Here is a 241,974-nt window from a genome sequence, read left to right on the forward strand (position 1 = left end):
TTCTGACAGTTCGGTTTAAAGGAAAAATCAAACTAACGAAACGTACACGGACCGTTGTGGTTTCTTTCTTGTGACAAATGTACTTATTGTAAGTCGCTCTGGACTAGGGCTGGGTATTGTTAAGAATCTCACATTTCGATTTGATTTCGATTCGTTAGGTCACGATTCGATTCGATTTCGATTCGATATTGATTGAAATGCTTCGATATCGATTCAGTATCAAGTAGAAATACACAAGTAAGAGTACCAGAAATTTTTTTAAAATAATTATTTATTTAGTTTCATGCCTTATGAACAGCCATTAAATCTAAATGTTAAATGTTAAATCTAAATCTAAATGTTAAATCTAAATATAAATGTTAAATATAAATCTAAATCTAAATGTTAAATATAAATCAAAATCTAAAAGTTAAATCTAAATGTTAAATCTAAATCTAAATGTTAAATCTAAATCTAAATCTAAATGTTAAATCTAAATCTAAATCTAAATGTTAAATCTAAATGCTAAATGTTAAACCTAAATGTCATGGTAAAACTAAATATTTGGCTAATATGCAAATTCACACTGCCTGTCACCGGAAGTACCAAAATAAAAGCTCATTGTCGCGAACAAGCGCTATCCGCGGTCTCCTCGGGTAGTCAGGCGAGTGATTGCGCAGCAGTTAGTCACGTCTCCTCACCGTGCTCTCATGTTGCCTGCCACCATGTCCAGCGACTTAGCTGTAAACATTGGTGGGGCCGTTTTGGCAACAATACAGAGGTTCAGCAATGCGCCCGCAATGACAGCGACATTAGCCCTTTTCACAGAGTCGCCGCATTATCGCCGCAGCGGCGGTTCGCCAATTCTCCGTCGTTGTTTGTTCACACAGAGCCAAGCAGCTTGATGTTTGGTGGGTCAGGATCTCAATCCCAACACATTATAACAGCATGTTTAGATTGACAGGACTCCTGTCAATGGAGGACACCTGGGGAAACGCCTTGAAAAAACACACAGACGTCCTCAACATGACGTGAACCTCTTTCGGAGCCGCAGCGCCGGCTTTCTGTGTGAATTACACAGCGGTTCGTCTTTATGCCAGCGCTGCTTGGCTCTGTGTGAACAACCAACAGCGGAGAATTAGCGAACCGGCGCGCCGGCGATAATGCGGCTTCTCTGTTTGAAAAGGGCTAGCGCAGCTACAGCATACACCACAGTAGAGCCACCACAGCACTCGGTAGCTTTTATTTTGGTACTTCCGGTGACAGGCAGTGTGAATTTGCATATTAGCTAAATATTTAGTTTCACCTGTGACATTTAGATTTAACATTTAGTATTTAGATTTAACATTTAGATTTAGATTTAGATTTAGATTTAACATTTAGATTTAGATTTAGATTTAACATCTATATTTAACATTTATATTTATATTTATATTTAACATTTAGATTTATATTTAACATTTAACATTTAGATTTAAATTTAACATTTATATTTATATTTAACATTTAGATTAAACATTTAGATTTAGATTTAACATTTAACATTCAGATTTAATATTTAACATTTAGATTTAGATTTAACATTTAGATTTAACATTGACATTATATTTTTACAAGAGAACTAAATATCAAAAAGTTCACAAATATTGCTGTAAATCTGGGCAAAAGCAATATAAAAAAATTCACATACGTTTTTTTAATGGGGTTTGATGCTAAATGTGTGGAAAAGTTGCTGTTTATTTTAGCATGCGCAACTTTACAATCGGCGCCCCATATGCGGAAACCCCCACGTTGCCTGCCGTCTCTTGAGTAACCGGAGCTACCTGCACTAAAGTGGACCATCACCTTCCCCTTCACCAGCCCACGTTACAGTGGGCTGTTATAACTGACGTTCTCGACTAAAACTCCCAGGTGTTTGAACTACAGAAGTCTGTTTACAATTATCTTAATGAATAATGCAACAAGGACGAAGCATGTACACTGCGTTGTTTGTTTATTCAGAACGGAATGGATCGCAAATGAAAAAAGTAATGATTAAAAAAAAACAAATTCAGAAGATTGCTGAATCGATATTGAATTGCAGGGAAAAGAATCGCAATGCATTGCCGAATCGATATTTTTACCCACCCCTACTTTGGACTAAAGTGTCTGCTAAATGCTCTAAATGTAAATGTCTCTATTTTATTTCTTCAAACATATTAAAAAGTGGAAAACAAGTATGTGATACTTTGTTACGTAGACTATATTATAACCGTTGACTGTGATAATTTAATTTAATGAATGTGATCGTCTTGCAATGTTGCACGGAATGTGTGCTGGCTGGCTAATGTTCTGAGTGAGATTGTTAGCCAGCAAGCTAGTACACATGTAATATGAGCAAACGCCTCTCCTGCGTGCGTGCGTGCGTGCGTGCATGTGTGACGTTAAATCGATGTCAAAACAACCAGAGAGACACGCAGCAACGTGTGTGTGCATGCATGATTACTTTGTTATGCATGCATGCGTGCGTGCGTTGTCACGTGCAGATTGTATTTCACGCATAACAAGAAGCTGCGTACGTATGAAGCAGCGTGTGCACGTCTGTCTGTCAATGTTTGACAAATGATGTTATGCGTTCACACACATGTGCAGTCGCAGTTTCTGATGCTACGCAACTGGAAGTTGATCTGCATCGTGCACACCAGTCCGCGCACATGAACGCCTCACGTAGTTGGCCTTTTCAGTTTATTGAATTGTAGTCAACCAGGGAAGGCAGCAGTGAGCCATACATTGCCTGCCAGAATTTCAAAAGAAGAAGGAGAAGGAGGAGGAGAAGAAGAAAGGTGACTGGGAAAGATGGTTAATACATAGGTCATTTGTGTTGTGTAAGTTTAAAAGTAGAGTCTGGAGTATTGCTTGTTGCAGTTTGTAAACAAAACATTCAATCTGGGCCCCTCCTCTCGGGCTCAACTGCGTAACGTTAGCCTCCTGCCCCTGACAGCAGCAGTTGTCAGGACCGTAAAGGAAAGGAAATACAGTCCGAGTGAAGCGCTGGAGCTGTAGGCCGATAGCCGACCATCACCAACAACGGGAGCCTCCGTGTGATGTTAAGCTTCCTTAAATCAGGGATGAAGACTTTTCTGTTTGCTGCTGCCTTTGATTAAATCAAATCTGAGCCTTCTTCTCACTGTAACTTTTATTCTGTTTTATCTGCCTTGTTTAGTTTTTATATCTGTCTCCTATCCTACTTAATTGTAGTTACATTAATGTGATTGTCTTTTTTATGATGCCTATTGCTTTTACTTGCTGTATATTTCATGTAATGCACTTTGAATTGTCTTGTTGTTGAAATGTACTATACAAATAAACTTGTCTTGCCTAGTGAGCTTTACCATAATTTATTCAGTCAAATATTTTCTTTAAAAATGGCTGATATTGAAGTAAATACAAAATGAGGCTTCAGACTTGTTATGCTGAGAATTGCCTGCCTGCTAAGAACTGCATGCCCGTCACGGGAACGTGCACAACTAACAAAAAAGAAAAGAAAAGAAAAACAGTATCAAGGTTACTAAGTTTCTGCCCGTGTTTTCCCAATTAGGCTACATCTAATAATATATATACAATTAGACTCTCATCGGCCGGGAGTGTGTTGCAGCTATTCAGGTGCACAAACCTAACGCACCTCTCCAGCGGTCCCAGGAGTTCTCAATGAACTGATTACCTGCGGGGGGCGTGATTAACTTACAAATGTTTGTCATTGATTTTGTGTCTTATGTGAGAAAGCAAAGTAAAAGAAACAGCAACAGAACTCTTTCTCTGTCTTCATTGAACACATGAATCATGTCATGCAAAAGCCTGTATGTCTGTGTATTGTATTGGATCGATTGCACCATCTACTGGATGAAAGTGGAACACAGAACAACTACGCGAGGCGTTCATGTCATGGATGTATTATGGTTCATGTACGCGAAGTGGTGCGCACAGTGCAGATCAACTTCCGGTCGCGCATCAGAATCTGCGACCGCACGTGTGTGTGAACGCGTAACAACATTTGTCAAACAATAGGCTCGTTCGAGATGAATACATCCATGGATGAACTGCGCCTCGCCTGGAAGGTTGACGAGACCAGGCGGCAGCAGCAGGGGGCAGTGGCAAAAAGCTGCAGTCAAGTCGGACAGTTTCCAGCCGCCGTCAAAGACTATACAGGAAGTCACAGAAATATTTACATCCTGTCAGATCCATCTGTAGGCTATCTGTAGTTTGCACAACACGTTCGGACAGCTATGGCTGAAGAAACTGCGCATGCGTTCTTGATCGCTGATGAAATTGGAGCAGAAGAGATCCCCCTACTTTTCCACTTTGCACATAAATTCCCCTGTGTTAATCCTCTTAATGGGCAGATGGGATGTGGTGTGATTTTTAATATTTAATCTCACAAATGTAACAAATAGAAATACAAACTTTGAGGTCATACAAAGTGGATTTTTCTAAAATGATAACTACTTTTCACTGTGGTCTAAATTTGTCAATCATAACTTTTTATTTGTTTAACGATGCCACTGTTATGACTGAGGTGAGAGTCAGAACGACTGGGCAGATTTCAGCCCTTGGAAGTCATTTATTGAACAAGAATTGCCTACAAAGTAGATTTATATAAAGACACTGTCATTTATAAATCATACAATCCCTAAATTTAAGAAATTGAACTACTGAATTAACAGTCCAAACGTTCTCACAGCTACTGTACATATATAGGTTACACATGGGGAGGACAAGCAGCAAAGGTTTCTTATAATCTTTATTCATTGATGTATTTATATTTGTAATTATATACAGTATATCAACCACACAAAATATGTTTGTTAACAGATTAAACCTTCATTGCACATGAGATTCATATAATCTAACATTAAATATAACCAATACACAGAAAATAAGAATTGTCGACTGAACGTAGTCCTAACTAAGAGCCAATGAGCTCTTTGATCAGGCGACAGCCAGGCGTTTCCCATCATGCCCTGAGGTCTTGCAGTCGGTGGAGAGCAACTGCGGCGCCTGGCTCTAAAGACTGCGGCCGCCTTGATCTCGCGAGGTTATCGTTGCAGGCGCGTCAATGACGTCAGAGCAAGTCGGGATCAAGTCGGACACAAATCTAACCGGCATGCATTAGGCTCGTTCGAGATGAGCCAGGCCTGCGCAGAATCGATCACCGACGACCACCGTACAATGCATGCCGGTTAGGCCGCAGTCTTTAGAGCCAGGCGCCGCAGTTGCTCTCCACCGACTGCAAGACCTCAGGGCATGATGGGAAACGCCTGGCTGTCGCCTGATCAAAGAGCTGATTGGCTCTTAGTTAGGACTACGTTCAGTCGACAATTCTTATTTTCTGTGTATTGGTTATATTTAATGTTAGATTATATGAATCTCATGTGCAATGAAGGTTTAATCTGTTAACAGACATATTTTTTGTGTGGTTGATATACTGTATATAATTACAAATATAAATACATCAATGAATAAAGATTATAAGAAACCTTTGCTGCTTGTCCTCCCCATGTGTAGCCTATATATGTACAGTAGCTGTGAGAACGTTTGGACTGTTAATTCAGTAGTTCAATTTCTTAAATTTAGGGATTGTATGATTTATAAATGACAGTGTCTTTATATAAATCTACTTTGTAGGCAATTCTTGTTCAATAAATGACTTCCAAGGGCTGAAATCTGCCCAGTCGTTCTGACTCTCACCTCAGTCATAACAGTGGCATTGTTAAACAAATAAAAAGTTATGATTGACAAATTTAGACCACAGTGAAAAGTAGTTATCATTTTAGAAAAATCCACGTTGTATGACCTCAAAGTTTGTATTTCTATTTGTTACATTTGTGAGATTAAATATTAAAAATCACACCACATCCCATCTGCCCATTAAGAGGATTAACACAGTGTAATTTATGTGCAAAGTGGAAAAGTAGGGGGATCTCTTCTGCTTCAGTTTCATCAGCGATCAAGAACGCATGCGCAGTTTCTTCAGCCATAGCTATCCGAACGTGTTGTGCAAACTACAGGTAGCCTACAGATGGATCTGACAGGATGTAAATATTTCTGTGACTTCCTGTATATTCTTTGACGGCGGCTGGAAACTGTCCGACTTGACTGCAGCTTTTTGCCACTGCCCCCTGCTGCTGCCGCCTGGTCTCGTCCACCTTCCAGGCGAGGCGCAGTTCATCTCGAACGAGCCTATTGTACGGTGGTCGTCGGTGATCGATTCTGCGCAGGCCTGGCTCATCTCGAACGGGCCTAGTGCATGGATCTATAATATAACCATCCATGGCCTAGTGACAGACAGACGTGCACACGCTGCTTCATATGCACGCAGCTTCTTGTTACGCGTGACATAGTTTGCATACGTCATTTCCGCCTACGTGTGAGCGCGTGACAAAAATGTTCAACTATCTTCATGCGAGCGTTAATGCGTGCGTTCGCAAAAAAACACATGAATGTTACGCGTAGTCACTACGCATCGTGTGATTACTGGCGTGCAGCAGTCATCACGCGTGAACGTGGGACCATTATAAGTCAATGGGGAAACTACATTACACGTCAGGCGCTGCTTGCTGCACAGGCGTCAAAGCACGCGCGTGTGACACGTTCAGTTGATACGTGCGCACGCAATATGACACGATTCTAACGCCATAGTGTGTGTTTGTGTGTGTGTGAGAGATGTGATGCCAGGTTAAAGAAGATGGTTAGCTGCGTGCAGACCATGTGCAAGAATTAATTTAGATCTTGCTGGTAGGTGTAAAGTTTAGAAAACTGTATTTGTTATTTAACCTGATCAACGCTTCATTGTAGAGATCTGCTCTGATAGGCCAGTTTGAACTGGAAAGGCGGACTCACCTGCTATATATGTGAGTGAACGGGGAGAGAGCAGGTTGTTTTTTTGTTTTTTTCCCTGTAAGAGTAGCACCAGAGCAGTGCGAAGGAGATTTTCTTTGTAATATGTTTGTTTGAGACTATGAATAAAAGTCTGACTATTTTTTCCTTCAAAACTCCCTGCCTGCTTGATGTTTAACTTTCACCTGGCTATCCTGCACCTCACCTTACAACAATGTTCAAGGATATTTAACAAATTATGACTCAAACAATGGATGAACAAAAAAAAATGCTCTATAAAAGTAATAATTGCTAATAATAATACTAAACAAAAACAAAAACAGCAACAATAGTTGTAGTTACAAAGTTCAGAGAGAGGCGAACATGAAGGATCAGGCATCCTTTCTCCAGCAGGTGCCGGCCTCTGCAAATATTGCCTGAGTGCATCTGGCCAATAAAAAAAAAACACATATATATTAGTATATTCCTGGAGGGGAACTTTACAGAAGTGTGAACAAACACCACTATCACCAAAATGGTTACACTGTGTATGCAGTTGTGAACTCACTACACAGAGCTTATGCCTTTTAGCTATAATGAATGTAGAGAGCAACTGTACTTTTCACAGGCTGGGCAAATGCAAAATGAAGAAAGGGGTCGAAAGAGTATTTAAAACGGTTTAATTTGCATTTTGGGATTCTGTACCTTCTGTCAGAAGGCAAAAGCTCGTATTCCGTTTGAAGGTTGTGGGACGGGTCCGACAATACCCTCCGAGCCTGCCTGAGTACAGACTGCTCATACATGGACTGAAGGGGGAGCTTTTCAGTCCTCCCCATCACCTTCATAGCAGCCTGTACCAGGCGCTGCAGCTTAGATTTGGACTGTGTGGAGAGATTGCCGAACCACACCGTCATCCCACACCTGATGATACTCTCCATTACTGCCTGATAAAATAAAAACATGATGTTCTGGCTGACACCAAACACCGTCAGTCTGAGTAAAAAATACAGCCTTTGCTGTAAACAGGAACATACATAATCTACATGATCACTCCAGCTGAAGAGGTTATCCAGGTGGATACCCAGGTATCTGTAAGATGTGACCTGTTTGATCTCCTCCCTGTGTATGGACAGTGGAGTATGATCCCCCACCGACCGAGGGTCAAACACCATCTCCTCAGTTTTTTTAGTGTTAATGATGAGATAGTTGTCGTCACACCACTGAACAAATTTATTAACCTCCATGAAGTAAAATGATGGGTCTGAGTTCTGGTGAAGTAGGCTGAGAATGGCAGTATCGTCAGAAAATTTAAAAAACAGGTTTCCCGGGAGACTATTGGTGCAGTCGTTTGTGTAAAGGGTGAAGAGGACCGGTGAGCTTACACAGCCCTGAGGTGCACCTGTACTGATGCATTTGGATTCGGAGAGTGAGTCGTTAATCCTGACATTTTGGGTTCTATCTGTTAAAAAAGAATAAAACCACTTAATAATAAAAGGATTAACATTCATCTGGGTCATTTTCTGTAAGAGCAGATGAGGCTGTAATGTATTAAAAGCAGAACTAAAATCAATGAACAAAAGGTGTGCATAGGCCTTGGGATCCTCCAGATGCTTAAGAGTCAGGTGGGTGATGCTATTAATTGCATCGTCTGTGCTTCTCCCCTGCCTGTAAGCAAACCTGCAGACCTCTGAAACACAGGGCACCACGCTGGGGTTAGCTCTGCTGCAAAGGTCTTTAGGAGAAAAGCAGAGATGCTATCAGGGCCTGCAGATTCCTTTTTGCATACATGGCTGAAAAGTGACTGGATGTTGAGGGGATCAACTGCTACCCTTGAACAGGGGTCAGCAGTTGTAATCGACTGTAGTACATTATTGCATTCCAAAGAGAAGTCCTGTGTATCAAACCTGAGAAAGAAATCATTAAGTTCATTTGCTTTACTCAGCTCATCACGTTATGAGGGACTTTCTATGTGTTGTCATGTCGGTTTTTTTAGTCCATAGAAGCAAAATTCTGTTGTATGACATCCCTGTGTTTCCTTCTTGCCTCCCTTCACGACTGATTAAGCTCCCTTTGCACCGATTTTAACCCCATCCTGTCATGATTCCTAAAAGCCAGTTTTTTCCAGTTAATACGGTCCTTTAGCTCTCCGGTGATGTATGGCTTCTTGTTAGGATAGATTGTAATAACCTTCTTGGTAGCCACACAATCCACACAGAATTTAATGTACTCTGTAATAGTGTCAGTGGCTTCATCGATACCCAAACCATGAAAAATGTCCCAGTCTGTACAGAGAAACAAGCCCTTCAGTGTCTCTATACTGTCTTTAGACCATACAGTCACTGTCTTGGTTAATGGTTTACTACTCTTTAAAACAGTCTTATAGGTGGGTATCAGATGGACTGTATTATGGTCTGAGTTTCTTCTTTTTTGGGCGTGCAAAGGATCTTGGGATATGGGAGGCCGTGAAGGATAGTAGCGGTGCGTCCTCCAAAAAGAGGGAAAAGAAGGCTGCATTTGTGGAGCCTTCAAATTGGGACAGCCTTGCGCGGCGTTGTGACGTTCAAATGCGCCCTTCGAAGGCTGCAGACCCTGAATTGGGACACAGCGCAGCAGTGAAGTTAATGGCAGTGGAAGGCTATATAAGGCAGCCAGTTTCCAGCAAGCACTGCCACTGCCAGGACTCCATGCAACTTGTCATAATGTAGTTCTGATATATGTTAAATGTTGGTGAAATTAAACACCCGGTTTTGGTCTGCACCAAACCTCTGCCTCAGACTCCTGCTTCAAATATCCAGCCGCCACACGGCCATCACAACACTCTTTGAACGTGATGAACTTTACACTGGGTTAAGAAGCAACATTTAAAACAGAAGTATTAGTTTAATCACGCTTTTGCTGAGAAAAATATTGCATATCAAAATCTCAGAAATCATTCAAATACAGCTTTAGAAAAACACAACCTGTTTTTATTAATTTATTTTGGAGTTCAACTGGCTCTAAACTTCAAATTCAGTTCATTACACACACAATTACAAAAGTACAAAAACCTGTTACAGTAGTAACTGCCATTGTAATTGTAATGCAAGTTGTCACATGAACCCATTTGCAAATGTGAAGGAATTATAGGCAGCTGGTGAAGCTCAGGCTGTAGATGAGAACAGAAAGCTGTTCTGTACATGCTCATGGTTTGTAACCACACTAAAGCTGTTCATGTTACTTTTGCTGTTCTTCTACTTCCTGACTCAAAGATCTTTTAATCATGCTGCTTGTTTGATGAAATTGCAATCATGTTCCTGGGTCACTGTACTTTGTTAACTTTCACCCCCAATATGGGTTATTAAGCTATTCAGAGATCCTTTGCCCACTAAACCCTTTGACTTCTATCCCCACCCCTCCCCCAGCTGTGCCTTCTCAGTTCTTCTTGGCCTTTGGCGAGTCGTACTTCCTTTTGCTTGAGTACCAGAGGAGCAGAGGGATGCCGATGGAGGGCAGAGTCATAACGCCAAATGCAGCCCAGTCCAGCTAGAAAAGGAAGACATGGAGAAGTGAGTAATGGGTCAATGGATAGTCCAAAAATGTAAAGAAATGTGTTTCCTTGTCATTTTCATGTGCGATGTGTTAATTCAATGATTTATTTGCATGCAAGCAACGTTGCTCTGATGTCACCAGAAGTAGCAGCAAACATCCTATTTGTAATGGACGGAGCTTCTGATTGAGGTTAGTAACAGACTGAAGTTAGTAAGTCAGATAAACTGATACAACTAAACTAACTCTGGGCCCATTAGCCAAGTAATGTACTTTTTTTTTTTTAATATGGTGAGCAGGTGTTCGGTATTAGCAACATGCTGATTTGATCATGGCAGATTGCATACTTCATAATTACAATGCATTACTTTCAGATGATCAGTTTTCTCATAGCTATAATGTATACCTCTGCCGTTTTAATGCAAGTGTTTGAAGCACAATTATAATCAGAGGTTTGTAAATGTTTCATTTGAAAATGTTATTTCCCATAACATGAGCCATTATTAGCCCTGTCAGTAAAAGCAGCCTACAGGTTCCTTGATCATTCTTGAAAGTCAGAAAAAAAAAATAAAAAAATATATATATATATATATATATATATATATATATATATATATATATATATATATATATATATATATATAGAGAGAGAGAGAGAGAGAGAGAGAGAGAGAGAGAGAGAGATCATCAGGTACAGCTAGCTAAAACTAATAAATACAAAGTCCTGCAAGTCCTTTAAGTTCAGTATCTTGTCTGACCCAAGTTCAAGGACTGAACCCATTTTTTAATTATAAAAAGCACGTTTATTGCATTTATGTATATAATCAAGCAAGTGTTATTCCTTTGTCATCGTTTTAAGCTAGTAGTGTTAACAGAAACGTTTTTATGCAAGCCATCGCCATCTGCTCATATGGGAGAAGTTTGACTTCAGGGCTTCAAAGATTTACTGACCAAAGGGTAACACTGCAGTAAATGGAATATATTACAGGATTTTCTTAAACCCAACCCTTGTTTTTAGGATGTATGAAGCTACTGAAGGCATGCTGCATACAAAAACTTTAGCAGAATAGCTGAATGAGCCTGTTTGGGGTAATGGCGTATTTCAACATTGCTAGGATATTCAGCTGACAAGCTGGTTACATTTGGACGTCAGCACAACTTCCAGTTGGGAACTATTTTTGAATGGGACGTCTTGATCAAACATGCAAAAGTGATTGCTGGGCACCCACCCATACACTATTGCAAACCAAGAACACCTCATGTCTATGGCACTCCCTGCAGGTCAGTCCACTCAGTGCAAGCCTGAGTGAGCAAGTGACATTTTGAATTGAATACTACTCACATAGTGTGGGGAGAAACGCCGGTCGAACTCCCTCTGAGCCAGGATGCCTCCCTGGCCAGGGGCACTGGTGTAGCCAACCTGCAGGAAGAACGGCCATCAGCTTCCTTCACTTCACTAAACACTTTAACTGCTTTGATTCATCAAGATAATCAACTGGTTTTACCACGACTTGTCCTCCTTCCTGGGCCAGGTAGCTGACAGAGGCAGAGGTAAAGTTGAAATATCCAGCTTTCAGGGGGCGCAGCACCACTGTGTGAGAGACATTGCTGGCTCTGAATGTTCCAGGGTTAAAGCTGACAACTTTGAAAAAGGATGAAGAGTCCATTGATGCATGTTTGAAAGCAATTCAAAATTATCCTTCTACAGTCTGACCTGCTCCTTAGTTTTTAAGTTGTCAGAGAAATATGTTAGAAACTTTAGGGCCCAACATACACTTGAAAGTGTTCTTTGTGACAATGTGCTGCCTTGCTTTGCCGAGTTAATATTCCAGTGCTGGCGGGCAACTTCTCCCTGATCTCTGCCTCATAAACAATAAATCTCACAGCGTTTTCCTGTCCACATCTCTCTCATGGTACTTCATCCGACAATCAAGCTTTGACTTCTATAATTTCTTAAACTGTCTCAATATCTGTTCCATTGTTTTGTAGTTCTGTCTGTGATGTGTGTGAAGTGGCTGCAAACAGAGGCACCCAGAGGGGATACAGTGAACAGTGAACAAAATCAGTGTCAGTGAGCCCTGAGTAACCCAAAATACAGAGATGCATTTGATGAACTGTCTGGGAATTTAAGGTTTATCTCCAATTTAACTACAATTACCAAATTCAGCCTAATGCACCAACAACTGCAAGATGAGAGGAGCAATAGGACATTTGTGTTCAAGGATACGGTGCAATCCTGTCCCATTTGACATTCAACATTCCTGAAACTATTCCAAAGTCTTCAGGAGGGAAAGAATCATCCGACAGCTCCACCTCCAGAGCAGCGCTGTAAAGACAGAAAGGACAAGAACACAGTAAGAACTGTATGTGTACTGGGACAGTGCCTGATTAGCTCTTAGTACATGACAATGTCTCCAGAATACAAGGCTTTGTCGGATTTTTTTTAATCAGAGTTTCCAGTACAGTGTTTTAATTGACACATTGCTAAAATTCAAAATGTTTGCCTGCTCCTAAGGGAGTATATGCGTGTTCTTCAATGTGGGAAACCCACCAGAAACAGTCGACTGACTCATGTCACATTGCTAGGAGACAAATTTGCCTCTTTTACATCATTATAAAACACACCAGAAAAACAGGGAATAGTATAAAGCAGCAGATCATATACCACATTAAGAAGACTTTAAATGCATTTCAAGGTTCAAGGTTCAAGGTTCTTTTATTCGTGTCCCCGTAGGGCAATTATTGTTGCGGCAAGTAGAAAACAACACAGATACAAGACACACAATTAAAAAGTCTGGGGGAGGGGGGGTAAAATACAGTGTGCTTGAAACAACAGTGGCACGACTAAAAAAAGAGCCCATAAAGGGAAAGTGCAATCAGTGCGTTTCCTCCGTCTCTGCCATCATCATCACATCGGAACAAGAAACAAGAACAAAGAACAGAACCACAGAATGTCAATCGATCAATGAATCAATCAGGTACGACTCCTACCCTGTTCAGAATTCAAGAGGGAAATGGCTGTAGGGATAAAGGAGTGCTTGTACCTGTTACTTTTTATACGAGGAAGTCTGATTCGGGAGCCAGAAGGCAAAAGCTGGAACTCAGAGTGTAAGGGATGGGAGCTATTGGAAAGAATGGCATTAGCCTTCCTAATTATCTGCCTATTGAACAGATCTGTAAGTGTGTACTGTTGGACTCCCAAAATCTTACTGCTTGTTTTTATCACTCCGCTAAGTGCATTTTTTGACTTGATGTTAAGGTTGCCGAACCAGCAGAGGAGAGAAAAGGTCAGCACAGATTCCACATATGATTTGTAAAATAAAATCATCAGGGACTTATCAATCTGAAACTTGGAAAGTTAAGATGTGAGGCTGAATTGTGTTAAAAGCAGACGAGAAATCTGCAAATAGCAGCTTGACATGGTTTTTGTTACCTTCAAGGTGTTTAAAAACCCAATTTAATAAGGTGGCGGTGGCGTCCTCAACACCGCGACCGGCCCTGTAGGCAAACTGTAGGGGGTCGAGTAGGTGTTCAGTCTTATTAAGGAGGTCTCTCTTTACCAATTTTTCAAGGGACTTCATAACAAGGGAAGTCAGTGCCACAGGTCTAAAATCATTAAAAACTTTGGGGTGGTTGGTTTTAGCCACAGGTATCACCGTGGACTGCTTCCAGCACCTTGGCACTTTCTTATTAAGTCCTAAACAATAACATTCTGAATTACACGTCTTTTTTTCTGGCGCCGAGGGTGGAAGTTGCCATCAACTGAGATGTCCTTAATTTCAAGACCCGTCATATCAATGTGCCTGACAGGTGTGAAAATCATTGTGTCCACCTGGGTGTAGTGTATCGATCACAGCCAGTAGGTGGTGAGCAGAAAAGCACCTGTGACTAATGCAGAGTCATTTGACCAGATGTAAGTGGGTGTTTTGGGGTTTTTTGTCCAGTGTGAAAGGGGTATTTGTGTCCCAATGTTAATTTTTTTCAGTAAGTACAATGAACATCCCTACAAGCATTAAACAATGCAACTTTGCACAGCTGCTCTTTATGCCCAGCCACTAGAAGTGATGTTTCTAAACTTTTGTTTTCCACTGTGGTATAATTTGGGGTCTGTACAACAGAATGAAAAATAACCACGTTGGTGGCCAATCCAGTGTTTCCTTCACATTAATTTATTTGTGGCAGTCGGCCACAATAGCAACATTGGCTGCCACATATTGATTTTCTTTTTTTAGAGCCACGCATCCCGTTCTCACTCATGACAGCGCACCCGTCAGTGAATGGTGATGTTATATACTCCAGACAGTGGATGGCGGTGTGGTTTGTAGTCCGCCAGTAAAACCAATGAAGCAGAGGAAGAGGAATATGCAACGCAGTTGGCTTGACCGTAGCTTCCTCTGCAAAGAAGACGGCTTGCCTCATCGTCGAGATCAAGCCTCCATAAAGAGCCCCAGGCCTTGAATCCAGTTTTTGTCATGGCCAAGCCATGAATTACATCGTCATGTTAATGCACTGGGGACTTTTTCCCATAAGCTAACATTGTGAAAGACGCATCTGTAAAACGGTAATAAAAGCCTCACCACCCCTGCAAAATGACTCGTTTTACTGTCAAAATTTGGGCTCTTCTGGAGAGTCTAGAAGAGCCGCCCGATTACATTTTATCCCCATCCAAGTTAGCTTGGCGCCAAAAAAACGGAAGTTGGCCGACTCAGTCGGCAGAAGTCTCGAGTGCGCATGCTCTATGGCACCCCAGCTGGACAGCCACCGCCACAATTTAAGTCTGAAACTGTGGGAAACACTGCAATCACATAAGCTGCTAATCAGACTAGCTGGTTAGCAGTAATGCTGTTAAAGGCTACATTCAGACCAAATCAGGTGGTGCGGCGAAATGCTGCAGGCTTGTGCGGTGGTGTGGAAGTGTCACTCTGTTGTCCGTGTGTGTGTGTAACATGTTGGGAACCCCCACTGATCAGTTCGCTAAAAGGAGAATCTGCCATGTTGTTATGTTACTAGCATGCTGGTCCTACCTGTAATCTTTTAAAAATAACAGTTAACAGCCAAGATGTGAGGCAGAGCATTACTGTGTGTTTTAAACTGGGGCACAAGACCAAACTGAGTGATCACAAGTGAACCATCATGTTCCACAGAGAAATTTCTGTTGTGTTCTCTCTGTAGCATTTAACCATGCTAAATAACATGACCTGCTACTGAGCCGTTCTGCTCTGCCTCTGATCTGCTCTCATGTCTCTGCCACAGTATGCCAAGCATACTGGTCCTACAGTATCCAGGGGTCGACAATAGGGCTGCCACAAATTGCCACAGATTATTTTGATAGTCGACTAATCACCGACTATTTTTTCGATTAGTCGACTAATCGGATCATACGTAAATTGAATGTATAACATACAGTTTATCGCACCAGCATGCAGCTGCTCTTATATAACAATCATTAACTTTCAGCTTGAAGTGTTTAAGGTATATGCTAACTACTAGTGACATAGGCCTTAATAAACTCTCCCATGACATTCTAATGCACCTGTACATCAGAAACAATAGGAGTGATAGGTACAGTAGGATATGCAATAATTAACTACTGCATACATCTTGACAGCTCCACTTTACACTGTTGATTTGTATAATCCCAACAGACATGTCCAGTGATTTTCAGCTCTCTGTTTACATGTGTCTGTTTTGATGATACAAGTCAGCTCCTGAAATGTGTGTTTCTCTTCTATAAAACACATTCTACATCGCGGAGGCAACGTCTCTCCACTTAGGGCTTCCTTCACCTTTGAAACGGGGCAGAGCTCCGTGGGAAACACCTGCCTGACACAGCAACGTAGGGAACCGTGCACGTCCATGGCGCACAGCTCCACGGACATGCACGGGGGGGAAAAACGGCGCCGCTTTGGGTTGTGAGCGCGCATGTTGCGCGTCTACATTGGAAGCTAATAGGTAGGCTATTATCAGTATAATCAGAGGCAACCATGAATGAGTTCGCCTCAGTTTCACGTGATTGTCACTGTCAGCCTGTTAATTTTACTGACCCGAGCTGAGACGCACCCCCCAAACAAAAACTCTTCGGATCTGAACGATTCACACAAGTCTCCTAATTGGCCACGAAAAAAGCGAGTTGCGCTTTTCGGCGCGCTGTTTGCATCCCTGAATATAACAACAGTGCATTTTGTGCTCAGTGCTCACAACTGTATTCAACTTTACAACACTCTGACTCTATATAATCCCAAACTGCACAAGGCTCTTGTTCCTAAGGCTAATGAATCAAATAGCATCGCTAATGTTAACGTTTACAGCTATCAATATGAGTAAGTAGTAAGTTAGCTCTCTGTTTACGCTAATGTTAGCAGCTAACTAGCCAGTTAGCTTAACGAGAGGACGGACCCTCTTCATCGTCGTTGTCAGCCACAACGTGCTTCCTTTTCAGGAGCTCGTGCATCACACTTGTGCTGCCTTGAAAGGCAAGTTCTGTCTTGCAGATATTGCATCGCACACTTTTTTCTTTTGTTTTCTTAAAATGCTCCCACACTTTTGAGCTCCGTTGCCGCCGGGTAGCCCTGATACCAGAGAGCCCGTTTGGTATAACTTCAGGTGACACCACGGCTCACCCAGATTACCACTACTGCGCATGTGTGTCAAGGACAGAAAGGCAGACGCGGCAGTGGAAGGTGCCGCAGCAGAGAGAGAAAACAAAGTTTAAAAAAAAAAAAAAAAACGACGCGTCGACTATTAAATTAGTTGTCGACGATTTTAATAGTCGACGTAATCGTGACTAGTCGACTAATCGTGGCAGCCCTAGTCGACAATATAAATGGCCCGGTGGCCCGGACACACTTTTAAAACCGTCAGGGCCACCAGAACGCTCCAAGCACTGGCCCTGTGGGGCCAGCATGGATTAAAGTTCTCCGTCGCTACGACAGATTTCCGTCATTCAAACTTAACAGAGGCGACTTGTGAGATCAATGTAGATCGGAGGAGAACTGTTGGCTGATGTTTATTGACAGATTGTCAGACTCTACAGCCAATGGTATCGTTAACAGCGTGTGCGCGCCTGACCAATGACAGTGCAGTGACCCACACAGGGCGGGATCTCAACACGGAGCGGCGCTAAAGTTTAGCTGCTTAGCTAGCAAGGACTCGTCGCGCTGCTACGTTATCAATTGAGTTTAGTCAGCATGTGAGAACTCGTCTGACACGGAGAGTCTCCTGTTGTGTGCTACATGTGTGAAATAACAACTATAGTCTGGACTTTGTCTGCAGTGTATCTGTGTAAACGGCTTCATTCAGCGTCCCTCCCTCCCCTCTGGCACCGTGAGTTACCATGGTTACAGGACCGCCCTGAACCTTTATAATGATGATCTATAAGAAGTTTTTGGTTAGTTTGACTGTACAGAGTCATGACTGTAGCCTGGTTGTAGCTCAATGCTGAAATCTTGTATTATAACATAGAACAAAGCCTCAGAGCTTTTTTGATTATCAACAGTATGTTAGTGATGACAGAAAGTGATAACTCGCCATCAGACTGACAACGCTGCAAAGTTGCTGTTTGTATGATGTATTTTTCTGTTAAACGATAAGAGGCTCACTTTAAACAATATTATTAATAATAATTAATGATAATGAGAAGAAGAAGTAGAAAAATAGCGTACTGAAAAGTTCTGTAGATGGTTGATTATTTGAAAGAGTAAAACTTAAGAGAAGCTTGGCAAAACAAAAGGCACAGATTGATTTCATGGATTGAAAATTACATTGAAAAGACAAAAAACATTTTAAGTGTGAATAAAACAGCTGTTCAGATCATCCTCCTGTAAAACACTGTTGGTCAAATATTTAAACTTGATGTCTGCATTAGAGAACATGGTGTGGGGTGAGGCTGTAAATCTTATTTTTTTTAGCATGTGTCAAGTAAAATGCCCTGTAACATGGAGGGGGGCGCAAAAATCAACCAACTGAGGAGGAGACTGAGGAAGAACCGATTGTGCTTGAGTAATGCATCACTGTTTGCACTTTTGATTTATGTATTTGCACTTTTTGACCTCAGTACTGCAGTATTAAAATAAATGTTATTAAATCAAATTGTTCTTTTTCGTTATTATGGGGATCGATTCCTGGGCCAGTGGTTACAATGGTGGGACCAGTGATCTTCAAATTTTCCCTTATTGTCTGCCCCTGGTATCCATCGGCATCCACCGATTAAAACCAATGTTTTAATCAATGTACAATGCCAAAGTGAGTGAAGACACATAACACATTACGTTACACTCCACTGTGGTTTCAGTAATTCATGCTGCCAGTCTGATCACCAGCTTATGTGATTGGCCACCTCAACATGACTTTTATGGAAGAATTATCCTATCTTTATTCAAGAGAGTAGATTTTCAGTTTGAGGGCATAATTTCATTCTTTTTCAGTGACACAGCTCCTTCTCGTGCTCAGATTTATTCTCCTCATGCTCACATTTTGTGCTCGCACTGAGATGTCTGCTGCTTTCTTTCAAAATGTGTGCATGAACTCAAAAATCACATGCTTGTGCTCACATTTCTTCTTGCACACAAAAAATACAGTCACATTCAAATATGTCCTGTGCTAGCTCAGATCTAAAGTCTGCGCGCTCAAATCTAATGTGCACGCAGAAAGAACAAGCACCTCCTCTCAGGTTGAGGTATCTGCTCAGACTCAAGTCTGTCCCTCCCTACGCTTAAAATATTGTGTTTCACCAGCCAATAGGGAGACAGCTAGAGTGTGGACCAATCAAATGACAGATGCCACCTTGGGTGCGTTCCTTCGTCCTTTTTTTGAGCGCTCCGTAGAGGCGGGTATATGGTCTGTTTGTAAAACTGCTTCTCTCAAAATACACCAGTTTACCATATTAGCCAGCCATTTGAATCGTCACCTATTTAAGACGCCAGCATATTTATGTATAATTAATCTTAAGTAATCCTAAAAATAGTTACCGTAGTTTAGATATTTTTTTATTTAATATTAGCGGATATATTTTATATAGTATAAATACTCACAGCAGCATAGGAATGTTACAATAGTTGAATGGTTAAGTACGCTGCCAGCTGTTGCATTTTAAACCATGGGACGCCAGTTAGGGTCAAAGGGTTAATCAAAATCAGAAATTCCATTATTATTTTAATGTCATTCAGGCCAAGAAAGAAACAAGCACAAACATTCAGGAGGTCTGCTGCTCATAGCTACATAACTAGAAAACTTTGCTAATATGCTGCCAATATAGTATGTCAGTGTGTGTGTGTGTGTGTGTGTGTGTGTGTGTGTGTGTGTGTGTGTGTATTATGTGTGTAAGCACATGTCTGTGTTGTGGTGGGGCTGGGGGAGGCTGCCTCTGCAGGAGGCAGCACTAAGGAGTGAATGGGCATGTTTTAGCACCCCTCCCAGCCCTGTTGATTACCTTTTTATCTACATTCTAGAGGCATTTTTTAAAATTTCCCACAAGAGCTTATTCACAGCTCACAAGCAAGTGGACTTTAACATTTCAAGCATTTGTGTCACACACAGTCAAACAACAACTTTTTAGTGGCTATGTGAGAGTACTCTATTGCACTTAGTAAAGTCCTCCTGACCTGGAGCCCACATTGTAGATGTTGTACTGCAGGGTGAGGTCTCGGCCCTCCACAGCATAGCGGTTCAGCAGGGATTTAGAGGCCAGTAAACGGGCTCCCTCTTCTCCTGAGCCCAGACCGAGCAGAGCCAGGACCAGAAACACATGCAGCATCTTCGTCATCTGGAAGAAAAACAGGCCACAATGATCCAAATAAAAATCTGACTAACTACTGGAGAAATGAACTACGAAGACACATTCTCTGTAAGGATGTGGATGCCCATGGATTAAGAATGACGTGTTCATATGGCTAATGTTCAAGTGTCCACATACATTTGGGTATGTAACGTTAGTATTAAGTTTATTGTCCTGCCGAAACAGGAAAATGGTTTAACGTTAGAAGGCTCAGTCCGGACTTTAAGCAAGCGAACCAATCATGAAACAGCCTACATTAAATAAACCCAATCTGTAGGGAAATGTCTGAGGAAAATCACTTCAACATATCAAAGCGTCGTATTCTTTGCAGAGAAAGGACAGATTAGATGAACCCGACGATGATTTAACCAAAATATGTTCATGGCTAACAGTTTGCTACGATGGGAGCTAATGTTATAGCCATTTCACCTGAGCTTTATCGACAAAAACGACAGCAACATTTCTGCTCAAACAGTTGAGAGCATTAGTGAATAAATGAAGTAAAAGGTGTTGTATTTTAGCTGGGCTCAGTCAAAGAGCTGAACACTGACTGTGCGACAGACGCTTACGTGGACCAAACGAGACAGAAAACGTTAAAGCTCTTAGTGAGACTAAAGACCAGCGCTCACTATCGACATTTATATTACAGAAATGGACCCATGGTGATATATCTAATTCTTAAATATCAAATTAGCAGAACATTGAGGTTTACACAGTTAAAGGAAGGATATACAAGTACATACCGTTGCTGTTCAGTGGTGCTCTTCGAACAGCAGATATTGAAGGAGGTGGAACGGCGCATGCTCACAACTTTAAAGCTGCTGTATGCATGACGTGTACCGAGGGGGACTGAAGGAAGTGTCCGAGCAGCGCAGCGCCCCTGGTGTTTGGGGGCGGTGTTGTTTCCTCGAATTGTAAGGGGCGATCATTTGAATGTAAAACTTTATTGTGATGTAGTTTACCTTGTTGTTTAGCTACTTTCAGCTTAGCAAACAATCTGAATACTTCTTCCACCACTGCATAACTCTGTGTCCAGCCGCTGCAAAATGTGATGTGTCAACAGGGCCGGATTAATGCATAGATTACACCAGGCATTTTTCGTGGGGGCCCCTACAAGCACATTTTGATATTTAGTGAACAAACAAGATGACTCAGCTGCCACATGTATATCACAATCTACATTTATTTAGTTAGATATATATTTTAGCTTATTCATTTATATTTCGTTATTCATATGCAATTCATTTTAGAGTAAAAGTATATCCCCATAATATGCGTTTGATTTAGAGTCTAAATCAATGTCATCATCTACATTTTAGATGATGACATTGCATATTTAATCTAATTATGTGTCTTTTCTTATTCAGATTTAAATATTCAAATGGTAAATTTAGGATTACAGATGCAATCTCCTGACTACCAATGAGGGGAAACCACTAAAACACTTTCCCCCCATATTGATGCCAACGTTGTGTATGTTGTTTTTTTAAAATAAATTAATAGCTACATTAATATTGAAATAAATAAAACTTTATTTCAATATATTTACAATATATATTAATTAATTTAGATATAGATAGATATAAACAGAAAATAGAAAGCAATTTTCTATATTCTAAAATATCTTTTATTATATTTAACATGTGCAGTTTGCAGTTGATGTTCTTTTCCCTTCTGACTGGGCATCTTGTTGAGGGCCCTCGACATGTGTCTACTCCAGCCCAGTGTGTCAGTATCAACTGGACAAAACTGTTTGTTAGTCCCACGGCAAGAATTCGATGTTGGGCCTTTCTTGACCACCCAAACCCCCCTCGCTACTTTGTACCATCTATGTTTGGAATATATACCCTGATAATTCTACATTCCTCTTAAATGCAATAGGGTTATTGATAACAGATTCATATTTGCCCACACATCCAGAAACCCACCAGTCCTCATGTAGAACATGCCCACCGAGTTGAAGTTAGTTTTAGGTTGGATATTGGACAGACATTCACTCCGGAGACACCCAGCGGTGTCTCTTCCTCAGTGTCACCCAGTGATGGCAGCAGGAGGACAGTTAGCAGACTTTATAAAACTATTTTGCAAAATAAATACATAACACAAGTGTGCTACATAAAATCAGTTTAATCAGTGTAATTTTTTTTATCATAATTTGGAGATCCACATCCTTACAGAGAACGATTTGATTCAAATCAGCTCCCTCACACTATTGAATACACCTGTCAGCATACAGCTGTACAAACATCCCTTTACATACAGTATGAGCCCGTGGGCCAGGACAGTTAGGCTGTCGCCACTACAAGTGTGTCTGTATGGAATCATTTGGTTAGTTTGCTTTGTTACTTTTATCACCCTGTGAATTTGCCCACAAACCACAAAAGTTGGACTTCTAATGCTGCCGCAAATAATCATTTAGGCAAGATTTAACAACCTTTATTGATGCATAGGTGTTTTTAAGTACTCCACAACCTTCTCAGTCTTTTGTTTCCTCCGTCCCAACTTCTTTGAAATATGTTGCTAGTATTAAATTAATTCTGTATTCAGCCTTGTTGTCCTTGTTTTTAACTGTTATGTAGCTGTATTCCATTGTGGATATATTATAAGCAATGGAAATTTCTCATAAGTGGTGTTTCCATGTAGAGCCTATCCAGAAGTTTTAATATCTGTGAGCTATTGCCTACTTTCTTACTGGAAACATATTCAGCCACCAGGTGGAGACAAAGAAATTGCTTTGCATCCTGTTTAAACCTGTCACACAAATGTACCAGCTACCAATGCAGCCAACAGAGTCAGTCAGACAGAGAGACATATGGTTTATTCCCAGTAGGTCACACAGACCCAGTTTCAAAGTGTATGTAACCTGCTGGAAATGTGGGGAAGACAGGGATGCTAGGAGGCTTCATGTACTGTGGACATTCCAACAATTGTGAATGAAAAGGGTATGCAATTTGCATGTGTCCAAAACATTTTATTGTGAGAGACTGTATAGTATTATCATTGAAGGACTGAGCACAGACAGCAACAATGAATGAACAGCATGTTACTGTCAGGAACCCCCCTGAGGATCCCCCTTTTCACGCCAGAGTGACAAAGTAAATGTTGCATATGAAACATGTCACATAGGATGTGTAACAAGATAGAACAAATATTCCCTTCATTTGCATAACTCTTAATTACCTCTATCTCTGTCTGTTTGTATGGTTGGGTGGTTTGTCAGCACGATTACACGGAAACTACTGAACAGGTTTCCATGAAACATGGATAGAGGATGGGGCTCAGAACAGACCCCATAAACTTGTGGTGTGGATCCTGATAAAGGGACGGGTGCAGGAAATTTTCTCTCACTTTCATTAACATTGTGATCAAAAAAAAAATCTGGTATATTTAGGTGGCTGGTATCTATGAGTCAGTACAATGTGATGTGGATCCTAGAACTGATGAACTTTAATTATGGTTAAGCAGTTATGGATGGTTTGAAATGTAGACTAACAGGACTATTGAGTTTGATATTGGATTAGGCTTTATTGAATTAAAGAGGACTGTTGGGCCTTAGCGGAGGTACAGTCACGGTCAATAGTTTCCATCCACCTGTAACGAACATGTATATCATGTCAGTCTTTCTTTGTAGCATGGCCTCTTAACTTCTTCTGAGTGATTCTGATTGATAACAGCTGGTGACCTTCCTGGGCCCATTTTAATAGGGCTTGTTTGATACAGCCATTAGACTCAGCCACAAACACTACAATTGGAAAGTCTAAGGGGCTCAGCATTGATCTGAAAGAGTGCATTATTGATTTGAACAAGTCAGGAAAGTCACTTGGAGCCATTTCAAAGAAGTTACAGGTTCCAGGACCAACTATTCAAACAACTGTTTGTAAGTATAAAGTGCATGGCACAGTTGTGTCACTGACACGATCAGGAAGAAAACACAGACTATCACCTGCTGCTGAGAGAAAACTGGTCAGGATGGTCAAGAGTCAACCAAAAACCGCCAAAAAGCAAGTCTGCAATGAATTAGAAGCTGCTGGAAGACAGGTGTCAGTGTCCACAGTCAGGTGTGTTTTACATCAACCTGAGCTGAGAGGCTGCTGTGTTAGAAAGAAGCCCTTGATTCAGACGAGGCACCTTAAAGCTCGACTGAAGTTTGCTGCTGATCACATGGACAAAGAAAAAAACGTCTGGAGGGAAACTCTGTGGTCACATGAAACAAAAACTCAGTTATTTGGCCACAATGAGCAGCAATATGTTTGGAAGAGAGAAGGTGAGGCCTTTAACCCCAAGAACACCATACCTACTGTCAAGCATGGTGCTGGTTGTATTATTCTGTGGGGCTGTTTTGTTGCCAGTGGATCTGCTGCTCTAGAGAAAGTAAATGGAATAATGAAGAAGGGGTATTATCTCCAAATTCTTCAGGAAAACCTAAAATCATCAGCAGAAGATTGGCTCTTGGGTGCAGTTGGATGTTCCAACAGGACAATGATCCCAAACACACATCAGAAGTGGTAAAGGAATGGATCAATCAGGGTAGAATTGAGGTTTTGGAATGTTCTGACTTGAACCCCATCAAAAACATGTGGACTGTCACGATCTCATTCTGGGGTGGAATTGTTTGTGTTTTGGTGCTTGGTTATGCTTGCAGAGGTGCACTGTGAGGCTGGGCGGAGTTTGCTGTCTCTGGAGTGCTTACGCACACGTACTTGCAGCAGGTTGGCAATCAGCGTCTGCTGATAAGCCCTGATCTCCACGCTACCTGCTGCCAGATGATTTCGGCAACCAGACGTGGTATATGGCTCAGTCGATATTGACTCTTCTATTTTCATGTTTTCTGATTCAAGATCTAACTTCGCTTTGCTTTGCCTCCAGTGATCAGCTGTGCGCTCATCCGCCAGTTACTCCGCTTCAGCGAACCGACTCTCTTCACCTCTGCAGCACACAGCCTGCCCTGCGCTCACCTGAGCGTCTACGGGCCACGCAGAACACCAGTGTCACTGTGAGCTACCTCTCCTCCTCCCTCCACCACTCAGACCTAGACTCAAGCCTGAACAGCTTCTACCTTCACTTGCTGAAACCTTGTTTAAATCCAATAAATTGCCTTGCACTCCTTATCCAGCCTTGTGTCCGCTTTTGGGTTCTACAAGCTTCCACTCAGTGTAACATGAACTTTACCGATTGTGTCAAGAGGAGTGGTTAAAAATTCAACCAGAGAACGACCTGCAGCTAACTGACGTGAAAATGGCCAAGAAACATTTAACCAAATATTAGAATTACTGTATGTATATTTTTGATCCAGCAGATTTGGTCACATTAAGACCTATAGTAAATTCATTACTGAACCAAACTTCATGAATGTTTTTCTGACAAAGTAGTTTGTGTTCCACTCACTCATCACAGAAACATGAGAGCTGTTGAAATCATTTGGACTGAAGATGCCATGATATACATGTTCTTTATGAGTGGGTGGAAGATTTTTCGCCACCTAACATGGGAAAATTTGAGCGAAAAATATATATATATTTTTTTTATTATTATTATTTTTTTTAATATACACACATATATACATTTATGCATGTACACGTACACATACATACACACATATGCTGACATAAACATATACATAACAAAGTAAGATAAATTACAACTAAGGGAGACAAATATACTAAATAAATATACAAACCAACACACATAGAAGGCAAAAACACTACATGTCGGGGGTGATCGGAAACATCAGGGGAAAAAAAGCAAAAACTAAAATAAACATATCGGTAAATAAACAAAACACAGTAGTGGTGGTCAACTAACTATTGCTTTGCTCATCTACATCGGGCCACGCTAAACCAAATAAGCCTCTCTGGAGAGCCTGAGCCCTGTCCTCTCCAATATAATGCAAAAAAGGGTTCCAAATGTTAAAAAAAAGAAATGGTTTGTCCTTCTGCCACAAGCTGATAGCTTCAAGGGGGATAAAGTCCATCACACTCCTCCTCCAGTCTACAATGGTAGGTGTGGTGTCCAGTATCCAATGAAAGAGGATGCATCTTCTATCGCTAAAAAGCAGGGCCTGGAGCAGCCTCAGTGAGGAGGGTGTGAGGTTAAGTTCTGTAGATTGTACACCAAGAATGCAGAAAATTGGGTCTAGGGAGAGTTTTTTCTTCAAAATATCATAGATTTCCCTGCACATGTTGTACCAAAAATCAGCAACAAAAGGACATTCAAAAATACAATGAAAATAGGTACCTTCAGCAGTTTTACATTTGTAACAGAGTTTTGAAAGCAAAGGATTAAATTTATGACGTTTTACAGGGGTAATTTGAAGTCGGTGTGTAATCTTAAATTGTAATTCCCTAGCCTTGTTGGTAGATAAACAACCTGTGGGGCTCCTCCAGACTCTATCCCACTCATCATCTGATATGGAGGCCCCAAAATCAGTTCCCCAAAGGGACCTTATCCGAGCAGTGTAGTCCCTATTTGGAGTTAACAGAGCCCCATAGAACCTGCTGATAAGTTTCTTTGTGTCAGAGTTCTGCAATATCTTCTCAATAGGTGAGAGAGTGAACCCGTTAGGGTGTAATTTGGAAACCGACATAATGAAGCTACGTGCCTGCAAATATCTAAAAAAAATGATTTTGGGTAAGACTATATTTCGCTCTGACTTGGTCGAAGGACATAACAGTACCATTTAAGATCAAATCACCTACAGTTTTAATGCCTCTAGTGGCCCAGACAGAGAAGGCCTGATCCTGTAATCCAGGGGGGAAATCAGGATTTAAATAAACAGGGGTGAGAAGAGAGAGAAAACCCTCCTTGGTTTTGAGATTTTCTTATAAGTTTTCAAACTTTTGGGGAGGTCTGGAGTAGGGGTGTGCAGAGCAGCCGATATTTGTATCTGTATTTGTATTTGTTGAGGGGGAAAAAGTATTTGTATTTGTATTCGAGTAAAATTCAAAATAGGCGTAAAAATATATTTTTTTTTGAGTTACACTTCTAATTTTCGTTATAGTGTAAGTATTCTTTAATTATCCATTATAATAATTATAGATATGCAGTATTGATTGATGTTTTTCCATAAATCCAGCAATGAACATGTAACAAGGAATGTCATTGAAAAGAAAATAACATAACAGCCATTACCTCATCCATGGTGTTATGGCTACTCTTGCATTCAAAAAAGGTCAAAAAACTTCAGAGTAGTTTCTGAGGAGGAGGTCTACGACTCACTAAATAATAAGCACTCGCGGAGATGTTTCCAGTTTCAACAAAAAGTTTTGAATATATTTACATAAACAGAAATATTCTCCGGGTTGACTTCAAACAATGAAAAAATAAAAAACGTAATTTAGTGGTTGATAAACTGTTTCACTCCTCACTCCTTCAACACAGAAAGCAGACAAAAGCACAAACCAGCTGTCCTCTCTCCCTAATCACAGGAGGAGGATGGCCTGACTAGGAGGAGGGACCTGAGCAGCAAAACGATCATAATAAATAATAGTTCATATATATATATACATTCTGAATAGTCAACCTTATCATTAGCATTATTTTATGCCATTACCATATACCATTTCCAGATAATTAATACAAAGAATCAATAGGCTCCAACAACTAATAAAATATCATTGTGACATTATGAACCCCACCACCACCCGTCCTTGTTGGAGGACGTTGAACAGACAGAATGAAAACAAATAATACTTAAAAGAACCGTTCTTTCTAATGCACAGAGCTCCAAGAACTAAACTTGATCTGTAAATAATATGACATAGTAGCCTATAGCTAACGGTCACTATGCTTCTGGCCTCCACCTGGTCTTTTTACTAAACTTAACCAACTCCTTTCTTCATTGCCTAAAACCCAACCAAAGCACCGAGCAAAGAATTTTTTTTCTCCCCCAGTCTGCTGTCAGCAGGGTCGGCGGCTGCAGCAGCCTCAAGCCTGTGAAGTGGGCTAAAGCCGCGTTCAGCCGCGCTCGAGCGGAGCGGGGGAGAGAAACAATGTGTATTTCTTTTACTCTGTGGAAGATCTCCCAACGGAGTGAGGGACAAAGCAAGTGGGACAGATCTGCCCAGTCCCTGAGCAGCGCGCGTTTCACAGACAAGCCACAACGCAGAGAGTAAACAACGTCACCTGGTTCAGCAGCACCATGGACAGCTGCGGGGGCGGGGGGGTCAGAACAGCGGTGTTTTGACCCCCCCACCCCCGACTCCTGAAAGTCACTCACTCACTCATCCGGGCATGTACTGCGGTCTCATGAGGAAACGTAGCTTTTTGATATGAGGTTTTTCTTGTTCCCGAATACAAATATTTTTTAAAGTATTTGTTCGAAATAAGTATTCGTAAAAAACACGTTATTTGTGCCTTTCCGAATACCGTATTCGGGTTCGGCTCCACCCCTAGTCTGGAGTATAACATTCTTCTTAGTATTGAGATTAACCCATTTCTTGGAAACATATAAGATGTTGCTGAGAGGAATAGGAGTCACTTGGGCCCCCTCAAGAGTAAGCCAGGTAGATTTGGGGTCATTATTAAACCAGTGACAAAAATAACAACACAGACATGCGATTTGATAACATTTGATATCTGGTACTCCCAGACCCCCATTTTCAGAGGGCTGTTGTAAACACTTTAAGTTTTAGCCTGGCCCGCTTGTTTTTCCAAAGAAAAGAGGACAGAGAGCTATTAAGAGCAGAAATTGATTTGCGGGTTAAAAGAATTGGAATCATTTGAAATGGGTACAGTAAGTGAGGATGTATATTCATCTTGAAGAGATTGACTCTTCCTAAAAGAGATAGAGGCAGGGCTGTCCATCGCGCTAAATCTTCCTTAATCCTACGAATCAAAGGTACAAACTTTGCTCCATACAGACCAGCAATTGTTGGTGTGATGTGTATTCCTAAATAAACAAATCCAGATGGAGACCAACGAAAAGGAGCAGAGCAAGAGGGGGACCAGGACAGATGAGGAGTCAAGGGCATTGCCTCGGATTTAGAAAAGTTAATTTTATAGCCTGAGAATTGACTAAAGGAGTTAATTATCTCTACTGCCCTGGGCACAGAAATCGCAGGTTTACTAAGATACAGAAGAATATCATCACAGTACAAAGAAATTTTATGATGTAGAGGGCCGATCTCTATACCTGACACTAGCGAGTCACTTCTTATAGACTCTGCCAAAGGCTCAATTACAAGAGCGAACAGCAGAGGTGAGGCAGGACAGCCCTGTCTACAACCACGTCTCACTGTAAAAGCAGGGGACTTCAGACCATTTGTAATGACTGATGCTTGTGGGGCAGCATAAAGAAGAGATATCCATTTAATAAAATTGTCACCTAGATCGAATTTCTTAAGGACCCCCTGTATTTATGACCACTCGATTCGATCAAAGGCCTTCTCTGCGTCGAGGGAAATGACAAGAGATTTGACCTTGGATTCTGAGCTAAGCTGTATAAGATTGAGCAGTCTTGTTACATTATTGCTAGAATTGCGTCCCAATATAAAGCCAGTCTGATCCACTGAAATAATATCAGGGAGAATGCCTTCAAGTCTCCTGGCTAATATTTTGGCAAGTAATTTCCGATCTATATCCAGTAAGGCTATGGGTCTATAAGAGGCAGTCATCAGCTGGTTTGCCTTTCTTAAGAATTAAGGAGATATTTGCATCCATCATAGTATTTGGGAGAGACCCAGATTCAAAGGAATATGATAGCATATTAAGCAAAGGGCTGATTAACAAGTCAACAAATGTTTCATAAAATTCTGAGGTTAGACCATCAGGTCCAGGGGCTGAGCGAAAAACATTTTTGATCGTCATTAAATTCACAGGACTCATAGGTCTCTCGATTTAGCCAGGAATTTGTTTTGTTGGAATTTTTGCTGCAACAGGAAGTTGGCCATCTTGAATGGTGTGCGGCGATTTTCATTTTTCTGACACTATTTACAGTACTTTAGCATGTTCGCAGACTCACCAAATTTGGCACGTAGGTTCAAACTCATGAGTACGTTAACTCAATACCACAACTGCGCTCAGGTGCGGCACAACAGCTCAGTAGCGCCCCCTAATGGCTTTTCCCATTTGGTAAGTACAGACAAACTCCTACAAACACCAAATTTTGCACATGCATTACCAGTCACGAACATTGATATCTGATATGGGTCTGGGCCTTTTAAGTGAACATATGGCTCCACAGCGCCCCCTGGAATGTTTCAAACTTAAAGCCCTGCCTCCTACATGCACATACATGAATCAAATTCGGTATGCATATGTATCATCACCAGATGCACCAAACAAGAATCAACACCCATACTCTCAGACCAACAGGAAGTCGGCCATTTTGATTGGAAGTTCAGATTTCGCCGCCGTCTTCACACTTTTGCTGCCTCGTACTTTAACGAACTCATCCTACAGATTTAACACCACAGACTTAACATTCACTCAGGATCATGCTCAGACCTTGAACATGAAAAGTTATCAAAAGCTTTCACCTCCGTTACACTTGATCTCCGATGTGGTCAATTTTGATCCCTCGTCATAAGCAGGAAGTCCTTATAACTTCAACATACAATTTCCCATCGGCCACGGCCGACGTATGTGGGTCGAGGGCTCGTTCATCACTGTTTGCAGTTTTAATTATTATTATTATTGGAGAATAAAAGGGGGCTGAGTGCCCACACTGATGAAGCTGTAGCTTAAAGAAGGAGCATCCTAAAGAGTGATTCAACCGATGTAGGCTCAAATATTCTTCAGAAGTCTCATAAGTAATGTGAGACTGACTGACAGCAGGCAGACTGATAGCTGTTCTATGATTTCATTGGGAATATTGGTTAATCCATCATGATTTACTTGGAATGCATCACAATGCTTGTGTGGCACCTAACATTAAGCAAGTGTTGCACCATGTAGTTTTGTAGAAGAAATTCAAACTCAGAATTGTAATATGTACAATATTAATGAGGTAACAATACAAACCTTTTCCATAAGTGAATAAACAAGCTGTTCTCAGAGGAAAATAAGGTTCCAGAACACTGATTGAAGGTAGAAAGGTGGCAGGGTCCGCCACATATAAAAAAAGTAAAACAGTATAAATTGTGTTGTCCTTTAAGGTCAGTTTGTTTATTCAGTTTATTCAGTCATGAAAACACAGTTTGTTCATTTAGTTTGTTTAGGCAGAAGAAAATCAGCCAATGGAAATCTTTCTCTGCTCATTAGCATTTCTTCAATAAAACTACAGAGTGCTCCACTGAAGTCCAGTGTCTGGAAGCACACCCACCTGACCAGGCTGCTGGTCAGGTGGGTGTGCATTCACGGGGCGTCACAGTGAAGGATATATAAACCACAGCTGCAACAACTTCGTCATTCATCAGGTGTGTACCTGCCAGCAGCACCTCAGTCAGGTGCAGTCATGCTCCGTCCTGCCCGTGGAATCCAACTGCTCGCGCTCCTGCTGTTGCTGAGCAGGAGCACCTCAGCTGTTCACAACGACGCCACAGAGTCCGGTCATACTCAGCTGGTCCCCGACACTCAGGAAGAACCGGCCGATGAAGACACGAACCAGGCGAACAACGGCGGGAGACGGCAGACCAGCGCTGTGCGTAATGGTGAGTCCAAACGGTCGCGCATGATGCAGATACTGTACAGTTACATCGTTTTTAACCAGGCTACTTTTTTGTCTTACAAAAGTTGCCGTTTCAAATTGATGTCTGGGTGATGCTGACCACTGTCCACAGATGACAGTGTGACGACACTCTGTGATGTCTGCGGCCTGTGTAGCAGCTGCGTTCACAGCATTAAACCATGACATGTGATGTCGTTGTTTTGAGAAACAAACTTTTCAAACAAAGAGGAAATTGTATTTATATAATTTTTTCTACACAGGAGCAATTCAAGGTACTTTACAAGTTGCACTGAAGAATCAGAACAGAATAAGATATTTTTATCGAAAGTATCAATGTTTATATGTGGTGAACAGTAAAACTCAAAGTGGAAACAAAATCCAATGACAGGCTACAAGCCCAAGATCATCTGGGAGCTAATGGAACGGGATCAGTATATGATTAGGTCTCAGACCTCAGTAGGTCTCAGACCTAATTATATAGGTCTGTAAAAATGCAGAGACTTGAGAATGGCTGTTACATGTTCATATTGTTCTGTTTCTGTTTTGGCAGCTGCTTTCTGAATTACAGTAGTTTTAGTTGCCAGAGATTAGGACGGCCTGCTCCAGATGAATGCATGGGGCTGCTTTTCCAGATCCTGCTGAGATCCTCTTACTTAAACTGTATTTTTTAGGTGATTGTAGAAAGACACTTAATTGATGTAAAGAATGGTCCCTATAGTGATTTACTATTGCCCTCCCGGAGAGATGGCGGCTTGTGAGAGATAAAAAATAAAAACCTTCAGAACTGATGCTGCAGAGGCTGAGATATATTGACTTTCAGTGCCTGGTATGATTGACTGCTAATCAATGCTGGATCCTACACTTGCCATGATGTAGCTTGATAACATATATCATAATCGTCGTAATATTAATAAAGAATATACTTCGGTGAAGGAAGAGCTACATGTACACCAGAGTTACAGCAGTCAGGGCAGATGGTGGGCATACACAGCACAGGACTTAAGTTTATCAATGCTATAGTCACTACAAGTCTATATTTTGGCAGTAATACGTTTTTTATTGAACATTTCACTGATAAGTTCATTATCAATAGTTTTGTGACCTACAAGCTAATTAAGAAAGGGGTAAACTTTACCTCTGCTACATTTTCTCAGATGTAGATCTAAACAGTAGCAGTATGAACAGATTGTGCCACATCAGAATGAACTGGAGCATACATATATATAATTCATTTTCCATGTCTCAGGTCCAGACCAGAGCCAGGTGGGCTGCAGGGAGCTGAGGTCCACAAAGTACATCTCTGATGGCCAGTGTACCAGCATCAACCCTATTAAGGAGCTGGTGTGTGCTGGGGGGTGTCTGCCTGCCCACCTGCTGCCCAACTGGATCGGGGGTGGGAGTTACACTGGTAGGTACTGGAGCCGCCGCGACGCCCAGGAGTGGCGCTGTGTCATTGACAGGACCAGGACCCAGCGGATCAGACTGCAGTGCCATGATGGCAGCTCCAGGACCTACAAGATAACTGTGGTGACCTCCTGTAAATGCAAGCGCTACACCAGAGAGCAGAATGACTCAGAACGCAAGGACACATCTGTCCACAGTGGTAAACAGAGGAAAAATCAGAAGGGTGGACTCCCTGAGGAGAGAGCCGGGAGGCAGTCTGACAACTAAAACCCCTGTAATCCTGCAGTTACAGAGGCAACGCCTGCCTTCATCATGAAATTCATGGATGATAGAAATGTGCAGATATAATCCAAATATTCAAGATGCAGGCCAAATAGAAGTAAAAGTGAGTTGTGTAGATTTGTCTCCAGATTGTGAAACAGTTTTAAGATTAGTCTCTTGACCAAAGCACAGCTTAGTTAGTGGAAGAGTTCAGTGTTTTGGGAAATATACTTATTTGCCTTCTTTCATAGAGTTAGCTATTTAAATGGATATCAGTCCTATTTTTAGGACAGTTAGCCTAGCTTAGCATAAAGACTGGAAGCAGGGGGAAACAGCTAGCCTAGTTCTGGCTAAAGTTAAACATAGACCTTCCAACACCTCTAAAGCTCTCTGATCAACATGTTCTGTCCTGCTTGATAACCGCGCACCAACAGAAATGAACAGAAAAACAAAAATTTGGTTTTAGGGGGAGTGACGTGCTGGTACTATTTCTTGGTAAACACATGTTTTCTATCCATCCATAACTTTTGAGGCATCTCACTTGTGACAGTGCAGGTTGCCAGAACTGATTAGTGATGACAGGTTTTGTTTCTGATTCTGTACAGGCACGATGACACCAAACCAGGCAACTTTACTGTGATAACGAGACAGTACACAGTCACTATACCTGGCTGCTGTTGTCAAGAGATTGTTTCAGCAACTCCCACACAATGTCATTTTTGTTTGTGTACAGATTAAACAAACAACATACATGTTTCTTCAGTGAGTTCTAAAACTGTTCCCACTTTGTACTGAGCCAGGCTAATTCCTTATGCATAGCTAGGTTAACCACATACTGACTTAAAATGTTGAACTATTCCTTTGACATGAACCAGCTGTTAACTAGCCAGCACAGCCCATTGATAAAGCAAGGCATGTTTATTTTAAAGGAACGTTTTATATTATGGGCCAGAGTCAGAGAAGACAGAGAAGTCTTTCAGTAAAGATGAAGGACCTGGATGTGTTAATCTGATATCCATGTACTGTACAAGGTCTGTTCTTGTTGCATGCAATTAGTGTCCAATTTGAACAATAGCATCTATTAGCTGTCAGTTAACTTGCATGTTTACAAATCTGACAGTGGTGGACACTTGACAACATGTTGTAGCTACAAAACAATCCTGACAATACAGTATCGGAACACAAAATGGTCAGATGAGTTATGGCGCTTTATACCAACAGTGCAAGCCTGACTTTCTTTAGAGCGAGGCTGTTATTTCTAGGGATGCATGATATATATCTGATAAATTATCAGCCCAATAATAGAAAATGTGCGTTATCGGTAATCAGCAGATAATGAAATTAAAGTTGATAAATAGAGCCGATAATACAAATTGCTTTTGTTCACTTAACAAGTGCAGCATCTACACGCAGTAGGTGCGGTATGCACCTTTAAAGTTGTTTTGTGTGCAGCCAGTAAACGCAGAGAAGAACAACAACAAGAACTCTGTTGTCATGCTCATGACTTCGAACTGCTGCTCCTGTGTAGAGCCACGCTTTGTAGACGAGACACACATGTCGTTGCTGGTGTGGACGTTTTTTACATTTTTTTTTACAGGAAGGAGACATCACTGTAAGCTTTTAGAGGGGAGGGAAAAGTCTTCAAGTTAATACAACAAATCTTATCACAGCTGTGGAATATTAAATCTACCATCTTTGCTCACTACGTCTGAGCCTTTACACACAGGTGTGCATGAACTACAGCTTAGAAATGTATTTTTTAAATATAAACATGTGTAATTATTGTTATTTTATCGGTATTGGCCATGAGAGGCAGGTAATTATTGGTATCGGCAAAAAAAAATCCGTATCATGCATCCCTAGTAATTTTCAAAAAAAGAAATCTCCTTGGCAGCTTTACAATCCAAAGCAGCACAACTTTCAAAATTTTGACCAGGTTTTGCTATAAAAGTAAAAAAAACTTAACCCACCTTCAAAATACTCTAACTTCCTCAAAGTGCATCCAATGGGATTCTGGCATTGGCAGAATGTATGATTATAATTTTACTGTAGACAAGAATGGAGGAGGATTGTGTGCCTATCTGAACTTCCAGAGTCATGTGACTCTACTTTCTCATTCCACCAGGACTTTTATTGATATTGAGATTAGCACTGTCACCTAGAAATTAAATTTACAGCATATTACTAAATTATTTTTTCGAGTACGTTTTGGTAGCAAAACAAACCAAATCTGTGGCTGGATTATATTTACACCCAACATATTTATGTACCACAGCAGGGTTGCAGGGAGGTGGTTGGGGCAGGTGGTGGGCATACAAAGCATGGGACTTTAATAATTCTGTAGTCACAACGAACAGATGTTTTAAGGCAGAAACAAAATTAAATGCATTGTCAATTAATATGATCCGTATTTTTGCTTCCGTTAATTAACAACATTTCCTCACAGTCTGTTCCCCCTGCTGACGTCCAGCAAAATATTCAGTAGTATCCACAGTTGTGCCAGCAGACGACGAGCAGCTTCTTTCCTCAGGTTGTGAGACTCCTGAACTCATCCTCAACACTTCACCATGAAACAGTGCTTTTTTTCTTGTGTAGCATAAAGGGATTGCAATTTACATTCCATTTTACAACCCTGCATTGTAGAATGGCATATGTTAATAGAAGACCTAATTGTTTCTATTACAACATAGTTATATATTAACATGATTTCTAGGAGACAGGGCTGGATTATTTGTAATAGGAAAGAAATGCTAGGTCAGAGCTTGTTTTATTGTCTCCCAGGTGATGCGTCTTCATGTAAAAATAATGGAATAATCCATTACATAATTCACAGCCTCAACAGACTTTGGATATTAAACATGTAAAAACAATGTTACCATGATTCATAAAGTTTCAAATGTGAAATTAGATTTATATAATCGAGTGATGCTTAGATAGCCTACAGTATGAAAGTAATGTACAATATGTGGGGAAAGTTTTATGGGGATGTTTCAGAGTGAATACTATGTAATTTATTTTTGTACCACAACAGTTGATATTCTTTTTTGTACTGTTTTGTCACTGTTTGAAATAAATAATTGAAAGAAGATTGTTTACAAGTCTGTGTCTCTGACATAATGGTGCAGGATTGCCAGACAGGCTCACTGCAAACAGGAACTTCCTAACAACAGAGGCATTAGTCAGTGATGGAACTCCCATTTCAACAGACGGCATACTTTGTTTTATTGTGAAGGGGATACCTTCCCCTTCAGGCTAGTGGGGCTTGTTCCAGGTGCGGCAGCATGTTAAGACACTTTATTGTCTCATGTATCCGTTGACTTTTTCACTCTGAAAGCTGTGGGCTGAGGTAAGCAGTGAATAGAATCACCTGCATTGGTGACAACAGGATGTTTAACTTGTGTTACATGCAGAGGAAAAATAATTGATTTCCCCTTATCATTAATTTCCTGTTGGTACAGTGAGAGGCATCAGAAAAGTCAAGTCTGGGAATGTTGATTGGCAGATGAGGTAAAAACACATACAACCTTTTTTGAGGCCATCTTTGAACAGGATTTAAATGGTTGGTAGTAGAAACCAAGTGCTAAAGATTGCAAAAATACATTAACCCAAACACTCTGGACCTTAGAAATACAGCTTATAGGCTAAACTGAAGAAGCTGCAACTACAACATTAACAACAACAAAGCTGTTATGGCTACATAACAGCATTTACCTATTTACGCATCCACATTCATTTGAAGTCATGTTTGGGTCCACCTGGTGATTGTTCACTGTAAGCTGCGATTTTGTCTCCACTAACTAACTAGCTCTGTGCAGATGTCTCACTTCACTGATGTCACAGATGCTCTGTAGATGGTACCAGTGATGTTCTGGTGGTTTTAATCACCCGCTGTAGAGCCTTCCTGTCCTGGGCCGTGATTAATTGTGTCAGTTTGTGATGTTTCCAGTCAGGATGCTTTCTATTGCTCCTCTGTTAAAGTTGATGAGAATGTGGCTCCAGAATTTAGCCTTCCTATGGTTTAGCCTATTCTGTGCTTTTTTCTTTCTCCTTTTTAACCACCTCCACTGATGTAGATAGAGGTGTGTGTCTTTGCCTCCTTCTAAAATCAACAATCAGCTCCTATGTTTTGCTGACATTGAGCAGTAGATTGTTCTCTGTGCACCACTCTGTAAGATTGTTGATTTCCTCCTGATATGAACTCTCATCGCTGTTTATAATACGACTGATGATGGTGGTGTCGTCAGCATACTACACAATAGAGTTCTCCTGATGTCTGGGAGTGCAGTCATGGGTGTACAGTGTGAACAGGAGGGGGCTGAGCACAAAGCCCTGGGGGGCTCCTCACTAATGTAGAGGAGGTGTGACTGCCAATCAGAACTCTCTGGGGTCTGTTCGTGAGTGTTTATTTTTCCAATCAGCTTCATGGGTGAGATTGTGTTGAATGCTGTGCTGAGGTCAACAAACAGCATCCCGATGTTGCTGTTCTAGCTCTCCAGGTGTGTGAAGACTGAGTGGAGGACAGTAGATATGGCATCCTCTGTGGATATGTTAGTTCTCAAAACATACTGGTAATGTTCCTGGCTGGCAGGGACAATGATGGCTATCTTGGGGCAGGAGGGAACAGTCTCCTCTGAGAGTGAGATGTTAAAATGTCAGTAATAACATCAGCTAGTTGATCGGCACCTGTTTCTAGTACATGACTCGGTATATTATCTGGACCAACAGCCTCATTTGTAATCACTCTCAGCAGGATTTTTCTCACATCCACTGTGGTCAGCTCATCCGGCAGTGTGGTCTCACACATGATGGGGGTGCTCCTGCTTTTGTAGCCAGTGACATTTTGAATCCCTGCCACATATCTTTAATGCTGTTGGTGTAGAGGTATATCTGATGTCTCCTCTTTGCCTCCTTGATACCATTTTACATTTTAGCAGATGCTTTTGTCCAAAGCAACTTACAGCAAGTCATCCATACATTCATACACTGATTGCGGTGGCTGCCATGCAAGTGCCGACCAGCACATCAGGAGCAGTTTTGGGGTTCAGTATCTTGCCCAAGGACATTTCGACATGCAGACCAGGGCAATCGAACCAGCGACCTTCCGAGAACAAATTACTGGCTCTACCCCTTGCTCTGGTGGTGAGCCCTCACCTCTACAATCATCCAGGCCTTCTGGTTGGGAATGATTTTACTGTCTGTGATCACCACATAATCACACAACACATTTGCTGACATATGATGTCATGGAATATGTATATTACAAAAGATTGATGTTGTTATCCTGAGTGGCAGCATCTCTGAACGTGTCCCAGTCTGTGCACTCAAAGCAGTCCTGTAGGGCTGCTGTAGCCTCATCTTGTCCATGCTACAACAGTCTACTTTGTCACAAAAACTTCCATGGAGTTTGGTTCTACAATTAATTTATTATAGGTCTTCTGAAAATGTGACCAAATCTGCTGGATCAAAAATATACATACAGTAATTCTAATATTTCGTGAAATGTCTCTCGGACATTTTCGCCTCAGTTAGCTGCCTTTGATAGCCATCCTCAAGCTTCTCGTCGTCCACTGGCTGAATTTTTAACCTCTCCTCTTGACATAATCGGTGAAGTTCTGCACAGTCCACATGTTCTGATGAGGTTCAAGTCAGGACTTTGGGAAGGCCATTTCAAAACCTCAATTCTAACCTAATTGACCCATTCCTTTACCACCTCTGATGTGTGTTTGGGATCATTGTCCTGCTGGAACATCCAACTGCACCCAAGAGCCAATCTTCTGCTGATGATTTTAGGTTTTCCTGAAGAATTTGGAGATAATACCCCTTCTTCATTATTCCATTTACTTTCTCTAGAGCAGCAGATCCACTGGCAACAAAACAGCCCCACAGAATAATACAACCAGCACCATGCTTGACAGTAGGTATGGTGTTCATGGGGTTAAAGGCCTCACCTTCTCTCTTCCAAACATATTGCTGCTCATTGTGGCCAAATAACTGAGTTTTTGTTTCATGTGACCACAGAGTTTCCCTCCAGACGTTTTTTTCTTTGTCCATGTGATCAGCAGCAAACTTCAGTTGAGCTTTAAGGTGCCTCGTCTGAATCAAGGGCTTCTTTCTAACACAGCAGCCTCTCAGCTCAGGTTGATGTAAAACACACCTGACTGTGGACACTGACACCTGTCTTCCAGCAGCTTCTAATTCATTGCAGACTTGCTTTTTGGTGGTTTTTGGTTGACTCTTGACCATCCTGACCAGTTTTCTCTCAGCAGCAGGTGATAGTCTGTGTTTTCTTCCTGATCGTGTCAGTGACACAACTGTGCCATGCACTTTATACTTACAAACAGTTGTTTGAACAGTTGGTCCTGGAACCTGTAACTTCTTTGAAATGGCTCCAAGTGACTTTCCTGACTTGTTCAAATCAATAATGCACTCTTTCAGATCAATGCTGAGCTCCTTAGACTTTCCAATTGTAGTGTTTGTGGCTGAGTCTAATGGCTGTATCAAACAAGCCCTATTAAAATGGGCCCAGAATGCCCCTACCAAACTCTGCCTTCAAGCAAATTCTTTCCTCAGCGACACTCCTGAAGTCATCCTCAACATTCCATCATTGTGTAGCATTGTAGCTCTGAATTTTGATCTCAACTACACAGCTGTGTTTCCTGACATATCTTACACGGTTGTGAGGTGATTGCAGTGTTAAAGCGCATAATGTGCAGTTCAGTCAGAACTGCTCAAAACCGTTTCCATGTTAGTTTCTGCGACAAAAGGTGTCACCAGGAACACATTTTGCCATGATACCATACCCAAAGCTACGCCTGTGGCTCATATAGACCCATGACAGGGCCAATGAATGAGTGGTGTGGTGTGGTGTGGTGTGGTGTTTTGTTCTGTCAGGTAATGGGACAATGGATGGATGAGTGGGTTACACCCCGCCTTTCCGAAACCCCGCTGTTCCGAAAATAGACTTCCATTCATCGTAATGGCGTGGTTTCTCATTTTTTCTAAAGACCCGCTATTCCGAAAAGGCTATTGTGGTACCCCTGACCCTAACCCCTAACCCTAACCATATTGGGAAGTAATTGGAAGTTGAAAGTCGGATTCGGAACAGCGGTGTGTCGGAGTGGGGTGTGTCGGGATGGAGGGGTTTTGGAATGGAGGTGTTTCGGAATGTCAGGCTGTTCCTGGATGAGTGACACTGCATATTTCAAAAGGCCCTGAACTATGTGACTCTGGTTCCTCCAGCAGCTACAAGTCATTACCTATTCCATCAACATGACAGTCACTGTCACTTTGCAGCCCTTTCAGCTATTCGCCTGTTTCAGGGCCATAAAACCTTTGCTACACGCTATGACTACATGTCTATTGATGTACATCTTAAGCATAGGCTTACAACCCTTTTCTTGAACATACTCCACATCCTGCCAAACACCGGTGTCTTGCACTGTCTTCTTTTTTCAATACAACAAACACACATTTCTACCTGCAGAGCTCACACGTAACGGAACATGAGGATTACAGCACAGTCAGTGTTACTCCTGGTCTCTTAAAAGCCATGCATGTAACATCACAAGTGAGTGTCAGGAAGCCATGTGGTAACGATCCAGACAAGAACAAGCAGCAATTAATAATGAGAAAATATCTTCCCCTCTCCTATATTATGAGTCATACGACGAGGCAATTGTTTGAATTGTATACATCAAAGAGAGGGTGGAAGCCACATCAAAATCACAGAAATTCATCTTCTTCAAACATGCTAAGTAAAAAGACCAAAATAGAATCATACAAAGGTCCATTTTGTTGAGTGTCCCGAGGCCTGAAGCTGTGAAAGGTGCCTGCTGCTGGATGTCTGTCTACATGTGTGTTCTGCAGTCAATAGCCTCAAACAGTCAAAGAGAGTTTAATCTCTCTGCTGCAGACACACCTGTTTCTCATTCAGGCAGGATGTTAGTGAAGGATGCCTTCATAGCCACAACGCTCACAACACCGTTGCCAGACAAAGACGCTCAGGGATCACATGCCTTCACTCTCTACTAGATTCAACTATAATGCTCTTATAGATGTTCAAGCAGCTCAGAGAACAAATAGAGAGGACAAAAGAGAAGGAAAGTAGAAAAAATTGCATAATTTCAAGCAGTTTTGGGTTGACTGTTTTTTACTTTTCACTAAAAGGGAAAAGGGACGGAGGTATTGAAGTGTATCAGAAGTGTTTCTTCTGGTGGGATCCAAACCAGACACAGTGGTGACTCGAGAGATCTTTGAATTGATGTCACTGACAATGTCTGACAGTGTGACATTCATAATCAGTGTTTATTCATTAATTATTCCTAACAGAATTTACCAAGAACATGTGTTTGTCCATTCCTGTCACTTCCATGTTCTCCCGATTCTTTTGTTCTTTCGTGTATGCTTTTAAATTAAGTTGTGTGTGTGTGTGTGTGTGTGAGGCCACATTGCTAACCGTCTTCCCTCCTTGGTGTATTAAAGTCTGTGTTTTTCCCTCACCCTTTGTCAGATCCTCTTTTTTAGTCCTTGTGCCACTTCTGCATTTACAGGTCTGTTCCCCAGTTCTGTTGTGATTCTTGAGTCTTTCTGCATTTGCATCATGTGTATTCAGTGTTCATGGTTCTGCTCCCTATGCCTTTCACTTTGTTCTGAGTTTAGTTTTGTACCTCTCTCAGCCTGCTTTGTCTTGTTCTGCTGTTTTGTATTTTATTTTATATTTTTGGAATTCAGTTTTAGGGATCATATTAAAGAGTGGCACTGCCAGCCAATCACTGTGTCTGGTTACTAGAAATACCCCCAAACCAGCTAAACAAACTATTGTACACTTTGATTCCCTTACTATCAGCATCTGTGACAAATAATGCACTTATGTAGACTATATATACCTTAATAAAGCCTTAGGTGACAACATATACAGTTTTTTAAAGATGAGATTTTCTGACATTATATGGATCTTAGAATTTTCTAAGGGCACTAACTTTGTGCTCACCGCATGAAGAGAAGATTTGCAGTATAACTCACCTTTATATTGACCATCGCATCACTAATCATTACAATGAAGTTCAGCAGCAATAACTGACAATGTTTCTATTTTCTTTTATTACAAGCCAAACGACCAAAGATACAAGACAAAAAAACGAACACATCACAGGTGATGATAACCCTGATGTCCATTACAGTACACATTAAGGATACAGGGTTTCTTATCCACAAGGCTGTCTTATTGTAACACACACAGCCCCTGCAGACAGGAGAACATTGAAGCTATGCTGTTTGTTCCTCCTCTGGTATTAGGTGACAACACAGAATTCTGGAGGAGCATTTGATAGCCTTGTTGCTTTCTTGATGATCTCATCCTTCTGGAAACCTGCATTAGCACCAACATGCTCTTAAATTACAGTTCAAAGCACTTATAATGAACACAGGTCTTTTTAAAGATTTGTATTTGTAAAATGTTCTATTTCATGACAAGGAAGCCTGAAGAATCTCGTAAGTCTCACTATTTATAATCACTTATAGGTAGGTAAGGTGATTCTGGAGAGAGATAGATGATTGTTGTGTCTCATTCCCATGTCATCTAATACCGACGCTCTGGGTGAACATTTTGGGCTACGTTCTTCCAATATAAGTTTCAAACTGCTTTGCTTTAGTGATTCAGAACAATTTAACATTGTGAGCTGCTTTTACAAAGACAGAATTTATATCCTATTTTTGTCCCCTTCACTTTTGTTGCTTCAGGTTCAGAACATCGTCCACCTATTGTTCAGCCACCACAGTCCTGATAAAAACAAGGAAAAAAAATGTTGACACGCTTTTCTTTAGTTAATTTTGTGCATTCAAAGCAATTAGTTTACTGCAGAGCAGCAAATGGTGCATTTAGTGCTTTATGGGCTTTTTTCACCCTAGGTTTCTCAGGCCGAATCCTAATGTCACCAACTAATAGTCTTTGAAGCGTGTCCCTGGTAAGTCTGTGAGGGCTTTGGGCTGTCCCACTGTCAAATCTAAGATCTGCCATTTTCTCAAGAGCACTCTCCATTTTGTCCGGAAACTGATTCTCTATTTTGACTGAGTTTATCAACAACAAAAAACAAAAAAAAAGAAATCAAATGTAAAATATGTAACTTCTGCCACCAGGGAGCTCTCCATAAAAAAAATAAAGATATTTGCCGAGTTTTGTTTTGGGAGGGCCGGGTAGAGCGGGGAGGCACAGCCACTGCAGCCACTCAGAGCTGGCTAAAGAGTCAGTGCAGAGCCTGACTTTCGGGAGGAATAAACACCTGGAGTCACATCAGATTCTGCTCTGATCCAGAGCTGTTTACCGACAGGAAAAGAGCTCAGAGATTACCTTTTAACTTTTGGGATTGAAAAGTGTATTCATGGATCTGAGCTGAGGCTTACAAGTGGGGAGGTGGGTCACTGTGGGGTGAGAGGGATCCTAGGGAAGCATCACCCAAATGTGTACTTGCCAGGTGGACTTGCTTGACAACACACATGCAGTGGTGAAGAATCAAGACCAGGGATGCACAGCACGGAGCATAGAGAGGAGATACCACCAGCCCCACCACCTTAAGCTGTCAGCTTCTGAAAAGGACAGGAAAGAAACACATTTAATCTAGACATGTTGCAATTTAAGCAAGATAAACACAAAACGATATGAGCTGCTAAAAATATAAAAGCTAGCTGCAATTTAACAAAAGAACCAAAGCAAATAAGCAAACAATAAATAAATTCACAGAAATAGAAAACTGCCTACTTACAACTTGATCAAAATAACCAGGTTAAATAAACAAAAGTATGTTCGTTGCAGAAACAAATAACTATAATAAGTATAATAATATGCATTGACCTGCACCAAGAAAATAACATCCAACTCAGTGACAGAAATAAACAACCACATCATGGCGTGACTGGCAGCAAATCAGGAGCAAAATGAATTAAATTGACGTGTTGTGTGTTGTGTTGTTGAGTGAAGCGATAAGAGGATATCAGGATGGAGGGATGAGTTTAAATACCCTTTCACGCTCTGGATTAAGGTTTTGTGTTGAAAATGTTCCTCAGTTAGCCCCATCCAGCCAAGGCAGTGTGGATGAGCTCACCTTCATGATGTATGTGTGTGTCCATTATCCAAATCATGCAGTAGCCAGACAAAGCCTCCGCTCCACCTTCATCCTGCCGAATCTCAAGGTGTCCTCTTACAAGCCTTTCCCAGGGCTCTCTGACAATTACTTTACTCCAATTCTCCTTGTCTTCGCTTGATACCACTGAAAATAAATCCACTCCAAAACTCATGCCATTATACACAGTTTTTTTTCCTTTTGCACTCAAAATGATCTCCAATTACCCCAAAAAGCTTTGTTTTTCACATCACATCATCAAGAGGTATGGATGAGGGGAGGCTGAGAGAAAAAGAACCTGGGGGTCTTGAAAGAAGTTACTTGATCCGACAGAGCATTTGCTAATTTTTACATCTCACAAACTGGAAATTTGAGATCGAGCTTTTATGCTTCACTGTAGTCAAGATAGAGTGTGACACGCAGATGAGGGGAGAGGAGATAATAGGATGGAAACAGGAGGATGGGACTTGAGTTGTGATTCTATTGACAATCAGCGTGACAGTAGCCATGCTTGCTGCTTGTGCCTATGAACACAGTGGCAGAGATCACCATGCTACTATAGGAGCAGAGCTGTGGAAAACGGAGAACAATGCAGTCAGGAAGACGGAACTCTATAGAAATCTAATGCATTGTCGAAGGATGTTCATCATGTGTGAAGAAGTGAGGCTTTTTTATCCTGGTACCCTTTTATCGTCACTTTGAAGATCTGTCTTCAAGCTGTCAGACAGTTAATAGATTGTCAGGTAAGTATAGTCAAGGAAAGTTGAGTGGACCCTCTTGAATAAATGCTTAAAAGTAATCTCTAACCAGGGCCATTACCTTCAAATCCCAGCAAACAATTTGAGAAAAAATACATAAATAAGAATGAATTAAATTGAATATAAAATAGTCTTTTGTTTGCTATGGAAAGGACAACTCCCTAATCTTTCTGCTGTTCAGGTTCAGTCAACCTCAAACTATAAGTCAGTCTAAACAGAAGAGAAGGAAAAAGCTGCCATCTAGTGTTGTAACTGGTGTAATATTGGTGACTGATGACACATTTTTGAACTAGTGATAACGAATTGATATCACGATGAAACAAGCCCTGTTGATTACTTACATTAGGATAATTATTTTTTGTATAACAGTCTTTCTGAGTCTTTATATTTTAATGTATAAATGATATATTATCTAATCAAAATGCACTAATTTGCATACATTTCCAGAACAGAAATTGGAACATTGAATAAAGCTTCAGTTTCCATTGTGTAGCGGGCTGTCGCTACTCCTCCCGGCTCCCGTTCTCACTGACATTTAACAATGTCTTTTGGTCTGATTATACAGATCAGTGGTGCTGAAATTTGCGTTTCTCTTCTATAGCCTACTTCTATAGCCCTCAAAAGCATCATTCAGTGTCATTTAAGTCGGACCGTCGGACGCAGCTGCTCCTGTATAGACCAGTAATGCTGGCTGGTTAGAAATATGTGCATGAATTTGTTAAATTATTCGCCACTTGTGTTTGTTGACATTAGAACAGCTGTAGTGAGAACGGAGCTGGGAGGAGTAGCAGCAGTCTGCTACACAGTGGAAACTGGCACCGCGTTCAGCAGTAGTTTAGTAATCCACGGTAGTACTGTTGTGTAGGAACCGTGACGTTTTGGCACTGCGAGTACCATGCAACACTAAATGTTTAAATCACAGCCCTACGTTGTATACGCCTCCCTGTATTTCACTCACTCATTAGGCTACTCTGCTCAGGCCATGACTAGCAGACACAACCATGATGCTGCTAATCAGTGTGCTTGCAGCAGCAGGGCATTATAATTCATTACTTGTTGTTGTTGTTGTTCTTGTGAATGTACGGCAGGCTGTAGCCAACGATATATAGCGCAATTCATTACTTATGGGAAACGTTTCAAGAGCAACAGACTATCAACTTACCTCCAAGCAGCACAGCACAAGGGGGAAGTGGGTGTAATGCGGAAGGCGTAGCTGGCGCTGGAGCCAGTTCAAACCAGCCAATAGAAACTCTTCTCTCATCAACCAGCGTAGGCCCCGCCCATCAAGTGCAGTTGAATTCTCAAGCAAAACTTTAGAACTTGCAACCAAAGAGGACTGATTTGCTAGCAAAGGTTTTTAACTTGAAAGCAAAGAGGACTGATTTATAAGCAAAATGGTCGTATGTTTTTCCTTACAAACATTAGTTTTGATTGAAGTTGAAGAAATATGCTCTCTCATATTTTTGCAACCTGTTCTTTTTCGATCTAAAAAAAAAATGTTTTGATTGCCACTTACTCTCTTTTGCTCTCAAATCTCTTTTTTGGTTTCAAATCTATTCTATTTGATTGAATAATAAAGGAACAAAATTCTCTCCATAGCCATGTTCTATAAATCAGGCTCTGAGCAATAAATGAACAACGCCCTCTGTAAAAACCTTTAGAATATACATAAGAATAAAATTAGAAAGTGTGGGGTATATAAGTGCTGCTGAAGCAGAGATTTCTGTCTCAGATTCTGAGATAAAAAACTCATTTTGAAAAAACTGCTTTTAAAGATATGTATTTTGAAGTTCCATACATTTTTTGACAAAAATTGTTAGGTAAAAATGTAAATTAACAAATATTACCATGAAACATCTCCAGTTGATAACTTACACTTACATTACTTACTTACAATTATTTATCTTTTACAAGTTTTCTGATATTTTATGTGTAAAAATGCAAATGAGGCCCTCTAATTAAATATGCATGACTTTGCATACATGTTCAAAACAGAAACGCTTAAATGTGTATATTGGACATTTTCTTTCCACTACTGTTAAACAAAACATGCCATGGAAGCAAAAAAGCCCAAATTCTCAGAATTGATCAGTTTTTAAACATGTCATGCTTCAAGATTTAATGGTCTTTGCAGTGATCACTGCATGACAGTGTGAATGCAAGAAATTGAAAAGATTGACCATAAAACATATATACCCAACCACTCAAAAGTAACTCCCTGATGTTTAGCAAGTATATTTGAAAATTCTGTGATTGATATCTTTGTAGAATTAGTATTAAATACACAGACATCTTATTTCAGACTATAAAGCTTCATTAAGTCTTTGTAGAATTAGTATTAAATACACAGACATCTTATTTCAGACTATAAAGCTTCATTAAAGAGGCTTCATTAAAGATATTGTCATAATTTTAGTTTAAAAAATGTAAAAATGAACTCAGTTTTGACATTATGTCAAAGACATCTGTAGGAGCTAAGCCAACGCTTCAAGCTACTGAGGTGTGTCCGTTCAGACGACTTAATTGATGCGCTGATTACTTCTTACTTCTGACTGATTGATCCTTCGACACAAAAACTACACATGACTACAAAATATTTCTTCTTTGCAAAAACACAACGATAATAACTTAAATGCAGCAACAAGCTGCCTCAGCCTCAGCCTCAGCCTCAGCGACCAAAAATTATTTATCTTCTGGGCGGAAACACCTGCCTGCACAAAGGTGGGTTCCTGCTTATAATGTTTGGTGCTAATTACAATAGCGACACCCAATTACATAATTCACATTATAGCAACAATATTATGGCTCCAACACACCGGCCCCTAATTGTATGGCATACAAACAATTCAAACATGTTGCTTTTGGTTTGCAGCTTGACTGAACGTACCAAGCCCCTTTTGTCAGGAAAAATCTCTAATACTTTGGCGAGAGGCCAGGAACCATGTGGTGCTGAAGAGTCCATGGTGACAACCACATCTCCAGCCATTAAACTCCTTTTCCTTTGATTCCTCTGTTTGCTTAGAGGCATCAGCTGATCCTGCAGATAGCAAATCTTCTGCTTCAGCTCAGTGGTCTCAGAGTTGAGACACTCCTTCTGCCCCTGTACATTTTCAATCTTGGACTTGGCCAGCAGCAGCTTCTTGTCGTAGTCGCGCTGCCTCTGCTCTCGCTCTGCCTCTAGCTCAAGCACAGTTTCCTGGGACTCAGCCAGCCATTGTCTGAGGTCTGTGATCTTCTGTTCAAACTGTGACTTCATGGAGTTCCACTGAATGTCCCACTGCTTGTTCACCTCTAGTACATCCTTTCTCTTGTAAGGGAAATTCTCCTTGTTGAAGTAGAGAGTTGCTAATTCTCTGAAGAACTTCAGAATCAGTATCATGAATCAGATCTCTTTAATACATGCTGCATGGAGAGAAGACCCAAAGTCTTCTCTCCAGTCTTCCAAATGTTTCTGCCTTAAATACAGTGGTTGCATACTTTACGACAGTCATGAATTACTTCTTCCCAAAACAATGACCCCCTGGTGTTTGTTTGTATCATGTCTTTCCCAGGGCAGTGACCATTTGCTGTTTTATTGAAATGTAAATGTCATCTTATCATCCTTCCTGTAAACACCTCAGGCAGAGAGAATTGCCCTTCACGTGACTTTATGACCCTTACACCTAAGGAGGATTATCCCCTCCTCCTCTCACATCCTGATATGGTCTTTACAGTACATTGATTACTGAATGGAAAACTATTTAATTTCTCACACTCTGCTCCTCCAAAAGCTTGATCTTCTTTTCATAAACCTCAACATCACAAGGTTTGGTCGGGGTTTTCTCTGCAGCTTTTCCACTCTTCTGTGGTGTGGTGGCCTCCATCTTCGACCTGACAGTGGCCGATTCCTCCTTCACAGGCTCCTCTTTGGCCTCTGTTGCTTCGGTGTCAGATGGCGCTGCAGACGATCCTGCTGCTGTCACTTCTCCTGTGACCAACTCACAGGAGAACTCAAGTTTCTGATTCTCCTGTCTCAGCTGTTCCAAGTCAATTCCTGATATGATGGTCCACTTCCATTTTTATTCTAAGATCATTGTTCTCCTGTATGAGCTGCTCACAGAGAGTCTGTAGGAGGGAGTTCCTCTGCTCGTTCATTTGGACCTTGGAGGAAAGATGGTGAAACTCCACAGCCATCCGACCGAGGTGAGCTAACAGCTGGTTTGGGTTGGACTCTCCAGCCTCTTCAGCTGGCTTGCTAACTCGATGTTGTCCTGAGGCAGGAGAGGGATTTCTCCCGACGCTAATCTGGCAATCAAGGCCTCTGTTGTCTTCCCATCCATATTCACCACAACAGACGGAAGCTCCAAATCAAAACTGCTGCTATTTCCAGTTAAAGGACCATTGATGACCCTATCCCTTCCCAAGGTTTCAATATTTTGGGAGCATTGCTTCCTATCAACAAGTCAACGTTGGCACTTATGTTGGGAATATGAATCTTTGACAAATAAGGCCACCTTTCCACATCTGTAGAGGTAACAATGTCATCTGTAGAGACTGGCATTTGCTTCTGTGTGAAGACTTCTGGCAAAGGATAAAAGTCATTTCTCTCAAGACCAGATCATCTCCAACCCCAATAAGGAGTATGCTGGGACGACACTTTCATGTCCCATAGTCTTCAAGAGAAAATGAGCTCTTCTTCCTTCAACTTTCAACTTGTGCATGAGATGTTCTGAACAGAATTTAGCTGTACTACCAGGATCTAGAAATTCATACGTCTGTATGATGTCACTTCCTTTAGTGGCCTTGACCTGCACTGGCACAATGGAAAGAAAGCAGCGATCTTTCCTGGCCCCTGTACGTCCACATGTCTGATGGAGAGTTGATGGTTTAACTTCTGGTGGTTTGTTGGTGTGGTGTGACTCCATCTTTGCCTTCTTGATGTGAAGAGACCATTGTGTCTCAACGGGACCGACCTGGTTAAATAAAGGCAAAATAAAAAATTTAAAAAAGCACAGTGGGATGTTGTTGATCACAGACCTCACAGATCAAGCACTTGTTACAGTCACAGCTTATGTGTCCAGTACGTAGGCATCCCAAACAGATTCCTTTCTCCTTTAAAAAGTGAATCTTATCTCTGTGCTTCTTCCCTTTAAACTGTTGGCATTTCTCCAAAAGGTGAGCATGTGAACAGGAATGACACTGCAAGCTCTCCCGTTTTTCTTGAGCTATTTGTCACAGTGTTTGCCTCATCTGAATCCACTGATGTCACTGTGGTAGCAAAACTATTTCCTTTTGCTCTGGTCTTTGCCTGTAGTTTAAACTTGTTGGAAGGTCTTAAGCCAAGTGTATTTTGTGATACATCAGCAATATCTCCAAAGATCGGGTCAGACAGGATGCTCACATGTTTCTCCAGAAACACAACAACATTAATGAAGCGAGTCCTTTGATTGGATCTTTCCATGATGTCAATGAGCTATAGCTCGCCATCGTTCTCTGAGCTTATATGGCAATTTAGAAACCATCAGTCTCATGTTTGTTGGCATCTCCAACTCCTGCATGTACCGAAGCTCTTCCATCGCATTACAACATCCACGCAAAAATAAAGCATAGGCTTTTAGAGCTTTAACATCCTCAGCTTTTATTGTTGGCCAAGCTAAAGCCTTTTCCATATATGCAGCAGCAATCTTGTACTCATTTCCGAAATGTTTTTGTAGAAGACCCTTTGCCACATCGTACCCACATGCCGGATCCATGTGCTTGCAGCTACAAACCAATTCCTTTGGCTGTCCTCTTGTAAACTGTTCCAAGTAGTACAAGCAGTCAGCTCTGCTAGCTTTGTCTTCCACTCCTATCACTGTTCTTGTTCAACAGTGATAAGATTGCAGTGTCGTCTGAGAACTTGATAATGTGATTGTTTGTGAAAAAACTTCTACACGCATCTGTGTACAGAGTGAACAGAACCGGTGAACTCACGCAGCCCTGTGGTGCACCTCTGCTCAGGGTTTTAATGTCAGATAAAGTTCCATTCACACTGACCCGCTGTCTGCGATTACTTAAAAATGAAAAATACCATTTAATAATAGAAGGGTGAACATTAAAATCATTTAATCTCCTAATTAAAATATGTGGCTGCAACATTAAAAGCTGAACTAAAATCAACCAATAAGAGACGTGCAAATGAGCCAGAGTCCTCTAAATGCTTTATAATTAGATGGGTCACAACTAACTTACAGCTTGCTTTTTTAGGCACAGGAATGATAATAGAACTTTTCCAAATAGAGGGAACAGAATGTGTGTCTAGTGATTTCTGGAAGATGGGACACCAGGCTTCTGCCAGTTCTTTGCTACAGGACTTCAGTAGGCGCCCAGAGATGCCATCTGGGCCAGAGGCCTTCCTGGGGCAGATGTGTGAAAAGAGTCTCTGCACAACATACTGGTCAATGGTAATTACTCCAGGGCCTGATTCAGGTACATCATCCATAGCTGTTTTCTTTTCATATGAGAAGTCTCTTGAGTCAAATCAGCAAAATAAGTTATTCAGCTCATTTGCCTTTCTCCCCTCATTTAACACATTTATACACCTCTTGGCTGGGGTCATGTTTGTCATGGTTTTCATAGAGTCCCATAGTTTTTTAGTGTTCATACCTGAGCAGTGAGATTCAAATTTCTCCCTCTCCTTCCTCCTTGCAGTTCTCAATTTGTGATTAAGTTCTTTCTGCATATTTTTCATGCTTAGTAGGTCTCCACTCTTAAATGCAAATTTTCTCTGTACTATGCACTCTTTAATTTCCTCGGAGATATAAGATTTATTATTTGGGTACATGGTGATGGATTTTTGAGTTAAAACATTATCTTTACAGAACTTAATATAATCGCTGATGGTATCTGTGGCCTCCTCAAGATCCAGGCTATGAAAGAGTTAGTGCAAGAGAAGCAGCTTTTTAGAGTTTCTACGCCATCATTGTTCCATATAGAGACAGTATAGAGACAGTAGGTAACATATTGACTGAACCCAGGTAGAGTAGCCTCAAGTTTACAGTGGTTAAAATCCGCTAAGATACAACACGGTGCTTCAGGAGTGCGTTTCAGTTGTCTGTGAACACAGTCAGCTATAATATTAGCTGCCTTAAACAGTGCATGATAAAATATTCCCAAATTCACGTGGCAGGTAGAAAGGTCTCAGGCTTAAGCATACCAGCTCAATGTCGGGGTTGCAGACCGACTCTCTCACGGTCAACTGCGAGCACCACAGGTTGTTGATGTAGACACGTGCCGCCACCTTTACTCTTGCCGGAGTTGTCGTTCCTGTCAGCGTGCACCAGTGAGAAGCCATCCAGGGAAACCAGTTAGTCGGTCACGTCCTCCTGCAGCCACGTCTCCGTTGCCACGAGCAGGCATGATTCCCGGTACTCGTGGAGGAACCTGGTGTTGGCTCTGAGCTCCTCAACCTTGTTCCTCAGGGAGCAGGCGTTGCAGAGAAGCATGGAGGGCAGTGGAGGTCTGTTAGCTCTTCTCCGTAGTCTCTATCGTACTCCGCCGCGCTTTCCCCTCTTCCGCATCCGTCTCCTGCAGCCTCCCTCCGGGCGTCGAACCAGCAGTTCACCCGGTAGCTGGGGGGCCGGTATGTAACTGGTATGGAGAAGCAGGAGCTGGTCTCGGGTGTAACTCAGTAGCGCCGTCGGCATAGCGCCGGCTCCATCTGGCAAGGGGCGGCATGATACAAGCCGTACAAAATAAAAGCCACAAGCAGTCCTCTTAACAAAAAAAGCAGCATTGCTTTGCACAATCAGGCACCGTGTTAGATAGAGAAAAATGATTAAAAAGTGCCCACAAATAACGACAGAAACACTTAAAACGCTAAGGCAGCAGCATGAGGTGGCCCGGGTCGCAGCAGAGCAGCGCCACCGGATTTGTGCAGAAGAAGTGGTACTTGATTTATTGCTGGTAATGCTTTTGTTTGAATATATACCAACATAAGAGACACTGTCATTTGGATTTATATCATCATTGTCATATTTTAGATCACCAGCACCTGCATTTTCAGACACACGATTTTCATTGCTTGACACCCACTCTTTTGTCTCAGCAATAAATTCATCATTGAACATCATTTTTGCTTTAAACCATGTTTCATGTCTTTCTTGTTCCTCATATGGCAACAAAGTCATTATAGAATCATGCATACACCTTATGTCATCACACAATTCAACGAACCCATCAAGAGCTTTTTGTACCTCAGACTTTTTACCATTTTGCATTAAACCTTGTATCATTTTATTAAATTGCTAGCTTTATTTAGCTTAGCTTTTCTGACATTTTGCAGTCTGTCAAGCCTTTCAGCAAGTGCTTTAACAGACAGTTTAACCACCCGCTTGCCCATCATTTGTGTTTCAGTAGAGCTGGCCACATTGTCCGGTTTGCCAGCAGTAGACCCATTCGCAGCTGACGTAATGTCCACATCCGCAACACACTCTTCCAGCATAATAGTCCAACAGTCAACAGGTTGCAACAACTAAATCAATACAAAGTTTATTGATCATCCACTTCGCAACCAATGCATGGGATTACGCAATTATGTGTGCACACAAACTTTGATGGCCATCAAATGGTGGTAGCGCTACACATACCTCCTTAAGATGAACGTTGTTCACTAATTCATGCAGCGAGAAGCTCTACAGCGTTGCTTCTCTCTGGTGTCCTGCAGCAGCTGATGAACAGATGAGATGCAGCTGCCTCCAATCAGCTGCTCCGCGTTGGCTCCTTCATCGTCCCCGTTACCGCAATCCCCAAACGAAAAGACAAGTTCACTACTTAGTCTAATAAATAAACAAAATAAACTCACAAAATGTGAAGAAAAAAAATATTTCTACACCTATTAAATAAAAATACATAAAATACAACTGTACACCATCTGAATTCAAGTGTCCCTCTTTTACTGAACTTCTCAGCAAACCGGTTTTGGTTTGTCTTTCCACCAAAAGAAACCTCTTAGTTCACAGAGTAAGAATGTTTTCACCCTCTGCTTAAATCCACACGTCGCCTCTCTGCCGCTTCATGCCTGTCCTGTCCCGACCTGTCATGTTTTCTTATCACCAGACTCATAGTCCTGGTCCTGGTCTGTAAATCACATCCGTACTGTATCCCCTGTCTTCAGACTGGTGTCTGTCGGTCTCAGAGGCTGTGTTCAGGTGTTCAGTCCCCGCCTGGTGTCCAGCCGTGTTCACTGAAGCTGCTGAGCCCAGTTGAGCTGGTCTGTCATCATCTGTGTGTCCAACAAGACATCTGAACTAGCTGTCTTAGGTATTTTCAGTGATCACTGTCTTGTGAAGGCTGCTTCCTGTATCTGCTTGGATGCAGACGCTTTTCTGCTTGCTCTCACTTCTGCTTGCATTTTTTCCACTGTTATTCTTTTTCTTCACTGAGAGATTACAAGCGACTCCTGCATATTTAGAAACCACTGGCACTATAATGAATTGAAGATAAAGTAGGCTGCTGCCTTATTTCAAATTTTTTTCTGAACGTGGCCTACGAATTAGCACAAGCCTGTTAGCTGCTAAAGCTAACTAGCATCAAAATGCGTCCCTTTACTGTGGACGATTTTCAGAAGATCATTCAAAAAAATTGCTGTACTGGAAAACAAGGTTCACCAGATAGAAGTAAATGTGGAAGTGAATGGACTACGTGGAATTGACACCACTTTTCCATGGAGTCAGAACAGCAGACAAGAGCCTGCTAACACACAGGTAATTAGCCCCAACAATGATACGACGAAACAGGAGGACTGTGCACCAGGTAATAAATCCAGGAATATTATTCCTTGCTGGAACACACAACATAAATCATTTCCCTTGGATATGGCAGAACGAGTAACAAGCAAAGCCCAGCGCCCTGAGATTTGTGATACGACTTGGTTGGTCTGCACTGTCATCTGAAAGGAGTGCATCCTCAACCTACTTACCAAGGAGGAAACAGCCATGGACAGCAGCGAAAACAAAAAGTAAGAGCAAACCTACCCAAGTAATAAAGATACATCTGGAGAACAGATTTGCTCCACTTTCACAAGACCTCGCAAGCTCTCCATCCCACAATCTGAAAAACACCATATCCTCAATGAACTAGGAATGGTATGAGACCAAATCTAAAGGTAAAGGGCTACAGAGAGAACTAATGACTGGGCCTTAAACACTCATGGTGTCTGATGGTGCTATGAAGGAGGTAAAAAGCTTTTGCAGCAAGAACACCAAAGTTCTCTCTTTTACCAACGATTGGTCTCTGAAATCTCAGAAAGAATGCTGGACGTCACTGCTGAACATCCAATGGTGAAATCTCTCATTTAACACACAGGGGCTTGTGATGTTGTGAAGCAACAATCTGAGGTATTGAAACAAGACTTTATTGATCTGTTGAGCAAAGTCAGATCTCTCGATACTGTAGTGTTTGTCAGAGGCCCTGTACCGACTGTCCGAAGAGGTGATGAGAGATTCAGAAGGTTGTTGATGTTGAACAGATGGCTCAAAGCTACATGTGTCGCTCAATCAGTGAACTTTATTGACAATTTTGACATTTTCTGGGAACGCAGACACCTCTTTAAGGCAGATGGATTTTGCCTTAACAAGTCAGGAGTAAGGTTGTTAACCTCCAACATATTTTACTCTGTGCATCACACATCACTGCAAGAGATGATACAAACCAGAACGACCGATAAGACAGCACTAGGGAGGAAAACTAGTACTGCCTGACATAAGCTCTGAACATAGAAGTCCGCTGAGCCAGGAGGAGGAGTCTTCACCGCCGCCATCTTCACCCGCCAAAGAGGAGTGTCCTCCAGTCAAAACAGGAGGGACTTCCACTCTTCACCACCCTGAACGCCACCCAACTCTCTGCCCTCTCCAGTGAGCTGGCCCTCCTAACCAGTTTGTTCAGTCTCTTCCTGTCTCTGTCCGTGCTGCTACCTCCCCAGCAGACCACTGCATAAAGGAGCACTGATGCCACCACAGCGTCATAAAATGTTTGGAGTAATGTCCTCTGTACCCCAAAGACCTCAGTCTTAGCAGATAGAGGCAACTTTGACCCTTCTTGTACAGGGCATCCGTGTTATCAGTCCAGTCCAGTTTATTGTTTAGGTGAACACCCAGGTATTTGTATTTTGCCACCATCTCTATGTCCAAACCCTGGATGTTCACTGGTGTGATATGTGGTGTCTTCCTCTGGAAGTTGATCACCATCTCCTTTGTTTTATTGGTGTTAATATGCAGGTGGTTGCATTCACACCAGTTAACAAAGTCATTGATGACCCCCCTATATTCCTGTTCGTTCCCCTCAGACACATGTCCAACAATGGCTGTCTCATCAGAGAACTTTTGGAGGTGACAGTTTGCGGTGTTGTGTGTGATGTTCGATGTGTAGAGGGTGAAGAGGAAGGGAGAGAGCACCATACCCTGAGGGGCCCCCGTACTACATAATACCACATCTGAGACACAGTCCTTTAGTCTCACATACTATGGTCTGTTGGTGAGAAAGTCTGTAGTCAATGCAGCCAGATGTTGGTCAACTCCCGTCCCTTCCAGTTTCTCCCTCAGACTGTATTGTATTGAAAGCACTGGAGAAGTCAAAAAACATGACCGTCACAGTGTGTCCAGTATTCTCCAGGTTTGTTACTGTCCTGTGCAGTAGGTAGATGACTGTGTCATCCACCCCAATTCCAGGACGGTAAGCGAACTGAAGGGAGTCCAGCATCGTGCTCACCCGGGGGGACGGATGTGCCTGAGAATAATCCTCTCCATGGTCTTCATCAGGTGAGAAGTAAAGGCGACAGGTCGGGAGTGGCTGGGCTCCTTGGGGTCCACAGACTTTGGAACTGGGACCACACAGTAGACAGCAGGGCAGACGGGTACACTGTCTGTGCGAGGAGAAGTTCAGATTCGCCTCATCACGCTCGTTGTGACCGATTGTTATCACACAGCTAACCCTGCCACTGTGAGATTGCTGGAGGTTGCTAATGATGCCACGTAAAGGCAGACAAAGAAAGGTGTTGGACATGGGGAAAGAAAGTGGCAATGAGCATGAAAACGGTGTGTCACTGGTAACTGAGGGAGATGTGTCAGTGTTTCTTGACATGGATGCAGTCACAAAGCTGGTTACACAGTTGTTGGACCAGCAGAAATCACATTACACAGAATTATTGAAGAAAATGACTGACCACAGTAACAGCTTTATGCAAATGATGATGAAAGTCACTAATGAGCGCCTAGACACCATGACAAGGAATATCCAGGAATTAAAGGACAGTATCCAGTTCACACAAAAAGAAATAGATGACATCAAAACCAAGGTCAACAAAAACACCAATTACTACTTTGATCTGGAGAAAAACCTCAAGGTGGTTTGTGATGGACTAGTCTGTCTTGAAAAGAAAACTGACTACATTGAAAACCAATCTAGGCGAAATAACCTTGTTTTCGAAGGGATCGAGGAGGCAGCTGATGAGACCTGGACTGTCTCAGAGGCAAAAGTCCATGAGGTGCTCACCAAGGTGCTCAAGTTAAATCCTGAACACGCAAATTCCATCGCCATCGAGAGAGCCCATCGGACAGGAAGGAAGGACGACAGGAAGGGGAGGAGTCGACCAGTTGTGGTAAAATTCAGGGATTTCAGAGACAGAGAGGGGATCCTCGCGACAGCAAGAGAGAAAAGGAGTATGAAGATGAGGGGCACAGGTATTTATATCAATGAGGACTTCTCAGACTTGGTGAGACAGAGGAGGAGGGAGCAACTCCCCCAGTTGAAGGAGGAAAGGCAAAAAGGAAACATTGCCTATTTTAGGTATGATAAACTGATTGTTCATCCTCCAAGGGAACGACGTGAGAGAGTCGACCACAACCTCACAGGTAATAACATCAGCCTTCCACTCAGCCATCAACCTACTGTCTCTACCTCAACTCCAAAATCGGTGACTGGGAAAAATGAAAGTAAATGTGCTGAGTGAATGACTCCGTTCTCTCAGGTATGAGAACTATCTTTTTATGATTTTATTTTCAAATCAAATCAAATCAAATTTTATTTGTATAGCCCAAATTCACAAATCACAGTTTGCCTCAGAGGGCTTTACAATCTGTACAGAGATGACACCCTCTGTCCTTCGACCCTCGATTCGAGTGAGGAAAAACTTGCCCCAAAAAAAAGCCCTTTTAACAGGGAAAAAAAATGCGGAAGAAACCTCAGGGAGAGCCACAGAGGAGGGATCCCTCTCCCAGGACGGACAGACGTGCAATAGATGTCGCATGTACAGAGCAGATCAACGAGATCACAATGTATTCAATTATAAGCGATGGTTGACAGGAGTGAAAGTACATAAAGATGTATTACAGCAATAATAATGAAATGCACATGGAAATGTGACTACTAGTGATAACAGTAGTAGTGATTAATGGTAAGGATGGTATGTAGTAATGCATTACAATAATAGTAGTGAAACGTATGTAACAGAGATGTGACTAATATTAGCGACAGGCAGGGTCATGGCAGTAGGCGCATCCACGATCCGGCAGGGCCATAGCAGTAGGCGCATCCACGATCAGGCAGGGCCATAGCAGTGGGCGCATCCACGATCAGGCAGGGCCATAGCAGTGGGCGCATCCACGATCAGGCAGGGCCATAGCAGTGGGCGCATCCACGATCCACGACCCGGGCGCGGCCAGGATCCATGGGAGCCTGTAGGACTAGAAAGCACAAGGACTCCGGGGAAGAAGTAAGTCAGTGACATGCAGAGATGGGGCATGTATACAGGCATAATGTATACAGATGGAGAAGAGAGGAGAGGGGAGGAGAGAGAAGCTCAGTGTGTCATTGTCCCCCGGACTAGGCCTATAGCAGCATAACTAAGAGCTGGTCTGTCCTGGCCCAGCCCTAACTATAAGCTCTATCGAAGAGGAAGGTCTTAAGTCTACTCTTAAAGGTAGAGAGGGTGTCCGCCTCCCAGACCAAAACAGGAAGATGGTTCCACAGAAGAGGAGCTTGATAGCTGAAGGCTCTGGCTCCCATTCTACTTTTGGAGACTTTAGGAACTACAAGTAATCCTGCGTTCTGGGAGCGTAATGCTCTAGTTGGGTGATAGGGTAGTATGAGCTCCTGGAGATATGATGGTGCCTGACCATTAACAGCTTTGTAAGTGAGGAGAAGGATTTTAAACTCTATTCTTGATTTTACAGGGAGCCAGTGCAGAGAGGCCAATACAGGAGTAATATGATCTCTTTTCTTAGTTCCTGTCAGTACACGTGCTGCAGCATTCTGGACCAGCTGGAGACTCTTTAGAGACTTGTTAGGGCAGCCTGATAATAGAGAATTACAATAGTCCAGCCTGGAAGTAACAAATGCATGGACTAGCTTTTCTGCGTCTTTTTGAGACAGGATGGGCCTGATTTTTGCAATGTTACGTAGATGAAAAAATGCAGACCTTGAAATTTGTTTTATGTGGGAGTTGAAGGACATATCTTGATCAAAGATAACTCCCAGATTTTAACTGTTAATGGACTCTAAGATAAATATCCAAGGAAAAGGCTTACTGATCGCTCATTTAAACATTTGCAGCTTAAGAAACAAGATCCATGAATTAAGCTCTGTGATGCTGCCATACAATATTCATGTAATGGCCATATCTGAAACCCACTTAGACCAATCATTTAACAATACAGAATTAGCTATTGATGGATATACATTATATAGAAAAGACCGAAATCAATTTGGAGGAGGCGTAGCTTTTTATATCCAGAATCACATCCCTGTAAAAATTCGTAACGATTTAATGTTGCATGACATGGAGGCACTGTGGGTTCAGGTTCATCTGCCACAAACCAAACCATTAGTCATAGGATGCTGTTACAGACCGCCGAGCGTGGATATGAAATATTTTGACAGTATCTGTGCAACTCTGGATAAAGCTTGTGACGAAAACCGTGAACTATACTTTGTTGGTGATTTAAATGTGGATTGGTCATCTCAGTGCCCTCTTAAGAAAAAGCTACTTGCTGTAGCTAGTGCTTGTAATCTTACTCAAACTATTACACTACCAACTAGAATCAACAAAAATAAAAATGGACGATCATCATCTAAATGTATAGATCTCTTTTTTACTAATAGTCCTGAACAGTGCTCTAAAGCAGTGTCAGTTGTGCTTGGTTTTAGCGATCACAATTTAATTGCACTAAAAAGAAATACAAAGGTTCCCAAAACAGCTGGTAGGATTATATATAAAAGAACATATAAGCACTTTCAGCAAGAGCATTTTGTGGAGGATGTAAAGAACACCAACTGGTCAACTGTGTGCAATGAGGAGGACCCAAATTCAGCATTGAGTATCTTCATGAGATTATTTATGCCAATAGCACACAAACATGCACCTTTGAAAAAGACAACTGTAAGAGCAAAAGGTGCACCTTGGATAAATTGTGAATTAAAAAATCTAATGGCTCAACGGAATGCAGCTAAAAGAGTGGCTGATTCAAGCGGCTCAACATGCGATCGAGAGAATTACTGCAAATTAAGAAATCTAGTAACCAAACTGAATAGATGCAAAAAGAAAAAATATTACCAAAGTAAAATTAATGACTCTAAAAATGACAGTAAAAAACTATGGAAAACACTGAATTAGATAATGGGAAGGTCTTCACACCAGACAAATTCATTCATAGAAAATAACGGTGTTTTCTTAACAAAACCTGTTAAAATTGCAAATTATTTTAATAATTATTTTTTAAGCAAAATTGATGGTCTCAGAAAAGGCTTAGTGCCTAGTGATGGCTCCTCCTCATGCACACTAATTGAGAAATGTATGATGAAGAATAAAAACTGTAAATTTGTCTTTGCACAGATTGCGGTCCCTGACATAAATAAACTATTACTATCCCTACCAATTGAAAAACCTGCTGGTACAGACAACCTAGACGGTAAACTGCTTCGACTTGCAGCTGCTCACATATCAGCTCCTATTTGTCACATCTTTAATAGATGTTTATCTCACGGGGTTTGTCCAAAGATTTGGAAAGAGGCTAAGATAATTCCAATACCAAAGGACAATAAATCTAACTTTACAGGGGCAAACAGCCGTCCAATAAGCATTCTTCCGGTTTTGAGCAAATTATTAGAAAAGATAGTTTTTAAGCAAATCCAAAATTACTTTATTATAAATAATTTGATCACGAGTGCACAGCATGCATATAGAGAGTGTCATTCAACCACCACAGCTCTAGCCCAGCTAACTGATGACTGGCTAAAACATATGGATAATAGGGAAATGGTAGGCACAGTCCTGCTTGATTTCAGTGCTGCTTTTGATGTATTAGATCACAATATATTGATCACTAAATTAGACAGATATGGATTTAGCCATACAGCACTCTCTTGGATGATCAGTTATCTATCTGAGAGATCACAAAGAGTCTTTTTTAATGGTAGCCTTTCGGACTCTAAGAAGATTACCTGTGGAGTTCCACAAGGGAGCTGCCTTGGCCCTTTACTCTACTCTATTTACACAAACGATCTACCTCTTGCAATACGAAATTCCACTGTGGTTATGTACGCGGACAATACAACTCTGTACAGTACTGCTTCAACCATAAATGAACTAGAAACCATGGTGAATCAGGATCTAGAGAGGGTATCTAGCTGGGTGAAAAATAACAAACTGGTCCTAAACATATCTAAAACAAAGTGTATTCTTTATGGATCGAGAAGTATGCTTATTGGTGACCCACAGCTACATCTATCAATATTAGGTTCGGCAATAGAGCAGGTCAAGAAAACTAAGCTACTTGGTGTAATGCTAGACGAACAGCTCTCATGGTCTGATCACATTGATAGTACTGTGTCCAAAATGGGAAGAGGCCTAGCATCGATTAGAAAATGCTCTCATTATTTGTCATCCTCTATGATTAGTCAGGTAATACAGTCCTTGGTTTTTTGTCATCTACAATACTGTTCTGTTATATGGTCTGCAGCAGCCAAGAAAGAAATACATAAATTGCAACTGGTTCAAAACAGAGCTGCCAGACTGGCACTTCACTGCTCAATACGTACAAATATAGCTGATATGCACTTCCGACTTTCCTGGTTCACAGTTGAAGTTAAACTCAGCTATGACATTCTCATTTTTTTTAGAAACATCATATTTAATCAGTCACCTGCGTATTTTCTTAACCAATTATTAAAGACTAGAGACAGACATAACCATTACACCAGAAATGCCAGCTCTGGTTACCTGATACCTCCAACTCCGAGAACTAATCTACTCAAACACTCTGTGATCTATCGTTCAATAATGTCCTGGAACTCTTTACCTCCTCATATATCTCACTCACAAAACAAGTTAACTTTTAAAAAACTACTCAAGGCTCACCTAATGCAGCTGACCATATGACTGGGAATTTCATTATTGGTACTACAATTAGGATTATTATGAAAGTAGTGACGGAAAATATATTACAAATGTAGGGCTTTACTATATGATATACATTAATTATGATGCTTTTGATATATTAAGGTAGTATGCATGTATAAATTGATGTGTGCGTGTGTGTGTGTGTGTGTGTGTGTGTGTGTGTGTGTGTGTGTGTGTGTGCATGCGTTTGTGTGTGTGTACATGTGTGCTGTTGTTGTTATTGTTGTTTTTTTTATTATAAGTGTTTACTATATGTGAAATGTAGTTATGATTGGAATGTATGACTATGTATTGATGTCTGGGTACATCATTGATGTGACACTGTACTATGTACCCTATGGACCCCAGGAAGATTAGTGGTCGCCAAGGCGGCAGCTAATGGGGATCCATCTAATAAACAAACAAATAAACAAACAAACAGGAAGTCTTCCACAGGACAGGGACTCTCTCCAGAGTCAGGCTCAGGTTGAAGATGTGCGTGACCACTCCACAGAGCTGGTCTGAACAGTCTTTTAACACAGCTGATGCCATCAGGGCCTGTGGCTTTCCTCGGCTTGATCTTCCTCATTTCCATTCTCACCTGGTCAGTTGTCAAGGAGAGGGGGGTGAAGGGGGGAGGGAGTGGATGGAAGGCTGGGGGGAGTGGGGGATGGAGTGGAGTCATGATAAAGGGGTGTCTAAGAAGAAGATAGGTTATGGGGGAAAGCGGGGGTTGTACTTGACAGATGTGAAGAGGGATCAGGGTGGGAGGAGGGGGGAGTAGGGCCAGACTCATAACGGCAAAAAAGGTCATTAAGAGTTTTTGCCCAGTCCTGGTCTCCGCTGTCTTGCTCTCTCCCTCCACCTTTTCCATGACCAGATATTTTTTTCAGTCCTCTCCAGACATCCCTGGTGTTCTGCTCTAGCTGCTGCTCCAGTTTCCTCTTGTAGCTGCTTTTTCCCTTCTTTATTTCCTGCCTGAGCTCCTTCTGGACTCTCCTCAGTTCCTCTTTGTCTCCTGATCTGAAAACCCCCCTCTTTTCATCCAGTAGGGTTTTAATCCCAGAGTTCACCCAGGGTTTGTTGTTGGGAAAACACCGTACCTTCCTGGAAGGCACAGTGTTTTCCACACAGAAATGTATGTAGTCTGTGATGCAGTCTGTCAGGCTGATGTCATGTATTAAAGAGATCTGATTCATCACGCTGAGTCTAAAATTCTTTGGAGAATTAGCAACTCTCTACCTCAAGAGAATTTCCCTTACAAATGCATCAAATAGGAGGAGGTGTTAGTATTCTGTTTAATGAGTTACTCAAATGCAAGCAGATGTTTTGTGGAAATTTTACTTATTTTAAATATGTTGCTCTACAGTTAAACTCATCTTCTCGGGCTATATTTCTAAATATCTATAAGCCACCTAAATACTATACAGACTTTTTTGATGACTTTGCTGAGCTACTGTCTCTTATCTGCATTGACCATGATTGTGTGTTATTGTTGGTGACTTTAACATACATGACGAAAAACCTGAGGACAGATGGACTAAAGAACTGTGTTGTGTACGTGATAACTTGGACTCACTCAGCATGTGATGCAGTCCACACACAACAGGGGCCACATCCTACACTGTAAAATGTTACCAGGTCATGCAAAAAACTGTGTAATTAATCTGAGAAAATCAAGTGGTTCTCTTTTTGATATTGTACTGATATACTACTTGAAATATATTCACTGTCAGTAAAAAGATTGGATCAACTGACATGGCTCATCATTAATGATGGAGATCAGTGATAGATAAAAAAACATGATCAGGGCATCCCTAGTTAAAACCAAATCTTATAGACTTAAAAATTGCACGAGCAAAGTAGGGCTTAATGTTCTCTGGCACCAGGTGTGCAAGAGACAGTGAGTTAGACCAATAACAATGGTCAGTGAGTGGGTCACAGTTTTCAAAAGCATTCAATGTTGCTGAACATTACAACATAACAGTCGTGCTAATCACAGCTGTTTACATACCACCCGCTGCTAACACTAGCATAGCTCTCTCACTATTGTCAGACACAATAAACAAACTACAGCGGTCTCACCCCGACGGCGTACACATTGTTGCAGGAGACTTTAACCAGGCAAACCCTTTAGTCTGTCCTGCCTAAATTCTACGAACATGTAAGTTGTGCTACTAGAGGGGAAAACACTTTAGATCATGTTTACACACACATTAAACATGCATACAGAGCCATACAACTCCCACACTTCGGCCAGTCAGACCACCTCTCTCTGCTCCTTACCCCTGCATACACACCACTAAGAAGAAGCACAACTTCAGTGACCAAGACCATCACAACCTGGCCTGAAGATGCGCTTCCTCAACTACAGCACTGTTTCCAGCACACTGAATGGAGTGTCTTTGAACACCAGGACCTGACTGTACATACAGAGGCTGTACTATCCTACATCAAGTTCTGTATGGGGAATGTAACAGTGGATAAACGCATCCGAGTGTTCCCCAATCAGAAGCCCTGGATGAACAGCCAGGTCAAGACACTCCTCGAAGACCGAAACACCGCCTTCAGGTCTGGAAACAGAGAACTATACAGTACTGCCAGAGTTGACCTGAAGAGAGGAATCAGGAAGGCAAAAGCAGAGCACAGACAGAGGATTGAAAACCGCCTCTCCAACAACAACCCTCGGCAGGTGTGGCAGGGAATCCAACAGATTACCAACTTCAGGGGACAGACCAACACAGGAGCGGACTCGAGCATCGCACTAGCGGAGGAGCTGAACTCCTTCTTTGCACGCTTCGAGACCCCTGCCCAACAGTCTGCAGCCACACCACCCCAGCCCCATCCAGCTTCCAGCTCCCAACCACTGACTGTGCAGGCACAGGGGGTGGAACGGATGCTAAGCAGGGTGAACCCCAGGAAAGCTTCTGGACCTGACGGTGTTCTGGGGAATGTGCGCAGGGCCTGCGCTGCACAACTCTCGCAGGTCTTCACCACAATCTTCAACCTCTCCCTGACACAGTCCACCATCCCAGCTTGACTGAAGTCTGCTACCATCATCCCAGTACCGAAGAAATCAATCAGCCACCATCAGCCTCAAGGACTACCGCCCAGTTGCACTCACACCCATCATCACCAAGTGCCTGGAACAGCTGGTCCTAAACCACATCAAGACCTGCCTCCCCCCCCCTCCTTCGACCCTCACCAGTTCGTTTACAGAGCGAACAGGTCGACAGAGGATGCAATAGCCATCACACTCCACACCGCGCTGAGCCACCTGGAACACCGGGAGAGCTACGTCAGGATGCAGCAGAGCTGAGGCAATCACAAGAGACAGCACCCATCCAGCACATCACCTGTTCGACCTGTTACCCTCTGGCAGGCGCTACAGGTCCATCAAAACAAGGAAAAACAGACTCAGAAACAGCTTCTTTCCACAAGCCATCACTGCACTGAACACTAACAGGCTGATTCTGAACATTTAAATTAATGAAATATAAGCATTCCTCTCTTGTGCAGCATTCCACTTCTTTACAATAGTGTAAGATGGGTATCTCTGTTCATTTCAGGCGACATGATGAAGCCTAGCGCTTGGATGCTGTCCATTGAAGGACAGGTGGTGATGGGACCACATGACCACTTCATCAATGGGACAGCTGCGTTTTTTGCGAGCTACTATAACTTCAATCTGCAGTATCCTGAGGATGGCTCATGCACTTTGGAGTTTATCCAAAGGTATTGTAACACTTAAATTAACACTGGACTGGATAGCTTGCTTGACCCTCTTGCTTGATAAACCATCTTGCTTTCTTATCTTGCTTGCATAGCATTTATGGTTGTTCATTTGGCATTTTTGCCTGCCTCCAATACTTCATTGATTATTTGATTTTATCAGTGCTACATTCTCAGTGCTTTCAGTCAATGTCTGACATTTCCAAACTGAAATAATCCTTCATGTGATTCTCTTAGAACAGAAATGTAAACACAGTGAGAGTGAGCGCTATGGTTGAGCATTCTCTAATTTGCCCTCTGTATTTGGTCAATCTGAATCAAATTCAGCAGCCCAACACTCCTTAACTTTCTCCTTTTGATAGCATGGCAAAGAGAGCACACAACCTGTGAGCTGTGGACATGTGCTCCTTTTTGGTAACAAACTTCATCAACTTTAGTGCATTATTGTCTCAGCAATTTTCCATTACTATTTTCCATTTTACTATGTTCCCTTCTAATATTTAGCACTACTGTCACCCCATCCACCATTCTAACTCGGGTGTCGAGTGGCTGACTTGATAGCATGCATGCTTGCTTAATTCTTACTTTTTTTAAACAAGTGTTTGTTTTTCAATGTTTGCATGTGTATCTCAATTTCTACACACCTGATTTGCTTGCTTGTATCAGTCTTGCTTGGCTTTCAATATTCATTTCTTTGGTGTAAGATTTAGTTAAAGGGGAAGGGGCACCACTGCGTGTGCCTTGGTTAAACAATGCAATATTAAATCTATAAAACTGAAAGTTGTCTTTGCTTATTGTTTACAGGTGCTTCTTGGGCAGTAACCCTGAGATGGGTTCAAAGTCAAAGAAGAAGCGTGGAGCGTCAATCAACACGTGAGCACGCTCCAACTTGTCGACTTCGAGTGGTCAGTGTAAATATGAAATTGTTACGTAGTTTACATAAGTATGTTCATATTGTATATTTTCAGAAGTTGTAAATTGTTTTTACCGTATAGTTTATACTGTATATGTTTAAAAGTTGTTGTAAATTGACGTGTGTTGTAAATTGTAGGGCTGGGTATCGTAACCAATTTCCTGCTAACGATTAATCACGATTCTATATTGATTTGATTAAATATCGATTGATTGATTCATAGATTCAGTTAGTGATACCAAAGTATGATTTTGAGCTGTAATCTGATTACATAACTACCCCAGCCATCTAACACATCAATACTGGTATCAATAGTGACATTAAACAGGGAATGAATATATCAGCACTTAATAGCTGAATCTGCTCTTTAAAAATTAAAATTCATGTTCATTCATGTTCATGCTAATGTTCAGAGACAGCTTTAGTAAATTGTTGAATTTAATAGTTTTATTATTATTAAAAAGTTAAAATGAGTATTGTCTTTGTTCTTGTTTTGACTTTTAATTTAGCAAATCCAAAGCATGTTTGTGTGGTAAAATCACAGTTAACAAGTCAAATTTACAATATTTTACTGTATTATATAAATTGTAAATTTACAGCAAATTACGGGCATGGAGTTGCATTACTTTTACAGTAAAAATTTAAGAATACAGCAAGATACTGTAATTCCACAGCTACATACTGCTATATCACAGTAATTCCATGAGCATGGCAACTGTGAAGTTACAGTATACACCTGTAGTTGCTGTCACAACTTCAGTCAGGCTTTAGTTTTTCATTTGTCTGTTTCCTGTTTTGCCACACTAACTCTCATGTCATTTCAGACTCGGCCACTCCCTCCTGCTCTGCATTACCTGCTGGTTTGATTCACCTGGCCTGCCCCACCCCCATACTCACCTGCTCCTCATCAGCTAATCAGCCCCTCAGTATTTGTACAGATCCTTTTCCCTCAGTTCTTTGCCAGATTGTCTAGTGTGTGTTCGCCTAGCTCTCCAGCATTCTGTTAATCTGATCCTGCCTGCTCGAATTTTGACCTGCCATTTTGGACCTTGGACTTTCCCTTTTGCCTGCTCCTTTGGATTTGTTTGCTACGCTGACTGATCACCTGGTTCGACCTCTGCTTGGTAATAAAACTCTGTTTCTGCACCTGAACTGTTCTTGTGTCGTGCTATTGGGTTCTTGCCTGTCACTTTGTGAAACCTGACAGTTGCATTGTATTTTACTGTGAAATATTTACACTACATTATTGTGAAACATGTGCAGTACATTACTGTGAAATATTTACAATAAATTACTGTAAAATTACTGTGAAAGTAATGCAACTAGTAGCCAGTAATTTACTGTAAATTTACAGTGAAAAATGTTAGTGTAGACTTGGTTATCTTCAGGGGTCTGAACATTTCTAAGCTCCTGGTATCTGATGTTGCTCTCTCTGATAGGTGTTTTCTGTGAGAAATGTTCAAAATGCTACATCACTGAAAACACTAGTGACATATTCATTCAGGCTTTCTCTTCCACACCTCCCCTCTCCAGGTTCTCTGTCAATGACCTTGTAGACCAATTCAGTTCTAAAATAACAAATGTCAATTATGCCATTGCACCCACTAAAGTGAAGGTGGTCTCTGGTAAGAAAAAATCTCCTTGGAGAGATGCCACGCTGGTCAAAATGGGGGGAAAAAAGGGAATGTCAAAAAGCTGAGCGCAGGTGGCAAACAAACACATCTCCAGGTTCATTTTGATATTTATAAAAAGAGACTTATAATTATAGGCAAACTTCCCAATTTTAAGTAAAATCATTGAAAAAGCTGTTTTTCAACAGCTGAACACTTACCTAATAATAAATGGCTGTTTTGATGTCTTCCAATCAGGATTTCGACCACATCACAGCACTGAGACCGCTCTTGTCAAGGTCCTCAATGACATTCATTTAAACACAGACAGTGGCAAAATTTCAGTCTTAGTGTTACTGGATCTCAGTGCTGCGTTTGACACGGTCAACCACAATACACTATTGGACCGACTGGAAAACTGGGTGGGACTCTCTGGTCATCACAAGGTCACTTTCATCATCTAAAATTGGTTTAAATCCTATCTAAATGATCAAGACTACTTTGTGTCCATTGGTAATTACACATCTGAGCAGATGAAAATGACATGCAAAGTACCCCAGGGCCTCTGCTATTCAACATGTGCATGCTCCCTCTAGCTCAGATAATGGAAAACAACAAAATATGTTACCAGCATATTTTCAGCAGCCAAGCTCTCACCTCTTTTAAATCAAGGCTGAAGACCTTTCTGTTTGCTGCTGCCTGTTTTTAATGGACAGGCAGCAGCAAACAGAAAGACGCTGTGGCACATCTTAAAGGAAACGACTCTATACACCGGAAGTAGTTATCAACAAAGACAATGGATCATTTCCCATGGCCCAGTGACAGCCTGGGCCGTATGCCTGAGCTATACTGCTGGACTTGTATCCAGATGTCTTAATGTCTGCACTTGTTTTTAATGTAATTGTATTCCCCTGTAAAGCACTTTGAGTTGTTTGTGTCTGAATTGTGCTATACAATTAGACTTGCCTTGCCTTGTGAAAGCATAACATTATAATGATATAGTGTCTGTATTTTGGATATCTGTATGCCAGTCAGTTTAGTTGTAAAAATAACTTGAGCTATTCCCTGAAGGCAAACTTTATTAATTTTAAAAGATAAGGCAGATAATGAGCCAAGTAAGCAGTCACCACTACAGATACGTCACATTCTTCAATTCCACAATTTTGTGCAACCGATAGACATTGATGCTTTGACAACACAACAAAAACATTTACTGAAAAAGATAAAATACACATCACATCATAAAATACACACAAAGAACACAGCTAAGTTCATATTATAAAATACTGCATACATGAGACAACAGTATTTTTATAGTTTGGTTCAGAAAACGGTAAAGTAAATGTATTTCTTTATAAATTAAATCAGTTTGTTGTACATGTCTGTATTTGTACAGAACTGAACTGTATGTTTTCTTTTATGTGACTGGCTAAACAAACCATATGCAGCTTGGTTTATAACCACTCGAAAGCAAAGTCTCTCCTAAATGATGATGAATGCAGTGGAGGGAAACCCCACATGTCTAACACTGCAGTTCACAACTTGATTTTCAGTATATCTATGCATTTGTAAAAAAAAGAACACAAAACAAAAGTTGGTTTTATGAGAAACACATAGGCACAGATGACAGTGTTCCCTTCATACTGTATAAAACAGTGGATTTGAGGCCCTTGATGGCCTGGTGCAGCTCCACTTGACTGGAATGGGCCACTCTGGTGTTTGTGTGCTGCAACTCAATCATTGTTGACATTGTTACCAGTACAGATAATGCTATCACCAAATCAATTTAATGGTCAAGAAATGCCAGCTACATAAGATTTATACCTGAGGTTGAAAACTGTAAATGTTGTCTTTGAGCGTAATCTGGGTTCTGCAGTACCATATCAATGCTTTTCTGAGGCAATAGGAGAGTATATATGAAAAATGTTTTTGCCTTGTTTGTTTATTTATTACTCATGGGCAACGTATATCTTAAGTATTGACAGTAAAGCAATCACAGGAAATAAAGGCCGAGAGAGATGGGGAACAATATGCAACAAAGGTTCCTGACCCGGCATTAGAACTGGGGCCTGAGTTCTACCTTCTTTTTTAACAATTTGACCCTATAATAGCACCAAATGCCTGCTCTCCAGCTCCTCATTGGGCAAATATTAAGGTTTCCCTTATTTTGAACTATGACCAACCTTTTCCTAGGTTAAATTAATTTATAATGTTTTGAGATATCCTGGTATAAAAGGGTCACCTTAATATCACAGTAGTGACCAGTTGCTCCACTCAGAAATGTATTTGCAGTTGCAGGTGTGACCAGTTACCTGGAGCAGATTTTGTATCACTTATAATCTAAAACTACATGGCTTGGTAGATTGGCCCTGCTGACAAAACTACATTCAGCCACACATCTCAACCTTTGCAAAGATTGACAAAGAGATCAGCATCATTCAGGACACTCGGCTGGCTGTCCTGCCTCAGTCTTGGGTGCAGGACGATCCCTCAGCTGAGGTGGAGGGACAAGCCAGCAGCTCTGCAGGACAGCCTCCAGCAGCTGCCACCTTCTCCTCTGCCCGCAGACACAGCTCCTGCAGGAAGTTGGCCGTCTCCATCACAAGGTCACTTTCATCATCTAAAAGCAGAGGAAGAAAAATTATGTCTATTAAACACAATAGGGCACACTAAACTTTTAATAACACAGCAGCCTGACATGCAGCACTGGCTGAAGACTTCACTGTTCTGCTGCTGAACTGCATCATATTCAAATGACAAATAAAACACACACACGAATATGAATCTGAAGTGGATACAAATCTGTGAATAAAACTTTTTGAAACAGATTTAAAGTGGGCTATGAAAATAAACTGTTAGAGTGGTTCTATCAGTGGATGAAATACAATACAGAACTGTTTCATAGTTCCCTCAGCAGGACTTCTGTATTCAAGTGTGGATTACCAACATGCCAACTAGTGGCTTCAAAGGCCCAAGCAACATAATGTAGGCTATATAGCAACTGAGATGGCAGGTGCCCTATGAAGTAACGACTCCCTAATTTCAATATAATCTTGAGGGTTCCCTTTCAGTCAAATCATACATTAGTATTGGATAGCATTTCCCTGCATGGCCTCACCTCTTTTCACGCCATTTTTGTGTCATTGTGTCACAGTCACCCACACAGAGACCATGGTCAACAGCAGCTTTCCAAAACATATCCACATCTTGTCAAGGCCATGGCAATGTCTGTGAGCTTGCTCCTATTGTACAATTTTTTAAACTGACCCAACTGCAAGCATTTACTGCTGAATTTTCCTTCCCGGTAAACTCCAGCCACTGGCAGGTAAATACCCTAACAACTTAATTTAACATGCGACCGGAGTCAGCAGTGGCATTCATGGTTAAACAAGAAAGCCTCTGCTGGCTAGAGATTTCCACTTGGGCAGAGTTTGAAACTAGATTTCAGTCTGCAATTTTCTCGATGAATCGTCTATTGAGCAAAAGACAAGATAGAACATGGTTTTTCCTAGTATTACAGATGTCAGATTATAACATCCCCTGAACTCAAATCTTCTTCCTCTGATTCCTCTTCCAAGATTTCTCAGAGGTGACCACCTCCTTGTTGTTTCTCCCACTCTCCCACGCTGTGGGATAACAAAGTTTAAGTAGGGCAACATTTATGACACAAAGATCTGTTCCTGAATCTTCCAGAACAATCTCATATAGCACATAGAGCTAATTTTCCTCACCACTCTGTATGGTCCTCTTCATCTTGGTGCTATTTTAGCAGAGGTGGATTTGTCACCTTTTGAATAGCTTTGAGCCATATTTGATCCTCCTCAAGTGTTTGCTCCCCACGGTTTTTGTCTTTTTGGTATCTTTTGGATTTTTTCAAGTTCCCTGAAACACACCGTCGTAGGTCTGTTATTTGGTTCACTTTCTGATATGGTGGTTCGCCTGTAATGCAAAACTTGGGGCTCAGTTCTGAGTCTACTGGGCCTCAAAATCCCTTTAAGACGCTGTGGCACATCTTAAAGGAAACAACTCTATACACCGGAAGTATGGAGAGAATTTTGTTCCTTTATTATTCAATCAAATAGAATAGATTTGAAACCAAAAAAAAGATTTGAGAGCAAAAGAGAGTAAGTGGCAATCAAAAAAAATTTTTTTGAGATCGAAACAGAACAGGTTGCAATTGAAAAAAATATGAGAGAGCATATTTCTTCAACTTCAATCAAAACTAATGTTTGTAAGTAAAAACATACGACCATTTTGCTTATAAATCAGTCCTCTTTGCTTTCAAGTTAAAAACCTTTGCTAGCAAATCAGTCCTCTTTGGTTGCAAGTTCTAAAGTTTTGCTTGCGAATTCAACTGCACTTGATGGGCGGGGCCTACGCTGGTGGATGAGAGAAGAGTTTCTATTGGCTGGTTTGACCTGGCTCCAGCGCCAGCTACGCCTTCCGCATTACACCCACTTCCCCCTTGTGCTGTGCTGCTTGGAGGTAAGTTGATAGCCTGTTGTCCTTGAAACGTTTCCCATAAGTAATGAATTGCGCTATATATCGTTGGCTACAGCCTGCCGTACATTCACAACAACAACAAATGAATTATAATGCCCTGCTGCTGCAAGCACACTGATTAGCAGCAACATGGTTGTCTCTGCTTGTCATGGCCTGAGCAGAGTAGCCTAATGAGTGAGTGAAATACAGGGAGGCGTATACAACGTAGGGCTGTGATTTAAACATTTAGTGTTGCATGGTACTCGCGATGCCAAAACGTCACGGTTCCTACACAACAGTACTAGCGTGGATTACTAAATTACCGCTGAACGCGGTGCCAGTTTCCACTGTGTAGCGGGCTGCTGCTACTCCTCCCGGCTCCGTTCTCACTACAGCTGTTCTAATGTCAACAAACAAACGTGGCGAATAATTTAACAAATTCACGCACATATTTCTAACCAGCCAGCATCACTGGTCTATACAGGAGCAGCTGCGTCAGACGGTCCGACTTAAATGACACTGAATGATGCTTTTGACCTCCGAGATGTAGAATGTGTAGGCTACAGAAGAGAAACGCAGATTTCAGCACCACTGATCTGTTTGTTGACATTAGAACAGCTGTAGTGAGAACGGAGCCGGGAGGAGTAGCAGCAGCCCGCTACACAGGCACCGCGTTCAGCGGTAGTACTGTTGTGTAGGAACCGTGACGTGTTGGCACCGCGAGTACCATGCAACACTAAATGTTTAAATCACAGCCCTACGTTGTATACGCCTCCCTGTAATTCACTCACTCATTAGGCTACTCTGCTCAGGCCGTGACTAGCAGAGACAACCATGATGCTGCTAATCAGTGTGCTTGCAGCAGCAGGGCATTATAATTCATTTGTTGTTGTTGTTGTTGTTGTGAATGTACGGCAGGCTGTAGCCAACGATATATAGCGCAATTCATTACTAATGGGAAACGTTTCAATAGCAACAGGCTATCAACTTACCTCCAAATAGAGCTTATATCAGGCCCAAAAAATCAAGCCCGACCCTACCCGAACCCGTGTACGTTGTGTCCGAGCCCGGCCCGGCCCGACACATTAACTGTAATTATGAACCCGAGCCCGATTTAAACCCGACAATTTTTTAATACATGGTGTAACAGTCAGAGTTATTCAATGTCCTTTTGTTTAGTGGGTGATGTAACCTGTACGATGAAGAAGAGCAGGTGTACTTCCGCTCCCCGTGAGAAAGGATACTGCCGACAGAGCGAAGACTCCCCATTTTATTTAGTCTATATTTAGTAAAGTGTTGGTGCAAGAACCTCGGCCTGGATCGTTTGCGTGTATGCCTATAACATTAGTGCCGCAGAGACCTGGCATGGTGTGGTCAGTATTATGAATAAAAGTGCCGTGCGGAAACCCCCACATGTTGCCTGCCGTCTCTTGAGTAACTGGAAGCACCGCACTAAAGTGGACGATCACCTTCCCCTTCACCAGCCCACGTTACAGTGGGCTGTTATAACTGACGCTCTCAACTACAACTCCCAGTCTGTTTACAATTATCTTAATGAATAATGCAACAAAGACGAAGCATGTACACTGCATTGTTTGTTTATTCAGAACGGAATGGATCGCAAATGAATAAAGTAATGATTAAAAAAAAAAAAACGTACACAAATGCTTGATCAAGGGCCCGGCCCGGCCCAGGATAGTGGTGGGAAAAAAGTCCAGGCTCGGGCTTGGGCAGAGAATCTAAACTCTACCTCGAAGCAGCACAGCACAAGGGAGAAGTGGGTGTAATGAGGAAGGCGTAGCTGGCGCTGGAGCCAGGTCAAACCAGCCAATAGAAACTCTTCTCACATCCACCAGCGTAGGCCCCGCCCATCAAGTGCAGTTGAATTCGCAAGCAAAACTTTAGAACTTGCAACCAAAGAGGACTGATTTTTAAGGAAAGGTTTTTAACTTGAAAGCAAAGAGGACTGATTTATAAGCAAAATTGTCGTATGTTTTTACTTACAAACATTAGTTTTGATTGAAGTTTAAGAAATATGCTCTCTCATATTTTTTTTTTCAATTACAACCTGTTCTGTTTGGATCTCAAAAAAAAAAAATTTTGATTGCCACTTACTCTCTTTTGCTCTCAAATCTTTTTTTTGGTTTCAAATCTATTCTATTTGATTGAATAATAAAGGAACAAAATTCTCTCCATACGGAAGTAGTTATCGACAAAGACAATGGATCATTTCCCATAGCCCAGTGACAGCCTGGGCCGTATGCCTGAGCTATACTGCTGGACTTGCATCCAGTTGTCTATCTGAAACGTGCAGGTCTTTGTGGACGCTCTTTTTGATGGTTTCATGGTGGCACCATGGTTGGAGAGATCAACAGGTGCTCCTGACAATGCATCAGATATGGTATTGTACATTTTGATATTTCACTATGACGGTGAACTCTTGCAGTTTCAGTGTCCAACGATTGACTCGAGTGCTGGGTTTATGGGTTTTGAAGATCCAAACTTAAATCTGAGGTGACGAGGAGGCCATTAGATGGAAGTCAACTATATACAATGTTTACTGTTTTCATTGTATTTTATATTGCACACCATACGCAATACTCAGACATCCAAAGTAAAAAAAAATGAAATCACAAAAGAAAATTACTTGAAGTGACGACTGTAAAGAGCTCAACCCCCGGCAGGCATCAGATGACTTTGGGTCAGTGTTACAGTCCTAACATCAAACACAAGTTTTCTTTTTAGTTATTATCTTTATTCTTATTATGAATTTGCTTTTTGTGCCTTTATTACGATAGCGATAACCGGAGATTAGACAGGAATGGGGAGAGTAAGAAAGTTGGGACGGCATTCACGGAATCTAATCCCAGCCACTGCTACAGACTCAACATTTTGTGCATGCAGTGTATGCTCTACCAGGTGAGCTACCAAGGCTCCTCAAACGTGAGTTCAACACTACAATTAGTCAAAACTCTATTTCCCTTGGATCCACCTAAATGACCACCTCTGGGTCCCAGGGTCTCACTCAAAAACCTATCAACATCGTTCCCTTAAGCAAAATATAAAGAAGCTGGCTCATGCGGTCTACCTGACTGGTCCTTGAAGGCATCAGGTTGCATACAAAATACAGAGAGAGTATGGGGAACAGGGCACAGGCATCCATTCACAACATTGTGACCTACAAGTGTACAGAACAAAACTTGAGAGCACAGATAAGAGATAAGCACCTTTCAGTTCTTTCAACCTTGGAGTGTCTTTCTCCAGGTCAGCATCCTGCTCCTGCAGAGACCTGCACATCCTTTTATGGGTGAACCAGTGGAGTTTTTGGCATGTCAAGCTGCAGTAAGTCACCTAAAAGACATAGAAACAAAACATGACCTGGAAGAACATGGGGATTTGATGACGTGTTTGAACAACCATGTTTCCTCAAATACAGGCTGGACCCAAATACAGGCCCATTAAAAAATCAAGGGTGGATAAACTCCTGGATTTTGCATCACTACAGCCAAAACAGACTGCCCTCATTAAAATAAATGCAATGTAAGAAATTGCTGTAATTTCTACAGTAAAATTTTCTTGTTTTCTCAAAACTTCTTGTTTTGTCATTTTATAAAGTTTACTTGTATATTGCAATGCATCATGGGTCCAAAACAATTACAGTAGCTGACAGAATTTTTCCACAGTAATATACTGTGAAATTACAGGCAAGTTGCGCTTGACTGTAAATAATGCAGGAGTACAGGTATTTACTGTTGACATTGAATGCGTTGCACAAGGCCGTTTGAAGAAGCTTGACATGATGCCGGATTGCAGAGGAGCAGCGGCATTGTCCTCCACTCATCACTAATACGTAAGTATATTATTATAAATAGCCTACAAAATTAAAATGTGATTAAACTTGTTAACGTTAGTTTACCTAAATTGACCGTATATAAGTCTGGTGCACGCCCCAAGTTAATGTTAGCTGGCTGGAGAATTTTCAGAAAACATTTTGAACAAGCAATGCGAGGCGAAGCAGTTTAATGGTCAATCAAAGTAAAAGGGACAGTGTATATAATGTTACAATGCGACCAGACATCATTTGCGTTATCCTTCAATGTCTGTGTTGTAAAGTTAACGTCACTCAGGCATGAAGCAGACATGAAGCAGACATGAAGCAGACGGTCAGACAACTTCAGTGGGCCCCGCCGGGGTCATCCCTATGTTCCCCGGGTCCTATGTTCCCCACTTTGTATGGAACCGGGGAACATAGGACCCTTTTTTTAAAAAAAGGTCCGATGTTCCCCGCTGTTCACCCAAAGGGTCCTATGTTCCCCGCTTTGTATGGAACCGGGGAACATAGGACCCTTTTTTTAACATAGGACCCTTTTTTTAAAAAGGGTCCTATGTTCCCCACTGTTGACGGTCGATGAACAAACCAGGGAATCTCTCTCTCTCTCTCTCTCTCTCTCCAAAGTTCTGTCAGCAGCTACAATTAAAGAGCAGCTGCTGACGGCCAAGCCACGCCGTCTTGCCCTTTAAATTGAGAGCTGCAGTGCGCACAGGTAGCAGCAATATCGTTGTGTCCTTTACTCTGCTGCTTTGCTTTGCGATATAAAACCATTAGGCCAAGCTGTTACACAATCATATGTGATGAATGATGAGCCCAATAGTTGTGTTCACATGGTTAAATAGCTTTGTTGATCATGTGTAATGTGGATACCGATGGTTACACCCCGCCTTTCCGAAACCCCGCTGTTCCGAAAATAGACTTCCATTCATCGTAATGGTGGGGTTCCCCATTTTTTTCAAAGACCCCGCTATTCCGAAAAGGCTATTGGGGAAACCCCTCCATTCCGAAACCCCCCCACTCCGAACGGACACAATCAGAAAGGAAACGGAGGCTGCGCATTTATAATTTTTTCCTTTTTGTGTTCAAACGAAATACAATTAAATAAACATATAAATAAAGAAGTGCTGACACACTTATGCATTTATGTAGGCCTATACTGCCTGGCTTTGCGCACGGCGACGCTGTTGGTTCGCAGCGAGAATGTGCTGTATTGCAGCCATGGTTTCTCCCACGCGCAGACTTTTGTTAAAGAAAAGTGTAATTCAATAAAAAGGTTTTTTTCTTCTACTATTAGCCTATGTTTCTTGCGCCAGTGGTCCGCAGAGCTGAGCGCATTTCAACACTGAGCATTGTTTTATTATTTCGAAAAGTGGAGGATATAAATTTCCCTGACGCGGCTTGATCACTGAGCATTTGGTCGCTAAGAAGGCTGTTAAGAGTGGGTCAGCTCGATCTTACATTTCCTTCTTAGTGAAAGATCTTCTTAAGCTAAGAGCGACTCTGGGAAACACATCCTTCTTTCACAGCGTTCTTAAGAGCGCTCCTAAGAAGATCTTAGCACTTAAGAGCTTCTTAACGAATCTGGGAAACGCGGCCAAAGAGTACACGACCTGTGTGTGTGTGTGTGTGTGTGTGTGTCTGTGTGTGTGTCTCGTGTGCAGACGCAACTGACAAATATTTAGGATATAGACGGACAAGCAACTTAATTAATCATCATTTTATTTTTTATTATTTCCCCTCGAGCCTCTCTGACCCAGAGCCCTGTTGCGATGCATCGTCATGGAGGCCGATCAGCACCATGGACAGCTGCCGGACCTCAGCGCGTCATTTGCGCACAACGTGCACCAGTGTTACTGTAATAACACAGGGGTGGGCAACGGAACATAAAGTAGCCTACCTAGCACCCCTCAAAACAAACTCCAGTATGGTTGTTGTCCCCAGCACTTTTCCAAAATAAACTGACGCCCCACTTGTGCAGCTGTCTTGTCTGTGGATTTCACTGATCAAAATGTCATGCAGAGATTTTTTATTTTTTTTTAACTTTAGTTTCTTTTGAATTTTTGTGGGTATTATGGAGCTGTTTTGGTCCATGTTTGCAAGCCTTTTTTCCCCCTTGATTATATTTTCCAAAGTTGCAACCAGTGGGGTTGGAGTGTGTGATTGAAAACCACCACTGTCTGCTTCCCGTTCACGCATCGCTTCCTTTGGATGCCGAGACTTTGTGTTTATTAGTCTTAAAACGTGAAAAATGCCAGAACAGGAGGCGGACCCTCTACGCGGTTTTGACTACACTGTGGCGCCCACATAATTGTACTGTCTGTACATACTCCAGCATATGGATATTGTCCCAAACACTTTTCAAAATAAACTGACGATATTATAGGCCTAACGAAATTAAATTAAATTAAATTAAATCAAATCATTGAAGGCATAGACCTACGTTGCACAATGTAACAGTTATGGAAATTATGGTGGAAAAAAATAATCCTTTAATAGCTTTAATTGGACCAGTTAGGGAAAAGCGGGGAACATAGGACCCTTTCTTAGAAAAAAGGTCCTATGTTCCCCGGCAAGAGTGGGAAACATAGGACCTTTTTTTAAATAAAGGGTCCTATGTTCCCCTCTCACATACAAACCGGGGAACATAGGACCCTTTGGGTGAACAGCGGGGAACATAGGACCCGGGGAACATAGGACCCGGGGAACATAGGTACGCTCCCGGCTCCGCCAATGTGAGGCCACGCTACGGAGTCAGGTCTTTGGTGAGAACAATATTGTTTTATCTGTGTGACTGACTGTAATAATTAGTCTGCACCATTTTAGCTAACACTAGCGAACTAAAGTCAACTTAGATGAAGCTAAAGCTAGCTGACTTAACGTGACATGTATTAGCCGTATCGCCTGCAGAACAGGGGGACTGCAGACGGCCCATTATTGAACCGAAAGCCTGTAACGTAAGTCGGACGTTGTGTTATCCCGAGTTCACACACTCTTCAGTGCCGGCGTTACTACTTTCTAGACTCCATTAACATATTGTTCGATTTAAAGGGGACATATTATGCAAAACTCACTTTTTCCTTGCTTTAGTATGTATACTTTCCTATCCAGAGTGCCTCCCCACCCCTTAAGCGTGATTTTCGACCACTAAGTCAATGTTTTGTAAACTACCGGAATCAGGAATTGAGTCTCTAAACAAGCCATTTTGATTTCACCCGGATTGTTACGTAACAGTCAGGGTGATTTGAATAATCCAGCCCTCGCGCTGGGTATCTTCTCCCACACTACACCAGCTACCTGAACGAGGATCCGCCATTTTCTCGTTCTCGCTTCGCTTGTACGCGACAGCCTAACCGCTACCATGTGCAAACCGAAAGCCAAGCACTGCTGCTCTGTCGTCGGATGCACGGATCTTCATGTTTCGCTACATCGCCTCCCTACCAAAGAGGATATCAGAGCTAAGTGGCTACATTTCATTTATCAGGGAAACATCCCAGCTTCAGTGAGCAAAAGCGTTATGGTCTGTGCCAGTCACTTCACGCCGGACTGTTTCAGCAACCAGGGTCAGTATATTCAATTCAATTCAATTCAATTCAGCTTTATTTATAAAGCGCATTTCATGCACAAGGCAGACTCAATGTGCTTCACAATAGGTGTACATAGTTCTATAAAAAACAATTAGAAATCGAATAGAAAACAAGAAGAGTGCTAGTGCAAGTAAACAATCATATATGTCATTTTCAGCACATACACATATAACGCTGGCAACGCCACAGATGATGGAACTGTAAGTATTTATTTAACAGTATAGTTTGTGTTACTTTGGCCATTTAGCACATGAGCTAACGCTAACCGTCGATGTAAATATGAGGCTGAACTAACGTTACATGTGAAGTTATCAACGTTGAACACGCAGAGGAGACGGTATGAAATTGTCTCAGTTGTTAGTGGACGGTGAGCTCCTGTTCCGCCGTGAATACGCAGAGGAGATGGTATGAAATTGTCTCAGTTGTTAGTGGATGGTGAGCTGCTGTTCCGCCGTGAACATGCAGAGGAGACGGTATGAAATGGTCTGTTATTCACGGCCAGTGAGCTACGTTGATTAATTAGCATGTTGTGCTAAAGGACAGTGTGTTAGATGCCCAGGAGTAACTTGGCAGTCGTACGACTTACTGTGTGTTGGTATACACACAGCTAACGCTACAGCTAACTACGTGTAGCGTTAGCTGTAACGTTAGCTGCTGGCATGAGAGACCAGACCTGAGAGTACCAAAACATTATCTGCAGTAAAGCAATCACTACTTTGTTTTGGAGCTGGAGACAGGGGCTACCTGCTACATGTCTGCTGTGCTACTATCAGTTATATGCAGGCATGGACACAGAAAAGTTGCGTCGCGCTGTGTATTGCTTGTTGTTTTTGGTTTTTTTCAACTTTTTTGAAAGTTGCTGTGTATCACTCATTGCCTTGGTCACGCGATGCCGTCCTCACGTCTTCCGCCTGGCAGGAAGAGGTGGGCGGCGCACGCAGTAGCTCATTAGCATTAAAGGGAAAGGCACTCAAACCGGCCGCTTAGAGCAGGGCTGTGAAACTTGTGTGTAAACAACCCTGCTGTGCTCAATCCTTCGGTTTTTTCAAGGACCCATGTCAACAAGCAGAAATGAGCATAATATGTCACCTTTAACAGATAATGTTTAAATCACATTTTTACACGGCTATATTGAATGCTGCTCTCTGATTGGTCCATCGCTGCATTCTACGGTCCGTTATTTCTGTATAATGACCGTTGTCAAATATAACAGACTGTTGCTAGGGACGGCGCTCTGATCCGCCGTGGCAACATACAGCAACATAAGCAAGACAGCTGGACTTTCAACGCGTTACACCAACCACAGCATAAAAAGCACCCCTGTCCAGCTCCTCTCTCAGGCCGGCCTTGAAAGTGAAAGTGAAAGTGAAAACTTTACCGACTTCAGTGTACTCACATCCCTTTGACATGATTTTTTGAGTTTAAAAAAAGGGTAAGTTAGCAATTATTCACCTAATTGCTTTTTATTCCAATGCAGAACCACTTCCTTGTGTAATAATGGCAGACATTTTGAAAGTAGTTCTACATTAGGATAAACTGAGCATTTAGGTGAATTAACTGCAAATGAGACTCAGACAAGTTTTAAATAAGTCACTTTGTTGTGAAAACAGAGTCATAGCAATAGTTGGTTCGCGTTTATGGTCACAAGGCTGTACGAGTTGCCAACCAGTAATGAAGTAGTTGCATGGTCATAGCCTTGGGCATAGAGTCCTTTAATTGGAGATCTCCTGACCAGCCCAACAACAACAGCAGCAGCAAACTGGGACAATTACCAAAGAACATTTTAAACCACAACAAACATGCCAAAACATGTTTAGTGTTCCACAACAAAATACATATTAAATTAATTTTTAGTGATTTTTATTTTACCCGCTTTATGGTGCCGTCAGACCACTCCTTACTTCGGAACAATTTTGTATATGACAGACTATTACTATAGACTAGGGTTTCTCAACGGGGGCGGTACCGCCCCCCAGTGGGCGCTCTAAACATTGTGGGGGGCGCTGGGAGCGTGAGGGGGGGCGCCAGTAAATTCTACTGAGCTACATGTTATGAGATCGGTGTGTGTCCTTTTAAGAGCGAGAGCGGTGTATGTGTGTGTGCGTGTGTGTGGACGAGAGAGGTGAGCGAGCGAGAGGAAAAAGTGTATCTTAACGTTCAGATATTGTTTCATAAAAATAAAGCTGCTGTCTGAGACGAAGAACCCGAGTCTGCTGCTTCCACTGCTGCGTAAAAGGGAAGACCGCGGTAATAAATAAATAAAGTGAGCCGCTGTTTGATTTTCGTTGCGCCCGAACTAGAGTAACTACGGTAGGCACGGTCCTTGAGCAAAGTGAAGGTCCTAAAAGATACATAAAGCCTGTGTGCTTTTACTGAAGAAATGTGAAGGTCCTAAAAGATACATAAAGCCTGCGTGCTTTTACTGAAGAAATGTGGAGAAAAATCACCTCCAAGATGAGTCAAGTTATATTAGTTATATTTTATATATTATATTATATATTATTAGTTATATTTCACTGCCGTAATGTAGAGAAAAATCAGATTAAAACCATCCTCATGATTAACTCCATTTACAGTATGCTGACCTTTGGCCTCATGTAAAATAAATTCCTTCATATATGTGATCCTCATTTCTTTTGCATATTGTTCCTGGTGTCTTACTCTACTTCTGGTATCATTTTGGTGGCATTGTACTGTAGCAATGTAGAGAAAAATCACTTTAAAATCCCACCCTCATGATTATCTCCATTTACAGTATGCTGACCTTTGACCTTACGTCACATCAGTTCCTTCATACATGTGCTCCTCATTTCTTTTGCATATTGTTCCTGGGGTCTTACTCTACTTCTGGTATCATTTTGGTGACATTTTACTGTAGCAATATGGAGAAAGGGTCCCTAACAATATGCAAAAGAAAAGAAATGAGGAGCACATGTATGAAGGAATTGATGTGACGTAAGGTCAAAGTTCAGCATACTGTAAATGGAGTTAATCATGAGGGTGGTTTTAATCTGATTTTCCTCCATATTGCTACAGTAAAATGCCACCAAAATAATTCCAGAAGTAGAGTAGTATAGTTCCTAATCTTGAGGACTGGGCCGTCTGTGGGTGCTTTGGCACGGTCCCACGGCAGCACCCGCTGCTCATTGAACGATACGTGCTTTCACGTCGGGGGGGGGGGGGGGGGTAAGAGGATCACGGTATGGTCAGGGGGGCGTTTGTTCAAAAAAGGTTGAGAACCACTGCTATAGACTATTACTATGCGCTGGAGCCTCTCGGTGGCCTGCACGGTGAGGCTCCAGTGTGTATCCTGAATGTTTTTCACAAACAAAATAATTCCAATGTAAGGAGTAGTTTAAAAGCACTGTGAAGCAGCTAAATACACTTAATTTGGTGTATTCTGTTATGGATACTTACAATGTTATGTTGGTGTGGTTTGTTTGAGGGTATTGTTGTCCTTCCAAGCCAGGGCTGGTCGGGAAATTTCCAACCAGAGGAACTGCTACCTGAGGTAATGTTGATACAACTATATCACTACTGGTCAGTAACTCATGCAATATTGTGACAAGAAATCCAAACTATCCCTTTAACCGTTATGACTCTATATTTTCACTATATTAGTCATTGCATTGCAGGGCCGCTTCTTGGTTCAGCTTGCCTGGACAGCACAACTGAAATGACAATTAAAAAATTAATAACAGCCTAATTTTTGTTTTGCAGTTATTCATGTTGGAGGGGGAAATGATCAGCTTGTCTTGCACAACCTGATGGATTCTGCACTCTCTTGTAGAGCAGCTGTGAGAGCAGTTTTTCATGAAGTTTCTTTTCATGTGATTTCAGATGTTTTATTGGACTCAACCCCACCAGTGGCACCAAGACAGTAAAGCTTGTAAGCTAAGAAATTGGGAAGGTGCAGGAGAAGAAGAGAAACTCCATTAAACAACTCCAAAATATACTGTAAAGTGTTCTTAATTTCCATTTTAAATGTAAACCACCTCATAAAGGTCACTTTGGTTTACTAATTGGACATGTAAATGCCCATGTATAAATATGAAATTCCACTTGTAGATTCTTAGAAGTGTGTAATGAATGTGAATGTGTGTTGATGAATTTTGGATTTAAAGCAGTCTCATTCAAAACTCTTCACAATATGCATAATTTGCAAAGCTGCTAATGTAAAAAACAAAAATGAACTGTAAAAACATTCTACAACAACATATTGTATTGTGAAGTATTAACAGCTATGGTAATAGCTGTAATGTGAAAATAATACAACATAATGCTGTAAACTAGATTACAGTTAAGTGTTGTTTTCCTGTAAAACAACAATAAATTGCTGCAATTTATGCACAACAAAAACCTGTAATTATTTTTACAGTTATTAACAGCAATTTTACAAGACTTGATTGGCAACTTTTTTTGCCAGGTATTTACTGTAAATTCTACAGTCAATCTGTTACAGTGTGGGAAAACCTACATTGTCGCCACACCGCCTGATCCAGTGTAAATCCAGCCTCATGGTTATTGCTCCTGATGAGCAGGAGGTGCCCTGCAAGGTAGACTCTGCCACCAGTCTGACTTATGTTGTAAACAGCTTTGAGTGGTCAGTAAGATACAGTTAATGTAGCCCAATAATGCCTTCAGCCACCACTACAGATGTCCCCCTATGCCATAACTGTTCTTACTAAGCCCTTCTCCGCGATCCCTGCTATCTGCGTCCTCCTAGTTTCACCCAGAGGAAAAACAGGTGGATTACCAAGGTGACTGCCAACACCTGTGGTTCCCTCCGGGGGAAGAGGGCCATCCTAACACAGACATTTTTTGATTGTTGACAACTGACACATTATAAGACCTGTGCATATGTTTGATTCATGCATGAGGGCTATTGTGGGCTAATTCAACACAGAAAGCGTGTGTGTGTGTCTGTGTGTGTGTGTAAAATCTTTTCGAGAATAAACAACTGTAATTACAAGGATAAAGGTGTGACTCATTGGATGCTTAAGCGAAATAGACATGTGCATATCCTGTACTTTTGAACCATAAGGAGCAAAATACATCGAAAAGGAAAAGATTACTCTCACAATCTGGGTAATGGTAAGGTGTCCACTGACTTTTGGCCACATATTATGTATGTTAACATACCAGCCAAACTGTAATTTGTGTTAACATACAAGTGCCACATGATGGCAGTAACTTTTTCCACAATAAAACCATTTTTAGAAAGGATGGGATTCGGCAATGATAAACTAGGGGGCTCTCAATCTAAAATGGATACAGGAAGTGTTTAAAAATTGAACAGGGCAAAGAGGAGTGGATCAGAAAACAAGAAGGCTTAGTACTACAATATGACTGAATATACTTATCAAACTGAGGGAATTAAATATAAAGGCCCATATCAAATATAAGCCTGCTTCAAATCATTTCCCTGATTGCAATTTGAGGAAATCCGGTACAATACAGATGGTAGCTCTTAACAGACTTTGACTTACTGCTTTACAAAGGGAGCACCTCTTGTCTGCGCCCTTCTCCCCACATGCAGCACAGTAATCAGCATCTACAAACGCCATCTGACCTGTCAGGGCCTGGGTCAACACGGAGAACGCTGTTGGGTCATTGCCCTGGAAACAAGATGCAATGGTCTATAAGGTAAAATTTACAACAGTGATTCAAAAATAATGATTTCTCCGCAACCTACAGTATAACACCCGCTATCATCACCTGCTAATGACTGTTCTAACAATATTCCTCCTCACTGATTATTGAGGCCTTTTGCTAAAAGTTATATTTTATGTACGACTAAACTTCAATCCTCTGATATCTTCTTCACTTACAATCTCTACCGGTGCAATGCTCCTCACCAGCTGCTGAAGGAGTGTGGCCTCACAGTAAGGAAACTTCCTGATGCAGTCCCGGATGAACTTCTCCTGGTACTGTGGGAAGCCATCACTGTCTCTCCCCCTCAACAAGCTAGAACGCAGCACCATTAAAGCAGGTCAAGGACAACAGATAAATTAAATGGCACTTTTTATGACTGAATAATAATATTTTTATTCTCTCTCTTTTTTTTATTGGTTTTCCCAATAATACAATAATATTTGTTGTAAATATCTATGGCACAAAGAGGATGAACTTACTAATCAAAATAAACTGATCTATTAAGCATGGACTGAGGTGGAAGTCAAAGGTACATGTCAGTGTTCTAAAAATGATGGGATGTTAGATCCGTAGATCCGTGGACCACGATGAATTAACTGCTTAATCACACCAAAATTGTGACAAGAATTAGTTATTTCCTAACTGTTTTGTGGTGTTAATTCATTATGTCTGTATTGGGTTTTTTCTTGTGGTTGGTCAGTAAAACAAGCTGATACAGCTGATTGTGAGCTCTAGTATCCCTGGCAAACACACTAACCTCTTCAGCTGTTGCAGCTACAGTGTCCCATGGCACTAACTAGCCCAGCAGTAGGGCAGCCCTGTGGGCAACTGGGCTGTTCAACCTGCCTAGCCCAGAGACATGGGGAAGCAAAGAGCTGCTCCAGAGGATGACTGACCCTGAGAGGAGGAGCTGTAGACCCGGATGGATGCTGAAGAGGTCAGTGTGTTTTCTGGGTAAACTACAGCTCATAAATCACCATATCAGAAACAAGAAAATCAGATAACCATGCAACAATATAAGTTAACAGTTTGAGTCAAGCTTGGCGAATGCAACCAACAAAGGCACCCAATTGAAGGCAGAGTAGGGCAGGTCTTGCAAGAAACGCTTCCCTGCCTAGTAAATGCACAATCCAGATGACAACATCTGGCTTATTTCCTCAGAAAGTAAACCATTTTAAACTGCTATACAGCTATGTTTAAGCACAACAGGAAAACAGGTCTACTTTTTCATCTGTGATTATTTGGGTGCAATACAAAAGGTATGATTCTTAATAACTTTTTAATCGTTTTATTACACAGTATTTTAGTGGCTCATAAGATAAGAAGTGGGCCTTTGATAACAATCCACATATTAATCTATTCACTATAATGACTTGATGCCATCAGCTGTAAACGTTGTAACCAACTGTAAAATGAGTGGGACAAACCCATTCCAAGCCTTACCTCTTGACAAGTGCGTCCAACTTGTCATCTTTTTTCTGGAGGAAGGCCAGGCATTTCTGCAGCACACAGCTTATGTAGTGCATCTTCATGGCCAGAACCTCGTTCATGTCTTGTTGCTTCACGCACTGCTCACAGAGCATATCCATCACCTGGTAACACTTTTCCAGAGCTGCCACGTTGACCAGCACAGGGTTCTCCTTCACTAGCATGACTATCTGACAGATTGGAGACTTGGTTAGACAAACATTTCTGAGCAGACCTGTTCTGAGGGCAGATATACATATACATGTATCTTTGACTGAGACAGAGCATTAAGTCAAGTAAAGCTTATTTATATAGTGCCAGTTCACAAAAAGTTATCTCAAGCCACTTTTAAATTGGAGCAGGTCTAACCCATACTCCTTAATTAACCCCATGCTGATTAAATTCAAGGCAAGTTTCGTAGTCCACAAAACATTTCCGGAGCTTCACAGTAAAACAGCATTGCAATATTCTCCTAAACAACTGAAGTAGCTGGAGACTTGTTTTAAAACAAAAACAAATGAACTGAGAAAAAAACATCAAATGGCTCCAAACAGCTCGTTCAGCATGTTATGGCCCCTTGGGCATCTCATCCATGTTCTGCAGTAACCTTGTTTCTGTTCTCGCGTCTTGTAGGCCTGGTCCCGTGTGTTCGTGAATGGGGATGTGCCAGCGTGCAGGGCATCTCCCAACCGAGGACATAAAGTGGGGCTGGCCTTTGAAGTGTCAGCGAAAGCTTTGCTTTGTCTTTTGGTTTTGTTTGATGTTGAGATTGTTCTACAATCTATATGTTTTATTCGCGGAATAAAACCCGACGGGGGTGAAACTGCTGAAAAGTCTCTCTTGGCGTTTCTTTGTTACTTGAGCCGGTAACAAATGGGGGCTCGTCCAAACAGTTTGTCCGCTTTTACGCATGTACCTGTGTTGGCCCTACCTGCGCCTGGTAGTTGTTTATTTATTGGTTTATTCAGAATTTGTAATTTGTGTGTTTTCCCCCTCTGTTCTTTTCAAACAGCTGCAGGAAAAGTGTTTGTTGGAGCGGAAAGTGGTGCGCTTTTTCGTGCGCCGGAACGTCGGACAGTGAGGTTTGGTGAGTTCAGCGGTGTATTTGCTGGGGCCTTCTACCTTTCCTTTTAGGCTTACTTAATCGCGTGTTTTTGGACGTGGGGTTTATTATTTTTGAGCAGTTCCGGGTGGTTAGAGCAGTTGTCTCGGGTGCACCCCGAGGCACTGGTGGAATCGTCAGTTTCTGGTTGTTTTGCCATGCCTGCCGGCTTGGTGCTTAATTCATCCCACCACCGGACTGTTTGAAGCTTCGTGTTTAGTTAATTACCTGGGTTATTTTGTTTTGCCTAAGGGAAATGGTAGTTTGGTCGTGGCTTGTATTATCGCTGGACTTCCCGTTGTGGTTTTGTTTTCAGCATTTGGTGTTGAGTTAGTAATATGCGCACCGCAGTTGCTTAGATAATGGCAGCGCTTGTTGAGAAGTTCGTGGAGGAACCGTCTAAGGTTGTGTTTAATGTATTGTCCATGGTCCAGTTAATACAATTGGCTGATCATTACAAAATTGAAGTCCCGTCTATACGTCTTAAAAGTGATGTTAAAAAAACGGTGAAGTCGGCTCTATGTGCTATGCGTGTGATTAATGCGTCAGATTACGCATCAGATGAGGAGGGGGAAGAAGAGCCTCCCGCTGCGGGAAGCTCAACTTTTGCCGAGCAGAAGGAGTTGCTTTATTTACAGTTGGAGAATAGCAAACTTCTACATAAGATGCACCTAGATGAACTTCGGTTTACTGAGGAAAATGACCGCGCTCGCAGAGCGTTGGAGCAGCAGAAGCTCGAAATTGAAGCTCAATGGTTAGAGCTTATTCGACAGGGAAAATTGCCTACACCTGCGGGAGGAGATGCTACCAGAGATATTGCCACTAGTCTGCGGTTGATTCCTCCGTTCAATGATAAGGACGTAGATACTTTTTTTCTCTTGTTTGAGAGAGTGGCTGAAGCGCAAGGGTGGCCTGGTTCACGCCGTGCGCTCCTGCTTCAGTGCGTTCTGATGGGGAAAGCGCAGCGGGCTTTCTCTGCTCTGAGTTTGGAAGACTCTCATAATTATGAAACTGTAAAAGCGTCGGTCTTGCGTGCTTATGAGTTGGTTCCGGAGGCTTATTGTCAGCGTTTTAGGAACATGAGGAAATGTTCAGATCAGACCAATGTGGAATTTGCCAGAGATTTGCGCTTGCAGTGCCAATGGTGGTGCGTTGCTGCTAATGTAAGCGCTTATGACGCTTTAATGGATTTAATTGTCCTCATACAATTGAAGAGCATGTTACCAGAGCGGGTTGCGACTTATGTTGCGGAGAAACAGGCTAAGAATGAGGCCGAGGCTGCTGTTTTGGTAGATGAGTACGAGTTAACTCACAGAGCTCACATGCGCTCGTTTGTTGGACAGAAGATGTTGGGTTTTTTGGTAAAGATAAAAGTCTGAACGTTCATGCGCCACTGCCTTTTGCAGCAGATCGTTCAGTTGTTAAATCTGACGCGGATATTTGCCATTACTGTCATGCGAAGGGTCATTGGAAAGGGAACTGTCCGGTGCTGAAATCAAAGTCCAAAACCCGTTTTTCTTATGTGAAGCCTGACATGTTGGCAGCGTCCCCCGTTAAGTTGAATGTAAATTCACGTGCTATGGGGCCGAATTTCAATTACACTCCATTCATTTCAGATGGTTTTGTTTCCTTGGTGGGCAGTGACGAAAAAATTCCTGTAAAAATCCTGCATGACACAGGAGCATCAGAGTCTTTCATTTTGGACTCTGTTTTGCAATTTTCGTCCTCAAGTTCTGGCAGGTCTCTTTTGGTTCTGGGAATTGATCTCACTACTTTTGAAGTACCTTTACACAAGGTCATGCTGTACTCACAGTTAGTTGAGGGGGAGGTTGAGTTGGGAGTACGCCCTGCCCTCCCTGTGGACTCTGTCTCAGTGATACTTGGGAATAACTATGCAGGTGATCGTGTTTGACAGAACAGCCCTGTGCCAGTAGTGTTGTCTTCTCCTCAGCTGGAAGGGGAAACTGATGATTGTTCAAAGCAGTTCCCTGATGTATTGGCAGCTTGTGCTGTGACCTGCTCGGCTACTCGTGCAGCGGCAGAACCCAAGCAGGTCAAAGTGGCTGCAGAGAGAACTAGGTTTGCCTTACCAGATTTTCCATTGAATCTGTCCTATGAAGACCTGGTTAAGGAGCAGCGTGCAGAACAGTCCCTGTGTTTGTTGTTTGACCAAGCTGTCCCAGCTGACACTTTTGAGAGCGTGGCTCATGGGTACTCTGTTCAAAATGGGCTGCTTGTGAGAAAATGGACCCCCTCCTCTGACACTTCAGTGGGGGAGCCATGGTTACAGGTTGTTGTACCGGCTACTGCTAAACATGCGGTGATGAAGACCGCTCATGACATGTTGGGGCATTCTGGGGTGAGAAAGACATATGACCGCATTATGCGTCATTTCTATTGGCCGAGGTTAAGGAAAGATGTTGCGGCTTACATAAGAACTTGTCACATCTGCCAGATGACTGGTAAGCCTAATCAGATCATCAAGCCGGCGCCTTTGCAGCCGATACCGGTGGAGGCTGGTCCTTTTGATCATTTACAGTTGGACTGTGTTGGGCAGTTGCCTACTTCTACAAGTGGCTCTAGGTATTTGTTGACCATCATGTGCAAGGTGACACGTTACCCTGTCGCCTATCCACTACGTTCTATTACCACCAGGTCCATTGTGAAGGCTCTTTCCCAGTTCATCTCCATCTTTGGTATACCAAAGGTCGTCCAGACTGACCGCGGTTCCAATTTTATGTCTCGTGTCTTTTCTCAGGGTTTGAATCAACTCCGTATTAAGCATCACAAAGCCTCTGCTTACCATCCTCAGAGCCAAGGTGCCCTTGAGCGTTTCCACCAGACGTTAAAATCTCTCCTTCGTGCTTACTGCATGGAGTTGGGATGGAGCTGGGAGGAAGGGTTACCTTGGTTGCTCCTTGCTTCAAGGGAGGTGGTACAAGAAAGTACAGGGTTCAGCCCAAACGAACTTGTCTTTGGCCATTCGGTGCGTGGTCCTTTGGCTGTACTGAAGGATGGTGCAGGCCTTCAGGAGCCACCAAAACCTCTGTGTGATTATGTTAATGGTTTTAAAAGACGTCTATATGAGGCAGTTCGTTTGGCGCGTGTAAATTTGACTGTCACTCAGGCTAAGATGAAGCAGCGCTACGATCAGGAAGCTCAGGCCCGTGTGTTTGCAGTGGGTGATAAGGTGCTGGCTCTTTTGCCAGTGACCTCCTCACCATTTCATGCAAGGTTTGCTGGTCCGTACACGGTGATCAGGAAGGTGTCAGATGTTAATTATATGATTGCCACTCCTGACAGGAGAAAAAGCTTGCAGTTGTGTCACGTGAACCTGCTTAAGCCGTATTACAAATGTTCTGATACACCTGCAGGGGGTGCGGTTGCACAACCTGTGGCCTTAAGTGTTAATGTAATATCTCCTGTCTCTCCTTTTGGTCCTTCGGTGGCAGCGCAGGAACAAGAGGAGATTAGGGCTCCTGACGACGGTGTTTTGCGTGCATGTCTTAATAACTCTGAAACCTCAAAGCAACTTCCACAGTTGTTGCAGCACTTGCCTGAGGACAAGCGTGCTGAGTTAATTAATTTGATTCAGGAGTTTCCAATGCTCTTTTCAGACACTCCAACTCAGACCCATTTGTTGCACCATGACATAGACGTTAGTGATGTTTCCCCAATCAGACAGCGTTTTTATCAAGTTTCTCAAGAAAAACGTAAACACGTTGACACAGAGGTGCAGTACCTCCTTAACAATGGACTGGCTGAGCCTTCTTCGTCAGCCTGGGCTTTACCTTGTCTTCTTGTTAACAAGCCAGATGGTACGTTCCGTTTCTGCACTGACTATCGAAAACTCAATGCTGTCACAAAGCCTGACAGTTTTCCACTTCCGAGGATTGAAGACTGTGTAGACCAGGTGGGGGCTGCTAGGTTTGTTAGCAAGTTTGACCTCCTCAAGGGTTACTGGCAAGTGCCCTTGACTGACTGGGCAAGAGAGGTTTCTTCATTTATTACATCACAGGGGTTGTTCTCCTATAAAGTCATGAGTTTTGGTTTGAGAAATGCACCGGCCACATGAACACTGTTGTTGCTGGTCTGGAGGGCTGTGAGGTGTATTTAGACGACGTGGTGGTCCATAGCAGCAGCTGGGGGGCGCACTTAGACGGCATTAGAGCTCTTTTCCATCGCCTTTCTGACGCCCAGTTGACCATCAACCTCGCAAAGTTGAGTCGAGTTTGCGAGGCTAAAACTTTGGCTATTGACCGGTACCCCTCACCCACGAGTAAAAAGGAGCTGATGCGCTTTTTGGGCATGGTAGGGTTTTACCGCAGTTTTTTGTTCTACAATCTATATGTTTTATTCGCGGAATAAAACCCGATGGGGGTGAAACTGCTGAAAAGTCTCTCTTGGCGTTTCTTTGTTACTTGAGCCGGTAACACAGCATTTCTGGAAGCCCCAAGATCCTGAATTGATTTGAATAGACATTTACACCCTCAACGTGTAGTCGAGCTTGTGCACCCACTACAGACCAACTTTAAGTGTTTAAAGCCTGAGTTTAGTTCCTCTTGAATCGCCACCTGTGACTCCTCATGCCTGCCACCTTGGTCCCTCACAAACCCTTAGAACTACACAACATTTTTAGCCTCACAAAACAAAACAATCTCAAACTCTTTGAAAATCCTCTTGGATTAAGTAGTTAGTTAAAATGCATCGTCAAAGCTGAAAACACGTTTTTCTGACTTTATAGAGATTTGTGGTTCTCACAGGATAGTGATGCAACAAACATAATGATCTCAAAGATTATGATGCATTGCTGTTGATTAAACTGGCCAACATTAGCTATATAAAATGAGCTCAACCTTTAACATCTCCAGCAGAAATATTAATCCACAAAATTTAAATATAAAAACACAGGGAACATTTTTACTGCAACTTAACATGGTCAAAATATGTGAAAACAGAATTGTCCCCATTTTTCATTTATTAGATAATGACACTGAATATTTTAATGATATATTGTCTACCGAACTGGAAATGTCCCCGGATTTTATTTCAGAAATCTGGTCACCTTATAATAGCTACTTAAGCAGCACTGCTGAAACATGTTAGCAGCAAACAGCGCAAAACAGTAAGTTGAATAGAGTTGGCCCATACTACTGTATTTTAAAATCGGTCATAATGGTACAAAATCACATGCTCATGAGCCTGTGAGTAAGTGGGCACGCTTTAGCTCAGAAGCAGCCCTCACCTTGACCGGATTCAGGTTGGTGGTCATGATGATCTTGTGCAGGGGTCCTGCGAGCGTGGGGGGCAGCTTGGGCTCCCTCTCCAGTCCCCGTGGTCTGGTGTAGTACTCCAGCTTCGCCCGTGAGAAGAAGTTGTTGATCACTGTAACACAGTCATGCTGGCCTGAAAGGAGAATGTACGGGTTAAGATGTAGCGCCTGCACTAATTAACTAGCAGTCTTTGCCTGTCTCACCTACAAAAGCTGCCATCTGAGCAGCAGTGCGACCCACAGAATTCACCATGTCTGTCTCTGCTCCTGCATCAAGCATCATAGAGGTGATGTCTGTCTTTCCTGCAGGACGAGGAAACACTGGTTTGATATTCAGAGACACAACACTACAATGCACCAACAATGTCTAACAATATCTAACAATATCTAACCTACTATGATTTAATAGATTAATTCATAAAAAAATTCAATAGATCCTTACAAAAGATGCAGCAAAACTGAGTGACACACATAGTTTTACCTGACAAGCCAGCAAACATGAGAGCAGTGTATCCATATTCATGTTGGTTGCAATTAACATCGGCCCCGTGCTGCAGCAGCAGATGACACATGTCTGCCTTGCCCTTATAGGCTGCATGCATCAGTGGAGTCATACCATTCTTAAGAGATAAAGTAGAGGTGGGGTGGGGGGTGGGGGGGGACATTTGGAGTTAGTTAGCCCCACCTAACTGTTTACATTGATGCTACATGAAGTGATACCATAAGATGTGCATTACATCCAGGACGTTGCATTATGCTGTGACGCTCAAAAAAATGTTTTCTTTACAGGTGCTTCTTTCACAGTGTAAGCTTATGGAAAAAACATTTTTTTGGGCCCCACTGCATCACCTGAGGTTGTAATTACACAGTCTGGCGCTCTTCCTGGGGGCTTGCTTTATCTGCTTTATGTATTTAAACTGAACTTTTTTCACATGTGCAAAGTGATCCCACCTGCTGCCAAGTGTCTAATCTGCTGGATATATAACCAAAGAAGAATAGTAAGAAGTTGTTTTTCCAACTTTAAACAAAAAATTCAATTAATTCAAGATGGACCCACGTGGTGTCCTTGGAACAGTATTTGTGTTTCTAGTTCGGTGGATTCCAGCTGAATAATCCTTAAAACTTTTTTCCTATTGCTCCTAAAATCAAAGATTTACACCGCCCCTTTTCATCGCCAACACGGAGAGAACCTATATGAGGATATATGCGCATATATGAAACCTATATGCAGCTTATCTGTGCATATATGCCGCATATATACAGAGGTGGACAGAGTACACAACTTCACTACTTGAGTAAAAGTACAGATACTCCTTGTCAAATATTACTCCAATACAAGTAAAAGTAGTTTAGTCAAAATATTACTTAAGTAAAAGTACTAAAGTATTTGCTTAAAAAATTACTTAAGTAAAAGTATTTAAAAAATATCTCAGGAAATACAGGAAAGTAGCTTAATGTCATTATACAATACACTGATGTGATTCTGCTACAGATGTGTTTATAGCTCAAAAATAAACAAATAAAGGCAAGAAGCCTCAGAACACAGACTCAGCTGCATTTATCAACAAATGAAATATATACTATACTCACTCTATGCTACTCTCTCTCTCACACACACACCCACTCTCTCTCTCTCTCACACACACACACACCCACTCTCTCTCTCACACACACACACACACACACACACACACTCTCTCTCTCACACACACACACACACACACTCTCTCTCTCTCTCTCTCTCACACACACACACACACACACACACACACACACACACCCACTCTCTCTCTCTCTCTCTCACACACACACACACACACACTCACTCTCTCTCACACACACACACACACACACACACACACACACACACACACACACACGTACATACACACACACCTAAACCCTACTTTGGACTCTTTGATATGAATTGTATAAAAAAACATGAGCAGAAAATCAACTTAATCATTCAACTGCACTGCGACTGTTGGCATATTTTTAAACCGTTTAAAAATGGCAACTATGATACTACAAACACATACAATTACGTTTAAAATGTTCATCTGCAATTTAACCAACATTAAGCTAGCTAACGTTAGTAACAACTTCACATACCGCGACGTGCTTTTTCAGGTTGGAAGACGAGTTTTTGTCGGCCGTGATATAATTTGTTCGGGGTAAGCACAACAAACATGTAAACTGAAACGAATCAAACATGGGGTTTAGAGATAAGGCCACGGGTGCTCGGTGGGAGTTTCCCCCGTTTTTCTCCAGTTTCTTCCTCCATTTCTTCGTATGGCATGACATAGTACAGGTACGGCAATACGACTAAGACAAACCATACGCAAATCAGCAGAAACAGTTTATTTTCTCTGAATTTTGCACAAAAAAAAAAATCATCAGCTGACGTAAGCTCAAAAGTAGCGAGTAACGAGAGCATCAATAGAAATGTAGTGGAGTAAAAAGTACAATATTTGTCCTTCAAATGTAGTGGAGTGAAAGTAAAAGTATCCCCAAAAAATAATACTTAAGTAAAGTACAGATACTCAAAAACTGTACTTAAGTACAGTACTCAAGTAAATTTACTTTGTTACTGTCCACCACTGCATATATACAGCATATATGCACATATATGAAACCTATATGCGGCTTATATGTGCATATATGAATCCTATGTGCAGCTTATCTGCGCATATATGAAACCTATATGCATCTTATCTGTGCATATATGCCGCATATATACAGCATATATGATAATATATATGCCGCATATATATAGCATATATGCGTATATATACCACAGATATGCCGCATGTAGGCCGCATATAGGCCAAATTCAGGTGCATATATGTGCATATACAGGGCATATAGGTCTCCTATATCGCTTCTTTATATCCACATTTAAGCCCTATATGTACATTACATCACATTTGATCCTAAATACATGTTGACATGTGACAACGGCATGTTATGTGGAAACCAGTCATTATTAACTATGGCAAGTGAGGGGAGACAGAAAGCTATGATGTCAACACAAATATCTAATACTATTTGCTATATTTTATTCCTGAAACATTAACAAGGTCATCAATTCTTTCTTGTATGAAGATTGTGGAAGAGAAGGAAATCTATAACAAAATGGTTTGATGATGTTTATTTCGTCAATTAAGCCTTTTTTCCAAGTTTAAGTCACTGCCAGATTCACATCATTACAGCTCATACACATCCACACATACCAAATGCAATGTTTTCTATCTTGTCTTAATGAAGTTTCTAGATGAATATGGCTCAGACGTCATTACAGTCTAAATGTAGCAAAATAAAACAAAAATAACTGATCCAGCAACTGATCCGAAAGTCACGATCGGAATAAGTGTTTACATGGACGCGATTCGGAATAACGATCGGCATAAACCACCCCTCTCGATCCAAACAGAATTTTTTCGGATTGAGCCGAATCCGATCAGAATCTTCCAATTGACGTGTTTACATGACGCATTTTTATTATGTTCAGCCCTTTATTCTGAACATTTGTGTCCATGTTAACACAGCTACTGTAAGCACTTTGGGTTCCTGATGAAGCGCTATATTATTATTATTATTATTATTATTATTATTATTATTATTATTATTATTATCATTATTATTATTGTTCTGCCCTCTGGTAAAAGTTGTGATTTGCCCTTTAATTTATTTCATTAAAAAAGGGAGTTCATAATTCATGTAATGTAATTTCATGATGTACTCTTATTTTGAAGGCTTGTAAGAGATACGCTATGCATTATGGGATAGAGACGAGTTGTTGTAAACAAGTGAAGCTCTGATGAACATGATGGAGGTTTTCCTTCTTAAACTTCATCTAGACACCTTTGAAAGCAATTGCTGTAAGTTTGGTTGTTTGGCACCTTAAAGCACAAGTTTAGGTGTCTTAGATGTATCTTCTGTACAGAGTAAAAGTTCGTTTTTTTGCATATCTGTTTTGATAGTAACTAACTGACTTTGCTAGCATTAATACTAATCTAGAAGCGTTTTAGCCTATTGTTTGACTGTGTTACTATGCCAATAGCGTTTCAAGCCTTTTGTTACCACATTAGCATATCAATGACGTTTACCTTTCATATTTGCATATTACATTAGCGCCTGTTGTTATCTTAATGGCTAACATTAACGACGCTGAAGTTAGCCTCCGATTCGCCAGCTTCAGATTCGGAAAGTTAAGAGGAAATTAACGTAACGTGCAGTGCGCGTAACACAGTTTCTGATCTGTGCAACCTTTATTCTATTTGTGAAAATTCTATAAAGGCACATTTCACCGTTTTCTCAGCATATACACCACATTAGAACAGGTCCTGATCAAAAACCACTATGCTTAGACTTGTCTCATCTGGCCTAGATTATCCTAAAGAGGCTAAACATTCATTATAGCACAGTTTCTGATCTGTGAAACCTTTGTTCTATTTGTGAAAATGCAATAAAGGCAGATTTCACCGTTTCCTCATCATATAGACCACATTAGACCTGGTCCAGGTTAGAGCCTGACCGATAAAGGATTTTTAAGGCCGATACCGATACAAATATTTGGTGATTTAAAAATCCGATATTCCAATATATCGGCCGATATATATAAAAAAAAAAAAAAATATAACAAATCCAACAAATATTTCCGTAACATTAGTTATTTGTAGTTATTTATGAGTCCTCACTGAAATAATATGATAATGCAGTTTAAAAATAAACTTGTTTGTTTCATTGTCACAGCAGAACAGAGGAACATCAAAAATACTAGCTAAGTCCGCTTCACTCTCGGCTTAGTCCGTGTCCTAACTGGATGCGACGCGAGCGAGCGGCCAACAATCGTGTCACATCTGACGCTCTCTGTCCTGACTGAATGCGTTGACTATGTGCGTCTGTTGTCATGGAAACACATCAGCTGTGCACTCGACATCCGACTGGAGAGAGACGTAACTACCTGGTTAAAAGATGGGTGAGTACTTGCTTCCTACGTTTGTACTTTTTAAACAGAAAACAAGTTTTATATTGTGAATTTAGATGTTTCTTGACATATAATATAGCCAACAGCAAGTTAATTGTTATTAGCGGGCGTCATTCACGTCAGTTATGACTCATAACTGACGTGAATTACAGTGTGGCCAACTGGTCTCAACTTATGAGACCAGTTGGCCACACTATAACCGATAGATATCTATGTGTGTAATTAGGGGCATAGCGCCCTCTACCATTCAAACATTAAACGTCACCCAAAAACAACAGGACTAATTAGACTTCGTTGTTTTCAAACAGGACCCTTTTACAGACGTCAGGAGTTAAAAAAAAGGAAAGTGGCTGCTTTTCTACTCCTCCAGCAGAGTACCTCCAGCAGGACAAGGCAGTGGGTCCATCCTCTCAACCAGGCACGAAAACAGAAGGGGGATTACTATAACCTTGTGCAGGAATTGGCACTTGACAGCAAAAGATACCAGAACTACTTCAGGATGAGCGCTGCCCAGTTAGAAGAGGTGTTGTCCTATGTAGGTCAGGACCTTTGTAAGCAAACAACCAACTACAGAGAGCCAATTGAGGCTAAGCAGAGATTGGCTATCACATAGAGGTAAATGAAAAGACACACGCTTTAGATAATAGATAATAGATAATAAAAGTATTATTTTTTATTTATTGCATACAAAATACTTCCTGTAAATCTGTGTAATTCAATCGATCAATCAAACATGTAATAATAGATAAAGAGACAGTAATAAATAACAAGAATACAGAATAGAATACAGGAGTTAATAACAATTCAAAGCCTAATTATTCATAATTGTTCATAAGTGGGGTTGTTTGGGTTGTTGAAATAGTAAGGGCTGTGGTGGGGTGGGATGGGGTGGGATGGTCGTGGGGGAGGGTGAAAAACCTGGTTGTTATCCCAATTTAAAATTGTGGTCAACAGCTGTGCCTTCAGCTGGCCCTTGTTGGTTGTCACTTGCTTGAACTCTGGCAGTAAACTGAGCAAAAACATTTCATCTGGGTCATCAGGTTGAATAGGAGTCCTCAAAATCTCATAGAGGTCTTCGGTGGAGGGGTTCTGTGGTGGATTTCTTTCCCGCTTCCTTCTTTTGGAGCTGTAGGAGTGGGCCCTCTCTCCTTCATCTCTCTGCTCTCTCACCTGTCTCTCCTCCCCACTCTCCACATCTACTGTCCTCTCATCCTCATCTTCATCTTCCACTTCCACCTCTTCAGACCTTTCTCCTCCCTCCTCCTCCTCTTCTGTCCTCACTACATCTACCTGGTCAAGGCTGCTTCTGCAACTGAAAATAGACAAACATCCATGGTGCTTCAAATATGTAGATGTCATAGTGCAATATGTTACAGTAAAATAATTAAGTAATGCTTTGTCCAAAATGAATAGATATGTTCTAATAATATGAATGCACCTTATTGGAGTAGTTTAGGCCCAATGTCACTGTGGGCTCATGTGTTTTAACTCCATGGTTATTTAAATTTCTTATCTCACCAATGTGCCCATCACATAGATTAGCTTACTACTGCACTGTATTGTACTTAAGTACAATTTGGATGTACTTTACTCACTTTTTTTGATACTTTATACCTCCACTCCACTATATTTTGTGAACCAATATAGTGCTTTTTACTCCACTACATTTATTTGACAGCTTTAGCTACTAGTTATTTTGCAGAATTAGATTACAGAATAAAACACACAGTTACTTTTACAAAATAAACACACTGTGGTATTGCTACTTTCACTTAAGTAAAAGATCTGAATACTTGCTGCATACAGTACAAATAATCCTACCATCTTTCCCTGAGATGTGGCAGCAGAAACCACATGGATTTCAGGTGTCTCCATTCCTTCTTACCACCCCCCTCTGACCCACTGGGTGGAACAACTTTCCGGAGTCTGTTGAAAGTGTCACGCAAAGATTTCCACTTGTTCTTGCAATGCTCTGGATCTGTTAAGAAAAGAAAAAAATATTATTCAATGCAAATAAAATGTAACTAAACATAGGTCTTTCTTTTGCAGATACATGGCATCAGGGGACTCCATGCATTCAATGGCCTATGACTACAGAGTAGGGGTGCAAACAGCGTCAGACTGTATCCTGGACACCACCAAGGCCATTGAAAAGCACATGCTGCACCGCTTCCTCCCTCAACCAACAGAAGAAACCTGAGCTATGGTGGCCAGGGGCTTCTGGCGAAATGGCAGTTTCCCAATTGCATTGGAGCACTAGATGGGAAACATATTGCAATCACAGCTCCACCCAGGAGTGGAAGTCTCTTTTTTAATTATAAAGGGACCTTCTCTATTGTACTGCTGGCCCTTGTCGATGCAAACTACAGGTTTCTGGTGACACAAATCGGAGATTTTGGCAGAACCAGCGATGGAGGGGTCTTCAGGAACTCTGCACTGCGCAGGGGGCTGGAGAACAACACCCTCCATGTACCACCACCAACACCCCTGCCAGACGCTGAGTTCCTAGGGGAGGTGCCTCATGTTGTAGTCGCTGATGCGGCATTTCCCCTAAAGCCATTTCTCCTGAAGCCTTTTGGAGGACGAAACCTCTCTCGGGACAGAGCCACATACAACTATCGGCTGTCAAGGGCTCGCATGACAGTAGAGAAGGCCTTTGGTATGCTGGCTGCAAGATGAAGGATCATCCTCTGCACCATCCATATGTCGGTGGAGAAAGTGGACACACTGGTTGTGGCAGCCTGTATTCTGCATAACTTTCTCACGAGGCCTGGTGATGCAGAGTGCAGGCTGCCGTGCGAGGGTGAAAACCTGCAGTCAGTGAATGACCATCCGAACCGCGGTGGTCAGGAGGCATTTGCTGTGCGGGATAAGTTTGTGCGATACTTTTCTGAAGCCACTATAGTAAACACATAGGCCTACTGCTGGAAATGAAATGAAATCAGCACCTGCACATGACACAGATTTTTATTGTATGGTATTTTGTATGTTTTTCTTTGAATAATATTTTTTAAAAGCAATTCTTAATTTACTTACTTATATTAATAGATTAAAATGACATGACATATTCCTTATTTCTATTATCAGTGACTGTACATAGATTTCAGAAACAGACAAAAAAGAAAATGTATTATCAGACCCTACATGTGTAATCTATTTGTTGATGTAATATCTCTCTTTGTCATCTTTATTTAAAAAAAAAATCTTTTTCTCATCAGATTAAACAGTTCAATTTACAATTATGTGTGTGAGAATACAATTTTCCTTAACTAGGAATGTTGTTGAATGCTAAAGAAGACTAACTTACACTAGAAATACAGAATTACTATAGTGGCCTCTCTCCCAAAGAAAACAATGGGCTCTATGCACAGCTCCACTACTTCCTGAACTTAATGCTGCTCCGTTATTTCCTGTCTTACATTATTGGACAAACTGATTAATCCAGGTGTGTCTGAGTAGTCACAAGGGTCAGACACACCTGGATTAATAAACAGAGCCATGCATTAGTCAAAGCATTAAAATGTTAAATATTTGGGTCAGTAATGATCAGTCTATTAAAAATAGTGATAAATAAATTTGAGAAATATTAACATCAATGTTGCACTGTACACAGTACAGACAGATGATGATGTTAAGTGAAAAAATAAACACACAAACAACAAAACCAAAACAGACATGGAGAGGATTATTTCAGGGACACAACCTGTTTAACCCTACCGTTAAACCGTTCAACCAACGGTTGTTTAACGGTAGTTAAACCGTAACTAGATTGACAGAAAACCTAATGTAGCAACGGTTTTTATCAACTTTCAGTTAGGCTATAGCATGAAGAACAAATCCGCCTTCTCCGGAGACTATAACATGGTGTACAATGTATCAATGTTGCAGGTATTGATATTGTATCATATCACCATCTCCACTTTGAAAAATAAGCTAGCTAGTAACGTAGCATCCTAGCAGAAAAGACACAAACATAACTTACCAGAGACTTTTAGCTCCCGGGCGATCTCCCTCCAGGCAGCTGCCACCTTATTGACGTTTTTATAGTGAAATGAGGAGGTATCGTACAGGTAGCTCCTCATTTCAACCAACTGAATCAGCTGCTCCTCGTCCATGGTGCTGTCTACGCGAGCAACTGAAAATAGAAACCGGGCGTCGGGCTCTAAACGGCGCATCGCGTCGCGCTGCGTCGCACGCGGCCAGTTAGGACATTCACATAGAAAACAATTGATTTTGCAGCTGTCGCTCGCTCGCGTCGCATCCAGTTAGGACACGGACTAACACGTAACAGCAGCAAAACTGGACATGGTAGTCACAAAATTTGTCATGCTTATTTGAGTTAAGAGTAGAGCCCGACCGATAAAGGATTTTTAAGGCCGATACCGATACAAATATTTGGTGATTTAAAAATCCGATATTCCGATAAATCGGCCAATGTATATATAAAAAAAATAATATCCAGAAACGCGTAACAAAACATAAACAGATTTCCGTAACATTAGTTATTTGGAGTTATTTGGAGTGTAGGAGGGGCGCCGCGTGAGTGGCAGCCTGTTACAGCAGCTCTCGCTCACCTTTGAGCTTTTTCTTCTTTTTTTATAACTTTTAGTACTTTTTAACTTTTTTTATTTACTTGACTTTGGAGCTCTTTCTCCGGGCAGTATGGAGACCAGAGTTGTTTTTATCGCTCTGGTCTTAATTCTGCTTTTTTCGCTGTTTTCCGCCGTGCCCGGGGAGCCTGTACGCGGCCCTATTGTTTACAGTAGGGATCAGCTGTTGACCCTCAGTAGCGCTGCGGTGCCGCCGCTCGAGCGGCCCGATGTCCCGCGGGAGTTGAAGAGGAGGAGACGCGGGTGCCGTGCCGGAGCTGCTCGCCGTAGCAGGAGGAGACGCTACCGACCCATCCTCCTGTCCATCATCATGGGGAATGTAAGATCTCTCCCCAACAAGATGGACGAGCTAACGGCGCTGACCCGGCATCAGAGGGACTACCGTGAGAGCAGCATCATGGTGTTTACTGAGACGTGGCTAACGGCGCAGACCCCGGACACGGACGCTAACCTGGACGGTTTTCAAATGCGGCAGGCGGACAGGACGGCAGAGAGCGGTAAGAGGAAAGGAGGAGGGCTGGCTGTGTTTGTTAATGACAGATGGTGTAACTCTGGGCACATCACTGTTAAAGAGCAGGTCTGCAGTAAAGACATTGAACTTTTAGCGGTTAGCATGAGGCCGTACTACCTCCCGAGGGAGTTTACACAGGTGATCATGATCGCAGTGTATATCCCCCCCTCTGCTAACGCTGATGCAGCTTGTGACGCTCTCCACTCAGTCACAAGCTCACTGCAGACACAGCACCCACAGGCCCTCTTCCTCATCTCTGGAGACTTCAATCATGCCTCTCTGTCCTCCACCCTGCCCACATTCACTCAGTATGTCACCTGCCACACCAGAGACAATAAAACACTGGACTTATTCTATGCCAACAGCAAGGAGGCATACAACTCATCCCCCCTCCCTCCCCTGGGAAGATCTGACCACAACCTGGTTCATCTCCTGCCTGTGTACAAGCCCCTTGTAAACAGGCAACCAGTGGAGACCCGCACAGTTAAAGCATGGACTGAGGAGTCTGAAGAGGCTCTGAGGGACTGCTTTGACTCGACTGTGTGGGAAGAACTGTGTGTTTCTCATGGGGAGGACATCGACAGCTTAACAGGATGCATAACGGACTACATCAACTTCTGTGTTGAAAACACTGTACCCACCAGGACTGTACGGTGTTTTTCAAATAGCAAACCCTGGATTAATCCTGACATTAAGGTTCTCCTTAAGGAGAAAAAGAGGGCCTTTAGGTCAGGAAACAAGGAGGAGCTGAAGGCTGTGCAGAAGGAGCTGAGGAAGAAGATCCGAGAGGGGAAGAACAGCTACAGGAGGAAGATGGAGGTCCAGCTGCAGCAGAGTAACATCAGTGGAGTCTGGAAAAGCCTTAAAACCATCTCAGGACTGAGGAAACCAGACTCCCAGGCTGCCGGGGATCAGACGTGGGTGAACGACCTGAACCTATTTTTCAATAGGTTTGATCAGACACCCACCCCTCCCCCGGCCCATTCATCTCTGCTGCCCCCCACCACCTCTTCCACCCCCCCTGTTTCCTGCCCCATTCTCACCTCTACCTCCCTCTCCACTGCTTTCATGTCGCAGACACCCTCCACTGCCCCCCCTGACATTCACCCACCTCCCCCACCCGACACTCAGCCCCCCTGCTCCAATCTGTCCCTCTCCACTATCTAGGTGAGGAATCAACTGAGGAAGATGAAGGTGAAGAAGTCCACGGGTCCAGACGGGATCAGCTCCAGGCTCCTCAAGTCCTGTACAGACCAGCTGTGCAGGATTGTGGAGTACATCTTTAACATGAGCCTGAAGCTGGGAAAAGTGCCACTGCTGTGGAAAACCTCCTGCGTGGTACCAGTACCAAAGATCCCTCACCCAAAGGACTTCAACAGCTACAGACCAGTTGCTCTCACTTCACACCTGACCCTGGAGCGGCTGGTCCTTGTCCATCTCCGCCCTCTGGTGGGTCCTTTTATGGACCCACTCCAGTTTGCCTACCAGCCTGGCATCGGAGTGGACGACGCCATCATCTTCCTCCTGGACAGATCACTGTCCCACCTGGAGCAGCCTGGAAGCACTGTGAGGATCATGTTCTTTGATTTCTCCAGTGCTTTCAACACCATACAGCCTGCACTGTTGGGGGACAAGCTGGAGCTCACGGGGGTGGACCAACACCTCACGTCCTGGATCCTCGATTACCTCACCAACCGGCCACAGTATGTGAGGACTCGGGACTGCGTGTCGGACACGGTTGTCTGCAGTACAGGGGCCCCACAGGGAACAGTCCTGGCCCCTTTCCTGTTCACCCTGTACACTGCTGATTTCTCCCACCAAACACCCCACAGCCATCTACAAAAGTTCTCTGACGACTCTGCTATCGTCGGCCTCATCAGGGACGGGGATGACGGAGCCTACAGAGAACTTATTCAGGACTTTGTGGACTGGTGCCAGCGGAACCACCTCCAGCTCAACGCCGGGAAGACCAAAGAGCTGGTGGTGGATTTCCGCAGGCGCAAACAACCCTGCATTCAGGTGAACATCCTGGGAACGGACATTGAGATGGTGACGTCTTACAAGTACCTGGGAGTTCACCTGAACAACAAACTGGACTGGACTGATCACACTGCAGCAATATACAAGAAAGGTCAGAGCAGACTCCATCTGCTGAGGAAGCTCAGGTCCTTTGGAGTGCAGGGGGCACTCCTGACTTCTTTCTATGACTCTGTGGTGGCATCAGCCATTTTCTATGGTGTAGTCTGCTGGAGCAGCAGCATCTCGGCAGCAGATAGGAAGAGACTTGATAAACTTATCAAGAAGGCCAGCTCCATCCTGGGATGCCCTCTTGACCCAGTGCAGGTGGTGGGAGACAGCAGGATGATGGCCAAGCTATCATCGCTGCTGGTGAAGGAGTCCCACCCCCTACAGGCCACTATCACAGCACTGGTCAGCTCCTTCAGTGACAGGCTGATACACCCCAAGTGTGTGAAGGAGAGGTATCGCAGGTCCTTCCTTCCTGCTGCTGTCAGAGTCTACAACCAGCACTGCTCCCAGTAGACCTCACTGTGCACTGTACAATAAAAAACTCTGCACATATCCACACACTTTCTGGTTTGCACAAATTGGACCATTTTTAATATCCATATTTATTATTTATTGTTTGTAAATAAAAATACCAACTGTTTAAACTTACACTGTCCATATTATAAATAATAAATACTATGTCATATTGTAAATACCAATTTCATATTGTAGATATTATGTATATACCAGTTAAATTCTATTTCTTATGTCTTATTATATTGTTTATTTTTTACTTTATTACTGTTTAAGTGTGATACTGTCCTTTGGCTGTTGTGACAAAGAAATTTCCCCATTTGCGGGACAAATAAAGGAATTCTGATTCTGATTCTGATTCTGATTTATGAGTCCTCACTGAAATAATATGATAATGCAGTTTAAAAATAAACGTGTTTGTTTTATTGTCACAACAGAACAGAGGAACATCAAAATTGCTAGCTAAGTCAGTTTCACACTCGGCTTACACCTAACAGCAGCAAAACTGGACATGGTAGTCACAAATTTTGTCATGCTTATTTGAGTAAAGAGAATTGATGGGGATGTTCTGTTAATTGTTAATAAAGCAATGTATTTCTCATGACAATTGCCAACTTACCATGAACACACTTCAACGATGATCTCAGTCGTGGATAACTGGTTCGCTCTGCCCGACTCTGGCTGGATCAGCTGGTTGTAGGGTTTGTGGCGTTCTAAACGTGTGTTTCCAACAGGGACGTTGTAGAGTGTCCTCTGGTGGACAAACTATGCAACGCCAACACTCATAACATGGTTGAAGGGTGTTTCATCCGTTTTTATTTTATTTTTTAAATATTCATTTATCGGTCATTATAAATGCCGATACCGGTAGTTTGGAAAATGCCTAATATCGGCCGATGATATCGGCCTGCCGATATATCGGTCGGGCTCTAGTCCAGGTCAAAAACCACTGTACCCAGACTTCTCAAATCTGGATTAGATTATGTGGTCTAAATGATGAGAAAACGGTGAAATCTGCCTTTATTGCATTTATCACAAATAGAATAAAGGTTTCACAGATCAGAAACTGTTATAATTAATGTTTAACCTCTGTAGGATAATCTAATCCAGATTTGAGAAATCTGGGTACAGTGTTTTTTGATCAGGACCTGGTCTAATGTGGTCTATATGCTGAGAAAACGGTGAAATGTGCCTTTATAGCATTTTCACAAATAGAATAAAGGTTTCACAGATCAGAAACTGTGTTATAATGAATGTTTAGCCTCTGTAGGACAATCTAATCCAGATTTGAGAAGTCTGGGTACAGTGGTTTTTGATCAGGACCTGGTCTAATGTGGTATATATGCTGAGAAAACGGTGAAATGTGCCTTTATAGCATTTTCACAAATAGAATAAAGGTTTCACAGATCAGAAACTGTTATAATGAATGTTTAGCCTCTGTAGGATAATCTAATCCAGATTTGAGAAGTCTAGGCATAGTGGTTTTTGACCTGGACTAGAGCATGACCGATATATCGGCTGGCCGATATTAGGCATTTTCCAAACTACCGGTATCAGCATTTATAATGGCCGATAAATGAATATTTAAAAAATAAAATAAAAACGGATGAAACACCCTTCAACCATGTTATGAGTGTTGGCGTTGCATAGTTTGTCCACCAGAGGACACTCTACAACGTCCCTGTTGGCAACACTTGTGTTTAGAACGCCACAAACCCTACAACCAGCTGATCCAGCCAGTCGGGCAGAGCGAACCAGTTATCCACGACTGAGATCATCGTTTAAGTGTGTTCATGGTAAGTTGGCAATTGTCATGAGAAATACATTGCTTTATTAACAATTAAAAGAACATCCCCATCAGTTCTCTTAACTCAAATAAGCATGACAAAATTTGTGACTACCATGTCCAGTTTTGCTGCTGTTAGGTGTAAGCCGAGTGTGAAACTGACTTAGCTAGTAATTTTGATGTTCCTCTGTTCTGTTGTGACAATAAAACAAACACGTTTATTTTTAAACTGCATTATCATATTATTTCAGTGAGGACTCATAAATAACTACAAATAACTAATGTTATGGAAATCTGTTTATGTTTTGTTACGCGTTTCTGGATATTATTTTTTATATATATACATTGGCCGATATATCGGATTTTTAAATCACCAAATATTTGTATCGGTATCGGCCTTAAAAATCCTTTATCGGTCGGGCTCTACTCTTAACTCAAATAAGCATGACAAATTTTGTGACTACCATGTCCAGTTTTGCTGCTGTTTCGTGTGAGCCGAGAGTGAAGCGGACTTAGCTAGTCATTTTGATGTTCCTCTGTTCTGTTGTGACAATGAAAAAAACAAGTTTATTTTTAAACTGCATACTCATATTATTTCAGTGAGGACTCATAAATAACTACAAATAACTAATGTTACGGAAATCTGTTGGATTTTTTATATATATATATTGGCCGATATATCAGAATATCGGATTTTTAAATCACCAAATATTTGTATCGGTATCAGCCTTAAAAATCCTTTATCGGTCGGGCTCAAGTCCATATATAGGTACATAGGTACATATACAAGTGAACATATATGTACATATATAAAATCGTCCGTTTTCATATATTAAATGTACATATAATATATGAAAAGGGCCAATTTTATGTATGTCGCATATATTCAAAACCTATATTAAAACCTATATTAAAACATATATGTTTATATAGGTTCTTTCCATGTGGGTCTGATGAAAATTCATTCAGATCAAGATGGATCGGATCAGTCTCTTCTGATTGAGGTAGTTACAATTTTATTCCTTTTGGGCGTTTATTCTGATTATTTGTGGAAAATAAGCATCCATGTAAATGTAGCTAATGTCTCATATGTTAGAAAAGTGGTCTGCAAAGTACCTATAGCTGTCATATACTTGTAGTGGAATAAAAAAAATATAATGTTTTCCTCTGAATATAGTGTATATGAAATATGAGTTTAAAATTAAAATCAATAGTCATATTATGACAGACTGTGTACCTGACATTGTATCATTTGCCTGTGTTCGTCTTTCCACACATTCTGCACTGTAGTTACTGCTGGTGAGCCCCAATAATTTCAGAAGCATCCAGTAAAAAGTGAACAGTATGGTGAATCCTGATTTCAGAAATCCCTTTTTTCTAAAGTCTGGGTTTTCAACACGGATCACAGTTACTGCAGGGAGCAGTGGGTAAGTTTTTGTTTTTTCAAACATTTAAATGTAACTGAAAATACACTTTAACAAGAATATAATGTACTAGTACCAAATATAAATTGTAAAAACATTTTTTTAAAACGATAAATAATAATAACAACAACATTTAATTAGCCCAACACTGATGCTCTACCCATGAATCCCCCTGCCTCATGTGAGCAAGCTAACCTAATATCTTATATTTATCCCAAGATGTTCTTGTGAGCCACAATGGATTATTTGTAATTTATCAAGCAATAAACTCCACCTCAGAAACTGCTCACATGCCTAACATGCACACAATGCTTTATGTATCACACCCAAAAAAGACACTCTTTCACTAATATCATGAATCCTAACTTGCAGCAGAAAATGTAGTCGGTATGTGTGAAAACAACTATTTGGTGCTTGGCCTCTGTAAATGATGGAAATTCCATCATTTTCATCATCATTGGAAATAATGATGAATGAAAATAAAGTAAGAGGCAAAATTAGGTGAGGTCCCATATTATTAAGTTTTTATACAAATGTTTTGTGAGGCTGTACAAAATTTTGTAATAATTTGAATTCAATTGTTTTATTTGATTAGCATTTGCTTGAACCTGATTCAGGGCAACAGCAGCTTCGCTGTCCTGCAGGCAAATGAGCAAACTTTGGATTTAATTAATAATTTGTGAATGTCCTGTAAATGCCTTACGTCACACACATAAGACCTTTTGTTGTGGGTAGAGGTGACTGTGTGGGCAGTGATGTGAAGCTCTTTAACCACACCTGATTCTGACAGACAGGCAGTCTGAAGGACTCTGAGCTACATGTAGTGGCGTGATGCTATTATCAAACACCTTTGAGGGTTGCTACTGCCTCTCAAGAGTCTTTTCCATATGTCTCCATCACAATGGATAACATATGTTTCAGTGACATAACTGTTGCATTATGGGTAGAGGAAATGCTCATTTTGGGGGGTGGGGGGGTGGATCGAGTCATCTTCATGAAGCAATGGGAGCCCTGTAACCCTGTAATTTTGTATCACTCTGAGCACCACAAACCAATACAACATTTCAAAAGGGTCATAGCAGAGTTTTCTCAACTTTGGGTTTGGGCTCACATCATAAGCAAACAAGGCTCTTCATTATCTTCATATTGAAGATCATGGTCTTGGCAGGCTGACACTTGTTGGATGTGAGGAGTTTAGGATGTAAAATAGGGTCACAGTTTGGAAAGACTTTTGACAACCTGTATTTTTAGGGATACATATGAGCTCATCTCACTGTTTGAATGGACTTTCCCTTGAAACCTGGAGATCAGTTTAAATATTAAAAAATAGAATTTTGCGAAAATGAAAAAATCTTACTCCACTTACTATTGTTTTTGAATTTTGAAAACTCCAGAGAAAGCTACTGAGATTTTTTTGACCAACAGAAATGACTGATTATAGAATACTAAAACTGCATCAAAACTGAGTCAAGCTATTTTTTTCTTTAATTTCCATACCTCGTCCAAACAGTCAACTCGTAGTTCTTTGCTTGCAAGCAGCTGGGCAGCCTCCTGTACATTACCTGCAGAAAAAAAGTATCACTGTAAAATGTAGCTGATGGAGACCATAGAGGCAATATATAGGCAATAATAGAGGAGAGACTTAAATGCATCTAGGACTTTTGTAAAGTTCAAGTCCTGGCTGAGTTGTGATGGAGTACACCTTATTCTGATTAAAGGTTTTGGCTAAAGGTTTTATTTTATGGGGCTACCATCCTGGTAATTTTCTAAAAAAAAATTCCTGCCAAAAAAACTCCCAAAACACACAAACCAACAACAGAATAGTGCATAAGAAAACAGGCAATTCTAAGTGGGAAGACGTGTGAATTTATATCATCCCACCCTGTGTCCATTAATCTTTAGCTAATAATTCTGCATAGGCTTCCATATTTAATCATAATTTATGAATACATAAATATATATATATATATACATAAATAATATATATATGTATACATACATATATATATATATATATATATGTATGTATGTATACACATACCTGCATTCTTTTCAGGATAAATAAATTAATTAATTAATTAATAAATGAACAACCGATACAATAACCATCATAATTACCTAGTGAGTTTTAAAGCCCTTCTGCATCCCTGTACCTTTTTCTTTGTTAAAAAAAAAAAAAATGAAACCGGTTTGTGTTTTGACATTGTTTCAACTCCGCATTCAAACTGTTCCTCAGTTTTACACCAAGAATTGATACAGAAAAACTTTTTTGAGTGTTGGGCGTACAGCCAGATTTTTTTTTATTATTTATTATTATTATTATTATTATTATTATTGTTATTATTATAGGAAACTAAGGTTTTATTAAACCCTAATAAATAATCATTCATCAGTCATTTAATCTTGGAAATCTTCTTAATGGTTAATTTTATGCTGCATGTTCATCTGACCTGCTGTGAAAACTGTCCAGGTTATACTGAAATTAATTAGCTGGATTAATTGAACACAGTGTATTTGACCTTTAAGTGAGGCCAAATTACAAAGTTGTGTTCACTAAACTTTTTAGGAATTATTTACAAATAACACTATATACCATGATTTTATCTCTAAAATGTTGCAGTGGCTTCCAAATGCACACAGTGATATCACTAAAACCACATGGTAAATATTAATGACAGTCCAATGTCATGGTTTGGATCATATTTAGTGCCAAAGATTTCACAATAAAAAAAATCTATACTTGGGGAAAAAAATAAATGTGTGAAGTGCGTGAGTGAGTGAAGAAAGCTAAAAGTATCACCTTATAGGCCTTTTACTCACCAGCAGCAATAACTTGCAGGATCTGTCTCTCAGATGCTGACAGATCTCCTCTCTGAGGTGCAGCCATCCTGTCTGATCTGCTCTGAATGAGCTGGGTGGTTCTCTGCTGCTGGGTCCAGTTAACAGTCACAGTGTACAGGTGGACTGATGAACTACAGGACACAACTGAGCCATCACTGGAACATACCACTATACCAGACACGGAGGGAGACACATGTTGTCTGCTTAGTAAAACTCAGTCACTTCATTCAATTCAAAGACAAAATTAGAATACCCTTCTCTGACTAGTCACTCTGACAACTGTGTTAAATCCTTAATGAAGTCCAGACTCCCCCTGCAGTAAAGTGTCAGCTTTTACACTGCCTTGATTTTAAGCAGCATGTCACGCAGCAAACCCACAGCAGGGGGCGCACCTTAGACCTGGTTATATCCTATGGCCTGTCTATTGGTGCGCCCTCTGTTGTGGACCTGGCTGTATCTGACCACTTTTGTGTGTTTTTTTACAATCACCAGTTTTAATCAGCGGGAGGCCCCTGTGAGAACAGTGAGGAAACACTACCAAACTTCTGAAGTGGTTGCAAATTTTATCCAGATTTTACAGAGCACTCCTGCCGAAATTTTACCAGCACCCTGTGATTTAATCATTGACAACTTTAACAATAAAATAAAGTCAACACTAGACTCAGTGGCTCCACTTTTAATTAAAACAATCAGAAAAAGACCTACACCCCCGTGGAGAACTGAGGAAATTAAAAAACTCAAAAGGGAATGCAGGAGTGCTGAACGGAGATGGAGGAAATCAAAGCTAACAGTTCACTATGAAATATTACGTGAACACCTCAAATCTTACAATAACACAGTCAAAAAGGCAAGAATCTCCCACTTCCAAAAACTAATCCATGCTCATAAAAATAATCCCAAATTCTTATTCTCCACAATCGATCTTTTAACAAACAAAAATTTTAAAAGATCCTCCAAGACACCAGACAACGCCCTTTGCGAGGACTTTGCTGACCACTTCAGAAGAAAAATCAATGACATCAGATCCAGTCTTTTATCCCAACAGTTTTTAAGTGACACACCTGGATCATTGATGTCATTGATTTCACCTATGGAAAGTTTTGCCCTGCTTGATGCGAGGACACTTGGTAGAGTTTTCTCCCAGGTAAAGCCCACAACCTGCCTTTTAGATCCAATTCCCACATCGTTTTTTTAAAACACTCTATGGATTCTTTGAGGAACAACTGTTATATATGGTGAACTGCTCTCTTCAGACGGGTGTCTTCCCCACCCCCTTTAAAACGGCGGTGGTGAAGCCCCATCTGAAGAAGAGTGATTTAGACCCCAATGTTTTAAATAATTATCGGCCTGTATCCAACTTACCATTTTTAAGTAAAATTTTAGAAAAACTTGTTTTTAATTAAGTAAATGATCTCTTAAACTCAAAACATATTTTAGAGAGCCATCAATCTGGTTTTAGGATGAACCACAGTATAGAGACAGCCCTTTTAAAGATTTTAAATGACATCAGGAGCTATTTAGATAATCATAAACTCACAGTGTTGGTTCTACTGGATCTAACCGCCGCCTTCGATACAGTAGACCAGGGGTTCTCAACCTTTTGCAAGCTGGGCCCCCAGCTTTTTTTTACAGAAGGTTGCAGGTAGGCGGTGTTAATGTGAGACCTGAGCCTGCTTTGCCTTGCAAAGATCCTCAATTCTTGGCTCAACGTGTGACATATGTGTTACGTGTGATTTTGTGATTTTTTCCCCCCTCTCATCCTACTTGCGCCCCCCCCGCTCGATTCATTTGCAGCCTGGACGCGGAGTGGTGTGTGTCTCCTCTCTGCTCTGACTGCAGGCTGGGACTGCTGCGCGAGGTTACTGACAGATTGACCGCCTGTGAGTGCTTTTGAACGGGGGAGGGACTCATGGCAGCACCCGCTGCTCGTTGAGCACAGTGCCCCTCATTTATCAAACGAACGTACGGCAGAAAACCGTGCATATGACCATTTCCGCGGAAACTACGAACAGATCTCACGTCAGGTCTGAGCTCGTGTACGCAAATCTGAGTCTGTGGATTTGCGGTGCAGCACAGCAAAATCTGGGTCTGAAAATAATTAACTAACCTCAGCTGTCATTAAGCACAAGCAGCCACATATTCAGAACAGAACGGATTCTTAAAACGAATACATTTTAAAAAAATGTAAAGACCACTTTTTTAAAATAAATAAATAAAACAATATGATAGGCTAAGCCTAACATGACAACTAATTAACGAAACACCTAATAACTCCGCTACAGAGCAGGAACGCAGATTCAATAGTGCACGCACACACACGGGTCACAGTGGAGCTGCTTCGGGTCGCTGAAGGGCAGGTGGCTCTGTCTCGGACCTGCAGGGGGAACGCTGCTGTAAAGCACAGAGAAAGTGTGCGATATTATTTTGACCTGTTAAGTTTTGTACAACGTCGCATTAGTGAATGGAGTGCTTTTGATGTGCCAGAGCAGCCAGATGAGCCAATGCCCATGGAGCCGCGGGCAGCACAGCCTCCACAGGGGGCTATACGGAGGAGACAGGACCTCATTCATCGCTTTAAACACGTAAAGTATACTTTAAACTCTTGCAAATGCTATTTAATCAGTAACGTGAAGTATTGTAGGTGGAATTGGCTAAAGGCATACTAAACACAGACAATGGACAACATTTAGTCATTTTAGCATTTTATTAAGGCTTATTTAGAATTTCATTGATTTTAATGTGTTATTTATTGTCTCAAATGCGCCGACAACTGAGGCCAATAAGCTGCATATTTCTATGCGTCTGTCCAGGACCTCTGCCGTGATGATGTCTGGTCTGGGCGAAGCACCGGGGGCAGAGGGCACGCGCTCTGGGGAGGAGACCTGGCCGACATGATGCTGGTGCCTGGCTCTGAAACATTTAGAAATACAATAAAAATGTTTACCCATGGAACATGTGTAAGCCTAATTATTTGTGAGAAATGTGTATAGTCAGAGTTTGATAGATTTTACAATGCAAGCAAAAGGGTGGTTATTAGTTACCATTCTGCTGTGGTCTCCAAAAGTCTCCAAGAACACCAGTTAAAGTCGCTAGATTTATCGCTTGTGGCGTTTGACAAAACATTTCGACATGGAGGGTGATTTTCGTGATTTTTTTTCTTCCAGATTTTTAATTTTTTTTAATTTTTTATTTTTTTCTCTCCCATCCTGTAGCGTACTTGCGCCCCCCCGGGAGAGTGTGGGGGTGCGCCCCCCCGGTTGAGAACCACTGCAGTAGACCATCACATTTTATTAAACAGACTGAGGAACCTGGTCAGCCTCTCTGGTACTGTTCTGGTTCACGTCCTACCTTACTGATCGACGTTTCTTTGTATGGATGGATACATGCAAGTATGGATACATGTTCCTCGAGAATCCACGAGACAAAGTGTGGAGTTCCCCAAGGGTCAATTTTAGGTCCAACTCTTTTTAATCTTTTCATGCTTCCCCTTGGGGACGTCATCAGGAGGCACGGCATTAGCTTTCATAGCTACGCTGACGATACGCAGCTGTACATCGCCGTGTCTCCTGATGACACAGGGCCAATTGATGCCCTTTTTAACTTTTAGATATTTTAGATATTAAGTCATGGATGGCAGCAAACTTCCTGCAGCTCAACCAGGACAAAACAGGTTTTAGTCATTGGTCCTGAAGGCCAGAGAGAGAAACTTTTACCAAAGTTACAGGATTTTAAACCATCACAATCTGTAAAAAATCTAGGCGTGATTTTTGACTCTGAGCTCACTTTTATTCCACACATCAAAAACATAACAAAGATAGGTTTTTACCATTTTAAGAATATAGCCAGGGTCCACCCGTTTCTCTCCCAGGCCAGCGCGGAGGTTCTGATGCATGCTTTTATCTCTTGTCGTTTAGATTACTGTAATGCCCTGCTCTCTGGTCTTCCCAAAAAGAGCATGCATAATCTACAATTACTACAAAACTCAGCCGCACGCGTGCTGACGAGGACCAGAGGGTGGGAGCACATTACACCAGTTTTAAAATCGCTGCATTGGCTCCCTGTGCGCTTCAGGACCGATTTTAAGGTTATTTTATTAGTTTTTAAATGTCTTAATGGTCTTGGGCCTTCTTATTTATCTGAACTACTTTTACTATATCAACCCTCGCGGACCCTGAGGTCCTCCGGTGCCGGCCTTTTAACCATACCACAAGTAAGAACTAAAACACACAGGGAGGCGGCATTCAGTTATTATGGCCCCCGATTGTGGAACAGCCTGCCGGAGAACCTCAGGGCCACAGAGACTGTTGATGTTTTTAAAAAGAGGCTCAAGACCCACCTTTTTAATCAAGCTTTTAACTGAGCTTGTTTAATTATTTTTAATTCCTTTTATGCTCTTACCCCTATTCTTATAATTTTTTATTATTCTATTCTATTTTATACTATTTAATTTAGCTTTTACTTTCTTAATCCATCAGCTTTAGCCTTTTTACCTTTTACCCTATCCTACTGTTTTATTGTTTTTCTTTAATGTCATAATCGTTTTTATTACTTCAGTTTTTAGCTTTATACTTTTATCTTATTTTACTGTTTTAGTCCCTCGCATTTCCGGTGTTTCCCTAATTAGGGGCCTACCACACTGGGAGTTGTTTTTGGTCTACCGATGGGGGTGCTGTCCCGTGGGCAGCTCTGGCCTGGGTGCCTAGAAGGCTTTGCACCTTGGTGTGGAGCCTCCTGTGTGCCTGGGCTGGGGTGGTTCCTGTGGCGGCGCCCCCCTGCGGTCATGGACCATGATTTCTCTCGGTGTGCGTGGCTGGAGCCAGCATGGAGGAACACAGGAGAGCAAAGTGTGTATGTATTTATGTATTTCTATGCGTTTATTTGTGGGGGTGGGAGGTTTGGGTTTTTAAGGTTATTCTTTGTTGTTCTCAGTTCTTCTTTTATGTTTTTATCTTCTGTGAGGCACTTTGTGTTGCTATATGTATGAAAAGTGCCATGCAAATAAAATAAAGTTGAAGAAGAAATTCAAACTCAGAATTGTAATATTTACAATATTAATGAGGTAATGATACAAACTTTTTCCATAAGTGAATAAACAAGCTGTCCTCGGAGGAAAACAAGGTCCTAGAACACTGTTTGAAGGTAGAAAGGTGGCAGGGTATATAAACAAATATATGTATACATATATATAAACATATAAACAAAGTAAAACAGTATAAATTGTGCTGTCCTTTTAAGGTCAGGTTGTTTATTCAGTTTTTTCAGTCATTAAAACAAAGAGAGTTTGTTTATTTAGTTTGTTTAGGCAGAACAAAATCTGCCAATGAAGATCTTTCTTTGCTCATTAACATTTCCTCAACAAAATACACCTGTTCCAGATCATCTCATCCCCCTCTGGCTTTATCTACCTGGTCTCTCCACCACTTCGGCGCTAGATTATTACATCCCATACGGTGCGACGTAGTGGTTCCTAGACATTCAAAGTATTTTGTGTTTTCACCTTTGCGCTAATGACATTGTTCTTTGGCTGGAGAACTCTCCAGTGCCGTTCTGCACTACTTCCAGTTTGCTCTCCTGTGTTCCTCCATGCTGGCTCCAGCCAGCCCTGCTTGCCTGCCTGCCTGCCTGCCTGCCCTCCTGCCTGCCTGGTCTTCTCCTCCCCATTACCCTCCGGACATCACAGTTTGTGAAGTAAAATCCTTTGTTCACTGACTTCCTGTCTCTGATATCTGCATTTGGATTCTAAGAAAAAACCCCACCGTAACGCCCTCCCTGATTTAACACACCTTCACCAACCTTGGCTGTTAGGCAGGGGAGGGGGGATTGCTGTCATTTACGGAAAAGATTTTAAATGCACGTCTATTTTCCAAAGAGTTTTACTTCTTTTGAACACCTTGGTTTTATGGTACACTCCAAAGTTCCAGTAATAATTTTAGTAATCTACAGACCGCCCAAATCAAACTCTGCTTTTATCCAAGAGTTTGCAGAGCTTTTATCTCATTTTATGTCAAAGAACGACAAAATTCTTATTTTAGGTGATTTTAACATCCATGTTTGTTGCCCTCCTCAATCTTTTACCACAGACTTTGTGGATATTTTTGAGTCTTTTAACCTCACTCAGGCGGTACAAAAGCCCACACATTCAAAGGGTCACATCCTTGACCTGGTTTTGTTCAGTGGCCTCAGCCCAGATAAATTCACTACTAAGAATATTTGTGTCGGATCATAAAGCTGTTTTATTCAATATGATTTTATCCCAAACACCTTTTAATCACAGTGCACCAGTCCGCGGGAGAGTTTTTAACACTAATTCTGCTAACAAGTTTTCTGAGTTTTTTTTACTGCTTCTTTAACTGCTTTTAATTAACACAGAGGAGCTGATCTCCCTTTTTAACCACACCTGTCAGTCTGTCTTGGACTCCATCGCCCCCTACAAAGATAAAAAAACAAATAGAGCACTGCAGCCCTGGCTAAACAACTCCACCCAATCGTTGAAAAGAGACTGCAGGAGAAATAAAAGGAAATGGAAAAAGACAGGCTTACACGTGTTTTATAAGACCTGGAAAGATGCCATGCTAAACTACCAAAAAGCAGTTAGGGAAGCAAGAACATCCTTCTCCAACTTAATTTTAGCAAATCACTTCAACCCCAGAATTTTTTTTAAGGTCATAGTGGGTAATCACCCCCTCCTTGATGCCTCTCAAGAAAGGTGTGAGGACTTTTTAAACTATTTTAGAAACAGAGTCAACAATATTAGGCAAAACATTACACCCCGGACCGAATTTTAAAGACCAGTAGGGACATCCATAGTTTTTTTTAGCTGTTTTGAACCGGTTTTAATGCCCTTTTTAACTAAACTCATATCACACATGAAACAAACTACTTGCAGCCTTGATTTTATCCCTATCAAGTTTCTTAAAGAGATTATTGACACTGTTGGACCCAGTATTTTATTGATTATTAACAGCTCCCTAAAAAGTGGTATTTTCCCACACTCCTTTTTAAACATGCTGTGGTCCAACCCCTTTTAAAGAAACCAAACCTTGACCCTTCAGTTCTTAACAATTTTAGGCCAATTTCTAAGCTTCCATTTTTATCCAAGGTTTTAGAGAAAGTAGTTTCTACTCAACTTTTAGCTTATGTCTCACAACAATATCTTTGAGAAGACATTTTAATTCCCTACGAGCCAGCTCATAGCCTTAGATCCTTGGGCGGGGCCCTTCTAGCCGTTCCAAAGTCGAGGCTAAAAACCACAGCCGCTCGTTCCTTGGCCATTAGGACCTGAGGTGATGAGGCCCGCAGGATCGGTAACCTCTTTTAAATCACTTCTTAAAACCCATTTTTATAGACTTGGCTTTATGCGATGTCGTCCTTTTGCTTTTGCTCCTACCGTTTGAGTTTATTATATTAATTTATTTGTTTTGTTTATTTTACCTATTTGATTTATTTCCATTTCTTTATTTTGCTTATTTCATTATTTTTTTTCATTACTTCTGTTCTTCAGTTATTTGTTTAAAATTGTTTAACTGTAAATGCCATTTATTTCATTTGTCCACTGCAATTTTGATTTGTTTTGTCAAAGCACTTTGTAAACTGTGTTTTTAGAAAGTGCTATATAAATAAAGTTGATTATTATTATTATATAATGCATCAATAAACATATTGCAATAATAAGGCAATAAGTCAATACTTCTGACAGGGGCCATTTAGCTCCACAGTGATAACTGTTGGAGCTAATGTTTCATTTGTGCTTTGCTGGAATTTTTAAGAGTGTAGTAACATACGTATATGACAAAGAAAACAAGGTGAGTTTATTTATACAGCACCATTGAGACATTTCAATTCAACATGCTTTACAGAAGCATACTGTAGGAATACAGAAAAAATAAGACGCAAGCAAAAAAGCAAACGATAAGAAGAATATAGCCGCAAGCGGCAATCTGCGGGTTCTAACCTCTTTCGTCTCAAACCAGCCACCCTGAAGCCACCCTGAAGAGGCCACCCTAAAGAGGCTTTTTTTTGTAGAGGACTATCAGGAGGCCATGTACGAAAAATTTCAAGTCAATAGCACTTATAGGTTGGGGGGGAGAGCCTTTCGAAGCTTATACTCTATGTTTTAGCGCCTCGATTAGGCCGATTTGGATCAAATGTTTTGAGCAGCATTTGGACATCATTTATACTCGACGTACCAAGTTTCGTGTCTCTAGGTCCTTCCGGCTGACTGTAAATGATTAAAACACAAACAATGATGGTTAATGACGAACAGTCCAAGCCCACTTTCACCTATCAACATGGCAGTCAAGATATTATTTAATAGTCACCCCTAGAACATGCATACCAAATTTGGTGAAATTCCGTCCAATGGTCTTTGAGATACGCATGTGTGGCATTTATAGCGCCCCCTATAGGTTGAGCTCAAAATGCTTTGGTAGGCAGATTCCCAGTCCCGTTGTGAACCTGCCCACCAAGTTTTGTGATGATAGGGCAAAGGGTGTAGGAGTTATGGCCAATCATTTCTAAGCTCCGCCCATTGCGAACATTCATTGGTCCGTGGCGGCCATGTTTTTTGACCAATCTGGCTCATTTATAATAGAAACTTGTATTTTCATCCCCCGAGGCTGTATACCAAATTTGGTGTTGATAGGGTCAATTTTGCAAAAGTTTTAATCACTTTACTGTTTTTCACATTATGCAAATTAGCAAAAAATCTAGTTAGGCGGACCTTTATGGTCCAATGATATTTTTTGTAGAGCACATTGAGCTGGACTTGTGTGTCAAATTTCAAGTCAATCAGACTTACAGTGTGAGAATGGTGAATTTCTGAAAAACGCCTTTTCAAGCCTTAATTACAGCGCCACCATCTGGCCGACTGGGCTCATATTTTAATAAAAGTTGATGCACATCATTTCCAATCATTGGGCCAAGTTTCAGGTTCTGGGCCATTCCAGCTCACGGGAATTTGAGCTCAAGCGGCAGACAACAAATAATAAATAGAGCCGCAAGCGGCAATCCGCGGGTTCTAACTTTTTTCGTCCCAAACCAGCCACCCTGAAGCCACCCTGAAGAGGCTTTATTTGTAGAGTACTATCAGGAGGACATGTACAAGAAATTTCAAGTCAATAGCACTCATAGGTTCGTGGGGAGAGCCTTTTGAAGCTTACACTCTTATGTTATAGCGGCCCCATTAGGCCGATTGTGATCAAATGTTTTAAGCAGCATTTGGACATCATTTACACTAGACCTACCAAGTTTCATGTCTGTAGGTCCTTCTGGCTCACCATAAATGATTAAAAAGCAAACAATGGCGGTTAATGAGGAACAGGCCACGCCCACTTTCACCTATCAACATGGCGGTCAAGATATTAGTTAATAGTCACCCCTAGAGCATGCATACCAAATTTGGTGAAATTCCGTCCAATGGTCTTTGAGATACGCATGTGTGGCATTTATGGCGCCCCCTATGGGTTGAGCTCAAAATGCTTTGGTAGGCAGATTCCCAGTCCCATTGTGGACCTGCCCACCAAGTTTTGTGATGATAGGTCAAAGGGTGTAGGAGTTATGGCCAATCATTTCTAAGCTCCGCCCATTGCAGATATTAATTGGTCCGTGGCGGCCATGTTTTTTGACCAATCTGGCTCATTTATAATAGAAACTTGTCTTTTCATCCCCCGAGGCCGTATACCAAATTTGGTGTTGATAGGGTCAATTTTGGAAAAGTTTTATTCACTTTACTGTTTTTCACATTATGCAAATTAGCAAAAAATCTAGTTAGGCGGACCTTTATGGTTCTGAGGCTTTTTTGTAGAGCACATTGAGCTGGACATGTGTGTCAAATTTCAAGTCAATCGGACTTACGGTGTGAGGGGCGTGGCCTTCTGAAAAACGCATTTTCAAGCCTTTATTACAGCGCCACCATCTGGCCGACTGGGCTCATATTTTAATAAAAGTTGATGCACATCATTTCCAATCATTGGGCCAAGTTTCAGGTTTCTGGGCCATTCCAGCTCACGGGAATTTGAGCTCAAGCGGCAGAAAACAAATAATAAATATAGCCGCAAGCGGCAATCCGCGGGTTCTAACCTCTTTCGTCCCAAACCAGCCACCCTGAAGAGGCCACCTTCACGAGGCCACCCTGAAGAGGCTTTTTTTGCAGAGGACTATCAAGAGGATGTGTAGGAAAAATTTCAAGTCAATAGCACTTATGGCTTGGTGGGGAGAGCCTTTCCAAGTTTATACTCTGTTATAGCGCCCCCATTAGGCCAATTGGGATCAAATGTTTTGAGCAGCATTTGGACGTCATTTACACTCGACCTACCAAGTTTCATGTCTGTAGGTCCTTCTGGCTCAACATCAATTATTAAAACGCAAACAATGGCGGTTAATGAGGAACAGGCCACGCCCACTTTCACCTATCAACATGGCAGTCAAGATATTAGTTGATAGTCACCCCTAGAGCATGCATACCAAATTCGGTGAAATTCCGTCAAATGGTCTTTGAGATACGCATGTGTGGCATTTATAGCGCCCCCTATAGGTTGTGCTCAAAATGCTTTGGTAGGGAGATTCCCAGTCCCGTTGTGGACCTGTGACGTTGTGATGATAGGGCAAAGGGTGTAGCAGTTATGGCCAATCATTTCAATCTACCCCTTCGGGGTTAGAACCCTAATGAATAAAGATTTAAAGACAGGTCCCAGATTACCTGAAAAAGAGAACAGGGACAAAAAGTGTCTTTAATGGAAAGGTAAAGGTAAATGTATTGTTTATGTAATTCATTGTATTGAAACAATGTTTGTTCCTGCTACATCTATTTTAGAATGATGATGAGTTGAGTAGTCTCACGGCCTGGGGAATGAAGCTGCTCTGTCAGATGGCAGCAGGGTGAACAGACTGTGACTGGGTGGGTGTTGTCTTTTAGTATCTTTGGGTTCTGTACAGACATCTCACTTCACTGATGTCACTGATGCTCTGTCGATGGTACCGTTGGGTTACAAGGTAACCCTGGTTCTCTGAGTATAGAGAATATCTCTCCATTACATATAGAATATATGTTATGGGATTGCTGACATCCTGGCAGCTGACGTGAATCATCATTTAAGACACACCACGCCTACCGTGGCTAACCCTGCGCCGTCTATAAATAGACCCAGCTGCGCAGAGTACGGTTGATTATTCTGATTTGAACTGGTCCCGAGCGGCCTCGAGATGGAGAGATATTCTCATAAGAAAGAGAACGTTGGGTTACAAGGTAACCCTGGTTCTCTGAGTAAGAAAGAGAACGTTGGGTTACAAGGTAACCCTGGTTCTCTGAGTATAGAGAATATCTCTCCATTACATATAGAATATATGTTATGGGACTCTGTAAGACACACAGTGAGGGAACCAAGGAGGAAGAGCAGACACCGCTCCTATAGTAACTCCCTCTGATATTTTCGAATGAGACGTCACCGCCACCGGGTGCACAAACAAACAAAAATACAGTGTGTGCAGATCACCCAAGAACTATATACAATTATACACCTCACACAGGAAGGGGTCAGTGACACCGCCACGACGCCACCTGAGCAAAACAAGCCCTGCAAGACGCAAGGGCTTGGTGTGAGGAAGAGGTCACTCAGATGGCCAGCACCCTGCTAGACCACTGACAAAAACTCGGGACATCACCCTGGCCGGTCCAACCAGTACAGGGGCATGGTGAGCCTAAAATCAATTTTGAAGTGGCCGTAAGCACATGCTCACCAAAGGAGGTGCTGGCAGCCACATTCAAACAATAGAACCGTGTAAACGTGGTCGGAGTCGACCAGTTCAACCTAAAACCTTTTAACTCTACATACACATTACTTAGCCCACAGGAGCACGAGAAAGAGCATCTGCCATAATATTGTCTTTGCCTTTAATGTGTCTAATATCTAAACTGTGAGATTGCAAGAACAGAGACCACCGCGTAAGACGCTGGTTCGGGCACCGCAGTGAACTCAAAAACGTCAAGGGGTTATGGTCGGTATAAACAACCACGGGACCTCCCCCAGCACCGACATAGACCTCAAAATGTTGAAGTGCCCAGATAAGAGCTAGTGCTTCCTTCTCGATTGTCGAATAATTACGCTGGTATGAATTAAACTTCTTTGAGAAGTAGCACACAGGTCTATCAACTCCATCCGTTTCCTGCAACAACACTGCTCCTGCCCCCACCTGGCTGGCATCTACCTGGATCTTAAACGGCTCATCTAAGCACGGCGCAGCCAAGACTGGAGCAGAGCACAAAAGAGACTTCACGTTTTCGAACGCACTTTGACAACGAGGGGACCATACATACTTCACCTTCGCCTTCAACAAATCCATCAGAGGCGCGACAACGGTTGAAAAATTACTACAAAAGCTCCGGGAATAATCGGCCAAGCCTAAAAAACGCATGAGCTCCTTTTTCGTAGATGGGACAGGGTACCACTCAAAACCCCTTACCTTAGCATCTACCAGACCGACACACCCCTGTCCCACCACCCGGCCCAGGTACGTCACCTGCCCTGGCAAACTCACATTTGGCCAAATTGACAGTGAGACGTGCCTCGGCCAGACGATCAAACAACGCACAGATGTGCTGGACGTGAGCATCCCAAGTGTCAATAAAATGACCACGTCATCCAAATAGACCGCGCAACCTTCGAGACCCCCCACAACCAGATTCATGAGCCGCTGAAAGGTTGCAGGCGCGTTCCGAAGTCCAAAACTCATAACTGTATACTCGTACAAACCAGTAGGCGTTATAAAGGCCGAAATATATATATATATATATGTATATATATATATATATATATATATATATATATATATATATATATATGTGGAAACTGACGTTCGAACTTGTGCCTTAGCAACGACGCAAATCAAAGTCAACGTCGTGCGTCGTGACGTTCGGCATTGTTATGCTTACAAGATGGCGGGGAGCAGCGCGCCAACAGATGCAGAGCTTGAAAGCGTAACTCCTGGAAACTTAAAAAGCATTGTGTGGAAAAATTTTGGATTTCCATCAAGAAACGGGAAGATTACATCCAGAGAAACCGTCATTTGCAAGTTATGCTGTAAGTCGTTAAAGTACCACTCGACTACGAGCAACATGAGCGCACACCTCCATTCAATGCATTATTCGGAGTATGCAGAACTGTTAGCGACTGAGGAAGAGCCACGGTTAAAACAGGCAAGAATGACATCGTTTTTGCCTCCCTCCTCATCTCGTTGTCTGCCAGCTGCTCGGCAAGAGGCGATAACGAAAAAGCTGACTGAGTTTATCTGCAAAGATATGAGGCCAGTTAACATCTCGCAGGGAGACGGGTTTAAGGAGTTCATCCGCGAGATTGAGCAAAGGTACACGATTCCCTCTCGTGGGACCATTACCAACAGAATTGTGAAGCTTTATGATACCACTAAAGAAAACATCCGTGAAATTATTAGTGGACAATCGATCGCCCTAACAACAGATGGATGGACATCAGTGGCCACGGACTCATATGTGACGGTCACAGCACATTTTATAAACGAGGACTGGGAAATGAAAGATGTCATTCTCCAAACGACAGAATTAAAGAAAAGCCACACTGCCGAGAATGTTGCCGAGGTCATAGATTGTTGTTGTTGATAGCACTGCAGGCTCATTGCGAACAACACTGGACTCTATTGCCCCTCTGAAAAAGAAACCTATAAAGCACAGGAGGTTAGCACCCTGGTATAACTCGGATACCCGCAAATTGAAGCAAACATCACGGAAATTTGAAAGGAAATGGCGTTCCACTAATTTGGAAGAATCCCGCTTAGCCTGGAAAGATAGCCTTAAAATATATAGGAAGGCCCTCCGCAATGCCAGAGCAAGCTATTACTCGTCATTAATAGAGGAAAACAAAAACAACACCGGGTTTCTTTTCAGCACTGTAGCCAGGCTGACAGAAAGTCACAGCTCTACTGAACCATGTATTCCTACAACGCTCAGTAGTAATGACTTCATGAGCTTCTTTAATGATAAAATTTTAACTATTAGAGACAAAATCCATCATCGCTTGCCCTCAACTGGCACTATTGTATCTTTAAACACAGGAACCTCAGAAACAGTTGTAAATTCTGACTTATATTTAGGCTGCTTCTCTCCCATTGACCTCCACCAACTAACTTCGATGGTTTCTTCATCTAGACCAACAACTTGTCTCCTAGACCCCATCCCAACTAGGTTGCTGAAAGAAACTTTACCTTTAATTAGCACATCTCTACTAGAAATGATCGTGTCTCTATGAACAGGATACGTACCACAGTCCTTTAAACTAGCTGTAATTAGACCGCTCCTTAAAAAGCCTAATCTTGATCCAGAAGCTTTAGCCAACTATAGACCTATATCCAACCTCCCTTTCCTCTCCAAGATCCTTGAGAAAGCAGTCGCCAACCAGCTATGTGACTTTCTTCATAACAGTAGTTTATATGAGGATTTTCAATCAGGTTTTAGAGCACATCATAGCACAGAGACGGCACTGGTGAAAGTTACAAATGACCTCCTAATCGCTTCTGACAAAGGACTTGTCTCTGTCCTGGTCTTACTAGATCTTAGTGCTGCATTTGATACCATTGATCATCACATTCTACTACAGAGACTGGAACACTTAATTGGCATTAAAGGACCCGCATTAAACTGGTTTAAGTCCTATTTATCGGATCGATTTCAGTTTGTACATGTTAATGATGAGTCATCCCTGTATACCAAGGTTAGTCATGGTGTTCCTCAAGGCTCCGTGCTTGGACCCATACTATTCACCTTATATATGCTCCCTCTAGGAAATATAATTCGGAAACACTCCATAAACTTTCATTGTTACGCAGATGATACCCAGTTATACCTATCAATAAAGCCAGATGAAACTAATCAGCTTACTAAACTCCATGCATGTCTCAAGGACATTAAGACCTGGATGACCTGCAATTTTCTGCTGTTAAATTCAGATAAAACCGAAGTTATAGTACTTGGTCCTAAACACCTTAGAGATGCATTATCTAATGATATGGCTAGTTTGGATGGCATTAACTTGGCCTCCAGCACCACCGTCAGGAATCTGGGAGTTATCTTTGATCAAGATATGTCCTTCAACTCCCACATAAAACAAATTTCAAGGTCTGCATTTTTTCATCTACGTAACATTGCAAAAATCAGGCCCATCCTGTCTCAAAAAGACGCAGAAAAGCTAGTCCATGCATTTGTTACTTCCAGGCTGGACTATTGTAATTCTCTATTATCAGGCTGCCCTAACAAGTCTCTAAAGAGTCTCCAGCTGGTCCAGAATGCTGCAGCACGTGTACTGACAGGAACTAAGAAAAGAGATCATATTACTCCTGTATTGGCCTCTCTGCACTGGCTCCCTGTAAAATCAAGAATAGAGTTTAAAATCCTTCTCCTCACTTACAAAGCTGTTAATGGTCAGGCACCATCATATCTCCAGGAGCTCATACTACCCTATCACCCAACTAGAGCATTACGCTCCCAGAACGCAGGATTACTTGTAGTTCCTAAAGTCTCCAAAAGCTGAATGGGAGCCAGAGCCTTCAGTTATCAAGCTCCTCTTCTGTGGAACCATCTTCCTGTTTTGGTCTGGGAGGCGGACACCCTCTCTACCTTTAAGAGTAGACTTAAGACCTTCCTTTTCGATAGAGCTTATAGTTAGGGCTGGCCCAGGCCCGTCTTGGACCAGCTCTTAGTTATGCTGCTATAGGCCTAGTCCGGGGGACAAATGACACACTGAGCTTCTCTCTCCTCCTCTCCTCTCCATCTGTATACATTATGCCTGTATACATGCCCCATCTCTGCATGTCACTGACTTCACTTCCTCCCCCGGAGCCCTTATGCTTTCCAGTCCTACAGGCTCCCATGGATCCTGGCCGCGCCCGGGTCGTGGATCGTGGATGCGCCTACTACTATGGCCCTGCCTGATCGTGGATGCGCCTACTGCCATGACCCTGCCTGATCATGGATGCGCCTACTGCCATGGCCCTGCCTGACACCCACCACTACTGTCGCTAATATTAGTCATATCTCTGTTACATACGTTCCACTACTATTAATGTAATGCATTACTACATACTATCCTTACCGTTAACCACTACTACTGTTATCACTAGTAATCACATTTCCATGTGCATTTCATTGTTGTTGCTGTGATGCTTCTTTATGTGCTTTCATTCCTGTCAACCATCCATTATAATTGTATACATTGTGATCTCGTTGATCTGCTCTGTACATGTGACATCTATTGCACGTCTGTCCGTCCTGGGAGAGGGATCCCTCCTCTGTGGCTCTTCCTGAGGTTTCTTCCGCATTTTTTTTTCCCTGTTAAAAGGGCTTTTTTTGGGGGGCAAGTTTTTCCTCACTCGAATCGAGGGTCGAAGGACAGAGGGTGTCGTCTCTGTACAGATTGTAAAGCCCTCTGAGGCAAACTGTGATTTGTGAATTTGGGCTATACAAATAAAATTTGATTTGATTTGATTTGATAGATAACATACTCCGAGAGTACAACATCAGTCATGAGTCAGTTCTTGCCATCACCACAGACAACGCTGGTAACTACATTAACGCTGTGGAGAGGCACCTGCAAGTCACCGATCTGCCCTGCATGGCGCACACTATTAACCTGGCTGTGAGGAGGGGGCTAGCAGTGCGAGCTATTGAAACTCCGCTCAGCAGACTTAAGGCCACAGCACTACATTTTAACAAGTCGCCCACGGACAGCTACCTCCTAGAAGCTTAACAGAAGCTGCTTGGAGTTAAACCTGCCCAGCTTATCAACGACTGCGCAACTCGGTGGAATAGCACTTATGATATGGTGTGTCGGGCAGCTGAGCAGCAAGCTGCGGTTGCAGCTGTTATCATGGAAAAGAAACTTTGTCGTCTCGAGTTGAGTACTAGTGACTGGTCCCTCATGGAGCAGGTGAGAGCGGTGCTTAAGCCATTCAAAGTGGCTACTGAGGCTTTATCAACACCCCGATTCCGAACCGCATCAGCCGTTCTCCCCCTGAAGTTTGTTCTTCAATCACAACCACAGACCTCCACTTACGATCCAGCTGCAATCCGAGAAATGAAAGCAAAGATTTCAGACGATTTAGCAAAGCGTTATGGGCAGGACAAAGATGCCTTCATGTTGCTCAACTCCGCAAGCTACCTCGACCCACGCTTCCACCGGCTGGTTCACCTAACACGTGACCAACAGCAGGAGCTGCGAGGGAAAGTAAAAAAGGAGCTGATAGCGATAGCGGAGCAAAAAGAGGGAGACGGGGGCAACGAGGCTGCGGACTGCCAGCACCAAGACAAAACAGCTCTCGGTGCTATGGGGGACCTGTTTGGGGACATTTACAGTCAAAGCACAAGCACAAACTGTGATAGAGCACTACACGATGTCATTCAACAAGAGATGCTCATGTACGAGAAAGAGACCCCTCTGCCCACCCACAACGACCCACTGGCATGGTGGAAAACGGCACAAGTGAGATTTCCTCACATAGCTCTGCTGGCCCGACGCTATTTGAGCATCCCTGGGACCTCGGTAAGAGCAGAAACTGTTTTCTCCATGGCTGGGATTGTAGTGGATAAAAAACGCTCTGCACTAAATCCAGAAAATGTTGATCGTCTGGTGTTTCTGGCTAACAACTTGAACATTTAGGATAAAATGTTGCTCTAATCTGTTTATGTTGACAACTGTGACAAAATAGATGTTCATTTGTTTGGGTCTGTGTCATGGTTAAAAGTTTACAAAATGTTGCACTACTGTAAATGTACAGAAACAACCAGTGTTGTTTGAAACTTTGCCACTTTAAATGCTGCTGCCAAAAGCACCTTTTATTTTTGTTCCGTGTTTGGGCCTTTGTTGGTCAAAAGTTTACATAATATTGCACTACTGTAAAAGTACAGAAAAGATAACCAGTGTTGTTTGAAACTTTGCTGTTTTAAATGCTGCAGCCATAAGCACTTCTGTTTTCGTTTTGATATGATTTAATTTATTTACCTAATCCATGTGTTAATAGCGGAGCGGTAAGAAAATTGCCTGCTTTATCAATGAAGAGCTGTCTTTCTGAGACTTAGGATGTGTGTATTTGAATGATTGAACATCAGCTTCTTCATTAAAGGAGCAAAAAGCAAAATCATTTCACCGCTAGGTTTGCTGTTGAGCACTGCCTGTAGACCAAAACAAAGTGTGCCATTAGCCACACCTCCCTCTGCCTCTGCTCGCCACCAACATTTGCTAAAACTAACGTTACATTGAGAATATGACCAGACTAAGACGTAGGCTACGTGTGTTCTGCTAATTAATATAATGTGAATTCAGCCAAGTACTGCAAAGTTTGTTTTACTACTTTTGACCTACATTTGACCGCACGTTATGTTTTGATTTTGATCTAACTATTTAGAGCAGCAGCAGCAGCAGCAGTGACTTGTCTCCTGAGGCTGGCTGTAGCGAGTGGCTACCATCTCAGAAGAGAGGGAAAAAGGGACGAGGACGAGGTCGACGTCGACGTGGAGCCAGCGCCAAGGCCGGGGCTGAATCTACTGGTCAGTCTACTGGTCAGTCCCGTACCCGCAGGCGAGCGAGGAGCTCTGTGGAGACATCCCATGAGGAGCAGCAGAGGATCGATGCCCTGCGTGCTGGCAGGACAGAGGAAACAGAGGTATATCAACTGTACCTATATCCACTACGTTTGAAAAAAAAATCTAAAAATATAAGCATATTATGGCTAATTATATCAATGTTTTTGTTCATCTTTTACAGAGGCAGCTTCAGCAGTTGTCCCTGGATGAGTGGATGGAGCTTGGCAGGGGACTCTTTGAAAGACAGCCCGGACTCATTTTTGATGCCCTGATGATGCATCAGGGTCATCCTGGTGCTCCTCCATCTGCAGGGGTTCCAGGAGTGCCATGGTGTGTCTGTGGGAATTGTAGGGAGATGCCCACAGACTTGGAACGAAAGTGCTGTGGTCAGCAGCCAGCCCAATGTATCAGCAGACTGCCATCTTTCTCCCTGTACTGCCTTGACGCTGGTATTCTTCGCATACACAGAAACTACAGAGAGGACATCACTGCGCTTGGCATTGCAAGGGAGCCTGGGGATGACAACCGCGAGTACCGGTACGCTGCATATAGATCTTTTATCTATTGGCAGCATGGTGCAGTGGGGCGGGGAAACCGTTTAGTCATCCCTAGCTGCTGTGTATGGCAGATCAGGGACAAGTGGCCAGACCCTCATGGACGGTATACAGGCTTTACTCCAGGGCACTAGAACTCTAAAATCTGTTTTCAAAGTTCTCAAAAAAGCTGCAACAGATGCATGCATCATCAAAAGCAGTTCAGACCTGCAACAGTTGAGCAGATCTTAGCCATTTTTAGTATTATTGTTATGTTTTTGTTCTTTATTTGTAAATAAATACATATTTTGAAGTCATGGTGTGCATCACTTTCATTCACAAATAATGTAATTATAAAACACTATTACAGTATTCTGTTCTGTGGTTAACGCAGGGTTCATACATGTGAATTTGAGGTGGTGTTCAATCATCTTACCCCAGTGATAAGTCATATTAGCTCAATATCCAGTTTTTTGTTTCTATGGCAGGATACACATAGGAAATCAACAAAATTGAATTTCATAAAAGTTACACCTATTTGGAAGTGTACTGTGCATACCAGCACAGCTGAAACATTGATTGGTTATTATTAATTACACTATCCATTCAGTAATGGAAGTACAGAAGAACAAATCAAACTTCAAATTTGAGCTCCGGGTTGCTTTGGTAATCTCCTACAGTAAACTGAATTTTGAGTTGTGGAGAACAAGACTATTTGTAGTGTCATTTTCAGTACTCATTATTTCATTTTTCTGTCATCTCCTTGTTAACAACACTCAGGTTATAAATGATGTAGGGCTTCAAGAAAAGATTACCGAGTTTATATGAAGCAATATCATAAACATACTTATTTTCAAGAAAAGATTACTTCAGAACAACCATTTCACTTGTTTTTTGTTTTTTATGTTCATTGACAAGTTATGAAGATGAAGAGTCTCCAGCGGTCGCAGCTCCTGTTATCACACAGCATCTGTATAGTGAGACAACAACAAGCAAATTAGTCAGAAGAAGTAAGCACTTACATTAAAAAAAAAGAAAGGTTTTTGCTCTGACATTACAACAACTCCAGAATTGCTTACCATCACCTCTTCTGAGTTGTGTCTTTGCAAGTTCCGCAGTGGGTGGTGGGGGAATGGGTGGGAGTAGGCCAAGTCTTCTCGGGTCATCTGGGCGCTGGGGTCTTCTTACGGGCATCCCCTCACCTGAGGACAGTCTCTTTGCCACGATCTTGGTCTGCAGTTCCTTGATGTATGCATATGTCTTAGGAGTCTTTAGGGCATATACACTCCACCGCCGAGCGTTTTTTTGGTAGAGCCTTTTTAATCTGAAACACAGTTTACAATTTTGGAAACTGTAAAGTTACTTCCAAACCACATGATGGCTTCATTTTCATAGTTATCATCCCCAACACTAGAGACAAAAATATTTATCAATATGTATATTTTGTGACATGAATTGTAAATGTCGTTGTGCGAAAATGAAACTCACATCTTCTTGCCATCTTTTGACTGCATTGGTGCTCTTTGGAGGTGAAAGTTGTAGTCCAAGGCAGCAAGAAGAACTCTGGCTTTATACACAGGCGGTGAGAAAGCGTAGCGCTTGCTGGCATACATGAGAATATGACTCTGGAAAGCCTCTAGGTCTGCTGTCGATCTATATGGGACACACATTGTTAAAAATGTGTTCTTTTACTGTAGTTAGTTATTGGTTTTTACACATGTATAATAAATTTACCTGAAAGTTAAATATTTGTGGACATCCTTTAGCCATCTCTTGTTCTGAATGATATGCAGTAGGGCCTTGTGTGCCACAGAGTTCTCCTGGATGGTTTCCTTTTGGGTGAAATCTTGCAGATGTTCATGATGGCAGGATCCAACAGCCCAGGTGTGAGTGCCACAGCAATGGTGTACAATTCCAATCCAGAGTGCCTTACAGAAAAAGCAGGAAAAAGATCACCACATGTTTTACTCGTTTAACCTTCTTATTGTCCCCATATTTCAAAGTAAAATATAAACCAGGGCTGCATCAGACCATAAGAATCAAATATGTAAACTCACAAAAAAATCTTCTGCCGTGTCTGCCTTCTTGCAGCACCACCAGAAATGGTTAACAATGTCCTTTAACCAGGTGAGGAGAATGCCATTTCCTTTTCCAAGTGCAGCCTTGAAATTATGAGAATATTAGTACTGATGTTTTGGCACAAGAATTCGTAGTCACTGCAAAAACTTACTTGTGCAATCTTTTTTGCCAGGTTCTTGGCGCCGTGCCACATGTCAAGGCTGTGCCTTATACCATAGTCTTTGAACTTTCCTTTTTCTGGGTCTGAGAGAGAAAAAGAAATACAGAATATACACATATAACACGTGGGTTTATAGTGTAGAGAATACAGTACAACCGCTTATCAGTATAGATTTACACTACTCACTCATAAGGGCTCCAATCTGGACATGTGCATCTGTGCAGAATTCCACAAGTTTAACCTCAGCATGAAGTTTCTCCACTGTTTGGGTAAAGGCCTCCCTTTCCATGATGACCGAGGACCGTCCTGTCTCCCTCTTGTCCAAAGTTACAACACTGATTATTTCCTTTGTGGAGTCTGCCATGGTGGAGTAACTGCAGTATTGAGCATTGTGACCTGTTGAATGCAAAAAAGAGAAAAGATAATCCTCTCTAAAAGCATTTCAGTTGTTCAAATTATAAATGAATTAAAAAATATATTCACAAAAAAGACTAGATTTCTGTGACTCCCTGGCACATTCACAGTGATAATCTGGTACCTGGTGAATCATTCCTTCCATCTCCTAAAAGAGAAAGAACAAACAATTAGCAGGAAATAAGAGCTACATGTTATTATCATTAGTCTTATTTTAAAATCTAACTAAGGTGACAACATTCTTTGGAATCTGTAATGATAATGAATCCAGATATTCATAACTTACCAAAACAAACAACGTCCTGGCCCTGTACACGCTGAATGCCCTCTGACCTTTTATCATCCCAAAACTCTGCGATTGTGTCAACACAGTAGGTGTCCTGAATCTTGAAGAAGCTGGTGGCATTGAGCATTCCCATGTTCATGAAGCGGAACAGAAGTGCAACCTTTGAGTAGTTGTTACCACTCAAAAGGATGTTTGTTCCCAGCATGAAGTCACCTGCCAACATTCCAAACTTGAAGGCTGGCTGTGAAGTCCAAGTCCACACAACATGACCTTGTGGACAAACCTAAACACAAGATAATACTAGCTTTATACACATAAGTGTCAGAAAGCTTTGAAAACCTGACAATGCTAACAGCAAAACAAAAACCAAAACAGACAGACATCCACCAATTATATCAAAATTATTAGGATGCGATTGTTACCCATTCAACAATGAATGCAGTGCCCCTTTGTTGTATACAACACTCAAATGGGGGCTGGCTTTGGCACATCTGTCCTGAGGAAATTGTGTGTGGACACGATCTCACTGGAAGGTCAACCATTTTAGCCAGCTGATGTAAACTCTTCTCATATACGATAGATGCACGGGAACCAATAACATCATCTTCAGTCAAGAGTCTGAGCTGTTCAGTTGAAGGCCGATCATCTTCCTCAGAGGATGTGCTGAGGTTCTCAGGGAGATCATGGACTGTCTCATCTGTTGGAATGACAGGCAGTTCATCTATTTTGGGCCTTTATTCCATAGCTGCTTCTAATCTGCAGGATCAGAAAAACATAGCATAATATAAAAGATGAGATGCATGTAAAAGAAAAACACAAACACCAGTGTTGTGTAGAAAAGATAACTGTGTAGTATCACTACCTTATACGCAGGGGAGGCACATAATCCTCATCAGAACTGTCCTCTGTCTGGTCAGACAGTTCTCCTGAGCCATCTTCGGACGACACTTCAATTCTGTAATACATGGAGATTGTATTTGTCCAAAAATATTTTTTTTTTAAAATTAGACGCTTACTGTAAATTACATACAAGCAAATGTTACTTACACACAGTTTTCCAGTGTGTTTGCGTGGTCCTCAAGGTCCATCTGTCCCACATCAAAACTGTAAAGACAAAAATAATGTGATGCAAGGATACAGTAACTGAAGTTACAGAGTTTACTTTGTGCAATACAGGATCTAATGAGCATGGTAAAATATAAATCAAGAATATTTTCTGATCTAGAAAGTGCAACCAGAAAACTCACCTGTCTTGTAACATGTCACGAACCTCTGATGCTTCCAGTGTAGTCTCACCCACATCAGTGCCAAGCTTTTCTATGCCTCCCACTTGAAATTGGCCTTCCCTATATACACACACACACACATTAGATGACCAAGGACAAAACATATCTTCAATAGTTACCTCGATTCTCAAGGAAAGAAAAAATAAGATGCTAACATGAAAACATTAGGTTCAGAGAGACACCATTCTCAAAAGCTCTTACCCATCAGAAGCTTCACCCTCAACAATATCTGACAATGCTGGAGGCACAACTCCCAAGCGGGTTGTTTTAAGTGGCGTTGATGCCAATGGGCCCTTTTCATAGCTGAAAAAGGGGGGGAAAAAATCATATCAGTAACAGTATTAAAAGCAACAGTAACTCATCACGGGAAAATAGCTTCTTTTTACTTGTATTAAAAAAAAAAATATAAATAAAAAAAATCACCCGTTACAGTCAGCCATAACCTTCTAACTTAGCAGTGAATGGTAAACGACGTGGTTTGCAGTATGAGGCCCGACGCTAATGTGTGAATGTGATGGCATTAGGGCAGCAGATATGAGGAAAATGCAATATGTGCAACCACACTGATCAATATTGCAATGACAATATTTCCTTCTTAGCAACGACTTTTTAGCAAACCCCCAGCTGGATTGGAGGTTCAGTGATCAAGTTGTTAGAGCTGGTAGAAGCACTGCATAGCTGTGAGTTGCTCCAGTTGACGATCGCAGCTGACTGCTATCGGCTGATTGGATCCTGGCTAGTGCTAGCACCAGGAGCTAATGCTAACGTTCCTACTCTTCTCCGTGAGTGAGACCCATTCAGCCTGGTGTGACAGCCCGTGAGCCCCCCAGGTTGTCCGCCAGGCTAAATTTTACAATGCTAATTGAAATGTTAGCTGCCTGTCGGGCTACTCACCAAACACAACCGTAACGCCTGACCCATTGCTGAGGACCGAGCTGGTAACAACTCCAGCTCCGGACATTAACCCATGCTACATACTCATGCAATATAGCGGCAAGTGTGTAAAGTTACTTTAACACAGACAATAAAACAGACATTTGACTTTATGGTGTTACTTGCCTGTCAAGAAGAAGAAGAGCCAGCTCCGAGTCCGACTGTAGCCCCTTTAGCTCTCGTAGCTCCCTCCACCTCGGAAACGCCAGGCCAATGTTAACTCTAGTTTTATCCCTTTCTTTATCAGACAATTTCTTCGCCAATGACCGTTTTTTTTTTGTAGTCTGTTTTGTTCCGCTGTCTGCCATTGCAGTTCGAAAATGCTGCCGCTGCCGCCGTCACTACTCACTGGCTGTCGCGTTTTATAGGGAGGGAGGGGGAGAGGAGGGAGGAGGCGGAGTTTCACATGAACGCACATGAACGCACATGAACGCGCGGCCGGACAGGTGTCGTGCCAAAAAGTGATCGTCTGCCAGAATCTGATTTCCGGCCGCGGGAGCGCGCACAGCAGCCCGTTGAGCGGTAGCGTTTAAACGTCTGGTTTTCTCTGGATGAAACGGTCATGATATGCAGATACACACAACTGTACGTCCGCAATTATAGCAAAGGTATGTGTCTTAGAAAGTTAAACGTTTGTTGTTACGTAATTATCACAACTGTGGCCAAAAGAAGTGGAGTTTGTAGCGAAATCAGGCCTGACAATTACGTGATAGACATGTCCCTATGTGCTTGGTATGTATGATGCCTTTTCTTTAGCCCTGTCTTATGAATTAGACTGTAATGAATGTGATTTATAGGTGTGGATTTTCAATAAAGAAATGATCACTTTTGCAATTATCCTCGTGACTCTGCATTATCTTTTATCTGATCTGGGCTCTACATTTGCTTCCCATGTTGGGATGTGTCTTGTACATCTAATATTCTTGTTTATGCCTACTATTTGGAGACAATACTATGAAAGACATGATTCGGGAGGGTTAAAAGCCTATAAAATAACAGTTTTCACCTGCCAAAAAGTGATTGAAGGACATATACAGTTATTGAAAAGTTATTTCTGCCTAAATATGACTTGATCTCTTTCTTGAGCTTCATAATATAAAGATCTGAGCTCACAGGACAGCTTGAAATTCTTTTAAAGGACCATTACAACAGAAAATGTGCCTTTTCACCTGCCAAAAAGTGATTGAAGGCCAAATACAGTTACTCAAATGTTATTTCTGCCTAAATATGACTTGATCTCATTCTTGAGCTTCATAATATAAAGATCTGAGCTCACAGGACAGCTTGAAAATCTTGTAAAGGACCATTACAACAGAAAATGTGCCTTTTCACCTGCCAAAAAGTGATTGAAGGCCAAATACAGTTACTCAAATGTTATTTCTGCCTAAATATGACTTGATCTCATTCTTGAGCTTCATAATATAAAGATCTGAGCTCACAGGACAGCTTGAAAATCTTGTAAAGGACCATTACAACAGAAAATGTGCCTTTTCACCTGCCAAAAAGTGATTGAAGGCCAAATACAGTTACTCAAATGTTATTTCTGCCTAAATATGACTTGATCTCATTCTTGAGCTTCATAATATGAAGATCTGAGCTCACAGGACAGCTTGAAAATCTTTTAAAGGACCATTACAACAGAAAATGTGCCTTTTCAGCTGCCAAAAAGTGATTGAAGGACATATACAGTTATTGAAAAGTTATTTCTGCCTAAATATGACTTGATCTCTTTCTTGAGCTTCATAATATGAAGATCTGAGCTCAAGAGACAGCTTGAAAATCTTTTAAAGGACCATTACAACAGAAAATGTGCCTTTTCAGCTGCCAAAAAGTGATTGAAGGACATATACAGTTATTGAAAAGTTATTTCTGCATAAATATGACTTGATCTGTTTCTTGAGCTTCATAATATGAAGATCTGAGCTCAAGAGACAGCTTGAAATTCTTTTAAAGGACCATTACAACAGAAAATGTGCCTTTTCACCTGCCAAAAAGTGATTGAAGGACATATACAGTTACTCAAATGTTATTTCTGCCTAAATATGACTTGATCTCATTCTTAAGCTTCATAATGTAAAGATCTGAGCTCACAGTATGCTCCTGATGTTGGACTGAAAGGGATGCTCTGCCTCAAAGTCACTTCATATCACTCATCAGTTATATTCTGAAGAATATATCTTAACCACTACTTTTCACTACTTTAAACTGTGGAAAGGGCCAGTGTGAGGTGGTAATCTGTCACATATGATGCTTCAGGATAAAGATCAGTCATTTTGAGGCAGAAAACATCTTCAAGTTACAAGGAAGGAGCTGCAATCAGTTTTTGGCAAATGAAAAGGCACATTTTCTGTTGTGATGGTCCTTTAAAAGATTTTCAAGCTGTCTCTTGAGCTCAGATCTTTATATTATGAAGCTTAAGAATGAGATCAAGTCATATTTAGGCAGAAATAACATTTGAGTAACTGTATATGTCCTTCAATCACTTTTTGGCAGGTGAAAAGGCACATTTTCTGTTGTAATGGTCCTTTACAAGATTTTCAAGCTGTCCTGTGAGCTCAGATCTTTATATTATGAAGCTCAAGAATGAGATCAAGTCATATTTAGGCAGAAATAACATTTGAGTAACTGTATTTGGCCTTCAATCACTTTTTGGCAGGTGAAAAGGCACATTTTCTGTTGTAATGGTCCTTTAAAAGATTTTCAAGCTGTCTCTTGAGCTCAGATCTTCATATTATGAAGCTCAAGAATGAGATCAAGTCATATTTAGGCAGAAATAACATTTGAGTAACTGTATATGTCCTTCAATCACTTTTTGGCAGGTGAAAAGGCACATTTTCTGTTGTAATGGTCCTTTAAAAGAATTTCAAGCTGTCTCTTGAGCTCAGATCTTCATATTATGAAGCTCAAGAAACAGATCAAGTCATATTTATGCAGAAATAACTTTTCAATAACTGTATATGTCCTTCAATCACTTTTTGGCAGCTGAAAAGGCACATTTTCTGTTGTAATGGTCCTTTAAAAGATTTTCAAGCTGTCTCTTGAGCTCAGATCTTCATATTATGAAGCTCAAGAAAGAGATCAAGTCATATTTAGGCAGAAATAACTTTTCAATAACTGTATATGTCCTTCAATCACTTTTTGGCAGCTGAAAAGGCACATTTTCTGTTGTAATGGTCCTTTAAAAGATTTTCAAGCTGTCCTGTGAGCTCAGATCTTCATATTATGAAGCTCAAGAATGAGATCAAGTCATATTTAGGCAGAAATAACATTTGAGTAACTGTATTTGGCCTTCAATCACTTTTTGGCAGGTGAAAAGGCACATTTTCTGTTGTAATGGTCCTTTACAAGATTTTCAAGCTGTCCTGTGAGCTCAGATCTTTATATTATGAAGCTCAAGAATGAGATCAAGTCATATTTAGGCAGAAATAACATTTGAGTAACTGTATTTGGCCTTCAATCACTTTTTGGCAGGTGAAAAGGCACATTTTCTGTTGTAATGGTCCTTTACAAGATTTTCAAGCTGTCCTGTGAGCTCAGATCTTTATATTATGAAGCTCAAGAATGAGATCAAGTCATATTTAGGCAGAAATAACATTTGAGTAACTGTATTTGGCCTTCAATCACTTTTTGGCAGGTGAAAAGGCACATTTTCTGTTGTAATGGTCCTTTAAAAGAATTTCAAGCTGTCCTGTGAGCTCAGATCTTTATATTATGAAGCTCAAGAAAGAGATCAAGTCATATTTAGGCAGAAATAACTTTTCAATAACTGTATATGTCCTTCAATCACTTTTTGGCAGGTGAAAACTGTTATTTTATAGGCTTTTAACCCTCCCGAATCATGTCTTTCATAGTATTGTCTCCAAATAGTAGGCATAAACAAGAATATTAGATGTACAAGACACATCCCAACATGGGAAGCAAATGTAGAGCCCAGATCAGATAAAAGATAATGCAGAGTCACGAGGATAATTGCAAAAGTGATCATTTCTTTATTGAAAATCCACACCTATAAATCACATTCATTACAGTCTAATTCATAAGACAGGGCTAAAGAAAAGGCATCATACATACCAAGCACATAGGGACATGTCTATCACGTAATTGTCAGGCCTGATTTCGCTACAAACTCCACTTCTTTTGGCCACAGTTGTGATAATTACGTAACAACAAACGTTTAACTTTCTAAGACACATACCTTTGCTATAATTGCGGACGTACAGTTGTGTGTATCTGCATATCATGACCGTTTCATCCAGAGAAAACCAGACGTTTAAACGCTACCGCTCAACGGGCTGCTGTGCGCGCTCCCGCGGCCGGAAATCAGATTCTGGCAGACGATCACTTTTTGGCACGACACCTGCTTGTAAACATGAGGCTGGAGATCAACACAGAGAGCGGGTGTGTGACGTCATCCTATACTCCAGATGAAATTACACCTCTCGTTCTCCATGTAGCGATTTTTTAATTCCTTCAGTCTTAAATAATGCATTTCCGCTTATTGCTCCTTTAAACATCACTGCTTGAATATTTCTGGCGTTATATCTTATCTATTTATTTATATTTATTATACATTTCTGGCCATATTTATATATGTGTATCTGGCCTAATAACATTTCGATTTCCCTTCATGAAGTTTTGTATTGATTTGGTAAAACTTGTTGCAAATGTTACATAACAGATTTGGTTGAAGTGCCCTCTAGTGGACGCGGGACGTAAGCCTAATAATAAGCTGGTATCGGTGTATATAATAATATAATAATAAAAAAAAAAAAACATTTAAAAATTTGAATATTATTAGAATATTTAACATAAGAAGCATTACAAATTCGAATATGATTTATGAATGATATGGGAAAGCTATGGTATGGAGTATGTAAACTTTAACAAACATAACTGTGACACACTGTAAAACCGAATAAGTTTATAATTTTTTTAAGTTGATCAACTCAAAAGTCTAATTTTTCCAGAACATAAAAGTTTGGATTACATCTTACTTATACCTTTTTGATAGCAGTTAAATTAAAAGTGCTCATTAAAGGTATAGTTGGTAATGTTGGAGAGCTAGCAAGATTTGAAAGTGGCACCTCGTCTAAGCTCCATCCCCTTCTCCCCCTCCCGTCAGTGCTCCGTCCAAAGCCCCGCCCCCACAAACTTGAACGCGCATCAGACAGTCCGTCAGCAGGGCAGAGGAGAGCCATTAGTACAAGCTACAAAAGTAGCTAAGTTGGCTAACGTTACATATTTCATGAAAATAACAAATCCCCCCGAAGCAAAACAACTAATTACCTGTCCAACAGAAAGACAGCAACCTCTGCATCACTTCTGGAAGTGCTACTTTAGCTTCATTTTCTCTGCCATCGTTCTCTTGCTAACTGTGCTAACTCTTCTTCTTCTGCTGTTGTTTTATGGCTGTTGGCAAACAACTGTTAGGTGTGCATTACCGCCACCTTCTGACCTGGAGTGGATCTCCTGCTAACTCCATATCATGGATGTATTATTAGTGGATACAGGACCGGAAAATGGCCGCCGTTAATTTTTTTTAAATTTTTTTTATGTTAACATTATGTATTATACAGAGAGATAAAGGTGGACAAAGCAGACAGGGGGATAATGTAAAGGAAACAAAAATGACAATGACAATACAAATAATGACATTACATATAAAAACTAAATAAATAAATAAATACAAATAGACATTGCCAGATTTGGAAGAATCCATTTACCTAGTAAAAAGTTCTTAAAGAGGGGCTATGTTAAATCTTTCAAAAATACAGTTCGTTTTCATAGCTTTTTTATTTTTAATGTCTTTTATTGTAGTTGCATATTGGAGAATTTCTTGTGTGAAATGATCCAGGCTGGGTTTTGATTCTGTTCATTTTTTTTTGTGGATATGAAATTTGGCCAAGTACTACCAGTTGTATAAAGAATGTTGTGTCTTTGTCCAACTTGTTGTTTTCAAAAAAGGTAAAAATGTCCTTTTCTTGTAGAGTGATCACTTGTCCAGTTATTCTTCTTATGAAGTGTTGAATGTCAATCCAGAATGTTTGAGAGTACATGCATTTATAGAAAAGGTGCTGTATTGTTTCGATTTCTTGTCCACAAAAAACACAAAAAAAATCCATATCAATTTTGAATCTTTCCAGAGTCTTTTTTGCTGGATAAAAATTATGCATTATTTTGAAAGACACTTCTTTTACTTTGTTACCAACACAGAACCTTTCACCCACCAGCCAAGCTTTGCTCCAGTTTATGTTATCATAAAAAGAGTTCCAGTAGAACTGTCCTGCTGGCAAAGTTATAGTTTGTAAGCAATTTCTAATAAATTTATTGGAGCATTGTTTCTTTGAAATATCTATCATATCAATGAAGATGGTACTGTTAACTAAGACCTCGTTGGAGACTGTTGAGCCTCTGAGGAGGTGCAGTATGCCCCTTGGTATAGCATCAAAAATAATAGCATATTCTCTTGGTGATACTGGTAACTGGAACTTAGAGAGAAATTCATCATAACGCAGCAAGTGTCCTTCATTATTAAGAAGTTGACTTACTAAAATAATACCATGGTCAAACCATTTTTGATAAAACAGAGACTTGTTTTTGTACAGAATGCTCTCATTATTCCAGATATACAGGTTGGTTGGTGAAAAGTTATGTTTATATATCAGTTTCCAGGCAAGTAAAGCTTGTTCGTGAAAGTTAGATAGTTTGATAGGTAACTTTTCAATCTTATAATTGCATTTCAGTAAGAATTTGATTCCACCAACATCATTAAATACATGTTTAGGTAAGGTGCTCCAGATGTTGTCATTCTCTTTGATCACATTTAATAACCATTTCACTTTAAAGGTATTGTTCAATGTTTCGAAACTCAGCACCTCCATTCCTCCTCTACTCTTGGGGTTACACATAATTCCTCTCTTTAAATAGTGACACTTATTTTTCCAAATAAAGTTAAACAAGATTTTATCAAGGTTTTTACAGACTGCAGGAGGCATTGCTAAAGCTAAAGATACATAGACCGACCTTGATATACCTTCAGCCTTAGAGAGAAGAACTCTCCCATTAAGTGTGAGGTCCCTCATCAGCCACATATTGAACCTTTTGCTTACTTGTTGCGTTATTGCACCATAGTTAAGATTACATCGATTATTTACATTTTTATCAATCACAACTCCTAGATAAGTAAGTGAGTTTTTAACAGGAATGTTGTCAAATTCTAACAAATCACAGTTTTTGATTGGAAATAGCACAGATTTATTTAAGTTCATCTTCAGGCCCGATACAGCTGAGAATTCTTCGATACATCTAATAGATTTACCTATCTCTTGTCTGTTTTTTATAAATATTGCTGTATCATCGGCCAGTTGAGATAACTTAATGCCGCCGTTAATTTCAACGGAGTTGCTCGCCTGGCGCATACGCCGAAAAAGTTTCTGACTTCCGGGTTTACTTCCGCGTTATGGGGCCCATAGAGCATGCGCAGTTGAGTCACCCCCCATGATGCTCTGGGGCCTCCCATCATGCCCTGGGGCAATGAGAACGAGCAAATTGCGTTCTGGATAAGCGCCGCGCGCTCATGAGTGCTTGTGGATGAGTTTGAGCGGTAACGACAGATTTACACAATCAAATGATGGATTTATAGCGCACAACAACCGATGATGTTCTCAAAGTCATGGTTATAGACTACACGTGGTTAATTTGTGTTGTTTTATTATTTCTAAGTAAGGATAAAACGTTGTTCTCCGCTGTTTTCCTAACCCTCCTCCCGGTCGTATGCATTTGTTTCAGCGAAGTCAATCGGTGGATCGATGGATTATCATATTCATGTTATGTTGTGTGTATTTGTGTAGTCCGATCTGTCATAAACAACCGATTACATGTTACGGGGCGCGTTTGTGTCGCGGACTCACGGTGCCACAGAGATGGGAACCTTTTTTTTTTCTGTGGCCAGAGCGACTGTCTGTTTAGTGTTTCATACTGTACACAGTGACTCAACTACATCACACACTTATGGCACTATAGTCTACACATGTGAGACACAGTAATTATGGCACATGTTCCACCAAATACTAACAAAGTGATACAGCATGTCCAGTCTCCTCTATTCAGGATCCTGACTCTCCCTTTCAGGCGGAGCTGCTGTGATGTGTGCGAATCCAATAAAGTACAAATATCTCTACCGAAGTGCAAGTGCCATTATTCATGTGCATTAAGTTGATTGTGTATATGTATAAAAAATAATTGTAAAATATTTCCAAGGCTCAAACAAATCTGTCCCAAGTAAAAATTGTTTAATTTGTGATTACAGTCTGCAAACCTGAGAAAAATAGTTTGTAAGAGCCAAGTGAGAGAATAACATGTGACTGCATGTTGACTGTTGTTTCTTACTTTCTTTAAATAGAGAACGCTTTGACATTACTTAAGTAAAATGTGCATTTCTTAATTAATTGTATCTTATATTTTTCTATTTTATTCATCTTTATTATTTATTGCGTTGTAGTTTATACTTGCATCATCATCAGTATGCTCTGCTGCAGACTGCATAATTCCAGGCCATCAGACTGAGACGGTTCAAACCGTAATAAAAGGTCGTTATGACAGGATGAAAAGGATACTGAACATCAGTCATCAGACCCTGGTGACACACATCACCGACACTATCACATGCATGGTAAATAACTTTTAGACTTTTCCACAGCAGTGGCACTGGCAGTAAGTGAAAATGCGGTCATTCAGCGGGTGATTTAACGCCAAAATACCTTTAGAACTGCATTTAAAATACATGCCATTAAAATATGAAACTTGTATCACAACGCTGTCTTGAAAAAGACTCACCCTGGAGTCATTTAATTCACTTTTCCCACCACGTTTAGCCCCGTTCAGAGCTGTCATTCAGCCAACAGGCATCCTCGCTCCCGAGACACAGCACGACCGCGCTTGGGAGTGCACGCACACAGCTGTGACGTCACCATGGAAAATGAGACTTTGGGGGGGCTTTTCTGGCCTTTACAAAACTTTTTGACGGTTTAAAAGTCCATGACTTAAAAATATGGAATACAAAGATTAGCAATTAACAGTGGTGACAGCTGGAGGTGTCCTGAGAACAGTTTTACAGGCTTCTCTTTTACTATTACGGCTTATGGGAAAAATGCTTTCTGGGCCCCATGGGATTTTTTGTTGCAATACCGCGAGTGGCCACTGGAAAAAATCGGCGTGCCTGCTGAGAGGCTTCGTCATATCCAGGTTATATTATAGATCCATGCTCCATATGCAGTGTGCTGAATATATCCGGCAACAGTGACAAGTGATGAGTGTGCGCAGGGAGGAGGGGGGGGACAGAGGGGGGTGCAGGCAGGACGAGACATGAAGGCATCTTATTGGTTCTTTCAACTCGGACCGAGAGGGAGGGATTGGTCAGAGTTTTTACAGGCCTGCAGCTGCCACAGAGGTCTGATTTTTTTCGTTCCTTTTTCTGAACACATTATGTATGGACTACTCTCAGGGTGGGAAGACCATTTCACCCAGTATAACAAAAAGTGTTTCTGAACAGGATTACCAATACCTTTAAGTCAACTCAAATATTTGCAGTTAATATAACTTACAGTTTTCTGTTAAGGCAACTCAATTATTATCAGTTACTATGACTTAAAGTTTCCAGTTTTCAAACCACAGGAATAAGTTCGCAGAACTTAAAAAAATAAGTACACAACCACACATTTTTATGTTACCAAAACTCAATGTTTATTAGTATTTTTGTCATTGTTTTTAAGTACACAGTAGTCAAATATGTTGAGTAAGTATACTTAAAACCATGTGACTCAAAACTTAAATTTTTTGAGGCAATTGATTGCCTCAATTACATTGAGTATAGCTAACTTAATACATCTAAAAGTCATAAATATCTGCTACTAAACATTATTTTCTTGCCTGCTTCCTTTTAGCACACTGCAATTTTGAAATTAAATAGAAAAATAAATAATAAACATTTATAAATTATGATAAATAATAATACCTTAATTAAATTATACATACATATACAGGAAAATGTTTTACTGAACATCTTATCACTTTGAACACAACACCAATTCAGTCCCTTTGTAGTGGGGAGAAATAAAACAGACCATACATGGAAACTGTATGGGTGGACTAAACAAAGGTAAATCCTAAAACATGTTAGTATTTTGATGAGCTGTTTACATAATACACAGTAGTATCTGTTAGTTACTTAAGGAGACTCACTGTGCAGGTTCTGAAAACTCCAGAGACGTCCTCGCGTAGATACACAGGAAGGGTGTGGAGAATGGTAGTGCGCTTGGTGTGGATGTCATGCATTTCCTATTTCCAGATAAAAACAGAATTGTATATAGTGAAGAGTTTACTGAACAAAGCTGATTTTAAACAGTCAAATCAGAACCCATGTCCACAAATAACCTGTTCACATCTTTAATGCAATCAGACAAATAGCAATCACAACTAATTGTAAAATTCAAACAGCTCATTTGAATTACTGAACCTGTCCAATATTCCACTGGTTCAACCATTGAAATGTGTAATAATCTATTTACCTGTTCATCATGGATTTTTACATTTTCAGCCAGGGCATCTGCTGTCTTCCCAGTTTTTGATGCCTTCTGTCTGAATAAGGTCATCAGTCGAGGAAGATGGCGGTCAAGCTCAGCATAGAATGTGTTGGGCAGGTTCTGATTCGTAATCCGCTGGAACTCTGCATACAACTACATTGAAATAACAGCAGGAAGACAATACAGCAACAACAATTAAACAGCTCAATTTGAAGAATCTCACACACATTTATAAAGCAGCAAATAGCTGCCAAATGAGTAAGAGTTACAATTTTCACTTTAAAGAGAGCGCTCATCCATATTACCTCAGACTCTATTTTGAGAGCAGGCCAGAGATCCATGAGCTCGTTCACTGGTGGGCAGGACATCACCATGGTCTGTCGGCGCAGAGGAAATGTGGTCTCCATCATCTTTCTAATGATCATGTTGGAAACAAAACAGAACTCCTTATAGTTAAAACTTGATATATCAATAAGTGAATTACTATTAGCTTACCAAAACATGGTCATGGACTACAGCTAACACTTTAAAATGACAAGATGTTTTCCTCAAAACTATTTGTTTTTATAGCGTCTATAGATGGAAAATAGCTTAAGTAAACTTGGTTCAGTAGTTGGTTAGTTAATTAGTTTTTAACATATTTTTAAGACAAATCTTGAGTGAAATTTTGGACTCACTTGTAGATATTTCTTTTTTGCAACATTGTCTGAGAAAAAAACAAAACAAAAATTAATTTTATTTATTGGTATTAGGTACAAAATGGATTACCTGTTATCTTTATCACGTCGTAACTCCTTGAAACTGGAACAGAGAGATGCAAAGGCATAAACTGATGAACAATTAAAAAGCATCCAAACAGTGTCAAATAATAAATACTTCCATTTATAATTTTTCCAAGTTAATGATCAATCCCCAAAGTGTGAATGCATCACCAGTCAAGCTACTAAAGCCATCAAGCAAATTTAAATTTACTGTAAAGAAATGCAACAGTACTTGAACTTAAACTGCATGGTTAAATCAACAATAACGCTATTTCTACTAACTAAAGCCTTACTGCGCCCCTAGAAGCTACAGAAAACGCGGACTTGCAGTGTAGAAACTCAGTTTGAGCTTAAAGAGGCCTATGTTCTTTTGCCGTCCGTCATGGCATCCGTATCTCGCGCGCGGGGAACGTGACGTCACATGCAAAGGGTCAATAGTTTAAAATGCTGGCGTTTCTAACAAGAAAACGGCTTGAAAACAATCTCACTGCACGCAGGTACCTCTGCAGTGTGTGTGACTGCGGGCACAGCGGGGTTGGTTGCACCATGAGACATGAGAGGGGGGTTCAGTTAAATTTTATAAAGATTAAAACACTTTGTTTTATGCTCTAGTCGACTGCCTATACCCCCTATGCCAAGAGCCGGCCCTGCCACCTCCTCTAGGACAAGTATCCAACATTTTAAACTGCCTCATTACAACAGGTAACACACAACTGAACACCTGCTAGGCTTGCTAGCACAATGTTTCCTTCTGGAAGCGTGGCAAAGCACATAAAAAACACGGACCCGCCATTTCTGCTATTTTTTTCGACACGCACCCAAAATACAACTAAATGTTAGTATATTAACAATATATGAACATTCAAAACTTACAGTAAGTCCAGTGAGGCTGACTGTTGCCGCGTAGGTCCAACTTGCAGTCCTCCGTGCTGCTTCCCGCTGCTCGTGCTCAAAACTTTTCTTCTTCTGTGTCTTCCCCCCCCCCCCCCCAAAGAGCGGTAATCAACCAGTGTATTGTGCGCATTAGCGCCGCCTTCTGCTTCTGAGGGGGAACCAGAGATTAAGCCGGAATAAAAATTGGTCCCTGCAGCTGCTCAACACTTAATGGGAAAAAAAAATAAAATAAAAATAGATGTATATATATATATATATATATATATATATATATCCAACATTTTTAAACTGCCTCATTACAACAGGCAACACACAACTGAACACCTGCTAGGCCTGCTAGCACAATATTTCCTTATACATATATATATATATACATATATATACATATATATATGTATATACATATATAACATAAATGTTTATAAAATATAATAATATATATATATATATATAAAATATATATGAATTTTTATAAAATATAATATATATATATATATATATATATATATATATATATATATAAACTGATAAGACAATAAATATTCAAATAAATACATTTTGTCTTCCACTAATGTATTGAGTATTTAGACCTAATGCAGTTAAGACCATTTGCCCCAATCAGATTGTTGCTGTTGTTTTATTATATATTCATATTAGTCACATCTCTGTTACATACGTTCCACTACTATTATTGTAATGCATTACTACATACTATCCTTACCATTAATCACTACTACTGTTATCACTAGTAATCACATTTCCATGTGCTTTTCATTATTATTGCTGTAATACATCTTTATGTACTTTCACTCCTGTCAACCATCGCTTATAATTGAATACATTGTGATCTCGTTGATCTGCTCTGTACATGCGACATCTATTGCACGTCTGTCCGTCCTGGGAGAGGGATCCCTCCTCTGTGGCTCTCCCTGAGGTTTCTTCCGCATTTTTTTTTCCCTGTTAAAAGGGCCTTTTTTTGGGGCAAGTTTTTCCTCACTCGAATCGAGGGTCGAAGGACAGAGGGTGTCGTCTCTGTACAGATTGTAAAGCCCTCTGAGGCAAACTGTGATTTGTGAATTTGGGCTATACAAATAAAATTTGATTTGATTTGATTTGATTTATTATGATTGCAATTTATTTGTTATGATCGATTTTACTTATTTGGTGAAGCACTTTGACATTTTATTGTGTTTTAGCATGTGCAAGGCCTATTATTAAATTCCACCTATTTAAAATAATAGAAATAAGAAGACTTTACCATTCTTATATGTAGGCCTACTTAATGCTATTAAGTTGTACTTAAGATGTGTTTTTAAGTTATGCTTACTTAATAAAGAAATAGTTAAATGTAATCAAACATTATTAGTATAAATTACTCAAAAACAAAGAACATGTTACACAAACTTGACATAATTAAGTTAGTAGAACTTTTTTAAAACTCTTAGTATGCAGTACTTAATCTATTTAATTAATTTGAACGTTCGGGTTTACAGTGCACAATAAACCAAAGGCTTACAACTACCCTATTACTTATAAAGGGGATGGAAAACTAACAGCATTTTAACTGACATACAAGCAGGGAAAACACAGCCAACAGGTTAAAATAACACCTGAACAGGCCTGACACTAACTTTCCAAATGTCCCTGATGAATTTAAGGAGGGAGTAACATTAACTTACTTCGACTCAGCTATTTACTGATCATTAAACAATGCTACTATCGTCCGAAGTAAGCTAGCAAGTTAACACACTGCTCCAACAACGGTAACTACGATGCATTAAACTATTAATTTAATTTACTTCATCACATTATCGTTACTGTACCTCTTTCTTTTTCACGTTTTTCTTCCTCTAATTTTCCTTCTTTTCCTTCCCTGGGCGCCGGATGGTTTCAGTCTTTTGGACATTGTGGTTCCGCTACAGGATCAATAAATCTCTCTCTTGGTCTTGGGGTCACGGCCCGGTCAGATTCATATTTAACAGGCTTTGCCATGAAGTTATGTTGCTGTGGGCTTATATAATATTTCAAAATAATAGTAGTTATAGCACTGGTAAAAAATAGTCTTTTTTTTTTTTCTCCCCATGTTTGCGACGCCCCCCGTGGATGACAGCACCCGTAACATTCACCTATACAGCCTATGCCAAGGGCCGGCTCTGGTGTTCACTGTCTGACAACTTAACAGGTCCTTCACTCAACAAAATATAGAGAAATGTCCCACAAAGCAATGTTACATGACCAAACAACAGTAACGTAGTAACTGGTAGTGTCTTTGGCAACTTATATGAGGAAAAAAATACTGCAGTTATACGTGGAAAAGTCTCTGTCCTACCGACTCTAACTCACCAAGTGTTAGTCGCGGTAAAAAAAAATCACCGCAGCAGTCAGCCCTCCCGACCAAGACTTCAGTGAACTTTCCCCCAGAAGGGTTAGGGTTCAGGATCTGGATCTCAATCACAACACATTATAACAGCATTCATGTGATTATAAACAGTCAGCGGTACATGTTTAGATTAACAGGAGGATACCGGGGGAAACACGTTGAAAAAAACACACAGACGTCATCATCATGATGTGTACCGTCACACCTCTTTTGGATCCGCAGTGCCGGCTTTCTGTGTGAATCACACTGGTTCGTCTTTATGCCGGAGCTGCTTGGCTCTGTGTGAACAAACAATGGCAGAGAATTGGCGAACTGCCGCTGCGGCGATAATGCGGCAGCTCTGTGTGAAAAGGGCTAGTGCCATCTGCCCTCTTTCAGGAAGAAAGTAAGGAACTCTTGTGTACAAAACTAATGATTTTATATTGTCACTTAGCGGAAACATGGACTGCACTAAAGGCTACAGTGACTCACTATCGCCCCTCAGGCTAGGAGGTATAATTCCAAGAAGGGACAGCTTGAGAGGCTAGAGAGGCTACAGTAACTCATTTGCCCCCCGGCCAGGTGAACTTATTACAAGAGGAGACGGCCCGTACCTGGCTGCTTAGCAGTGGATATCTCTGCAATACAGTACATAGGCATCATGGACATAACACCAGATCTGTTACTTCTTCACACTCTTGATAGGGTTGGTTCATTTTTTAAATGTTTTAAACTAAAATTATGTCCAGATCCAGTGGTGGACAGTAACGAAGTAAATTTACTTAAGTACTGTACTTAAGTACAGTTTTTGAGTATCTGTACTTTACTTGAGTATTATTTTGGGGGGATACTTTTACTTTCACTCCACTACATTTGAAGGACAAATATTGTACTTTTTACTCCACTACATTTCTATTGATGCTCTCGTTACTCGCTACTTTTGATCTTACGTCAGCTGATGATTTGTTTTTGCAAAATTCAGAGAAAATAAACTGTTTCTACTGATTCGCGTATGGTTTGTCTTAGTCGTATTGCCGTACGTCATGAGCACCCGTGGCCTTATCTCAAACCCATGTTTGAGATTTTTGTCACAAAAACTGATTCGTTTCAGTTTAAATGTCTGTTGTTCTTACCGCGGACCAATTATATCACGGACTACAAAGACTCGTCTTCCAACCGGAAAAAGCATGTCGCGGTATGTAAAGTAGCTACTAACGTTAGCGAGCTGAATGTTTGTGAAAGAGAGAGAGAGAGTGTGTGTGTGTGTGTGTGTGTGTGTGTGTTCGCACGCGCGTGTGTCTGTGTGTGTGTGTGTGTGTGTGAGAGAGAGAGAGAGTGGGTGTGCACGCGTTAGTGAGGTGCGGCTGTCTTTGATGTGGGTTATCCGGCTCATTTTTGGCTGTGATGTATGATATAAGTAAAGTAAACTAGCCAATAAGTTGTTTATCTGTAAATGTCAATATAAGTTCTTGTAGTGCCTACATCTACATCTTTTTTATGTAGAGAAAGCATGGATGTCAGATGCAAAAATACACTGAACTGACCGCAGCTGTCTGCAATATATTTCACTTGTTGGTGAATGCAGCTGAGTCTGTGTTCTGAGGCTTCTTGCCTTTATTTGCTTATTTTTGAGCTATAAACTGTCTGTAGCAGAATCGCATCAGTGTATTGTATAATGACATTAAGCTACTTTCCTTTCCTGTATTTCCTGAGATATTTTTAAAATACTTTTACTTAAGTAATTTTTTAAACAAATACTTTAGTACTTTTACTTAAGTAATATTTTGACTAAGCTACTTTTACTTGTATTGGAGTAATATTTGACAAGGAGTATCTGTACTTTTACTCAAGTAGTGAAGTTGTGTACTCTGTCCACCTCTGTCCAGATCTAACAAAATGCACCTTTAATGGTTCTCCTTGTGAATAATACGTAATTGAAATGCAATGCATTCTTGTAAACATGTAAACTATGTTTTATCTGGTTACTGTACTAACTGTAGAGTGGGGTTGTCCGATTGTTAGAGGGTTGGTGGTATCGTCCCTGGCTCCTCGGGCAGTTCCTGAAATGGCCTCTGGCTGCAAAACTGAGTCAATCCTCAGAAGAGCCCATTTTAAAATGCTCAACTTTATAGTAGAAATAAACATGTTTACAGCCTGGTACAAAAAACTTTTTTGGTTTCCATAGCTAATTTAGCCTGAAGCTCATGTCATCTGTAGGGAGGGTCAAATTTAAACACACTCATTTAAATTATATCAAGGCTCAAAGTTATGCATAATTAGGGGCGAGGTCACTTTGAGTGACAGCTAGCTGCGAGCTCTTTCACCTCACTTAGTTCCACTCACTGATCCTCACCTCTCAGCCATGTTTGTGGTGTTGATGCCTTTTTGAAAAGTTTTAATGCGAATATCAGAAAAATAATATGACTTGCTGTGCAGTTGACTGGACCAACAGACAGGAGGGAACAGACAGATGCTGGTGTTTTGAATTTACAAATGACCCTGTTAGCGTTAACCTGCAGACAGCTGCTGGAGCTGGTAAGTTTCAGACTAAACAGCTGGAGTTGAGGAGAGCAGGAGTTTGAAACATTTTTCTTCCAATTTATGAAAGTTTTCACCCCCATCTGACTTTTCTTTTCAAGGTGAAACAGTTTGTCACTGCCATCATTCCTTATGGTTCATCCAATCAGTCACACTCGTTCAGTTGAGTAGTGCTTTTGTCTTTTTGGTTTAAGTGAGCCACTTCTCAGCTACATGCTCTTGTTGGGCTCAGGGCTAAACAACTGTTTATTTGAGAAACTCTCAGTACACAGTGTACAAAACTGCTGATTGTTACCAATTACATGCAGCAGTAACAGGGTCTGGGTGAAGGTCAGAGGTTAATAAAGCTTTGTATCATGCAGCCACTAAACGCCCTGCACTGTCTTCAACACTGAGACAAGGAGTCTGGTGCTTGGTTCAGCTCTGTCTTTCTTAACATGTTCTGTGTCTCAGCAAGCGAGTGATGGCAGTCAACAGACACACACAGAGTGTGCTCTTGATCTGACAGATACCAAGAGAACAGGGCCTGATGTTGTGGATTAGAAAGTGCTGTAATTCGTGACCCAGCTGGTAGCACTACAACCTGTCTGCCAGAGCACAGTGGACTTCTCCAAGCCCTGCTGCAGACATGGGTGTACCATGTGTGCATATGCATGAGTAAATGACAGAGAGAGAGAGAGAGAGATTTTTCAAGAAAGCTGACTCGACTCTATCTGGCATGAAGGGCTCTATTACAGGTTCCTACACTGTGGTATAGGGGGCAAAATGTACGATCTGGCTAAATCAATGTATTTGGAAAATATGTGTGCTGTTAAAATTGGAGACAAACAAACTGAATTCTTCACCCAGAGAAGAGGTGTCGGCCAGGGTTGCAATTTAAGTCCGACTTTATTAAATGTGTATATAAATGAACTTGCTGTTGAGTTGGATCAATGTGCTGCTCCTGGCCTCTCCCTCCTAGATAGAGAGGTGAAGTCTCTGTTTTATGCTGATGACCTTGTTCTACTGTCTCCTACTGAACAAGGACTACAGCAGCAGCTGGACATAGTAGAAAAGTACTGTCAGAACTGGGCTCTGGCAGTAAATATGAAGAAAACTAATGTCGTGATCTTTCAAAAACGCCCCAGATGTCAGGAGAACAAACACCAATTTACCATAAATAACCATATCATTGAACATAGCATGAGTTATACCTACCTTGGTATAACCATTACAGCATCGGGGAGTTTCAACATGGCAGTGAATGCACTAAAAGAAAAAGCTCGAAGAGCCCTACATGCAATTAAAGCTATGGTCTACGATTTGAAAGATTTGTTATTATTATTAACATCATTTAGATGGTGGTTATGACCCAATAGTACCACCTACACAATGTGGAGAGTAAAAGGAACCAAAAAAATCCATTCTCTCTAGTGTCTGTAAAACTGAAAAGAAATTGACCAATAGGAACCATCCGGCCCGGATGGCTCCTATTGGATCAATTTTCCGATCCAATCCTCGCTCACTCTCCTGCTCACGTCTGGTCCCGACCCACTTCCGCATTTGAAACTACAAGCGGACGAGAGGTTTGTTTTGCCCTGAGCTGTTCAGCTGCCTCTGCTTGCCCCACCACAAAGAGTCAAAGAAAGAAAGTCTGTCACTGAAAAGACACAAACCGGAGATGTGAAACAAAGAGGGCTCAAACCGAATAAACACCGGCTCATCGTTTGAACGGTGGCGAAAGGTCCGTGAAGATATGGACCCGGTGCTGACCTTCGTCTCTATTGTGGATGTTGTGACACATAACTTTCATGCCGATGCTGCTGATGACTGTGAAAGCTGCCGTTAGTTTGTTTCTGTTATTAGACGTGCCTGTCGCTGCAGTATTGTCAACAATTGTTTACTTGTTCGACGGAGACGTTAGCCTCTATGCTAGCATTGTAAGCTAACAACAAGTCTGAGTAGCACCGAACAGCAGCTGGGACACACACAGGTCTGTTTTTCAGCCACAATGTGGAAGCGATCGTTGTGATGAAAGCTGGCGGCAGCATCTGTTAGTCTCTTGGCCCTCAGTAACTTTTAGAAGTGGCTAACTTAGCTGTTGTAGCTGATTACGTAGCTGTAAGGTAACGTAGCTGTAGCATGCTAATGACGTTACGCTAGCTTGGCTGTGGAGCTTAGCTGTGGACATTGTAATGACTTACAAGATTTACGTTAGTTTCAACGTGCATTGTAGTAACTTTATCTGTGAATCCGACATCGTTACTCCGCATTCAAAGCTGGGCTGTATTTGGTTTCTGCCGGCTTGTTGCTCTTGGTGCTTGTTGCGGGACGTATAAAGTTCGTTGAAGAGAAAAAAAAAAAAAAAAAAAACTTGCTGCGGGAGGTATAAAGTTCGTTGAAGAGAGAGAGAAAAAAAAAAGCTTGTAGCCGGAGGGGGTGTGTCGCGGGACTCCGAGGGGAGAGCGATACGAGCTTGGAGGGGAGGGATTAAGGAGCACAGAGGGGAGGGGTGTGTGTGTGGGGGGGATGCTTTTTTCAAACCTTTCTCAGATCGTAGACCAGAGCTTTAAGAGAAAATTGTATAATTTCCAAATTCCAGTCAAAGTCCGGCTTAAAATATTTGATAGTGTCATCCAGCCCATTGAGCTGTACAGTAGTGAAGTCTGGGGTCCACTCAGTCATCAGAACTATACCTGCTGGGACAAACATCCAACAGAATCTTTACATGCAGAATTCTGCAGACACATTTGACACGTACACAGAAACACACCAACAAATGCATGTAGAGCAGAATTAGGCAGATACCCACTGATAATTAACATTCAAAAGAGAACACTCAACTTTTTTAACCACCTGAAATCCAGCCCCCGAGACACCCTCCACTCCAAAGCCCTCCAAACTCAAGAGCTGAGCCCAGAAAAGAGTCAGTCTATGTCAGTTGGTACTGAGGCTAACTGCCCCCTCTCAGACACAGTCTGACCAGCCTCACAACAACACTGCTCTCCAAACACCAATCAGAGTAAAGCAAATTATAACACAATGTAAAGAAACCTATCTGGAACACTGGAAAGAAGAAACTAAAAGCCAAAGTAGATTAGAATGTTATCTAGCCCTAAAAAGAGATTATGAATCAGCAGAATATCTCTCTACTGTCAGAGATAGAAAGCAGAGACAGATCCTCACCAAGTACAGGCTCAGAAACCACAAACTGACAATCCAAACAGGAAGACACAAACAATCATGGCAACCAAAAGAAAACGGAACATGTGGTCACTGCTCGACAGGTGAGGATGAGACAGAGATGCACTTTCTCCAACAATGTAAAACATTCAACGAAACGAGGAACATTTACTTTAATAAGTTTAATTCGGTAATCTCAGATTTCAAAGAGCTGAATGACCTCTCAACATTAAAAATACTCCTGGGAGGAGGAGACAGGGCATATCTTGCTGCCCAATATGTGTCAACATGCCACAACCTGAGGGACAGTGAATGACCGAGACACACACACACACACACACACACACACACGCAGGCAAACGCACACACACACTGTATATACTGTATATATAATTAATGTAAATCAATCTTGGTGTTGTGTTTGTGTTGTTATTTGTTATGTTCTGTCCGAATGTTTGGACAAGTTTTGTTTTGATGCTTTGGCAACATTGTTGTAAAACTTTCATGCCAATAAAGCCCCTTTGAATTGAATTGAATTGAATTGAATTGAACTGAGATAGAGAGAGAGAGAGATAATGCGCTAGGCACACTCTCTGAGTAATATGACACGTGTTGAGGGCCTAAGAGTAAGAGGCAGGTCTACACTGCTGGGATGAGCACACTATATATAGAGCAGAGCACAAGGTTTACTGGCAGAACGACAATCAGTCGACGGGGGTTAGGGTTCACTTACAGCTCACTTACAGGCAGCACAAGGAACTCACTGCTGGTAAGCATGTGGTTTTTCAACTATTTTTGAAAATAATTCTCAGAGAAAGAGCTGCTCATGAGGCAGATACAGACTCTTTAGGCAACTTTGATATCAGTGGGTAGAGCCAAAGCATAGTTACAGATAAGTAGTGGTACTGAAGCTCGGTGAATAAGCTATTCTGTATAAGCTGCTTTGTCTAACGCTCTTGCATGGAAAATTGAGTTTTTACAACTTGGGCTCATTCCTGGGTTATGATCCATTGGTTATGATTAGGGGTGAATAATTATTATTTTATACATTAGGATTGAGGTGCTGTTTAAAACCTAAAAAAACCCGAATGCAATCATTTACAAATGAACTATGTTTACTGACAACAGTTTTAGAAAGTGTTCCTGAGCTTGTGTAGTAATATCCTTTATACAATGTGTGTGACAAAGTGATGAAACTTCCTTTGCTTGTGAACACTGAGCCTTTCGAGGATGCTCCTTTCATTCCCACTATGATCCTATCACCTGTTACTAATGAACGTTTACCTGTGGAATGTTCCAAACAGGTGTTTTTGGAATGTTAAACATCTTTCTCAATCTTTTGTCACGCCTGTCCCAACTTGTTTGAAACCTGTTGCGGCATCGAATTCAGAATAAGCCTATATTCACAAAAATCATTGAAGTTCATGAGGTACAACATTAAAAATATTGTTTTTGTTTCCAATTAAGTATATTTCAAAGGATTAACAAATCACCACATTCTGATTGATTTATGTTTTACACAGCATCCCAACTTTTTTTGGAAACAGGGTTGTTCTTGTACAATTACATTTACATGCTGTTTACTTTCTGACATTGTTACTTGTGTTAGCTTAGCTTCCTCTTTATCGCTAGCCAGCTTACTTTGTCTCAAGCTTCTGAGGCTGATGAATTTTATGTTTCTGTCTTTTATTCTGATTCATTAGATTATCTGGATAATTATGGAAGAATTATCCTAACTTTATTCAAGAGCGTAGATTTTCAGTTTGAGAGCATGATTTCCTTCTTTTTCAGTGACATAGCTCCTTCTCATGCTCAGATTTATTCTCCTCATGCTCACATTTTGTGCTCGCACTGAGATGTATGCTGCTTTCTTTCAAAATGTGTGCTTGAACTCAAAAATCACATTCTTGTGCTCACATTTCTTCTTCTTTCACACAAAAATTTTGCTCGCATTCAAATATCTCCTGTGCTCGCTCAGATCTAAAGTCTGCACGCTCAAATTTAATGTGCACGCACTCAAAACAAACACCTCCTCTCAGGTTGAGGTATCTGCGTATATTGTGTTTCACCAGCCAATAGGGAGACAGCTAGAGTGTGGACCAATCAAATGACGGATGCTGCCTTGGGTGCGTTCCTTTGCCTATTTTTGAGTGCTCCGTAGGGGCAGGTATATGGTCTGTTTGTAAAACTGCTTCTCTCAAAATACACCAATTTACCATATTAGCCAGCTATTTGAATCGTCACCTATTTAAGACGCCAGCATATTTATGTATAATTAATATGGCAGCATATTAAGGCCATTTATCCTGTGCACAGTCTCTTGCCTCTGCTATTTTTAATAAGCTCAACCTTCAACACAGCATCCACTTGTATGCTCTCAGAATTATACCATGCTGGAATAGTAAAGTTCCAAAGTAATAATTATTGACAAAACCTAACCAGTATTTGGTTGTGTTGCTGTTTTTAGGACTTGTATGAATACCGGTAAGCAGCAAAAGCCAGTGCTCACAGGCCAGAGGTTTAAGACCAGGAAAAGGGGTGAGTACAATATAGAGCTTTTAGGTAATGTTTGCATCATATGACCCTTGTATTAGCTATAAGACAGTGGTGATCCTGACCAAAGCATGGCTAACAGCTAAACAATAAACAAAAGGGAACAAAAGGTGAGCAGCCCAGTTTTACTTCATCATATAAGAAGAATGAGAACTCAAATCACTAACCTAACTCTTAACCAACACAGGAGAATAAACGCTGAAGAAAAATCCCTGTATATGTTATATACAGAGTTCCAGGCAAGGAAACCTCTTACAAAGGTCAACAATCAATTCCAAGAGTATACGACTGGTCACACCACAAGATGGCATAGGAAGATTAATCTTTATGTCCATGGTTACATACTGTCAAATCAGAGAATAGTTGGCAAACTGTTACTGGTGAATCACCAAGTTGGCTTTCTGACTGAATAATGAAATATGATTCAAGAAGTCCATTTGCAGTAATGGCTTCATTAATATATGAAAATTTTGGAGACACCAAACCAGTGAACAGAAGTGAATGATACTATCTGATAGGATTTTCATTAATTTATTCTTTCGTTGCGCGATCACCATGTAAACAATAGAAACATGACTTTCATGTTGTGTATTTTACCAGTACTGATAGAATTTGATTGGTCAACACAGAGGTTTTGCTGTCAGGGCATGAGATGAGCCAGGTTCAGCATCATCAGTGTATGTATGAATTACTGTAAGTCGCTTTGGACAAAAGCGTCTGCTAAATGTAAATAAGTTGAACTTGTTCTGAAGGTTTTTATTTTGCTCTAAATTGTGTTGATTTGAATGCTTCTGTGATCTGGCCTCTACACTCAAACACAGAGAGAACATGCAAGCTCCACAAAGAAAGGAGAACAGATGAGATCTAGAACATGAACATCCTATTTTGAGGCCTCATGCCATCCTGTCAACAGGTAGGACTGGTTTGGTCAGAGACATTATAAATCAAATCAAATCAAATTTTAATTGTATAGCCCAAATTCACAAATCACAGTTTGCCTCAGAGGGCTTTACAATCTGTACAGAGACGACACCCTCTGTCCTTCGACCCTCGATTCGAGTGAGGAAAAACTTGCCCCAAAAAGGCCCTTTTAACAGGGAAAAAAATGCGGAAGAAACCTCAGGGAGAGCCACAGAGGAGGGATCCCTCTCCCAGGACGGACAGACGTGCAATAAATGTCGCATGTACAGAGCAGATCAACGACATCACAATGTATTCAATTATAAGCGATGGTTGACAGGAGTGAAAGTACATAAAGATGTATTACAGCAATAATAATGAAATGCACATGGAAATGTGATTACTAGTGATAACAGTAGTAGTGATTAATGGTAAGGATAGTATGTAGTAATGCATTACAATAATAGTAGTGGAACGTATGTAACAGATGTGACTAATATTAGCGACAGTAGTGGTGGGTGTCAGGCAGGGTCATGGCAGTAGGCGCATCCACGATCCGGCAGGGTCATAGCAGTAGGCGCATCCACGATCAGGCAGGGCCATAGCAGTAGGCGCATCCACGATCAGGCAGGGCCATAGCAGTGGGCGCATCCACGATCCACGACCCGGGCGCGGCCAGGATCCATGGGAGCCTATAGGACTAGAAAGCACAAGGACTCCGGGGAAGAAGTAAGTCAGTGACATGCAGAGATGGGGCATGTATACAGGCATAATGTATACAGATGGAGAGGAGAGGGGAGGAGAGAGAAGCTCAGTGTGTCATTGTCCCCCGGACTAGGCCTATAGCAGCATAACTAAGAGCTGGTCCAGGACAGGCCTGGGCCTGTCCTGGACCAGCTCTAACTATAAGCTCTATCGAAAAGGAAGGTCTTAAGTCTACTCTTAAAGGTAGAGAGGGTGTCCGCCTCCCGGACCAAAACAGGAAGATGGTTCCACAGAAGAGGAGCTTGATAGCTGAAGGCTCTGGCTCCCATTCTACTTTTGGAGACTTTAGGAACTACAAGTAATCCTGCGTTCTGGGAGCGTAATGCTCTAGTTGGGTGATAGGGTAGTATGAGCTCCTGGAGATATGATGGTGCCTGACCATTAACAGCTTTGTAAGTTAGGAGAAGGATTTTAAACTCTATTCTTGATTTTACAGGGAGCCAGTGCAGAGAGGCCAATACAGGAGTAATATGATCTCTTTTCTTAGTTCCTGTCAGTACATGTGCTGCAGCATTCTGGACCAGCTGGAGACTCTTTAGAGACTTGTTAGGGCAGCCTGATAATAGAGAATTACAATAGTCCAGCCTGGAAGTAACAAATGCATGGACTAGCTTTTCTGCGTCTTTTTGAGACAGGATGGGCCTGATTTTTGCAATGTTACGTAGATGAAAAAATGCAGACCTTGAAATTTGTTTTATGTGGGAGTTGAAGGACATATCTTGATCAAAGATAACTCCCAGATTCCTGACTGTGGTGCTGGAGGCCAAGTTAATGTCATCCAAACTCGCTATATCATTAGATAATGCATCTCTAAGGTGTTTAGGACCAAGTACTATAACTTCGGTTTTATCTGAGTTTAACAGCAGAAAATTGCAGGTCATCCAGGTCTTAATGTCCTTGAGACATGCATGGAGTTTAGTAAGCTGATTAGTTTCATCTGGCTTTATTGATAGGTATAACTGGGTATCATCTGCGTAACAATGAAAGTTTATGGAGTGTTTCCGAATTATATTTCCTAGAGGGAGCATATATAAGGTGAATAGTATGGGTCCAAGCACGGAGCCTTGAGGAACACCATGACTAACCTTGGTATACAGGGATGACTCATCATTAACATGTACAAACTGAAATCGATCCGATAAATAGGACTTAAACCAGTTTAATGCGGGTCCTTTAATGCCAATTAAGTGTTCCAGTCTCTGTAGTAGAATGTGATGATCAATGGTATCAAATGCAGCACTAAGATCTAGTAAGACCAGGACAGAGACAAGTCCTTTGTCAGAAGCAATTAGGAGGTCATTTGTAACTTTCACCAGTGCCGTCTCTGTGCTATGATGTGCTCTAAAACCTGATTGAAAATCCTCATATAAACTACTGTTATGAAGAAAGTCACATAGCTGGTTGGCGACTGCTTTCTCAAGGATCTTGGAGAGGAAAGGGAGGTTGGATATAGGTCTATAGTTGGCTAAAGCTTCTGGATCAAGATTAGGCTTTTTAAGGAGCGGTCTAATTACAGCTAGTTTAAAGGATTGTGGTACGTATCCTGTTAATAGAGACAGGTTGATCATTTCTAGTAGACATGTGCTAATTAAAGGTAAAGTTTCTTTCAGCAACCTAGTTGGGATGGGGTCTAGGAGACAAGTTGTTGGTCTAGATGAAGAAACCATCGAAGTTAGTTGGTGGAGGTCGATGGGAGAGAAGCAGTCTAAATATAAGTCAGAATTTACAACTGTTTCTGAGGTTCCTGTGTTTAAAGATACAATAGTGCCAGTTGAGGGCAAGCGATGATGGATTTTGTCTCTAATAGTTAAAATTTTATCATTAAAGAAGCTCATGAAGTCATTACTACTGAGCGTTGTAGGAATACATGGTTCAGTAGAGCTGTGACTTTCTGTCAGCCTGGCTACAGTGCTGAAAAGAAACCTGGTGTTGTTTTTGTTTTCCTCTATTAATGACGAGTAATAGCTTGCTCTGGCATTGCGGAGGGCCTTCCTATATATTTTAAGGCTATCTTTCCAGGCTAAGCGGGATTCTTCCAAGTTGGTGGAACGCCATTTCCTTTCAAATTTCCGTGATGTTTGCTTCAATTTGCGGGTATCCGAGTTATACCAGGGTGCTAACCTCCTGTGTTTTACAGGTTTCCTTTTCAGGGGGGCAATAGAGTCCAGTGTTGTTCGCAATGAGCCTGCAGTGCTATCAACAAGATGATCAATTTGTGAGGAACTGAGGTTAGCGGAGGAGTCCTCTATTATATTAAGACATGGCATTGAATTTAGTGCCAGCGGTATAATTTCCTTAAATTTAGCTACAGCACTATCAGATAGACATCTAGTGAAGGAGTTTTTGCCTAATGGTGTGTAGTCCAGTAATAGAACTTCAAAAGTTATTAAGTGATGGTCTGATAAAAGAGGATTCTGTGGAGAAACTGTTAGATTTTCAATCTCGATACCATAAGCTAGAACAAGATCAAGGGTGTGGTCAAAACAGTGAGTTGGTTTATGTACACACTGAGAGAAGCCAATAGAGTCTAATAATGAGATAAATGCAGTACTAAGGCTATCATTAATGACATCCACATGAATATTAAAATCACCTACAATAATTACTTTATCTGATTTGAGGACTAGACTTGATAAAAACTCAGAGAATTCAGATAAAAATTCTGAGTAAGGACCAGGTGCTCGATACACTACAACAAATAGAACTGGCTGTAAAGTTTTCCACGTTGGATGTGAAAGACTCAGAACGAGGCTTTCAAATGAGTTATAATTTAATTTAGGTTTAGGAATGATTGACAGACTTAAGTCATAAATAGCTGCAACACCACCTCCTCGGCCGGATAAGGACTTTGGTATCGTTCCAACTTTTGCAACACTGGCACTGATATGATCTGTGAATTTCAGCACTGATACCAAACATGTCACTATTTTTCCAGTAAACAAAGCAGCCACAGTTTTAAATTTGAAAAAATGTGTAGAAAAAAACTTTTTTTACTTAATTACAAACATGTAAGTGATGCCTTCCACACTGGAGATCAAAACACAGTAATCATAGCCTCTCGGTATGATCTCAGCTGTCCACTCAGTGCCTTGGCGGTTTGTTACAATACATCAATTTTCATCCTCACAACTTTTAAGCATTTTCAGTCTTCAAGTGTGACCATTCAGAACAGCTAAAAGATAAAATAGCACTTTATTTACTCTGACATAAACTGTTTTGCCACAGTTGTAGTACAAAGAAGGAAAGAATATATAATATATGCAGAAAAACAAACCATATAAGAACATAATATTATCGGTAAGGTACATTAACCAAATGTACACAATGGTAGAAATGCAACAGGTTAACAGTAAATATCATAAATGTAAACTGCTTAACAATAAGTGCAAATCCATAATATACACAATGCCTCCGGTTAACTGTTGTGATCATAAATATCAACCGATGAGTAGTTAACACTTGTTATGGTTGCAAAACACATCTTACAAAGTAGCACAACTGACCCATATTACTGTTGATAATGAAGTGCAGTCTAAACTGAATAGAAACCAGTGGCTGAAAAAAACTTGAATCTTAAACACTATGGTTGATATAAAACATGAGCAGTTATGTAAAGTTTATGGAGTATTCAGTTAAAAAGTTGACAGACACTGGTATGCATTTTCTTATGTCTTTCTTGCACTGATCATGTGATCCTCTGTCCTAGATGAAAAGGAGAAGTTTGAGCCAACAGTTTTTCGAGACACCATTGTTTCAGGCCTCAATGAAGCCAGCGGTGACTTGGATGCTGTAGCCAAGTTTCTAGATGTCACAGGGTCACGACTGGACTACAGACGCTATGCTGACACTCTGTTTGACATCCTCATCGCAGGAAGCATGCTTGGTGAGTGTCATTGTGGTTGTCTAGACTGGCTGAGCTTATCACTACTGGCTTTTACTCAGGCTATTGAGTATATCTCTGGATTACTGCATGTACTTGGGTGCTCAGCCGTGTTGGGACAATACATTCCTTTAATTGCCCAATTTGATTTAATTCCTCAGTAAGACTTATTTGTATTATAATAGGCAGTATATTTACTATTTAGTCTTTCAGTGGAGGGAGAGAGTCGGAGAGCATTAGGGTTGCATAATTCTCCAGGTATGTTTGGTTTGAAAGACATCCAATTTCATCAGCAGTTGTGATCAAATAATATAATTATCAGTTGGTGAAAATCAATGTAAGTATGAAACTATGCTGTTCCTATTTAAAGGTGGACTTTGTAGTTTTGGAAAGAAAATTAAATCAGAACAAAAAAAACTTTAATTACTGAACAACACAATTGCATTTTTTTACTTTGTTTTATATTTGCAGGCCCCTTCTAAGACAGCGCTCTGGGGACCATATTTCACTCTGGGGACAGCTTGTTTTTTTTAGTTATGGAAATACGTAATATGTAAAGTGAATTTGTATTATTACTTTATTAATATTGTAAATGTTACCTTTCTTAGTTTGAATTTATTTTCCAAAACTATGAAGTTACCCATTAAAAAGGAAGACAGTGACATTTTTGTATTTTGTACTAACCATCAATATTCCTCAATACAAGACTGGAAGGAGGTCAGTTTGGTCATATCCTGGCGGAGCCCTACACCGGTTCAGTTATTCACACGGACAAGGACAAAGAGATCACAGCTAGCTTTGTCAGATTAACACAGTAATCCCCACTAATCAAAGAGATCTCCTCACTAAGAACCAGAGAACTCAAGGTACCTGTTATTCACTTTCACTACATTTAGTAGGACAGTTAGTGAAACAATACTGTTGAAGAAAGATCTCATCTTGTTGTGTCAGCCAGGCCATCTCATTCTCTGACACCTCATTGGATAAAAATATTTGCAGTTTTATTTTTGCAGTATTATTTGAGTGTTTATTGTAACAGCTTGAAGAATTTCAGACTTCATTTTCCCTGAGAACGAGAGATGGGATCTTCCCCATGGTATTACATACCATATGCGGAGATCATCTAAAGTTATTAGAACCATTGTTACATAAGTAACTCTTGTTCAGCGTGTTGTCTTCCGTGTCAAATTCAAATCACACTTTGGTCCGCTGATAGTTGCAATTGAAAGGCAGTACACTATACTGCCAGTGAAGACCACTGTAGCAATTACAGTTGTAGTGAATATGATCCCTCAGACTCACATGAGGTGAGATGAAAATCATGGCTGAGAAGTGTGTTGACACGGGAAGGTCAGAGCTCTACTTTAACCTTTGTAACCTTATGATTGCTCCTAATCTGTCTGTAGTATGACTTCTTCCTGTTTACATCTTGCTGTAGACTGTATGTCCTTACACACACACACACACACTCCCAACCTGTCTTTTAATCTGTCTAACTAGTTCATTCTCTGTGACTGCCAGGCAGCATTCAGGGTGGCTCACTATCTGTTAAGCCAATTACAGTTAAAAGGTTTGCTCTCAGCCTGAAGGAAGGGTTCACTGCGTTAATTATAATACAATAAAACACACCAGTGTGTTGGTTATCTACAGTCATGGTCAAAAGTTTCCGCCCACTCATAAAGAACATGTATATCATGGCATCTTCAGTCCAAATGATTTCAACAGCTCTCATGTTTCTGTGATGAATGAGTGGAACACAAACTACTTTGTCACAAAAACATTCATGAAGTTTGATTCAGTAATGAATTTACTATAGGTCTTCTGAAAATGTGACCAAATCTGCTGGATCAAAAATATACATACAGTAATTGTAATATTTGGTTAAATGTCTCTCGGTAATTTTCACCTCAGTTAGCTGCTTTTGATAGCCATCCACAAGCTTCTGGTCGTCCTCTGGCTGAACTCCTCTTGACAGAATTGCTGAAGTTCAACTAAATTTGTTTTCTTCCTGGCCCAGACTTGTTTCTTCAGCACAGTCCACATGTTTTTGATGAAGTTCAAGTCAGGACTTTCCAAAACCTCCATTCTAGCCTGATTGATCCATTCCTTTTCCACTTCTGATGTGTGTTTGGGATCATTGTCCTGTTGGAACACCCAACTGCACCCAAGAGCCAATCTTCTGCTGATTATTTTAGGTTTTCTTTACCGAGACTCATTGACAGCCACGAAGGCATACTCATCATGCATGCTAAAATTCCAACTCATTCCAAAGAGCTCACAGTCTTAGAGGTTTCTCTCTATGTAGTTTTTTTTTTGTCCGACTTACCCAGCTCGAGAACAGGAGTTTGATGATTACCTGACTCTGTTTCGGAAGCACAGGTTTCTATCACGTTCAGTTCACCTGCAACGCAGCAGAACGGCTTCAATAATTTAGGACACCTACTCAGGGTGACTCGACTACAGTTGCACTGTCGCAACTTCACTGCCTCAAGTTTCATCTGCCACATGGATCACCTGCATGTCGTCACTGCACGAACAAAAAAAAAAAAAACTCTAGCCGAACTTCTCCCTTCACTCGCCTCTCCTCCACTACTCCATCACCAGACGTTATTCCAAAAGCCACAAGCTTTGTTGTATCCATACCCTTACCCTAAGGCTGCCTTTCTCAAACTATGGTACCAATGGTGGTACGCAGGCTCCCTCTAGTGGTACTTCCGAAACCTTCGAAATAGCCTGCTTTTAAAAAAAATTAATAAAATTATTTTAAAAAAACGTATAACACTATCAAAATACTATGACAAATAAAGTATCCACAGCACCAACAAGCTGCAAACAGTGAAAAACTGTAAGAAAATATGACGCCAGTTACATTAAATTTGGATTCAGCGGGACGGAGGAAGTTGAACTTGGTACCACTTTCAAACGACACAGTGTCGTGGAGAATAGGAGCCATAGCAGATGACATTAATGATGATGATGATGATGATGATGGTGTGTGTGTGTGTGTGTGTGTGTGTGTGTGTGTGTGTGTGTCTTTTTACAAGGACTGTCTTTACAGGGACTTACAGTTGTTATTGTTAATGTTCTCACTTGCTCTGTGTGCGTACTGTATGTGTGTGAGAGGTTGCCCCTGCATTATAGTTGTTTGAAAGAGTTTAATATGGCGTGATATTTGTGCCACATTTGTGAAGGAACAAAGGGAGATTTTGAGCACAGAAAAATATATTTTGCAAGCACATAAATTATATTTTGAAGAGAAAATATACGCAAGCAAAACATAATTTCATTTGAGCAAACAAAAACATGTTTTGTGCTCAATAAATGTATCTGCATGTTTGCTTTTATCTATTTTAACACACAATAATAACCTCTGTGCTCTCAAACTCTTGTTGTCAGTTCTAGTGCTACTCCTTTGCACAGTGTGATTATCAAATCAAATCAAATCAAATTTTATTTGTATAGCCCAAATTCACAAATCACAGTTTGCCTCAGAGGGCTTTACAATCTGTACAGAGACGACACCCTCTGTCCTTCGACCCTCGATTCGAGTGAGGAAAAACTTGCCCCAAAAAAGGCCCTTTTAACAGGGAAAAAATGCGGAAGAAACCTCAGGGAGAGCCACAGAGGAGGGATCCCTCTCCCAGGACGGACAGACGTGCAATAGATGTCGCATGTACAGAGCAGATCAACGAGATCACAATGTATTCAATTATAAGCGATGGTTGACAGGAGTGAAAGTACACAAAGATGTATTACAGCAATAATGATGAAATGCACATGGAAATGTGATTACTAGTGATAACAGTAGTAATGATCAATGGCAAGGATGGTATGTAGCAATGCAGTACGATAATAGTAGTGGAACGTATTATTATGGATTATGGCTGACAAGTCAACAATAAATAATATTCCTATTGGGAATAACTTTGACTCCTGTTTGAACTACATTCAGCTGAATAGGGTTGCCCAATTCTACTACTGTATTTTTACATGGGTCATAATGGTGGTACTTGGAGAGCAGGATATTTTCTGAGGTGGTACAGGATGTAAAAGGTTTGAGAACCACTGGTCTAACCCACACAACATTCAGCTCTTCACTGATGCTGCCCCTTCTGCTGGTTGGTGCAGCCATTAGTGGTTCTAAGCCACATGGGCAGCTAAGTTCCTTGAGTTCTTTCAAAAACCTCTTCAACCATCTTCGTTTTCTAAATCGACCCCCACAATTGGTGTCTCAACACACAATTGAGACACCAATTACCAGCTTTCACTATGCGGAGACTGGCACGATATGAGTGTAACCGGCGTCATATTTTCTTACAGTTTTTCGCTGTTTGCAGCTTGTTGGTGCTGTGGATACTTCAGGGATACTGCTGTAATCAATGTCATACACTGCCATTTCTGCCGTAAGATTATTATCCTCCTGATCCAGACTTCTCTTCCTAAGAGATCCTGTTTGGAGCCACGACTGCATTGTTTTTAACTCTTTTTAGCTTCCTCCGCTTACGATCTTTTTCTTCACCTTGTAACAGCTTGGCGCGTGCTCCACAACCCGACTCGTAGCAGGCTGGCCGGCGTATCAAACAAAAAAAAATACAGTTAAGGCTAAACTTATTTTAAACCCATCAGCTTTCTCTGCTCATTAACATTTCTTCAAAAAAACTACAGAGTGCCAGGCCTGGCCTGTTTGTTATACAAACCAACTGCAAGCAAAACTACATATAAGTTACACGTTAAACGGGTCTCCTGCATCTCCACACACATTAGCATGGGTAGGAGAACAGTTAACTTAGACCCAAAGATGTGATTGCCAAACCACGTTATAGGTTTAAACTAGACTCTAGTTAAAAGTCTAGGAATTTTGTTCTGCCTGTTACCTCACAGGTGAATCCTGTGTCACACTATTGGTACTTAGCAGCAGTATCTTTTAACATGCTGGTATGACCCTTAGTTATTTACCTTTCAGTGATCCAGTATAGTCTAATAGCAGTCATCAACGTCTCTTCTCTATACATTTAATACAACAGTAGCTTTGATGGCACCTCAGGTGTCCCCTTGAGGAATTACTTTTGAGAATTTTTATTTGTTTATGAAATATCCATCATGAACAGTGTCACAGCAGCAAGACGAGACTTAGTCACTTGCCCAGTTTTGGGTTATATCCATGTCAAATGGCTGCTGAATGGGATCTGCCATATGTTGGGCTTAGGAACTTTTTGAGAAATCCAACCACTCCCTAGGTTTGATTGTGATGGAGATAATAAGGATAGCTTTGTCCGCTTTACTATAGATCTACTGAATGTAGGGGTAGCCAGTAGTGTTTGAAATTTCTTTGTTCTTCTTGTGTCGCATGCCCACATCACAAAAGTCTAAGCAAAAAGCCTGAAAGAACAAAATAAATATTAAGTAGTGCTTAGTATGTGAGCGCACAGTCAGTTGGATTTCAAATTGATATTTATTTTATCAGCTGAGTGACCATCACATGACTGTCCTGCTTGCTTGTGAAGCTTGGGACCTCAATAAGTGCTAACTTTAAAGCTTGTACTCCTTTCTTCAGCTCCTGGGGGGACTCGTATTGATGAGGGTGACAAGACCAAGGTGACAGCATACTGCGTATTCACCACTGAGGAAAGCCACTCCGCCCTACGCCTATATGCTCAGGTACACCCAGGTTTCCCTCTATACTGACTGTGCTAAGCAAGAGGGAAGAGGACAGGTTTTTTAACCTCATATAGACATAATGATTTTTATTTGACTAATAATGTCACTATCTAAATTTTGATTGCAGGTTTTCAATAAGCTTATCAGGAGATACAAATATCTGGAGAAGGCCTTTGAGGAGGAAATCAAAAAGGTAAAGGCTTAATAATATATTATTTATATCATCAACTATTTTGTGTATATACCTATTTTAATACTCTAAATAGTAGACTATGTAGTAGATTATTCCACAATGCAACGTGAGAAGCAATAAGAAGTGTTCGTCGCAAACCAAGCTCCAACAAGCAAAGTTCAAAAGTTCAAGTATGTAAGTTTGTTTCCTCACCTCCAGCAGCACTGTTATGAGAAAAAACATGTAATTAACAGACAGTGCTATTACTCATTGGATATATAAATATATCAGAAGGAGGAAGACAAAGAAGAAGGGTAACCCACACTTACTCAATAAAATGCATTATATTATTATATAAAAAGCTACAACATTAAAGCTATTTTCTAATCAGTAGTTCATTATTTATATGATATGGAAAAAGAAGGAGTCTGCAAAGGGACAAAAGCATAAATGAATGCCATGTTCAAATGGTTTTCATGCATACAGTGTTGGTATTTGTTTGCTCTATGTTGTTGTGTAGCTGCTGCTCTTCCTGAAGGCCTTCAGTGAGTCGGAGCAGACCAAGCTAGCTGTGCTAACAGGCATCCTGCTGGCCAACAGCGCCCTACCACCTCCCATCATCACCAGCCTCTTCACTGAGAGTGTGGTCAAAGAAGGTGAGATTACAACTTTACTACTACTCTACTAGAAATGATAGCTGCCTTATAGCATGCCTAACTGGGACCAGTAGAGATGGAAAGACGTTTATAGTGGAATTTGTACATATAAAGCCTAAAATGGGTAATTTCTAAGAGAAAGCTTCTTTAGAGTTGATTTGATGCTCAGCCAACAAATTCACTAGATTTTAAAATATGAAACTACTCATGTCAGCGGGTGAATGGGGTAGACTTGTAGTCAAGACCGCCTAAACCGAGACCAAGACACTACCAAGACCAGAGAGTATCAAGACCAAGAAAAGACCAAGACCAAGACCAAGACAGACCAAGTCAAGACCAAGACTAGTTCAGCTCAAGACCGAGACCAAAAATATTTTTTTTGCCATTTTGCATGAGTTGTAGAACATAAGCACCATACTGGGTTCAGCTGCTTAGTATAAATATGATATTGTATTATTTCAACTACAGGCACAATAATACAGAGACAGTGCATGTGTTGAGTGTGAACTCACTATAAATGTTTTCATCAATTGGCTGAAATCAAATATGTGTAGCAATTGCATGACCGCTATTTCTACACTATTTGAGGATTGACTCTTGAGTGCTCAATCACAACGATATGCAAATATTATTCAAAGGCCAATGATGCCATATATTTATTCAAACAAGGCCATTATAAGCACAATACTGTAATTAAATACATAGGGCCGGATCTACTAAAGGTTTGCGTGTATTAAAACGTGTGCAAACTCCTTGCACAAGCAAAAAAATTTACAAACTGATTTACTAACAGTGCACAAAAAGGGTTGCGTCTGTCAAAGGTGCAAAATAGCGCGTCTGCATCCAGTAAGTACGTTTGGAGCAATGAATATGCAACATGGGCCATTTACACGCAATTGTCTGTGTTGTGGGTGGAGAAAATGTAAATATATTAATTTAGCACACGCAAAGTGATTTATCAAACCTGAAAGCAATTTTGCCAATAGAAACTGCGTCTATATTTAACACGTCTCAAAGGGAGGTGCAAACGGTTTGTATGGGTAATTGCGCACACATGGCTGCCGTTATTGTTGCAAGTAGGAGACGCCGAAATAATGGAAGGAGACGCCGAGAACGCATTTTTCACCCTTGTGTGAACATTTTTGGGATGAATGAGGAAACTATCATTAGAACATATCGGCTATCCAGCCTTGCCATTTTGGAGCTGTTGGAGGAACTCAGAGCGGATTTGGAGCCAGCTACAAGAAGGAGTCACGCAATACCTGCAATAACAAAACTCCTTGCATGTTTACTATTATTATTATTATATTTATATTATTATACGCCAATTTTTCTTTTGTTCTTCTTCTGACGTCTTGGTATCTCCTTTTCACTTCATCCACTGTTCGCCTGTTTTTTCTAACAGCGTTAACTTTTTCACCGATTTTCTCCCACACGGCGTTCCTTTGCGCAACCATCAGATTCATTGAAATTCATTGAAATGTTTATTCGCTTCCTCTACCAACACTTCTAATTCCAAAGGGTCCAATTTCACTTTGCGCTTTCGCTCTCTCAAACTCGCCATGCTGAAAACCATGAAACAGTATAATGATATCAAAAAAAAAAAAAAAACTGTGCCTGCCTGGATATTATAGGTTACAAATCCCTTCGAGACCGCTCGGCCAGTCCGAGACATTGCAAGACCGAGAGACCCGAGACCGAGACAAGACCGAGACCAAAGACTGTCGAGGCCGTGACAAGACCAAGACCACAAAAAAGTGGTCTCGAGACCAAGACCGGTCTTGAGAACTACAAGTCTAGAATGGGGTAGTAAAAGATACACACAAAAAAATAAATGTGCCATAAGTGTCAGATTCTGTCAGGGGCCTTCATAGAACCAACTACAACAGAGCCAGACCTTATTTTGAAAAAGAATACTGTATGTCACAAGCAGGCTTTTATTTTGAATTTCTCCTGTTCAAGACCTCGTCCATATTTGCCTGTTATCTTGAAGACAGTATAATGTCCATTTCCATAGCCCAACAAGTGAGTCATGCTCACCACTCTGCTGCTCCACTGTTTTTTATTTTCAAGCACTGTTAAGCTACCGCTAATGATGCTCAACACTTTATCTGCAATGTAACACACAACACTTAAGACTCTTTAGTTTGGTAAAGTTTAATTTGAAGTGCAGACCTTTATTTTGTTAACCCCGATTGGGTATTTCCTGTTGATCGGCTGTAGCAGCCATCTTGATTTTGTTAATGAGCACACAGTGTGCAGGTGTACAATCCTTCCCCATCCTTGTTTGGTTCTCTTCTTTGGGCATCGCTAGTAAGTAATATCTTTATTTAATAACCTTAGGAATGGACACATGTTATTATTTGGTTTCATGTGCTTTGATTTATAGTATATTTATCGATGTTCAGTTACTTACCTGTGTGTTTTATTGTGTATTTCAGTTTTACCTTTTCTTCAATAAATCCTGCTAAATACTGCATAAACTTGCTGCATCAAGCTGTTGAAAACAGTATAGTAAAATAGCAACCTCTAACAGGAAGATGGATCAGGAAAAAGATATGGATGGATTGCCTAAGGAGCAGAGTATTAAGGACAGTCTTGATAGTAAATCACATACGTCGTCTAATACTCATCTGTCGTCCAATATGCATCGATCATCACGGTCTCAGCAATCAAATGCAACTATGGTTGCTGCTAAAGCACGTGCCGAAGCGGAGGCAGCTAAAACCAGAGCAACCTTTAGCAGAAAGGAAATGGATATTAAAATTGAGAAAGCTTGTCTAGAAGCAGAATTAGACGCGCTTCAGCAGGAGAAAGAAGCAGAGGCAGCTATCGCTAAAGCCGTGGTTATGGAAGCTGCTGCCAACAAACTGAGCTCTCGAGGAAGCTTAAAGGACTTCCAGTCATTACCTAGCTTGAAAGGTTCGCATGAAAAAGTAAGTGAATATGTGGCAAAGCACATTAAGGTGGATGACAATCACCCAGATGAACAGATTGACTCAAGCCAACAACTGCAGCAGCCGTCAAACCTGCTTACATTGGACGAAGAGCAGTACAGCTCATTTAATCTAGGTCAAGTGCAGTCTAACATGGACCTTGGTATCCAGCAACACTCCAGCCCGTGTCAGGCACGTCACCGCCACTCTGAGTCATATTGGCAAGACAGCCAGCAACATGCCTCACAGCCAAGCAACCCACAGGGGTACAAACAGCCCAGTCAGGGTCAGCAACCGAAAATCAAAGTTGAAGACAGGCAACAAGTTGACATGCCACGCCACAAGGTAGATCAACGGTCCAGCTTGTACATGCCTAATGCGTCTCTGTGCCAAGACCTTAATAGCAACATGACAGATCTTGTTAAGTTTCTGATCAGAAGCCAGCTGGTTTTAAGTGGTTTGACCAGGTTTGATGATCAGCCAGAAAACTTCCTCAACTGGAAGTCAACCTTCACAAGTGTTGTAAATGGTTTAGATCTCTCGGCACATGAACACACCGACCTGCTTATAAAATGGCTAGGTCAAGAATCAAGTCAGCAAGCTCGCAGGTTGAAATCTGTTAATATCAAGCACCCGGCTGTGGGCCTTAGCATGATTTGGAACAGATTGGAGGAATGCTATGGCGCTCCAGAAGCCATAGAAAAGGCTCTGTTTGCAAAATAGACAACTTCCCTAAGGTCTCCAACCGAGATAACCAAAGACTTCGAGAGTTGGGAGATTTGCTGTTTGAGCTTGAAACTGCCAAGGAAGATGGTTATGTGCATAGCTTAGTCTACCTGGATAGAGCAAGAGGAATCAGTCCTCACGTGGAGAAGTTACCTTTCTATTTACAGGAAAAATGGATGAGATTTGGATTCAAATATAAAGAAGACCACAACGTACCTTTTCCACCATTCTCAGTCTTCTCTCAGTTCATAAGGAGAGAGGCCAAAGCAAGAAACAATCCCAGCTTCAACGGTTCCAGTTCCATGACACCCACTATAAAAAGGGAAAAGATGGAAAACGTGACCTACAGGAATCCAGTTTCTGTACACAAAACAAGCGTGTACAAGGAGTCTACTGATAGTGTGGGGAAACAAGCAGAAGACCCAAACACACTATGCCCTATACACAAGAAACCTCATCCACTTAAGAAGTGCAAGAGTTTCCGAGCAATGCTACTGGACGACAGGAAGAAATTCCTCAGAGACAAGTACATATGTTTCCGCTGCTGTGCTTCAGTCTCACACCAGGCCAAGAGCTGTGATGTTTTGGTTAGATGTACAGAGTGCAACAGTGAGAGACATATAGCGGCACACCATCCGGGCCCCGCCCCAAGGGATTCTAAGCCATGGAGCCCTTCTAAAGTCCATGGCGGGGAGCCAGAGATGGTGCCTGAAGATGAACAAACCTCAGCTGGTTCTACAATGTGTACGCAGGTTTGTGGCAAAGGCTTCAGTGGGAAGTCCTGTTCAAAAATATGCATATCATGAAGAGAGTAAAAGGATGTACATGATCAAAGTAACGTCTCATTAGCGAAGAGGGAGTTCTTTGATGCCTTCAACATACAAGGACCATCAATACCGTACATTCTAACGACATGTGCTGGAGTCGTCAACATGTCCGGAAGAAGAGCTCATGGTTATGTTGTTGAGCCACTCACAGGAGAGCTTGGTATTAACCTTCCAACTCTTATTGAGTGCAATAACGTGCCAAACAGCCGAGCAGAAATTCCCACACCAGAAGCAGCAATGGACAAGGGATTTGTTAAGGGTGAAAGTGGCAGCTGGATGGCACCCTTGCCATTTCGGAACCCAAGAAAGCCTCTCTCTAACAACAAACAGAATGCGCACCAACGATTTCAGTCACTGCAACGTACCTTTTCAGAAGAGACCCAGCATGAAAGAGGACTTCATGGAGTTCTAGCAAGGGATCCTGTACAACCACCATGCCAAACTAGCACCACCATAAGAAAAGGGAAAGGAATGTTGGTACCTGCCCATTTTCGGGGTTTATCACCCGCAGAAACAAGGGAAAATCCAGGTGGTGTTTGATTCGAGTGCCCGCTTTGAGGGAGTCTCCCTTAATGAGGTCTTGCTTCAGGGACCCAACCTCAACAATAGCCTCCTGGGTGTTCTTCTTAGGTTCAGGAAGGAACCTGTTCCCATAACCGCCGATATTAAGCAGATGTTTAACTGCTTTCTTGTCCAAGAAGAACACAGAGATTTCTTGCGCTTCATGTGGTTCCGAGACAACAACCCTGAAAATGAAGTGGTAGACTACCGCATGAGGGTCCATGTGTTTGGGAACAGCCCATCACCTGCGGTGGCAACCTACGGGTTAAGGAGAGCAGCGCAGGAGGGAGAGATGGACTTTGGCAGGGACGTTTATCAGTTCATCAAGACTGATTTTTATGTTGATGATGCATTGAGATCTTTTCCAACAGAGGTCGAAGCAGTTGATGTTTTAAAGAGAGCCCAGAATCAAGCTCCACAAGATAGCCTCCAATTGCATCAAAGTAATGTATGCCTTCCCTAAAGAGGAGCTAGCCAAGGGCATGGAAACTCTGGACCTTGCTGTTGATACAGTGGGTACTAGTTTCATTTGGATGATTTCACGCGAGACAGTGTGAGTCCCGGGAGAGTCACACGGATTTTTTGTGGAGGAGTAATTGTGTTTTCACCAGAAGCTGCAATGTGCCCAAACAACCGCCAGGTGGCATCTGTGAGCAGCAGGACGCCTCCATAAGACAGCAGCACGGAGCAGTGAACACAAATGGGGAATGCAATATAATAATAATACAGCATGGGTGAGCGGTCATAATAAGCTATAAATGCAGTGCATGCCCAAGCCCTTCAATAAAAATAATAGAAAATATTAATCTGGCCGTGTGTACAATTATACAATACCTTAGTTCTACTGTTTTGGTCTTAAATCCGTGCCTAATCTGTCCCGTTTTGCTTGCGAAAAGCTGGAAAGCTGACAGCTTGTTTCGCGCATGCGCACTTGTGACACCGAGTAGTACAGTTGCTGCTAGAGGCTGTGTTTACTGTACAGTAGATGAGCACTTTGAATGGCAAAAAAGCTGTCAGTGAAGCAGCTTATCTGCCAACGCGCATGCGCCAAACTGACTTGTTTGAATTGTTCAGCGGGAAACTGTCAGTGGTTCATTTCATCGTGTAGCCTGGTCAAAATGAGTGAAACTCATACGGCCCGACCCCCCCTCCCGTCAAACGATCCGGTCTGACAGTGACATATTGCCTGTTCATTCATGAAAACCATCTCGAAACACTCTCAGTCAAACAAGGTGGGGAATGAGAAATCTGCGGCGCTACTAGCCTAGTTCGCTCATTTTAAAAACACACCGGTAGCAGCGCCTACTGATCTGAGACGTGTCACGTGAGTTACTGTAAATGCTGTGTGGAAAACCAGCTGTGGTCTGTGATTGAGGTGCAGACGGGTGAGTTTGGAGCTGACGAGAGGATCGCGCTGACAACCGTTTCGTTACATTTTTCTCATTGAAAAACTATACAGCTGGCATTAAGATGATGTTCTGCATAAAATGAAATAGTGAAATAATAATAATAACAATTCGGTTTTAGTAATCAACCGCTTATAGCGATCAAATGTACTCTGGACCAACGTGATCACTATAAACGGTTTCCACTGTAGTAGTTAAAAACCATATTATATTTTTTATTAATAAATAAATACCCCCCTTACGGACGCACATGGTATTGACACTTCAGCATGACCACAGTAAAAGGTCACTGTTCGCCACTGTAATACAGTAGGCTATAGTTTTTCAATGAGACAAATGTAACGACGGCAGCTACAGTATACGTCTCACTCTCTTTTTTCGGTCCTCAGTCTCGTCAGCTCCAAACACACCCGTCTGTGTTTTTAAAATGAGCGAACTACTGTACAGTAGTGCCGCAGATTTCGCATTCCCCACCTTGTTTGATTGAGAGTGTTGCTGGATGATTTCTCATGAATGAACGGGCAATAGCCTGTGTCACTTTCGGGCTGGGCGATAAAACAGGATATCCTGAAATAACTTTTCCTCGATAGAAATAGGCAACAAGACGCGGTCGATACAAAGTTGATAGGTTTCATTCATCCATGTTTTGACAGACAACACAAACAGCCAGTGATAATGAGACCGGACACCGTCAGCCAGCCGGTGGGGGCATAATTTCAAGTCAAGCGGGGAGGGGGGGATCTTTGTACCTGGGTTACTGTTACCAAGGATACGGAAATAAAAGTTGCGAAGCTCCGGACAGAGTTGCGGTGATTGTATCCACTTTATGATAGGCTACATTATGAAAACACGTGAGTCTATCACAACAAGGGATTTTCCAGATCAAATCCGTTGGATTATCACGCTGATTATCAATACGAGAGGTAGACTGCCGGCTCTCACGGCCCGGACTTCTGCCAATAGTTTTTTTTTTTTTGCGACTGATGCGCACACTACGCAGATCTGGGGACACACTCTGCTTTAAATTACCTACTGTATATCATACTGCACTGTTCTGTATACCTGTCGATTTTTTAAATAAAAATGTTTTATTTGAAGCACGTAGGCTACCATGTATATATCTTATATTTTTGGGAAGTCTGAATTCCAGTCACCACACATCTTATGAACGTGATGTAAAGTAATAACTTTATTTTTTATATATTTTTTTTTTAAATGCAGCCTCTAAAACTACAATGAAAAATATTTTACTATGTTCCACCTTCTCGGCTCTATTGAAAGTAATGAGCTTAATAGACATATTAGCGCCTCCATTTATCTCTGACCAATAGGTGTGCTTGTAATAATTGCTGTGACGACAGCTGGACACAATGTAACACATTAGCGACACATTAGCATCCTCCATTTATCTCTGACCAATGGGTGTGTTTGTGGATACTTCACTCAAGTACATTGTCAGACAAAAGACCTGCCCCCCACAGTACTTTGAACAGAAAAACCGGTTCCTACAGTAGCTCTCCTCACACTTTTCAGTTCATAAGTGAAGAAATTTCGTCGTGTTTCATGTAATAAATTTCACATGTAAGGGGAGCTGAACATAGCCTCCATTCAGAACTCCAAGACACATCTGCCAGACGCACAGAGGCATGCGTAAAACACAGATTGAGACCACTTCATGATGTTTAGTTTTTTTTTTTTGTTCATTTTCGTTTCTTTTGGATTTTTGTGCGTATTACTGAGCCGTTTTGGTCCATGTTTGTAAGCCTTTTTTCCCCTGGATTATATTTTCTAAAGTTGCAACAATATAGTAATATAGTAATATTGTTTTCGTTTCATTTCGTTAAGTAAAAATCAATCAATCCATTTTCTTTGAAACTATGAGATTGTAGAGCACCTAAAAACCAAAGCACCAGTTCACTGTAGCGATTTTCATACACCAGAGGCGATTGCTCTAAGACAGCAAGGGAAGCTCAGCTTCCCCTAAAATGTCACCCAAAAAAAAAAAAAAGTGGTGAAATATGTACTGCTGTGTGTACATTTCATTGACTAAATACGCGCTAGAAAGCCTTCATCTTTTGTTCAGAATCAGCTACTTATCACAGGTAACCGGCTCAACTTCCTTCTCATTCATCCCCACAGCGCCACAGCGCTTTACACAGTCGGACGCTCAGCTTCTACTGACTTCAATGGGGAAGCGTAGAACGGGTTGTTCCACTGCAGCGAAACTAGACGCTCATTGGATAAATGCTGGGCTTTGTCCCACCCATCGGACGCTCAGCGTCTCTGGGGGTCTATGGGGCAGTGGGCTGGCCCGGACGCTCGGCTTCTGCATGATGATTGGATGAGCTGTCTAAGGCGGAATCCTTTTTTGATTGACAGCTAAATGAGCGAATCAGCGATCTTGAAGAATAAACATCCACCGGAGCATTTTCCAAGTTTTTCATTCTGTTGTTCTGAACTGATCCGGAGACTTTACTGATCCCCAGCGATTGTGTCTTTGTTTAAAACGACTAGCGTTGTGTTTGGTGACTCTGTTCTGTCACTCTGCGGTTTCTTTCCCCAACAAGCAGCGGCAGCTGCGGAGCTTCTCCCCCCGTCACGATCACTCACACTCACAGGCGGTCACACTTCACAGTAGCCTAAAAATGAGCTTCCCCTCCTTGAAAGACCAGCAGCCGCCACTGTCATACACACACCCAGTCTCGCTTTCAATAAAACACACTGGCATTCTATTACAATCAGTGAAATATATGAAAACACAATTTAAAAAATGACAGATGTTGTTGCTCTAGTTTTTTGTTTGGATAAGCTTCATATTTAAAAGTGCAATGTTCAGCTGTCAGAAATTAAAAGCAGCCTCCTCTTGTTATATTTGCAGCAACACTGTTGCTTCAGGCTGTGATCAGCTTTTTTGTATCGCTCGTAGCCTACTTTCCATTAAAACAACCTGCTGCTCTTGGCTGATATCAGCCCGTTGTGGCTCCATTCTACGATTAAAGTAGTATCAACAAAGTCATGGTTAACAAAATCAACATCTAATCTGTCCCTTCAAATTGTGTGTTTGGAGCAGCTGCAGACAGATGTGCATTAATGCTCCGCTCGTGAGTCCAGCCACATCGGGTCCAGGCTGCTGGCACGAACGAAGCAGCTTAGAAACTGTTTAAACGAGCGATCGTGGGCTGTAAGTGGATTGTTACATTCACGAGAACTTGCAGAAAATAGATATGAGACAATTTGCTCAAACTTGGAGCCAGACCCGGCCAGGCTACAGGAGAGATCAAAAATATGGAGGGGGCCAGGACCCCCATGAGAACCACTGATCCTGTTGAACGTAACCACTGTGAAACAATAAAAAACAACAACATTGATCTGATTCACCGGCGTAGCGGTCCCTCTCTCCATTCACTCTCTAGCTCTCTTGACCACAGCTACAAATGAAGTAGCCTATGGCCTATGAACAGCGCCACTCTCCATTGCAGCTACGTTGTGGTCAAACGTGGAATTATCCCAAAATCTTTTGAGCTGCATTTCAGTACGATGCTTCCACCTAGTGGCTACAATGCGACCTACAATTTCACGCAACGCGTGAATCACGCTTTCCGCGAGGGAAACCTCCATTTGAAACTAGTACCCACTGTAACTTACCTGTCCAGCGCAGTCTGGGAGTAGCCTGGAATATGACTACGGATACACTCACCTTCAATATTCCTGAGATCCAGAAACCCTTCACACGCCGGGGAGTGCTTTCCATCATCAATAGTCTGTTCAATCCATTGGGCTTCTTGGCACCTGTAACAGTGCAAGGTAGACTTCTTCTACGAGAACTTGTCTCCCAAGGTACAGACTGGGACACACCTCTGTCTGATGAGAAGTTCATGAAGTGGAAAAGGTGGCAGGATTCACTAAAAGAGCTTAACAAGCTAAACATCCGTCGCACCTATGCTTCCTTCTCTCTGACGAGGGCACAAAGCATCGAGCTGTGTGTCTTTTCTGATGCCTCTGTAAAGGCAATTGCAGTGGTTGCCTACCTTAAAGTGAAAGCTGAGGGTGGTCTCACCGAGGTCAGTTTCGTACTTGGCAAATCCAAACTGGCACCTCTGGCAGAGCTCACCATACCAAGATTGGAACTCTGAGCAGCGGTGTTAGCCGCAGAAATCACAGACCAGGTCAGAGAGGTATTTGGCAAAAAACTGGACGCGATCACATTCTTTACCGACAGTAAAGTCGTATTGGGTTACATCAATAATGAATCCCGAAGATTCTATGTATATGTCAACAACCGTGTACAGCGTATCAGACAGTCAAGTCACCCAAGTCAGTGGAGGTATGTTCCCACTGAAGACAACCCAGCGGATCATGCCTCGAGATCTGTGCCTTCAAGCCAGCTGCAAGGTACCAGTTGGCTGACGGGACCAAGATTCTTGCAAGAATCGTGTTTCCGTTGCCTTAGAGCTCATCCTCAGAAGACACAAACTTCGTTCTGATTGAGCCTACATCGGACACAGAGCTTCGTCCTGAGGTCTCAGCTTTCTTGACCAAGGTCTCTGGAGAACAGCTGGACACAACACGTTTTGAATGTTTTTCCTCATGGAGTCGACTGACAAGAGCAGTAGCACGGCTGCTACACGTTGCTCGGAGTTTCCACAAACAAACAGATGATTCAGTATGTGCCGGCTGGCATTTCTGCAAGAAAGGCTTGAACACTGCTGAGTTAACGAAGGTGGAGTATGTCATTATCAAGGCTGTGCAACGCAAGGTGTACACAGAAGAGATGGAGTGCATTGAAAAGAAGCAAGACTTACCTGTGAGTAGTTCCCTAAGGAAGCTCCATCCTGTGATGGATGAAGAGGGACTTCTACGAGTAGGGGGCAGTATTACTCATTCAAACCTACCTGCAGAGGAGACGCACCCTATCCTCCTCCCTGGTAAGCATCATGTTGCTGTGTAACTTATTCGCCATCACCACGGGAAGGTCGAACATCAGGGAAGACACTTCACGGAAGGCGCTATGCGTTCAGGTGGCCTATGGATTGTGGGAGCCAAGCAAGCAAACGGCAGTCTTATCTGCAAGCGTGTGGTATGCGTCTACAGCAAGAACCCCCATTCACCTATGTAGCCTATTGGGCTACCTATTGGGCTAGACGTCTTTGGACCTTGGGAGGTTGTAACACACCGGACCAGAGGTGGCAGTGCTAACAGCAAGAGGTGGGCGATATTGTTCACTTGCATGTCCACAAGGGCTGTTCACATGGAAGTGATCGAGTCGTTGAGTGCTTCAAGCTGTGTGAATGCCCTCTGCAGGTTTTTCTCAATCAGGGGACCTGTGAAGCAGCTTAGATCAGACCGCGGGACAAACTTTGTGGGTGCTACTACACATCTGAAGCTTGCTGCAAATGCTGGAGAGGACAGTGTAGAAGCTTACCTTCTCAGCCAAAAATGCACATGGGTTTTTAACCCTCCGCATGCGTCCAACATGGGAGGCAGTTGGCAGCGCATGATTGGAACGGCACGGCATATCCTAGACTCGATGTTGCTCCAAGCTGTAAGGTCGAAGGTCACCCATGAGGTCCTGTGGACGCTAATGGCTGAAGTTACTGCCATAATTAATTCCTGGCCACTGATACCAGTCTCCTCAGACCCAGAAGCACCACTCATACTTACCCATCGATGTTGCTTACGCAGAAGATCGGGACTCCTCCTCTTCCCCCTGGACACTTCTCCGATGCCAACCTGTTGAAAAACCAATGGAGAAGTGTCCAAGCATTAGCAGATACATTCTGGGCAGGATGGAGGTTGGAATATTTGAACACCCTTCAGACCAGGCAAAGGTGGCATACAAAAAGGCCGAACCTCAAGGAAGGAGACGTGGTTCTGCTAAAGGACAAACAGACAAGACGACACGAATGGTCCATGGGAAGGATAACGAAGGCTTTCCAAAGCAATGAAGGACTGGTTCGGAAGGTGGATGTAAAGGTGACGTCCCACCAACCCCTGAGGACTTACCTGCGACCTGTCTCGGAAGTGGTTCTGCTGCTGGAGTTGGAGGCAGTGTAATGTAACACACAACACTTAAGACTGTTTAGTTTGGTAAAGTTTAATTTGAAGTGCAGACCTTTATTTTGTTAACCCCGATTGGGTATTTCCTGTTACTTCCTGTTGATCGCCTGTAGCAGCCATCTTGATTTTGTTAATGAGCACACAGTGTGCAGGTGTACAATTCTTCCCCATCCTCGTTTGGTTCTCTTCTTTGGGCATCGCTAGTAAGTAATATCTTTATTTAATAACCTTAGAAATGGACACGTTACTATTTGGTTTGTAGACTAATACCAAAGAGAACTTTAAAATATTCTTCACTTGAAGGTATTATATTATAAGATGTGTGTGTAATAGTGCAGAAATGAAATCTTCCTTTCATCAGATCTGACTGTACCTCAAGGAAATATTATTGAAGAAGAAAAATTGTTTTTCCAAATTGACTTTTTGCAGGGATATCTTCATCCTTTGCTGTGAAGATGTTCAAAGCATGGATCGCAGAGAAGGATGCCAATTCAGTAACGTCATCTTTGAGGAAGGCAAACCTTGATAAAAGACTTCTGGTAAGAAAAATCGGTGGATTACCAGAGTGTGGTAGGATGAGCTCCATCTGTTCCTCTAGAATTAGCATCAGAGAGTAGTCATGTAGGGAACCAATGCTTGAATGCAGAGTACTGGTATCAAGAGAGTTTCCATGGAGATTGTGTTGACCTGTTAACCCCTTCACTTTTCTTTCGTTTCTAAATATGGACCAGGCTGTTCAACATGATCTGCATTTAGGAGTAGGAGGGAGTCCATTTTAATCTCTGTGATGGTGCTCTAATAAAACACCTGAGACCCTGACAGAAACCAGGTCCAGAGCTCTGACTGTGAGCCTTGTTTCCCAACACGAGGGAACACCTCATTGGCAGAGACCTCAGAAGTATGTTGTTATGGAATTCTGTTAAACAGGAATCTTCAACTAGCTTTGTATTACTCCAATGTTGGTCATATATGCAAGTGAACATTGGTAAACTCATACTGTTTTGCCTGCTCTCAGAGACCCCCACTCTACCGCCCGGCAACTAGTGGAGCTTCTGCATGAAGCCAGCTAATGTTCTCTCTTCTGTCTCTCTAATGTAATCTATATTATGTTTGACTTGTTTGATTGGCCTTGCTTCTGAGTCCTCCTTTCTGTGGCCTGTCAATTACCTTCCTCAGTTGTGTATTCTTCTTTCAGGAATCCACTTTCTCTTGTCAAAGTTTGACTTATTGTAGTTTGCCATGGTCCCTCTCATTGTTATTGTTAACAACAAACACTTAAGAGTGTTTACATGCTCTAAGATGTACCCAAAAGTTCCTCCTAAGTAAAAGTAAAGATATTGTTTTATCATTACTTTGGTAAAAGTGAAAGTCACCCAAATTAATAGTACTTGAGTAAAAGTCTCAAAGTATCTGATATTAAATGTACTTCAATATCAAAAGTTTTTTTCTGACCTAAATGTACTTGTATTAAAAGTACAAGTAAAAGTAAAATAAACATGAATTTATACATATGTTTACAGGGTATACTATGGGCTGACTTGATCCAATATTCAGCACTTTTCTGATTGCCAATAAAATAAATGTATTTAAAAGTCTTCTAATTTGGTTCTGATGCCCCATATTATCCGCAAAGTATTAGTAATGAAAGTTATGAAATAAATGAGTGAGTGAGTAAAAAGTACAATTCTTCTTCTAAAATGTAGTGGAGCAGAAGTTCCACGCAATTGTACTTAAATACATTACTTGAGTACATTTACTTCAAAACATTCCATCACTGATTAAAATAAACTGAAAATAAGATTTTTTTAATTACAGACACAGCAGACAGCCAGGTAAAGACTATGGCTTATTACCCCAGAAGAGGGGGATCTACAAAAACATATCTACAAAACATATTTCCACTCTATGTAGTTTGTTCTGTTTGTCCTTTCTTTCAGGGGATGACGTGTTATTTTTTGTAATTTCTAAAGCAATGGATTTTCTTTTGTTCTTTATAATTAAAGAATTGTTGTTTTCCACCCATGTCGACCTCAGGAGCTGTTTCCTGCTAACAAGCAGAATGCGGAGCATTTCTCTAAGTACTTCAACGAAGCTGGCCTCAAGGAGCTGTCGGACTTCCTGCGCGTGCAGCAGAGCCTGGGAACCCGCAAAGAGCTGCAGAAAGAACTGCAGGAGCGCCTGTCCCAGCAGTGCCCCATCCGAGAGGTACTGTACAGGACAGCTGTGGGAGTCCTACTGTCAGTGTCATCAGAGTTTGGGCAGGGCCTTACTGTGTGTGTGTGTGTGTGTGTGTGTGTGTGTGTGTGTGTGTGTGTGTGTGTGTGTGTGTGTGTTCAGATGGTGGTGTACGTGAAGGAGGAGATGAAGAGGAATGAGCTGCAGGAGCAGGCTGTGATTGGGTTGTTGTGGACGTGCCTGATGAACGCTGTGGAGTGGAACAAGAAGGAGGAGCTGGTCACCGAACAGGCTCTCAAACACCTCAAAGTAGGTCACACACAGCTGATCACAGTGCTGCACAGTACAACACAGTGTCCCTCATCAGCTCTTACATTCTTTCCACTGCAGTCAATAGAGCTTGTGATAGAGGTCGTTCTTCGTGGCTGTTCAAAAATACTATGTGCTCCAGCTTCAGAATGAACAGGAAACAGCAATAAGGCATGTATTTTAAAGGTGTATTATGCAAGTTTTTACAACCAATCAGATCTTACTCTTGATGAGGTTGTTGATCACTATGATCGATGATTTGGCCACCTCGCCACGTGAGTTCTGGTTTCCACTGTCTGTATTAACCCCGATATTCATCCAGATGTTGTTTCATAATTTCAATAACTGACACTTTTTATTTATAAAAAGTTTGTTAGTGACAGCAGCCTGTTAGCAGAGCAGCAGCTTTAGCCCTGCGTCTGTCACGGTGGATGCCTTCAGGCCCGGTACTGCTGTGTAGGCCCAGCACACAAACACTGTGGTCATTTTAGTAAAACAGAAGAAAATCAAGTGGAAGTGTAGAAATACACTTTGGGTTGTGGTTACATGTTTTATCATTATCATTGTTTGATCACCTCAAACTAGGAATCGTGTTTCCGTTGCCTTAGATCAGTTGGTTGCAATCTCCAACCTTACCATTAGATGCCACTAAATCCTACACACTGGACCTTTTTGATATAAGCACATCTGTTCTGTACTATGCAAAGCATCTAGTTTTGCTGTTGGTTGGTGTTATTATTGGTATTGGCCAGAGTATAAAAACTCCCCAAGATCATTCTTGAGTAATACGAAAGGCATCATGTTGAAATATTTCTTTGGTTAAAATTAAAGTCTCCAATATGAGTAGTAATTGAGTAAAAGTCTTAAAGTATCCAATGTTAAATGTACTTAAGTACTCAGAGTTATTTTCTATAGGTAAATGTAAGCATCAAAAGTACATCTAAAAGTAAATGTATACACATGAATGATTTTACTGTATACTATGGGTCAACTGATTATCTGATCCAATATTCAACATTTTTCTGACTATCAGAATCAGTGTCTTTTTATCCGATTGTCAATAAAATTACATCATTTAAAAATGTTCTACTGTGACTATGATGCAGCATATAATCTGTAGAGTAACTAGTAACTAAAGTTATCAAGTGAAGGTAGAATATTTGCCTCCAAAACGTAGTCTAGTAGAAAGAAGCAGAAGTAATTCAAAATTGGACTTAAGTACAGTACTTGAGTAAAAGTACTTAGTTACATTCCATCACTGTATTGGCTTCACACTGCTATAATGGTTCTCATCATTTATTGAAAGATAAGAACCATTATACCAAAGTCTATCTCAAGATTCCTACATTTATAGATGAAGATGAGTTTAATGTTCGGCTAACGAGATTTCAGGATCTTTATTAGTGTTGTTACAATACTGGAATTTCTAATACTTGAAAAATATCGGCTTGTCACTCAAATAAAAAAAAATGGTGAGTCCACCTTAAGTGAGCCTGGGTCAAAGTTCTTGCTAACTCTGCCACTAACCCCCTTCACTTTAATCAGTTGGTGATACTGCTCAGCTGAGGAGTTGTAGCATTTATTCACAGAAAGCGGTCTAAACTGTACACACACCACACTGTTACATTCACTCCTATAACATTACTGTTACTAACCTCATACTCACCTTGTGTGTGTGTGTGTGTGTGTGTGTGTGTGTCTCAACTTGCTGTTGCTGAGAAAAGACAGCAAATAAGCGCAGCTGGTACCTGTGTATATATACTGCAGACAATGAGTATAGAAACAGTTTAAAATATTCAGAATCAACATGTATTGAAAAATCTATATTTTTGACTAATCCGTAGCACATGTTTAACACATCAGTACAAACAATGTTCTGGAAACCATATTGCCATTGGCGTCAGTACGGGCAGTGATATTGACGGTATTGGAGAAGCTATTTTGGAACAAGTGAAGCTACAAGCTAGTCTCCATTAGAAGTAACTGAGCTACAACAACACTTCATTACTTTTGCTGAGTTTGAAGCTACACTACATCCTCCTCAGGAACAGAAGCTCACAACATTGATGCTACATGAGGGCCACTGGGAAATGTACTGTATTAAACTTCAAGTGTTGCCGCATTTTGCTACATTTAAGGCTACTTCCTGACAATGGCTGTGTGTGTGTTTGATATTAGTGTAGTATTAATAGATATCTCCCACCACAGTCCAAAACATGCAGGTTAGGTTAACTGGCAAATTATTTTTCCCTATAGTGGGATTGTTAATGTGAGTGGTGTAAGGGAAATTCTCCTTGTTGAAGTAGAGAGTTGCTAATTCTCTGAAGAACTTCAGAATCAGTATCATGAATCAGATCTCTTTAATACATGCAGCATGGAGAGAAGACCTGAAGTGTTCTCTCCCGTCTTCCAAATGTTTCTGACTTAAATACAAAACAGAGTGGGGGGTTACAACATTTCTTCCCAGAACAATGACCCCTTGATGTTTGGTGGATCGTCTCTTTCCCAGGACAGTGACCCTTTGCTACTTCATTAGAATGTAAATGTCGTCTACCATCTGTCTTCCTGTAGCACCTCAGACGAGAGGCAATTGTCTCTCGTCTGACTCTATGACACTTACAGCAAAAGAGGTTTCTCCCCTTTTGTTCTCACATCCTGATATGGTGTTTACAGTATATTTCTTACTGAATGGAAAACTATTTAATTTCTCACATTCCTCCCTTTTGACACAAAGTGTCAACACACATTTCTGGGAATTAAATTTCAAATTCAAATAAAACAAAACCATTAACAGCAACCAGCAATAACAAAACAACGACAAAGAAAACACGTAATTTGACCTAAAAAATTATGACTCTTCGTTACGGTACAAAGAAAATACAACAACAGCATTAAAGCAAATCAATTAGTTCATTAGCATTGAACTCCAAAAACCATTTTGTTCAAACTACTAAACTGTTTTTTTTATTATTATTATTATTCCGTGATCAGCTGCGCTATTGTGGTTGTTCTGATGTCATCTTCCTCTGGGGTCACTTGATTCTGTGTAGTCGGCATGCCAATGTCACTTTTGTCCTCTGTGTCTTCTTTGGACCCTCGTTGTTAACAGTCCATTGCCATCCTTCTGTGATGGATGGGTGTCTAAGTATCAGTATAATGACATCAGTTTGACTGGTGGTTGCAAGTGAATCAGTGGTGGTGTGATAGGTATGAATATATGAGGACGTTTGGAGTCCAATTGTTGCAAGCTTCTGAATTTGCAGGAACAGCTCTCATCTTGCTGTTAAGCTGAAGACCAGGATTGATCTACAACGCTTTTGGTGACCAACCCAATGATGAAACTGTAGCCACGATCATCCACCAGAAGTCCTCATCACTTTCCCCACAGGTTAAGTTGTCTTCTTCTCAGAAGAATAATCGCTGGAGAGGGTTTACACTCGAATTCCTGGATCTGGATTCACGTTTCTCCCTCAGCTATCCAGACACAGTTAGAGTCATTCACATGTAGAGTCAGGCTCAGATGGGGCAGCTTTTACCTGAGGGAAGAAAAGCTTCAAGACATAGTTAAGCTCACAACAATGTTTTAACATGTCATCATCCATTCATGTCAGAGTTAAACTGTTTTGAGGAAACAGGCTGTTCATCATTCTCATAGGACAGCCAGTCAGTACCTCATAAGGAGACAATCGAGTTTTCTTATGTGGGCAGTCTCTCATAAACATTAATGCAGGTTAATTAATGCAACATTAAAGAGGTAAAACCTCAACTATTAATACATTTGTTTCTGTCACTAATTTTGTTAGTTTTGTTTTCAGGGTCTGGTTAGCCTATTCCACTGCACCTCCACTAGCTGGATGGTAGACATGTTTTTTTTTTGTTTTTTTTTGGGTTTATCTACAGGCTTTCAGAGAAGCTTTGAATTACACTATTTATAAAATAAGACCCATTATCGCTAGTTAATTTAGATCGAAGGCCCTCAACATGGAATTACGTCTCTCAACAATGCTTTTGTTACTGAGAGCAAACTGGAGCGACTGTAGCATTTTTACATTGGAAGCATTCAATCCATTTTGGAAACATGTCAACAATCCATCATTAAATGCTCAAAGGGACCTTCAGGTTTAGGATGGCTGACAGGGGCATTGCTACACCTCTGCCAACATTATTAGTTGCACAAATTACACAATTTTTACAAAAATTTACAGCAAAAGTTGAAAATCCTGGCGCATACCACAATCTATTTACAATATCCAACATCCCCCCTTTTGACTCATGGTCAAGACCATGAGTCAAATTTGCCAAAAAGGGAATATAGCTTTTTTCAGTACTGTGCCTTCATGCAGCCTACATGAGGCTAGATGAGGTTTTGTTTTGTTTTTTGGGGTTTTTTTTTAAAAAAAGCTCAGCTCCTGTTTGAAGCAAAAAGACATCATTAAGGGTGTTGGACAGACATAAGCATCTGTAGAGTGGGGGAGGCAGGTGACAGAGCAGCTGCCTTTGACACCGGGACAACAGAACCTGTATGAGCTTGACATTTGCATAACACTACAGAGACAGGTAGAAGTAATGCAGACAAGAGGTTACTGATGGGACTTCTATGTGCTATAAGTTCGCTGTAGAAGTAAGGAAACGTAAGTTATGACACACATAAACTGCATATTTCAAGTCATTGTAAAACTGTGACGTCATGTCCTGTTCCTAGAATAAAAAAAAAAACGAGTTACTGCAAAATATTCAGCTGCCCGAGCAAACAGGAAGTTTAGCATTTTCAACTATGGCATTCTCAGTACATATTGCATATGAGACACAAGGGGATCCATCGGTCGGATTCCTCATAGCAGAACCATCTACAAAGAAGACAAAGTTAGGGTTAATAAGGGGTGTGTCAAAATAATGCATCCTGTGGTTTTGACACAGACATGGATGTGGTCCTCCATCTTGAGCTGTATGGATCAAAGTTGATGGGTTAAAGACACTACATTGTTTTAGAGTGACATGAGACATTGTTAGTAGCACATTTGTTAGTGCAAAACTCATGCTTGGATTAGGTGAGTAGTTTTACTCAGTGTTAAAAGAGCAGACAGCATGCAGAACATTAACAGTTAGAGGACAGCTAGTGATCAGCTGTGGCCATAACTTTCTTTGGTAGCAACTGCTACAGCTCTTACACAATCTTACTATAGCTCTCTCTGTAGTGTAAAATTATTCTGATTAATGACCTATTAGGCCCTGTTTGCCACCATGGGCTAAGTACAGGTTTTTGCATAAACCACCACATTCAGAAAGAGTAATAGTTTTTTCTTTTTCCTTTTTTTTTTTTTTGTGATCTTTGCGCAAATTCTAGGGTTTGGTAGGCCTAAACAAAAAACAAAAAAAGCTTCAAGCTTGATTTAAGTCAGTAGAGGCTGTTTCTGCCTCAAAAGTCAGTCAAAGTCAGTCTTGGTCAAATGTTTTCACCCATGTGTGATGTCATACAAGGGTTGGGAGATCTCCACAAAATTAAGAATCCATGGACAACAATAGCCTGCTAAATCCAAAAAGGCAATCATTTGTTTTTTTCGTTCGCAGTTTTGAAACATCCAAGATGTTTGACGTTGAGGAGGACGTACATTTCTGGATGTGGTCAGGACCCAATTTTCGACCCTCCGGAGTATAATAGCGCATTACATTTTTTTGTTGCAACTTCGTCCTTCTAAACTTCAGGACCGTTTTCTGCCAGAAAACAAAGTGGAGACACTGTTTCAGTTCTTGACAATATCCATGTAACGTAAAACACATATACAAATTATCCATATACTAAACAAGAGCACTACCACACAATGGCTGCTAATGCAACAAGTTCTCAGCTCCATAGCAAACAGAGTTGGACTGGTGAAGAAACCCTATGGCATCTTCATCCAAGAATAAAGCTTACCATTGAAAGAGAAAACAAACCAGAACTGTGAGTCAGGATGAACAGGAATGCTAAAATCTGCATTTGTTAAATCAATTACTGAACCCCCACCGTCTGATAGAAGTTTTGATATGAGTGTTACAACATCTGCTGGATGCTCAACAACTTCACAACTAACGTGTTTTACTAGTCTCCACCCCCCATTTGGTTTCTTAACAGGCAAGATGGGGGAGTTACATGGTGAACTTAGGGATTCAACAATGGCACCTTGAATTATGATAGACTAAATGACAAGAGCAATGACTTTAAAAAGCTTTAGGGCTGAGCGGATATTGTTTTTTATCTAGTCTAAAAGTTGATTTCGACTGGACAATAATTATCATCATAATAATAATTTGCATCTTTTATATTCCCAAAAATCAAATTTGCTTAGAGCCCTCAAGCTACCAGAAACTGTTAGAAGCAATGCTTAGTCTTTAGCAGTCAATCAGTGTTTCTCTCTGTCTCTCTGTCTATGTGTGTGTGTGTGTGTGTGTGTGTGTGTGTGTGTGTGTATCATTATTTGTGTCTAAATGTTTTTCTCTATGTGTTGCTCAATGCTCTGACCTTCCTCCACTGTCTCCTTTCCCTTTGTCGCGGGGAATCCTGGAGAATGAACAGACACCTTTAGGTGGTGCATGTGGCCAGGATTCTTCTGGATCTCGTCCCTCTTGTTTAAGCTCAGGGGTAGCACGATCATGTGATGTATGCCCATAGCCTTCCAATCTGCAGCATCGGCATTTTTGTCAGTTCTGTTGCACTCTCCTTGACGCGTTGGATGTGAACTCAGTCTGCTTCTCCTCTTGCTGTTCTGTTGAGACTGCCATCTTTGTCCAGGACTCTGTGATCCACCCATCTCCAGTCTTTTGGGTGCCAGGTAGTTCCTGCAACCTCCTTGAATTTTTCGGCTGACATAGGGAACATCATCCCCTCTATGATCTTGACTCCGCAACCAGTAGTCAACAGAAGCTGCTATTGGAGAAAAAAGTCTTTTTTGGAGAAGAGTGGTTAATTTGTGTCTCTTTAGGAGATAGGGAGAGGGCTGACAGGTAAGGGTGTATTTCCACTCATACGCCCATTTTATTGTAGTGGGGCCTATCATATCATATTATACTGTATAATATCATTATATTACAGTATTTAATATAGGATCATATTATTATTATTATATTATATTATTGTATTACCTGTTATCAGGTTTGCATCAAACACTCCTATTCAATTTCTAAGTCGTCTATAAGGATTATCTAGAACTCCTTCAGCCTCTTGAAATCACAGTATATATATATAATCAGTTCTTTTGCAAGCTTTACTTAGTAGATTACAACAGCCTCTTGCTGTGTTGTTACTTTAGTTTCTTTTTTTTCTTTTTCTAGTCCAATACCACGCAGGAATTACATGGAAGTCCAATACCACACAGGAATTACATGGAAAACAGGCACCCCCAGGGCCCTTTACACACAAAAGTCCAATACCACACAGGAATTATATGGAAAAACAGGCACCCCTCATGGACCCTTTACACACGTGAACTCACTACCACACAGGAATTATGTGAGCAACCTAGGTTTCACAATAGAGCAAATGATTCACAACACCGTACTCACTTATTAGATGGAGCGTCCGCTGTCTGCCACCCGTGCCTGACTTCAGGTGGGATCCAGTCCTCCGTTTGTCGGAGCGGAACTTTCCCTGAGTCTCCTTGAAACTCCTGCCGACAGTTAAACCTTCAGTCCTGACTTAAATACAAACAGAGTGGGGGGTTACAACATTTCTTCCCAGAACAATGACCCCCTGATGTTTTGTGGATCGTCTCTTTCCCAGGACAGTGACCCTTGCTATTTCATTAGAATGTAAATGTCGTCTACCATCTATCTTCCTGTAACACCTCAGACGAGAGGCAATTGTCTCTCGTCTGACTCTATGACACTTACAGCAAAAGGGGTTTCTCCCCTTTTGTTCTCACATCCTGATATGGTGTTTACAGTATATTTCTTACTGAATGGAAAACTATTTAATTTCTCACAGTGGTTGTCTCTGTTGGTGACATGTCAGCACACTACTCCAGGCTTTGGTTTTGGTATAAATATTAGTTTTAGTATTGGCATTAGTTTAGATTTTTGTATCTGATTTACTATTAGCCTTGGTATTAAAATTGGGATTAAAATGAATATTGTTAAAGAAACTTCAGGTGTTCACTGTGTGTGTGTGTGTGTGTGTGTGTGTGTGTGTGTGTGTGTGTGTGTGTGTGTGTGTGTGTGTGTGTGTGTGTGTGTGCTCTTTGTCAGCACTATGCTCCTCTGCTGGCAGTTTTCAGCACTCAGGGTCAGTCTGAGCTAGTGCTGCTTCTGAAGATCCAGGAGTACTGCTACGACAACATCCACTTCATGAAGTCCTTCTCAAAGATAGTGGTGCTCTTCTACAAAGGTTAGCATCATGTACTGCATCAAGTATATCAGTTGTACCCTCCTGCAGCTGGTCCTTATGTACTTTCCAGATGTGTTGTCTTTGGTGTCCATGAGTAGAAGTTTTAAGCTCTCAGCACTGAATGTTTCTCTCTCTAAATGCAGCTGATGTCCTGAGTGAGGAGGCTATCTTGAAGTGGTACAAAGTTGCCCATGGTGCCAAAGGGAAGAGTGTCTTTTTGGAACAGATGAAGAAGTTTGTTGAGTGGCTCCAGAATGCTGAAGAAGGCAATAACAATATTACTTATTTCATGTCCTCCACACTCTGTCAGGAGTATTTGTTAGTACAGCAACCAAACAAGGAGACTCGTGGATAAATAATAAATAAAGTTTTACGATTTCTGTTCTAAGGGTGCATTCTACTAATTTAGATACTGCCTTATTTTGTTTTGTTTTTAAATGATATAATTTATACTTGGGTGGTATTATTTAAGCAGTATAAATAGTCAGGTTTTATCTATATATAGGCCCAATAGACCTTTGGTGCCTAACATCCACTAGGCTGGAGTGGACGGATGTATTTTCAGTCAGCGAAAGGGTTGTGCAAGAAAAGTGTTAATAACGGAAACAAAACAAAAGTGTCTAACACCTTATTTAGTTGAAAATGTTTTTACCTGTCTGGTTTTCTGAGAGTAGAAGGATTTAACAGTTATTCCTGAATCACTTTTTATCACATTGATGCACAACATTGGACATTTAACTCCTTCACAATTCGATATATTACTTGTTTAAAGGAACTTGGGGCAGAATCAAGAAATAAGACTCAATAGTGACACGGCCGCTGCGGCCCTTAGGGTAACTGCAGCCATCAGCCAAGCCTGCGGGGGAGCGCACATGAACTCTTCACAGCAGTGCAGCTGATGCCTTATCTTCTACACACATGAAGCAGCTGGGAAGCCGGCTCACTGTGTGTAGCAACACACAAGCGCGGCGATTTACCGTTACGGTCGATGCAGTCTGAAGGCACAGGCGAAAGCAAAGACGGCTTATTGGGGGACAGAAATATCGTCTCTGATACAGGATTGCTGTGTGTAAGCGGCTAATGTTACTACACAGACACAAACAAACCGTTAGCCTGTGGCTACATCCAGCTGCCAACGTCACCTCCCGGATAACGGGTTGGGCTTTCGGTTCCATATATAAAGGGACATATTTCTAACTATTCGGTTTCAGACTAAAGGACCGTGGAAAATGCGCAGTCTGTAACTATTCAGTGTTACACAGCGGTGTAACATGTAACTTAGTGGTAAACATGTAACTTAGCGGCTAAGTTACATGTTTGCAGCTAACGCTACTTTGCATGTTAGGTCACTCCGAGTCCTCGGTGATCTCATATGATTTTCAAATCAAGCTCTAAACATGACCTGTAATGTTTTCTTACCTGGTTACTAGGAAATGAGCCATGTCAGCATCTGTTTTCAGTCCCAATTCAAGTTGAAGCTGCTTCCATGAGTCGAGGGCGTATCCAATGTATATTCGGGTGCCAGCCCAGCTTTGGTCGTAATTTCGTTTCGACTCACGACATGCCACTGATAAAACCTTGGTTTTCTTCTTAGTATTACTTTTTAGTGGACTTTGTGTGGTGGTGGGTCGTTTGCTGGCCGTAGCAGAATCCATTACTACCCAAACACTAGTTTGTGTCCACCGCGCTTGTCTTCTTCGTGTATCCAGGTCGAAAGCCATCGAGGACGCGCATCCAGCATCATCTGACGTCACGTCCGCAGGACTGCGCGGGAAATTCAGACACCGAATTGCAGTACATTATGCAGCACACAGCCTGTTCAAGGCAATGGAGAGATATGTGGGTGGGCTCATTCTTTTTGGTTTTGAACACTTCATCACCCATTAGCATTAAAAAACTTAAAATACATGTTTATTTTTTTACAGATCCTGCCCCATGTCCCTTTAAGAGTAAAAATAAAAAACATTGAAAAAATATGCCTTTGTGAATTAGTAATTTATGGTTAAAAGCATAATTAATAATGTGATATTTGCTCATTTTGAAGCACAAAACAGAGTATTGAGTAATGAGTGAATGAGTAATTCTCAGTGTAACCAGCAGATAGAGCTGTTGTCTGACGTTGTCTTTCCTTCCTGCCCTCAGAGTCAGAGGGGGAAGAGGGCTAGAGGAGGAGCAGCAGGTGGTCTTGTGGTCTGTGTCATGTGGCCTGTATGACAATGTAGCAGCTAGTTAACATGTTGTGTAGAGTCCGTCTGGGCTGAGATGGAGGCACTCCAACACCAAAAACCACAGACCCTCTGCCCTCGGTCAGTCAGGTCTGAACACTGGACCAGGAGGCAGTCCCACACACGGAGCCAGCCTTACTGACGTCCACCTCAGCAGACTCCATCCAAAACATTGTTTAGGAATAGGCGCATGACCTCTGCAGTAGATGTACACTTGTTTTAGGACATTCAAAAGAATTTTATGTGTGTATGTAACTTGGCAATACTCATCTTTTTATTAATAAACTGGTTTTATATGTCTATGCGTATGTGCTCCATTTCTCCACTAGTTAAATACAAATCCATTCACAGAGGGACCTTTTCAGTTGTAACCTACAGTACATGAGTAATATTGTTGTACTAACAGTAATATCTGCAAATAACAGTGATGTGGTGAGAACTGGAGATACACTGGTTCACCACATAAACAGTCATTTGAAGTTTACTTTTGCTGTATCTTTGTACTTTTGTCAAGCACCAGCGTTTCAGTTGCACAGAATTAGAAGAAATGAAACACTAAAATAGAAAAAGAAAAAACAATATCAAAAGTAGAAATGAACGCAAAATAAAGAAAAACTCATACAAAATTCTATTAAATAATAATAGATTAATAATTATTTTAAAAATTCACCTTTGGATAGAGTCAGGATAGGTAGGCCTATAATAAGACTTATGTAAATAAAAAACAACAGTTATGACACTGTCATAATTTCTGTTTGTCTCCTGACGGCATTGCAGTTTTGTTTTCTTAACCTTCACACAAACTATCATCTGCATCTGGGAGGGGTTCTAACCCCTTGGTCACAGAGTGTGTAACTACAGCACAGGAGTATGCTACAGAAATTTGCTGGACCAAGTTGTCTAGGATGGGCAAATCTTCTCCAATGATCACATCATAGGCTAGGTGATCTAGCACTCCGACAGTTAGATAATAGTTGGATAATCTTTCTTACATCCATGACTACGTGATATTTTCACTTTGATCAAAGTTAGTTAGAGCATTACAGAGTTAGCTGGACTTTACCAAGGTTTGTGAACTACCAGTGTCAGCCAGCGCCTTTGCCACCTTACCATTAACCATGAAAACAACTACATGTTTGTGGGGAATCATTTCATTGTCATTGTCATCAATTTATGAACGGGGTACAAAACACAACTCAACTGACTTTGATTTTCTTAAAAGGACACAACGAAGCTTTGTGGCCAGGCTGCTGACAGTAATAACGTATAAAGTTAAACTTTACGTTTGATTGAACAGGTTTCTTACCAACTCCAGTGTCCTTACTGCCGACAACAGGCAAACTGTACAGTCTGCCCTCCTCAAACCTTGGTTTCCCAAAAGTCACCTTTTTATTTAAAGGGTCCCGGTAGGCGGCTGCATAGCGCTCTGCCAGGTCTGCGGCTTCCTCTCCTGTCTGGGGATTGTGCTCCTTTACCCAGGTGCAGATGTCTGGATGGAGCACATGAAGGTATTGCTCAAACACAATGGTTTCCCCCATCTCCTTAGTGCGGCTGTTTGGTCGCATCCATTGTTTGTAAAGTCCCTTTATCCGATTGTAGGTCTCTCGCACAGTCTCTCCCACCAGCACAATAGTGCTCCGGAAACGCTGTCTGTAAGTCTCTTCTCTTACATTGAACTTCATTAACACTGCAGCTTCAATCGCCTCATAGGATTCTGACTGTTCTTCATCCATTCCTGTGTGTGTTTTCACTCTAACAGCTGCTCATTCATGCCCTCCTGTTGAGAAGAGAGTGTTTACCTTCAGTGATTACTCAGTACCTTACATAGGTCATAAAACAACATAAAACAAGGTCATAAAAGAGGTCACAAGTTACAGGTCACAGTTCACATTTAACAGTCTCTCTCAATAGGGCTGTGTAAACATCAATTCACATTCCTCTACATGAAGTACAACATTCTCATCACATATCCCTCCTGTTTATGCTGACTTTAAGCATAATTATAACATACATTTTGTGGAGTGTGAGAGTGAAAACCCTATCAGGCAGTTCAAAACATTCTAGTTAACCATTATCCTTCTAGATAGGGAAACTCTCTCACGGTTCCGCTGCCCCGGCAACCACACACAGGTACTTTATTTATCAAGGCACAGAAGTTATAAAAATAACCATAAGTTCAAAAGCTTTTGACTACAATGTTACCCCCAAAACAAAACATAAGCGCCCTCACCAAGCTGGTCAACCCATCATACTTGGCTACGGACCTGTCCCTACCCAACTAAGCTATCCCTTGCACGTAAAAGAATAAAAAGATGGGGTCACTTTTAATATGTACAGTATTCACAAATGCTGTGCGTATTTTTCTCCTAAGTGGCTCTAGTTAGCCAATTCAAAAAGCTACAACTTCAAAAAGCTACAACTTCGTTTACCTTTGCTAGTGTGATGAGAAGTGCAACATTTTCATCACACTAGCTATCCACTCAAAGTGAACAAAGAAGCTCTCTGGAGCTTCTCTTTCTTTAAAGTCAGGTAGTGATGGGATACTCGATTCCTTTTACTGACTCGAGTTTGTATGAGTCACTCACTAAAGTGAATCGTGTTTTCGAGTCACTTGAGTCAGTCACCCAGAGTGTGCGCCACGGAATGTACAAACAAGTTCCAAACCACTCCAGTCCCCAAATCATTGTGAAAAAGACTAAAAATCAAGAAGTCTCCAAGGCAAAACATTTATTTTTCTTTCTTTCTCTCTAAGTAAATGTAAATAACCCAAACAGCCAATAAACTAACATTCAGTGCAAAATTATAATAAAATGTATGAAACTGTGCACAAATAGAAAAAACTAAGTTTAAATAACCGAAACAATAGTGCAAAAATAATAACTTTCTAACATTCAACAGTGCACCATTAGAATAACTATGTACAGAATGAATGAACTCCCGCTTCCTTCAAAATGAAGCCTCTTCACAAATTGACATTCAGGAAAACAAGCTCACGCACCTTTCCTGGACTGAGCCTGTCTCTCCTGTCAGTTATAATTTGCCCTGTCTTTGAAAAGATCCGCTCTGATGGCACTGATGTTGCCACAATGCAGAGCCTTGTCTTCATTACCTCACACATGTTCTTGTAAACAAGGGCACGAGATCTCCACCACTCCAGAGGGGCGGCTGTTCGGGGTAGGAGCTGCTCACACAGGAACCCTTTAATCTCCAGCACTGCCTCTGTTAAGGGGTTTTGGACCCCTGGCCTCAGGGAGGAAACCCGCTCCTCAAAGTCAGCCCAAATTGCAGGCACTGACTCAGTGGGAGGACTGACAGGTGGGTTAGCCTCCTCTCCCTCTGTGCTGGGTGTTCCTGGAGGCAGTGATCTTGCCTCCCTCGATGCTGCTCCTACCACCCTTGACACAGCCTCCTCTGCATATTTATCCTGCACAAATGCATGCATCTTGAACCTGGGGTCCAAGAGTGTAGCATCTGCGAACAGGTTCATTGCTCAATCCCCCCCAACCTTTTGGTTAGTTCTGCCATAAGAATGTCAACCATGTCACATATTGGTTGGTGGATGGAGGGATTTCTCTGCCGGTGTGCAGTAGACCTCTGGAGCCCTCTGGCCATTAGTATGGCTTTTGAACCGGTCACAAACCTGTAAAAAGAATGAAAAATACTGTGACTAGTACTATGCCCTTTTCTTCTTTATCATATTGCAGTTGTAGCCTGTTAGATATAAAGTTCTATTTCAAATTGCACATGCCTCCAGCAATAAAAATGCATAACTGTTTGTTTCAGTTAACTGTTATTTTAATGTTTACTGTATTCCTACTGTGTTGCATTGTGTTCTGTGACCATTAGAGAAAAACAGGAAGTGAAAAAATGACTTTCCTCACTGAATGTAAAGTTTTGTATTGTTGAAATCACTGTATGGATGTTCTCTCAGCATCAATCATCTTGAGAAATGCGTCAAAGCAATTAAAAAATATGTAATAAATATATGCATTATTATAATGTTTTTACTTACCTCTCTGAACTCAGTTCCACAGTCACTTCCTCAAAGGGCTGGAGGACAACGCCGGCCTCTTTGACAATTTCCCACTCTTCTAGGGACAGTGGTTGTTGCTGAGGATTCACCAGGGCCATGGTGGAGATGAGTGGATCCTTGACTTCTGTGATGCGCTTCAACATGTAATAGGTAGAATTCTACCTGGTAGGAACATCTTGCTTCAGCCGTAGCTGGGGTTGTCCCATTTGCAGCTGCATTTCTCCTAGTTTAGCAGTGGCCACTGTGCTTCGTCTGGTGTATTCAGTTATGGATTTTACCTTTCGGATGATCTCTTGAATCTGAGGCTGCTGTATTCCATTCCTCACAACTAAATTTAATATGTGAGCAAAGCAGCTTAGGTGGTTCCAGTGTAGAACATCATTTATAGCCTTCTTTATATTGGCGGCACTGTCAGTTACACAAGCAACTATCTTCTCATTGATCCCCCATTCTGTTGCTATTCTTCTCAATCCCCTTGCCAGATTTGCAGCTGTGTGGTTGTCTGTCATCTCGAAGTTTGAAGTCATTTACATAATGACATGTAATAGACATGTTGCCTGTTGTGTTGCTGGAGGTCCAGCAGTCGGTTGTTAGGCATACAGCAGGTGCCGTCTTGATTTTCTCAAGAAGATCAGTTCTCACCTGTTCAAAAAGATTAGGCAGAAGCTGTCTTGATACTGTACTTCTGCTGAGAAGCACATATGAAGGGTCAAGTGCCTTAGTGTATTCTCTAAATCCCTTGTCGTCTACAACAGAAAAGGGCCGAAAATCTGTGGCAATCATTTTTACCAGTGCCTTGTCCACCTTACTCTGCTGTATTGGCATCATGGGCATTGAGACAAATGCTCCCATGTCAGATTGCCTCTGCCTCTTGCTGTGACTGTCACTCTCTGCTCTGATTGTGTGTTTCTGCTGTTGTCGTTACAGCTGTTCCTGTTGCTGATGTAGGTTGTGCAGGAGTAGCTGTTTGGTTTTGGTTGCCCTGTTGTAAAATCACGGTGGGGTGTTTTCTGCTTAGGTGCCTCCTCATATCTGACGTGCTTCCACCTTGAAGAGATAAAACCACCTTACACAACTGGCACTTTGCATGTGTTGGGCTTGTCATTTCAAAATGCATCCAGACATCACTTTTCCGGCGAGTATCCATTTTTTCCTTCTCAAAAAGTAGGCTATATTTTCTTCTGACCTGTGCACACGAGGTTTTGGGTTCGATCTCCGCAACATCTAATTTCATCCCGTCAATTAAACATAGGCTATGTTAATTCCTGGGATTCAACAAGTAGCTACGGGAACAAAATTAATTTGGATTTTTGTTATCATCATTTACAATTATGATGATTTAATGTTATCTTAGTTACATTAATTCCTGACAGTAGTTCCTTAGTATGACCCTGTAGAGACTACATGTCTTTTAGGAGGAGAGAGAGAGAGAGACAGACAGACAGACAGACCACCCCCAACTGTAACCTAGAAACGACAGTGTTGTCTTCAGGCCAGCAGGGTCGCTGATGAATCATAAATGAAGTATGGGAGTAACGTGAGACAGGAAGAATAACGTGGATGACGACACAAACGAGCCGCACCACAGCAGCTCTGATGAAACATGACTGCACTTCCAAACACACTGAGAACAGAACTGATCCACAATGTTTCTGGAAGACTCTCTGAGGACAGAACCGGACTTCTATGTATCCAGTCTGGAGCCCGCCCCTCGCTGAGCAATATGACAGCGGGGGTCAAGTTAAACAGGTGATCACACTAACACATCGATTTTCTCATGCTGCCTTCAAAATAAAAGCATGGAATCTAATCCCTTACCAGACACAAATAAACTGAAGTTTTTGATATATTGACATTTAAAAACTTAGTCAGTATAGGTTATCACATTATCACATCGGCAAAACGCTGAAACATTGACTTACTAATTAAATATTTTTCATACAGTTTCTGTATGAAAAATACAGAAACTGTATGAAAAATATATTTTTCATACAGTATATATATATATATATATATATATATATATATCACTCTTTATAATAACCATCATTAATAAATGGTAAACCATCATTAATAAATGGTAAATTCATAGTTAATAATATGCTGATAAGTTAATAATAATAGTTGATTAACCATTTATAAAGCATTGTATACAATATTTGTAACTTTACAATAAAGAATTTCTTAATAAATGTTTCATAAAGCAATTAATTGTTTGTAAACAGTGAAGTAACTAAAAACCCTAAGCTATCATACACATATACCTTGTATTAAGAGGTAATGATGTTGGCACAGACTTGTCTCTGTGAACATTTTCAACAAACCAGTTATAGGGCAATACAATATTAGCATTGTTTAGTATTAGTTTGTCACAGTTACTGAGGTTATCGTGATCACATGATCCTAAAGGTGGAGTAACCATTGACAGTAATAGTGTCCTTGCATCCAGAATGACCCTGCCATAACGTTTAGTTCTTCTGAACAGCATCACATCACCATCTCAGTGAATGAAATAAAACAGAATCAGTTCTAGTAAAGGAGTAATTGGCTACAACCTCTTCTATAGGTTTTTACTAGATCCTTTTCTTACTATCACAGCGTATTAAAGTTTCTTCAGCGTATTAAAGCATAACAACATACTTATCTTTTTAAACTGGCATTTTTAGTATAATCAGATCAATTGATGTGCCATTATAGTGAGAAACACACGCCATAAGTTGGTATGTACATATTTCTTTTATAGTGTTTACATCATATTTTCTGAAAGATTTTATTTAAATGCAGTTCCATCTAGGGGATTCCCTTTAAAATTATTATTAATATTACCATTTATAAAGCCAATTATATGAACTCAAAATTATTGTCAGAACTAGAGTCCCCATACACAAGTTTAAATAGCTATTTCCAGGAAACTTAGTGGGAAATGATGAGGCCTTAAAAAGTGTGGACTGATAACTTAAAGTGTAAAATTGTGGTGGCTAAATATGAACTGATCCTAAAATACTAGAATTAGCTCAAAAAGAATGTAAACAAACCAAACCCTTTTAGGTTCCTGGGTATCAGCATCACAGAGAACCTGTTTTGGTCACACATCACCACCCTGGTTGTTTTTTTTTTTGTTGTTGTTGTTTTTTTAAAAAAGCACAGAAAAGGGAAACTTAAGAAGCCAAATTCCAGTGGCAAGTTCTGGTCAGCTTTTACAGAGGAGCGATAGAAAGCATCCTGACTTGAAACATCACAAACTGGCATGGTTCATCACTGCCCAGGACAGGAAGGCTCTACAGCGGGTGTTTAAAACCACCAGAACATCACTGGTACCATCTACAGAGCATCAGTGACATCAGTGAAATGAGATGTCTGCACAGAGCCCAAAGATACTGAAAGACAACACCCACGCAGACACAGTCTGTTCACCCTGCTGCCATCTGACAACAGATACAGTAGTATCTGCTACTGTACCACCAGATGACAGAGCAGCTTCATTCCTCAGGCTGTGAGACTCATGAACTCATCATCAACACTTAAAGGGCATAAAGGGACAACAACTTACATTGCGTTGCATACTTCAAAATCATGGATTTATTTTGAAGGCTTGATCTCTAACTTCCTCTCCACTCCTGTTATATTGTGTGTAATTGACGCGTTAATTTCCGTTCTTTCCAGCTCAGACCTGCTGCTTGGTGACCATCTATTTCAGAGGGGAAGCGGAATTATTGCCTCAGCGGTTTTTTTCTTCTTTGTGTGGACTGTATTTTTGGAACCGACATATTCATTAAAACACTTATTTTGAGGATTTTTGAAGGATCATTTGTTAATTCAGTAAGATGGGCTGCGCTGGATTCACCTGCTCCAAACACTCCCTGTGCGCGCTCAACATCCTCTATGTTGTGAGTATCCGCAGACAGCAGGACACCATATGGATGATTGTACAGGAGGTTTCTTCAGTAGAGTCAGTGTTCTATCATCCTGTAAACGCAGTGTAGGAAACATCCCGCTGTAAACATCACACTGATGAGGGCAGACACTGCTTTAATCAATTATTAACTGTGTGGCAGCAGGATCAGGTGATCACCATGGGCCATCCGTCCGATACAACACATGAGAAATGACACATTTATAATGCAGCCTGCTTTCTCCTGAAGAAATCCAGCCTTTAAAGCTGTGGATGTAATTGCCTTCCATCGCACTGTGTGCGGCATTTGCCTGAACCTCTGTTGGAGCTGATCGCTGGTTTCTCAACTTGAACTTTACGTGTACATGGCACCCACAGGTTCCAACAAGGTGTTATTTCATATGACACATTGATAGATCCACCTAGGCCTCAAAGAAGGCCTGCGTGGACCATGCAATCATTTTAAAGGGGCACTGATTTCAAACACTAGTAGGGAGTACGAAGACACTGAGCCAGTGAACACTGCTGTGGACATCTGCCTGTCTGAGAAAATAAATGATGATGTCATAATGTCATCTGGCTTGTCTCAGATTGGACTACATCACATGAGACAGTGTGATAACTGGCTCTGTTGCTTCATTACAATTTCTCATACAGTGTGTACCAACCTCATGAAACTACAAGACTAAATGGCTGCAGTACAATTTTAAAATATAATCTCACATTTTTCAAGTGTATCTTATAATAAGAAATACAAATGAAGTGTGTAGTACACACTCACTGCTTATTTGAAATTCAACCATCCCTCCTTTTTTCAGTGTATTGCACTGGTTATGCCTCTGTACTTTAAACTTACTTTTTAACTTCCACCAGTAAAGATGTTGATGAAGGTTTTCAGTCACCCAGGTTATGGTAAATCTAGGATCTGTATTGTAGGCAACTGGACTTGTTTCAGTTTGTTGAAGACGTTTCACCTCTCATCCTAGAGGCTTCTTCACCTTTAACTAACTGGAGGGGAGTTGCAGGCTTTTAAACTCTGTGTGGGAGTGTCCTTACAGAGTCGTTAAGGACACGTGTGAGCTCTGAGTTTCAGAGTCTTTAGGGCCACTTATGGGTCGTTGATCCAACCGGCCTTCATGTGGGTTGCTAAGGCTAGGTGAGGTGTAAATGGTTGTTAAGCTGTCTGGGGAGGGAACTCAGTACTGCATTGTAGGTCGGTGACAAGTAATGTCTTAGGCCACCTCCTCTGTTCAAAAACGGTCGTTCCAGTTTGACATAGATGGATTCCTTTACTCCTCTTTCAAACCATCTGTCTTCTCTCGCCAAGATGTTTACATTGTTGTCCTCAAAGGAATGATTTAAGTGGACAGCAGAGTCTTGACCTGGGGGGTTCGTTTATGGAGAAGTTGTTTTGTCTCCCCACTAGTAAAGCAGTATTTTATATTGTAGAGTTGCTACTTTTATTTAGTAAAAGTTATTAGTGTTGTTTCCACCATAAATAATATGAAGGTTGTAACACTATGGGCCGGATCTACTAAGATCCCAAATTGCTTGTACTAATCTGCGTGGGCAATCTAGAAATTTGCATGTGGGGTTGAACCGCGGTTTGCGGGCGATTTACTAAGAGTGATTGCATTAATGACAACAGGTGCAAACATGTTGGAGACACACCTATTTAAATGAGGGTTTAATGTGTTTCATGGTTTTCAGCATGGCGAGTTTGAGAGAGCGAAAGCGCAAAGTGAAATTCGACCCTTTGGAATTAGAAGTGTTGGTAGAGGAAGCGAATAAACATTTCAGTGAGCTGCAGCAAAGGAATCTGACGGTCGCACAAAGGAACGCAGTGTGGGAGAAAATCGGTGAAAAAGTTCATGCTGTTGGAAAAAACAGGGCAAACAGTGGATGAAGTAAAAAGGAGATACCAAGACATCAGAAAAAGAACAAAAGAAAAAATGGCGTATAATAATATAAAAATAATAATAATAATAATAGTAAACTTGCAAGGAGTTTTGTTATTGCAGGTATTGCGTGACTCCTTCTCGTAGCTGGCTCCAAATCCGCTCTGAGTTCCTCCAACAGCTCCAAAATGGCAAGGCTGGATAGGCGATATGTTCTAATGATAGTTTCCTCATTCATCCCAAAAATGTTCACATGAAGGTGAAAAATGCGTTCTCGGCGTCTCCTTCCATTGTTTCAGCGTCTCCTTCTTGCAACAATAACGGCAGCCATGTGTGCGCAATTACGCATACAAACCGCTTGCACCTCCCTTTGAGACGTGTTAAATATAGACGCAGTTTCTATGAGCAAAATTGCTTTCCGGTTTGATAAATCACTTTGCGTGTGCTAAATTAATATATTTACATTTTCTCCACCCACAACACGCACAATTGCGTGTAAACACTCCATGTTGCATATTCATTGCTGCAAACGTAGTAACTGACTGTCAAAGGTCACTGTGACCTCACAAAATACACTTTTTTGCTGTTTCCTAGCAGTTCATACGATGTAACATTATTATATTCTGCGAAAATTGTTCTGGCCATAATTCACAGCATAACTCAGCAACAGCAACTTAATTGGTGTGCGGAAGCATACAACCACGAGGTCATTCTAATTTCTGTTCTTCCACTGTTACCTTGGGGGTCTCAACCAGAGAAAACAATGCCTCTTCCCATTTTGGTTGTGCAATGGAAGGTGCGCTTCCTTTGTGGCGCACTTTGTTTTTTGCAGGAAAAATCCAGCCCAGTGGCAGAGCGGGAACCAATCTATACATGGATGGTGTCACTTCTTTTTTTACAGCCATTATACTGTGTTGTCAGTATTTGGTCTACTTTAGAATGATAAGTTGAAGCACAAAAGTGGTCCATTGCCAGTTTGAAGGAAGAGTCCAAACATATGGAAAATAGCAAATAAACATCGAACAACTCTCAGAAAGAAACCAATGCAGCATAGCAAAGTTCTTGTTCAGCTCATTTTTGTTGAAGGAATAATTTTGCAAATACGCTTATTCACTTTCTTGCTGAGAGTTAGATAAAAAGATCAGTACCACTCTAATTTCGTACAGCATTTATTAAACTTGAGCCAGGAAGTGGTTAGCCTAGCATAAAGTCTGGAAGCAGAGGGAAACAGCTAGCCTGGCTCTGTCCAACAGTAACAAAATCCACCTACCAGCACTTTCAAACCTAATTCATTTCTTTCTATTATCTTGTATGTGTAAAGGTGCAAAATCAACATTTTGTTGTCATATTTTATATAACCAAAGTTCATCAGCTTGAAAAACAAGACTAAAGAAGAAAGTTATTTAAAGAATATCAGTAGAATTTGGTGTCACTTGCAAAACTCAGATACAGTATCTCAACAAACAACACCTGCCTGCCTCAGTTATACTGAGCAGTAAGTTGATGTGAAGATGTGACATTCCATCAGATTTAAATTGAAGGGGAAACAATGCTCAAATGAGGACGTGGTGTCATTTGTGCATACGGGTGTGTTCTGTTTTTAAAGCAGAAGTTCTCTCTCTTGTTTCTAAGAAAGACACTGTGCAACAGGAAGTGAGGCGGTGGCAGAAACACACAGGAAGTGAAGTGAGGCCTGCCTCAGTTAGATCTGGTTCATCAGTAACACATCTAACCTGATGCCTACATTTCTGTCTCTGCAGAGGCAACCACATTGACTTTCAATCTTACAAGTTCAAATAATTAATGTAGCAGATTAGACTCTTTTCATGTGGAGTTAAGCGACTAAACCAGGGAATTTTGCATCTTGTCTCCCACTTACAACAGCCTGTGTGTAATTCTCAGTACAGCTGAACATTTTACAAATCACGTTACTGTGTTTCAATTTTAACTCTAAGAAGGTTATGTTTTTACCCTTTTCGGTTTGTTTGTTGGTGGGTTGGGTGGTTTGTCAGCAGGATTTTTTTTTTAAATGGTTAAGCAGTTACGGGTGGTTTAAGATGTAGAGTGCTACACTGTTGGGCCTTGACCGAGGTATGTGCTCTACTCAGTGCCACTCTAGTTTGACGTTAAAATGTTAAAATTAATGCAAGGATTTCATGTTTTAAAAGATAATGTTTGACTCTTACACAATAATGATATCACTGAGTCTCAATCTGTATGTCTGTCTTGCAGATGGTGAGCCTGCTGATGATTGGCATCGCAGCGTGGGGGAAGTGGTTTGGTCTGGTCTCCAGTTTCCAAGTGGTGGGAGGCATCATCGGTGTGGGCGTCTTTCTCTTCTTTGTGGCCCTGGCCGGCCTCATCGGGGCCATGAAGCATCACCAAGTCCTGCTCTTCTTTGTATCCTTAACACTGCGTATGATATGGAAGTTATCATTGGTCCTTGTATGACAGTTTATACGACTGCCACCCAGGAAATGTCATGTGATAGAACTAGGTCAGTATTTAAAAAGAAATTCATCATAGATAAGTGTAGTGCTACAGAGCACCACTCGAGCTAAAATGTTCAGTTGCATAATCTGGTTAAATTTAAAATACTGAAGTGATGAATTGCTTAAACCACTTAGATGTATGCCATGTTTTGAACAAAGGTTGGCATCTTCTCATCAGTAAAGCTGAACAGCTCTGCACGTGCAGCTCCTTACATTATGGGCCGGATCTACTAAGATCCCAAATTGCTTGTACTGATCTGTGTGGGCAATCTAGAAATTTGCATGTGGGGTTGAACCGCGGTTTGCGGGCGATTTACTAAGAGTGACTGCGTTAATGACAACAGGTGCAAACGTGTTGGAGACACACCTATTTAAATGAGGGTTTAGCGTGTTTCATGGTTTTCAGCATGGCGAGTTTGAGATAGCAAAAGCGCAAAGTGAAATTCGACCCTTTGGAATTAGAAGTGTTGGTAGAGGAAGCGAATAAACATTTCAGTGAGCTGCAGCAAAGGAATCTGACGGTCGCGCAAAGGAATACCGTGTGGAAGAAAATCGGTGAAAAAGTTAATGCTGTTGGAAAAAACAGGCGAACAGTGGATGAAGTGAGAAGGAGATACCAAGACATCAGAAGAAGAACAAAAGAAAAGTTGGCGTATAATAATATAAATATAATAATAATAGTAAACTTGCAAGGAGTTTTGTTATTGCAGGTATTGCGTGACTCCTTCTCGTAGCTGGCTCCAAATCTGCTCTGAGTTCCTCCAACAGCTCCAAAATGGCAAGGCTGGATAGGCGATATGTTCTAATGATACTTTCCTCATTCATCCCAAAAATGTTCACACGAGGGTGAAAAATGCGTTCTCGGTGTCTCCTTCTTGCAACAATAACGGCAGCCATGTGTGCGCAATTACGCATACAAACTGTTTGCACCTCCCTTTGAGACGTGGTAAATATAGACGCAGTTTCTATGAGCAAAATTGCTTTCCGGTTTGATAAATCACTTTGCGTGTGCTAAATTAATATATTTACATTTTCTCCACCCACAACACAGACAATTGCGTGTAAACGCCCCATGTTGCATATTCATTGCTGCAAACGTACTAACTGAATGCAGACGCGCTATTTTGCGCCTTTGACAGACGCAACCCTTTTTGCGCTCTGTTAGTAAATCAGTTTGTACATTTTTTTGCGTGTGCAAGCAGTTTGCACACGTTTTAATACATGCAAACCTTTAGTAGATCCGGCCCTATGTGACATATATGTAACAATCTGGATACGTACAGTATCATCCTGTCATTTACTCTGTGTGATCTGGTCATTTTCAGTTGCAAAAATATTCACAGTGGGAAAAACACTATGACAGAAGTAACAGTGCACAGCAGCAGCTTTGAATAAATCAGCCTAGCTGCTGCTGTCTGTTATCACCTACTCCAGGAGTGTCAGTGCCAGGCTTCATGCGAGGTTCACGGTGATAAATATGGAAGTCCATTTACGCCAGTAAAGGAAAGTATAAAATAAAAACTGAGCTTGATGAAAAAATATTTACATGGTAATTCAAAATTATGAGAGAAAAAGACATAATCATGAGATTAAAGGTAAAGATTATGACATTTAAATAAATGCAAATTATGAGATAAAAGTCATTATTATGAGATAGGATTCAAAATTATGAAATAAAAAGTCAGAGTTATGAGATAAAAACAGTTGAAATTAGATTCTAAAAAACCTAAATTAAGGCTAAGTTTTATTAATTTGTTGGCTTTAATCGACAGAAATGGGTTTCCATAGGAAGGGTCATATCAGGGCAATAAAAAAGTCCTGTATGAGAGAGAAGTCAGTCTCTTCTGGGTCAGTGAGTTGCTCCAGATTTTTTTTTAACAAGATTTTCCTTTTTAATGCTTCTCCTTCTAGTAGGCCTATGCATGACCTCATGACCTCAAAATCCTGGCTACAGGCCTTCAAGCAAGAAAATGACCCATAGCTAGCTAACATTAACTAGTAGGAAATAAAACCAAACTAGGCTGATAAAAATAAGAATATAAGGCCAAAGGAGCACAAAGGACGTAAAATGAATACGATGAAATAAGTCACAGGCCTTTACAACATGAAAGGTTTTAAGATGAGATTTCAAAGAAGTCTCAGTGTGTCTTAGTTCAGTCTTAGAGTTCCATAGTGTTTGGGCTCTAACAGCAAAGGTCCAATCACCTTTTGTCACAAACTGTGACTAGCAGGACTCCATCCACAAATCTTAATGGCCAACACGGCAAAATCAATTTGAAATCTAACAGAGAGCCAGTGTAGGGAGGCAATCACAGAGGTGATGTGACTGTGGAGTTGGTGGAGAGAGACCTGGCTGATACCCACATAAAGTGTGTCGCAATAATCAAGCCAAGAATAGATCGAAGCATGTATCACTTTTTGTTGATGGAAACATGACTGAACAACATTTTTGACATCAAAACTGACTATAAACTATAAAAAACAGAGGCTAGCATCAAATATTACAATAAATTCAGAGCAGCCTGCTTCATATTATTTTACTGAAGGCTAAAGGAGCTGATGGAATTTGAAGAGCAGAAAAGAATGACCTAAGACTCATTACACTTAAGGACATTTTGTGACAACCTAGGTTTTTATATCTGAGAGGCGAGATGTGAGTTTTGCTCAGCTACTAGGATCTATGGTTTTAACAACATTTGTAACTCAGTGTCGGCAGCATAAAAATGGTAAAGGGTTTCATGATTATGAAAAACCTGCAGCATGTATATAGAAAACAGGGGGCTCAACCGAGCTGTTGAGGATGTAGAGCTACTCAGAGCGATAAAAAACAAATCTGTTGGACAGGTATGAGCATAATAAACCAAGAACTGAGCCCCTTGATGCCTGATCAAGCCTCAGAGCAATGTAAGATGATATTGTGATCGACTGTGTAAAAGTGCAGTCAGCAGTAGGTCAGTTAGCTTAACAAGCGCTGTCTGTGTCTTAAAACCAGACTGGAAACAGTTAAAAAACACTAATATTATTCATAAAAGACATCAGTAGAGATTAACCTCAGGTAAAAAAAAATCTTTATATGTAGTTTGTTAGTCACACCAGCTGTAAGCAGGATTGTGTGTACTATGTACGATGTGTGTATTTGTTGTTGTTCCTTGACAATGAAGCTCAGTACATGATCATCCTGTTCATGGTATTTATTGTGCAGTTCTCTGTTTCCAGTGCCTGTCTGGCCATCAACAGAGAGCAACAGGTAAGATAAAAACCTTCAGTTCACTATAAAAGCAGTTTTATGTAGGAAAATCCATTCTAGGACTGGCAGTCATCCTGAATCTATCTTGTTTTTTGACAACTGGAGAACGTGAACAACTGTTCACATATTTCTAAACAGTAGCTGGACCGCAATGTAATGCAGATGTTAAGATGTGTCTGGAATGAACATGAACTGAATTTTCCCCTCACATTATTTGGGGGGAGAAAATAGCTCCTGTAAGCGTTAGTATCACGATGGAGGAAGAAAAGGTGGACCCAAATGCAGGAGACAGCAGGCAGGAAGTGCAATGGATGAAGTTTTATTCATTGTTTCGCTGGAATACACAACAGATGACTCGACAAAGACTGAACTAAAGACTGGACTTTAGTACAATCTAAACTAATGAGGGGATGAGGTGCAGGGGGACTGAGGCAGAGATCACAGGTGAGGGTAACGGGAGGAAAAACAGTAGGAACAGGGAAGGGGTAATGAGACAGGTTTGGAGGGAAAGCAGACTGGGGAGGAGCACAAGAACACAGGAGGGAAACAAACAAAAGACACAACAAAATCCCAGAAACACATAGAACACACAAACAATGAAACTAAAATGACAGGACCATGACAGTTAGCTGTAGGATAGCTATCAATCATGTGTGTTTATGTGAGCTGTCAGCTGAGTGTCAGCCTCTGAGTGACCTCATAACTTCTGCTCTCCTCTCCTTTTTTTCTTCTACCTCTGTATCTTAATGAATTATAGCCATAATAACTCAAGATAGCAGCATTATTTCCTAAATTTCCAACTGGTCAGTCAAGCATTAGTTGCTATCCCATAATGCTTCAAGAGGCTATTTACTTGTGTCCCATGGAAAATCAATGGGAGTAAACTGTGCTTTGAAATGCACCTGGTTCAGTGGGGCTTAATCCTTATCTCCGTCTTTAAAGGAGGCCTGTTCACTCCTGAACAAATCTGTCCTTTAACATGAAAACACATCCAGCAAGTTCTTTGTAGAAGTCCCAGAAAATCAAACTGCAAGTCAACTTGTTTACTTGTGTATTTGAGAAACCCTCCTCAACTTCAGAAAATTCAGAAAATATCATGTGACCTCATCCTATCTATCCTAAGTATTTTTGTCAGGTGGTCCTCAGTCACCTGTATCGCTATAACTTGCAACAAAACCAGTGCAGTAAATAAACATGGCATCTTTCAGTGAAGTACAAGAGGACAGGGCAGGATAAGAGTAAGTGGCTACAGCAAAAGACATTCCTGGAATGATTTAACATCCCAGACGCGTCATATTTTACAAGATATGAGCAACCAAGGGAACACTTTTTGTCTCGATTTGATTCCTGTACCAGAGAAACAGTTGTGCATTAGCCAGAAGTCACCATTTGAAGAAATGAATGTTAATAGTTAAACACAGACAAAATCTCAACACCGCCAGGAACATCATCCATTAGCACTACTTTAGAAGTGATGGATATCATGTTACCCTCTGAGGAAGTGGTGTTGCTGGTGTTTGTGGTGCTAGTAATGAAGTGGAAGATCCCTGTGGACACTGGTTCAAACTTGAATGACTCTACTGAGCTACTGCAACTAAAAATAAGACAGAAAGGTTCACTCCCCCTCTTCATGCTACTGATGACTATCAAATAATGAGATCAGAGCCACTGTATATAAAATGACCCATATTTAAGTTTGTGTTAGTATGTTTGTGAACAATTTCTCAGACGATGTTCTGAACGGCCACGGTCGGAGATATATACTGACCCCCAGTGTCTGACACTGATTCAAGACAAGACAAGACCAAGAACATCAGGATGTATTCTGGAGACTGTGTCAGGAGGACGGCAGTCAAGCACCAGGATTTAAAATTAAAAGTTACTGTTGTGATATTTAAGTGGAACTAGATTACCGCCCTAGGCGGAGTGATATGAGATGACATAGATACGTGAGCAGGGTAGGAATACATCTCTGTGCTATATACTATGCTCTGACATGCTAAAGTAAAGTTAACGTGAATCTGTTAACCAAGTCCTCATCATTGACTCCCGAATAACACAACAGTTACTGTTCAAAACTTATTGGAACACCATTAAAAGAGTGTTCTACTAAAAAATACCTGTAGTGAAGTTTAAGGGCACTACTGCCCATCGAATAACTGTCATATACCATGGTACATTCTAAGTGCTGTATTGTAGGCAACTGGACTTGTTTCAGTTTGTTGAAGACGTTTCACCTCTCATCCAAGAGGCTTCTTCACTTCTAACTAACTGGAGGGGAGTTGCAGGCTTTTAAACTCTGTGTGGGAGTGTCCGTACAGTCGTTCCAGTTTGACATAGATGGATTCCTTTACTCCTCTTTCAAACCATCTGTCTTCTCTCGCCAAGATGTTTACATTGTTGTCCTCAAAGGAATGATTTAAGTGGACAGCAGAGTCTTGACCTGGGGGGTTGGCCCTCCTGTGTTGTGCTATTTGTTTATGGAGAGGTTGTTTTGTCTCCCCAATGTACAAATCTGTGCAGTCCTGGCTGCATTGAACAGCATAAACTACATTACTCTGTTTACGCCTGGGTGTCCAGTTACCTACGATAATACAGCACTTAGAATTACCACAACCTGGATGACTGAGAACCTTCATCAACATGTAAGTGTATATGAATAGTACATACAAAGGGAATACAATGATGCAGCTAACATGCTGTACACTTCCCTAATGTGTGATTAAAAATTACAACCTCCTATGCTGTCTTTTTTTTACATTATAGTGAGACGGTGTGGAATAAACAAGTCAGAATGCTGCGACTGATAATGCTTCATAATGCTCCTGTGTGTGTGCTGCAGGATGAGCTGCTGGAGGTGGGCTGGAATAACTCCCAGAGCACTCAAAGGGATGTGGAGAAGAGCCTCAACTGCTGCGGCTTCAAACATTTTTACACCAACGTCACCTGTGACGCTGTGAGTTTGGTCCAGTGCTCTTGTCCCCGGTCACATTTCAGCATGTTCAAACAGATCAATGTGTTTTTTATGTTGTTAGGATTTTATCATTTGAAGAAAAGCAGTAAAATTCAACTTGAAATCATAAAAATCTCTAAACCTGCTGTCACGAGCATTTGTCTGAAGTGTTTTGTCTCTTGTTCCCTTGCAGGCTTGTTTTCCCAACAACTCCTGTTCGCCCTGTGCAGATAAAATCCAGGAACACGCTGGAGAGGTTCTCCGCTTTGTAGGAGGGATTGGACTTTTCTTCAGCTTTACCGAGGTGAGCTGCAGCTACAGCACAGCTGACAGGTTGTTAGTTGCTGTGCATAAGGATTAGCATTAGTAGTATTAGTAGAAGTAGTATTTGTACTAGGGTTAGGGTTAATTGTAAATGAGAGGTCCATTCCCAAAGTGGCACAGTCCTACCTGACCTGAATTGTCAAGAGTCTGTCTGTGTCAAAAAGTGAGAGGGACAGGGTGGTGCTGAGGAACTCTGACAGAGAAACTAAATGGAGCATGATGCCGCCCAGTGCTCTGAAACAGTGGTTCTCAAACATTTTCACATCAAGGACCCCTAAACTGACACAAATCAGACCACAGATGCCCATTTGGTAAGAATGTTGCTTTCAGGGTTTTATCACAGAAAGTGTGTTGAAACTTGTGACCAAAACAGTCATACATTCTGTCATAGTCCATCCATCCATTGCCGCGGTGGCAGCAGGCTCAGTAGGTTACTCCAGACATCTCTCTCCCCAGCAATATTTCCCAGATCCTCCTGGGGGATCCTGAGGTGCTTCCATGCCAGACGAGAAATATAATCTATCCAGCGAGGTTTGGGTCTGCCCCAGGGGCTCCTTCCAGCTGGACATGCCCAGAAAACCTCCAAAGGGAGGCATCAGTATTTGACTACCTGGGAATGAGACTCAACAATCAACTATGTTTCTCCAGAATTGCTTAAACCTTTGCATGACGGGTTTACAGACAGCAGCCAACAAATCTTAGTACGCCTTCAAGAAAATGTGTTGGTATTACATCTAGAACACAAGCTACTGACTATATTCGTTTTACTGTTTTACTGTTTTACTGACCACGCTCAAAATTATGCCTGTGATTTTATCATGAAAACAAGACAGAAACTCTTCACATTCAGTGGGTCTGCACTGATATTCAGAAAGTGAGGACGGATTAACAACATGATTAATGGTATTGAATAACACCCCAGGGTTTCAGTGGTGGTCTCCCACAAAATGTGCAAAGAAAGCCATTCTTGCATCCTTAACTGCTACTTGATAGGCACACATTAGATTGTCAGGGCATGACAGTTATTAGATCTCCACTTGTGCTCTGTACTACCACACTGTCTGCTAAGACTGTGAGTGTGCTTGTTAAGCCAGAAACATGCATTTAGTATAGATTTCTTAAATTTAAGGGGAGACATAGAATCTAGATTGGAAGCACATTTGTTATTCCAGAGTCTCAGTCGTTGGTGTTAGTAGCAGTGGTGTGAGCCTGAAGAGTAAACACTGTAGTCTGAGGTGGTTGTATATGTAGAAGTAGTAGTATCAGTAGCAGTAGTAGTTGTTTTTGTTGTAGTGTCAGTAGTAGTAGTAGTAGTAGCAGTACTTTCTGTAGTAATAGCAGTAGCAATAGTTCATCAGTGATAACAGTAGTAGCCGAGGTAGTAGTAATAGTATCATTCAAGTATTACTCCAGCAGTACTCAAAGCATAAGTTGTAGCTGATGTTTTACTCTGTTTGTTTCTGTTCGTCAACAAATACCATGAAAGACTCAAACCAACCATGTGGAGTGCATCTCTCAGTACTTTCTGACTTCCCTACCACGTCTGTAGGTCTCAGCGGCCAAGCCCATTTGTTCCAACTAAAGATTTAAATTGTTAAAAACATCTCAAATATATATAGTTTCTTAACAAAACAAAAAGGCTCAGTAATGACCTAAAACATCTGTGTCTTTTCATATGAAGTGTTAACAAAAAGAAAATATAGCAGTGCTTATGTTATTGCCACCGCTGCTTCATAATTTTATGAAATTTCACTCCAGTGAACTCAAATGAACGGCCGCCGATGAGCTGCTGAAACAGTGAATCGATGTCAATCACTGGCACAGTCATGACAACCAAATAAACAACACCACTGACCTTAAAGGACAACACAATTTCAGACCGTTTTACTTTGTTTATATGTGGCGGACCCTGCCACCTTTCTAGCTTCAAACAGTGTTCTGGGACTTTATTTTCCCCTGAGAACAGCTTATTTATTCACTTTTTTATTCAAAAAATGCATATTTCTGAGTTCATATTATGACCTCATTAATGAGGAAAATATTGTAAATATTAATGAGGTTGATGTTTGAATTTCTTCTCCAAAACTACACAGTGTTCCTGGTTTATTTGGCCATACCTTTAGCTTAGCTCACTGACAAACACATTTGCTTTTCCTGTGACAACTTCATAATAAAAGTCAACTTGTGATTTGCCAGTTAAATGCTTTTAATGTGAAGCTGCAGCAATAGGAAATGATCGGTTTGCATTAGCAGTAAATTGTCATACCATATTTTGTGACCTGTCAGATTCTGTGTACTTACCTCATACCTACAAAAATGTAGATAGCAGCACTCTGCCTTCTTTGTATTTTGATAGTCACAAATTTTGATGAGTCTGTCAGATTTTGAAAACACATGAAAAAGAAAAAAAATGGTTGACCAGATATTAATTGGTGAAGTGTACTACAGTTTCTGCTATCACAACAATCGAAATGTTTTACCCTCTCTTTTACCCTCTCTCTTTTTCATTCTTTAGATATAAAGAATAGTTTTCTTTTTCTCAATAGTAGAGGAAAAAATGTTGTTACAGCTGCTTGAAAAAGAGAATATGTTAAAAGAAAAAGTGCTGTTCATAATGTTTGCAGTGGCAGCATAGTTCAACTTTCCATTTGGATCACAGAATCTGATAGCACTCAACCTTAGCTAAGGTTTTACAGGTTAAATCAACATTGGCAATGTATTCTCTATTGACGTTCTTGGCCAGTAAATTTTCATTCATATTTATAATTCACTCTGACATGTTTACCACCCTGCTACAATGAAATCCTTGAGGAAACACTGCATAGAATGCTGCCAGTCTTCTTCTTTAACACAAAGATAAGCCGATGTTATGTTGTCTGTGCTCTCACTCTCTGACTGTTACTGTGTCCATGTGTCAGATTCTGGGAGTGTGGCTCACCTATCGCTACAGGAACCAGAAGGATCCCCGAGCAAACCCCAGTGCTTTCCTGTGAGACAGCGGCAGCTCCAGTCTCTCTGCACTGTCACCTCACAACCTCTACGGACCCTCTCTGGGCTTTACCTGTAAATACAAGACTGACCTGTGTGTTTCCACTGATTGCTGCAGCGATGATGTTGTGTTTGGTTCTCAAGAGTGAAGTGTGTTCTGAAAAGACAGCGGTGCACGTGCTGCTTCTAACATGAAGCTCTGCCTGGTGTCTGATACTGCACATAGTGAACATATACAGTTAGTACACTGACCACTGTTAAAAGAGGGAATATTGTCTGCAGTAGTCTGCTGTATATTCCAAAAGTATTTATGCAGCCTGCCTCATGTTGACCCTGATCCACTATTTTTTTTCCCCCTTTTTTTGCAGTTGGTCCCACTGAACGCAATAATGTCAGCCACTTTTCTGCATTTTGATTACAAAATTATTTTGACCATGTATGAAAGTCTTAATATGGTAACCTGGGAGTGTTTAAGCCTATGTGAGAATGTTTGTGTGTGTCACAAGCCTACTAGTCTGCCTTGCTCCTGGCTGCGTGCTGTGTATTTGGCCTTTTGCATGACTCTTCTGCAGATATAAGCTACTTTATGAGAACTGCAATCATGATTCTGTAAACCACCTGTCTGAGCCTTTGTACCGTAAACCACAATAAAACACTAATGCAGGAAAAGAAAATCACTTTCTCTCTATAATTATTATCTCCTGTTGAAGCGCACTCTGTTGGACAAAACTATGTCATTACACCAATTTTAAATTACCCCAAGCATGTTATTCTGCATTATACTTTTTAAATATAAGGTTTCATATCGGTGCATATCGGACAATATATACGATGATACCAATATATCTGTGATAGGCTAATATAGGCCAATAAAATCGGCCTACCGATAAATCAGTGAGGCTCTATCTTGCACAATGTTCATTGTGCATCCTTCAAGGAAGTTGGATGGTAAAAAATTCCAAGGGGTCATGTAACTTAAAATGACCCTGCTTGTAGTGTATTGTGAGAAACATGAGAAAACCCTGCCTGAATAAACTCAGTCCACTGCATACAATTTAAAGGTGTATTTACTCATTACCTTAATACAGTTATAAAAAGACAATTGTAGTAGGGAGAGAAGGAAGATAACATGGATCAAATGGAATTGTAGAATTAGAAATGTCACAGTTATGGTTAAGGCGTCCTGCAACACTGTCCTTTGGGAGGTGTACATAGGTGTGTCGGGGCAGGGTGGTGCTCCCATTGGGCCATCCCCCCTGTTAAAAATTAACAAATCACCTACTGATGGCAGGTTAACAAGGGGGATGCATTTTTGGTAATTTTGCTAACAAGGGGGACGGCATCCCCCCTCATCCCCCCTCAAATCGCCTACTGATTATTAGATTGATTATTAGAGTGCATACAATGTTTTACTTCACCTACTAAATATATTCAGACCTAAAAGTCATATTTTCTTGTGAAAGTGAAAAATATCTGGACAGATTTTTTTATTTTCTTACAGAGTGCAACTTAAGTGAAAGTACTTGAGTAAATGCACTTAGTTACTTCAAACCACAGACTAAAACAGAAATGTAATTATTATCACATAGATAGCCTAAGATGGTCTCAGTACTGTGGATGGAATGGAGACCTGGTGGGAACTTATTGAGAGTTGTGTGGTCAACCAACTGCTGAGGTGTCCAGTACTGCAAGAGCAAATATTTAGCAACAAGTATTGAAACTGAACTGACTCCACTGAATCATCACCAGATCAGAAGCTTTTTTAGTCTTAGTCTGAATTACATTTTAATTTTCATGCCAGGGCTCACCTCCCCACGTGCTCACCAAGATTCCCCAGACGCTATTTTGCAGGTGCACCGTCGTTGCATCCTTGGAACGCGTTCCCCCAAGATGAATGTGATTGGTTTTAAGACATGCAAACAAGCCAGAGCATGTGTTTCCCCTATCCCAGAATGAGAATTGGTGCAGCCAGACCTTTGTCCAGCGCTGACACTGCTGTGGAGATTCACAGGCTGCGTCGCTATACAGATTTTGATCTGAATTTGAAAGAAAGACTCAACCTATTTTAAATACTATGTTTCTTTTGTAAACACAGTTTTCAGGATGCATAGCAATGAGCTAATGTTTCTGTGGCTATGTAAGATTAATAACTTTAAAATGATAATTAAAGTTATTATATACCTTACCTAGTACCTAGTTACATGTACGCTTACAGCCAACAGATTAGGTTGTTTGTTAATAGTAGCATAAATTTGTTGAGCTTAAGCTAAAGTATCATTATTCCCTTAAAATGTTGTCTTCATAATAATATGCTAACAGCAAGACATACAGTAGCTCGTTAGCAAGGGCAGCATAAAATGTTACATTATAAGCCAGATGTGTGGCAATGCAGAACTATCCACTGCCATGGCACCAGACTAAAGAGCAGCTTCTGACCTCAGGCTGTGAAACACTTCAACGCATCCTCAGCACTCCGCCATTAGAAAAGTTCTAATTTACACAATCCGGCCTGGAATAACTATATAGACATAACAAATCTTCTTGCTGATGGTCTTGTTTGCTTATGCGGGTTATATAGAGGCATCAGTATTAGATTGAGACTGTTTCATAACCAGTTAAAAGTCCCTTGTTGTACATGTACAGCTGAATGTTGCAGCCATATGAATGGTGACGCGTTCACTTAGCTAAGGAATAAAGTGAAAAAACTATGTAGAGACTTTGACTCATTGACTAAGTGACTCAAAATCTGTAAGTAATTCATGATTTCCATCTCTACAACTCCTTACTAATTCACTAAGCGTATTATATGTAGCCTGAAAGGGCATCCTTTCATCCTTTATCCTATTAAGAAAAGCTGACTTGACAGCGGTTTCCCTCTCATACAGCTCTGTCATAATAAATTCAGGTCACGCTGAATGAATTTCTGTATTTTTTAGGTTTCTGCAGTCTCACATGATTGCCATAGGGAAGAAGATGTTGGTTGAAGTCTTGACCAACCAACTTGTGCCTCGCTCTGCCTGCTTTGTGGAGCTCATTACATGGGACAGTAGTCTCAGTTTAGCCCCAGTAACCCAACGGGAAAAGGCTTTCAGTGTGGACCCACACATCCAGGATGTTAAACACACACACAATGCAATACAACAAACCATGCTCTATGAATTGATTCCTCATCAGCTCATTTGAATGAAACTCTTTTTGTTTCTAAAGACATGTTTGTACAGAGAAACCTGATCATTGTCATCTTGAAATGATACTCATGACCTGCAAGTTGTCATGGGTAAATGAAACGTGTGGCCATTCCTACCAAGCATGAACTGATCATATCACAGATGAACATGACACTTATTGTTATTGCAATTTTGCATGCTTCCCAGAATGCATTGCATTTGAGAAAAATGTGTTCAGGGAACTTTTATGCCTTGTCGGGCGTGTGCCTTGAGGTTTCTGCCTGTTAAAAGGCAGTTTTGTTTAAGTGCTTGCTCATGGGGGAATGTTCCGCCTCCGTGAATTAAAGAGTGTGGTCTAGAACTGTTCTAACTGACCCTTACCCTAAACCTGAGGTGTCATGAGATAACTGTTGTTGTGAATTGGAACTATATAAAAAATATTCATGTCACCTCACACCTCTGTCTACCATAAGTGGTGAGCACACCACAACACAAGGAAGTCCTGGGCCAATGAAAAAACACAATTTGCTAATGTAATTGTAATAGAAAATATAGAAATGATTTAAAGCTTCATTAATCAATATGTTTATATTAACAACAGATCATATAATTAGTTTTAGTAATGAACCCACAGAGAATGATTACTTGTCTCTACTGCTCCCCTCAGCTCTACAGAGCTGTATGGCATCTTTCTTTATATTGTTTTTAGTCCTGTGAAAAGCTCAAAAGACCCACTGTACACCTCCTGCTGAGCACCAAACTGTAGACAGACAGTTAGAGAAGAGCTGTGGAACATTTAGTCACTGAGGAGTCTGATATTGCAGCCACAGCAAGGGCTGAAATTTTTCATAGAAATTTGACATTTACTGGCTGTTATAAAACAAGTCTGTCCTTGCCTTCTTTCTAGCTTACACATGAACTCATCTGAGTCAGATGTCCACATGGTAGTAGAATTCTACAAGACTAAACCAAGTCCTGAACCGTCTTAAATGCCTGTTCCAACTGCACGTGATCAGTGTTAGAATAATTGGGCTACTTTTTGTACCATTTGGACAGTTTTCCCAAAAGCATCAGTATGATTTAGACAGGACACTGAGTTCAGTTGAGTCAACACACAAGGACTTTTAATCATGACCGACAAAATGAAATGTAATTTCAGTTTACTGCAGCAACTAGCAGAAATGTATCATCTGTTTAACTTATAATGAGGGTACAATGTGATTGCTGTCACAAAAGCTTGTAATTATACATATATTCATATAAGTAATGATTTTTTGATATTTAATGTAATGTTATCCAAAAAAAACTTTGTTGGGATAGCAAAGTCACACACCCCTGTCTACATCAGTGGAGCTGAGGTGGAGCAGGTGGACAGTTTTAGGTCCATGGGAATCAACATCACAGAGAATCTAACATGCTCTTCACACATCACCACCCTGGTCATAAAAGGACAGAAAAGGCTCTAGAAGATTAAATTCCAGTGCCAAGTTCTGGTCAACTTTTACAGAGGAGCAATAGAAAGCGTCCTGACTGGAAACATCACAAACTGGCATGGTCCATCACGGCCCAGGACAGGAAACTTCTACAGCGGGTGATTAAAACCACCAGGACATCACTGGTACCATCTACAGAGCATCAGTGACATCAGTGAAGTGAGATATCTGCACAGAGCCCAAAGATACTAAAAGACAACACCCACCCAGTCACAGTCTGTACACCCTGCTGCCATCTGACAACAGATACAAAAGTATCTGCTGCCAGACCACCAGATGACAGAGCAGCTTCATTCCTCAGGCTGTGAGACTCCTCAACTCATCATCAGCACTCCACCATTATTAGCTTATTTTTGTGACTTATTATTTATTGATTAGTCTGTGTAGCTCAGAGAATTACAGCAGTAATGTCATTAGACAATCTTGAGTTGCATAATAAGAATCAAATTAATCTTGAATCTTAGTTTCAGGTTTTGTCTAATTATAATGATAAAACAGAAGATCAGAGGTGAGTTGAGGGACCAAACACTTTATTTTTCATCTTCCATCTGTATCCAGTTATTGAACATAACAGGGAGGATGTGATAGAACACATTCCTTCAAAGCAGCACAGCAACCCCAACAATAGCTCAGTATGTTACATTGTTATTAAGGTAAGCAGCTGGCCTTTATTTGAGACCGCCTTACACATACATTAAACATTGATACTTTTTTGATGATTTGGTGGTGAGTACAAATTTCAAGACCTAAGCCTGACCTGAAGCTGTCTTTCTGCTCATTTCCTTTATTATAGACCCTTAGCTTTCCAGGTTAATGCAACACATTGGCTCCATGTTTTCCCTCTTCCCACTGGACATTGCGTGTATGCCATGGATGGATGCAGACAACTGGCACAGTCGGAGTCAGAGAGAGAGAGAGAAATCCCTGACCAGTTGGAGCTTGATGTGAATGAATGGTACAGTATTAGAATATGTTAGACAGTGGTAATTACAGTTATACAGACTGAGCACAGCACAGGACTCTGCTGTTAATACTTAACTATGTTCATTTTGATAACCTTGACTAATGCAGTCAAAAGGTACCCCACATTGTATCCCACGTTAATTTTATCAGCAACCCCCTAGGACTAATATGTTCTGCAGGCCTTACTGAGGGAATATAGATCCAGCCCTCCCTAACTCATCCTTTAAAATAGCCTGCTCTATATTGAGGCTAAAAACGAATTCCCTTCATTTTATAGACTTAATTTGCATTTCTAATTCACCAGTAGGAGTAGCATCATTAGTAGCACTAACAGTAATAATAGTAGCACGATAGCACGAGTGCTTTCAGATTGAAGTACTTTATTTCTTTGTGTGCATATTACTCATGACTTCCCTGCAATCCATTGGCAAATAAAAAGGCAGACTAACACATCTTGTATGTATGAACAGTTCCATATTTATTCAAAAGACAATCTGGATGTACAGCAATGATAGCAAAGGTAAGAGTCAGGTAAGGAATTCAAGGAGAGAAGATGAGGAAGAAGAGAAGAAACTTTCCAGTGCTTAGTTTTGCATGTGTAAACTGTAGTGACAGCACGTTATCGGCATCTGTGGTGACAATAAACTCTAGGGTGTCACATCCTCGTGTTCACAGCTCAGACTTCAGGAGCTTCTTGGCCTTCTTCATGTTGTCCATCACTAGAAGAGAAGACGAGGCAGGAAACATTTACATTTAATCAGTTTCATAGACACAAACAGACACTGCTAGCAGAAGCCTCACACGGTGTTACTTACAGATTTTGATGTCAGATGGTTCGTAGGCATACATGCGGTTGGCGTAGCGACCGGTGACGTCGGCCCTCACTGTCATTGAGGGGTCTGTGGACAAAGTTAAATTCAGCTGTGATCCTGAAGCAGAAAGGAGCTTTCTACATATACTTCTACTGCATGTTCAGCTTGAAATGTGAATATCTTGGCACAGACGTCAACAACTCACACTTACATCATTGCTTTATTGAATTATTGAATGCCATACCCTATTAGCATTCTGTAGCAAACTCACACGTTTTATACAGTATGTTTGGTTTACTGCATCGTGTGCCTCTCAGCCAAAGACTTTCACATGAGTGTACTTGTACAACCAGAGTGACAATAAACATCTTGAATCTTGATGATCTGTGTGAAAACTGAAACTTTCCCCCTTAACAACAATGTAGTAAAAACCCAAGGATGTAGTAGGCCTGTTTGTTCTTACAGGACACAAAGTCTTAAGTCTAAAGGTAAGTAACCTGATCTACGGAAGGGAATTGTTAACAGGCTTAGCCTACAGAAACTAGCTACAAGCTATAGCTCTTACCAACAAAAATGATCCGGGGAACATACTGTCCATCAGGAGAGAGATGTTTGTCTGTGGTTTCATACTGTAAATGAGAAACAACATAACACTTTAACATCAAACACATCAAAGTCTCAACCATAAAGTCTACAGGCCCTAAAAACCTATTCTCTAAATCAACTTAATACTCAGATGGTGTGTGGAACAAGAACAAAATGTTTTTGGTTATTATTTGACATGAGAGATTGTTGTATCTTGTGATTGTGTCTTAGCTCTTCTCGTTGGCTTTTAGTAAGTGAGGCTCAGTTTGAACAAGGCACTGTCACAACGTCTTGTGCACCAATCATGGTTAAGCAACATCTGAATGGCAATGTGATGACTGAAGACTTATTTGAAAACTTAAACTTTTAACTGATTAACTGATTGTGACATTTTTAGTCATGCATATTTAATGTTGTGTCATCTGTGAAACCACATTTGCGGGCTTTAATGCAGAAGAGTAAATTAATTGCTAACCTATGAGCTATCAGAGGTGTGCAATGGTATGACATCAGGCTTTTAAAGGTTTTGTACTTTTGAAAATAGATTAAACTTGAATACAGATTAAGTTTAAAACACTTTCTTTAGCCTGGTAGTCTGATCTGAAAAGTCCTGTAACTTACCATCAGATTGAGGATGATGAAGTCCTCATCGAGAGTTCTCTGGATCTCAGTGTCATCAGCGACGGTCTTCTTCAGTGCTGCAGGAGAAACAGGTACTTAATTCTACAACTCAGTCCAGGATGTGTGAGGTGACGTCACACATGAGCAAACAAATGACTCTTCAAACAGGTTAGGCTCTTAATTCAACAGAACAGTTTTTTTCTCTGCATGACTAAATCAGTAACTCAAATAGAGGCAGATCATTTTTTCTCTGGGGGTTAGTCTCACCCTGGCTGTGTGGGCAGTCCTTAAGGTGAAAGATGACCATCAGAGGCTTGTTTCTAAAGCACAATACAGAACAGCTTCAATAAGCGCCAGCCTCAGAGTTCGACCAACATTTTGATGTCAGTGTCAGTCAGAACTATTTCTTACCTTGACCTGGACCAGTAAAGAGCCTCCTCATAAGTCTGAGCCCAGATCAGCTGATCACCCCAACCTGAACATACATGGACAGCCTTAAAGCTCAATAACAGACTCTGCTTTATTTTAGTATTTATCACACTTTAATTAAGTCTCAATCATTTGGCCTGAGAGGTGCAGAAGATGCTCACAGACCTCTGGACAGAGTCTGAGGGGTCCTCCTGCCAGTCTTGGGGATGTATTTCCCGAAGGTGGAGGACAGGGCCACCAGGACCAAGAGTGCAGACAACATGGCTTTGATCATCTTTATAGACTGACTGCAAGAGGCTAACAAAGAGAGGGAAAAACAAATCACACAACTGATCGAACTTTGTGATTATGGGAAGAACAGTACAATATGACATCACATCAGTCCTCTGGAAAGGAAAAGGGTCAACCTATGTCCTAGATGTATGTTGAAGGCTTTTGTAGACAGACAAAACAGGAAACGAGAAGAGAGAGAAGGGTTCTGTGGTGTGGACCTTAACCATGTGGCTTTCAGGATAGCCATGTCAAGTTATTTCTAAGTTGTTAAAGGTTATTAAAAAATTATAGTATGCTGTGAATTAAAATCACATACATTGTGATTTTGATGTATACAGTTGTTTCAAAAATCATAGAAGAAACATCAAATATGTCTGAACAGAACAGATATCATCTGGAATAAAGATGATTTCCCATCAAGTAGTGCAGTGTAGCTTCAACGACATTTACCGTCCATGTGGTGCCAGCAGAGGGGGACTAAACTGAACTATACAAGTGTCCACCTCTACACGTTTTCTCTTTTATCCTGCAAAATGTTATAATTCTTATTTTTAATACTATTCTTTAGTCTTTTATTTTTTAACTACCAGTTTTACTTCAACAATACTCAACTTTGTTAATCAACCGAACAATTTAGCAGTTTCTCCCGCCCTGAAAACTGTTACAGTAGTTGCACAGCATGAGAAGTGACAGAAAAAAAGATCTTTTTGAAATGTAGTTTCCCTGCAGTTAAAAAGCAGCATAACGCACAGGCGGCCTGTGAGGATCGGCCCCGTGTCTTACCTGTTCCCGGCTGCTCAGGTGAGGATGCAGGTGGACCACAGCTGCAGAATCTGCTGTACCTCCTCTCTCACATGTCCCGTATTTAAACACCTGTTCGCCTGTGGCCCCGCCCTCCTCCCCATCCCTGCACGCCTGCTGGAATGCCATGATGACTCAAACCCCCTAACGTTTTTGTCAGCAAACCAAACTGGCAATTTCATGTTTTCGTGTGTTTTCCAAGTACATGGTGGTGTATGATTATGAATGTAAACATTTTGCGTTATGATGATGAATTCCTTAAAATCGGCGTACTCCTCAATCACCGAGTTGCGTCTGTACTTATTCAAATCCTAATCTTATTCAGCTTCATTTAAAACGTATCAAAGCGACAATAGGAACCAAATAAAGTTGTTTTTTTGTTTTTTTGTTTTTTTCAGTTTTCTGACTGTAGTGTGTAACATGTCGTCAACCATTTGTGTGCATTTGCCAATAGCAGCGCTCTCTTAAATTCTAGGAATTGTGTGAGGGATTTGGTATTCACTCCTCTGCGCAACTGAAAGAACGGCTCGTCTCCTGCTTAGTAGAGGCAGAGTTTCACATCAGTTTTTTGTATGTCTATGATTGGGTCTTAATTCCATTGTATTAATACTTCCATGCTGTTTGGACACTGTGATAGGTAATTAATAATCTGTTTTACTCATATTTTGTACACAGTGATATCGGGTTTGGCTTGGCTCCAAGGACAAGTCAGCATAACTGAGGAAGGCAATGAGAGGCTGGATGATGATTGGTCTTTATGTGATTGGCCCAAGACACAAAGGAGCAGCAGAAATACAAATACAGAGTCAACACATTGATTCAGTCATGGAGATGAACAATAAATGATTGACATCCATGTTTCATAAGCACAGCTGTGGAGACGCTAAAACAAACGGGAGCGTATTTAGACATGTGCAGGGACTGTACGGATTAATGATGAAAATGTGTGAAATCCTTTGTTCTTTTAACTGAACCAAGCTTTTACATTACAAGACAGGTTTCAACCTGCATTAAGTAAATTGTATTGTAAATTCAGATTGCTATTGTGTACATTCTGTGAGCTTTATCTTGAAGCATCTCAGCAGTCTCCTGTGTCCTGCAGCAGGTACTGTGGCTCAGTGTCCCTCGCTGCTATCAATGGCAGCTTTGTTCAGTCTCAGCCCGGTTTGGGCCTCCTGACAACCAATCTTCCTCTCAGCGACTGAATCAATCCTTTTACTTGGCTTCCTACAGCATTTGTTCTGACCGTCCACACCAGAATCACCCTCAGTTCTACACACCACCTACTGCTGCTGTTTAAAGGTGCGGCATTTCCTCTCCTGACTGTCATCAAGTCGTGGCTTTTTGGGGAGGCCTACTCCTCTTTCTCCATCTCATTTCTCTAAAACATATTTCCTCAGTCCTCTCGCCTCCCACGGTTCCATGGTATTCTAGTAACCAGCTGGTGTTAACATCTGAGTAGAAGCATGAAACTACCCACTGCCTCCAACCAATACAATCTACTTAACATGTCAGATAGGGTAACATGATTCTATATTGCATGGTGCAACACAGCGCAACAGTGTGGCTTATTGATGTCTTTTTATAGTTTGTGAACAATAGTGGAGCTCTATGGCAGAGAGGAAGACGATATATCAGACTTTGATACACACATAATACTTGTTCATATAGTCCAGTCATTGTGGGTTCTGTAGGACCTTAAGATTGGCTGATTATAAGAAAAATAAAGATTGTCACCAGACTTACCTTTTGTCCTGGATTCAGCGCGAGGCAAGTTTCAGTGCTGTTAATATAACAGGTCTGTGTGGCCTGACTGTATAGTCTTCCTTGAGGCCATGTACTTGTAATAAATGATAATGTTCATTTGTACATGGTTGGCATGTGATGGATCAGACAGCCTAACACTTTACAATATTAACAAAAGAGATGGAGGACAGGCCAAAACATGAAGCCAGACAGCTGCAAAGTTTTAAAGATACACCGCTTAAATCCTGATTCTCAGACCTCATTTAATTACAGCACCCACTGGGAAGAGGTCAAAGGTGCTGCCAGGACACGGATGGAGAACAGCCAGAACATTCACACCTGACATCACCATCTAACAAACTGTATCTCCTGAGACTGTGAGATTTGGCTGAAAGCTCCTAGAAAGGACCTTGTGTAAATGCTGTTGCTGTCAAACCAAGACGTCATGTTCTTTATGCCTGCACCATTTGATCAAATGCAAATACTGTTGGGTGTATATTTGTAATTATTTCTGCCTTTATGGTTTTTAATTAATGTCTAAATATCCAGTGCGTTATTGTTTTGTCATATTTTATCCTCTTTTGATTTCATTTTATTCCTGTTTTATTCCTCTGAAAAGCTGTTTGCTTGTGTGGTTTCCTATATTAGACACATTTCATTCTTCTGGTAAAGCACTTGACAAACCAAATGTCCCAACGCACTAAATAAATAATTGTTTAAGATGCTGTGTGCAGTGATGTTGGTCTGTCACTAGGATGTGGGAGCAGTTTAGTGCTGAGGTGTCCTTAACCCCCCGCGCTTTCTGTACCGGCTTTCACTCCCAGCCTCCTTCTCTCTGTCACTGTGTGTTGTCACAGCACCATTGTCAATATTTGAAGTAAAGGGCAGGATTAAAGGCCACTCCTATTAACACTTCACATTCACCAGCTGCACTTTGCCCTACCCTGATAAAACAGATCTGACGCTGACTTTTTACACACACACACACACACACACACACACACACACACACTGCCATTGGCTGGCCCGCTCAAATAGGATGCAACTTCCTGGTTTGAATTGGAGCACAATGCAGCAGCTCATGAACACCTGAACTCACCTGAGATAAAGCTGAGAAATACTAACACGTTGTGTTAGCTTACTCAACAGTCTGTCGCTAAACACACCCACTCACCGCTTCACCCCCGGTCACTTCTGTCATTAAGCTAATTCTTCTCTTTTGAGTACTTGATTTCTGTCCAAACAGAAACAAATATGTATTCCTTGAGCAAAAAATAGAAAGAAGAATAAAGAAAGGAATACAGCCAAAATGATCAGTGTTGAATCTATTCACTAGGTGCCTAAAACCATCACATCAATGGAGGCGTTATGTTTTATATCTAAAACTGACAGGTGTCTTCAGACACCAGTGGAAACACTTTACAGAATTCCCTGACATCAAAAAGGTACATACTCAACCGTATATACACTGATCAGCCACAACATTAAAACCACTGACAGGTGACATGAATATCATTGATCATCTCATCACAATGCGATGTTCTGCTGGGAAACCTTGGGTGCTGGCATTCATGTGACTGCACTTGACACGCACCACCCATCCAAACACTGTTGTGGGCCAAGTACACCCCCTCATCACAACAACACTACCCGATGCAGTGGCCCCCCCAGCAGGACAATGTGCCCTGACACACTGCAAACACTGCTCAGGAACAGCTCGAGGAACACAATAAAGGGCCTCCAAGTTCCCCAGATCCCAATCTGATCGAGCATCTGTAAGATGTGCTGGAGCAGGTCTGATCCATGAAGGCCCCACCCCCCAACATACAGGACCCAGAGGATCCACTATAAAACGCCCTGGTGCCAGACACCACAGGACACCCTCAGAGGTCTTAAGTCCATGTCTTGACAGGTCAGAGCTGTTTTGGCTGCACAAGGGGAACCTTCACAATATTAAGCAGGTGGTCATAATGTTATGCCTCATCGGTGTATATACAGTGGTGCTTGAAAGTTTGTGAACCCTTTAGAATTGTCTATATTTCTGCATAAATAAGACATAAAACATCATCAGATTTTCACTTAAGTCCTAAAAGTAGATAGAGAGAACCCAATTAAACAAAGGAGACAAAAATATTATACTTGGCCATTTATGTATTGAGGAAAATTATCCAATATTTCATATCCGTGAGTGGCAAAAGTATGTGAGCCTCTCGGATTGGCAGTTAATTTGAAGGTGAAATTCGAGTCAGGTGTTTTCAATCAATGGGATGACAATCAGACAATCAGTGGGCGCCCTGTTCTATTTAAAGAACAGGGATCTATCAAAGTCTGATCTTCACAACACATGTTTGTGAAAGTGTATCATGGCACGAACAAAGGAGATTTCTGAGGACCTCAGAAAAGAGTTGTTGATGCTCATCAGATGGAAAAGGTTACAAAACCATCTCTAAAGAGTTTGGACTCCACCAATCCACAGTCAGACAGATTGTGTACAAATGGAGGAAATTCAAGACTATTGTTACCCTCCCCACGAGTGGTCGACCAACAAAGATCACTCCAAGAGCAAGACGTATAATCATCGCCGAGGTCACAAAGGACCCCAGGGTAACTTCTAAGCAACTAAAGGTCTCTCTCACATTGGCTAATATTAATGTTCTGAGTCCACCGTCAGGAGAACACTGAACAACAATGGTGTGCATGGCAGGGTCCAAGGAGAAAGCTACTGCTCTCCAAAAAGAACATTGCTGCCCATCTGCAGTATGCTAAAGATCACGTGGACACGCCAGAAGGCTATTGGAAAAATGTTTTGTGGACGGATGAGACCAAAATAGAACTTTTTGGTTTAAATGAGAAGCGTTATGTTTGGAGAAAGGAAAACACTGCATTCCAGCATAAGAACCTTATCCCATCTGTGAAACATGGTGGTGGTCGTATCATGGTTTGGGCCTGTTTTGCTGCATCTGGGCCAGGACGGCTTGCCATCATTGATGGATTCCAAATTCTGAATTATACCAGCAAATTCTAAAGGAAAATGTCAGGACACTGAATCTCAAGAGAATGTGGGTCATGCAGCAAGACAACGAGCCTAAGCACACAAGTCATTCTACTTGTCAACTCATTCTGGTTAAGGAAGAATAAAGTTAATGTTTTGGAATGGTCAAGTCAAAGTCCTGACCTTAATCCAATCGAAATGTTGCGGAAGGACCTGAAGCGAACAGTTCATGTGAGGAAACCCACCAACATCCCAGAGTTGAAGCTTTTCTGTACGGAGGAATGGGCTAAAATTCCTCCAAGCTGATGTGCAGGACTAGTCAACAGTTACCGGAAACGTTTAGTTCTAGTTATTGCTGCACAAGGGGGTCACACTGAGAGCAAAGGTTCACATACTTTTGCCACTCCCAGATATGTAATATTGGATCATTTTCCTCAATAAATAAATGACCAAGAATATCTATTATTATTAATCTATAATTTATCTATTACTTTTAGTACTTGCGTGAAAATCTGATGTTGTTTGAGGTCATATTTATTATATATACATACATATATATATATATATATATATATATATAGTTGAGGTCAAAATTATTAGCCCCCCAGGAATTATGGAACATTTTCCTAAAATTCTTCCCAATGTTTGCAGCATTGATAAAACTTGATATAATCAAACATCCACCAGTGCTATTTAGTAGCTTTTGGTACATTTTGGAATATAAAATACATTTTTAGGCTTGCTTTATATCAAATATAGTGAAAAATGGGGTGATCAAAAATATTAGCCCCCATGATGGGGTGGTCAATAATATTACCCCCATGTGAATTTTTGCTTTCAAAATACACCTAATTAACCAACCAGCTTTCAAACCACACCTGTGCATTCTATTGGCTTCCTAACAACACCTGAGCATTCAATCGGCATGATAGGACTCCACGGAACAGGGCACTTGAACACATTATTGGGAGGGACTAATTTTAATCACCATGTCAAAGACAAAGGAAATCAGTCTTGAGCTCAGAAAGAAGATAGTGGAGGCTCATGATAACGGGGAAGGCTATACTGCCATTTCCAAGCATTTCAGTGTCTAGAACCGCTGTACGTTGCATCACTGCCAAGTACAAGGAGACAAATTCTGTAAGAAACAAACCTGGGCGTGGTCGTAAGCGCAAGATTTCGAGAATTCTGGACTCTTATGTTTGGCGAAGAAAGGGAGAGGCCTTCAACCCTAAGAACATAGTTCCCACAGTTAAACATGGTGGTGGGAGCATCATGCTGTGGGGCTGTTTTGCAGCCAGGTCATTCTATGAAAATGGTAGCTTTTTGAACAGCAACTTCATGTTTCAGTTGTATTATTTTTTTAACAACTAAAACATGGTCACATAACAGTTAACCACTGACCATTATAAATCAACATAAATTACAGCTTAATGTATTTTAATATTTTTATTACATTATATTAAAAAATGCTTGTTCTTCCTTTTCGTCACTGGTGTTACCATGGTTTTAGATGATAATTCAAGCTTCCTGGGATGTAATTGGACTATTTCATTAGCATATATAATCAAAGAAAGAAAAGGTTAAAGACATTATTAAGACGTTTTTTAAAATGAGTAACAATTTAGTTTAAATATGTAGTGTACAGTATTATAATGTGAGGTTTTTCAATTTCTGTCATTCACATTTTTACATAACTTTAGAATTAATTGGCATTGAGTCTTCAAATTTGAAATATCATATCCTTAAAATGTTTACTAATGAATGTTGCAACAGTGAGCTAGATACAAAAACCATATTTAAATAAACTGGACAACTCTGATGCCAGAACACCAATATGCCATACAGTAACAACAGTGATGCACTGTAACACCAGTGACACAATGTGAAGGAAATGGCACAACAGAAGATGTTTCAAACAGATGTTATCAATTTATTAGTATTTAACCTCAAATAATTTCACATTTAATGACCTGTTTTATTCAAATGTAGGCTGGAATGGGAGTTACTCACTGGTGTTACCCACTGATCACTGGTGTTACTAACAATAACACCAGTGACAGTAACACCAGTGACACATCGACAGACAAGATGGCTTATTCAAGATGGTGGACATTGCAGGCAATATTACACTTCTTAATTTATAAATATATCAGCTAATCATACAATTTGATCAATTATTTCAATCAAATTTCCTTTCCCTTATTATAAACTCTATAACACCAGTGACACATCTTAAGTCCTCGCATGAAATAACTAGTTAATTCTTAAAATTGTCAATATATGAAGAGAAGGTGCTGTCTTACCATGTGCTCTTCAAAATGGACACGCCTCCAATGACCTCTTGACCCAAGAAGATTTTTGCTGGGATGCAGCAGTTTTTCAAAATAAAGGTTTTTACAAATAATAACACCAGTGACATGAAATCAAGGGACAGCTATTTTTTGTAAACTATTTTAATTATTAATTGATATTTTCATTTTTTTTTGTTGCTGGGTCTTCCAACAAGACAATGACCCAAAGCATACAGCGAAATTGGTCCAACAGTTCCTGAAGGATACCAAAACCAAGGTCCTGGAGTGACCCGCACAGAGCCGAGACCTCAATCCTATTGAGAATCTGCGGCGGGTGCTCAAAGTGAATGTCCATGCTCGGAAACCACGCAATTTTGACCAGCTGGAACAATTTGCAATGGAAGAATGGGCCAAAATCCCTCAGGAGACCTGTGCCAACCTAGTAAAGAACTACTCTAAGAGGTTGTTGTCAGTTGTGGCTCAGAAAGGGTACACTATTGACTATTAATGGCCAGGGGGCTAATAATTTTGGACGTCTGATTTTTGCCCTTTCTTGTTTCAACTCAGTGTATCAATAAAATCCCCTCAAAATAACTCAACACACGGCCATTAATGTCTGAACTGCTGGCAACAAAAGTGAAAATGTCCAAATTGGGCCCAAAGTGTCAATATTTTGTGTAGCCACCATTATTTTCCAGCACTGCCTTAACCCTCTTGGGCATGGAGTTCACCAGAGCTTCACAGGTTGCAACTGGCATCCTCTTCCACTCCTCCATGACGATATCACGGAGCTGGTGGATGTTAGAGACCTTGCGCTCCTCCACCTTCCGTTTGAGGATGCCCCACAGATGCTCAATAGGGTGTAGGTCTGGAGACATGCTTGGCCAGTCCATCACTTACCCTCAGCTTCTTTAGCGAGGCAGTGGTCGTCTTGGAGGTGTGTTTGGGGTCGTTATCATGTTGGAATACTGCCCTGCGGCCCAGTTTCCGAAGGGAGGGGATCATGCTCTGCTTCAGTATGTCACAGACCATGTTGGCATTCATGGTTCCCTCAATGAACTGTAGCTCCCCAGTGCCGGCAGCACTCATGCAGCCCCAGATCATGACACTCCCACCACCATGCTTGACTGTAGGCAATACACACTTGTCTTTGTACTCCTCACCTGGTTTCCACCACACACGCTTGACACCATCTGAACCAAATAAATGTATCTTGGTCTCATCAGACCACAGGACATGGTTCCAGTAATCCATGTCCTTAGTCTGCTTGTCTTCAGCAAACTGTTTGCGGGCTTTCTTGTGCATCATCTTTAGAAGAGGCTTCCTTCTGGGACGACACAGCCATGCAGACCAATTTGATGCAGCGTGCGGCGTATGGGCTGAGCACTGACAGGCTGACCCCCCACTCCTTCAACCTCTGCAGCAATGCTGGCAGCACTCATACGTCTATTTTCCAAAGCCAACCTCTGGATATGACGCTGAGCATGTGCACTCAACTTCTTTGTTCGACCATGGCGAGGCCTGTTCTGAGTGGAAGCTGTCCTGTTAAACCGCTGTATGGTCTTGGCCACCGTGCTGCAGCTCAGTTTCAGGGTGCTGGCAATCTTCTTATAGCGTAGGCCATCTTTATGTAGAGCAACAATTCTTTTTTCAGATCCTCAGAGAGTTCTTTGCCATGAGGTGCCATGGTGAACTTCCAGTGACCAGTAGGTGAGAGCGTGAGAGCGATAACACCAAATTTAACACACCTGCTCCCCATTCACACCTGAGACCTTGTAACAGTAACGAGTCACATGACACCGGGGAGGGAAAATGGCTAATTGGGCCCAATTTGGACATTAGGGGTGTACTCACTTTTGTTGCCAGCGGTTCAGACATTAATTGCTGTGTGTCGAGTTATTTTGAGGGGACAGTAAATTTACACTGTTATACAAGTTGTACACTGACTACTTTACATTGTAGCAAAGTGTCATTTCTTCGGTGTTGTCCCATGAAAAGATATAATAAAATATTTACAAAAATGTGAGTGGTGTACTCACTTTTGTGAGATACTGTATATATACATATATATATATATATATATATATATATATATATATATATATATATATATATATATATATATATATATAGGCTATATACACACATATATGCACAAATACACACAGTAGGCAATTTGAGGGGGGATGCTGTCCCCCTTGTTAGCAAAATTACCAAAAGCATCCCCCTTGTTAACCTGCTATCACTCTCCATCCCCTAGTAGCAGAAAGTGTGTAGCAGAAAGTGTGTAATCACAAGTGGCCGCGATCAGCTCCGGCGCACAGTGGAGTCAAGCCGTGCACGGCTGCTTTGCATTCCGGCTGCCTGGTCTATTTTGACGGAAGCCGCAACAAGCTGCAAAGAGCAGATCACGCCGGCAGGAAGTCATGAGACACAGGAACGGCATAGAGCATCCGGTCAATTTTCAAAATAAAACACCCTGTGCAGACCCCCGATTGTATAAAAATGAGAAATGACCGGATCAACAAAATCTGAGCAAGTCAACAAAATTGGGCAGACAAAATGCTCCGCTTCTGAAACGTTCCCACTGGGGTTCTCTCAAATGATTTTCAAAGAGAACACAGACTTGTTCTTTATTCATAGACTCCACTCCCTTTGCTGGTTATATCAGGGGTGCAAATATTTCATGTTTATTTTCAGTAATGTTCAAGTTTTTTCAGAGATGAGTTTTTTCTGATAGTTTAATATCAATAGTAACTTTGCTATTTATGTTCTTAAACTAAAAGTTACTTTTTGTAAGTGTTTTTAGTGTGCCTGTTCAGAACATGGTGGCTTATGTTATGTTGGTAATTGTCATTTTTGTGCTGGTTTATAGTTTAACCATTAGTGAGGTAGCTGAACATTTCCTGACACCAGCTGTTTTATCCCCGTTGAAGCGCACTCTGCTGGACAAACTATGTCATTACACCAATTTTAAATTACCCCAAACATGTTTTTCTCCATTACAGTTTTTAAATATAAGGTTTTCATATTGGTGCATTTCTGACAATATTACGCCAATACCGATGTGATAGGCTAATATCGGCCGATAAAATCGGCCTACCAATAAATCAGTCGGGCTCTACTATTTTGCACAATGTTCACTGTGTGTCCTTCAAGGAATTTAGATGGTAAAAAATTCCAAGGGGTCATGTAACTTAAAATGACCCTGCTTGTAGTGTATTGTGAGAAACATGAGAAAACCGTGCCTGAATAAACTCAGTCCACTGCATACAATTTAAAGGTGTATTTACTCATTACTTTAATACAGTTATAAAAAGACAATTGTAGTAGGGAGAGAAGGAAGATAACTGGATCAAATGGGAATTGTAGAATTAGAAATGTCAGTTATTGTTAAGGCGTCCTGCAACACTGTCCTTTGGGAGGTGTACATAGGTGTGTCAGGGCAGGGTGGTGCTCCCATTGGGCCATCCCCCCTGTTAAAAAATAACAAATCACCTACTGCATACACATATACATATATATACACACATTATTACCATGTTCACCTTCTGAGTTTGATGTGAAAATTGTAAGAAAATTGTAAGGGGTATACAAGTTGTGCATTAGGCCTACTTAGCACATGCAACAGCTAACATATCTGAGTGCCCCTCCTTTCAGTGTGCAAAAGCAAGTTTCTGTGTCTTTAAGCAAATTTTTTAGCGTCTTAAGCAATTCAGTTGCAGGATTGTAAATTGTGCAACAGCTCATTTTACCCTGATAGACCATTTAGATCCAATCAAGTCATAACAACAGATACATTTTGACTGTGATTGTGAAGCTCTTTATGTAGGCTAAACAAAAGTATGATAAAACTAATTACTAATACTAAAAATGATGTATTACACAGATTCAGTACAGACACATCAGCACATCAGCACATCAGCGTGTCCACATTTTACACCTTTGGAGAAAAGGTCAAGAATTTCAAGGAGGAATAGAAAGGGTGACCAGTCTTAGACAACTCAAAAGCAGCAAATGTGTCAAATTGCTTCGCAACATAATGAGAGCCTGATCTATATGAACTGCTCAAAAAAAATTACGGGAACACTTCAATCACACATCAGATCTTGATGAACAAATTCTTCAAGTAGAAAAACTGTACTGACATTGTATAATTTGTTGAGAACGAAATGACTTTACAACGGTCAATGGAAACCAAAATCATCAACCCAATGAGGGCTGGATTCAAAAACACACAGAAAATCAAAGTAAAAAATTGAAATCACAGATTCTGTGATTTTTATCATGGCAACATAATGTGACTCAATGTGACTCATGCACTGATACATAATGTCCCAAAGGTGCTCAATTGGATTAAGGTCAGGGGAATGAGAGGGTCAGTCAATGGCATCAATGCCTTCGTCATCCTGGAACTGTCTACACTCTCTGGCCACATGAGGCTGGGCATTGTCCTGCACCAGGAGGAACCCAGGGCCCACAGCAGCAGTGTAAGGTCTGACAGTTGCTCTAAGGATTTCATCTCGGTACCTAACAGCAGTCAGGGTACCGTTGGCTATGACATGGAGGTCTGTACGACCCTCCAAGGAGATGCCTCCTCAGACCGTCACTGACTCAACGCCAAACCGGTCATGCTGGATGATGTTACAGGCAGCATAATGTTCACCACAGCTTCTCCAGACTCTTTCACTCCTGTCACATGTGTTTAGTGTGAACCTGGTCTCATCTGTGAAGAGAACAGGGAACCAATGGCGGACCTGTCAATTCTGGTGTTCTCTCGTGAATGCCAGTCGAGCTGCGCGGTGCTGGGCTGTGAGCACAGGTCCTACTAGAGGACCTCGGGCCCTCATGCCACCCTCATGGAGTCTGTTTCTGACAGTTTGCTCAGAAACATGCACGCTAGTAGCCTGCTGGAGGTAATTTTGTAGTGCTCTGGCAGTTCTCCTCCTGTTCCTCCTCGCACAAAGGAGCAGATACCAGTCTTGCTGCTGGGTTGATGTCCTTCTACGGCCCTGTCCAGCTCTCCTAGTGTAACGGTCGGTCTCCTGGTATCTTGCGACCACAAGTATTGATGTGCCATCCTGGAGGAGCTGAACTACCTGTGCTACCTGATTGGGCTGCAGGTACCGCCTCATGCTACCAGTAGTGACAAGGACACTAGCAGAACACAAAACTAGAGAAGAATCAGTCAGGAAGGATCAGGAGAGAGCAATTGTCTGTGGCCACCACATGCAAAACCATTCCCTCTTTAGGGGTTGTCTTGCTTTTGCCTCTCCATTGCACCTGTTGTCTTTCATTTGCACCAAAGCAGGTGAAACTGAACTGACTTGTGGTTCCTAAATGGACAGATTGATATCCCTGAAGTTGAATTGACTTGGTGTTATACTGTGACCATTAAGTGTTCCCTTCTCTTTTTTTTAGCAGTGTATTATCAGCTAATGTTGTCTTATCACAGTTATATTGGTGTCAGTGTATTTGTTGTCTGATATGGACTGATATGAAAACTTTTTTTGTTTTTACAGAACATAATGCAGAATTTTTTTTAATAATTATTATATTCCCAGTGATTTTACTGTTTCAGGGCGCTGACATCATCGTGCACAATAAATGTATTGTTAAACTGTTAACTGCCCTTGTTGTCTTTGTCACAAGTGTATCATAGCCACATTTGAGCGATCATAGCAAAAAACAAAAATTTAATATATATTCTGGGATCGGCCCTAGAAGTCCAGTATTGGTCAGGCTCTAAGCATAATCGGAGGGTTACTCAGGGCACCTTTACAGGACAGGAAATAGCACTGTTCTACAGATCTTATCATTAGAGTTAGAGCTGTGATTTGCTGGGCTATAATCCCCAAGCAATTTGAAATCGAAAATCAAATAACCAGTCTCCAAAAACACAGTTAAAATGGATGTTTCAGGGGGCCCTTGAAGTCTGAGGCCCCAGGGCAGTTGCCTGCTTTGTCCAATGTCATGTCATCCTTTCTAGAAATATAATCTGTTGGCGAGCAAACCCTTCATGTGAGAGGTGATGCTGACTGACTAGAAATCCCTATATGAGTCTGAGATGTTGGGAAATCTCTATCAGTCTGTGCCTGTTTCTGGAAACACTCACCACAGGCCCAGAGGTGGTGGTGCCTGTCATTCAGTCTGTCACTCTGTCTTGCACTTTGATCCAGATACATAAATCATTTAAAGTCCACAAAGAATGA

At 41.2% G+C, this 241,974-nt stretch overlaps 7 protein-coding genes and 1 long non-coding RNA gene across 16 annotated transcripts; 5 read left to right on the forward strand and 3 right to left on the reverse strand.

The window, feature by feature from the left end:
- Positions 1 to 9,791: 9,791 nt before the first annotated feature.
- ssr2 (signal sequence receptor, beta) lies at positions 9,792 to 20,980 on the reverse strand. The gene is made up of 6 exons (XM_084379045.1): positions 20,872 to 20,980; positions 19,956 to 20,116; positions 12,584 to 12,682; positions 11,862 to 11,970; positions 11,699 to 11,776; positions 9,792 to 10,353 (listed from the first exon to the last, which is right to left on the reverse strand). The coding sequence occupies exons 2-6, from the start codon at positions 20,114 to 20,116 to the stop codon at positions 10,243 to 10,245; spliced, it is 558 nt and encodes a 185-aa protein (XP_084235171.1). The 5' UTR covers positions 20,872 to 20,980; the 3' UTR covers positions 9,792 to 10,242.
- Positions 20,981 to 31,492: 10,512 nt separating this feature from the next.
- On the forward strand, positions 31,493 to 34,156 carry sostdc1b (sclerostin domain containing 1b). Of its 2 annotated transcripts, XR_014624588.1 has the most exons (3): positions 31,493 to 31,716; positions 32,980 to 33,522; positions 34,004 to 34,156. XR_014624588.1 is itself a non-coding variant. In XM_084379255.1 (2 exons), exons 1-2 carry the CDS (start codon positions 31,521 to 31,523, stop codon positions 33,402 to 33,404), a joined length of 621 nt encoding a protein of 206 aa, XP_084235381.1. In that variant the 5' UTR covers positions 31,493 to 31,520; the 3' UTR covers positions 33,405 to 34,156. The 2 variants fall into 2 exon arrangements, 1 of the variants encoding a protein (XP_084235381.1); XM_084379255.1 differs by having other exon boundaries at positions 32,980 to 34,156.
- A 35,829-nt stretch (positions 34,157 to 69,985) lies between these two features.
- Positions 69,986 to 142,772, reverse strand: LOC311272472 (ankyrin repeat and MYND domain-containing protein 2-like). 7 transcript variants are annotated; one of them, XM_084378903.1, is made up of 15 exons: positions 142,587 to 142,609; positions 136,569 to 136,670; positions 136,329 to 136,427; positions 136,129 to 136,185; positions 135,944 to 136,036; positions 135,504 to 135,837; positions 135,082 to 135,364; positions 134,920 to 134,943; positions 134,568 to 134,777; positions 134,373 to 134,464; positions 134,200 to 134,304; positions 133,877 to 134,070; positions 133,631 to 133,795; positions 133,222 to 133,466; positions 132,948 to 133,112 (listed from the first exon to the last, which is right to left on the reverse strand). In XM_084378903.1, exons 6-15 carry the CDS (start codon positions 135,621 to 135,623, stop codon positions 133,102 to 133,104), a joined length of 1,449 nt encoding a protein of 482 aa, XP_084235029.1. In that variant the 5' UTR covers positions 135,624 to 135,837; positions 135,944 to 136,036; positions 136,129 to 136,185; positions 136,329 to 136,427; positions 136,569 to 136,670; positions 142,587 to 142,609; the 3' UTR covers positions 132,948 to 133,101. The 7 variants fall into 7 exon arrangements, with proteins under 7 accessions (XP_084235034.1, XP_084235033.1, XP_084235029.1 ...); XM_084378905.1 differs by lacking the exon at positions 142,587 to 142,609 and adding an exon at positions 137,427 to 137,732 and having other exon boundaries at positions 135,504 to 135,778; XM_084378906.1 differs by lacking the exon at positions 142,587 to 142,609 and adding an exon at positions 137,427 to 137,732 and having other exon boundaries at positions 133,228 to 133,466.
- LOC311272590 lies at positions 98,058 to 102,761 on the forward strand. Its single transcript, XR_014624581.1, has 4 exons — positions 98,058 to 98,189; positions 99,064 to 99,289; positions 99,607 to 99,913; positions 101,348 to 102,761. It is a non-coding gene; the product is annotated as an uncharacterized lncRNA (long non-coding RNA).
- LOC311273233 (uncharacterized protein) lies at positions 103,833 to 105,621 on the forward strand. The gene is made up of 2 exons (XM_084380186.1): positions 103,833 to 105,336; positions 105,587 to 105,621. The coding sequence occupies exons 1-2, from the start codon at positions 103,961 to 103,963 to the stop codon at positions 105,588 to 105,590; spliced, it is 1,380 nt and encodes a 459-aa protein (XP_084236312.1). The 5' UTR covers positions 103,833 to 103,960; the 3' UTR covers positions 105,591 to 105,621.
- A 13,612-nt stretch (positions 142,773 to 156,384) lies between the features above and the next one.
- Positions 156,385 to 198,059, forward strand: bzw2 (basic leucine zipper and W2 domains 2). Of its 2 annotated transcripts, none has more exons than XM_084378632.1 (12): positions 156,385 to 156,404; positions 160,062 to 160,132; positions 165,519 to 165,695; positions 171,247 to 171,350; positions 171,478 to 171,543; positions 172,043 to 172,178; positions 185,121 to 185,230; positions 186,726 to 186,896; positions 187,029 to 187,175; positions 195,396 to 195,534; positions 195,678 to 195,800; positions 197,677 to 198,059. In XM_084378632.1, the coding sequence occupies exons 2-12, from the start codon at positions 160,069 to 160,071 to the stop codon at positions 197,697 to 197,699; spliced, it is 1,260 nt and encodes a 419-aa protein (XP_084234758.1). In that variant the 5' UTR covers positions 156,385 to 156,404; positions 160,062 to 160,068; the 3' UTR covers positions 197,700 to 198,059. The 2 variants fall into 2 exon arrangements, with proteins under 2 accessions (XP_084234758.1, XP_084234757.1); XM_084378631.1 differs by lacking the exon at positions 156,385 to 156,404 and adding an exon at positions 158,297 to 158,363.
- Positions 198,060 to 205,438: 7,379 nt separating this feature from the next.
- tspan13b (tetraspanin 13b) lies at positions 205,439 to 220,277 on the forward strand. The gene is made up of 6 exons (XM_084378633.1): positions 205,439 to 205,679; positions 209,815 to 209,982; positions 213,241 to 213,321; positions 216,164 to 216,277; positions 216,468 to 216,578; positions 219,517 to 220,277. The coding sequence occupies exons 1-6, from the start codon at positions 205,617 to 205,619 to the stop codon at positions 219,589 to 219,591; spliced, it is 612 nt and encodes a 203-aa protein (XP_084234759.1). The 5' UTR covers positions 205,439 to 205,616; the 3' UTR covers positions 219,592 to 220,277.
- Positions 220,278 to 225,663: 5,386 nt separating this feature from the next.
- On the reverse strand, positions 225,664 to 228,830 carry agr2 (anterior gradient 2). The gene is made up of 8 exons (XM_084379141.1): positions 228,713 to 228,830; positions 227,822 to 227,953; positions 227,639 to 227,702; positions 227,495 to 227,547; positions 227,228 to 227,304; positions 226,587 to 226,650; positions 226,025 to 226,108; positions 225,664 to 225,928 (listed from the first exon to the last, which is right to left on the reverse strand). The coding sequence occupies exons 2-8, from the start codon at positions 227,928 to 227,930 to the stop codon at positions 225,879 to 225,881; spliced, it is 501 nt and encodes a 166-aa protein (XP_084235267.1). The 5' UTR covers positions 227,931 to 227,953; positions 228,713 to 228,830; the 3' UTR covers positions 225,664 to 225,878.
- Positions 228,831 to 241,974: the final 13,144 nt, after the last annotated feature.

This window comes from Pagrus pagrus (assembly GCF_965226575.1).
Source record: "Pagrus pagrus genome assembly, chromosome: 17".
In the NCBI taxonomy this organism is placed as follows: Eukaryota; Metazoa; Chordata; class Actinopteri; order Spariformes; family Sparidae; genus Pagrus; species Pagrus pagrus.

What these genes read in the sequence shown, in the direction of transcription:
- sostdc1b (XM_084379255.1), top strand. Translation starts at nt 31,521, where the DNA reads ATGCTCCGTCCTGCCCGTGGAATCCAACTGCTCGCGCTCCTGCTGTTG. An exon ending in GACCAGCGCTGTGCGTAATG is followed by an intron (nt 31,717 to 32,979) that starts GTGAGTCCAAAC and finishes TCCATGTCTCAG; the next exon opens with GTCCAGACCAGAGCCAGGTG.
- agr2 (XM_084379141.1), bottom strand. Translation starts at nt 227,930, where the DNA reads ATGATCAAAGCCATGTTGTCTGCACTCTTGGTCCTGGTGGCCCTGTCC. An exon ending in TCATCATCCTCAATCTGATG is followed by an intron (nt 226,651 to 227,227) that starts GTAAGTTACAGG and finishes TCTCATTTACAG; the next exon opens with TATGAAACCACAGACAAACA. An exon ending in TCCCCGGATCATTTTTGTTG is followed by an intron (nt 226,109 to 226,586) that starts GTAAGAGCTATA and finishes CTTTGTCCACAG; the next exon opens with ACCCCTCAATGACAGTGAGG.
- LOC311272472 (XM_084378903.1), bottom strand. Translation starts at nt 135,623, where the DNA reads ATGGTTGACCTTCCAGTGAGATCGTGTCCACACACAATTTCCTCAGGA. An exon ending in CCAGATTGGAGCCCTTATGA is followed by an intron (nt 134,465 to 134,567) that starts GTGAGTAGTGTA and finishes TTTCTCTCTCAG; the next exon opens with ACCCAGAAAAAGGAAAGTTC. An exon ending in ACACGGCAGAAGATTTTTTT is followed by an intron (nt 134,071 to 134,199) that starts GTGAGTTTACAT and finishes TTTTTCTGTAAG; the next exon opens with GCACTCTGGATTGGAATTGT.
- ssr2 (XM_084379045.1), bottom strand. Translation starts at nt 20,116, where the DNA reads ATGACGAAGATGCTGCATGTGTTTCTGGTCCTGGCTCTGCTCGGTCTG. An exon ending in AAATGGGACAGGATTGCACC is followed by an intron (nt 11,971 to 12,583) that starts GTATCCTTGAAC and finishes TGGAACATTCAG; the next exon opens with AGCCAGCAATGTCTCTCACA. An exon ending in GGCGTTTCTCCCCACACTAT is followed by an intron (nt 10,354 to 11,698) that starts GTGAGTAGTATT and finishes TTCCTTTTCTAG; the next exon opens with CTGGACTGGGCTGCATTTGG.
- LOC311273233 (XM_084380186.1), top strand. Translation starts at nt 103,961, where the DNA reads ATGGAGACCAGAGTTGTTTTTATCGCTCTGGTCTTAATTCTGCTTTTT.
- tspan13b (XM_084378633.1), top strand. Translation starts at nt 205,617, where the DNA reads ATGGGCTGCGCTGGATTCACCTGCTCCAAACACTCCCTGTGCGCGCTC. An exon ending in CCATCAACAGAGAGCAACAG is followed by an intron (nt 213,322 to 216,163) that starts GTAAGATAAAAA and finishes TGTGTGCTGCAG; the next exon opens with GATGAGCTGCTGGAGGTGGG. An exon ending in CCAACGTCACCTGTGACGCT is followed by an intron (nt 216,278 to 216,467) that starts GTGAGTTTGGTC and finishes GTTCCCTTGCAG; the next exon opens with GCTTGTTTTCCCAACAACTC.
- bzw2 (XM_084378632.1), top strand. Translation starts at nt 160,069, where the DNA reads ATGAATACCGGTAAGCAGCAAAAGCCAGTGCTCACAGGCCAGAGGTTT. An exon ending in CCCTACGCCTATATGCTCAG is followed by an intron (nt 171,351 to 171,477) that starts GTACACCCAGGT and finishes TTTTGATTGCAG; the next exon opens with GTTTTCAATAAGCTTATCAG. An exon ending in AGTGGTGCTCTTCTACAAAG is followed by an intron (nt 195,535 to 195,677) that starts GTTAGCATCATG and finishes CTCTAAATGCAG; the next exon opens with CTGATGTCCTGAGTGAGGAG.